At 46.9% G+C, this 287,754-nt stretch overlaps 5 protein-coding genes across 8 annotated transcripts; 4 read left to right on the top strand and 1 right to left on the bottom strand.

Moving 5' to 3' along the window:
• Positions 1-14,448: 14,448 nt before the first annotated feature.
• On the top strand, positions 14,449-19,477 carry LHX1 (LIM homeobox 1). 2 transcript variants are annotated; one of them, XM_063341652.1, is made up of 5 exons: positions 14,449-14,922; positions 16,315-16,541; positions 17,017-17,294; positions 17,988-18,153; positions 18,429-19,477. In XM_063341652.1, the coding sequence occupies exons 1-5, from the start codon at positions 14,753-14,755 to the stop codon at positions 18,809-18,811; spliced, it is 1,224 nt and encodes a 407-aa protein (XP_063197722.1). In that variant the 5' UTR covers positions 14,449-14,752; the 3' UTR covers positions 18,812-19,477. The 2 variants fall into 2 exon arrangements, with proteins under 2 accessions (XP_063197722.1, XP_063197723.1); XM_063341653.1 differs by having other exon boundaries at positions 14,453-14,922; positions 18,432-19,477.
• An 8,963-nt stretch (positions 19,478-28,440) lies between these two features.
• Positions 28,441-84,539, top strand: AATF (apoptosis antagonizing transcription factor). The gene is made up of 12 exons (XM_063341994.1): positions 28,441-28,565; positions 31,118-31,306; positions 31,956-32,390; positions 33,054-33,191; positions 49,179-49,293; positions 49,639-49,843; positions 50,600-50,764; positions 51,517-51,600; positions 62,077-62,144; positions 64,174-64,254; positions 67,565-67,636; positions 83,378-84,539. The coding sequence occupies exons 1-12, from the start codon at positions 28,481-28,483 to the stop codon at positions 83,439-83,441; spliced, it is 1,701 nt and encodes a 566-aa protein (XP_063198064.1). The 5' UTR covers positions 28,441-28,480; the 3' UTR covers positions 83,442-84,539.
• Positions 84,540-89,074: 4,535 nt separating this feature from the next.
• Positions 89,075-224,061, bottom strand: ACACA (acetyl-CoA carboxylase alpha). Its single transcript, XM_063341859.1, is given in 59 exon segments — positions 89,075-91,594; positions 92,957-93,093; positions 96,246-96,416; positions 97,165-97,319; positions 107,095-107,207; positions 108,607-108,784; positions 114,943-115,078; positions 115,769-115,865; positions 119,572-119,668; positions 122,130-122,250; positions 123,096-123,239; positions 137,498-137,608; positions 138,050-138,170; positions 139,407-139,504; positions 139,878-140,147; positions 152,456-152,602; positions 153,206-153,361; positions 155,788-155,991; positions 157,794-157,949; positions 158,420-158,635; positions 159,249-159,290; positions 162,052-162,096; positions 162,406-162,462; positions 164,673-164,780; positions 166,112-166,208; positions 166,826-166,969; positions 169,582-169,605; positions 177,006-177,124; positions 177,613-177,702; positions 178,339-178,452; positions 180,017-180,130; positions 184,826-184,950; positions 186,153-186,241; positions 186,585-186,685; positions 187,276-187,464; positions 187,987-188,133; positions 189,038-189,172; positions 190,512-190,662; positions 191,371-191,516; positions 192,685-192,766; positions 193,672-193,775; positions 194,306-194,456; positions 195,257-195,420; positions 195,721-195,882; positions 198,205-198,375; positions 198,914-198,984; positions 198,987-199,122; positions 199,633-199,689; positions 199,692-199,717; positions 199,720-199,744; positions 200,502-200,608; positions 201,190-201,288; positions 202,163-202,244; positions 202,705-202,814; positions 203,029-203,167; positions 203,827-203,959; positions 217,345-217,597; positions 219,502-219,548; positions 223,924-224,061. Coding segments are annotated over 57 exon segments (7,038 nt in total). The 5' UTR covers positions 217,572-217,597; positions 219,502-219,548; positions 223,924-224,061; the 3' UTR covers positions 89,075-91,467.
• Positions 224,062-236,817: 12,756 nt separating this feature from the next.
• Positions 236,818-263,713, top strand: TADA2A (transcriptional adaptor 2A). 3 transcript variants are annotated; one of them, XM_063340573.1, is made up of 17 exons: positions 236,883-236,913; positions 237,957-238,270; positions 238,643-238,825; positions 239,601-239,707; positions 240,804-240,863; positions 241,506-241,597; positions 243,042-243,199; positions 244,644-244,732; positions 245,518-245,590; positions 251,977-252,040; positions 253,996-254,039; positions 254,579-254,689; positions 256,076-256,147; positions 256,764-256,896; positions 257,600-257,643; positions 260,186-260,259; positions 262,111-263,713. In XM_063340573.1, the coding sequence occupies exons 2-17, from the start codon at positions 238,201-238,203 to the stop codon at positions 262,294-262,296; spliced, it is 1,560 nt and encodes a 519-aa protein (XP_063196643.1). In that variant the 5' UTR covers positions 236,883-236,913; positions 237,957-238,200; the 3' UTR covers positions 262,297-263,713. The 3 variants fall into 3 exon arrangements, with proteins under 3 accessions (XP_063196644.1, XP_063196643.1, XP_063196645.1); XM_063340574.1 differs by lacking the exon at positions 237,957-238,270 and having other exon boundaries at positions 236,818-236,913; XM_063340575.1 differs by lacking the exons at positions 236,883-236,913; positions 237,957-238,270 and adding an exon at positions 236,954-236,971.
• An 8,623-nt stretch (positions 263,714-272,336) lies between these two features.
• Positions 272,337-286,388, top strand: DUSP14 (dual specificity phosphatase 14). Its single transcript, XM_063341796.1, has 3 exons — positions 272,337-272,510; positions 282,811-282,909; positions 284,429-286,388. The coding sequence occupies exon 3, from the start codon at positions 284,547-284,549 to the stop codon at positions 285,141-285,143; it is 597 nt and encodes a 198-aa protein (XP_063197866.1). The 5' UTR covers positions 272,337-272,510; positions 282,811-282,909; positions 284,429-284,546; the 3' UTR covers positions 285,144-286,388.
• Positions 286,389-287,754: the final 1,366 nt, after the last annotated feature.

Genomic DNA, 287,754 nt, shown 5'->3' with positions numbered 1-287,754 from the left:
TTTTCCCTAAAGAGAAGCGAGGTACTGCACTTCCATTATTAAGAAGCGATGCTGTGGCATGAAGCCCCACCAGGCCGGCTCTGCCTGGCGGCTCCTGTCGCGATGGGTTTGCAGCGCTTCCCCCTGCCCCCTCCCCGTGTCATCTCCTTCATCCCAAGAAACGCTGGCAGTTTGTTGCTGGCTCTGGCCAAGCTGCCGTATCTCTCACCTCCCCTCCCCATCAAACGTGGGGCTCGGAGAAAGGTTAAATTCAGGTCAGCCCTCCCTGCTCACACGTTGCTGAGAGCATCCCTTGGAAAACCGCAGGGATCCCCGCGCCGGCGGTGCCCGCCAACTCCGTCAGCTTGGAGTCAAGGTGAGAACAGTGACGGGCGCGGGGGACGCTGCCCTGGGGATGGTTCACAGCCCCATGATTCCTGTCCCGCGGCCCCCTCCGGACAAACAGAGCTTATGGCGAGCTGGGGGCGAGAGATGGATGGTAAACAAATGCGCCTTTGAAGAGTGACAATGAAATAAATCACCCGTTTACTTCGTTGGCACACTTGATAATGTCGTTATCGTGAAGAAGGGATTGTCGGGAACGCCTGCGATCGTGCCAGCAGGGGCTGGGGGATGCTGGGGTGGGGGCTGCACACACAGGACCGTCCCTTTCCACAGAACATGGGGGTTGTCCTATGCCCACCTGGGTGAGCAGAATCTCATCAGGTGTCGGAGCCTAATACTGATGTTGGCAACACCAAGCTGAGTGGTGCAGTTGACACACCTGAGGGACAGGATGCCACCCAGAGGGACCTGGACAGGCTGCAGAGGTGGCCCTGTGTGAACCTCATGAGGTTCAACAAGGTCAAGCGCAGGGTCCTGCACCTGGATCGTGGCAACCCCCGGTAACAGCACAGGCTGGGGATGAAGGGATGGAGAGCAGCCCCGCTGAGAAGGATGTGCGGGTACTGCTGGGTGAAAAGCTGGACGTGAGCCATCAATGTGTGCTCACAGCCCAGAAAGCCAACCACGTCCTGGGGCATCCCCAGCAGCGTGGCCAGCAGCATGAGGAGGGGGATTCTGCCCCTCTGCTCTGTGAGACCCCCCTGCAGTGCTGCCTCCAGCTCTGGGGCACCAACAGCAGAAGGACACGGAGCTGTTGGAGCGGGGCCAGAGGCGGCCCTGGAGATGCTGGGAGGGCTGGAGCCCCTCTGCTGTGAGGACAGGCTGAGAGAGCTGGGGGGGTTCAGCCTGGAGAAGAGAAGGCTCCAGGGAGACCTTATTGCAGCCTTTCAGTACTTAAAGGAGGCTACAGGAAAGACGGGGACAAACTTTTTAGCAGGGCTTGTTGTGATAGGATGAGGACGAATGGCTTTAAACTGAGAAAGGGAAGATTTAGACTAGATACAAGGAAGAAATGTTTTACGCTGAGGGTGGTGAGACCCTGGCCCAGGTTGCCCAGAGAGGTGGGAGATGCCCCATCCCTGGAAACATTCCAGGCCAGGCTGGGTAAGGCTCTGAGCAACCTGGTCTAGTTGAAGATGTCCCCGCTCGTGGCAGGGGCTTGGACTAGATGGGCTTTAAAGGTCCCTTCTAACCCAAACCATTCTATGATTCTGTTTACCTTCAGTGGCCATGGTGTGTGACATCTGTTTGGCTCCACCAACCTGGAGCGCCTGATGCAGAGACCCCCCCCATGTTAAGTTTTCCCTGAAATTCAACAGATTTGGGATCAACGTTGCAGCCTCATACAGGGGTTTATCCCAGCGTGAGAGGAATTTCCCCTCCTGGGTTTGTCACTCTTCTCTGAGCCGCATGGTCCTTCCCCAGCCTGGGAGCATCTGGGTCCGTGCCCCAAACGTGCTTCGGCACCTCAGCACCATTGGTTTTGGGCTCATATTTGCTTAAAACTGGTGGGGTTGGTTGAATTTGCTCCTGTAAAGTCACCGGCTAAGGCTGAGCTGCTATAAGCTGAGTGTCAGCGTGTCTCTGAAAGTGGGCACAACCCTTTGTTTTCACTAAATCTGCGTAAAATCGTGCTTTTACGTGATGTGGCTCTGTGTAAATCCTGCTCCTGCCTGACTCAATGCAAATCTGAAGTAATCCGCGTTTTAGCTGAATTATGTGTATCTGGACACCTCTTTTCATGCTGGACTCAACGAACGTGCCCTCCCCGGTGCTCTGGGTAGAGAATTGCCGACTTTTCATTCCACCTAGATGAGGACAGGAGGATGGAGAAGGAGAGGAGGAGGAGGAAGCTCCTTCCTCCGCTGAGAGCCTCAGCCCCCATCGTGGTGCATAGACTTTGCTGTGGCTTGACCGGGATTTCTCAACCCCCCGGGCATAAAGTTAAGTGGGTGCTTAAAAGCTGGTTTCTGAGCCACAGAAGTTGGGCTTTTTCCTATTGACTTGATGAGGAGCAGGGTCTGGCCTCACGTCCCCGGGGGTTTAGGGCCAGAGGGCTCCGTGCCTCCTGCCGTCCTGCCCATAACAAAGGAGAAGGCAGGGAAAAGGAAAGGAAGGGGGGAAAAAATACGGAAAAAAAATGAGGAATGCTGAGATGAAGTTGTGCTCGTTCAGCTCCCTCAGATGCCCAGGTCTCCATCATTAATATTAAGCAATCCCTGACAATACCACTCCGCATTTTCCAAAAGAATAACCGTCAGCCTGGTAAACAAACCTGGGAATGTACAAAATTCAGCAGAATGTCTCATCTATAGAGGCTTTAAGATAAATGTAACAAGGCAACAGCTATGCAAAAAAAAAAAAAATTAAAACGTAGGAAATTGACATTTGGAATTGAGCTGGGATGTGCGCTGGAAACGCCGCCGTCTTATCGACAAGGGGGGGGACCTGCAGCCCTTTCTTAAACCCCAATGATACAGGCTAATTTATATGCAGTTATTCACGTGTGCAGTAAATTCCAATTATGTTTACAGATGTCTGCTTAACATTTATGGAAAAGGAACCTCAGCATGTCTGAAATATCCTTATAAGGGTTTGGACTGGGCTAGCTTTTTTTTCTTTTTTTTCTTTTTTTTTTTAGCAACACCAATTTAATTATATTTTGCAGATTTAAAAAAAAAAAAAAAAGAAATCCAGCTGAGCTCTCTGATAGGAGGTTTAACACCTAATGCATATATTTTGGTTGTATGGCCATTTCGGAGATGTTTTAACTATATTTTTTTGTTTCCATATAAAACTCGGGAGTCTAGTTGATTTTTTTTAGACACACACAAAAAAAAAAAGTGGCAACAAATAAGTGCAGAAAAGGTTTTCAAATGGCTTCCTATTGTAGATTATTTTTATTCTTTGTCTTGGAATGTCTTTATAGAAAAGAAGCGTTTCATCGCCCGGGTGCTGTGTGCGCTGCGCTGGCAGATCGGGGCTGTGACAGTCGTGCCCGTCACACGGTGGCATTTTGCCCTCCGCCATGTGAAGAAGCCTCAAATCCATCCTTGGCTTTCCCTGCAAGAGGTGTTTCTCGCCCTTCTCCTCGCTGGACCCGCGCGTTTCCTTCTCCTCCTGTTTGCGTGTTTACCTGCAGTTTTATATCGTGTTGTGTGTTGTCGCCGCCGATGGCTGTAGTGTCACTGGGGCTGAATAATTAGTTCTGCAGCCCCCGCGTGCTGGATCCGTCCGACCCCACAGCCCGGATGGTTCCGGCGGGCAGCTGGGTACAACCTACAAAGATGGATTTTCTGACTGTGGCCGTCAGAAGAAAAATGTGTATTTTCAAGGTGAATGGGGCAACGGGCAGCAATTTTCACAACCTCTGCAGCCCCGGGAGGTGACGGACCCATGAGGACCTGCCTGGCCCAGCCTTGCACCCTTCCCTGGCATGAGCTGGACCTCAACAGGGGGGATTTACCCCAAGGAGAAGGGTGGTCTATGCTTATTCTCAAACTGCTGTTTTCAAACATTTTCCCTCCTCTTTCTCTCTCAATTTGAAATGTGTCCGTGTCCGGTGACTTGTTTTAAGCATTGCCACCCTGCCCGCTGGCACAGCCGCTCGTGGTGGTGGTGCCTGTGCTGGAGGTACGGAAAAGCTTTTTCATGGTCGGGGTAAAGGTTTTAAACTGAAAGAGGGGAGATTTAGATGAGATATTAGGAAGAAACTCTTGGCTGTGAGGGCGGTGAGCCCCTGGCCCAGGTTGCCCAGAGCAGCTGTGGCTGCCCCATCCCTGGAGGGGTTCAAGGCCAGGTTGGACGGGGCTTGGAGCAACCTGGGCTGGTGGGAGGTGTCCCTGCCCAGGGCAGGGAGTGGTACGAGATGATCCTTAAGGTCCCTTCCAACCCAAACCATCCTATGATTCTATGAGTCTATGATTTTTAAAGCTAAACAAGTCAGTATCTGACGTATGAAAGTACTTGAATTCAAATAGGGGAATGAAAACACGTCAGTATTTGGAAGTGGCATTTCCCTCCCGTGTGAAGCGCCAGCCCTGTAGAATATTAATCTGGGATTTTAAAAGCTATGGGAGGAAATCTTCTTTCCAGAGCACACAGATCCCTAAACCATTCCTCGGATGCTGGAGCCGTCCTGCAGCACCAGAGGACTCTGCCCCGTGCGTTTGCCTGTGGACGGGGGTGGGAAGGGAACCTTCCTGCGTGCTCCCTTGTGCAGGGGACGTCATCTCCTGCAGGTATGCAGGAAAGATTTGTTTCGAATTAACACCTTATTGATTTGGGGTGAAGACATCAGAGGGAGCGGCAGTGAGCAGAGATTATGCTCAGTGTGTGGCAGGCCCCGCAGAGCTGGGTCGGCTCCGCTCTCCCGCTGCATCTCACCTTGCGCACAGACACCACGGGGATGGAGATGCTGCAGACGCTGCCGGCTGGCCCCAAGAAGTGGGAGGAGACGCTTTCCTTCATGAGCTTTGGGGCAGGTTCTCTGGTTTCACAATATCAGCCTATGGACATGAAATTTGGTGTGGGTTCAGGTTGGTTCAAGACTATGCCGTTGATCCAGGACTCAGGGATCTGCCCAGGGACTCCCTGCAAAGCTCAGGTTGGGATGAGGACAAACAGCCAAGCTCCTTTGCAGAGGTTAAGTGATGTTTTGGGAGGCCCCTCGAGCTGTCAGGACAGGACCAAGGGCAACAGGTTTTCATATCTAGGGGGCGGGGTGGGAAGGAATGTTTGTCCTTGTCACCGGCAGCCCAACATGGCAAGCGTTGAGGAGAAATTTCCAAGAAAGGAGAAGAGGAAGGCCACGCTGCGGTTAGAGTAATTTATTTGATCTGAGAACATATGTGGAATAAATGGGCCAGATTTTAAAAATGAGTTTTGTTTATTAGCACACCCTTAAGGAAATAAATCGTACATCATTAGGAGTGATGTCTTCTCACCAGCCATCTTCATTATTATTAACATATTTATCTAATAGCCATGCGAATTTCTTTCAGCCGTTTATTCTGGAATCTTACAGGCTTTACAAATATTAACTAATTACAGCAATGAAGATTTTATTTCAACAACTGAAAAAAAACCACATCAGTAGGGAATTCTGCAGACTCAGAGTTTCTGGGTCCAAACATCTTGGGAAATTCCCGTTTTCCTACGCACGTGACATCGCCGCGCTGCACAGCTTCTTCAGATGGTTGTTACCGGTGAAAACAGCGTCATTGCACAGGGAGGAGAAACATATTTTGTAAAACTGTTCACTGGGGTTTGGGGTTGCTCCGGAAGGATAAATATGTATGAATATAGATAAATAAGGGACTCTCCGTTTGAAACAAGGTTTACTCGTTCGTTAGCCAAACAAGTTCCCGCGCCTTCGCGGCTGCGCTGGGTCGGGGCTGGATGCATCGGTCTCTGCTCTCCGGAGCCACCTCCACCTGCGGATACAGAGACGTGAGAAGAGCACCCAGGGACTGGCTGATAGGGAGCTCTCGGAGCCCGGTAACTCGTGAGTGACAAGCCCGGTAACGGGCTATGACAGGCCATGGGTAAGGAGAGGAGCGGGGCAGTGGCTCCCCAGCGGGCTGATCAGCCATTCTGGTTCTGTCGCGCCCTGCGTGCGTGTTTCTGGGAGCAGCCGAGGTGAGAAGCTGTGAGGTGGGATGTTAACAGCCTGCTGCCAGGAGTTCAACAAATAACCGTGCGTTGGAAGTACCGAACAGGAGAACGACCGGTTCAGGCTGTGGCATAACAAAGCCAGGGGTGAGCAGCCTTTCTCACGACATTTTTTCCACTTTGGAATGAGGATACCATCATGAGGCTGCGTTTCCACAGCAGGCGATGCCCTGTGGAGCGAAACGGCCCCTCCAGTGCTGCCCAACGCCGGAGCCTCATCCAGCCCTCTGCAGCAGCCCTGGGGAGGGCAACGCAGACGGGGTCTGGAGCAGGGTTTTCCCCCAGTCCACCAGGCAACATGATAAGGAAGGGAGCCGAGGGGTGACGGAGTCTGAAGGGTGCAGTGTATCTCCATGGGAGTTGGGAGATTCGGGTTGTGCCCATCTCTGGGTGACCCCGAGGAGCTGCTCCCCACCCCGTGCCCTCCCACCCTGCCTCGCCAACACAGAGGTTCTGGTGAGGCAGATCCTAGCTGGAATACAAGTGACAACGACATTGAGGAATGATTTTTTTAGAGCAATACGTGTTCTTTAAAGTGAGCTTCTGAGCATGGAGAATTGGTCCTTGGTCATGCTGGCATGTGGCTCTGCCCTGCCGTGGGGCACTTGTCCTGGAGTGCAGCAGGGGACAGAGAGGCATCATCAGGCAGGACCCTCATGGGGACTGAGGGTCCCTGGCCTCTGCTGGAAAAATTAGCTGGAACTAGTGAAATTTCACATTCTAGAACAAGATGATCTCGTTTTTTCATCTTGAAAATGGTGTATTGATGCATTTCAGAGGAATAGGATTGTGGCTGTGCGTGCCGTATCCCTGCTATGGTGTTGAAATAAGCTGTGTATGCGTATGGCCAAACCTAGAACATCACACTGTACAAAGAAAGGGAAGGTATCAGGGGTTTAAAATTTTTATAAAATAACACACTTGGGCACATCTCCTTACTGCAATGCTCCAGTTTCATGCCAGTGCAGTGGTGACCCTATAGAAATGAGATGCTCAATGAGTAGCTGGGGTGCCATGAGCAGCGCAGCGCTGCGCGGTGCTAACGAGCCCTGTCTGGAGCGTGCCAGTCACCTCTTTAATTGCCACCACGCTCGCAGCGCAGGGGCGCGCGAGCACTTTGAGCCACGGGCTCCCACCCGGTGTCTGCCTCTTACCTGGCTCTTCCCACTGGGTCCAGGCAGGCAAAATGTTGTGCTGAGCTGCAGATACACGGCAGCTGGGAACTTTGTCGGGCTCAAACTGCATAATACCGCTTGCCCTAATTTGTGGGCATATAATAAAGCGGGGAGAAAGAAGGGCACGCTGCCCAGAGCCTCCTGACCTGTCAGAAGCCTTAAAATAGAAGCCTATATAAACAGGGTGTGACATAGGATATTATATAGTAACGTGGTATCAAATTACAGAATCTATATATAGAAGAAGATTAATTAGAGGTCGGGACTAAGCAAACCGATATAAATACAGCCAGGAGCTCTGGATTCATTTTCACCAGCAGCGAGGGAAGTTTGTGGTGCTGTGGTACCTGGTCCAGGTGATGCTGCTTTATCACCCTGAACCGAGATCTGCTCCTGCATCTGCAGCAGGTAGGCAGAGGGAAGTGCTGGTTTCCCGCCAGTGCAGGCGTATTATCCCTATATTTTGTTGGGATAGGCCTATTTGTTTTGTTTTCAATTATTTTTCTTGAATGCTCTGCAAGACGGTGATGTCAGACACCAAAAGCTGACATTCTGCTGATGACAAAAAAAACCTCTTCTATTGGGAGCCCTCTTCTCCAGCAGCTTGCAAAGGACAAACACCACAGCAGCCCTTTTTCTGTACCCATATGGGAAGCCAGTGTTCAGCACAGGGAAGTCCGTGCAGTTACTGCTTTCTAAGCAGGAAGATATGGTTTTGTTGGGTAGGAAGGTGCTGTCCACCCTCAGAAACAAGAAAAACAAAGAATTTGCCCAGAGTCAGGCAGCAGGTCAGCGGCAGGAGCAGGGGGAAAGGTCTGGACGCCCTCTTCCCTGCGACACTGCCGACAGACCCTCTGCCTCTGCACAAAATCGCGTGTACGTGTGAGATGGGTGGGTGAGATTGACTCTCACTCCCAGGGAAGTTCAGTGACTGTGAAATTAGTAAATTACACAGGCCCACAGAACTTAGAAAAACAATATAATCCTGGGGGTACTGAAATAATTAATTTGCTAATCAACTACACCTTGCTTTTTTTAATTTGCAAATAGCACTCTGTTTTGTTTCCCCATTTCAGCCACCTCAAGAAGAGCAATATTTCAGGCAGCAAAGCCGGAGGGGCCCGGGGCAGGGCCGAGCGCGGTGGCACGGGCACGAAGGGCACGGGGAGCACCGCAGTGACCACAGCAAGAGCTGAGCGATGCTTTCGGGGGGTCTCTCACTCTGCTCTGGATCTGGCCCCCAGCTCCAGCCACTAACTTGCAGGGGAAGAGCGGGAGCTGCAGGGCTCCTGCAGATGTTTTGTGCTGGTTTGTCTCCTGGTCTCGCTGCACCGTTGTTTGCTTTAAATCATTTCAAATGCGGAGGTTGTCAGACAAGACAATTAACATGGGGAAGGGGGGAAAGTATTACCATCCATTATTTGCCATAACATGAATTTAAGCCAGGAAGTCAAATGATAAAATATGTGGTGAAAAGTGTTGGTGGTGGGAGTGCCTAAATGAGTAATAGCCTTGGGCTTCTGAGCCTTGAACTTAACGTGCTAAGTAAATCCCCGAGGTCAAAAAGTATGAAAATTGTTGCAGCTTGGGGAGAGATATTTTAACTTTGCAAAAGGTCCCCGCGAAGCGGCTGGAGGGGCTTCCGCGGGGCTGCGGCGCCGGCGGCGGGCTGCGGCCGGGGGCTGCCGCTCCCAGCGACCCGCGGGGCTTCCGCCGACCACCGGGGGCTGGGCTTTAGGGGTGAAAAATCCTAAAATCAGGTGAGGCGTGCGCTGGAGCCGGGGCGGGGGGGGGGGGGACAGGGGTGCGCAGCGGCGTTTCGGCAGGGCGGGACGAGGCGGGAGCGCTTTGTGCCGCCGGGGGTGGCTCGGCGGGTCCCCAGCGCCGCTGCTCCGCGGGGACAAACCATCGAAAGCGCCGGTGTCGCACACACACACACACACACGCACACAGGCACGCACACGCACCCGGAGCCGGGCCGGCCCCCCCACACCCCCCCGGAGAGCCGGGTCCGGGCGGGCCGGGGGTCCCCGCTCCGCCGCCCCTTCCCGCCGCGCTCCAACTCTTCCCCTTTAAAACTCTTTCTCCCTCTCGAGCTGACCATGCGGCTGGATTTATGGAGAGAGATGTTTTAGCAGAAATCCCCCAGAGTCTCCCATCAGCCCTAAATCCCCAGCCTGCTCTCCCTGGGAGACCTCATGACACAGAGCATGCCAAAACAGCTTCGTTTTGCCTATGCATTAGCAATCTATTTTACCTTTTTGACATCTCTCACACATAAAACCGTAAGAGAGAAATAAAATATCTGTCTCTGGGCGAAAATAAAGCTTTGCCTCCCTCCTGATCTATAGGATATAAAATAAAGCCATGGCTTTGATAGTGGCTTTTCCTTATACTGGAGTTGCTTTTGCACACACGGAGACAATGAAGATGGATGAGCCGGGATCGGTGCATCCTCCTGGGGTTTGTTTCACCCTCTTTTTTATAGTCTCCCCCACCCCCGCCGCCCCCGCCACCTCTTTACTTTTCTTTCTTTTCTCTTTTATTCGTCTTTTATCTGCCCTTTCCCTCTTTAACAACGTGAAGAAACCCGGTCAGCTCTCACACACCCGGGCTCGCCCTTGTCCTGCCCCGCTCGCCCCGGGCCCGGCCCGATTCCCCCCTGCTCCGGGGTGCCCCACTGGGACCCGCTCCCGGGAGGGCTCGGTTACCACCACCCCCCCCCCCCGGCCGCCGCCGGCCCCTTCCCGGGCGCTTTCCCGTCTCCGCCGGCAGCTCTCAGTCAAAGGCAGAGACGCGCACCTCGGATTTGTAATTATTTATTAACTATATTTCCCATAAACAATGCATGAGCTTTGAGTGTAAGCGACAACATTTAGCGACGTGGAAAGAAACCCGGGAGGGCTAATCAAGGGGGAGGGGGGGGGTGGCTGAAAAATAAATAAGAAAAGGGAAAAGCGAGCGGGGACGGTGCGGGACCGCCCGGGCGTGTTTACCCTCAGCATCGACCCGAGTGTGGCAGCATAAACTGGGAGCCTCTAATACATAATTTAAAGATTTTTTATTATTATTTTTTAATATTTTTTTTGTCTCTCCAAGCTCCTTTAAAACAAACCTGGCGCGGCGCGCAGCGATGGATCCCGTCCAGCAATGGGTTTATTGCGCGGGGATGTTCTACAGGCTTAATTACATCTTAACTTCAATATTTGTTTAGTGCATTAACCGCATATATATTTAATCAGGCGGAGGCGCTCTTTCTGCAGGGGAAAGTTTTGGGATGTGCGTGTCCCCCCCGGTAGCGATGACCGGGACGGCGGGGACCGCTCCGACCCGCGACGGGGTCCCGGTCATCGCTACCGGGGGGATGCGGAGGGGTCAGAAGGGGGGTTCGGCGATGCCTCCCCCCGTCGGGGATCCTTTCAGGTGGCTCTGCCGGTCCCTCAAAGCTCGCCAGCATCAGCGATGCCGGGCGCGGTCGTTGCGAAGGAAGGAAGGAAAACTAAAATTTTTTATTTTTTTTTTTTTCCAAATCGAGGAAAGATGCCGGGGGACGGACACGGTACGTCTGTGCCCGGGTGGAAGGGAAGTTTGGGGGTTTTTTCGGCTTCGCTGCGGGGGGATGGAGGGGATGGGAAGGGGGGGATGCAGCGCACCGGCCGCGGTCCCCGCTCCGGTGTTGGTACAGTACTGGTGCCCCGTAAAGCAGAGAGAAATCCCATTACCGAGCGCAGCGGTGTAGAAAGGCTGATGATAAAACAGGGTGATGTTTAACTAAAAAGACGGGAACGGCACCAATAAAATGCAAATTCAGACTCGCCTGAAAGGGACTTTTTTTTTTTTTTTTCCTTCTGTATGACATTTAAAATAAATTTGAGAATATTTTTTTCTTACTCTCTTAATTTCCCTCTTTTTCAGCATCGGGGCCGGGCGGGGTTGCTCGGTTCTGGAACGCCCCCGGGGTGCGGGTGGACTCGGTCCCGCCGCCCCCGCTCTCCCGCCCGCCGCCGGGGCTGTGGGCTTGGTCCCGGCCGGGAACGGGCCAGGGAGAATTACAAAATATAATGAAAAAAAAAAACAAAAACCAAAAAAACAACCCCAACGCAGACGCATTGCCCTCGGAGGCGGAGGCAGCAGGCTGGGTGCTGCCGTGCCGTCCATCCCCCTGCCCGGGGGGCGGGAATTTCCCCCCCTGCCCTCAGGCTCCGTGGGTGCCCCACGCCGGGACGCGCCTGTCCCCCGGGGCAGAGGGGGCCCGTCGGGGCCGGGGTTGGCGAATGTTTTCTTTTCGGAGCCTGCTGGAAACAGCGCTGGCGTTTTCGCCTTTTAAACGCCTGCGCTGTGTCGGGGCCCTCGGGGAAGGGGGGGGGGTGCGAGGCGGATCTAGGGCACCCCGCGGTCCCCCCTGCCCGGAGGGAGCAGCCCCCCTCGGTCTGCGCTGCGGCCTCTCCGGAGCGGGGTTTCGGGGCATTTGCCTGTGCGCGGCGGGCGGGCAGGGAGCCCCGCCGGCAAATCAGCGGGGCTGCGGGCACCCCGGGCCGGGGGGCTCAGCTCCCCCCCCTCCCCGCAGCCCCCGGGGCGGGTAGGGGGAGCACAGCGCTCTGTGGCCGCCTCGGCGTCCCCGGGCCCTGCGCGGAGCCGGCGGGGCGGGAGGGGGCAGGGGACAACCAGATGCTTTCGCTAACGCCTGGGAAAGGAGAAGAAAAAAAAATCGCTGTGAAAAACTGGTGCTTGATGGACATAAGATGCTCATCTCCTTCCCCTCATTCATCCCCACCAACACATGTCACCGGGGGCCCGCAGTCAAAGGGAAGCGGTCCCCTGACGGCCGCTACAGCTGTCGCCTTCCCGGGCGGCGGAGCGGGGCCGCCCGCGCCCCTCGGCCCCTCCGCTCCGCATGAGAAGCGGCCCATATGCGGGGGACCGGGCGGGCGGGGGGCGGCCGGGGCTCTATTGATCCCCGCAAGCGGCGGCAAAGCAAACCAACAGCTGGGCAGGGACGCGGAGCGCCCTGCGCGCCCCGGTGCGCGGCCCCGACGGGGCGGTGATGGCCGGCTCCGGCCCGGCGCGGGGGCACGGGGAGGCCTGGCGGGGGAGGAGGGTGGGGGGTACACAAGTCGCGGACGCAGCCCCGGGGCTTTTAAACACCCGCAGGAGCACCGAGGCGGTGCCTCGGCCCGGGACAGCCCCGGGAATGGCTCCGCATCCTCCGCCGGCCCCGTCCGCCCCCGGGCCGGAGCGGCGGGCAGGGCGCGGAGCCGCAGCGGCACCGGAGAAGGTTTTCCTGCCTTTGTTTTCCTTTTTTTATTTTCCGATTTCTCCCTCCACGACTTTTTTTATTCCCCCCCCCCCCAAGGACGAGGAAAACAGACGGTAAAGAGAGCGCCGACGGCGGGTCGGGGCGTGGGGGATGCTGCGGGCTCCGGGGAGGCCCTTCCGCCAGCCCCCGCGCCCGGCCCCGGCTCGCAGCCGTCTGTGCAACCCTTGGGCACGCTCAGGGCAATTAATCCACCGTTTCCCTCCTAATTCCCCGCCGCGGCGGATCAATCAGACCGCGGGGAAGGTGAGAGCGGGGGCTCCGCGACGGAGGGGCCGGGAGGGGCCCGGGCGGTGACACCTCCCCGGAGCGGCAGCTCCCGCCGGGCAGCAAAGCGCGAAGGAAAGAGAAATCACATCCCTCCGAACCGCCCCGGCCACCGACCGACCCCTGGAAGGTAAAAGCAAATGCATTTTTATTTGCCAAAAAAAAAAAAATAATAATTAAAAAAAAAAAAAAGTACATCAGCGGCGGACGGTGCCGATCGGGGGCTGCGAGCGCCGGCAACGGAATCACCGCGACGTTACCGGCGCCTTCCCTCTACCCGCGGCCAACGGGCGGCAGCGGGCCCGCCGCCCCCTCCCCGCCCGTCGGAGCGCCGCGGCCCCGGCCCTTCCGCGCCTTCTCTCCCGGGAAAGGCGAGCGCCGGCTCCGCGCCCCGCGGGCGGCTCTGCGCCCCCCGCCCGCGGGCCGCGCCGGTTCTGATGGAGGGGAACAACCAGGCTAAACCGGGAACTCGTTTGACGCCGCTGCCCATCCAGCCGCCCCGCCGGTGGGCGGCGGGAGCCGGCCGGCGGGTGCCTATAACGGATGCGTAACCCTGCGGGGGTGCCAGACCCCATCGAACGGCCCCGGTTCCCCCGTCCCCCCCCCTCCCCGCAACACACCTACCCCTCCGAGCAGGGCGCGCCTTGGGCCGGGCCCGAGCGGCGGCGGGGCCGCCCGTCCCTCCGCGGTGCGGTGCGTGCGGGGCGGTGCGGGCGGAGCGGCCGTGGGCGCCCCGGCGGCTCTATAAAGGGGGCGCGGACGCCCCGTCCGGCGGCGGCGCGGCGGGAACGGGGGGGGGACGGGGGGGTCCGGAGGGGGGTGGGAGGGAGGGGGCGGGTTTTGGGGGGGTGTCGGCGGGCGGCGATTGGCCGGGGCGGGCGGTGACGTGTGCGCGCGGTGCATAAGGCCGGGGCGGCGGGGCTGCCGGGAACATGCAGAGCGGCCTGGGCTGCCGGGACGGCGCGGGCCCCCGTCGCCTGCCCGCCCTCCCTTCCTCCCTCCCTTCCCTTCCCCTCCCCTCCCTCCGCGCCCGGCACCGCGGCGGGGAGGCGGAACAAAAAGCCGGCAGCACCGAGCGATGCCGCGGCGGCGCGGCGGGGACGCGGCGGGCAGCGCGCAGGGCGCTGCGCGGGGGTAGGTAGGAGCCGGGCGCGACGGTACCGACCAGACGTCGAGGGAGAGAAGGAGCGAGAGAGGACGGAGCGAGGAGCTGCGGAGACCTCCCCCCCCCCGCCCCCTTCCTCCCCGGCCCCCCCCAGCACCCCCCCACCCGCGTAAGGACGCGGCCCGCTCCGCGGCGCGTAGGGCCATGTCGCCGCGGCAGCAGCCCGAGCCCGTCTGACCGCTGCGGGGGGCTCCATGTCTCGTTTTGTTATTTATTATTATTATTATTATTATTTTTTTATTTCTCTTTGGGAAAAGCACTTTGACTCCTGACTGCTCTACCTCAGACCTGAGAAAAACTCATCACGCTCGCTTTTTGGCGTTTGGTTTTGGTGGTCGTTTTTTTTTTGGTTTTTCTTTTTTAAATTTTTTTTTTTTTTAATTTTTATGAGCGCCGATCTTTATAGTCGTTGTTGTTTTATTGTTACTATTATTATTATTATTATTATTATTGTCGCTGTCGTGGTTGGTAGCGGCCGGGATTCTGCGGTTGTGGCGAAGCGCTGGTCTCCTCGGGCAGTGGGTGGTTTCTCCTGCGTATCCCTCCTAGGACACTCCAACGAAGATTTTTCTTCCTCCCTTTCTTTTTCTCCTCCTTCACTTCTCGAAGGCTTTTAAAACAAACAAACAAAAAAGCAAACCTACGCCGGTGTTGTCGTCTTTAAAAAAACAAAACAAAACAAAACAAAATTTTTGTTTTATTTTTAAATTATTTTTTTTCTTGCTTGACATCTGGGAAACCAATACCCCCCACTCTCAGAAATAACCAAAGACAATGGTTCACTGTGCAGGCTGCAAAAGGCCAATCTTGGACCGGTTTTTGTTGAATGTACTGGACAGGGCTTGGCATGTGAAGTGTGTTCAGTGCTGTGAATGTAAATGCAATTTGACAGAGAAATGCTTTTCGCGAGAAGGCAAGCTTTACTGCAAAAACGACTTCTTTCGGTAAGTACCGGACCCCCCACCCCGCCCGGGGCCGTAGCTCCTTTGCATCCGTTTTTCATCTCCCTTTATTTTTTTTGTTTTCCCCCGTTGTTCGGTGTGACCCACAATCGCTTCTTCCCTCCCGATGCACACGCAACCCCCCCCCCCCGCAACCGTGGTTATTTTTCCAGGTGCTCTCCCGGGAGGAGCGGGCGGGGGTCGGGCCCGGGGAAGGGACCCCCGGGCGCCCCGTCGGGGTGCGCAGGGCGAGGCCCGGCCGCTCTCCGCGGGCACCGGCCGCGCTCCGGTTTCCCAAAGTTGCCTCGAAACTATCGACCGGCGGAGCGGGAGCGGGGGCGGTGCGGGCGGGGACCGTCCCGGGGCCGCTGCAGCGGCACTTGCCGGGGCTTCCCGGCGGGACTTTCCGCGGCCGTGAGCGCAGCGCTCCGCGGGGCCGCAGCCCGGCGTCGTTCCCAGCGTGCCCGGAGCCGCGGTGCTGCCCCGGCGGGGAAGGCCCGGTGCGGCGGCGGTGCGCGGCTCGGCGGGCCCGGCGCCTCCCATCAAACCAGAGGGCAACGATCCCCTCACCACCGCCGTCTGACGGAGAGGGGAGCGGGTACCGACACCCGCTCGCCGCCGCTTCCCTCCCGCATCCCGGCGGGCAGCGGAATAAATGCCGGGCTCGGAGCCGGCCGCCCGTGCCCCTGCCCGGCCGGGCCCCGCACCGCACACGGGCAGTAACGGCAAAGACGGGCCCGGGGCCGGGGTAGCCGCGGAGCCCTTCCCGCACACGGGCTCCCCGCATCGCCCGGCGCGGCGGAGCGCTACCGGGAGCCCCGCCGCTCTGCTGCCGCTCCTCCCCGGGCACCGGGGCCGGCACTGACCCGGACTCGGCTACCGGGAGCTCCGCCGTGCGGGCCCGGCCGAAGCGGAGCGCCGGGGGCTGCGGGCCCCGGTGCGGGACCGCCCCGCGGCTCCCCATCGCCGGCCGAGCCGGTCCCGGCAGCTCCTCCGGCCGATGCGCGGCCGTCACGGATTAATAGCATTTCAGAATTTCTGCTTAATGCTTATTAGAGTCTCGTTAATCAATGTGTCGGGGCGCAGAGGGGAAACCCCGGACAACGCAGCCCCGGCGTTTAATTAATCCCTCAGCACTTCGTCCTCTGCCAAAATCGTGTCTTTTTAATTTTTTATTTTTTTTTTAAGGTATAATTTCAGGCATTCGCGCGGCAGCGCTCTGTGCGGATGCTGTGTTTGATTTCGGTTTGTTTTGCGCGGCCGAGCGGGGCGAGCGGAGGCCGCGGTGAGGGGCGCGGGGCGCGGCGGGTGCGCTCGCCCGGCGGGCCGGGCTACGGGCCGCTCTCGGCCGGTCCCGCGGGCGCTGCTGACCACCGGCCCGGCCTCTCCCCGCAGGTGTTTCGGGACCAAGTGCGCGGGCTGTGCCCAGGGCATCTCCCCCAGCGACCTGGTCCGCAGGGCGCGGAGCAAAGTGTTCCACTTGAACTGTTTTACGTGTATGATGTGTAACAAGCAACTCTCCACCGGCGAGGAGCTCTACATCATAGACGAAAACAAGTTTGTCTGCAAAGAAGATTACCTAAATAACAGCAATACTGCCAAAGAAAACAGCCTGCATTCAGGTGAGGAGCGATGCGGGGCGGCGATGCGCTCAGCCCCGGCTTCTCCGCGGCGTGAGAGCCGGTCCTCTCCCTTCTGCTCTCCTCCCTTCTTCTTCTATTCTTCATTCTCCTTCTCTCACTTCTCCCCTCTTTTCTCCTTCTCCTCCCCGTTCTCTCCGTTCTCCTCTCTTTTCTCCTTCTTCTCTCACTTTTCCTCTCCGTTTTCCTTCTCGTCTCCCCTCTCCCCTCTTTTCTCCTTCTCCTCTCCCTTCTATTCCTTCTCCCTCTCCTCTCCCTTCTTCCTCTCCTCTCCCTTCTATCCCTTCTTCTCTCCCCTTCTCCTTCTCCTATCTCTTCTCCTCTCCCTTCTTCTCCTCTCCCTTCTTCTTCTCTCCCTTCTCCTCCTCCTCTCCCTTCTCCTTCTCCTCTCCCCGGCTCGTATGGCGATCGGTATTTCTCCCCCCGGCTCAGCGTGCCCCGCTTTGCTCTCACCCAGCCACCACCGGCAGTGACCCCAGCCTGTCCCCCGACTCCCAAGACCCCTCCCAGGACGACGCCAAGGACTCGGAAAGCGCCAACGTGTCCGACAAGGAGACGGGCAGCAACGAAAACGACGACCAGAACCTGGGGGCCAAGCGGCGGGGCCCCCGCACCACCATCAAAGCCAAACAGCTAGAGACTCTGAAAGCCGCCTTCGCGGCCACCCCCAAACCCACCCGGCACATCAGGGAGCAGCTGGCGCAGGAGACCGGCCTCAACATGCGGGTCATCCAGGTACCACCGCCCTCCCCCGGGTCTGTCCCCCCCACTCCGGGCACCGGGCACGGCCCCGCCGCCCGCCCCGCACGCTGCGGGGGATGCGGCGGCATGGAGGGACCGGCGCCCGGCTCCCCCCGCACCGCAGGGCCGGGGAAAGCATCGCCGGCCTTTTAAATCGTTATTATCTTAGCGGCCCGGCAGCCCCCCCTCCACGTCCCCCCGCCCCGGACCGCCCCGGCCGGTCGGCAACGGGCAGAGCTGCGGGGTGGTTTTAGAAAGTCCTAAAAAGCCGTAAATGGTATCGAAATTAATAACCATAAATGTGAGGGGTTAATGGATAAATAAGAATGACAATGCGCTGGAATTATTAAAAGGTTTATAAACCCGCAGCGCTGGGGGTAATGGGGGGTTAAAGGACCATTAAAGACGAGGTTAGATTGGAGAGTCTCAGTGTGAGGGTAATTAGGAGTAATCTTGTCAGGGTAATAAGAATTAACTCAATCATTCTTGACCTGCAGCCGGCGGGGCAGCCGTCATGCGTGGGCTCGGCCCCGTTTCAAACGGATCGGGCCCCTCCCCAGAACAAAAGAGACCTCGGAGGTGGTGGGGCGGTGAAATGATCCCTGGGGGAGGTGGGGGGACACCCGCAATGGGGGCACCCAGGACCGCATCTCCCGTGACCGTCACCTTCTCCCATCACCCATCCAGGTCTGGTTCCAGAACCGGCGCTCCAAGGAACGACGGATGAAGCAGCTGAGCGCGCTGGGCGCCCGCCGACATGCCTTCTTCCGCAGCCCACGCAGGATGCGGCCGCTGGTGGACCGGCTGGAGCCCGGGGAGCTCATCCCCAATGGGCCCTTCTCCTTCTACGGAGGTGGGTAACGCGCTCCGACCGTGGTCCCTCTTCTTCGTGCTTGGCCGGCTCAGATGGCCGCGGCACAGCGAGATGGCCCCGGTGCAGGCCACAGGCCACACCAGGGCCATCTCGCCGTGCTGCGGCCATCTGAGCCAGTTAGCATGTTTCCTTCTTGGGTTCAGTGAGCTTTGGGTGACATTTTGAGGCACCACCGTTCAAACGCGCTCTCTTGTGTCTTTTCCGCTTGGTTGCTTCGCCTGTGCGTTACCTTCCCTCTGTCTCTCCTTGTCCAGCAGATTATCAGAGCGAGTATTACGGCCCTGGAAGCAATTACGATTTCTTCCCGCAAGGACCTCCTTCATCTCAAGCTCAGACACCCGTGGATCTCCCTTTCGTGCCCTCCTCGGGGCCGTCAGGCACTCCCTTGGGGGCCATGGATCACCCCCTGCCCGGACATCACCCCTCCAGTGAGGCTCAGCGCTTCACTGACATCATGTCGCATCCCCCTGGAGATTCGCCCAGCCCCGAACCCAACCTTCCCGGGTCCTTGCACTCCATGTCCGCGGAAGTTTTTGGCCCCAGTCCTCCATTTTCTTCGATATCCGTCAACGGTGGTGCTAACTATGGCAATCACTTGTCACATCCACCAGAAATGAATGAAGCGGCTGTGTGGTAGCTTTAAAACAAACTGGGTCTAAGTAAGTGATGATCATCTAGTCTGCTTATTGTTATGGTGTACAGAAATGAATAAATATAACATCTCTCCTGCCCTAAGACAATAATACCTTGGGAACGAACTGAATCCAAATCGCTCCAAGGCAAGCTTTGCTCTAGACCAGGACAATCTTCATGTTATGGTTGTATCAAACAAGCAAGGGGACTTTTTTGTACCATTGACAAAGAAACTGGTGAAGCTGTACAGTAACGTGCTGCCATACCGTAGGATGGCGTTAAGTTTGATTACCCTGTTGGATGTCATCCTAAGAGCCACAATCCTTAGAAACTTCTTGTTAAAAAAAAAACAAAAACAAAATTTAATTGAATGAAGGAAAGGTCAAAGAAAAGGGGGAAAAAAAGCTTCAAGAACTCTAGCGTTCCCGGTTAAGGATGGTTCTGGCATTATGAATTTGTTTGTTAATTTTTGTCTCTCAGAAAGTTCAACAACAAGAAACTCTTTTTAGCATCAGCCATTTCAGCCTGCTGACTATCAGGTGGGACAACTTTCTTTTTCCTTTCTTTTTGTTTTGTTTTTTTTTTTTTTTTTCAAAATAGCAAATACTAAATGTTAAGCCCTCAGCACCAACTCTTCTACCTTCACAAAGCTACACGTACAAAACCTCCTCATCATAGCAAAGGTCACCACCCAGACCTCTAACGAAAAATGACTTGAAAACAAACAAACAAACAAACAAAAAGTATTCTACCTTCACAGAGAGAGAAAAGCTAAACAAAAAGACTCTATTGAACTAAAAACAGTCAACTGTTTACGTCTAATGTTAAATTCAGGAGTTCAATGTTTTACTAATAAATCCTGTTTTAGAACCTCTTGTTCAAAAGCAAAATATTTTGAGCAACCAACCAAAATAGTTCATTTTCTTTTCTGTAGATGTTATAACAGATTGCAGGGCTTGTGGTTCACTGTGCTAGTTTGTAAAAGGTGTTGTTTACAGAAGGCAAAGAAAAAAAAAAAAAACCCACAAAACCCAGACAGTTGCCAAATAAAGTAAATATATAGCACAAATACTGTAAGGTGCTTTGCACCAGCAACCCGAGAAGGTGTTTAAAAAGTGTTACAAGGTTAAAAAAAACAAAAAAACAACAAAAAAAAAAACCAACAAACAAACATCTTTGCTAATTTTTAGTCCTGTTGAACATTCATGGAATTGTTAATATGACTTATATAGACCCACACAGGTTTTATTTTTGTGTCTTTAAAATAAAAGTCCAAAATATTTAAATTTTATGGTCAAATATGCAGTCAACAGCTGCTACTTTTTTCTTTATATATTAAATTTCTCATATGTCTTTTATTGTTCTAATAAACCTAAGCTTGTGTGACCTCCAGTGCATATTAGACCATTCACTGTATGAAAGAAAACATGTTGGATAAAATTTGTGCGTTTTTAATAAAATTAGAAAATCTGATGTTTAGATAACTTGTGTTTCATTCGATGTTTTAAGCAATTTTAAATGGATTCGCTCGAGTAAAAATAGCCCAGGGAAAGAACGAGCCGCTCAGCTGATAATCCTGTGCGGCTCTTTGGCGTTGGTAGCAGTGGAAGCCCTGGCGCCGATGCCGAAAGCAGGCGGGGGCAGCCCCAGCCTTTCTTTCCATCCGCAGCCTCGGTTCTTGCAGGAGAAATGATAATGCCACGCTCTCCGTTCAGTTTCCAACTTGGAAACTCATCAGATCGTTAAATATATTAACCTATTCTCGCTCTACGCGAAAACGTACTCCAAATGCTTATTTTATGCGTAAACAAAACTGTATTGTAAATGTAAAAAACTTGCAAAGATACGGTTTTTAATTGATCCAGTTTTAGTTAAATTAATTCTCCGAAGGTAATTTTTCTTTTTCTTTTTTTTTTTTTCTAATTGGCTGGTTTTGAACACGGCGTCACCTCAATGTCATGAAAGTCATTTTAATCCTTTTTTAGAGCTGATACAAAGTCAATTGTTTAATAGCGTTTGGTGTATATGGAGTTCTCTGAAGGGCAGCGGGGGAGAAGGTTTTGCTTTGCACTAGATACGCTCTGATTTTCTTGGAGAGAAATGAAACACAACAAAAAATCCTGGGACCTTGTGAAATGCCAGATTTAATGTTTTAATTCTAACTGATTGCAGAATCCCAAATATTCAGTTCTTCAAAAGCAAAAGCCTCCCTGATTCCGAGAGGACTTTGACCTGTGTTAGGAGCAAAGAATTAGGTTTGGTTCTGAAAAGTCACTGGTTTAAATGTTTTCCACCTGCTGAGCTAATAGAAAGGGATGAACTATAATTGCATATTTTCCCTCGTCTCTCAACTCATGGTGACTCTGGCTGGCTTCTTTTTTATTTTACGTAGACACAGAAATTTACGCTAAAACACTAGACTTTTGCGTTCCCAGCGATTCAATTATTTGTTTCTTTGGAATGAAGGAGGGGAAAAAAAAATAACAGCAAAATGCTTTAAAGTTGTACGATTTGTAATTTTCAATGGTGATGTTTTTATTTTGTTCACGACCTAGTTTCTACGCCCAGCGAGGGGCCACCTAGATGAAGCAATAGTTCACTTTAAACACAAAATGTCTTATATAATAATATAAAGATAAAAACTAAAAGCTATCTGCAAGGGATCTGTTAGTGTTTCTAAAAGAAATTCATGCTTTATTAAATACAGGGGAGACTTCTTAAACTCATGGGCTCCGTGTCTAACTCATTTATTTGTCTTTTGTATCGCTGCTGTGTTTTGTTGCTCTGTTTTGCATCTATAGAAGCGAAGTAATGAGTGATCTATTTATTACAAACTTTTACTTATCTGGGCGAGTGCTGTTGATAAATAATGCTGTTCGTGCTTCTGGTGTATGCTGCTGTTTTATTGTTGAATCAATTATTTTAAATGAGAATTTCACCGGATAGGCTTATTTTGTAGACAACATGTCTGCCACGTGGTTTTTCTTTTTTTTTTTCTTTCCCTTTTTTCCTTCTTTTTTTTTTTTTTTTTTTTTTTTTTTTTTAATGAGGTACTTGTACAGTTTATTCTGTGTTAATTTAGGCAGCGCTGTGATTCGGTTCAGTTTAGGCACCTGGTTTATGAAAAGCAGGGAGGAGAGGCTGTATTTTTCCCGAAGCTCCCGTCCTTTCCATGGGGTCATGCCCGTCTTCGGGGGGAGCCCGGGAGCCGGTCCCACGCTAAAGGCTGAGCGTGTCCTTCGGTGCTTCCCGGGATCTGCTCCGGAGGCCCCAGCACTTTGCAGATTTGAATTCTGTGCTCTTCAGGGGGAAGCTGGGTGTTTCTGAAGACCCTAATCCAGCAACAATTGCACAGTCAAAACGCCTTTTGAAACCATTGTTGCGTTGGGTTCTTGTAAGCCCTTGTTTACAAGAGCGTTTCCATTGACTCCGGCGGCGTGGCTGGGGTGAGCCGAGGGCTGCAGGAGAAGGGCCTGGGGAATATGTGCCACTCGCATGGATTTTACATGTCCGTTGTTTTTTTTTTTTGAACTGCAGAAACGTGGCGGTGAAACACGCAACTCTACTTCTGCGCGATCTCATTTCGAAAGCGTGTTTAGAAGTAATTACTCTCTTTTGATCTTTCCCTCCTTGACGGCTGGTGGTTTCGGTGACCTTCACCTTGTTGCTATGTCCCAGCAGAAGGTGCAGCCCGGTGACGTTAAACCCCGCGGCCGCTCACCCGGTTTTGGATGGCGTGGGGTGGGGTGAGCGGTGCACCCCCCGGCACGGACGAGGGGGGCTCCGTGTCCCAACGCACCCGACTGAAGACTTGTGAGTCCACTGACCGCGTACTAGGAAACGGTGCCAGGCAGATACTGTAAGTATTACTCCTATTGAGTTCATCTATACGCAGGAGGTATTTCGAAGGCTTAATCAAAGTGTCTTTAAAATGCCATGAGTTTCCAGCGCCCAGAGAGCTCTGCTTTTGGCCCAAGGTGAGGGCGCAGCGTGTCCCAGCGCACTGTCACTGTGCGATGCTCCCTCTGCCTTTGGTCCTCAGTCGCTGCTGGCGTCTCTCGACTCAGGCCTGCGCTTGGGGAACGATGCGCAAAGATCCGTATCCCAGGAGTAAGAATGTATTTAAATTACGATTTGCAGACAAATGATGTATGGTATTTTAGTATGTGTATGTGCACCCAGCTGCTGAGCGATGGGTACACGACACAAATCTATAAATAAATATAATTTAAAAATATCTGTGGTGATTTACGTGCTTTTGCCATCCTGGGAAGTGGCAGATATTGCAGCGGCCTCTCAGGAACGATTCCTTTTGCCACAGTCTGGATTTTTTCCCTGAACAAGAGCGTCATGTTTAAGCTTTGCATGTTCTTACAATATTAAATATAAGCAATTTCAGTCTCCCTTTCTGTTACTACCCCTAGTAGATAAATTCCCATGTATTAAGATTAAGCAATTGATACATATCCTCAAGTGCTGCCAAAGCTGTTGAGCTGGGAACAAGGAATTGTGATGCTGGAGCAGGTTCTGGAAGGTTTTTTATTCGTGTCTGCCATGGCACTGGGGTGCTCAGCGTCCCACGTGCCAGCAAAATACCCACGATGTTATAAATGAAATTAATGGGACCATTAAAAATATATTTTCATCGTAAATCCTTCTGGGATTTCTATGTTCTGTTTCTTTTGCAATGGTATTTGTGGTGCTTTTAGCTATGGACCATGGGGTCGCGCGTAGAAAGCGGAGTTTGTTGTTGTGCGGAGAGTTTTTCCTTGGTTAAATGAGGAATTGCGATGCAGAAATCGAAGAGTTCCTGTGGCCTTGCAGTTAGCTGGCCTTCAAACGACTCAGTCTCTGTCCGTGGGGTGACGGTGACTGGCGTGGTGGGGGTGCTCTTCAGGCGGGCGATCTCCCCACGGCGTGCTCACCGGCGGCGCGTGGGCTCGCTGACGGCGGTGCGCGCCGTTGTGTGTGTTGTGCGCATCACGGGCCGGTTCTCGGAGAATCCCCCTGGCCTCGGCGTCACCCTCCTCGGGGACACAAGAGGGGCACAACTGGCCTCTCGTCGGTCTTCTGTTACAGGCTGCCTTCAAAGTCAGGAATAGCTCCGCTTTGCTGGCATTTGGTGGGCTGTTTAGAGAGCGGTTTTTGGCAGCCGTGAGATTTAGATTATTTTTTTTTTTCCCTGATTGGTTTTAATACAGGCAGAGTCTGAACCTTTAAAGAGGCTGACGGCGTCTCACGTGGTTTGGGATGAAACACTTGGCGCTGCTGATCGAGGAAGCCCAAGTTCGCAGGACAGGTCTGGTGCGGTGGCGTTGAAAGGTCTCGGTGCGGGGTGAGAATCGGTGTCCAGCGCAGATTGTCACCATGAGACGGGAAACACCCACCCCCCCACGGCTTCTGCGGCGCTGGAGCCGGACGCGTGCCGAGGTGCGGGGGGGGGATCGTTGGGGGTGAAGCTCCTGGCAAACGCTGCCCTGCATGGTCATGCCTGGCCTCTCGGGAACGTCCCCGTGCCAGCGTCTCCGCACAGGAGCGTGCACACACGCCGTTTGCACGGGGAGGGGTTTTTTTTTGTGGATGGAAAATAGGTTGCTTTTTTTTTTTGCTCTGCCTAAAAAAAGGTTTTCTTCTAGTTTTTAAATTGTCTCCGGGTGTCCTTTAAAATCCTTATCTGCTGGAAGCATCTTTAGGCTGTGCATCTATTCAGACGCACTGTATTCATTATATTTTTAGATGTACGAACCATTAAGGGTTGATTAAATCTTTAAAACAGTTGTGTTTTTTTGAATGAGTGGTGGGTTAGGAATATCGGAAATACTCAAGTAAATAAAAACACGGAAGAAAAATAGTAATAAATATTTATAAGGCGCGTACATAATCTAAGTTTCCTGTTAGATAATTTGTTTCAGTGCACAGGTTTTACGTGTGCTTTTTCCACGCTTCTCCCCATACCTTTTTCCTCTTCTTTTTTCTCTTTTTCACTGACAAATTGTGTGGCTGATTTAAAGAGAAAAATCTTTAAATGAAATCGTACGACTGAAATTAAAATGGTTTGGTTCGGAAAATTACATTTGCTAGCCAAAGCGTTGGAAAGATAAGCTCAGCTCCGACTCGTCACTATTTTTGGCCGGCACTCGGCCCTCTGTATATGGGTCAAATTCTGCCGTTGCTAATGCAATTCAATTAAATTCAGGCGAGGGTGGCGTGTGTGGCTCCCGTGGCTCCCTCTGGGAATCCCCCTGGCTCCCAGCGCTCCCATCCGCAAGGCGGGACCCGGTGCCGAGCGCTGGTGGCCGCAGAAGGACACGCTGAGCTCCTCGGCGGTGGCGTCTCAATGGCTTCACATTTCCAGCACGTTTCTTTATTTATATATTTAAGTAAAGAACCGCTCTGAAAAAAAATGGATTTGTATTAATAACCTGTAATTATCCAGACACACAAGGATGATACGGTCTTTCCCTGCCAAAGCTCCCATCTAATCTGACAATTTCCTAAAAGATGACAAGCTCCACAAATACCCAGGCGCAAAAGAAGCTGAGTGTGAGAAATTCAAAGTGTTTTCTTGCGGCACAGACTATTCAAAATTCACTTGTTTGTCTGTTCTGTGTTTAGGGTGTTATTTCCATTCTAGCAAATGAGCATGTAAATAAAAAGTAAAATTAAGAGGAAAAACGCCAAAGAAATGATGTCAGTTAGTTTGATGGCTTCTGCCTGTAGTTTATAAACAGGCAGAGGGTTTTACAGAGCATAGCGTGATGCGTAAAAAGGCTTTCATGATCGTCTTAAATGAAAATGTATTGATATAATTTTTGTACAAATATTCCCCCACATGATTACGAGTCCAAACCACGGCAGCATGGTTTGAGGGCATGTGAACCAGAAATTAAAACCCAGCCTGAGAGTCTGATTTAATTACCTTCCTAAGTGAAAGGCAAAAGAGAGAGAATAAACAGCCAGGAAGGAGTCTCTGTTGGGGAAATATTTTAACAACCCGTGACTGTCATACGCTGCCGCGTCCGTTTGATGGGAGTTTATATTGACTGAAATCTCCTCATCCAAAATTTTGCATTATCAGCTCCCGCGGGTCACCGGAGCTGGGGTAACCGGAGCAGGTCCCCGCGTGGGGGGTTCCCCCCTTCTCCCCGTGCCCGCAGGAGGGCGGGTGCCATGGGGGCGCCTGAGCCCCGTGGGCTTCTCCCCTTCACGTTCCTGTTGCACCAATGTAAGCGATGGATGCGGGACAGGAGAGAAGCGTGTCTGTGGGCCCTGACAGAACCCCTCGAGCTTTCAGTTGTACGTACGTGAATTGTAACGCGTTGCTGGGGAGGGGATTTGTACCGAACGATGCCCCGTTACGCTCAGTGGGTGAAATCCTCATCTCACCGGCGTGAGTGGCAAAAAAGCCGGCGACTTCAAGAAGCCCATTTTTGATTCAAAAGGACTAATGCAACTCACTGTATTTTTTATGAATTATATTGGGTATGTTTTATTTAACCATCGCTAAACGCCTCTCTCCCTTTATTAACAGCGCTGCTTATTATACATCAGGTTAGGGTAGGGAACATCCCTTTTTCACTCTTTAAGATTTGAAAATGCAGTTATGCAGGGGGGGGTCTTGTCACTAATTCTTCCGTTAGGTGAGTGGTTAGCGAGTGCTACGTAACTGTTCAGGTAAGCACTTGTTTCTGCTACTTAATTTTCTATAGATTTATCTCTCCAGGCTCCTCCCTTTGTTTATAATGGCGTCTTTCACTCTGGAAACAAACTCAAAGAAAAAAACTAGAAGCAAAGCCAGACAAGACACACTGTATACATCTCCTGTTTTATAAAACCATGTCTTAGTGAAATAATAAAAAAAAGATAGCAGTGCTTAATTTCACATTGCTGGAGCAATGACAAACCATAATATGTAATGCAGAGCATTATAGCTGTCAATCATGCCATGATAAAATAAACACAAACTACAAAATAAAGTTGAAATAGGATTGAAATACTCAACTCAGTATAAAATCCAAGGGGTTTGCTTGCAATGAAAACATGCATTTTTAGTAAACATTAGTTCTTATATAAATTGAACTGTTTATGGTCTTCACAGTGCACAAAATCACGTAGTTTTATAGTGCGAGTCGTGGGGCATGTGAGAAGGGGGTGAGATGTTTGGGTTTTTTTCCAGTCGTCTCCTCCCTTGGTCCCTTTGGGACCCCAAGCCCCCATCCCAAGGTGGTGGGTGGCAGCGGGCGGCCGGGGCTGCTGGCGGGGCTGGTAATTAATGATATTCCTCTGCCCTCTGTAGGAGAACTGCCTGCACTGAACACCGCTGCTGCCTGGCCCGCGCCTGCCTGCACTCGCGTTGGAAAGTGTCTCCGCACTCGTTTTTATAGCATTTAAAACCAGATAAGGAGTGGGGAAGGGTCTTGTGCTGACAAGACGGGGACGAGCAAGCAGCCCAAGCGATTCGTCCCCGAGCCGGGGCTGGAGCTGGTACCCAGCCCCAGTTGACAGCCCGGTGCTGGCACCGGCAGAGTCTCAACGCTGGCTGTGGAAAGGCCAAATCCTGGGGTCCGGGCTGACCCCCTGGAGATGCTCCTGGTGGGGGTCTGGAGCTCAGACCTACACCTGCAGCTCAGAGTCAAGATGCTGATTTGGGTCCCAAAATGCTGATTTGGGTAACAAAATACGCACCAGCCTCTATTGCCGCTTCCCAACTCCAGGTCTAACCTTGTGTTTTGGGGCCCCCTCACCCCACAGAGTGGCCAGGAGGAGTCATCAGGGGGCAAACCCCAGAGGTCCTGTCCTCGTTAGTGCTCTCAGCAGGTCCCTCCACATCCCTCTGCTGCTGCCTCTAGGCTGGAGCTTGGCTAAAGCGCCGCAGGAGCTTTGGTGCTGGTACAGACCCACTGAGGTCAGTGTAACGCTGGTGTAAGGACCCACCTGGTGTAAATGGGGTGTCAGCACCCATCTGTGCCCAACGACTGGGACCAACCACAGAACCCACCTTTCCGCTTTCGCTGCTGAGGAGGGACCCTGGCTTCAACAGGGGCCACAAAATGTGTGGGACAAGAAAAGAATTCATTCAGTTCTGCACAGTTAGTGGCACGAAAACGAGGTACGGTGTTGACTTAAAAAAACAGCTGTAGCATTTTGGCATCCTATCACAGGACTTTGCTTTTATTTGGCTGTTACTCCAGCTTCAGAGCACTGGGCAAACGCCAGTTCTCACGACCCCCATGCATATAATTACCGTTATTCCCCCCTTAACGATGGAGGCACTGCGACAGCCACCCCCCCGGGTGTATCTGCGTGGATATTTCCATTTATCACCATTATTCCTGTCTGTGTGCGCCGCGCACCTCAGCTCAGACGCCCGCCAGACAAAGGGTGGACACTCCGAAGCCCCGGGACACCCTGGGCCGGTCCCCCCGCCCCGCAGCAGCCGCTCTTCCCGGCTGCGGCCCGGTGCCTGTGCTGGTGCCGGTGCCGGTGCGCCCCGCTGTGCCCCGCGCTCCCAGTCGGCGGGCGGTAGGACCCTGCACGGCCCATCCCCGCGCTGCTCCGGCCCGGGCCGCCGGCCACTCCCACAGGCCACGCCCCCGCCCGCAGGCCACGCCCGTCGTAGCTCCGCCCCCGCGGCCCCGCCTCTCCCTCCTTCCCTCCCTCCCTCGCGGGGAAGATGGCGGCGCCCTTAGCGCGGCAGCTGGAGGAGCTGCTCAACCCCCGGCCCAGCTTGCGCGACCCCGAGGACGACGCGGAGGAAGGTGAGGGAGGGCTGGGAGGAGGGTTTAATACCCGCGGCCGGCGGTGGCGGGCCGCAGCGGGCCGGGCGCCGCAGGACTGGGCGCCGCAGGACCGGGCGCCGCAGGACCGGGCGCCACCGGACCGGCCGCACGTGGCGCCACCGCGGGGGTGGGGGGGCCGGCACGGGCGTGGGGACGGCGCCCTCTCGGTCTCGCTGGACGCCTCCATGTCCCTCAGCCGCGGGCGGAGGTCGGCTCTCCTCGCTGTGCCCGCAGCCGCGGGCGGCCCCACAGCCAGCGGCCCTCGGCCCAAAGCAACCTGCCACACCGCGCCTGGGGCTGCGTGAGGGGCCGGGGCTACCTCAGGGATCGGAGTTACCTCAGGGATTGGGCTTACTTCAGCGCTGCCCGAGGAGCCTGGGCTACCTCAGAGATGAAAGTTACCTCAGCGATCGGGCTTACCTCAGAGCTGGCCGAGGCGTCGGGGCTACCTCAGGGATCCAAGTTACCTCAGGACTGAGGTACCTCAGAGCTGCCCTGGTGCAGGCCCCACTGCAGGCCGTGCTGTGCCAGGAGCCAGGCTGGGGAGTGGATCCATCTGGAAATCTCCAGGAAAAGGGCCATAAAAGGGTAGCGTTGGTGCAGGATGGCACCATCTGCCCGTGAAGTGCAGCCCTAGGAGCTGGGAGGAGGCTCGGCAGACTCGGTCGGTGGTGACTCCCCTCTCTATCACACCAGGTGCTCAGAGCAGGCCGCAGCATGCTGCACGTGTCTTGATTATTGGCCACTGGAAAGCATCAAACAACTTATCTTTTTAATCAAGCTCTTATTGCCTTAGTTATGAATTTTGAGATGTTAGTCCCTTTCCCTGTGGCATGTAGGTGGCTGTGTCATCTTCTGTGTTTCCAGGCTGGTGCCTGCCATTTCCTTGACTTACTCTTTCCAGAGCAGAGTCTTCCCACAGACCGATAGAACCGACCAAGCCATGAGGCAGGACCCGTGTGAGTTGACCATCACACACTGACAGCGGTTGGCTTTAGGAGGTACTAGGCTCCAGTCATGGTAAATGTTGTCCCAGCTAGCCTGGTTCTTCTATACAAGTGTCTGTGAGAGCAACAGTATCTTGTAAGCAACATCTTAGTAACTATTGAGGAAACTAATGTAGTCAGCAACGGTGTTTTCCCATTCTGATAATCGTGGTTTAGTTTCTGACTTGGTACTTTAGTGGTGCCAAGACTGAGAACACCAGGAGATCTGCCAAGTGCCACAGGTCCTTCTGCATCTGCCCCTCTTGCCCAGTCGTTCTTTGGTGCCGAGCATCTTGCCATCCTCTTGTAGTTGCAGGGACTATATTTAGACCAGATCTTGTTGCTTTGATTATGAGCAGGATATTTTTTTGCTTCTCCCCTGCCTCAAGTAAACACTATATGTGAGGCATTAACATTTCCAAACACACATTAAAAGAGCACTTAGCGATGTTCAGCCAGTTGGATCACTCAATTGGTTGAACAAAGCTAACCCTGTAATTTTGCGTACAGGGTGTCTTGCGCATGAATGAAAATAAGGAGGGAGTATGGTGTGATGTGTTCTCTTTGCTGGACTGCTCTGTTCCCATGTCCTGGAGAAGATGGGTATGAAAGAGGGTAATAACCACAGTGAAATGATTTTCTCTGTTTAGCCATTCTCAAATGTTGACCTATTTATGTGGCTCATATATATGGCAAGAGGCCAAAGTGCATCTGAATTGCAGTTTTCCTCATTTAATCTGTAAGTGTGAAGTGAGTGAAGGCATTCCAGCTTTCCTGAGTCCTCCACCCAGAGGAATACACTTCTTGTGAGACCCTCATGAATCAGTGGAAGTGCTTGGATAGGCTTAGTTTGTAGTGCTTTGTGCGGGTTCTCGAAAAGAAAGAAGAGGCAGGGAAGAAAGTGTGAATGTAGGCAATGTTCATTCAAAAAAGAAACTCAGCAGGATTTTTGGCGTATGTTAATAAACATTCGTCTCCGTATTGCAGGTGAGCCTTGTGGTACCAAACCTGTGTATGGAGAAGTCCCCAGAGTACTGAGAGGGGGGTTGGAGTTGGTCAGTTCACGTGACATCTCCTTTCCTTCCGCAGAGGTTAACCTGGCAGGTGGGAGAACACCTCTGGCCACAGACATGTTACAGGATGTTATATAAAAATAACAAGGTTATTTTTCAGAAATGTTTTATCTCTTCTGCTAGGTCTTAAGTATGACTTTGCTCAGTAGTTTTTAGGCAGGACTGGTGTTGATCTACACAAAACCCAGCTTTGAGGCTTTTTCTCTGCCTTTGATTCCCCAGCAACCTTTCCCCCTTTGCAGAAAACTAGTGTACTGGCTTTTCTTCACCAGGCAGGGAAGAACCTTGCTCCCTCTCAAAGCCTAAAAGTCAGACTCTTACGTGAGGCTGTGTTGCCATCCAGCTCGCCTTTGCAGTACATTTTTTGTTTGTAGAGTATGAGGAGTTTTCCCTGGCTCCTTCCTGCAGCTAGTTTTTCTAGTCTGAAGTTCAGTTCAGTTTAGACATCCCTCCCCCCTTTTTTCTTTCACAGCTACGGTTGCTAAAGTGATTGACAAATTTGAGGATGAAACTGCAGATGACATTTTCCCTGTTGGTGATATACGAAAAAAAGCTTCAGCCTCTCTCTTGCAAGCTGATAAAAGGTACAGTGGAAAAGCTACATCTCGCAAAGCTTTGCAAGAAGAACTCTGGGGAGATGCTCTGTCTGAAGAAGGATCTGGTAAGAAATCTCATTTCTTTCCCCTTTTTGCTAGACTAATCAAAATTTGATGTTAGCATGTTAACTGAGCTAGTGCCATCTGAACTGAGATGACAAATTTTGAGTCCCTGTTACAGGGCAATAAACAGGTACAATTAGGTTGGACGTCTTGAAGTGCCATTCTGAAATTCAGGCCATGTTTTTTGGCCTGAGGGAAGGGGAAGTCCCAAAGCGGAGGTCACTCCTACAGACTGAGGAAAGGGTGTGACTAAGCGTTAAGGTGAGGCTCAGTGCACTGACTGAACATTGTGTGGGCGAAAAGAAACAGCTCCCATTTTTAAGCCAGTGTATCTTGGGGATTGCAAGTATATTCAGATTCTCATTTAAAAATTGCATATAGCAAATTCTGACCACCTTGTTGGCTTATCATGTCATTGTTTCATTAGAAAGCTAAGCCATGGATCTACTAATCTTTGTTGCAGAAAATATGATCTGATATCTTTTTGTGGATATGTCCTTGTGTTTCCGTTATTTAGCCAAAACAGAGAGTAACATCATACACAGATAAAATGGAGTTTGGAGCTTAAATAGCCCAAACCTGTAGCTGTCGATGATGCATACTGCAAAGTGGCACATTTTGCTGATAACTTTTTTCTCTTTTAATTATTAGCGGAAGAAGCATTAGATGAATGGTACAGTGGCAGTGAAGATTCAGAAGAGAATGGCAGCTTAGGCAGTAAAACAAAGGAGAAGCTCAGCAGTGCTGGCAGTGACCAGGAGGATGACTTGGAAGACGATGAAGAGACAGATCCATCTGTCAAGGCCAAGGCACCGAAGTTCAGTTTCCAGAATATCACAGACTTCAAGAAATTTACGGAGGGGATGGATGATGTTGGAAGCACTGAGGGGGAAGATGAAGGTGATGCCAGCATGGAGGAAGGAAGTGATGAGGAGGAAGGAAGTGATGAGGAGGAATATGGGAGTGAAAACCACGATAATATAAAGGAAGCCAAAGACAGCGAAGATGATGGGGGGATGATGACATTCTCAAAAGGACAAGAGACTGAAGAAGTAGAAAAAGGAAAAGCAGTGAAGAACCAGCTAGGTTTGTGCATGTTTGCTTTTTATTGCGACAAGACTTTCACCTTGCTGACACTATAGAAACTGGCCATGTTAAGAAGCACTTCAGCATGTTAATATGCTGTTAGCATACAGCACGTGCATGCTACAGCAGCCCTGGTCATTTGTAAATGGTCTGCCAAATCTGCTATGCAAACTGGTGTCACTGCTGGTACAAAATCTCACGTTATGAAGTGTATTTATCCACTGGCTTAATTGAACCACTACTGAATATACTTGTAGTATTGGTGTGGATGGGGACTTCCTACACTGGTAGTGCTGTGCAGTGATGCTGATACCGCTTCTGTTTCTTTTCAAGATGTAATACTGAATGCATTTTTTTTCTATCTGTGCTATTAAACTATGAACCTCCATTTGCAGCCATGTCCTTTTAAACAGTAAAGCAAAGGGATGATTTTTTTTATGAATCATGGAATTACAGTCAGGATCATAGCATGGGATGCTGCTCTGTCCAGAGACACCTTGTGGTACCAGTTTTGTGCTGGGTCAGTGAATGCAAAGATTTGCCCTAACCAGGAGTAATGTAGCCCAAAGGAGAGGGCCTGCGTCGTTCAATCAACAGCTCCTTTACAAGGAGCAAGTGCTTTGGCTTGTTGAATAATTGTTTTATTTTCTCTTTGTTATGAAGCACTGTGGGATCAACTGTTGGAAGGGAGAATCAAGATGCAGAAGGCGCTCCTAACGGTCAACAGGCTTCCGCAGCCAGATACTTACCCAATCTTCAGAAAGGAAGGTGGACAAGAATTTGACAATGCTGTCGAGAACTGTAAGAATTCTTTAATCTTTCTACTTTGGGTAGACTTTGTTGTAGCCAATATGTTTTGCCTGTGCAGAGAAGTGTTAATGGGACAGTGAGGGCTTTGAGTTACGTGAGTCTGTAGTATTAGCTGCTGGTTTGTATTGCCTTAATCATTAATTGGGTACCATGCAAACAGAAACCAAAAAGTGTTTCCTACCCCAGACAAAGAAAATGTCTCCTATCACCCATGTCTATATACCTAGTTGATCTCTGCTGATGGCCTGTCATCACTTCTCTGATGTTGGTCAGCCTCAGCTCAGGTCCTCCTGCTATTTCTAGTTCTTGTGGGGACTGAAGTTTGCTTATCAAACTTAAGTTTCATGCTGGCTTTTAGGAATAATTGGTTTGTTTATTGCTGTTTGGTGCAGCGTTGGGATGCTTCTTTGGCCGGAGACACTTTGTGGTACCAATTTTGTGCTGGGTCAGTGAAGGCAAAGATTTACCTTAACCAGGAGTAATGCAGCACAAAGGGGAGGGCCTGTGCCGTTAAATCAACAGCAAATATCTTTTCAGCTTGGAGCTTCTTCATCTGTTTATTTCTTAGGATCGCTATTAATGATATTGATCTGATGAGATTTGTGGTAGATTCTCCAATATGGCAAATATAATGTGCGTGCTCCAGGTGATAAGTGCAAAGTACTCAACTTCAATGTGTTGTGGATATATTTAATTTTTAGAATGTAACACCTTTTTTACTGGCCTTAAGGTAAATGCACAGGAATATAAAATGTCTGGTATGGTATCCTTAAGAATACATATAAACTACTGCAATTTTGTTGTTTTCCGTTAAAAATCATACAGATGACAACGTTTATATACAGATTGTTCTTTTGTGCCCACTAATCCCGCTAGTCAGAAGTTAATGAACTTCATAGGATATTCTTCCAGTGAGTTTGAATAATAAAGATAAGCCCAGTAGCATTTCGAAGCTTGCCGGGTTCGTTATCCCTTTCACTTCTGTTTCTTCTTTCCCAGTCTTGAGATACTGCTGGCTTTCCAGAGTGTTTCAGCTCCACAGGTGAGCGCCAAGTGGAGGATCCCAAGAAGCCCCCTTACGTGAACCAGTCTGTACAAAACACTGTAGTGGTGTCTGCAGCCTTTCATGCTAAACATCAGAGGCGCCACCTGAACGGCCTGTTTTGCTGTGGCTGTATCCATTCAGCCACACCGTGTGCCAGTTTGTACGTGCTGTAGTGACACCTGCGCATTGAGAAATTTTGGCCTGGGCTAGCACAAGTCATCTTAAAACTGGATTAGAAACTTTCTCCATCATCAAACCTGACCCTGAATCTTGCCGCTACACCAAGTTCTGACTATCATCTTACGGCTTATACCTGGTCTGAACGCTGTAGCTAATCAGCTTATCTAGAGTTACAGCAGGTGAGGTACTTTATATTTTAAAGTTAGCGCTGCTGCTTTAAATGAAGTGATTAAGGAAAAAAAGGCGAACTCCCAACAATACTAAGCTGACCTTTCAGTGAAATGCATGTTATTAATGTATTTAATGAGATGCATTACAAACTGCACCAAGCACCATGTTTCATTACAGGTCTAAAATGCAATATCATTAAAGACCTTTAACAGAAACAATGGTTGACATTTTCATATTTCCCATAAGCAAAATATATCCAGGAACATGGAGTATAATACCGTACACAGTACAGCAGAGAGGTTAATCTTTCTGTTGTCCATAACGCTAAAGGAAAATCCACTGTTAATAACTGCTCAGTGATTCCCTCCCCACCTTCTTTTCATAATCTGGGCAGGCAAGATGGAGTAGTGTATGCTGATGTTCCTGATAGCCTGGGTTCGTGTTCTGTATTTCATCTGTGAAGAGAGCAAGAAAATAAAGCTGGAGTGACCTGGGTGAAGTTAGCAGAGGAAGTGCTCAGACTGGCAGGTGGAAGTAATGAGTTTAGGAACGTTCTGGTACTATTACGCTTGTTTAGTGTTTTCCACTGTTCTCTAAGGGACCAAATTTACATTCCTTTTTTAATTTCTATTTTTTTAAAATATAACAGTAAAGTAGGTTACAATAAAAAGTAATTTTTGATGAGCTGCACTGTTGTCCAGTGCAGCTATCTTTCGCTGCCCTGCAAAGATGCTCTTCCCAGAAGCTGCAAAGTGCGAAGCATGAAAAAAGGAGTAAATTTATACATGAAGATCTTAGGAAAGACTAGGGATGTAGTTGGTGTTACATGGCAAAGACCCATTTCTCTCGCACTTTGCTGTTTTGGGCCCTGGGAAAGGGATTCATGTCTCATCAACAGCTAGAGCTTTACCCTGTGGGCAGTGTGAGCTGTGTTACAGCTTCTGCCTGGGTAGCAGGGCTGTGACCTGTCAGTTCAGGAGGTGAAACTAAATCCTTTCTGAAAATATATGTCATAATATATTTAAAGTTCTTCCATTAATTGATGCACCTTGATTTATGAGGGGGGAAAACCCCTCACTTACTATAAATCATCTTCCAATAAAAGTCCTAATTTTTATTCCCAAGTGGTTCAGTAGCTTCTATAAAAATAAGCTTTTTTACTTTATTGTAAATAGTGCTGGGCTGGGTACACGTTTCTGTTTCTCATCCCAGTTGTATTACCAGCTTATGGGTAGGATCCCATTCCACAGAGGAGAAAAATTAGGAGAATTGTGCATGAGAAAGTTTAAAGATGAGTGGGATATTCACTTTGTAAATACTGAGTGTTGAGGTGGTTCCATTGTACGTTATGTGCTTCACTTTTGAACAATAATCATGACATTGGCACTGTTTCGGACTGGATGATACTCTCTTTTTAGGGAAGCCTAAGCACTTCTTTCTAAATACACAGAATAAATTTGGCATGTTTTCGTCATCTTCACTGAATAGAAGGAAATGATTCAGTGTTCAAGTTGCACAGAGAAGCTGGTGCCAAAAATCCAGACTCTGGGTGTACCCTGCTGAGGGCAGGAGAGCACCGAGCTCTCGGCACCCAGCTCGCTCTGAGGTGCTGGGCGAGTCCCTCGCATCCCTTTGAAAGCTGCGCTAGAATGCTTTCTGTAGTTTATCCCAAGTCCTTCCATTGCGTGTGACATATCTGCGCTGTGCTCACGGGAAGGGTGAATTTTTTGCAATGGAAAACAGGCCTTCCTATATCTGCCTCTTTGGTATCTCCCACTTGTGCCAGCCCTCTGCGCAGCTTGTGGTGGTAGAGGAATTCCCTAAGGGACTGAGTATAATTGTGTTAAAGAGTAGACAGCAATGTTCCATACATTTGCAGTTTTAAAGCCAAATCTGAGTGAAAATGGTAAGGTCGTGCTTGTTTTCCAAATTTTGAGGTTGGAGGTTACAAAACCTCAACTGTTTAATTTATTATTTTTGTAATCTTTTATGATTTTTTTTTTTATTTAAATGATACAGCGTGCCTTGGACAATCTTGGATTCCTGAGATCTCAGGTTCTGGTGGATGATTTACTACAAAATTGCTTATAAATTGAAGTAGAAAATGTTTTGCAGACCTGGCAGCTTTCAGGCTTCACACCCATTTGTCACCCAGCATTTCCCTTTGTGTATAGAACAAGAATTAATTAGGCTGCACTGCAGGAAAAGTTTATGGCCATAATTTATATAGGATGAATTTCAGTTTAAAGAGACAGCATTGCTTTGTTTGCACTGTCTTACTTTTTCTTTCCCTTTTTTTTAAAAGAAAATCTTTAATTATATTCCAGATTTTTTTTTTCTGTCACCCTTTTTACATACAAATTGGAGACCAAACTGTGGTCATGGAGCTCGTGTTTATTCCTGTTTTGCATACATGGAGAAAGTCTGAGTGGTTTTTAATGCTGAAATCACAGCGGCTGCGCTCTGAATGCAGCGCAAATGTTCAATGCACTGCACACGTGTGAGGTGCTGCTGCCTGGAGTGGTCTGTTTCGCCAAGATACATTTGTATTCTCTTGCACCGTATCTTCCAGTCTAGTCCAGGACTTGAGATGTTGCCTCTGTTTGGGGTCTTGCACGTTCAATTAATGTTTTTCATAATCAATGCAAGTCAGAATTTGCAATCTGCTCCTGATTTGCACATTAAAGAGACCCATTAATTAAAAATTCCAATCCCTGGCATGTTCCCGCAGGATCCTTGCATTATTTACATAGAAAAAGAGTGCAAGGTGCAAGTTTCTGTGCTGTGTCTCTGCACAGATTGCATGCCTGCCATTCATATTTCGATGTACGTTTTCAAGGGGGAGGAAGGCTAGAAGTGGATCTCATGAAAATGTCACAAAAAATTACCTCAAGGGCAAGAAAGAGCCAAAGAAGAGGTGGGAGCAACATTAGTGAAGCCATATCCAGTGTCAGGAATTAAACAGGTCTTGGGTTTGGGGCTTGTTATGTTAAATCTTGATTCAGTGACAAAAAACCCCACAGCTAATTGGGGGTCAGGAGGGCAACGAGAGCTTTAAGAAATGATATCTCTCATCAACAGAGGGTAGAAGCTCTTGTTGTGTGTGCCCTGGGCAGCTGGGCTTCCCAATACGGCCATGTAGTTCTGTTTGTGCTATTTTAATTATTTTCTCTTTACAATTCTTGTTAAAAATACTAAGCTCGGAATGTTTCGGTGACTAGTAGTTAAGCAGTGATACTTTATACTTCACACAAGAGCTGGGAATTTTCATTTTTAAATGGTATAATGTGTTATTTCCAGTTTTTAGTTGGCAAGATGAAGAATTAAAAACATAGAAACACAGGTGAGGCTCTTGCAGAAGGCAAGATGCTGATGGAAATAGCAAGACTTTAAACAGATGAGTAGTTGTGTGTTTTCGTATGTATATGATTTCACTTTCCAGGAGTTCAATAGGTTCCTGAAGTATAACTACCAGCTGAATTTTTATGGTTTGTTTTTTTTTTCGCTTTGACTCCATCTGTCAGTGGATTAAGAGAAAATACTGGAATCCCACATTTCTATTCTTCAGCATAAGCCCAAGATAAGTTGTTTTGGAGAAATGGAGAAAATACTGGTTTTGGTAAAAAGTAGACGTGCAGGGTCTGTAAGAATGGATTTGTTCACTGAGGGAACAAAAGTGGGGACAACAAATATTAACTGTAACTTATGTTTTGTAGAGCTGTGGAGAAGTTATACAAAGGTTTGTGATCAATAAGAAAATAAACCTCAATAAAGTGAATCAGATAAAAAAAAACAACAAATGAAATGCTCCATGTGCTTGCAAGGCCATTATCCCCAAACCTGCCTGGGTTATTAATGCATTAATGGAGCAGCAGCGGTGAGCTCTGCCTGGCAGCAGCCTCAACTTTTCAGCACAGCGCCTTGTCTGCTGCTAATAGATAGAAAATTTTGTACAGCTTTTTAAGTTCTGCTGAAATCTCTGCTCATGGTGATGTTTGAACTTTAATTTGTATTCTCTCTAGCCAACTATATCTTATTTTCTTGATCACTGTGATGTTACTCTAGATGATTCAACTATGGACATTCTCTGTGGCTATGAGCTAGTGGCATTCCATCCATGGACAGGATGCAATTCCTGTATTCTTTGTACTCAGGAGGATGTATTGTCTAGAAGAAACCTTGTTTCCCCCATCATATGGCATTTCTGTAGTATCTCCTTTGAAATCCCTCCAGAAGAATTGTTGTGTTGGGCTCATTCACACAAAGAGATGAGCTTATACTGGAGACTGGGTGTTAAAGAGTGCTGCAGTTAGCACAGCTGGGTGACCTTGTTCACTCCACGAGCACACTGCACAGGGGCCTGAGGACAGTAGAATAGTGCATTTTGCCTCCTGGGAATAAGTGTAACGGTGGAGACTAGTCCTTTTTTGTATGCAGCAGCGGTGCTCCTTGCAGCCTGTATGGCATTACGGAGAGTGTGTTTCTTTGTGGCCACGCTAGGGCTGTAATTACACCTTGAAATAGGAAATGGCAGTTGTTGCCCAAACAGTGGTTCACAGTCCTGCCTTTCCGTCTCCGTATTGGGTTGGGACTGCAGAATACTAGAGCATGTGCACCTTTTATGTCCTTCAATATGTGTTTTAAATGGGGTGCTGTGAAGAAACTTTATTCAAAAGAAAGATGTGTAAAAATGAAATGAGGGAAACAAGTGTGAACTACAACAGGTAAAGTTTGCAAGAAGCAACTCACTATTCATAATCTTTCATTAGCCAGTAGGAGCACTTATAGAACTTTGCAGGACTTGCCTGGGACTGCACAAGTTTGGGTGTTTGGTGCCTTCTGGGAAATGAAGGAGATGTTGACATATGTTCCTAAAATGTGCAGTCCAGTCCAAACACTTCGACTAATCCAGAAGTGTCTGTTTCTGGAGTGGTAGTAGGTGCATTTGTAGCGAGTGTGCTGGTAAAGGACTGTGCTTCTGCTTGGAGCTGTGAGGACCTTTATAATAACTGCCTGAGTTGGGCCCTTGGTACAGCAGGTTGGTTAACTGCTCCCGTGACAAATAAGTGTGGTTTGTGACTAAACAGCACATCTGTGGACAAGGCCTCTTAAGGATGTGATTAAGAATCCCACTTACGTTCATTGCCAGCAGGAGACCTCCAAAGATGCCATGTGTTTTCTGGTTTTACATTCTTGCATATTAAACATTTCTGTATGAATGCTTCATGCTGACTATCTTCATTTTCTTCTGGGTTAGTTCTGTAATATTTTGCTGAAAAGGGACTCAGGACAGAAGGAAAGGTTCTTTTTAGTATCTGGTTAGTGCGTGGGTTTTTGTGTGTTCTCAGTGTCTTTTATTAGAGGATTTTTTTCTGTGTTCTGTTACTCTGATTCCTGATCTTTTTAAAAAAAAAAAAAAAAAAAAAATTACATTCTATGCAACATCCAGGTAAGTCCTGTCAGAGAAGCTGATTAAGCATTGACCAATTTTGGATAAGACTGAGTCTGCTGTAGGTACCGGAGAACCTTTACTACTTCCTGTAAGAGAGGATGTGTCGGGGAAGGTGTCCTCCTCTCCGGTCGTGCAGCATGCACCCTCTGATGGGCTCACCCTCTGCCTCGCTCCTCGCCTGCACCTGGCTGTCATTTTACACATCTGGTTAGAGAAAAGCTGTCAGATGCAACGTGCTTTATTGACACAGGCTTGGAATTTTTCAGAGAAGCCTGTGGGAATCAGCTGCCAATAATTCCAGTCATAATTTTGTTATCATCTTTACTCGTGGATCACTTTTAAAACTCAAAAGTATCCATACATACATCTGGAGATGATAATACATTAATACAGAGCAGGGTAGGTGTCACCGGGGAGTGGGGGAGGAACTGAGGCGCAGGCAGATTACACAGTTTCCAGAGGCATAGAGCAGTTACAGGATTAATTGGTGCTAGGCAAGATCATGGACTTAAATATATTCTTGCTTTGAAGATTTTACTGGGAGCCTGCACAAATGTGTGACAGCAGAACTGGGTTTCAAGCCTGAGTGTAAATTATTGCGATCAGATCTAGCCCACTTAAAACTGGTAGTTCATTTTAATTGAATTGTATTAGTGTAGACACTTTATGAATACAAAAAACATCGTGCTTGTCAATTCGTGCAGGGTTGAATTTGATTTAAGTGGATGTGGATGCAGGTGTCCCCAAATTTCACCTTTCCTCTCTGATCTAATGAAGAATCTATTCAACTCTTTTTGGGACTGAGCCAAAGCCTGTTGACATTAATGAAGACTTTTCTCTCGACTAAAATAAATGAATGAATCGGACCCTTTTTTGCAAATTTTGTTGTAATGATCCTCTGCCTTGGAGAGCTTTCGGTAAGAATGAGGGTCAGTAAGGATGAGAAGCTCCCAGGCTCGTGAGTGGCCATTCTGTGTACGTGCCAGCGAGTGAGAGGGAAAAGATACGAAGTGAGAAGATTTAGACAAAGACACAGGTCTCAGTTTTGGAGCTCAGTTGTTGTTTGTCTGCGTGTTTAGTTGGGTGATGGCGGTGTGAGGTTTTGTGCATGTGCAGAATTTGGGCTCTGTGAGCTACCAGGAAAATATTTTGTTCTCTGTCATTGCTGCCCGTGAATTGTTCAAAAATCCTGTGTAGGATGTAGTGGGAGAAGTGCAGAATGTTTATTTAACATGTAGTTTGGGGCTTTTTTCAGAAAAAAAAAAAAGGTTTTGCCCTTCCTCACTGAGTGCCAAGGCTTTTAGCTTTTGGTATTTAGTCTTTCTGAGCAGAATTTTTGTCTGCTTCTCTTGTATAGATGTGGTAAAATTGAAATGCTCCCATTTTATAGGTTATCTCCATAGCCATGTGTGTTGGACACTATTGGCGTCGGAGGTTTATTTTAAAGCTGTCTTAAATTCTAGTGCAAGAAATGCTGGGAGAGTCCATAGTTGTTGACCTGACACATCCAAGCTCCAGACCTTGGGATTACGCCACACTTTAAGCACATCAGATAGGTTTGCCTACACTCGAGTTTCCCAAGTTAATTAATAGCTAATTAAATTGAGTTTAGCTAAATACTTGTGCATGTTAGTCCTGTATACTCCACAAACAAGATACAGGGAAACAAAGGCTTGCAAAGCATCCAGACGAGCATGTGCAAATGTCAGCTAACTGGGATTAATTGGCAATTGGTTACCTTGAGATGGAAACTCAGTGCTTGTCATGATAAATGTAATTAATGGCCTGGTATTATATGCGGAGGTCAGTCTACATGGGCTAATGTTCCCTTCTGTCCTTAATATCTAGATAACTATGAAATTTCACATTTCTTCTTCCTTTTGCATTCTTGCATGTGTACTTGGGGATTCCTGCCTGGCAGAGATGGGAATGCGTGCTATCAGCTTCTTTACATTTACAGTAATGTAAACCATCAGTTTTTATAAATCTCATTTTTACAAGCCCCATCCCCTCCCAGGTTTAGGCTGATATCAAAAGATGATGGTTGAGGCGAATCAGTAGAGCATGAACTTCACGGAAGTGTTTCTCTTTCTCTCCCTTCTCAGCTTTCCCCCTCCCCCAGTCCCCACTAATAAAATCCTTGAATACCAAGCCTTTTATTCTGTTGTTGCATCTAGTTATTTTCTTTACTTTTAGCAAACTCATCTGCGTCTGATCCTGTTGTCCTTACTGTCAAATGCAGTAATATTAGAGTGAAAGGGCTAAATTGAGTTCCGTAACTCTTTGGGAGTCAGTTGAACTGCTTGTGTGAAAGGGGTTTGCAGCATTGGCTCCTTTGTGCTGAAGGAATACAATTTTCCCCTCTGCAAAGGCTGTTGCATCATTTGCATTCCAATGGAACCAGCGAATTGGGCCTTGGGTATGGAACAGACCTTTTTCTTGCAATCAGCAGAAAAGTCAGCCTTTTTCCTACCATCATTTGCTAGAATTCCACAAACTCAGTGTTTTGGGAAGCGTGAAGGGAATGTTACTTCCATCATTTCCTGAAATAACCTGGACAGATTTACAAGTGCTTTGTGCTAGGATTCAGCTGAACTCTGTGAGAAACCTACACGTAACTACACCACCTCTAAAAAAAAATCCGATCACTCTCTGCTGCTAAAGGGCTTGCAGCAAGCCTGGAATTTAGTCTGGGCTGGCTCTTGTAGCTTCTGTCTTATGCTTGTCAGTAGCCTTTTATTTCTGTGCCACCTTGGGTTTGGGGCACCAGGACATACAGGGGTGTAGCTCTGAAGACAGCAAAAGTCCTGTCTGCCCCATATGGTTCCTCCTAGAGTTAGTGACGCAGCGGGAATTACAGAAAAGCTGTTGTCCAAAGCCCCATGTTTACGATGCGATACCTGGAGGAATTCCCCCCGCCTTTTCCTGACTGGTAATGTTGCTTTGCTGTTGGGAATATAGAGCAAGCTCCAAAAGTAATACTGACAGACTTCAGAATTATGATACACTGGAGCTCTGGCGTAATTCTTTGTTGAAGAAGTTAGAGGCCTAAAATGTTAAAGCTTATTGTTATTCTGAGTTGATAATCTCTGCCTTGCTTTAATAATTTTTCCTCATGCCTGGATAGCCTGCGAGTTGCACAATAATCACTCACACAGCTTTGTAATCAATGCCCAAAGTAATAGGATTCCGCTGGCCAACGGCAATTAATAAATTTGTGTCTTTTTTAAAACACTAGCAAGTCGGGCCTGAAATACGACTGACTGGCTTTCCTCATTTGCATATTTATTGCAGTGGAAAAATTCTTGCCGAATGATTGATGTTGAGCCTGCCTCTTGAATTCCAAACAGCACATTATTATGAAATGAAAAATGCCGGCCATACAGTTGATTAAAGTTGAAGACAGTGGAATCGGTGTTTTTTAAGATTGTGGGAGAATTAAAGGCATATTTTAATAGATGTTGACAAGAAGTGAACTAACAAAAGCAAAGCAAAGGATTTGCTTGAAAAGATTTAATCAAACGTGTTTCTTGGGGGATTAATTGCTGGGGATGACTAGTGCAAGTGGCTGGCTTGTGGATTTGAATGAGAAGTATTGTTCTCAGGCCAGCGGATTGAGTGCCATTTTGACCTGTAGTTTAACTCCTGTCCCACAGTCGTTTGAAAGGAGTGAAAATTTCCCCTCTTCATCTGAATGTTGGGATAAATGCATGTACCTGATAAAGACACTTTTCATTATGTGCAGCTATTAAAGTAAAAGAGGTTTGATTCCTCGCCTCCTTTTTATTTGCATAATGGGGCCAGTGCGCTGGGCACTGCGCTGGCTCCGTGCTGTGGTGACACGGTGACTCTCCACGGTGGCAGGGAGAACTCTCCCAATATTTGGCAGCTCAGCTTTTGCTCCGCACACCACCTTTGTTCCAGCTTTTCTGTGTGAGCACTTCATAACAGCCGGTGGAGGTACACGGAAAATTAAAAGCTTGCATACCAACAATATTTGTGTGATGCCAGATCCTCATATTTAATTGAGGGGAAAAAGTAGTTCATTTCCAGCTTTGGCGGGGGCTCTGAATTTCAGCTGTTCCTTGTGCCTGTGGTGTTTCGTGCAGGTACATCACGGTCGCGATGCTCCTGTTTGTGTTTGCATACGGTGCACATGCAGTGACAGGGAGGCATCGAACTGTAGGGCAGTGTCCCATCACGCCCTGCAAGGTGCCACGAGTGATGGAGTGAAAATCCTGGGAGTTTTGTCCCAATTTTAAGGATACTGAACCTGCTGGAGGGATGCACCAGGGCAGGATGGGGAGGAGCTTGCCTGGCGGAGTGGTTTTGGGAATCCCACTGGTTGGCTCTCTGTGAATACCGTTGAAAGCCTGGCCTTGAGGCACTAGCTTTTTTCCATCGCCTTAAAGTGTCTCTGCGTGAGGCCGCTCCCTGCTGCTCCACACCAGCTGCCGCTCTCCGCAGCTGCTTGGGAAGATGAAATGAGACCCCATTTTTAGAGGTCATGAAAAAGAGCACAGATATTTGTCTGTGCGGGAAGCTGCCTTGCTCTGGAAATGCTGAACTTGGAACGATGGGCGAGCACAGAAGCCATCATGCCTGCAAGACCCCAGCATGGCAGTGCTCGGGTCCCAGCAGCAGGGCAGGCAGAGCTGCCCTCTGCTGAGTCCTTCTCCTCTGGTGGGGGGACCACATTGTGGGGTCGGTGCCCTGCAGCCAGGAGCCACCACACGCAGAGGGGGGACGCCAGCAGCACAGCCAGTTTGTCCATAACCACTGGCATTGACAAAATTGATTTTTGTGGTTTGAGAGCAGTAGGACAGATTTCATCTCTGGTGGGTCTCCTGACACTTTGATACATGGCAGTGCTATCCCTGAATGGAGCTAAATACTCCAGGGCTACTTTCTGACTGGGTGAAGGGATGTATAAAATGAGAACGTATGAGAGAGTATTAACAGAAAGGCACACTTTGATTTACTGATCCTGGCTCCCAGCTTTCTTGGTGGATTGATATGCTGTCTGCTGGATCTGGAACAACTTTTTCACTCCTGTACACAAAATGAAGGGGCTCCCATGGACTCTTAAAAGTGACTCTTACAAGTTAGCGTCTCACCACAGACACTCTGAGTCCCATTTAAGCTGGAAGTTATATTCCAACCACGTTTGCTGTTTCTTGGAGCAGCTGCAGATGGATCCCACTCAGCATCTTTTTTCCTTTCCCAAAGGGCAGCTTTGAAAAGGTTTAATGGAAGAGGGGTTGCGGCTTGTCCTGGGGTTAGTTGGCCTCTCCTACACACAGAGTATGAGTTGTTGTTTTGGGGATTTCAGCTGCTCGTACTGAAATGCCATAAAGGGATCCAGCTTCTTTTGTTTTTAAGGCAGGGCTGAGCCACTTGTCCTCAAATAACACAGGTTGGACATGCAGAAGTAACTCCTGGAAAAGGAGATAGTTTTGAGATTTTTCTCACTGATGGCCTATGGACTAGTGTTAAAGGTGTCGGTTGTGACACTGATGTCGCTATAAGACAGAGTATTTACCCCAGCACATTGCAATGCAGATCATAAGAGAGATGCAGCAAAGCTGCCAGCAGAGAGTGGGAGAGGAGGGGCGGGAGAGGCACAGACTGGGGTTAACTGGGGTGAAAGGCTGTGCCTGCAAAGTCAGGTCGGGAGGGTTTTACATACTGCAAAATACAGCTGCTTTCACAGTGCTGTGCCTGCAGTCACTGGCCAGGGGCAGCTGGGGGATGTTCAAGTATCTCCGGTTGGCTGAACACAATAGAGCAACACCCAGGAGAGATACTGATGGCAGGGTTGGTGTAGTAGCTCTGGGAATAAGCTGTTGGCATCAGGATCATCCTGTTGGTGAATATGCGGTGGGAAGGGAGTCATAGATCTTTAACAGCATTGTTTCAGCCTTGGAGAGTTTGTGGTGCTTGTGAAAACCATAGTGTTGATGGTCCCGAAAGCTTTAGAAACTGAAAATTATTAGGGACTGCCTAGGACCTAACGCAGCTCATGGCAGTGGGAGGCCCCTGCTACGTGGTCAGTGCTGGCATTGCCTGTTCTCTTAGAGGTATTGCTGGCTTTGGTCAGTGAACAGAGCAGGACCTACAAACCTGATGGTTATCACACGTGAAAGCTGCTAGCTGGTTGCCTTACGGTACTGGTGTGCTTAAAAGCTCCATGTTTGTGAGTATTTTTGTTTAATTGTCTGTTTTCGACAAGGAGCAGCATTAAAAAAAAACGTGCTGGCGGGGGGGTAGGAGAGCAGGAGGGTCAGCATCCAGCTTTCCTTCAAAATGACATAGTTTGCACCTATGAAACAGTTTTGTTTTATGCTGCCTTCATTCACAAATGGATTCTGTCTTTTCACCAAAGCAGACAGTGTAAAGGCATTAGAGGGAAGATGAAGAGGAGACTGTGAAGAAAACAGTCCCTTCTGGAATTAACTGTGAAATGGATAGGGCAGGGCTGGATGAAAAGAGGGCAGGGGAGGGTGACTCTTGGCTTCTGAAGTTGAGTTTACAGCACACTTAAGCACCCAACAGTAACAATGAGAATGCCATCCAATAATGCTATTAAATACACAAGAACCGAAAGCACGGAAATTACCCTGCTGTAAGAGGCTCATGATGAAGCCACTGTCTGAAATAATTAGCCCTCCCACCTGGTTAGATGCATGGTCGTTGTCTTCCCTGCCCTCTCCATCCCCTTCACTCCAAATAAAATTGCTCCCCATCCCCACTTCTGTTGGGGTCCATATCTCATAGCCTGGGGGAGCTTGAGCCTGTCTTTATTCCTTTCCTGCTTGCCATGGCCCTGATATACCCCAGAAGAGCTGGAGTGCTACTCCAGTTGTAATTGACAGGATCAAAGCCGCCTGGGGTGCATTAGCACGGCTGCTGGAGGATAGGTAGTGGGTAGAAAATAAACAGTTTTGGAAGCTCTGGGGACATCTGGCTGTGTTGCAGGCAGTGGGAAGATTTTGCTGTTGTAAGCTGTGCACTCAGGCTAGGGTGGGGGCACTTTTCTTTTGCAATTGATGCTTTAGCTGCAGACACATACAACAAATGCATTTTTAAGGGCTTTTGTCTGTTTGTCTCTTCGAATTGTTTTGATGCTAACACATGACTGTTTTACAAGTACAGCAAACCTAATCTGTTAATAGGTTTATATAGAAGCCAGAACGTTTCTATAATGAACTGTGGGCTGGGGGAGGATAAGTCCAACAGCTGATCTGCAACAAAAATCTTAAAGCATCTTTTCCTTGACATTCCTGTTACTGAGGTCAGGCCGTAATTTATCTGAAGATGGTGACAACTGAGCAATATCACAGTGGTAACGGGCAGGAGATTGAGACCTCTGAATGTCTGGGCTGATTTCTGCTTGCACTGTGTCTGTCTGTCTGATGAAGGTTTGCTGTTCTCTCTACCCATGATCTCTGTGTCCTCCATTTAAAAAAAGAAAAAAGGCCAAAAAGCAAGCAATGAAAAGTTCTCTCCATTCTGTTGTGGTAACTCAAAGAAAGAAACAGTTTTGGGACTTAAGCAAAACAACCCCACTGACTTTACATCAGTGGAGGAACTGGCAGAGGAGGTACCAGGGGAAGCTCTGCAGAACTTCCCACCACTGCAGTGCTCCTCCTGCCCTCTGGACAAACCCACGTGCTCCGTCAGCCAGGGTTACTGCTGCCCGCAAGGATGCTTGTTGTGAGTGCGTGAGGAGGGAAGCCAAGACTGCATGAACATATCCTGCAAGAAAACAGATCCTGGTGTGCTGCATTCCCCCAAGGGGTGCATTTTTCCCCCTTTCTGTGGTGCCTCTTTATAAAAGTAGAAGGCAATACAAATTAATCTGTATACAGTTCAGTTTAGGTTTTTTGATAGAAGCGTACTAAGTGTTTTACCTGTAAGAGCTGACCCTGTGATTGATGTGTAGCAATGTACAAAGGGAGAGTTTGTGTAGGCCTAGACAAACACTTGTTTTATATCAGAGCGTTCCGCAGGGAGGCTTGTTGGTTGCCACAAAAGAACTATTTTTAAAGAACAGATGCTGCAACAGTGTGCTGTTAACCCTTCCCATGGCCAGCTGCAACTGTGTGTCCTTGGAGAACATAAGATCAGAGGTCATTTTCTCTGCCTCTGCAGGAAAATTGTCAGCTATGAAGCCTTTGGATACACAGCATCGGATCTATATTCAGGATTTGTGTCTGCAAATACCCTGGAAAGCAACTACTCATCCCCCTAAAACTAACCTTCACACCATGTATTGATCATCTTGTACACCTCTCTACTCCAATCTTTTCTTCACGTTCTCTCATTCTGAGGATCTCTGGGCCTGCAGTTCTGCTTTTCCGATCAGAATCCTCTCACTAAACTTGCCAGGTCATTGTTTAAGTTTCCCCCATAGATCAGATCTTGCTACATTTAATTTTACTTACAATCTAATTTCTTACACCTCCTGCGTGGTGAGCACAGCGGCATAGAAACCAGCAGTAGTCACAGCTGTGCAGGAGTTCAGTTTTTCTTCTTACCCTCCCTCCTTCTGCTCCCTATAACATGCATATTATGTCCAAGAAAGAAAAGTCAGAGGTCAAGTTTAGATGGGATGTACATATATACATTTTCCCTTGTATTTCTTCATATTATTCGATTGGCGCTGGCCTCTGCTGCGGAACTTAACGCAGGAGAGAAGTGAGTTAGTCAGCAAAAAGGGTGGTTGTCATGTGTGTGTGTCATCAGACACTTGTGCACACAGTACTTGCTTCTTCAATATATTAATCCTTTAGGCTCTGCAGTCTGAATATTTGTTGGTGAAACATTAGATCAGAATACCCCCGATGTGCAGCCAGGCAGATGTTTAGAAGGCAGTCCTGCCTCCTTTCCTCCCTTTTGAGGAGAGAAGCTTTCTTTCACAGCGTGGTGGTGTTTGACATTAACAGCTATAAATCAGTTTGAAGATAAACCCACATCTCTAACTGATTAGAGAAAAACAGTTAATGGAACATGCAGTAGCTGTGGCAGGAATTCAGATTCAAGATGAGAAACTAAGCACCGCAAAGCTGTGTCTTCACCAGAAGTAAAGATCAGGGGGAAATTGTCACTTGTGTCTCTTTTTCTGCAGGTTGTAAAGCCCTGGAGGCATTGCTGAAAGTATTAGTGGAACTTCAGGATGAGCTGCTTTATCAATACCCAGGCACAAGGCATCTGGTAGATGGAAAACAATCACGAACTGAGAGGTAAATACAAAATAAGACCTTTCTGAATCGTTTGGTCTCCAACTCTGCAGCAAAAGGACAGTGCGTGGCTTTTCCTGAGCATACTCACTCTCTGCTGTTCTCTCAGTTGCTGCCGTGTCTGGGTGACAGATGCTCTGGATAAATGACCATTTGAATTCTTTCTGCCAGACTGGGAAGTCTGTTTTGTAATCTTTCTGATAACAGAGGAGGGGCTACACAAAGGGTCTTTTGCCATAAATATCACCATGGCGTGGAAAAAGCAGGGGTGGTAGCGGAGCAATTAAGTATTCACACATGTTGCCTTACAGAGGTGTAGGGTGTTTAGTCTGCGCATTTTTGTTCTAGTGATGATGAAATCCCTAGCAGTAGTGATGAAGAGCAAGTGGATAAGGCTCAGCAGAAGAGAAGGAGCCTCCCCAAACGAAAGCTAAAGATGGAGGACTACCCAGAATTCGTAGCCAAGCGGTATGCTGACTTTAGGACATATCGGAACAACGTCTTGCAGAAGTGGCACGAGAAGACAAAGCTGGCATCTGGCAAAATGGGAAAGGCAAGTCTTTGTGTGCTGACATGCTTATTATTTAGCAGAGATTTGTGGAACAAGTTGATTTGACAGTTTCGTATCATGGATGTTCCAAGTTAAGCCAAGAGTTACAGCAGTAAGAATTAAATACACAGGTACACACTTTTCCCCAACCTTAAAATTAGTTTGGAAAGAAGCTCAGCCCTCATATTTCAAAAGCATAAAGTTGTTCTCTTTTGTTTGGAGCAGATGGGCAGGAAAAAGATTTCAAAGGCAAATGGTTTCCCAAGTTTTGGGAAGAACTCTTGGGTAGTATTGGTGTTCTCCCACCCAGACATCTCATCAAAGCCAGTCTCCAGCAGCAAGAAAGCTCTATGAAGATGCCACCATTGCTGATCAACAAGCTGCCCGTGTTTAACACAACTAGGGGCTTCTGTGGCTTCCTCCTCCACAAAATGTACACTTTAATACAATGCGTATTCATTTCACCCGAAGATCCAGGGTCTCCTAACATCTATGAGTTAGTATTAATCATCGAGAAGTTCATCTGAACCAGAACACCAAAGGCATTTTATTAAGCTAGGCATCAGGTTGCCTCAGGTTGGGAAGGGAGGGAGAGGGAGAAATAAATAAAAAATCCTAGCGAAAATCCCTGCAATGAAACCCAAACCCCCTCCTCTTGGAATGCTGTCTGCTTATCCACTGACATGGAAAGATAGAGCAACATTGCTGCCTTGAGGAAAAGCTTTCTGCATTATCTGACACTAGTTAATGTTGTTGCAGGGTTTCGGTGCCTTTGAGCGTTCAATCTTGACTCAGATTGATCATATTATGATGGACAAAGAGAGATTACTACGGCGGACGCAGACCAAGCGATCAGTGTATACAGTGCTGGGAAAGAAGGAACAGGAATCTCATCCGGTCCCTGAATCTTTGCCTGAAAATTCGGTAAGAGTATTTTGTTTATATAACTCATCCTGTAGAAGCAGCAAAACCCTCAGCAGAACAATTAGCTTGAGCCTTTAGCAGGTAACATTCTTGTTTGTGAGAGATTTATGAAGGAGATATCTGAGTGTTGATTCCTGTAGTGTAATGGCTAAGATGTAAATGTTTCAATTCCAGTTTTATGGTGTTTGCATTCTCTCCTGTGTCAGTTCTTGACAGGGGAAAACAGTGTTTGGTCTGTGATTTGCCCCTCCTGATGCTCACTAAATCTGCTTTTTTGAGGTAGTGGCTACAAAACTTTGTTTTTACTCTTGAGTTTAGAATCTTTAACCCAGAAAGTCACTTCTAACATCATACTGCATATAACCTACAGAATATGTTAGTAGTAAGTCTGTTATTAATTTAGTATTTAAGAATGAATAAATACTCAATTCTGAGAGATCATGTAGAATTACTGCACTTGCAAGATATATTTTTGCCATTACATTAAAAATATCTGTAGTATTTTGCCAGAAAGACTTTGCACAGTCCTATTTATTTCCCAGTAAAGGTATCATAAATCTATTTTGGCATTGGCAGCGTTTCTGCCTTGCCTTTAAATGTATTCCAAGTCCTTAAAAGCTTGTTATGTTGGGAGCTTTTCTCCATTCCTTCATATCTTCAAGTGTGTGTACAAGCCGCTGCATGTGATGTCATCAGAGTTAGGGACAGAAATACGTACGTATGAGCTTTCAGTATTACCTTTGTGCTTCTAGGAGGTCCTCCCTCAGTCAGATTCCAACAGGCACCTGAAGGACATAGATGAGGAGATATTTGATGATGATGACTTTTATCACCAGGTAGGTGATGGTAAATCGGTGATGGAATTATGGCTCCAGTTGGTTTTTAATACTTAGAGAGCTAACATGGTTGGTTCTGTGCTCTGAATTTCTCTGACCAGTGAAACTCAGTTATCTGTTTTAACATCCGAAATCTCCGTAGATACCTCAGAGAACTTTGCTCTCAACTTTCAGTAAAGGGCTACGTGAGCTCAGACTTGAGTTGTGGATGTCACTTTACTGCCATTACTGGCACTGCTGTTCTTGAGTGAGTCAGGGCTGCAGGATAAAGTCTGTGCCTGTTGTTCTCGCTGGTGAATGTTGCTACACAAGAGAAAGATTACTGAATTCTCTGAAGGTGACTGTTCTCTGTGGGTAGAGTCCCATGATGAAAAACAATTCTAGTAGATCCTCAAAAGCACCTGAGTTACTCTCATGTCAACCTAAGTCATCTCACCTACGTACTGGATGAGAAAGCTGCAGGGCTTCTCTAGCACTTTTCTTGGGAGTTGTGCCAGCTTGGGTTTAGGCCAGTTATTCTTTTTATTTGCAAAATTCTTAGAAATAAGGAATCCGCACCCAGTGCATGGAGGCTGCAGCTTAGGGAAACCTTGTGTTTGTAATTTATTTAATAAATGACGGTGCCAGCTTTATGAAATACTGAAATTGCCATATATTGAGGAGTAAGATTCACTGTTAGGTCTGTCCCTAATGCACAAAAAACTAGTTTTGCTCTGATGATCCACAGAGAGCTTTAACTTTGGGACTAAACAAATATCATTATCTCATTAGAAAAGCAGACATTTCTGATCTGAGTAGTTATTAGAATGGCTAGTAAAGTGTTAGGACAGTGGAAGAGAGCTGTTGCCACGTGACTGTGCTCTGTTAACTGATTTAACCAGAAACATTTCAATACTTTCAAAATTTGGGGTTTCATGTACAGAGACAGGACTAAAGATGAATATAAAGATGTATTAAATTGGTAATTCTTATCTGTGTTTACAGATAGGAAATACTGAGAGTTTTAATACCGCCTTTTGTTTTTCAACACACTTCCAACGCTACTGCTGTAGATATCCAAGAAAAGTTTTGCCATAGACCTCACCTAGTGCGGAAGTAGGACAATTTGAATATTTAGTGTAATGAAGGATGTACTGAAGGCATCCTGCCTCCGAGCTAACTCCTCTCCAGGCTGTGTATTTATTGTAAGAGCATCTCTGCTAGTATTTCTGGGACTTGAGCAGCATCTCTTGGGCAGGTGAAGATGCCAGGCTGATCTGCAGAGGCTCTGAAATGGAAATCGGAGAGTGCACTGGTTAAAGAGGCCAAATCTGTAACGCGGTGAGGTAATACTGAGGTGGAATTTGGGGTCCAAGTGGACCAGAGGCCCAGCTTTAGGGGCCAAATGAACCCTCAGAACAAATTAAGTCACTATAACAAAATAGTGAAGTGGCCGAGGAAAAATAGCTGCTATTGACAGTCTGTGGACTCGTGCAGAGGAAGTGCTTATTGGCCATGAAATTTTAAATTTTTAAAAGAAAAATAGCAATAGATGAATGGCCCGTCTTTGCTTCTAATAACTTTAACTTCGATAAATCGTGATTTCAGAAATATGACTAGTCACAGCTTAGCTTTTCCCCTCACTGGTTAATTGGGGTGCTGGGGTTAATCTAAATTAAAACTTAAACTAATAGAGGTCATTGAGGGAAGAGAATCACCTGAGTAAAACAAATGGGTCTGCCAGGCACAACTGTATCTTGGCCATTTCCCAAGAGGGAAGTGGCAGCAAATTGGAGTTGTTTCAGCATTCGGTAGGGGTGAAGGATGGGTGACACCGGTTTAATGTACGGCACCTCCGGAAACGTTCCAGATTGCATTCCTTGCTGAACCAACTGCTGCCTCCCGCGCACAGTGAACAGGAGCAGGACCAGCCAACAACATCTGGCAGCACAGCAAGGAATGGGTGCAACTTTCGAAACCCCATAGACTCTAAATATGGTGCTTAGCCTGGTGGAGGCTTTAATCACTTACCACTCTTTGGCAGCAGGCTACGACAGCTTATCCCAGCCTCGTACATCACGCACAGACATCTGCTGAGCCGCGAGGCAGCTACACATTCATTTTCCTTTCTTGCTTGTGGGGTTTTTTTTCATCCTTCCTCCCTCCCTCCCTCCTTTCCACCCTTCTCCTCTCCTCCCGTCCCCAATATGCTTCTTGGGAGAGATGATCTGTAAAGATTACTGCTTCATTGTGTGCAAGTAATTGTGGGGACGCCAGCCCCTTGCCAGCCACCGCGCAGCACCTCGTCCGCTGACCTGGTTAATGTCTTCTCTTGAGTGGGATTTGGCAGAGATTGGAGCTGAAGCCAATTCAGTGATAAGGCTAAAGAAAATGGCTGTATGTTTTCTGTCACCTCCCAATTAAATTGGTTTCATAAAGTGCTTTCCTTTATTTGTCAGGGTGGTAAGCCGAAGCTGAACATTGCATTCAGAGAGGGTAGAGTGCATTACAATAGAGCGCTGACAACACAGTGAATGGGGTTTCTTTCAGATGGGTCATAACTGTGCAGCGCTTTTGTGTGCGTGTGTGGTGGCGTGTGTGGATGTACATATATAAATAAAATGTAGAAAGGGAAGTGGTCTTCAGGAATAGTCAGCAGCAACACCTCTGGTTGGTGGAGCTAAGGTTGCTCAGAAATCCTGACCTCCATGCGTAATACTTATTGCAAAGTGCATGTGTACCTTTCAATGGGCGCTTTTTCCTTTGTATTTAAATTTAGATCCAGAGGTTTTTTTAGTATCACTTTAATTTTTCTAAATAACAGTTTATAATGATTAGTTTATTTTTATTACTGTTTATGATTTATTAAAGAGAAAAATTCAGATAAAGAAGGATGTTGGAAACCAACTTCCTGTATATTTCAGTGTGAAATTAAGCAAGTAAAAATGAACGAGATCTGATGAATGTGCACAAGTTAATGATAGCAGAATAAGTAGCTATGCTCTTTTGTTATAGATTATAATACAAAACTCTTTAATTAATCTGTTTTTCCTGTGGAAAAACAATTTTCTTGTCCAGGTCTTGATATTCCGTGGAATTTGCCATGTGGCACTGGTGGAATTTTACGGTGATTCAGGATTTAACTCTGTTCAGTCTGTTCATCCCACTTTGCCTTTTCTCATATTCTTCACATGTTTTATAAGCGGTTATAATTTTTATTGTAGTGGCCCATGTTGAATGGTAATGTAAAGCTGAGCTGAATAACGCAAGTGAAATATTTTTATTTGGGTTGCGCTGGGTGTGAATAGTTAAACTGTTTCAGAAAGATCCTCATTACTGACAGCAATGAGAGCCTAGACCCCATTTCTTTTTCTTTTAAACTCTCCTTCATACATGGTTTTAAGGGAAGAAAAAGGCTTTTTATTTTTAGAAGTCGTATTTATGTAGAATTCATTACAGCTGATATTGGAGCATTAAGACTTAAAATTCCAGCCTGCTACCAGAGAGCTGCTGGTCTGACATGCTACAGTGGAGATTTTATTATTAGGTTGAAATACTCCTCTAGTAAAGGAGAAGAGTGGAAATTGGTTTATTTCCAACAGGAATTAGGTTAGTGTTCATATGCTAAGCGTTCCACTGGTAGCAGCTCTTCCCAGAACAAATGTTCATCATTGATGGCAGCAGATATGCCTAAGGAGAATTAGGAATATACATAATCCCTTTTTTCCTCTGCTCTCCTGCTCCCTCCTCCCCCTGATTTGGGTTGTGTTGTGTGTCACCACTTTTTACAACAACCCGCAATCATCAGTTTTTCTGATCACCACAACCTCAGAAGCTGGGTAGAGCCAAAGTGGCTGGGGACCGTTCAGCGAAGCGCTGCAGTATTGAAACGGGGATGGCAGTGGTTTGCCGGGCAGGACCGCCCATAGGCTGGAGAGACCGACATCCCGCAGCTCTAAATCAACGGGTCCTCTCTGGGATTTCCTCCCAAGGTGAGCATGCTTCAGTAGTGAGGAGAAGCCTTGCTCCTTTTCTTATCTATTACCCTAATTACTTAGGAAAGGAGTTGATCCTGGAGAAAACATTGTTTAATTCTAGGACTTTTAATTTTCTTTATTGTTGTCCCTTGTGGAGTGGCAGTGGATGTTCCTGCCCACTCTTTGCCCACGCTGTGTGAAAGATGTGGTTTTTACAAGCGAGCGAGAGATCTCCCTCACTTCTTTTTCCCTCGCTTAGTGTTCAGCCTGCCTGCGCTAATCCGAGTAACCACAAAATGAACTTCCAAGTCTGAATCTCTTGTTCGGGTACTTGTAGCTCAATTTGTTTCTCTTCTGGGTTGTACCTGTGTCTAAATCACATTGTTTGGCTTTTTAGAAAACTTTATCTGATGGGGTAGATTTCTCCTCGTGTCCCAAAAAAAGTTGGCCCAAAGCAGTTCTTGGGCACATACTGTGGTTTTCTATCCCAGGTATTTGATAATGCCATAAACAAGTAATTGCTAATCCAGTGAACTATTAAAAGTCGATAATGGTGAAGAATAGAGAGAAGACTGGCTTTCTGACAAGCTGGTTTACCTTAATTAAACTGGTGAGTGATTAATATGGACAGCTGATCTTGTGGCTTTAATTAGATGCATTTAGAGTTTTGTGTGAATAAGAGATGTCTCGAACCATCCCACAGGTTAATGGCAATACAATACTCTTATCACAGGCATGTATCTTTCAAATGGCTGGGTAGATGGTTAATAACACGTTTTAAGGCTTGATTTGAAACTTCTCTTAATGGGTTATTAGAAAATACGTAAGTCAATGCCTATTTTATAAAAACCCAAATTTTAATAAAATGTTTTTTAAAAAGCGACTGTCCAGTGATTTCATCTTCCAGTTCAGGTTTTTATATTATAAATAGATTGCAGAAAATTAAATTTTTTAAAAGTGTTTCAAGGGGATTTAAAAATAATATTTGAGCTGCAGTCTGAATTTTCTCTGGTATTGCTAGAAATCCAAATGGCATTTCACTACTACTGTGTGGGAGCTTGAAGGAGGAAAAGAAAGAGCTTGTTTCTACACCCGGCCAAAATGCAGTGTAAAATGTACGTTGAATGAGTCCTGGGCTGGAGGCAACCTTGTCAGAATTTATGCTGGTTTAGGTAATTGTATGGTGCGTAAATATGAAAAAGGAGGAGAAATTCCTGTGATTTACCATGTCTCTCCAAAGACTAAAGGAGAAAAAAACTAAATTAGAAAGTATTGAAACTACGTTGATAAAATGCAGCTTTGTCAGCTTCTGTTCAGTAATGCAGTGACTTTGCATTTTCACCAGGAAAGAGGAAAAGCAGTTGATGTTTGTCATCTTACTTCTTTACTTGGACTTGATGAGTTGTACTTACCTTCTCTTCTTTGTTTCCTACAGTGATTTTGTTAAAAAATAACTGCTTTGTAAACTGTTAAAAGATAACAGTAACATGTTTTTTCAATGTGACATGTCATGTTGGGCTCTGTGAGGCAGGGTGAAGGGGATTTGCCTGAGCTTTTGAAAGGATTCTGTGTTAAAAGATAGCAGAGTGCCGTTAGGAGACCTTCACACCACAATAATTGTTTGTTTGCCATCTCTAGTAACAAATACACATAGAATCATAGAATTGCCTCAGTTGGAAGGGACCTTTCAGATCATCAAGTCCAACCATCAGCCCGACACTGACAAAAACCATCACCAAACCATATCTCTAAGCACTACGTCTACCCGTCTTTTAAATACCTCCAGGGATGGTGCCTCAGCCGCTTCCCTGGGCAGCCTGTTCTGATGCTTAATAACCCTTTCAGTGTAGAAATTTTTCCTAATATCCAATCTAAACCTCCCCTGGCGCAACTTGAGGCCGTTTCCTCTTGTCCCATCGCCTCTTCCTTGGCAGAAGAGACCGACCTCCACTTCTCTACAACCTCCTTTCAGAAAAGTCCACATGAGCAATTTGCAAATATTTTAGAGTTCCTCACTAATAAACTGAGTATTTTTTTAGCCAAGGAATGACAGAGTGTTCCAGTACAGTCAAGCACCTGCTGGTAAACCTGAATTCTGGGTTTCTCTCATTTTTATAATTGTTTCAGAATCGATGGATCGGTGAATTTCTCTCTGTTTCTGTTGCTTTCAGCAAATGACTAAGATGGCAGAAGCAGTACAAGGTGCTGCTTTTCCATTGTTCTGCACAGTTGTTTTAAAATGAACATTGTTGGCCCCTTGTTTGATATTATTATTGGCGCAGGGAGCCCAGAGGGACTGTCGTGACTTCCTCCTACAGCAGCCGGGCTGAGACTGGGCTCACCTCTTCGCGTACCTGACTCGTGAATTCAAAGGCAGCGGTGCCGCTCACAGGGCAGAGTAGGTGGCTTTGATGCACTGTAGCAGGTGACCCATGCCTTTACTGGCTTCTCTGAAGATTTTAATAACATCAGAGAGAAAAAGTGTTTCTTTTGTTCTGATTATATTTCTAAGCTTTGTAAACCAAAGCCGTTTCCTGTGATATACTACAGATCAACTTTTGCGAGGTATTAATTTGAATGGGTCTGTGAGGGCTAAGAGAAGCGAGGCTTTTGTCACGAGGCTTATTGCAGCTATACTTAGCTCTTTGTCTCAACTGGAAATTCTTAGGGGTCTGCAAATCAGAAAGGTCAGCAACTGTAGTATTAGAAACACTGATAGATAGTGCATGAAAATGAGACCTAACCTCTAAAATGAAAATTGACCTCTAAAATGAGAAATGAATCTCTATTACCCTTGAACAACACCCTGATGGCATTTCTAAATCCCTCTAATTTTGTACAATGTACTTTGTGTGCATCTCTTTAACTGGCATGGAGACGGAGTCCTTTTAAGGTGAATTCTTTAGAAAGCACACATCATTGGCTCCAGTGTAAGTTTTAACAATGGCTTTGGTGTCAGCAGAGGTAGGTGAATACACTCTGCTTTTGAAGCTCTTGCCTTTGGACACATCTGCGGGAACACTGCCTTGCCCTTTGTTAGCGGTTGCAGATTTTAAGCTCTCTGGTGTGCTCAGGACGCAGGAGGGAGAGTCAGTTCCCATCTGCTCTTGACCCTTTGCGATCATGGCTTTTGGGCCTTGGCAAACGGCGCGGCCTCTGCGTGCTTCTTTTTACTGGTGTGGTGGGTAGTCCCTGGTTCTGGGTAGGGAGTTTGACGGGTTGATTTTAATCGTGAAGCTTTGTTGAGTTCAGAAGCACACGCGCGCAGGAACACTCGTGGAAAGCAACGCCGCCTCCTTCCAAAGACAAAACTGATGTTAGCAACTTTCTCCTGCTTGCTGTTGCCTGTTGTCCGCTTTGCACATAGTTTGTCCTCTTCCTTCCAGCTTTTGGTCGGAGCAGCTTGGAGCTGGTGGTTGAGCTGCTGGACATAGTTTCACTTTGTTGCAGGTTGGCAGTTGTGATTGCTTATGTGGGAGACCGAGCAGAGTTTTTTGAAGTTCAGGGAATATGTGAAGAGGTGAAGGAGGAAAAGCAAAAAAAAGGATATGTTTCAAATCAAAGCCTTTTGATGCTGAAATTGCCTGACTCAAACTCTGTCTTCACACATCAGGGGTTAATGCTGATAGTGATTTACTTACACTTCCTAGTTAATTATTAGACATTGGGAGACACCATATATCACTCTTAATGGAATATATGGGGTCTGATGAGAGTTTTCTGTTTTGACTAATAAATTTTAACCAGAATCGCCAAGCTTAATGAAATATTACAGCTTCAGAAGTGTTTTAAGTCTTGTGCTGTGAAAACAGTGTTGCTTTATTCAGTAAATGAATTTATCATTCATTCTGTATCCTGAGCCCTGGCTGGCTCTGGAGCATGGGCTGAATGCAAGACTCTGAACTAGAAAGCGGAAAAACTAATCAAATCCTTAAAGACCAAAGGCAGCGAGGCAGGTCTAGACTGACTTTTTCAGTGGTAGCCTCTGGCTACATCCACTTTTATTTTAGTAACCATTGTTAGCATGATTTATAACTTTAGCTTTAAGACGTACACTATTTAGATGTAATAAGATGCTTCGCAGCTTTTATTTCTATTTCCTAATTTCCTTCTTGTCCCTGCTCTTTTTTTTACTTCTCCCCTGTCTTTGTCTCCCTCTCCTCTCCCCAGGAGTGTCCCCAGTCGTGCAGTTGACACTGCATTGAAAGAACATTTCACTGTCGGCCCCAAGGTCAACACAGCTGGCCTCTGCCTCAACTAATGGCTGAGGGGCTGGTGGCCTGGTTAGTGCAGAGGAGATGACTGTGTGCAGGGTTTGGTCTCCTACTGCTGCCCAGAGCTTTTCCTGGCTACTTCTGGTGAGAGGATCCTCTGCACACAGAGGAGAGGACGTGCCCGCCGGCAAATAATGGGATCCCTGCTAAGTGACAAGGAGTTGAACTACTCCTTGCCCTTCACAGCCGTCATGGGAAACGCTGCCTTGCCAAAAGGAGAGGGGTCCTGTCCACAAATGCTGCCCACTTCCCAGTACAGCGTTAGGAACCTGCCTCCAAAATGCATCTTGTGGACATCGTTGTAAGATCTTGGTGGCACTCCTTAGTCTACCAGTCTGTGGATTTGGTGGGCCACCAGGAAGAGCAAGTCGTGCTGAAGATGTCTCGTTGCTTAGTTCTCTAAGAGCGTAGGACGTCTCTGCATTACTGGCTTCTGGTGCCTTAGCCTCTGCCTTTACTACTCCACAGGCTTTTCTGTGCATTGTGCCAAGGAGGCAAGATAAGAGGAGACAGTAAACACACCTTATTGCCGGTACAGGAAGAAACCACTAAAACCTTGCTGCACCATTTCTCGCTGCTGTTAAAACCCTCCCTCCCACCTTGCTTTTGACAGAATATTGACTAGAAACCAAGATCCCATTTCTGCTTAGCCTTAAGGGCAGCTGTTTACAGAGTGGCGGTGTTACATAGGTTTACTGTGTCGTATGTCTGTGTAACACTGGATTTGGATCTTGTATTTAGCTGCCAGAAGTGACTGTGATGAAGTGGGAGAGATAAACTGATAGATTGTGTGCCAGAAAGATGTTTGGAATCAATCAGATAAACGGGGCAGTGAAGTAGCTTGCTGTTTCCTAGTGATAATAAACAGGTGGCCTTGTTTCTTGGAATTTTTAAATGTAATTGCTGCAGTAATAATCTCCAAAAATAAGCAAATAGAAAAAAAGTCATGGCAGGTTTTTAATTATGCTTGAATCACACTCTTATTTGCAATATGATGTATGCCTTGAAGGAGAGGAAAGACGTGGACAGGTATAAATTATCTCTGTTGCTTGAGTGTCTCTTATTTGAAAATAAAAAGGGTCATAAAACAATACCCATCTACCTTTATGCCATTTTTCTTTTGTGGGGTGCACACCTTTTCTCTCCCTCCCCTCACTAGTGTACTGAAGTGATCAGAAACTATGGGGGTCAGCGTGTTTCTCCCGTAGCGCCATGCTAGGACAGCTTTCAGTGGGGCAGCGTTGGTGCCAGGCAGCCATCCGAGGGCAGGCTATGCTGAGCACAGTGGTAGTCAGGAGCTGAGCTGTGCTCAGAAATGCCATCGTCTTGCTTCAGCTGCTGGGGGGGGATGTAGAGCTTCTGTCTTGTCCTCTTGGCTTGTCTGTGCGTGCTGTCATGGACCAGGTGAAGGTGATAGCTGGGACCGTGGCTGCTCCCCAAGCCCTGCTTTCCTTGACTCTTACTGTACCTTGACTGACCATTGCAGTCCAGCTCTTCTGCTTCAGCAAAGGTATAGGGTGGAGGAAGAGCGTCTTTCATCCCTTCTTCTCTAGCGTCTTTGTGGAATGGCCTGGAATCCCTGGATTCCAGGTGGCCCTGTTTGGGGTCCTTTCTGAGCAGAGGCAGTTACTTCAGTAATCAGTGAAATGTCAGCATCTAGAAAGCAGCCCGTGCCCCTCAGTTTTGGAGGGTTTATTTCTGTTCTTTGTGTTAATATGTTGGCTAATACCCAAGGCACAGCACGTACAATTTACAGTGAGTCAGTGGTGATAAACATATAGCACTGGTCAAGTATCCAAAAAAGGCTGTTCACAATATTCTTTGGCTGCAGGAGGCAAAAAGGACAAAACCCAACTCTCAGGACATGAAAAGAAATAGAAAAGCTTGCTTGAGCATTCCTGCCCTAGCTATAAAAATTATTTTGCTGCGCTGTTCCTCAGAGCAAGCGTTAGTGCCCAGCAACACTTGACTTCTCTTTGGTGAAGTGTCCCAGTTCCCCCCTGCCCTCCCCACTTGAAGTGTGGGGCCTCAGAAGTTTTCCCTTGGAAAACTCTTTCGTGCAGAGGAAATGTTAAAAAGCTTTGGTTCTTGGCGTGGCGTTTTCAAGGGAGCTTCCACAAATGAGGCATACAGTTTCCCTTGGGAAATTGCAGCTAATTTCATAAGTCTTCTGAGAAACCTGCGAACCTGTTTGCATTAACATGTCTTTACTGTTCTTTTAAATGGGATTGTTGTCTTTCTTCTAGCTCCTTCGAGAACTTATAGAACGTAAAACCACTTCGTTGGACCCCAATGACCAGGTAGCAATGGGCAGGTAAGTAGGAAGTTGTCTGTAACATCACTAGCTTCACCCCAGCACTGCATTCCAGTCCAGGAGTGCAAAACTACCTGTGGGCTTCCAGTCCAGCTCATTGTAGAGGGCAAAATTTTCAGTGACACTGGAGGAAGCATCTGGGTTTAAGAAATTGTGTAACAAATTACTAAAACGGTATGACGTTAGTCCAGAAAGCTATCCTGTGTAACATACTCCTTAGTTCTGGATCACACTGGCTGACTGCGAGTTTGCCAGCCTTCGAGCTGTGCCCTGGTTTGTCTGTGATCCCCTGAAGATACTTTCCAGTTGTAAAAGGCTTGTTCCAGACTTGATATTTCTGTCTCTCAGTGGTTCATGCAGCACAAAGGGAATCCGTAGAGGGATGTCTTAACTGACCCTAGCAAGGGAGAATATACGAAGTGACTGTCCGCAGCTGAAATTTGGCCTTTTCTCATGATGAGCTCTGATTTGTCACTGTATTAGAGGAGCAAACCGTCTGTTGTGAGATCAGTTAAAGCAATTCCTGTGTACGCTCTCTCCCTGCTGTAAGAAAAGATACTATACAATTAAAACAATATCAAGGAATGTTTCCTGCATGAAGAAATAAAATATAATTCCATGCAGGGAAGCTCTTATTTCTCTGTGTAATTCTATGGTTAGAAAATAAAGAATCTTCCAAATACCACTTAATGAACAGTGTATATTTAAATAGCCGTGGGCTATAATTTAGAGAAGTATAAAAGCAGAAGACGACTGAAAATGCCGGAGTAGGGCTCTCCACTGAAAAAGTGCTGTGGGGGTATGTGTATGGGAGGGGGAGAAAATGCATTAGGAAATTTTGTGATGGTGAAATAACTTTTATACTTGTAAAATATTACCCAAATTTTAGTGCAATGTGTCAAATTTATTTTGTGTATGTCTGGAATATTATGGAAAGCTATTCACTATAATTTAACATGATATAGACAAAATTACATTTAAGTGGTGATTACATTGTACATTTATCTGACTTTACAATAAAATAGATTACAGTAATTAAGATTATATTAAGATTGCAGTAATTGGATTTTGCTAGATTTTTTCCCCTGATGTCGAGTTTTCATTGTATAAATCAGGTAAGATGACTCTCGTTTTCGTAAAAAAAATATTTATAACTAGTGGAAGTTTTCCCCTGCTGAAAACTTCTTTGACTTGATGAAGTTCTGTTTGAGGAGTTTAGCTCTCCCTTCTAAACGCAGGCAGGGATCAGACAGCGCTTTCTGAAAGTGTTTATTGCTTTTCTGTCTTTTGTAGTTTTGTGCAATAATAGTTGGAGCATTATATAGGACTTCTTTCTAGATTTGCCAGGTTTATGTCAGAGAGGGTGGGGAGGAATACTTGCTGCTAATTTTCAATATACTTTGCAAAACTGAGGGAGGAAATAAATTCAGAGCATCTACTGCATCATGGTAATTCTGTTCATGAAGTTAGCATAACCTATCTCACTTGAAGAATCAATTTAGGATGTGGCAGACCATCTATTCCGTTATGGGCTTTCTATATGCAAAACAGAAGTCCTAGTAATCAAAGCGGAAACAAAAAAGCAGTACCTGTAAAGACATTTTTTACAGATTTTAGCATTTATATTTTGTAAAGATTTTATTTTTAATTCTAAAATATTCTTGAAAATATTCAGTAATCAAGAAAGAATGAAAAATGGAGCCAAGCTTGTGGTCTCCATGGGTTTCCTTGCATGTAGAATGTTCTCACTGAATAGCGATTGCCTCATTGGGATCAGCAGCTCTGGTCTGCGTGTCCCATCATGCCTGGAGTTGGGAGAAACACTTACTGTTTAAATGCCATGTCCGTGGAGTGAAGCAGTACCACAAGCACATGAAGTTTCATACTTGCTTTCCTGAGGTTCTGATCTCCTTCACTTGTGTAAATGCAATGGGTAGAAGGGCTGGGAAGGGCCTCGGACCCCAGGTACCTAATGCTCATTTTCCCAGTGACCCTAAAAGTTGCATAATGGTCGTTTTGCATTCCTCAGGCAATGGCTGGCCATCCAGAAGTTACGAAGCAAAATAAAGAAGAAAGTGGACAGGAAAGCCAGTAAAGGAAGGAGAATCCGGTGGGTGACAGCTTCTGCAAGCAAACAGAAGTTCTGATTTTGCCAAATAAAGTCTGGCTGGGCTGGGTTGGCTCTGGGGTGCATTGGTAGGCTTATTCATCCCTTTTAGGGCAAGATGTCTTGCTTTGGGGCATCCACTGGGGAATCTTAATGTTCTTTGAGCCTAGAATAAGGACTTGGTTGGATGCAGCCTGTGAGCATTGCCCAAATCAGCCTTGGCAAGAGAGTTCATTGGTCTCAGAAAACACTGGAGAGGGGTGTTCAGATGTCCCTAAGCGATTTGGGGCTGTAATTTCCAGTGAAAGCCAATACACACCCCTCGTGCAATATATATTTAGCTGACTAAAATGTGGATAGCGGCTCTAGGGGAAGATGTGCAGAAATGCCTCAGTGAGGTAGATGTCTATTTCCTACTGACTGTCAATTGGAATTTGGTGTCTAATCTCTCTTTATTTTTCTAAGTCCCGCTGCAGCTTTCTTTAGCTTCAGAGCATTTCACATCCTGACTCCTGGGTCGCTAATTTGGGTTGATCTCTCCTGTTTTGTTTCCAGTGCAAGAATCTTCCACGCAGTAGGGTGGAGTGGGAAGCAGACTGGAGAGGATAGGGGTTTTTTTTCCCCTTTGCAGAGCAGATCTATTAGTCTCCCTGAGTTTAGCATGACTGCATGATTTGTAGTGGAGGAGGTGTTTGTGGCAGGGAGGCATGCTGAAAAGCCGCACCGCTTCCTGAAAAATCCGCAACATTAACCATCCTTTTGTGAGTAAACTATAAATCGTGAGTTTAGGTGGCATCTGATAGAAAGTCAGTGGAGTCAGTCTGGGTCAGGCCTGGCATAGCAATTTTTAAGATAGATGTCATAAGATAATTTATTAAAAGAGGGAAGAGCTACTTTGTTGGCCTGAAAAGCCTATAATTATTGACTATCAATATTCTTTTCTGTCAGCATCACACATAATTGGATATATTCATGATTCAGTCAAAACTACTGACAACATCACACAACTGAGTCAGACTCGTAAACCTCCAGGAATAATGGGGAAGTCTCTCATTGTGTGCAATCTGTGCGCTTCAGCATTCCTGAGAGATCAGCTATCTCGCCAAGTCAATTGCCTCTTAGATCTTAGGTGCCTTTTTTTTTCTTCTTTAAATAAAAGTTGCACTGACCCTGCAAGGAAAACATCAATAAAAGAAAAAAGTGTCATTGCCTGTGTTTAGGATTAACATGCAGTTAAGCTCCAGCATCTTTTCAGAATAGTCCAGTAGAGCCCAAATGGGTGTTTTAAATAGTTGGTTCTTCCACTGAGAGACTCAGTGTCACCCCAAGCCGATCACTCATCCTCTGTTCTTCTTTTTCCTTCTGTAAAATTGGGGCAGCTGTGCTTAGATTTGTTTTTGTGAAGGACTTTGAGATCCTGGAGAGCAAAGTATAAAATACTAAGTTTTATCTGTCTCCATAATTCTTCCTTTTTAGAAATCCTTTAGCAAACCTTTGATATTATGGCATCTTTGGATGAAATGTGCTAGTTTATTGTAGGGTCTGAGGATCTTCAAGTGCTTTCAAAAGCAGTCGATCTTCCACTTGACGTGAGTACCTGTCCCCTTCATAGCCGGGGAAATTGGGGCACTAAGAGGGGAAGTGAGCTCCTCCAAAAACTCCACAGTCGCGCTTGAGAACCCTGGTGCCTAGAACTCTGCTGTCCCTCGCTAGGACATGCCTTTTCTTGAGGGAGGTATGGAGGAACGATGTGTGCACACCTCTTTTTCACGTCAGTCATTTCTGGTGCTGCGCTACTGCAACATGGGATGCCCGTCAATGAATTAAATATTTTATATCTGCTAGACTGGGATTTTTGAAGTCCTCATTTTAAAAATGTGACAATAATTAGTTCTGGACAAACAACTCTTGTCGGAGAATTTGTCGGAAGTCCTAAGTCCCCTTGCCACTACACAGACTGTCCCTGTATAAGCTTTGCTCTGTATGAATCCATGAGTTGTTAATGTCTCATAAACGAACTATTTCATAGTCCGGTGTATTGACCTGATGTTTGCTGCAGTACCAGCCCTGCACGGCTGTTCTGCTCCCTGACTCCATCATTACAGCCTTAGACTAGGGCAGTTGCTTCCATTACGAGTGACAAAGACTTGATTGTGCAGAGAAGCCCTTGTGTAAGGGTGAGTGTGTGCTGTGCCTGAAAAGCCATTCTGAAATAGTCTTGTGAGCTAAAAATCCCCTCAAGGGAATGTTCCTGCATAAGCAAACAAAAGGGAGTGTAGAGGTGACAGAGTGGAAAGGTGATGCTGGGCAAATGCTTGTGAATCCTTTTGCCTGCTATTTGTCAAGCTCTAAAAATAGCAGCGGCATGGATAAAACATTTCAGACTTGGGTAGGCAGCATGGTAGTGTACACCAAAAGCCATTGGTTTGGAATCCCCTGCACTTAGATGCTAGGGTTTAAAGCCACCTTTTCATTCAGTGTTTTTCAGTACTCTGTTAAATTTTATATGTCAGGTCCTTGAATGTAGGTCATGAAAAGCTACTGCAAGTTCCTAGCCCGGTGTGGAAAGCGGGAAGGGGATGCCGTAGCTGGAGGTGCAGTACAGCTTGCAGAAATATTTTGATGGATCCGAAGCTGAGACAGATGCAGCACTGTATCACCTTGGACATGCTTCATCTCCTCTTTGCACGGGTCTTTTTCCTGTCTCCTTCTTTGCTTGTTTTTACATGCTCCATTTATATGGAGTTATTCAGGATAGGACTTTCCAACTACGAGTATGGCTAGCAGAGTAGGATTTTGATATCCTTTAGGGCTCTAAATACCACAGAGCAAGAAAAAAGGGATAGCAGATGGATGCTTGAGAAGATCTGATGCTCTGACGCTTCTGCTGCCTGCAGTGGGCTCTTTGGGCACAAATTCCAGAACGTGATTAAGACACCAGCTGAACAGAAGGCTGAAAACAAGTTCTTGTTTCTCTCTGACTTTTCAGGGTTGTCTGTCTGGGAGGCTGATTAGTTACTTGCATGCAATTAATGGATGCTGTATGTTCTCTTTCTAGCTCTGATAAAAAAAGATTTGCTTGCTATTCAGTTCATTGTATCATCTGATTATTCTTCTGTCCATGTTATAAGAAAGGAGGAGGAGGGAAGGGAGGGGGAATTGCCAACTACAACTAGTGACTCATTAGATATCAGCAACCAGGAAACCCAGTGCTTTACATTTCAGTGACTGGTATGTTTCTATTCAAGCAGCAACATTTCCTTTTCATTAATAGTTACTAATGTGCTGCCTGCTTATTTCCTGCACTGTTCAGGTATCATGTCCATAGCAAGCTGGTGAGCTTCATGGCACCTATTGACCACTGTACAATGAATGATGATGCCAGGTGAGTAATAGATTAATTACGTTTCTCAAATGGCTTCATGACAGCATGATATTGACCTGTTCTTCAGTCTGTCGCCCCCTCCGTTTCTTCTTATCAGTTAACCATTTGTCACTGGCATCATAGCCTGGGTGTCTTGGTCGCATCTGTCCAGGCAGTCTGGCTGAGCTTTCACGCTGTAATTACTGTGATGCAAATTTTCATAAATTTTCATAAATTTCGGTACCTACATTTTGGTTCCTGCTTTAAATTCTGATTTTGAAATCTTTTAGTGTTATGGAATTATTTTGCAAATAGACAACTCACTGATCTGGTGTCTTCAGGTATAATCAAAACTTAAAAAGAACTTGTCTTTTAACAGAAACAGCAACTGGTTTAAATTCTGTTTGGTGTGCATTTACTTAGATCAGTTAATAACTGGAGTAGTTCGGTCAAGATTCACTCAAGACCTAAATGTTGCTTCTGTTTATGTCTGTTTAAAGAATGAAGTATTTTATTGGAAACCTATAATGCTTTAATATGCTAATTAGTAAAGAAAATATAAATGAAGTTTTTGTGTGTAGCTACTAGATAGTTTTTCTACATATACACCCATATTTCTTAAGTATTACATTTTTAAACTAAATCTCAAAATGCTGAGCTTTTTGTGGGAAGGAGGTGGAATAATTTTCCTAGTGAATGGATGTAGAAGGCTTGAGAAACATCTTTCCCCTGGGTTGTGGAACATGTTTGTGCTTTGTGAGAGAGAGATGTCATTTGTCTGTTTGCGAAATGGAAACCAAATACCTGCTGTTCTTAGGACTGCTGCCTTTTGGGATATTGCACAGACTTCTGGATGAGAGCTCTCCAGTAAGCTGCCACTAAGGCATTTTGTATCCGCAATAAAACCTGTGCTGTTCCATCATGCATTTTTCTCATAGTTTCTTTACTCTTTTTTTCTTCTTTTCAAGTGAGAAAACTGCCCTGATTTCTGAATATTGTGTAGATCCTCTTCACCACAAAAATAAATGTGTTAGATGTGTATGGTGAACAGTATTCCTCCAGCCATATCGGGTGGTCAGTTCTGCCACCGCCTTACCTGGATCATGGGAAGAGAGGGACACAAGTGGCTTGGGCACTGTGAGATTAGCCATACACACTTTTGTTTATTTGGCAAGTAAATCACATCCACTTTTGTTTCTGATATGCAGGGCCCAAGCTAGCAGCTGTCTGTGCTTCCCAGCTGCCAAGGACCTCCTTACCTGGGTGGAATTGGTGTCTTTGCTGTTTTGGATAGCCCCAAATCAAATGCGGGGCAGGATAGACACACGTGTACCATCCTGTAGAAACGGTTCTGGGATGTGCTGCTCGTTCCCCACATCTTTGTGTTTGAGGGTAATTAGCAGGGGGCATATGTGTGTTTGGGAAAACACAGTTTATAACCATTTTCATTAATCCACATGACTCTAGCATTTCTCTTAGTATTATGTCCAGTTGACTGGTTACTACTTATGCTTTGAGAATTTCAAATTAGGTTAGGGTGTCTGTAATTTTTTGCATATAATACGTATTGCACCGTCCTCCACATTAGGCAGGCATACGGACTCCTGCTCTGGCCCCAGAAGGAAAGCGAGCTCAGCTTGTGTAAGGGGGAGAGAGGTGAGAAAAAACCCAGTGAGACTGATCCTAATAACCTGGGAGTTACACTGTTTGCTGTCCCCAGAGGTGACATTGCCTCCTCCTTTGCAGTCCACTGCACTCGTGTTCCAAAAGTTGCATAGAAAATGCATTCTGTAAGCCAAAATCCTCCAGCAAGTCAATGCAAACGTGAAGTGCATCGAAACAGCTGGGACAGTGGAGTCGTTCTGCACAACAGCCTTCTTGGGCCTCAGCTACACGTCATTTGGCTGCCATCTTCATAACCCTTATTCCCCGCTCTTCTCGGGAGGCACCTTGAGTCCACCACAAGCTGCATGGGGCCTGGCTGACCCTCCGAAGCTGTTAGAGCTAATAGGATGCTATCTACGTTATGCTGTGTCGACACAGTTATCATTGTGGTAGGGACAGAGTGTTTGACATTCGGTTTACTGAAAATGTCTCCTGGGGCTTTTCTCCGCGTTGAGCGGGTTATTACATCGCTTGCATGTTTTACTCATTCTTTGGTGGCAGCAGCATGGCAGCAGCTGCTGCTGCTTATTGTCTGACTGCGGGAACTTATTTCTTACATTAAGTTTATTAGTCACTTTGGAGGCCCGCCATACTTTCTGTTAATGGCGTTTTAGTGGCTTATCTCCGGATGGTGGTGTAGCTGCCTAGAGCGAGACCGTCGGTTGATGCGTTCGCACACCAGCAAGTGTGCCTGAGGGTCGCATCATGTGGGCAGCTGTATCCCAGTCTGCCAAGATCAGGCTTCCCAGCAAACCCTGGGCATGGATGGGGCAATGCTGGAACCTGGGCAGGTTCTTTTCCTCATTCTGCTGGTGGCTTCGGGGATGACCTTGAAGAGGTCGCTCTGTGTTTCTGTGACTCCAATTCCCCTTCTGTGCAACAGAAGTCTGCTGCTGAGAAGTGCCTGTAAAAGACAGTGGTTTAGTAATACTAGTAGTAGTATTTAATTTTTTAACATACATAGCAAAGCTTTTGTTTCAGAGACAGCTACACAAATAGAAGTCTAAGCTTTCTTCATTGTTTGCCAAAATACCTGCTGGTAACCTGTAACACAAAGAATATGCCTTACATTCGCCTATTCCAGGCATTGCAGTCTTCCTTAAGCAGTTTCTCTGCAGCTTCTTCCCCACGGGATGTGCTTTGCCGTTGTTTAGTCCTAATGTTGAGCTTAAATTTCCCTCTGCTGTAATTTCGGCCCGTTATTTCTTGTCCTGTTCAATGTGGGCTTTAAGAACAGATTCTTACTTCCTCTTTGCAGCAGCCCTTCCACATTTGGGTGGGCATTCTTGCTTTGCACACTGAAAACCTGGCCGTTACTTAGCTTAGCTTCCTTCCTTTCCTCCCTAGTTTACACCATTTGTGTTTGCATCCAGAGGTAAAACATATTCAAAATACGGGCGTGGGCCAGTGTCTGCAATTAGACCTCTAGAGGTGTTTTGGTTCATCTCTCCCAAAATGAAGGTACCTGCTGCTACCAGTCATTTCTTTCAAAATCATAGCCACTCTCTAGGGGTCACTTCACGTCCCTGTTTAGAAAGCCCCTGCGCTTGCCATGGGCCATAATACCTCTGTAGCAGCGCACAGACGTACTGGACAAGGCAAGAAGAATTCAGCATCTGCTTTAAACTGCAGGTGAATTAAAAAGAAAAGACCAGGCCTGTACGCATGAGAGGGAAGCAGTAATGATAACAGCTCTCCTTTGTGACAGAAGAAGGTAATTTTATTGTTTGCAAGTGTGAATTACTAGATGGAAAATGCAAGTATACACTTCACAGTGATGTAATCGTGCTCTGAGCCATTTTTTTTTCCTGGTCGGGCACTTAAAAGGCATGACCCCAAAATAAATACACATCTGAACAATGAGGTGCTCTGCATTGTAGTGTGAGAAATTTTAAGGCGTCAGTGAGCTGTGTATAAAAAAGGGTTGTAGAAACAGAGCTGGCAGAACGTTCCCTTCAAGTTCTACCAGTGGCTACAGTGGCAGGTAGGTCCCTGGAAAAGGCCAGTAAGGAAATGTGTATGTGCAGATATGGACAGGCAGAAGCCTGGGGGTATGGCGTAGAATCCAGGGGGCGCGAGCGGCAGTGTAGTTCTGGTTCTCCTTGGCTGTGCCAAGGCCTTGCTCCCTGTGATGAACTGCACAAGCACTTCGTAACTGGGGCAAAAGCAGAGGGGTATTGTGACTGTTTCCTTGCTTTACTTGCTCTAAATGCTTTTGAAGGCGTGAGTCTGCATAGCACTGTAATAGCTTGCTGTTTTCTGTATATTTAAATAGCTAATGCAGCCTCGGAATACATTTGGGGTCTGATTCTCTTGTACATTTAAGCCATTTTACACTACTCTGGCTGTGCAGAGAGACCTTAAAATAGGTCTAGCACTCACCTGAAGGTCCCTGTGTGGTGGTGTCATGGCTGTGGGATGCCCAGGACTTCTGGGGATCTGGCACATCAAGTTTATCACTTGCTGCTTCCACTGGCTGGGGAAACAAAGAGCAAATGCATATGAGGAGAAACAGCCCAAGCGCTGCGTGGAGAAGGGGATGAACAGTCACTCCAGAATTGTTTTACAGCCTGAATTTGAGAAAAGAAACGTACAAGTGTAATAACTGCCGTTGTCAACATCACTGCCACTTTCTTTCTTATTCTTGCTGCTGGTTGGAATAATAGCATTCGTGCAGGCAATTAATCTTCCACTTGCCAGTTTTTCATGCACCCTACGCATGGGCATGGCTGTTTAACCTTGTGCTCACATATATTATGTTGTAATGTGTGGGACACTGGTGGCCTCAAGCCCTCCTCTATTTTAACCCCTCTTTGGTAGTATTTTAAAACATGCACTGGAAAGTGATTTTTATGGTTATCTTGGGGTATATGTTTATGGACTTAAATACATTTATAGGACTCTTGGGCCAAGGTTTTTCTAACAGGTCCAAGGTCATTGCTATGTAAATGGACCTGCCCTAAGACGAGGAACCTGAAGGCAAAAGTTTGAATGTAACTGCACTGTGGTGGTTGTCCAGAGGAGAGCGTAGCTGTCTCAGGCAGGAATTACCTGGGATTAGAACAGGGTTGATCTCTCTCTGGTTGTCATTCAGGGTTGTCATTCACCTGCGTTTGAGGGTGGCATCATGTGGGTGCCACTTCTTGGACTTCTCTTGAAATATTCTTTTCGCATCTTCTTGACCCAGTGTACTTCACTGGTCCCATTGCTCCAGTATCTCGCGTAGTGTAATCTTTATTTTAATCGTCCTTCGGTACCACCATGTACAGCAGAGCTGGGGAGATGCCAGTTGTCTTTTCTGTTTTACATTTCGGGAAATTGGGCATGGAGAAATGAGATCCCGTATCTCCACAGTCATTTGGGTCCAGAAATCCATGAGTCGGGAGCCTCGGTGACTTGCCAGAGGTGACACAGCAGGTCTGGCCTAGAGCTGTAGTTGCACCCACATCTTCTGTGCAGTCACCTTCAGCTGGCCTAGCTCTGAACAGCCACATGTTTTTAGGAGCTCAGACATCTGTGCACTCGCAGAAGGCTCCTGTGCCAGGTCAGTGTATTTCTTTAAGGGCAAACTGAGGCTAGAAGTGCCCACTGAAGGCCGGCGGGGCCGGGGACGAATGAGCATATTTTCAGTATGTGCAGAGATACCGTATCTGCAGGAGTGGATCCTATAAACAGCCCAGTTGTGGCAAGGTCAAGTAAAGTCTGTGTTCCTGGGAAGAGCTGCGTGGGGATTTTGGTTTTGTTATATCTCTCTGTCAGCTTTGATATATAGATCTTCAGATCTCTGCACTGTGCATGTGTGTGTGGAACAGAGACTAAACACAGACACTTTAGAAAAAGGTATAATATCAAATTACTGCTAAGTTTGATGAACATCATTATTTCACCTCTGGAGGACGGTAACTTGCAGGAGAGACGTTCTTTAAGGACACAGATGTTTGGTCCAAACACCTTTATCTCCCAAGACGACTCAGGATATTCTGACAGGTAAAACAAGATTGTGCAAATATGCAACAGTGATCTAATCAGCTGGAACAACAGCAATATTTTAACTGGCGCTACCTTTTAACAGCATCATTAAGGGCTCTCATTACTCTTTTATTAGAGGCTCACTCTATTTCTTATCAGATTACAGAATGAACATAACTCATGGCACTGATTTGATCTCTTGTTAAAGAGGATTACAGCTTTGCATTAACTTGGATTGACACGGTTTATAATTTGCTGTTGATACACATGCTGGCGGTGTCACATGTTTGACCCCCTCCCCACAGCACGGCTGAGGAAAAGGACACCCATACATCATCATTAAAGATGGCACCCAGTGCAGAAATGGGAGGCAAAAGGAGGCTTTTCCGCAGTAAAGTCAGGCAGGACAAAAGAGACGTGTTCTCAAGTGCAAGCTGAAATTCAAAACGGGGATTTATAACCGGGTGAAAGTGGAGGAGAATGTATTGGCTTTTAGATAGGTTGCTTTTTACCTCAGCAAATGGTTCTTCATTACGGAGGAGGACTTTGCATCTGCTACGAGCCAAATTAGAGGGAAGAAGATGGCCATAATGGGGCTGTGTCAAACCATGCAGTTCCACCCACAATGTGAGGCACAGAATCTTTTCCATGAGCTGGGGAAATTTCCCTGGCTGTTCTCAGACCTCGCAATGTTGTGATTGTCACCAGTTAGTGAGCTGGTCCCCGCCTTCGGGCCGTATGGATCATACATCACCCGCAGATGCTGTTTAGCCAGGTGACCTGGTTGCCTGTGGTGGAAGTTACCTCACTGTCATGTCCCTGGTTTGTAGGAACCCCAGGCAGCTGGGGGTTCAAGCCTGGGCAGCGTACCTGTGTTGTGGCTCCCTTCTTCCAGCTCCCGTGTGCCGCTCATGCGTTGTAGGGCTGCTGATGGTGCGTTTTCTCTCTCTATTTTTTTTTTTTTAGCATATGGCCAAGTTCCAGCACACCGTGCTGTAGTATAGATGTCTGTATCTACATATATGCATATATATACGGTCTCTCCATGCCTGGTGGTATGTTTTGTGTTTGACTTTGGAAGTGCAGATTTGGAAGGCAGCAGAACTGAGCTCAGGGCAGGAGTCACTTCCTGAAATCCCACAGCCAAGTGCAAGAAATTATGCCCATGACCCCACAGTCCCGTTGGCCTCAGGTCATGGTTGGTAGGGCATCCAGCCCACTCTTGTTCTTGCAGGAGCAGACCAGTGCCTGCTAGGAAGCTGAATTAAGACACAGATTATCCATCTGCCAGCGAGGTTTGGATTAGAGCATCTCCCTTGGATTCTGCCAGGATGTTGTGTATTTTCCCAATCAGCGTTCTCACTCCTGGACTTATTGCAGTTGCTTTGTCACAGTGTGTCTTGCTGCAGGCAGAGGGGGTACGTAGTAGGAAATCCTGGTATTAAAAGATTAATTTACTTATATGACAAGAGTTTAATATTAAAAAAAAAAAAAAAAAAAAAAGTTGGTGAGATACCAGCCTTTAACTTAGCTCACTTTGTACTTTGGGTATTAAAACACCATGAGACTAGATTAATGGAGGAATTTGGGCTCTGCGATTGTCAATCCGGTACGTTCATCACGACACAAGTCCCTGAAAGGCGGCAAAGCCCTTCTTTCTGGAACATCTGAACCAGCGGCTTCAGTGCTGCGCGGCAGAAACCTCGGGTGAGAAGAACTATTCTAAGTTTGTATAGAGGCAGCCTGCAAGAAAGGTTGTCCTGCTTTGCATTGGCTTTGTTTTGGGAAACAAAGAGAGCAGCGCTAACGTGGGGGGCAGTTTCTGAGTGTGCAGTGCTCTGACATTTTAGAGAAGGTGGGTGTTTCTGGCATGAGGCCGCGGGTGGGAGCACAACCTGCCCACCTGGGCTCTGTGCCTTCTGGAAGAGCCCCTGGTCTGGCAGGGACCCTCTCGGGTCCCTCGGGGGAGATGTGGGGACTCTCCTGGGGAGGTGATGTGTACCCTGGTGCTCAGCGGCAGGGAGACCTGAGCTGTACTGGGAACCAGGAAAAAAGCACGTGTTGTCCCGTGAAACTAAACCTGCTTGGCTTGACTTGGGCCCGCGGCACCGCGGCTTCGGTATCATTCTGCCCTTTGTGTATCGTTTTGTTTGGTGGATTTTATCCCCCTAACCTTTGACTTGGCCTTAGAAGTCAGCTCATGTAGATGCAGTTAAGCATCCCATATCGCTGTTAACCATAGCTGTTAGAAGGGTTGGTATTTGAACAAGGAGGTTTTGTATATTTTGAAGCTGGCAGTAGTGAAGCGGTGTACGTGACCCCGGTTAGTGCCAATGGGCTGAAATCATCGTGTCCCAACATTTGATGTTTGACATCCCTAGTAAGAAGACAGACGCCTCTGTTATGGAAATTTCCTTTTTAAAGGGAAAAAAAATAACCTGTTAAGAGCTGCAAGATGATTTGTCGTCCTTCCTTTGTGAGACAATTTGTCTTCTCCTGCATCAAATCTGTTATAAAACAGGCAAGCTGTGAAAGAGGGAAATCATCCTAGGAATATGGGATGTTAAGGTACACAAAGAATGGTCCCCTCCGTGCGCCCGTGAGCACGTCTGCGCAGGGCACTTCACGTGCAGCATTACAGTGGCTGCTCTGCTCAAATACCCATCGAAAAACAGAGACCGAGGAGGCAACATTTTATGAATTTCATGGGGAAATTAAAGCTGCTGGAAAGCACGCCAGCGGAGCAAGCTGGAGGTTTCTGAACCTCCCTGTGTTTTGCTACTTCTCCAGCCTCTTGTCCGTGGCTCTTATGCTTTGTGCTGTAAAAGCTCATATAAAAATGGACCAAAATCAAGATGAGGGAGGTGTCATCTCATTAATGCTTCCTGAGCTCAAGGCTGGTGAGTAGGCAGATGGCTGTGTGCTGGTGTAAGGGGGAAATGTTCAGAATTGGTGACAGAGGTGGCAGGTCTGAACCCCGAGTCCGGTTAGTTCGGAGGACAGTACCTTGAGCAGCAGCTCTTCTGTCTCCCTGCTGCCCTCCCACTCGCCACCCCACCCTCAGCTCCAGCCTCACAAAATGTGCAGAGTCCCTTTGTTTAGGGCAAGAACCAGCTTTCTGAAATATTTATAAATCTTGTGCCTGGTCTCATGAGACAAACCAGAGGTCATATGTCACCTTTCATAATTTAAAGCCGTGGGGCTAAAAGCATTTGCACAGACTTGAAGGACCCAATCCTGACCTGCCTGAGCGAGAGGGAATTGCAGCAGACCTTTCTGAATCTCCTTCAAGCGCCGGGCACGGTGATGAGAGCCGTCTGGCTCTGTAATTTATAGCCAGAGTTACGCGCTCCGGTTTTGGGCCGTGGCGGGGAAGCGAGTGAGAGAGTGCCATCTCGTGGGGCTGCCTTCCCGGCCACGCTGCCCGTACCGCACCGCACCACACAGCACCGCACCGCATCAAACTGTACCATACCGCACCGTACTGCATCACACTGCACCGTACCGCATCACACCGTACCGTACCGCATCACACCGTACCATACCGCATCATACTGCACTGCATCGCACTGTACCGCATCACACCACACCGCACCATACTGCATCATACCACACTGCATCGCACCGCATCACACCACACCGCGTTCTGCTGCACCGCACCACACCACGCTGTACCATATCACACCGCACCATAACGTACGGCATCGCACTGCACCGCACCACACCACACTGCGTCACACCGCATTGTACTGCACCGCACTGCACTGTACCACATCGTACCGTGCCATAACGTACGACATCGCACTGCACTGCATCGCACTGTATTATACCACGCCGCATCGTACCACACCGCACCGCATTGTATTGCACCGCATCACACCGCGCTGCACCACACTGTTCCACACCACACCATAACGTACGACATCGCACTGCAGCGCACTGAACGCCGGACACCCAGCAGCACTCTGCTCGGCGTTTCAGGCCCCTCACTTTAAAAACCGTGGTTGTTTTAATTCCGCTTTGATGATTGCCGTTGCTCGTTTTGCTCCACGTCATCGACATAGCCTGGGTTTGTCGCTGTGGAAATACCAGCGTGGGGAGCGCATGTCGGAAGGTGTGCGACTGGAGAGCCAAATCACACGCCCATATGCATTACATTTAGGGTAATGCCTTTGACTAGAAATTGAGAAATAAAGGGCTTCACCGTGCTTTCTTTTCCTGGGTACCTGCTCTACTTGCTGGGCACCTAGTAATCTGAATTTCGTGCTGGTGGACAAAAGATTCCTTAGGATACAGACAGAAAAGTTTTCCAAGCAAATGATCAGCCATCTGTTCTGCAGCCAGCTTCTGTTTTCATCAGGAGGGGTGTGTTTTTCATCCTCCCTTTCTTCATGGGTGTTCATGCTCTGTCTTTCGCCAGTTTTTGTGAATTAAAAATTCATTGCTCCCAGTGGAGGCTGTCAGTAGGAATGGGGTAGTACTGCTTGGGGCATATTCTAAATTATCTTTTATCTTTTTTTTTTTCCCCCCTGGAAGAAGAGAAGAAGTAAAAGAGGTACATGGGAAAAGGCAGCGAAATTTGTTGGAGGCTATTTTTATAAAAACAGCACAGCAGTGACTCACGCAGTATTGCTATATTAATAGTACTCTGAAAAAAACCCAACCAAACAAACACCAAAACCCACCAGAAACTGAATTTTCACCCTTAATATTGTTCTTCTACTAGTTTACAGAACTATATAAAAAAAAAACCGAGTAACATGATTATAATTAAACAAATGAAACAGTACAGCGTTAGCTGTTCTCCCCTCCCGGGGGCAGGTATGTGTTTTGCCCCTTTGTGTATTTGGTGGAATAGTGCCACTGCAGGTGGGCAGAGGAGATTCCTGGGGAACTCTTTAACAGTTTTTATGATGTATATTTTGATGATTCGTATATTTATCAAATGTGCTCTTGCTATTAATATTCACCCAGGGCACTCCTGCCCTCCGTGTGGGTGTTCCCTTGCTCTCTGTTGCAAGGATTTTGCCCATAAAATGTGTTTAGTAGCAGTCCCTGGGATTTGGAGGGCGGTGAAGTCCAACGGTCGGTTAGCACACGGACCTCACTGTGTGAAGTAGCTGTGCCTTTTATAGTTTTTTTTTATTTTAAATACTGCTGTTGACATGCAATCACTGGTTTGTACGATGGGGAGCCGGTCAGCATGTCCACGCTGCCACGGAGCGGGGGCTTCAAGCGGGGCTGGGGGCCTTGGCACCTCTCCCGTGCGCCTCCGGGTCCTTTGTCTGCGGCACGCTCGTGGCAGCGCCGCGGCGGGGGCTCCCCACAGCCGGCAGCGGTGCCGCCACCGTGCCAAGGCTGCACAAGTGTTGAGCTGCGCACGGGGAGACACTCGAGCTGCCGGCGTGGGGTTTGCGCAGGGAATGCCCTCCCCGGGACACCCCTTCCCTGCTCTGCCCACAGCACCCGCGTAGCCACCACCGAGCTGCAAATTGCACCGAAACCAGGATTCTTCTAACCGCGCTGGGGCACGGAGGGCGGAATAAAACACCTCCCTCACGTATACCTTTTGTCTCAGGCTGCTGGCGCGTTGAAGGAAAGGGTTGGGCAAACTTTGTGGGTGCCTGTGGAGCGGCCGGTGGAGCTGGGCAGGGGTGAGTGCCTGGGCACAGCGCTCCCGGTGCCGTCCGCTGCCTTCGGAGCCAGCTCAGAAGAAATGCATAAATAATTAAGCCGAGGTACTTACACACACATGTTTTATGGCAAATGGCTGTGTGGTTCATGATCATTTTTTCCAGAAACAGGTTTTATGATAATATAGTAAAAATATTAAATTAGAAAATGCCTCACTAAGGGTGATAAAACCTTACTACAGTGGAAATAGGTAATTATCCCCTCTACAGCCTAAATGACAGTTTAAAAGAAATAAAAATGTTAGTGCTCATTACTTGCTTTTGTAGGTTGCAATAAAGGGTAAGTTAAATTTTAATTCAAGGAAGACCCCTGTATCGACCTGCTTCTTCCACACTCTCCACCTGAGGTGTAAGTACTGTTAATTACTCGCCCAGGTTATTCCTCAGCGCCGTGCTCAGACCGGTACCTCTTTGTGCTAAAGTCACCTTTCCTTCGGCTGGAGGTAGTGGACTCGCAGCGGGGTGGGTTGTTTCAACTCAGTGGCTCAAGTCTGATGTTTAATATATGTGGGTGGAGGAGAGAAATTTTATATTTTTTAACCAAAATCCAAGTTCATTATGCGTAGCCTTAAGGGGGCTGAAAGTATTAAAATCCACACTTACCCTGGTGAATTGAAACAGAGACAAGGTTAAACCTGGAGGATTGATGAGTTTTACTCTCTGCATGGTTAAATCCTGCTGAGGGGAGATGCTGTAGAAGAAAGGTAGCCTAGATGATAAGAAGAGGGGAAAAAAAAAAAAAAGCTTGGGTTATTATCTTTTTTAGCAGGGCAAAAATATATGTTCTGTTTCAGGGGTGGTGGGGTTACCTGATTTCCCTCCTTCTGGCACTCTCTGCCAGGGCGTCTGCCCGTGCTGCGTTATTATCCAAACAGCTCCACCTGAATTTTTCCTTCAGCAGAGGTTGCCGGCGTCGTGCCCGGCAGGATGAGGGCCATGGGGGCCTGCCTGCGGCTGTGGGAGCAACCCCTCTTCGCAGCCGTGAAACCTGGGCTGCGGGTGCCGGAGTCTGTCACTGCTGGCAACGTTTCTCTGCCAGCGAAGAGGGATTCTTGCTTGAAGTCTCCCCGGGCCCTCCTTGCTTGAAAAATGACTGTTTATTTAAAATCCGTAGTGTTGGAGCAGATTCAGCATTGATCCCTGAACTCTCGTACCCATCAGAAGACTATCAAAAAACAAAAATGAAGACAAAAACCTGAGGGGACTGGTTCACCGGTGGGAAAGGCCAAGGCAGGCTGCAAAGAAACATTACTTTTGGCTTTTGCCTACTCACTGGGAAAACGCAGAAACCCTTGCTGTCTTTGGCTAGTTTCTGTGGGGTTCCTCAGAATGTTCACGTGGCGTTTGAGCTTCCTTCTGTTAGCGGGGACTGTAAAAATATGAATGAATGCGTGAGAGGAGAAGGGCATACAGAGAGGAACGGCAGAGGGGAGCCCCTCTGTGCGGTGGAGGTGATGGTTGGGAGCAAGCCCCCTTTGAATTTTGCAGATGCCTTTGATGTGCGTTTGGCAAGCAGCACGCGCAGCCGGAAGGTTTGAAGCCTGTTGCCTGTGAGTGAGGCTTGTGGACGAAATAAAAGCCGTTTCTGGTGCTGGCTGGCACCAGGGTGTGGAAGAGGAGCAGGAGAAGACCTGCCTGCAGGTCGCTGCGAGTGTCTGCAATGTCCAGGTGAACAGGGGCTGCCCCTGGCAGGCTCCAAAACGGGACTCCTTCAGCCCAGTCTTCTGTGTTGCCCAGAGCGGAATGTGGTTTTATAGCCAGGACAACATCCCCGCGCGGGGCAGTTAACGTCGGCGGAGAGCAGCGGAGCCGTCGGCAGTGGATCCTCCCAGGTAACAGCCGCATCTGCGGAGCCAGGACTACGATCTCAAACGGTGTTTGGATCGACCCTGCAAAATCTGTGGGAGAGCCTGCGGAGCGCTGGAGACGTGCGGAGCCGACGTTGTTCCTTAGCGAAGCACAGAGGGATGGGAGCGAGTCCGTGCGCGAGAGCTGGGAGTTATTTAATAGCTGAGGATGGAACTGGTCTGGTTGGCGCCTGTGCCCAGCACGTGCTTTAAAACAAACCAGCCGCAGGAGTAGAGGCTTCGAGCCCTGAGCCGGGGCACGAGCAGCATCCCTAGGGTGGGACGGAAAATGGAAACACTCCGGAGAAGAGGAGCCGCACGACCCTGCTGGCTGCAGGGGGGGTTCTGCTTCGCAGACACCTTTCCTCTGCGGGACCAGGCAGGAGGCCGTCGCTGTCGCCTCGTGCGGCTCCCGGTGCTGCACCTGCGGGCTGGAAACCAGCAAAGTGGGTGCCTTTGGTATTGTCGTCTACCTTCCTTAGAGCGTTTTCCTCAGTGCAGTTAAGCCACCATATTTAAAACGAAGCATATACCGGGGAGAAAGAATGAAATCGGTGATGTTTCATTGAAAGTACCCAAAGCCGCTCAGGCTCCTGACGGGAGCAAACCCCCCGCATTTGTCAGCTTTGCCCACCTGAGTGTGAAAAGATCTTCCATCAAAACACCGGTTTCAGCATTTCCCGACACGCGGACCCTGCTGCGGACAGGACCCGCTGCCGGGAATGTCTCCGAGATGGCAGCACAAGTGGAAACATTTGTGGCCTGTAATGGCGGGGTCTGAGCCCCGCCGCCGCGGTTGTCGGGGACTGAATAGCGTCGCTCAGCGTTTTCCTTCCGATCACTTGATGGAGCCTTAAAGTTGCAATGTCCTCGTTGGCAGCAGTGCCGCTTGCCATCCCATTTCCCAACCCTCCCAGTTAAAACAGCAAAAGCGAGTTAACGTTTATCAGTTTATCAGCCAGGAAAGACGGAAAATGGTGTAGGTTTGGGTAAGGTGTTCCTCTCCTTTTTTTCCTTTCAAGTTTGAAAGTTTTTAGCTTATCAAGCATCAGTTCTGTTTTCTAGAAGTGTTTCGATTTTGCGTTTGTGTTAAATTTGCCGAAACCGGCGTGCACGCTCCTGATCGAACACAGAAATTCCAGCTGGGCTTTCCCAGGCTCGGCTGAGCTTGGCACACAAACCACGGCGTCGGCCATTCTGTTCGGTAAGGAGACCACAGACTCATTTTCTGAGGGTAGAGCAGCTGAGTGGTTAATTACCTTCTAAATTAAAATTAATTTAAGAGAAGTGGCCCTGTGAATTAGAACGGTTTCTTGTCTCAGTCGTCCGTGCGCGTCTGTCCAGCCTCCTGCGTGGCTGGAACGGGTACGTCGTTCCTCGTCCTCCCGGGGTTAATGGCTGCTGTTTTTCTGCCATCGCTGTTCAACACCTGGGAGTTCCTTCCTTCCCGCGGCTGACAGGTGACTTTCTCCGGTGGAAGTGTCTGCAAGGAGCAGTTACTTCTCAAACCAGTTGCCATCTTTTATCGATCTGTGAAGGGACAGAGCAGCCCGAGCGAGAGTGGTCCCTGTCGTGGTCTTAATTGAGGCGGCCGCCAAAATCACCGTGTCGCTGTCAGGTCGGAGGCTCGTCCTTCGAAGCCGTGTTTTACTCATTCTGGAGCGGTGCGGAAGCCTCTTCTCTCTGCCTGTCCTGACACTTTTCCCGGCCTCTGCAGCAGCTGCTTTCCCAGGCGCTGGCCCTGACGAGCCCTTTGGGATGGGATGGGATGGGATGGGATGGGATGGGATGGGATGGGATGGGATGGGACGGGACGGGATGGGATGGGACGGGACGGGATAGTTGGGGCTCTAATCCTGCTCTGAAGGAAAAAACACCATCCTCCCTGTAACCAGCGCTGCTCCGCGTGCGCCGTCGTCTCCGGCCCTTGCTTTAGAAAACGCCTCTGTAGCAAATAAGCCTCTCCCAACGCTTTTTCCTTGATTTATAAAAATGCTCTCTCCTTTCCCCCGTCACTCTTCTCAGGTTACTTTGGTTTTAAAATTAAAGATAAATAACACCAGTCCACTTTTTCTTTTTTTTTTTTTTTTAAAGGGAAACTCGCTCCTGTTCCCAGCATTGCTGCACGTGTGCTGTTAATTGGAATCTTGTTGCTGGGTCATTTTCGTTGTTTTTCAAGTACCGTCAAGTCCAAGAAAATGTATGAAAACTAAATTATAGCCCCACGTAGACCGGCTGATTGAGTCCTCCTTATGGCGCTGCCGTCTCATACATCCTATGAAAATATTCGATCTTGTTTTCTTACTTGAAGAGCCTGTCTGTAAAGGGCAAACTTAGAGAAACCCTCATTCTCTGGAGATGTGGTATCCAGCCACGCTGAAATATTTACGTATTTCTGTACCACAGGCGATTGGTCTTACGCAAGTTCTCCCCTTTGCCTGTATTTATTAATAAAGATTGTTGAATGCGTTTTTAATTATACCAGGCCTTTTCATTTGAAGGAGTGGACGGCTGTGCTGGCAGCCTCTTGCTTCCATTTTGACCTTGAAAAGTAACTTTTCCTCCCTCCTCCTTCCTCTTTTCCCCAGGACGGAGCTTTATCGTTCGCTGTTTGGAAAAATCACGGGTCCCGAAGAACCGGAGCGGAATTAGCGTCGTGCCTCGGCGCCGGGATTGACCGCGGCAGCAAACGCGGCTCCACACTGTGCGGCCCGGCCGGGAGCGAGGGGTCCGTCCCGCTGCCTGCGACGTCTCCTGCCAGCCCCGCTCTGCCCTGGTCACCCAGCGCTGCCGGGAGCACCCAGAGCTTGTGCCTAAAACCTCCCTGAAGGAACATCAGATCCGGTTACGGCTCCATCCCACGGGCTCAGAAAGAGGAGTGGGAGGGAGACATTTCGCTTGGCTAAAGGCCCTCCCCTCTAGCTTTAAAATGAACTCTGCTTCCTCCCAAAGACAATCCATTTTTAACTATTCTCTTTAAATTCCTGACCTTGATTTTGCAGTCCCTGGGGGGGGAAGGGACACGCCGCTCAGACCAGCAGGGACCACCAGCCCCCCCTGCAATCAGGTCACCCACGTTTGTATTCAGTCCTGAGAGATTTTTATTTGGGGGATTTGGGGTGGGGGGGTGTTTGAGCATGCTGTTCTGGTCGTTGGCTGCGTATCTGGAATGTGTGACTTTATTTTTCACCGAGTCAAGAGGATTTAAATGTCATTTACATAATTAACAGGGCCTTAAAGCAGAGAAAAGGTGCTCTCCCTTGGCAGCAGCCGGAGCTCCCGGTTCACGCTCCCGTCCCTGAACGAGCACACGGGGACATTTGCTGCCCGGCCGTGAGCTCCAGGCGGGGGAACGGCTGGGGCTGGCTCTGCCCTTAGAACGTTTGGTGAATTTTTGAGTCCAGCATTGATCCTGTACGCTCAGTTATTTCTGCTGGTCATGACTCTGAGCCGGCCTGTCTTCACCGTCGCCCTGACACTGATGGAAGATGCCGGCGCGACTGTAAAGAACTGGCCGGAGGAGATGACTCACTTGAGGCGTTTTGTGAGGTTTTTATATCCAAAGGTCAGGAGCCGGAAATTAAATCCCCGTAAGGGGAATTCGTTAGCCTGCTGCGATCAATCTGAAATGGAGGTTATCTTGCGTAAATAATATGTGCATATATATGTGTGTGAGGTGGCCGGTGCTTGGGACCACGTGAACCGCACTGTCTTTGTTTTGTGTTCTGCGCAATCTAATTAAAATGCTTTATAAACTGATTGGCCGAGTGTGATCAGCGCAGGAAGGGCACTGGCAGCCACGGCCCCGCTCACTCCCACCAGCACCGTGTTGTTCAACCCGCGTCTCGGCGTCGCTTTGCACTGAGTCAGAATGGCCCGAGCGCCAGCGGGGCGAGCTGCCACCTGACGAAGCGTTCAGGGAGTTTTAACGCCGGAGGGGCCGGAGCAGCACGGGACGGGGCTCATCCCCGGCAGCCCATGGGCTACCAGGGCCTCCAGACCCCGCAGACTCGGCACAGCCATTTCACCGGGCTCAGGGCGCTGGGGAGACAGGGAACCTGGGGGAGGACTCTGGATCAGGGAGGGGAGCCATGGGATGAGGGGGGGAGGGTTTTAAACTTAAAAAGGGTTTTAAAGGGGAGATTTAGATGAGATCTGAGGAAGAAACTCTTTGCTGTGAGGGCGGTGAGCCCCTGGCCCAGGTTGCCCAGAGCAGCTGTGGCTGCCCCATCCCTGGAGGGGTTCAAGGCCAGGTTGGACGGGGCTTGGAGCAACCTGGGCTGGTGGGAGGTGTCCCTGCCCAGGGCAGGGGGTGGCACTGGGTGGGCTTTAAGGTGCCTCCCAACCCAAACCATTCCATGATTCTATGGTTTTAGCCCTTTTTCCCCCAACCTTAGAAGACTCCGCAGCTGCATTGTTGCACTTCACTGTGTCCCTGGAGCTGTCTGCGGAGCTGATGTTAATTAATCATCTTTGCACCTCATCATTGCAGATCTGTCTCCCCTCAAGTCACTTGCCTCCAGCATCAGCTTCCCAACACCTTCGGTGTTGTGCGGAGCAAAGGCTCCACCACGCCAAGGCAGAACCGGCTCCGCTGCAGAGACGTGGCTTCAGCCATGGTTGCTGGGTGAACCCTGGGTTTAAAAGCAGGGCAAAAAAGGGCACCTGTGTACGGGTGGAGTTCTGACTGAATTCCCCCCCACACCTGGGGCCATCCCGGTGCAGTGCGACGTGAGGGGCCAGTTACCGGGTACCGAAATGGTTCCCTCGGGCAAGGAGCCAGTGCCCTGGCCCCCTCGCTCAGGGCAGGCTCCCTGCCCTGTGCGAGAACGGAGCATTTTTTTTCTTGGCTTTAGAAAATAAGTGCCAAGGTGAGTATTGACTCTGCGTGGAGAACATGCCTATCATGGATGAATAAATCTGTCTGCTCGCTTGCGGTGAAGCAGGAGCTGCAGCTCTCGGGGAAGCGCATCGATTTCTCCCGTCCCCTCCAGCTCACAGCGCTCCGGTCAAAATTTGCCAGGTAGAAACAAGCTGAATGTCACCGTTGGCTCCTCTCTGCCACCTTTTCTATTTCGGCAGCCCGCTGATGACCTTCCGTCCTGCGAAGAGCCTGGCAGCGATGCCCAGCTCTCCTGGGGGGAGTCAGGAGGCCAAAGGGTCCATGTCTCCAGGGAAGGGCGGTGTTGGTAGGACACCTGGCCCAGGTTGTGATGAGTTAATCCTGCGTTCATTAGCGAGCCAGTTCGTTTGGTTTGTGTGACACCTGTCAGCGGGCTGCTCCAGTGCAGAGCCACGGGGCTCCCCAGCTCTTACGGTCCTCTGGGTGAAACCATCTTCCATGGCAAAGCCCGGCCCTGCCACGTCCTGTCCCCTCCGTCCCCCACCCCAGCAATTCCGGCTCCCCCGCAATGGGCAGAACCCAGCGCAACACAGGGGCACCTTTCACCGCACCGTGTCGTACAACCCTCAGACCGAGCCGCCTGTCCCACCCCCGGAGCTGTACCTGCGCGTGTTGTCTGAGCGGCAGCAAAGCCGTGCGGCCTTCCAGCAGCATTAAAATCTCATGGTTTAATAACCACAGTTCTGAAAGGCATCAAGGGGAGTAAATTAGCTGCTTCCAAAGTTTGTGTCGGTGGAATGGCTTCACGCTGCTTGCGCTGTCGGAGCGGGCATTAAGGATGTTTCACAGAAAAATCCGTGTCCCCACGTTGGGGTTTGCTGCGCTGGAGTGTTCTCCGCCCTGCGTTTGGGGCTGCGCTCAGGGTCCTGTGGTACCTGCTACCACTGTGCCCCCCCGCCACGTCCCACCCGACCTCTGTGTCCTTTAATGTTGTAGCACCCGGGCTCTTGATCTATTTTTTTTTTTTTTTTTTTTGCGGGAGAGCGGGATGTGATGTTAAAAGGGTAATATGAAACACTTTAAATGTGATAACTTCTCGTTCGTATTGTTTGAAGAGATAAGAGTCAAAGCCCTGCTAAGCATGCTTTTGAATTTACTTATCAGTGTGTAAGCAGGCTTTTCCCCCTGCCACCCCCACCTGGGCAGCGCGATGCTCGGGGAGAGCCCGGCCCAGCAGCGGCAGCTTACGCGGCCCCTGTTTCATCCGCTGACCTCGCTGGCGCGGGCAGCGCTTGATTCCTGGCACAGAAACGCTCCCTCGCCTGGATTTGAATTGGCTGCGGGAGAAGGTGCAGCCTGTGCGATCCCTGGGGACCAGCGGAGTCACCCCCGGGAGGCTCCCGGCAGCGCCCAGCCCGGGGCCAGCGCGGGGCCCCGGTGGCTCTGCCATCACTCGCCCTGCGCTGGTGGCACCTTGCAGGGCCCCAGGGGCAGCCCCGGCCCTGCAGCCCCCGGGGTGCACAGAGGCCGGCAAGGGGGAGGCTGGACGCCAGCACCCCCCGGTCTGGGTGAACTGGGGCAGCTCCTGCCCGTCCCCATCCCTGTCCCCGCCGGGAGCCGGTGGCCCCGCAGCAGCTCTGGTGGCTCCGGCAGGTTCCGAGCGATTGCGGCCGATGTTGCAGGGCCGTGGGATGGTCGGAAGCTCCCAGCGCTGTTTAATAAGGGCAGAGATAACCAGGATGATTTCCGCTAAGTTTTCCTAATGCTGTCAATTAACAGAAAGCGAGATATCCCCCCCCCCAACCAGAATATTAATTCTTTATTAATTCACGATACAGCGGCTAATTAGTACCTCCACAACCGGGCACTGCACCTTTGCAAACCGTTGCACAGCGACGAGCCGGTGTATTGGGGAATGACGGGTGCGATGGGGGGACAGAGGGGTTGTGTTAATCCCCCCCCGCCCTCCCCAGCCCCACAATAGCAAAGAATTTCAACTTTCAGACAAACAACTTCATTTACAAGTGTGTCTCTAATTAGCTGCAGAATTAGTAAAGCAGAGTTTTCCCCCCATAGATCGGCCAAACCCCTGAGGGAGGCTGTGGAATAGAGAGAATCGCATTTCCAATTATTTTGTTGAATTGCTAATTTAGTTATTGTGCCTGGCGTAATTGTGATGGGTATTGGGTGTGCAATTCAATTTGTTTTAAATATTTGTGGGAAGGCTGATCAGTAATGGAGCTGACCTATTTCATGGCCCAAATTGAGAGAAGAGACTAAAACAAAAAAACAGCTACAAAGCCACAGTTTGTCTCAGTTTTTATTTTGATGTCTCTCATCCCTCTTAAGACTGTTGATGCAACAAAAGGTTTACATTAAAAGATGATGGCACTTTGATCTTGGGCTTTTGAGAGCTTACAGCTTTGGTACTTCTTTTCTTGGCGTTTTAATATGTAGATATTTTAGGCTAAAGAGTTTTAAATGCGTTTCTGGAGTTCAGTAGGGTCCGGCCTCTCATCCCCCCCCCCCGGTTATATTCTGTTTGTTAAGGTGATTTATGTTTTTAACTCTCAGGATTCCGGTTTGAGAAATGTGTGAGAAATAACCGAAATAACCGGCTTTGCCGAAGTGCTCCCGTTTGACACGTCCCTCTGACACTCACCGCTCATGTGGGGAACACCTGGGAGGCGCCGGGTTGTGCCGAGCCCCCGTGTCACCAGGGGACATCCCTCGGCCAAAGGTCCTGGGGGGTCCGTTTCCAGCTTCTCCCGCTGCCGCCGTCCCCCGCTGCGGCCTCCTGCCAGGGACAGGCTTCGTGGAACGTCTCCCACCCTCAGAGGCAACCGCTGGGGCTGGGGGTTTCCTTTCTGCTTGGTTCGGCCACTGTCGTGTTACAGGAGACAAGAAACCCCCCCGTGCCTCGCTGGGACGGCGGCTGCGGGCTGGGAGCTGCGCTTGGCGCGTTGGGCAGAGACCGGAGCCCGCGGGGGGACGAGGAGCTGCTCCTTCTGCACCCGCGGCTCCTCCCGCTGCCGGGGACGCGACGCAGCCATGACGGAGCGTGGAGAAAGGTAAAAACTCGTGCCCGGTTTGTGAGCGCTGCTTTTCTCCGCCAGCCGCAGTGTCGGGACGGGCTTTGCCCCGCTCAGGAGGGTTATTTCGAACACCTGCAGAGCCCGACCCGGGGCAGAACGAGAGCAGCAGCAGGGCCTGGCGAGAGGCTGGCTTTGGGAGGAGCCCCAGCAGCCCAGGGCACAGCCCAGCCAAGGCTCCATCCTCCCGGCAGCCACCGGAGCGGTGCCGCGCGGAACTCCTGCTCTTGCCTCGGGGAGAAGCCGAGCTCCCCGAGGGGCGCGGGACAAGGGGTGACAGATTTCCACTCCTGGCAACAGCGATGTAATTCATTCTTTTTATTAAAAGAAATTGAGGTAAGTGAAATACTTCAGCACCAGCGAGAACCGTACGTACCGAGGGTGGTATCCTCACCACCCCCGCCCCGCTGGGTGACCGCCCCGGCACCGGCACCGCGGCACTGGGAAGAACAGCCGGGACGTGGGCCGGTGACGCTGCCACGGCGCTTCTGCAGGTCTGGACCTCCCCAGGGCTCGTGCTGGACTTTGAGTTCAGACCAGCTCCGGTGTTAGCTCATGGCTGGGGTTTTTTGGAGCTACTTCTCCCCCAGATGAAGTGGAGCCCGGCCCCGTGCCCGTAACACCGACACGGAGGGCTCTGCCCTTGCCCGGCAGAGGAGAGACTTCGGCAGCGACAGCTCCCACCCCAGGCAGAAGGAACGGAAGCGTGCGCGCTGGGACACTGCCCAGAACACCCGCAGATGTCCCGGATGAGGGACCAACCTGTGGCACCACCTCGTAGGAAAGCCTGGTGACAGAGCAGGAGCCCAGCGAGTCCCCGCGCTGTGATCCCCCCGCGGTCCTGCCTGGCTGAGACATTCTCCGTCTGTCCTGCTGCAGCCCACATTGGCATAAGTAAAAGCATCTTTGGGGGTTGTTCAGGGGGCTCTAGTGGGAAAAAAAAAAGTCTCTTAAATCAAATTAGGGTTCTTAACGATTGAAAAAAAGCTAGTCCTTTGGATGGCATGGCCACCGCTCGTCCCCGGGGAGCCGAGCGGTGACCCGCCCCGGGGCTGCACCGGGATTTTACAGGAGCTGTGGCACCGCAGGCGCAGACGGGCTGCGTTGCACTTCAGAAGGAAACTGTACAGGTGCGAGGCACTGGCATCATCATTCATTAATTCTCTCATAAAAACATCCCTTCTGATTCATGCTAAATTGAAAGAGGAACTGTGAAATCTGAAATACTTTTAAGACACTCATTGGTGTAAGCTCTCCAGTACTATTTAGACCAAGTTCTGTAACAGTATCTAGGGGCTGACCACGCTTCTCTCTAGAGTTCCAGCTTGTCTGGTCTTTTAACACGGTCAGGAGGCCCACGAAAATAAAGAAATATAGAAATAAGCCCAGGGCCGGGGCCGGGGTGAGCCCATGGTGACCTGCGCTGCTGCCGCAGCTCCGCGCCGGCGCCGCACTCACCGGCCAGACACCCGCCCCAGAGAATCCCTCCTCAGCGGCTGCGAGAGCCACCACCGGAACGGGAGAAAAAGTGAAAAAGCCAGCTGGCGCTAAGGAAGGGGATAAGCAAAAATAACTTTTATTTCCGTCTTCCCACGTGAATAACAGCGGTCCCTTCTCCCAGGGCCAGACAAACAGGCGGCTCCGCTCGAGCCAGCGCCGGGGCAGAGGTGAGCGATGGAGAAAAACTTTGCTCAGATGTGGCAGAGCTGAGATTTCCCTTCGTGGTCCTAACCCCAGCTGTGTTTTTGACTCTGTCCCTTCCCCTCCCTTACCCTGGCAGGTTCTATCTGCTTCAGCCACCCGCTCCCATGAAGTACGTGTGCCAGTGGGGCTGCCCGTTATCCATCAAAATAAGCAGGGAAGGAAGAACAGAAATGGCTGAGCAGCTGCATTTTGGTCTCCTCTTTCACCTTCTCCTAGAAGGGCCTTTCACAGAATTTACTGACCTGTTCTAAAGGAATTGGGCACAAAGGCAAAGCGAGTGGGGATTTAACCTCCAAAATCCTGCCCTTCGCATTCCGGGGAGGCCCAGGAGCCTTCCCCGCAGGCTGCCCGGGCACGGCCTGCCCACAAACAGCCTTCAACGCTGCTTCTCTACTACCGAGTAACAAGACAAGACGTTTGAAATACAAATCACGACTGGCTGATGGAGACAAGAGGGCGGTGGGCTCCGCTCGCCCCCAGGAGGGAGGACGGTGGGCTCCCACCCGCTCCGGGGAGGCAGAGCCCGTCCTCGGCTGCAGCAGCGCTCTCGTGGGGGGTGACATTGGCACTTGTCAGCACAAAGCTGCCGCTACCCGGCGGGGTGTGAAAAGAGAAGCAGGCAGGGGCGCAGGGGCATGAATTTAAACGAGCCCCTGCTTTGCTATGCCAAGACCTCACGGTACCGGAGCACCCTTCATTGCCTGGCCGTAGCGTTTTCGGGTGGCAGCCGAACAGCGAACTGATGCATTGGTCCAGTCACGCTTTGTTAAATAAATAAGGTACAGTTAGACAGCTGTAACTCAATTCCGCAGGCGCTTGTGTTTATACATTTTCCTCATGTCTCTGGCCAAAGAACACACTTCCTCTGGTCAGTCTGATTTGAAAAAATAAAAATGTCACTCTTCCAGCGTTTCCCTGAGCCTCCCCGTCTCGGTACAGTGGTCGCAGTCGAGCAGACAAAGGGCAATTCTGAGCTTCGTTGGTTTTTTTTTTTTCCTCCACTGTACCGGGCAAGGGGGAGTGTGGGAAATCGATGCTCTTACGTTGAAGAAGGCGAGTCCATTGTGGAGAGGATCCGCACGATCTCGGCTCGCTGGGTGGGTGATATATGCTGGGTCATGTGCACTATCGAATCCATGGCAACCTCCGGATTGGCCTGGACCAGGCTGGAAAGAGGCGAGAGTTAAGTGACAACAGCCCCGGCATTTGCACCAGAGCACGTCCGACAGCTCCCCATCAGACCCGGGGTGGGGGGGACTGGAAATCTGGGGTCTGTAGGAAGGATCGGACAGGCAGGCACCCGCGGGAGCTGACTGTGAGCAGCGCAAGAGCTGCGCTCGCTTGGAGGCCCTCGTGCCACCCAATTTGCTGGTGGCAACCAGCCCAGAGGCTGAAATCCCGAGAGGCTGGAGCATGGGGGCCCAGGGGGGACATGGGGAGGCCAGGAGCTCTGGAGCGTGCCCTGGTCCCACCAGCAGCACCTTCAAAGGCTGCTGACAGCACCCACATCTCCCCCTCCCTGATGGGGCAGAGCCCCGTCTGCTGTAGCACGGATGGAGAAAGTGGTGGAAATGACGGGACGAGACACTCCACGGAGTCAGACACGGGACACGGAAACCAGAGGAGCTTCACTCCACGGTTCGGTGCCCTCCCCGGCTCCCTCAGAGGCAAAGCTGCTGTAAGAGATTCTCCAGTTTAAGACATAAAAAATTATCCAAATTAGATCTGTTCAAGTCCAGCAAAGCTCATGAGGCTTCACTGGCTCCGCTGCACGAATGTCCGTGCAAATGCGCACAGTAACTCTTACAAGCAGGAGGAACAGATACTCCACCGGTGTTTTAGTATTCTGGGGGGTTATTTGGTGTAGTTCTGAACAGCAATCGAAGGGAACTGGGCATTTTATGACATTGAGCACAGAAGAAACTAGGCAGGCTTGCCTGGGCAGTCTGGGGCTAGAAGAAAACAAAGGGAAATCATCCGTAAAGATATTCTGGCCCAGTGTGGTCAACACACCGCTTTGATAGCAGGAGCCCAGAGAGTTGCTTCCTCTCCCTGCTTCACGCAGTATGCGGCCCTCTAAAATAATTTTGCATTATCTGCCTCAAACAGAGAAAAGACACATTAATGGTGAAACTTCTCTGCCCTGGCCCTTCACGGCTCCTGTCTGAGGGAAGGGCGCGCACGGGCAGGGAGGTTTGGACACCGCTGGATCAGATGCTGCTGGGTTGTGCTTTTGGTCAAGGCGCCTGCCCCACAGCCTGCGCGGGAGGAACAGGAGATGCAGACTTTGTACAAATCCCTGTCTCACCGTAGCTCCACATTTGCCCCTGTATTTGCATTTCCAAAGGAAACCGCATTTCCAAATGCTCCTTCTGCGCTTGCCACAGAAAAAGGCCAATGAACGTGAAATGCCTGTGGAGCTGACGGATCCACTTCCCTCAGCTGGGGAAGCACGCGTGGCCACAATCAGAGGCCGAACTTTGCAAAATCCCCGTTCGGCAGGGGCAGAGTGTGCGTCGTTGCCTTACCTGCGTATCTGTTTGAGGATGTAGTCCCTCGAGATGTATTTGATGTTTTCATCCACAACAGAGCGAACACCTTCTTCTTCCGTCAGCTGTTTTTCCAGCCACTCCACCAGGTCCTTATTACTGTCCCACAAGTACGCCTGCGAACAAACCACACCTGTTATCTGGTGTCCCGGTGCTCCCCGCACACCGTCCCCGAAATTTAACTTGCAGTTTTTGGCAGCAATGGGTAAAACATTTGGCTGGAGCCCTCCGTGGTTTTCCCAGGGTGTACAGCTTTTATAAACACAACTAACGATTGGCAAAAGTCAAAAGGTGATATATTTCTTTTGCATTTCCTTCTGTAACTGGGACTAAAGGGAACCACGGAGGCAGCAGTGCTGCCAGCAGTGGCCACCAGACCGGCGGCATTGGCCCCAGGGAGAATCCCAGTTTCCTTCTGTGATCTGATGCCCAAATATGAGGGGGACGCCCAGAGGGGAGGGCGCGCAGAGACGCAGCTGATCTGGGGCTTCTCCCAGTGCTAAACTGTCATGGAACCCAGAAGTCCTTGTCACCGAAAGACTGACCCGGTGTCAGTGTCCCCCAGCAACCATGGGATCCACGGAATCCCTCATCCAGACAGAAACCCAACAGCACCTTCAGCCGGTGTGTGCACAGCAGAGGAGGTCGGGGTGTCCACATCCCTGAAAAATCTTGGCAACAACCCCCTTTTTTTCTTTTGCAAGATCATTTCACCTGATATTTGCTAGGTAGTTGACTACATAATAATTCAGGAGTGTGTTAGACGCCTAATAGCCTTCTCGCTCCTCTCTTCTCCTCTCATTTTCTTTACAAATCATTTAAGAATCGTTTTGTTAATGGTTTCCGGAAAAGCAAGTACCGCCATTAGCACTCATTCATATTTATGTCATTTTATTTGGGTAATTAAACACAAAGCTCGTCATTTAAAGGTGCACTATCCTTCTCTGTTATCACTGAGAAGTCAAAGTCAGAATGACAATGAGCTCGCTGCAGTACGGCCATCGGTGGCCGTGGGGCTGGCAGAGCGGGCACCCTCCCGGCGTGGGCGCAGAGCCCAGCAGAAGCCTGTGATGGATGTTTGCACCCAAAACTGAAGCCTCAGCGGGGGGGAGCGTGTTTGCAGAGCCCCTGGAGCAGCAGCAGGGAGGCCAGCAGAATCCCTCCCGTACCAGGACTCATCGCACGCCCCGGGCTCCTCCAGCCTCTCCCAGCAGAGCAATCCCTGCGCTCCACAGCCGCCGGCACCGTCCCAGCCTTCCCAAGGCTGGTTTTCCCCCCTGCCGTCCTTGCCAGCAGCAGAGAGGAGCGCAAAGGCGGCACTCGCATCATCAGCCTCCTCACCGCTCCCCCTTTATTTATATATTTCATTACCAGTTTTCAAAGTCCAAGGAATTGTCTCGCTCTTCCCGAGACTCTCACAAGCTGCCGAAGGTGCTGCTGCACCCACGGGCGACAGCCGGCACCATGGGGACGCAGCCCCAGGGGCAGACCCTGTCCCAGCCCCCCTCCTGCCTGACACGCTTGAATAAGAAACCAGGATTTTTTTTTTTTCTTTAACATTAGGTATGTGATTGTCTTAAAACAGCGATGTCATTTCAACCTCAAGATTTTGCTTATTTCATTGTTTTTTCTTATTATTATTTCAAACTCGTTAGGTTTTGCTCCCCGCTTCTGCCCCTAGACATGCCAGAAATGCTCCCTGCATACAAAGTAGGGCACTTAGGAAGATTTCAGGGAAGGGAAAAAAAAACCCACCCCAAGAAGCTGCCTTACGGTTGCAGACCTGCGTAAAGCTAGATTTACCCAAGAATCCCAAAGCTTTTAGTTTAGGAGAATATTTAATACTCTTATTAATCATTTTTAATCCGTTTGCTTTTAATTAAGAAACAGCATGATGCTTTCCTATCAACATATGCCAGGGAGCAGATTAATTGTGGCTTAAGATAACTCTCCTTGATTGGTGTAATGTATTAGCTAACGAGATGCCCGCTTTTAAAGACGCTCAGACACTACCTTGGAAAGCCTGCTGCCCTCCAGAGAACGCTTCCCCCCGCCCCGCTTCTCTGGAACCCCTGAGTGTTTGTGACTTTAAAAATAGAACAGAATAAAATAAAATGAAATTAAATTAAATAAATAAATAAAAGACTCAGATTGGAGGACTGTGACAAAAACAACCTGAGAGCAGCTCCAGAGATTGCTCTTCGGAGATTGCCAGCTTCCGAGTTGGCGCGCAATTAAAAAAAAAGAAATCCTCACCGCAGCTATCAGACGAGGGCTGCGGACGGTGCCAAGCGACCCCCCCCTGCCTCAGGCCCTGGCAGTTGGCTTTTACAGCCGGTGCGTGTCCCCGCCTCAGGCGGCGTTAAAGCCCGGTGCATCCCGGGGGACGCCTGGCAGGAGAATGGCAGGGGCTGCCCTGGCTGGGACACAGCAACGGTGACGGACTGCCAGGCACACACGAGCTGTCCCCACCGCCTCTGAGCTCATGGCCCGGGGAGAGGGAAGGCAGGCGAGGGCAGCCCAGGGGAAGGGGGGGAACAGCGCGGCCATGGTCTGCGCCACAAGCAGCAGGATGGGCGGATGAGGTAGGTTGGCTGTACATGTGCCCCACGAAACATCTGGATACAAGCACTGCATCCCCACACCCTTTTCACTGTCAGTGGGATAGAGCAGGATTGAGGGTATTATTCAGTAAGAAAGCATAATTGAAAATAAAATAAAAATCCTGCTTTCACATCACAGAGGATCCCAAGGGTGGCAGGGACCGGTGTGCCCAGCGAGGACTGCTCCTCCGTAACAGCCTCTGTAAGCATGAGCAGCTCCGCGGCGCTATTTTAGGCACGCTGTGCACAGAAACAAGGAGAGGGAGATACTCAGGGCTGGTGGATAGAGCATGTGTTGCGACTCCTGGGACTCCTGCTGCCAGTTCTGCCAGACAGCAGCACCTCTGCGCAGCCTTCCTCCCACACCCTGCCCTGCCTCGCTCTGCTGAGCGCGCTCTTCATCTTTGTAAGGTGCTCAGATTTTCATATCAACGGTGCTACAGGCTTGGGAAAAAAAACTATTTTGATTTTCTGGCCTGCTATAAAAAGCATTCCCATAAAACAACTCATGGCCCGGAACATTCCTCAGAAGTTCTCTTTCATCATCTAAAATGTTTTTTGGACATTCCGATTAAAAAACAGAGACCAAACTCCACCCGGGAGAACTTCACTGAGCTCAAGCCTAGGAAAAACTATGGCCTTGGTCAAACTGTGTTTTCATTTACCTTCACTGTCCCTTCAACTTCCACAAACCAGCGTCTCAGCATAGCCTGGATCTGCCCGTCAGTCAGCTCAGGATTGGCATCATGGATCTTCTTTTTGACCACATCTTCTAGAAGAAGACGTCTTAATCTCCAGTAGAAGAAGGTACGGGAAGTTTTCCAGTCTAGAATGTCCTGACCAAGACATATGTGGAGAAGGAGAAATGAGTGAGGGACAAGATCTACCTGGAGAAATATATACGCCTTATTCCCAATGGCAAAAAAAAGCTTGCACCCATTATATACTTAGTTATATCACTTGCACGAGAGAAATACAAAGACTCCCACATCTGAGCTTTGCAGACTTCCACCCTGTTGTACCATTAAGTCACCAGAAGCTACATCCAGCCTCCTTTGTCACCCAGAAGTCTGCTCCCTCCTGCAAAAAGCTCTGCAGAGGAGCAGCACAGCCTGAGACACTCACATCCAAGGGGAGAGGGAACCAGGAGAATCCCATCGGCCAGGGTTCCAACCCTGATGCGACAGCAGCCCTCCCCACCGCTGAGGGTCCCCACGGGTACAGGCTTCCCTGCCTTCCCACTTCCCTGCCTTCCCCTTCTGCCAGGCACACTGCAACGTGCACTCGGGGGGGTTTGATGTGGTGGCTAAGGGTCCACCAGTGAAGCCCAGAAAACATGGGGTCTCAAATGGGCATGGATCAGGTAAAGGTGCTAGAAAACACCATGTGCTTGTGTTCTGGGGCCAGAAAACAGCTGGTGGGTGGAGAGGGTTTGCTCCTGTGGCAAGAGTCATTGGGACAGAGGTTTATCTGCAGGCCCGCAGGCGGCCTCCAGCAGCAGCCTCCCCGACTGCAGACTGTCATTTCCCACACGTGCCAAACCCCCCACAAGGATGTCCCCAGGGAAAGCTCGCCGATACTCACGGTTATGGCACCCTTCTCCTGCATCCGGCCGGGCGTGTCATGCAAGTCTGCAAACTGCATGGCTACCTGGTGGTAAATGGGGATCAGGAATTCCTCCCGCTCCTTTAGCTTGGTCTCCAGCTCCTTTCGGTCGGCGGGGCTCAGCTCGGGGGTACCTGCAACCAGGCACAGCCATGCGTCAGAGACCTTTGGCAGGGCAAAGCGAGGGGTGCTCAGAGGAAAGGCAGCTCTGGACAGCCCAGAGGGAGAATGGAGGTTCCTTCTGTTCCTGCATACAGGTGAAACCCAGACTGCATTTGGCCAGGGCAAACACCAGACCATCAGCTCCCAGCAACGCCAAGCAGAGCCTTGCCTCAAATCTAAGTGTTCCAGCCCAGATTTCCTGCCACCAATATTCAGGCAAGATCTTCAAAGGAGTTTTCACCATGGAAACTCTATTCCATTTAAATGCCAATGAGCTGAGCCATCAATTAAGTGACATTTACTGGACTTACTCCTAAAAAAGAGTAATGTCCCAACGCGCAGTTCATTTAGCAAGAAACATGGACAATGTAAAACCACCTAGACAATTTCAAGTTCTCCTGCAGGCTGGTTCCTGCCAGCAGCTGTTAGAGCCACTGCCTCATTAAGGAAAACATACAAGTTATGCTAGAGATGCCAAAACCGCTCACATTCAGTTTAACAGCGATCAGCACACATGAGTCCCAATCACGGATGGACAAGAATAAAACTGTGTCAAGAAGATAATGTCCTGTGGAGTTCATAATTTTTAATTTATTTTAAAGCATTCGGCTCAGATAAAATTGACTTTGATTAAAACAAAAACACGCATTAAACAGTTTCTGATTAATTTCGGAATTGCCTGACCCGGACTAAGCCAGGCAAGGGGAAATACATGGTGCTGCGGAGGCACGTGGCAGGTCCTGCCGCTCCCCGCAGCAGAACTCCTTCCCCGAGCTGCCCCTTCATCAAACTGAGAATATAAATCCCCTCTTCCCCCTGTAACAGGCCACAGGGAGCGTAATCGTAAGCGCAACCCTCCCCTGAACCTGTAGTAATTTACACCAGGTCAAAGTTGGTCCAGAAGCAGGTCAATGCTTCTCCTACATGGCCTCACCGACACACGTGCAAGAGGCCCTTATGCAGAGGCAGAGTATTTAGAGCCAATCTTAGTTCAATTTAAGCAAAGATTGCAATCTGAGCCAAATTATATGGTACTGGATACTCTGCTGAATTGTGCCGTTTTTTAACCTCCCACCCACACCACAAGCTCTGGTTGCAAGTTCAGGGCCTCAGAGACAGCTGCCTCCCATCTCGCCTCCCCTGTTAAAGCCGAGGTCGCTGGCAATCTGAAGCCGGGTCATGGAGGAGTCTTGCTCCAAGCCCTGGTGGGCTGTAACATTCAACTGACCTAGGGCACCTCCCATTCAAATGTTAATATAACCGCCCATGCGCCCGGGAGACATGCAAGCACGATTGCTCTTCAGTGTGCAGAGGGGAGCTGAGACCTACAACAAAGAGGTGTCCTGCCCAGTAGCACAAGAAGTCAACTGGAGAACCTGGAATGAAAGCCGGCACCGTGATCCAGCTGGAGGACAATGCTCCTTTCCTTGTAGCCTGAGTGTCGTGACTGCATTTTGTGGTGTGTGACCACCACCAAGCTTTCCTTGGTTCTAATCTTTATCATTTGTGAAGGAACGTCGATGGGATTAAACACAACATCTACCATTACATCAACACCTATTGTTAAACTGCCACACTGCCAGGCTGGGTGACGTGGAAGGCAATGGCTGGGGAGAGGCAGGAGGACAGCTGAGCCATGGGGGTTCTCAGCAGCTCCATGGCCACGGTCCAGTCTGGAAACAGCAGGAAGCCAGAGCAATCCAAGTACCTTCCAACAAAACCAGATGAAATTAGCAGGCAGCAGCTCTACAAAAACCCCAACAAGAGGGAACACTCACACAGTGCACAATCAAATGGTAGACTCACTGCCACAGGAGGCCCCGAGTCCCTAAAGTACAAAGCGGCTCACAGAAAGCCATCAAATTCACGCAAATAAAGTCCATCACGGGCTTCTAAGCACAAAGATGACGATACAAACCTGCTCTCGAGAAGCCTCTAAACCACAGGACTGCTGGAAGCTGAGGGTGTCTCGGGAAAAGCATCACTGCATTTGCACGATGCTTCTACTCTTTCCTTGAGCACCCAAGCCACGGGCCAGCCATACCACGGCTCTTTCTAGGGAAGGAATGTTTTTATGAGCCTACCAATATAAATGTTACCTAACCTTTCCAATGCTAGTAAGAAGGTTTTAATTAAGAGAAGCTACTCTTATAACCTTCAGAATAAAAAATTATCTATATTTATCCATGTTAAATTCCCAGGCTCCTACACCTCTGTGTTTTAAATGGCAACGCATGCACTTAAGGCAGTAACGCTCATGTATTCTGGCCGATCTGCCACACTCGCCGTGTACAGTCAAACCAGCCAGGCCCAGTAATGATTTAGGTGAGATTAACAAATATGTCAATGTCTATTTTCTGCTTAATTTAAAAGCAGCGTCTATAAAGATTTTTGACTTCTGAACCCTGTTCTCCTGGAAGAAAGAAGGTAACAATGAGGAGGGGGGATAAAGAGTGATTATCCCATCATCGATCGTTTGTCAGGAGCATTTCTTATTCACTGGACTATTGTAAAAAGCTAAGCTCTCGATCAATCCTGTAAGCCCCCTGTACAATTAAATATCTTGGAATGGTTTTCTTTCTTTCCTAGTCAGATCTTGAGGCCTCAGGGTTTTTCAGAAAGCTGGGGCTTTATTTATTTATTTCTCGGAAAAAGAAGTCTCCTTCCACAAATCTTAGACTGGTAAGGAGAGAGGAGATAAAATATGGGATTCCTTTGCTCTAAAGGTACTTGACAGTTAATGAAACTGTTAAAGTTTAAATCATAGGAACATTATAGACCTCTAGGTATGGATCGGCTACTAATCAATAGAGAAACAAAAGAAGCAGCACTCGGAAATGGCCACATTACAATGCAAACACCAAGCGTGGAGGGTTTTGGCATGCAGGTGGGGCATGCAGGTAAGACAAGACGACAATTTAAAGGAAGAAAGAACACGTGTGACCTTCCTAACTTGGCAGGCAGCACAGGACACTTTCTAAGGCAGCACTCTAAGTGCCATAAAATGTCACATTTATCTTGGATTGCAGTTTGCTCTGCGGTCTCCAAGTATGCTTGTATCTATATATAGTGCCGGTATGATCACAGCCATTGGCATGATCGGAAGAGGCCGGTAAATGTCTTAATCCGGCTCTCAACACCTTCAAAGCCTACCCGCAGTGGTAAATGTACCACGACGTCTCCATTCTATGGTCTTTTCCTTATTCTTTTTTTGATCCCCAGCAAAACTGGGGGATCAGACGCCCTCAGCTTAAACGACTTGAAAAAACGCCCTGGGGAAGCAACAACATCGGGGGTACCAAATTAGAGCGTCTCTTCTGAGGTCGAAAGAGCAGTGATCAGGGTCTTGCCAAAACGCCCTTCGCCCTGCAAAAATTCCTCATCAACAACAGGCAAGAGATGTGCCCTTGCTAAAACCCTCCACTCAAAACCTACAAAAACTAATTTAAAACCACATGTAAAAAGTATTTCACCCAAAATGTCCCCAAATGCTTCCTGGAGGAAGCTGGGAGCTTGCGCCTGCCTCTGTCCCCCATTGTCCACCCCCTGCCCTGTGTCCATCTCTGCCGTGGGGTGACACCAGCTGCCACAGCCTGGCTTTTGGGGTGACAAATGCCTTCTTCCCTGTGCTACAGCCCGGAACAGGCCCCCAGACCTGCTTCTCTATTTTTTTGTTTCTCTATTGATTAGTGGGGGCTAGCAGGACCCAGAAGAGTAAATGCCAAGATCTACGCTTGCCAAACCAAGCCCTTTGCCCACCCCGCGGGGAAGCGCCGCTACGGCAGGGACGTGCGGGCGTGCAGTACAGCCCGTCACCATGGAGGAAGGCTTCAGAGCAGTCACCCTCCCTGCACAGACAAATGGAAAAGCTGCCGCCATAAATCCAGGCAGAGGCCTCTCCCGTAAAGCGCTCTGATACCGAATATCAATTTATACTCCTCTCCAAAAGTTAAGGGGAAGCATCATGGCAGGGAAAGCAATGTCTAAACTGTTTTGATTTGTGCCCTGTTAAACAAAACGTCTCCTGTGAAGGAAGCGGCGTCCCCGAGCGTCCCTCCCATGGCAGAGGGAGCGTCCCCAGCGCAGTGTCCTGCAGTGGCTGCTGCCGGCTGTGGTGGCAGGGCTGCCTTTAATAAAGTTCCTGCCAGACGGAAATGGCTCAGCAGGACCATGAATCACGTCTTCCCATAACATTTAGTAGCAAAGTGCTTTTTTTAAATATGACCAGTTTAACAGGTTAGACAAAATGACTTCAAGAAATGTTATTGTAGGTTCCCTCTGATTGCAGAAAGCCAGGCAGCTTCTGAATCAATTTGATGGTTTATGGTTTCTAAGCTGCTAAAATGTGGGATTTTCTCCCTCACCCTCAGCACACAGCCACAGCACAGCCAAGCATTTACTTGTCCATTTTCTTGCCTCTTCCTCAAACATGCACTCAAAGACCTGGGCAAAGCCCAGCATCGAAGCCTCTGACCCTGCTGATTTGCGGCGATGGTCTCCACGCTCACTCTCAGACGCCGCACACTGAGAGTCGGGCAAAGCTTCAGCCCAGGCTCCAGCCCATCACAGCAGGGACAGTGGTGGCTCCTGCTAGGGGACAAAGACACAGTTGCTTTGTTCCCCAGCCACAGCAACAAGCCACCTCCTCTGAGCGGGAGGTCGAGGACGTGCCCACGACCCACCACCACAGAGACCAGAGGCCATCCAGGCCACCCTTCCTCTGGTGCCACCATCCAGACCTTAGTTGCTCACACACGTTTGACCCTGGCAAATGACCCCACAGCTCTGATTCTCAAAGACGACTTTTACAACATAAATAGTCCTATCTTACCAGACTACAAAGGAGCACTAATAACGACCGATTATCTCAATGTTACAATTACTACAGGCAAATTGGGGGATTTTTTTTTTTCCACTCAGGTAACACCAAAAAGCCCGCATTAAGTTAAATTTATCTTGGCATCTGCTTGTGGCCACTCTTTTCAGCAGAGCAGTTAAATCCCACCACAGCATGTGTTGGAAGGGTCCTTAGGAAATGAACTCTGGAGAAGTACAGCAGTTACTCTGCATCCAATGACATCATTAAATGTCCATTTTAACCCTGGTTATGAATGTTCTGCCTAATTTCCACACGTGCAACAACAATCCTCCTACTTGAATCTCACCTTCTCATCCTCTGCCTTTAACAAAGCTCTTGCCAGATAAAAATTCAGCAAAGACAGCAAGAATGCCAACCGTGTCCGGGCTGCCCAGGCAACGCGTCTCCCACCCCAGCTGGAAGGAGCCGCTCCAGAGGGGAGAAGGAAGGTCACCCAGAGCCACTCACGTCCCTGGAGAGACAGGCGTTTTTGGATTGTCGCGTGTTTCTTTAAATGAGACTGCTTGTAATTGCTTCACTAAATATTCAGTAGGATTTATGTTATAAAGGTGCAATATGAAATAGCAGCGAAGGTCACACATGCTCATGACACGGGCTTGAAATATCCTTGTACAACTGCACCGCGTGATGTTCCACCCTTGTCCTTTCCAACTCTTTGCTCCTGAGGTCTCACCCTGGCATCAGAGCAAACGGGCAAAGCGTGGCAGGTATGTAATTCCAAAAAATTCCTGTTTTGGGGAAAACATCTACAGCCCTCCTGGGAGGATATTCAAGATGCCAATTGTCATGAGGGAGCTGACAGAAAGCAGTACTCGCTCTTTTAGACTCATGATTGTGAATTAACAACAATTTAAATGCAGCAGCACTTGCATATAGAAGCAGTTACTGGGAATCAGAATTGCCTAAAAAGACAAAGTTAAAACCACTCACTGCATTTGTCCAAGACTTCATGAGAGATGGAATCGCAACAGCAGCATTTTTCTTAGTTGTTGCTCAAGAAAACAACCAGCACGCTGATTAATTACAACACCGAACAAACAACCTCCCCCCCAAGAAAAAAAGAATTACTAGACTTTAGAGCTGCAATCCACCTTTCCAAGCTAAAGCTTGGAATGAGACAGGTCACAGGATGGAAGTTTTCAGCCACTCAAGAAGCCAGGCTGTCCACAGTGGCACAGCTGGGGCCGAGAGGGACCTGCGGGTTCCGTTCTGCTCCCCCCGCCCCCAGCACGTTTATTTGCAGGAGGAATTGCTGTGCTAAAGGGGAGTTTGTGGGTTCAATGCTTGAGTCTTCACTCATTATTTGGGAATTAAAAGTTTGGCACATTCTTTACCCAACTAAAGTGTGAAGCAAGTCAGAAGCCAGCAGCACAGACTACCTGGGTGCCTCCCACTTCCCAAAATGCTGTATGCTTCCCCCCCCCGCCCCGCACCTTGTACAGTGTATACAGGCAAATGCAAAATGGGCATCTAATTCCAAATAAAATCAAAGATGCATGTCAGCACATGGGCAACTATTTCATAGGATCAGCCGAAGATATTCACGCTATTACAACATATACCAGGCGATGAAGAGATGCTTCCCTTTTACTATGAGATAAATACCTGATAGGAGAAATGTGAAAATGTAATATCCAATCTCGCTCTCGCTGGAGCCATTTTGCCATTCCTTTCATTCATATTCCACCGAATTTTTGCGTACATTACACCATGCATCTGAGACATTACACGCTCAGAATCTACAGGACAAAGTTACTTTTTATTCCATTCCTAAATGCTCTACTCTAATTGTAATAAATAAATAAAGTAAAATTGAATCTCCATATTTTTAACTCCAGCCTGAGCCTTACCATATGAATTGCTCCTACGTTTCTAGGCAGCCACCGCTCTCCTTGCGCACCTCCTCAGCGTGGCATCTGCTCTTGGGCAGGAGAAGGGCCATCCTTCCCTTCCTCGCCCTCTGCTCCGCACCGTTCACTGGTTTGCGATAGCACAAACCCTGAGTGACATTTTAATAAAACACGGGGGCTAATCAACATTTCAGCAATAGCGCTGGAGAATTGATAATGAACAGATTTATGTCAAATTATTCAATATCTGCCAGCCTTCGCTGCTCTCCCGCTCCCCAGTCGCAAGTCCAACCCCAGTGCGTGAAGACGCCTGGGATGGGAGCGCGGCCACCCGCTTCCCACCCTCCGCAACAGGCGCGAGCAGGTCCCTTCTCCCCGCTCTCAGCAGCTCCAGGGAGGGATGACAGCCATTCAGGGGTTAAAGAGAGGCAGTGAACCCCCAGCTAATGAGTAAGAATTCAGCAGGCAGTGTAAGATAAATGGAGCTTTCTCTGCTTCTGCTGGAGTCAGCATGAACTGCGGCCCTGCGGCTTGTTTGTGGCAAATGGAGTGCGCGAAATATCAAAGGGCAGTGATCCAGAAGAAGACCGACTTTGACAAATTTTAAATTGGCCAGAAAGAAAACCAGCAAAAAAAAAAAAAAAAAAAAAAAAAATTATGCAATTCACTGTGTCCTGCAATCTTGGCTTTCCTGCTATGGTACGGAATTAGTGGCAAAACAACAGCAATGATCGCCCGATGTTGGGAGCAATTACGAGCCATCTAAGTGAGATGCTTATCAGTGACTGAAGCTTTTAGAGCTCTCTGTATGTACAGTTGTAAGTGACTTGCTCTTGTGTTGCAGTCATTTTAATTAAAGTGTATGGAGTTTGCTGGGAGTAATTACCCTGTAGAGGAAGAGGGGGGAAAAAACCCCTGAACAGGCTGCTGCCTCCTCACATAGCTCACGGTTGGATTTTTGAGATTGTTGGCAGAAAACTGTATCCCCTCTTTTCTCCCGGTACTTTTTTCCGGGGATGCTGGTGCAGGTCCCACCGGTGTAATTCAAGGGTGCTCTGCAGGTGTCCCGCACCCACCTCAGGTGACAGACCCTCTGGAAGGGCCACCCAACGGGGACTAAGCTCATGTTCTCTGCTCCCCACCTTCCTCCACCGCTTCAGGATTTAAACACTCCAGGAGCCTCTTTGTCCGCAGCCAGTGACTCTGCTCCTGGGAAAGGATTCACCCGGCAGCCCCGCACAGAGGACTCCGTTTCTTTGCAGAGGCAGTAGGTTGGTTGGTTTGTCGGCAGAGCCAGGGCTGGAGCAAAGGTAAATACTCTTGGAAACAGCGCTCCCGCCGTAGCGCCATTTATCTGCACGGACCTGAGCTGACTGCGCAGCACTTTGCCTGCTCCAGCCACCCATCTGATTTCTCCTTCCCCCGGAGACTCGCACAGGGGGGCAGCTCTCCTGCATGGGCCACGGAGGTAGAAACCCCCCCAGGAGGTGCAGCTGGGAACCCCGACTGCCACCTTTACCCCATGAAGTGTGAAACACCTCAGGAGAGCACCATTTGGGACCCTCTGCTGGGTCTCCACAATTTGCTGTAGTCACACTAACTGTTTGCTCCTAAAGGGACACTGACAAGTCTAACATAGGTCAAAAGTGAGGTTTTGTGAAAAGAATCTCCTTGCTGCAACTACAGCCATTAAAACTGGGTTTGAACTCCAGCAGACACAGGCAGACGGAACAGCACATCCATCCGCCTGGGTCCCCGCACCCACTCTCTCACGCAGCAACACAGAAATGTACACCAGCAAGATCCGAACTCGGATAAAGCTGCTGCCTTCTGCTGGTCTGCAAAACTCCAACGCCTGCTAACCTGCTCTGCCCAGAAAGCAACCTGCACAGTGAGAGAAAACAAAGAAAGTGTCAAAATACTATCATTAAAAAAGGAGAGAAAATGTCTTTGATGCTACCAAAGGCATCAGTAAGAACCTGGTTTGCAGCAAGTGTCTGATTCTTAACACTCCCCGCACCCTTTACAATTATTATTCTCTTCCCAAGGCACATCAGAACAGTTGTTTTGTATATAAATTGTTGCACCGCCATAAATTAAAAAAAGCCAAATAATAAAATGTAACTGCAGCAATAGCCACGATTTATCAGTCATTTGCAGAACACTTTTCCTCCTGAAGGATCCCAAAAGGCTTTATAAATTCAAACCATACCCACGTAGCATGCTTCTTCCACTACTGAAATGTAGTCAATTTTGGAGGTAAAAAGAGGCTCTGTAAGATTATACTCTTATAGTAAGAGCTAGTAAAGAACTGTTTAAAGAGTCTATTCCTCTGAGAGAGTACATATCTGATATTAAGTGCATTTTGCCAAACACTCTGTATTTTGGGTTGTTTGGTGTACCCCCAGTGCTGGGATCGTTTGGAGCGAAAAGCACAGTAATAATCCAAGGCAGGCAGTGCCACGCTAGCCACGGAGCACTGCGGATCACCCCCTGTTTCACTGAGGAGCTGAAGAATATTTTTTATTTTCTTGAATCCAAAGCACAGACAGATATCATTACTCAAAACCAGCTCAGACACACAGACATCGTCCAGCAGCCCAAAATGTCTTTGACCAAATTCTCAGTTACGGCAAATGACACCAGCTGAGGGTTTGTCCCACAAGCTTTTAGTGGGCTGAGTAATTGCTGAGATGGAAACTAGACTCAAGCGTCTCTAGTAAGTGTCTGTTGTAAGACCCAGTCATTTAAAAATAAATAAATAAATAAATAAATCAGTTCCAAAAGACAGTACATTACACACCCCCTAGGTATGTTAAATGCACATGGGTATCATCTCTCCCTCACGTACACACGTGCAGCTTGTCTCATTTGGTTTCCTTCCCAAGTTAGATGACAATAAATAAAAATTATCATGAATTCGATAAGATGCCTGAGTGCCCCTTTTTAAGGTCTCTAAACACATTCATTAGCCCCCCGCGGGACGGATCGCTGCTCGCCAGCCCCGCGCAGACGTACCCAGCCGCTCTGCCAGGCGGATGTAGACCGGGTCCACTCGCCTCATCGTCTTCACCAGATCCTTCCTGCGGAATTTGATTTCTACCGTCCCCTCTGGCTCCAGGATTCCTCCTCTGATCAGTGACGGGGAAAAGAGAAAAGAAAGGCACTTTCAGGTCATCAGACAAGGGGAAACACAAAATGGAATGGTTCAATGTTATCTAGAAAGTATGTAAAAAAAGAAGAGAAGAGAAGGGGGGGACGAGACGAAACAAAGAGAAAGAGAGAACAAGAAAGAAAGAATCTTAGCTACTATTTATCCAATGCCACAAATGCACACCAGGCTTCAGAGAAACAGGTCTATCCAACAGCAATAGTACAGCCTGGTACAAGCAATGCTCTTCGGCAGTCTCTTTTCAGCTGTGACCTGAAAGCTCTTTCAAAAGGCAGGTATGCTTTCTGAAACAAACCAATTAAGCAGCCATTTTCATTAGAGATCCTGCCCACTTCCCAGGTCGAAGACAGAGCAGCACGTGATTTGAAACTTGGGCTTCGGAAATAAAATCACTTCAGTCTTTAACTGTGAGGGCAGGAGTGAGGACGAGGAGGAAGGTCAGCGCTAAGGGTGACGGAACAGCAGCAGCGATGAGAGTTAGTACAAACGTGTATTGGTTCTTAGGGAGAGGACGACACACTTTGCGCATCTTTCTTGGCTACTGGAGCTCAAGACCCCTAGAGTCCAACTCCAGCTCTGCAAACCACCCACGGTCCTTCCCGATGTCTTGCAAGTGGGGAGCTTCTCCTACTGGAGCAGCTGCCCAGGAATTCTGCCCTGCCAAGACGGTGGGGGTTGAGAGGACGCCCTGACAGCACAATATTCACGCTGTCCTTCTATACACCTTCCTTCTATCCACTACAGATAGCCCAGCTAGGGCTGGCTTTTTCCTCCAAATGATTCAGTATCTCTCTATTTCAGAGATGCTTTAAAATATTTTTACAAACCTGCTTCCAAGAGTTTGCCTGTAGTTTTATATCCTGATTCACCCGTAACTAGAACTTCACTTACACCAGTTGTATCTAATTAAAAAAGTGCAATGACCCAAATGCCTGTCTGACAGGTAGTACAACACTCAGGAATTTTAAAGCAGACACTTATTTACACTTACTTAATTTGCAAAATTGTATACACAGGCACTTGTTTCAAAGCACAAAGCAGTGTGTGGAAATATCAGAATGGGGAAAAAGCCTCCTAAGCACCAACATGTCACTGTGCTTTGTGAATGCCAGTCATGAACCTTCTCAGAGGCTGTCTCACACCGGCTACAGAATTTACCCCATCTAGGTCTGGCTCAGGAGACTTTCCGAGCTGTGAACACCCACACAGCAAACTCCTCTGGGACGTGGGTTACAACTGGAAAGTGCTCAGTCCCTTACAGCAACAAACTGCCACGCTTTTAACTGTGAGCTTCTCGCTCAGCCAGGTCATTATGCCTCAAAGCAGGTGGTTGCGGAGGGAGGAGAAAGCTGCCATACCTGCTTTCCCGGTCTGCATACATCTCCATGTGACGAGGATTAATGGTAGGGTCAATCACAGCCCAGGATCCTCCTCTCAGCTCCGCTTGCGGTGGGATGTAAATGAGCACGGGCTGACGATACTCTCTCAGGCCGTCCACAATGTAGGCACCGAACTTGAGCACTTGGTCGTACATGTCTGCAGAAAAAGGACACAGCGTTTGAGGTCACAGCACGTCAACGCTTCAGCCCTGCCACGCTGGGTCAAACTGGGGAAAAAATAGTTATTCAGCACTTATAACCACCTCCTGCGACAAGTATCACAAGCTCTGGCTGGCGTTGTCTGGGCCTGGGCAAGATGGGCTGAGAAAGGAGATGTTCCCACGGCAGCCCTTCGTCTCCCAGCCACTGGACCTCCGCTCCAGAGATCAGGTCTGGTCAATTCCCACATAACCACATCTAGTCACAACGCATGGACTGCCGGGTCCTCAGCTCACCCCAGCCAGACCCACACCGTGTGTCCTGGGCATAATCCATCCCTTCCTTCCCAGCCAAACCAGTACTTCAGCAGTTCTGGAAGCCAGGTCAGGTATTTCTGTACTTAATACAAGCGTAGCCACCCAATTTCACACTTTATACCACAGACCGGTATCACAATTCAGGTAACATGCATGGGGCACCTACCAGCAGCAGACCTTTTGCATATCTTTATAAAAATTAGTGTGCCAGAAGGGTTCAGATGTGAAATAGCATTTTTCTCTTTTTGCATTAAAATTTGTTTAAGGCATTTTACTCAAAATTGCTAAGAACAACTCCACTGTGTAAAGACAGTACATGGAAAATATCAGCCCCAAAGGTGATTTAAAGAAAAGAGAAAAAAGGGAGGCAAAAGAATTTATGTGCGATGATACAGTTTATAATGGATATAGTTTGTAATGGAAACAGGCACCCTCAAACACATATATTTTGTTACATATAATTATATATAGAAGTATCAAATCAAATACACAAGAAATGAAAAATACTTATTAGGATCACCCACTCCATCTCTTTGTTCACACAGGACTGTATCCTATCTTTCTTTCCCAGTGCATTTTAAAGCTTTCATTCAGAAATCCCAAACAATAAATCTACCACTTCTTTAGGGGCATTTCCACAACCAAACAGATGAAATTTTCCTCAGTATTCAGACAAACTTCCCCGCCTTCCCCATCCCCATTAATTTCATATTACTACTCCTCGTACCACCCTACCGAATCTCTCCACTCCTTCGGGCTTGTTATAAATAGCAGTAGGTTTTTCAGTGGTTTTTTTTTCCCTTAGACACACTATAGGTATTCATTTCTCATGTCTCCCAGGACGGTATTTCCAATCCCCTCCATCATTTTTGTTCTTTGCTTGGCGCCTCACAGTTTGCCTAATTTTTTCTGGCCGTTAAAATACCGGTGCATTGAGCAAAACACCTAAGTGGGCTGCATTTATGTGCCACGCACACACACTGGCCTTCGGTAATAGTTTTAGAAGACTGAGACACTTTTATTCATCTAAAATCCTTACATCGTTTGAGACAGCCATCGTTTGTGGGGAACAGAGTCCAGCCAAGGTTCCCTTGGCATTTAAACCCAGTTTAATGTTAATGACATTAGTTAAGGAGCCTTTGGGAAATACGCACACACACACTTACATACGTATGCACACACTAACACATATAGAACATGCAAGAGAGGGAGGTGTATATAAAGTGTATGTGTGTGTCTGTATATATAAAAAAACATATATATCTATATATAAAAATACCATAGGCATTGATGTGATCCCTCCACTTCATTTGCAAGGTCATTGTCCAAGTACCCAAGAAAAGGAGTTTCATGTTATTTAAGAAATGTCAAATGCTGATGAAGTGAAGAACAATTTATTTCCTCTAATTGCAAATAAACATAAATTCTGGCAGAGACAGTGGGGACTGAGAACCAAACAAAACTCCAACCTTTTCCTTTGTCCTGAGCAAAGAAAAAGACCTCAAAAGGGGTGACAAATTTATTACTAATTACACAATTATTTTATTATGTAGTGCTAGTAATAAACCACTTGAAGTACTTTCAGCTAATTCTAGTGTTAAGAAAATAATTGCTTGATTCAAATTATTTTAACTGAATTAATTCGTTACTAGACATTTTTTACTAGTGCTACATAATAAAATAATTGTGTAATTAGCAATACATTTTTCACTCCTGCCAAGGGTATATATTTTATTCAGGTTAAGTGTAGAAAAAAAAGAAGCGCTACTTGTTTGAACAAGGCAGAGGGAGGAGGAGCAGAGAAACTGAGAGAAACTTGCTGCTTTCTGGGCTCAGCTCCAGCTCTCTCCCAGGGTCACCAGGTGGCATCAGCAAGGCCAGGGTGGCATTTCTGTGCCTACACCGCTTTCAGCATCCCACTTCCAAAGCTATCCAGAAGCATGAACTTCACTGCCATGGGGTTCTGTACACAGTTACGCCTTCTGGGATCCTGCAATACAGCACTTCATTTTCCTGGAACGTCCCAGCAGCCTTAGTTTAATATTTTATATATGGATTTACCCCAACGGCTGGCTTCTCTTGCACCTCAAAACCTGCTGCGGCACTTCTGGGCTACAGACGCCCCTTAATACTTTCAGATCTGGCATAAACTCCTCTGCTGCAGGGGATTTCCCCTTTTCTTGCAGTAACCGTTTCCGCTAATGGAGACCAAGTTTTGCTCAACTAAGGATGAGACAATCAACCCAACTGCCACCACAAAGGCTCCTCATGTGCCACGCACAGCTCCAGGCCACGGAAGCTGCCGAGCTCCAGAGAGGAGCCAAGGGGAACTGCGGTGTCCACAGGCTATGAAGGGCTCCTGCTCTTCTGCAGGGATTTTTCCTCCCGCCACCTCAACTGTTCAATTTGCATACACTTACCGGTTCAGCAAGGCAGGGGCTCTTAAAGAATGTATATTTTTAAGAGGTAACATCTAAGTGGAGTTGATGAAGATCATAAAAATACTACAAAGACAACTCAAGACACCTGCCTGTAGTCCCCATACCCAAACACACACAAATACAACACACACACAGCCTCCCTGATTTACGTTAATGCTGTACTTGAGTGTGAAACTCTGAAACACTTGCCATACTGTGACTATTGCCCCTTATTTTCAGTTTTGCTCCGTTCTCCACTCTTACAATGGAAAATAGTGCACCCAACGTAACTGCTGCAGGTGGTGAATGATGCCGGGTCCCGCTGGTGCCCAGCGCTCTGTGCCTGAGCTGCCCGTCCAGCCCCAGTGCCTCGGTGCAGACTTTGTAAATCGTTATTACTGTAACTGCCACCCTTACTATGTTTAAAACAAAACCCAGCCACTTCCACCGTCATCACGCAGCAAAGCACACCACGCGCATTTAAAAAGCAGGCTGTTTGCACAGCTGTTCTTGCGAAGGACTCGCTCACGTCGAGACTGGAAAAATTAAATATTATATTTCCGGGCTGAATCTAATTCCTGTATTAATTTAAACCTGAGCATAACAAGCCACGGGCAAGACAGAAATGCTGCAGAAGTGCTCTAGAAGAGCAGCGCTGTGGGTTGTTCGGTAGGGCAGCGTTCGCAGCGGACTTGCCCGTGCCCTGCCCGCTCAGCTGCAGTGTGCATCGGCCTCTGCTACGCACAGACACGAGATCTGCTGGAAGCTGTTATCATTACCCTGTATGTGTAAATATTGGCAGTCGGATGCATCAAGCATGCTAGAAAGGCTGCAGACAGCTTTTTGCACTGCCATCGTGGCGGGCAGCGTGCCCTGAACCTCCAAAGCTGGAACGGATCTCATCAGCTTGGCTGGATTATCAGATAGGACCTGGAGGTAAACACCAGGCGTGTATCGGCTGCAGACACATAATGTCCCTCATAAACCCATTACATACAAGCAATACCGTCATTCAACATCCAGGTAATAAGAGATTTAAAACAGCCTTTTCATTCTGCTGAAGTTTTTTTTATTGTTATTTATAACCTGTCCCAGGAAAAAAATAATAAGTAAAACATGAAAAACCAACTGCGAGTGACCCTGTACACAAGCAGCGCTGCAGTTTAATGTCGTGGGGATTTGCATGCTATCAAACTATTCATGCCGAGTCCAAGACCCTGGTGCTAATTTCCAGTAAATTTCACGCTTGATGTCTCCCCGTTGTGGGTCACTGCCGGTTCGCCTAAATAAACCACTTCCAAATGGCTCCTCCATCTAAATATTCAAGCCAGTTTTTATAATTTAATTTTGCATTATGCTGAATAGCCTTCCGGCCAGATAGAGCTCATTGGGGAAACCACCAATACCATTGTGATACGCCTTTATTTATGTTATTTATTTATTTATTTTACGGCTTGAATTAGACCTCCTAGGCCGACTAGTAAAGAGGTTTTTTTTTTTTTCCTCTCTCCCCCCCCCCCACTAATGTCAATTTTCAGCATAGCGAGAGCTGTCTCTAATCTTTTCCTACTCATTACACACAATTTTGGAGTCATTTTACCCACAGTGCAGTCGGCTCCTGGCAGTGTGTTTGTGTGCACTGAGGGGTGGCATAATTGTTTATTTTCCCTCCCTGCATAATCCCCAGCCAGCGCTGGAACCAAAACTGCAAACAACTCCCCAAGGAGCGCCCGGAGTGTCAGGAGAGACCAAAATTGCAGGAAAATGCAGGGACCAGGGTGCAAAGCGCAATGGCTCTGCTCTTCCCCCCTCCGCGACGGCTCTCTCCCCCTCCCGCTACCGGCTGGGGACACGCAGTATGAACATCAGCATCCTCGAGGGACCCTCTCCACCTTGGGCTTCTGCTCTCACCTCCAAAGCTAAACTCGGCTCCTGAGGCACCCGGCAAAGGGCTCTGGCAAAGCCAACAGATCTCAGAACATACTAAGGCAAAATAATTTAATGTTACCAAGCATTCATTAATCAACCACTTCCCCATAAACTGGGCGGTAGGGAAAGCAAGTCATGAAGGGAGTGCAGTAGCAGCACACGGAGCAGAGACCATCCTGAAAGGTAAGGGGTATTTTCCAGAGGAAAGAATTTTGCCACCTTTTGCCATCTTCCACCTTTGCATCTGCAAACTCAACGGCATTGCTTTCTGCCCTGCTAACGAGACACTGTCACCCTGCCAGTCCTTCCAGAGCAGGAACTGTTACTGTATTAGAGCATCTATAACTTTGCTTCTGTGTTTTGTTAAGTGCCACATGCAGGTAAGAGGCCGTAATCTTTTACTTATTTAAATTCTATGGTATCAATCTCACATTCTTGGCACTTCACAAAAATTTCAAGTAGCAATGCGTGGTGCAAAAATGTAACCGCTGGTACATTAACTGAGCAGTTTTAGAACTGTTTGCTTATATGGACATCACTGCCACCAGAAGAGTCACCCGGGAGACAGCCCTCCACACCACAGTGTTACAGCGGGAAAAATCGTCAGACAATGTTTCCACTTGATGGAATATGCCTATACCTTTTTGATATGCAATAATATCGGCTTATCCAGCCCCACTTTTAAGTTGAGACAGAAGGATATAAAGCTTTCTGAGCAGAAGGGGTTTCCTGAGATTAGGGTTTAATTAGCACAGGTTGGCAGCTGTAAATTTTATTAGCAGCTAGACCACCGTCAACACCCAATTACCCGTTCTCACTGCGGATGATCCAGCCAGTTCCTATAACTGTATATGAGGGTACATATAAAAATACAACTGCATTGCTTATTTTGATAAGAACTTGATATAAAATTTGCTTCTTGCATATTCTATATTATTTCTGCTACGTGCCTATTAAAGACAAGACACACCCGGATAGGAGTGGAATGAAACCCTCCATCACCGCAGCTACTGCAGCGCAGAGCGGCCCTGTCCTCTAGCTGGCTGCACAACGACCACGACTGACTTTCAGCAGAGCCGGGCAGAGCGTCGCCACGATTTCAGCGGGCTGACATGTCCAAACACTCTGGCAGGCCTAGAGAAGTATCCCCTTATTAGCATTTCTAAGGGAGATCACGTACTGGCCATGAAAGAGCAGGGCTGGATGCAGACTAAATCAAAGACACGTGAAGCAGATCCGCTACCAAGTTTATGGGTCCAAGTTGTCACCACAGTTAAGCCAATTTAACAGCTGGCTGCCACCCAAAGGACCTGCTTCTGTCCTTTGCCACTTACTCCCAGCTGCTGGTCTGTCCCTGGAGAACCCCTTCAGGACGCTAACCCAGCAGAGCTGGTGCCAGTGGGTATGCCACAGCAGGGAACGCAGCGGTGCCCTGAGCAATAAGAGACTCCACGGGACAACACTGAAAGGGGATCCAAATTGATGGTTACCTTTCATTCCACCGGAGAAGCCTCTCCAGTTCGCAAAGACCATCAGAGGCAGCCCTTCTCGGTTAAAGTCATTGATAGCCTGGGCAGTCTTAAAGGCAGAGTCAGGGAACCACACCTGGCCAGCCTGCTGGATTATCTGGGGGGAATAAAGACGACTGTTAAGCCGTGAAACACATTAACAGAAGAATTAGCATAAAAATATAGAAATGGATGCAACAAGAGCTGTGATGTGGAATTAAGAATGAGAAACACAGCACATGAAACGTTTAGAATCTGCTTGCCCACAGAAAAATCGGGACAATCCTTCTGTCACCAACGTCAAAAGGAATGTCCCCCCTGATTTAGCTAAGAAGAATAGTGATGGTATGGAAAGCCTGATACTACGACTGCGGTGAGAAGGTGAAGGAGAAGAAGAGAGAGAAAAGGACACCCAAAGTAGAAAACCCTGAAGAGATGATGCAGGGCCAGAGCTGTGAAATCAGGCAGGAGAAAAGCAAAATGTCAGAGCAGAAAGAGCATGAAACACTATGGTCACAGCAAGAGAACAGGGAAATGTTTTTTTCTTGCCAGATCTCCCGAGTCCTAGTCCCCGCATCTCACCAAAGTCACAAGAGAAGCAGGACGGCTGGGGAACATGCCTCCTGTAGGAATGGCCAACACAACTGCCCCTTTGCTCCTCCCAGCAGCTGCCATGCATTAGCACCGCCCCAAGGAATGGCTATACTTTTCATCCCACATTGTGGGGGGAAAAACCCCATCACAAGTGCTCTTTCCCCAGAGACATTTGCAGAGGACAAACAAGCAACCGAGCACACGTTCAACCTACCTTGGCCTCCGAGTCCAGGTTTGCAGGATCAGCGGGGATGCTGAGCTCCACCGTTCTCGTTTCTACGGCAACTACTCCTACAGGTATTCCTCCCAGCCTGGTAACATGCGAGACAAATCAAAATTCATATTTCTACTGTTACACAACTAGACATCTTTCCAATTTGCATCAAAATACTCACGAGAGACAAATCATGCAAGTGAACGGTGGAAGGAGCATTCTGGCCTTTTTGAAGAGTTTAGGCATGTGGCTAACCTTCAGAGTAGAATTTACAGTTCTCAAAGCAAAATCTAGTCCTAAAAACTAGCACATACCTCACTAAAAATTAAACAGAATAAACCGAAGCCCAAATCTTGAACGATACAGCTACATCTCCACCACCCTTCACCTGCTACCGTACAGATTTTGATACTGATGGTCCTGACCATGAAAAATAAACACGCAGAGCCCAAGGCCTCCCAAGCCCTGCTTCCACAAGCACTCTCAGCTGATGAAATACATCCACAGGCCACATGTCTAAGCAACGCTGATGTCTCAGCCACCCGGAACTTCCACTGCTCACAAAAGCTCCCTCTCCCAAGAGGTTAGGGTGAATGACGGGTAAAAGGTTCAGGTTTGCCCGTCTGTCTCCTCCCCAGACCCTCTGCTGGGGATGACCGCGAGGGTGGGGAGGGTGCAGGGACAGAGGGATGCGCAGGGAGTGCCAGCACCAAGGAGGATGCTCGGCTCCGCTGTCCACAGCGTTGAACCGCTCCGTTACACAAAGGGCATCTCGCTCGCGATGACAACCGCCTACTCCCAGGACGGGAGTCCCAGCAGAGCCTACGCTCTCTCTTCAGCCACCTCAAGCTGGATGACACGGGCTGCATGCAGAAAAAGCGACAGGGCCTGTGTGCACTAGGGGGTTGAAAATATTCCCATTCACTATGATTAAGAGTCTGCCTAGAAACCCGTAATTGCAGAAGCCGTCTTAAATCGGTAACTTATAACTTCTATATTAGGGCCCATGTGACCTAATAAAGAACATCTTTATCCAAGTATTACGGTTATTTATTGAACTTGAAAACAGCTCAAAACAACTTCTGTTTTCCATTATACTTCATATAAATTTTATCAGGCTAGCACATGAAGATGCTACATCTTGTTTTATAGTGTGTCCCTGGACAAGTTGCCATAGAATAATAAAAGACAATTTACAGCCAACAGCACACATATTCCAAACATACATACAAAAGATGAGTTTTGGCAGCACTTACAGTAACAATCCCAGAAGAATACATTCATATTTGTTTTTTCAAAATGCCACTGCTTTTGAAAGAAGTCAGTTTCATTTGTATTATATATACCTGTATGTGAGAGCCCAAAGCAACTTGGAATTTGCCAGAAGAAAGGAACTGCAAGTGAAGCTGAGCACGGGCCTGGGCAGAGACCTTCTAGCTTTGCCAAATCATTGATTTCCCCTGCCCCTCAGTGTACTGCTTAACCTAAAAGCCTTTAAATAAGTATAGGACGTTGTGAGATAAAACTTTAGAGTGTCACAGATGGCAGATAAAAATACCAAAGTGTATCAAAAGGTCACAGGACATCCCAAGGTTACGTGCTACAATCAGGAGTGGAGTCAGCAGCTATTTTCGGCTCCTCTCAACGATGTATAAAGATCAGACAGTATTCTGAGTGGGAAGGATCTTCAGGGGTAGCAGTACTCAGACCCCTGGGACCAGCCGTGGTCAGAGACATGAAAGCCCAAGGCGGCAGAGCTGGGCTGCACCAGCAGATGAACGTCCCTGCGGCTCAGCACCAGTCTCCAGCTGGGCTGGGGCAGCCCAGGCACTACCACCTGGCTCCGGCTCTGGCACAGGCTGATACGGTGCCCGAGGAAACGGGTGTTCCTCTGTATCACAGCCTGCGCTAGGATAAAGGCAGTTCCAAGACCATTAAAGACCCTCAGAAGTCTTAAGAAAAGAGCAACAGAGGAACACTTTGCTGAGCACACCCTCGTATCTTGAAGCCTCCTTCAGTTATTACGCAGCATTTCGTTAACATATAGCTCCCGATGGCCGTTTTAGAGCTGTCCAGAGTGGACACAATCCTCCGAGATGCTGCACATGAGCTCTAGTGAATGCCATAAGCTTTGCTACCTCACAGCATGACCTCTGTCTCTCTGTCCCTCGTTAGGAGGACTCTCTAGAGCTGTGGCTTTGAAAAGTCCAAAAGAGAAATGGGAGCTCCCAGTGCCAAATATTCTGGGCCCAGGTGTGCTATCAACATAATGGAGATACGAAACAGCAGTGATTGACGGCTATACTGGCTAGGAGCCTAGCTGGCTCTCCCAGTTGTGCTGTGCGCTTTGGGAACAGCGGTCTTTTTCCCTGTCTCCCACTGAATTCTTTAGTAATCAATACAGCATCACCGGGAATATCCTGCTACTACAGTCAGTCCTTGTGTCCCCAGTTTGGTGCAACTAGAGGCTGATGGAGTCAGACCCCAGGGGCAGCCACAGGATTTCCAGAAGATCATAAGCATTATCAGGTAGGTTGGCTCTAGGATGTTGGCACTGTGACACTGACTGTACGGGAGGTGAAAGATCCGTAAAGAAAAGATTTTTCTTTGATGCAAACTTCTGCTAGGAGCTAAGGCACTCTGAGCCCCCGTCATGCGCAGGCACGACCGTATCTCATTAAGGCAACACCTGAAGCCTCCAGGATCCCGTTCAGGCACTTCAGGGTTTTTCTACGCTCTCACTTGTTAACAAAAAAAAAGAAAAGGCTGACAATTAACCAAAAACACTGACATCAATTAGGAGCTGGGAGTCTGCTGGAGGCAAGAGTATGAAGTTCTGTCTGGAGAGGAGCGCTGGCAGTGTCTGAGGAATGAGGAGTGACAGAGGATAAGCCCACTGCATTTGGACAGCTCGAGCACTTGCAGTGGAAACTCAAGGGAGATAAATGTACTCTTGCAAAATGGCTTTATTCTGAGAGGACGCAGACAATCAGAACAGGAAACTCACAATGCCATTTTGGAGGGGGCAAAAACTAAAGAAACTAAAGGGGGTTTTGAGCCCAGCTGTGATTTGCATTCTGCCAAAATCCAGATCCCATCTCCAGGCTTCAGCTTCCTGCCTGAAACTCTGAGAGTTCATGGACCTGCAACACTGAGGATGACCCGGGCTGCAAATGGTTTAAGGCAGTGACCTGAATCTGAAGGCAACAGGGAACATTTTAGAATCCTGCACGGGTGCCACATGGCAGCAAGGTAAGGGGAAGTGACTCCCCTTGGGAGGCAGTGAGTGCCGCAGGTCTGTGGAGCTACACATCTCTGCATCACGAAAACCAACTAAGATCAGGTGTGGTGGGTGCTGGTTTGGAAATGCTGCAAGTTATTCCACACAAACCTCAACGTTAAGCTCTTCTCTATGCAGGGTTTCTTGCAATTTGCTCTAGATGAACTTTTCTTGCAAGTCAAATAAGATTGCAAACTAAGAAACTGAGTAATGCACCTTCAACTCAGTGAGAGCTGCAAAAGGCCTCCCTGTGCAGCCAGCACCTAGGGAAACATATATTGTCTGCCAGCATTTTTAACAATATCTCTCTTTTTGGCTTTTGTGGATGTTAAAGCTGTCACCTCCAAGCAAACCAGGGGAAATGATCAGACCACACTTCATTCGCGTGGTAAAGAAACATCCTATTCAAGTAATGACTTATTTTTACTTATAGCCATCAACTTCCAAAGGAGGTTCTAGAAAAACACAAAGCATAACGAAAACTTGATTTCTACAAATGTCTAAAATGCCTCTTAGAATTTACCTTGCTCTACCAACCACAACTGTCTGCGCCCAGGGCTGCATGATCTCCAGGAATGAGCCATTGTCAAAGAAACCACTTAGCCACTGTCCTTTTTGACCTAAAGGGAAGGGAAAAAAATGGAAATATCAGAGGAGGGAGGAGGAAAGAAAGAAAGAAGAGACAATATAAAAAGGAGCAACTGAAACTTGCTTAAAAATGCCAACTGGAGAACTTGGCACTGTCTTTTTATTTATTTATTTTTAAATAGATTATAATACAAGGGAACATTAGACAGCTGAGCATTTGTCTGCCTTCAGCCATCATGTCTTATTTCATTTGCTAGTCTGCATAAAGACAGTCATTTATCAGCAAAAGCATCATTTATTGTTAAACGATGGGGTTCGGATAGCAGAGGGACTTCGCATGCTTTTAAATAAATAACTCTGTTTTTTTCAAGACACTACAAACATTTGTCAAAAGGCAGTAAAGTCATTAAAGATGTTTTCCAAAATGCCTCTTTCCATTTTAAAACTTATCTCACATTTTTCTCTTGATTCCGCCTAATCTTTCCTTTAAAGAAAGAATGCTGAAGAAACTCAGGAACTAAATGTAAAATTTGCTATGATATTTTAAAACCAGAGCACACACCTGAGCATGTTTCACACATTTTTTTAGAAAAAGTGAAATGAAGTGCTCTGATACTGAAAACCTACTAGCTCTGTGGAGGATCCCAGGTGATGCACCTCTTCCTAAACCAAAACGTGCTTTAAAAGGCACCGTCCTGGATACTCCTACGCGGTCAGACCTGTTCTCCTGCCCAAAGAACGCAGCGACTTCCTAATGCTTGAGACAAATCAAACTGTTCCTGAAGAGCACGTTACCAAGATGACTGTGCAGTTCCAAGAGAAACAAACTTTTCCTGACCCCTGCAGACAACCAGCTTCTACCCTGAAGTATGAGGCTTTGACTACCTCGGTCACACTAACTATGAACTAGTATTTGGCCTTTATAAAGCCAGTGCAGGATCAGACTTGGGGGGTTCCTCCTGCATCACAAACTCCAATATATTGACAGCACCTTTTCACCTGCACGTGGAACAGCAGATCTGTGCACTAACAATCCACATACATTCCTTCAAATAAAATTCTCAGGATGACAGATACCCCTACTACAGGAACCAGGGTGGCAGTTTACGGTGCGTTTCTCTACTTTCCACGGGTGTTTGTTAAATGGGCGCAAAAGACACTATGAACGAGTTAAGCCTCACTATGTCAGTCCGTGCAGCACCATGGTATTGTTTCCCTGTTTCCACTCTCCAGACAGGAAGCCCGCGGCAGGAAGGTTTTCCAATATTTTTAGCCTGGACCCTACTCCAGCGACCATGCCAAAGAGCGTTCGTCTGGGCTGACTGCTGATGCCGGATCGGGGAGCGACAAGCACCATTTGCAGACAGCTCCTTCTGCAGTCCTCGAGCCTCTATAAGCTGTATATCCCAAAGCCAAGGCGTCGAGAGACCCTACCCACCCAGACAATCACAGAAATCACAGCTCTCCAGGGGCACCTGCTTTCCACTGGGGCTTCACGAAGCTCCACCAAAAAAAGCCCCCAAGCCCCCCCAAAGCCCTCCCAGCTTCACCCCTTGGCACACAGCTCCTCAGGAATGCTTTAATCTGAACAAGCACCTCTGCTTCTGCAAACCCAAGTCCAAAACCAATTAAAAGTGGAGATCCAAGCAAGCTAACCTCTGCTGACTTAAACAGGATGGAGAGTGTTTTATCAAGACCAAACTTGTAATTACTGTGTTCTACATTCCTTGCCTCTGTGGCCCCACTGTAAAATGTGACCATCCATTTCAAAATTATCTCTTTATCGTGAGCCCAAAGCTGATCGTTTAGATTCTGGCCTCGTGTCGGGCGTCAGTTTGAAGAATATCACGGCAATATCTCCTCTAATAAATGGCTTTAACTTTTCACCTAGGAGATATCTGCTTTAACTTATCACAGGGAATCATCTGCTTTCCTTAACGCTTCCACTAAATTAAAATCTGAAGTCACTCGATTTGGAAGCCAGCGTTAGCTGCACTCAAGACAGCTGGATGAATTACTTGAGAGATGATGAAAAAATATTATCCAAAACCAGAAAACTTAGTTTATCACAAATCTCATTTTAGCCCCCCAAACTCATTAATAACAGCAGGCATAAATGGTCACCCAGTTTGCAGCTTGTACGTACACAAGCTGCACAACCCCAAAAGCATGCATGGGGGTTCAATGGTTTGCAGCATTTCCAATATAATTGTTCTCCCAGATCTGCAGAAATACTGTGATTCTTTTAGCGAAAAGGCCTTTGTATATCGACTTTCCTCTGAACCATAAAAAAAGAAAATCTATAAAAGTAACTAATAAGTCTCCTCAAGCACTCAGAATTTACATGCTATTTTTATATTATATTTAAATTGTTTAGAACTAATTACTTTATAAAGCTCTGAAACGTATTTTGATTGCAGACACAAAGCCTTGACCAACAGTCTTGAAACAAGAGGCGTTACTGCACACCCTGGCCACCAAAGAGCTACGTACTTGGATTTGGGCGTCCAGCCAGCATCCAGCGAGGATCATAGGGAGTCTTGGTGGGAACAAACTCTATGGTTCTGTCTATAGGATCCTTGACTTTGAGGATAGGAACAGGGCTGTATACACTCTACGGGAAAAAGAAGAATATTGAAGGAAGTAATTCTCCTGCACAGCTTTGCACCAGGCACCTAAAGGACCTGGTCAGAGTCTTCTTTCTCCCACACTGCACAACTCTTCCACTGCCGGGATCCCAGAGCCTTGGTAAGAGCCTGAAGGAACTTCCATGGTGCTCCATGCACTCTCTTTACCATAGAATCATAGAATGGTTTGTGTTGGAAGGGACCTTAAAGATCATTTAGTTCTAACCCCACTGCCACGGGCAGGGACACCTTCCACTAGACCAGGCAACATCTGGCATGCGTCGTACTTCATTTGCTCTTGAACTTCAGGCATAGCCAGCATCAGTGATGGGTTGCAATTTAATTTTTGAAAGGTGACCAGGCCACCTGACTCATTCTATGCACTCTTTCCCGAAGGAAGGTGACCTGCGTGTTCTCGTTGCTGCCTTCCTGGCTGCAGAGCAGCTTACACGTATACATCAACCCCTACAAATTACTGCCTCAGAGGGCAACTTTTAGAGCCTGTTCAGTAACAGACAATCCATCGCTTACATAAAACCCTGCTGCCCAGAGCACTGAGGGCAGCATGCCAGGGGAGCGATGTGGAAGTACCCAAGGCAGTGCCAGCCTGCCCCGGCACCCCAGTTCCTGCAGCACTTTTAAGACAAAAACTACTTTGTGTACTTCAATACCATGATGCCTACCAGCCTTGATCGTGAGCCTAACCCACTTTGTTAGGCACCATACAAACACAGAAAAAGCCCACAGATACAGAGAACCGCCCCCTTCCAAAGCCCTGGGAACAAAGCCAATAGGTAACGGCACCTTGCACTGCCGCAGGGCCAGGAATTACCTTTGGCATGTAGGAAAGCCACTGCAGAATAGTGTAGACTCCTTCAAAATCATCACAGACAGTGCCGTGCGTCACTCCGTTGTTGTGCATGATCTGGATCCCTCCCAGCTGGTTGTTGGAGGTATAAACTTCCCGTCCAAGCACCTTTTGAAAGAAAAACAGGAAAAGCATGAGAGAGTGGGATGGGACAAGGAGGTGATGACTAAGGCGATACAAACAAGCCCATCCCTGCAGCAAGGCGTCATCACTTCAACACCACAGGATGGAGCAAACCGCTCACAATAGACCTTCCCAAGCCCTGTATGCGGATAAGATCTTATGAACAGCGATCCCCAAGGGGAACGATACAAGTGGGGAAACTGAGGCAGAGGGCAGTTATACGACTTGCCCTTCCCCAAGCAGCAACGGAGCCGATACGTGACCAAGTCTCCTGGGTGCTGACCCAAGCTCAGCTCACTAGGTCAAAATTGCTCTAAGACAATGGGTAGGGTGGACCCATTTAAACCATTAACTGGGGGAAAACCCAACACCATGCATAAAGACACGTATAGCAAAGATAAAGCCCCACCAGCTCCTTAGAGAGACTGGAAAGAATAAGACTCTGACTGCTGGGCTTCCAATTCTCTTGCACGGCTCCATCTCTAATCTCAGCCCAGGCACTGCAGCTCTTTTCTCATTCTCCTGCTGTCTCTTTCCATTTGCCCTCTCGCTGACTGATACACTGATCTCTCGGTCACTCGGCTTTCTGCTCCACTGAGTCCATATTACTAATAACACCTCTGCCACGGCCAGTTTACCTCATGAAGGCAGGAGCACATCATTACAAAATAAACTCATAACTTTGACATTCTAGCAAATACATGCCGTTTGTTATTTTTATGGGTTGAGTCTTTCTAAGAGACAGAGGGCATTACATACCTGCTTCATTTAGATCTTAAAAAACCCCCCTCAAACACACACAGCCAACCTGCCCTCCCCCACCAAACAACCAGCGCAGCTTCAAGGGCCACCCCAGGAGAGGAGTAGCCCAGGGCAACCCGGTCCTCACGGAAGGGATGCTCGGGTCTGACTTCATCCTCATCCCGACATCCTACAGCGAACACTCGGGACATACCTCACTCATAGCAGAGGGGCACTCCACATTTCTCAGGATTCGACCCTATGGGCTGAAAGTAAGAAGGTGCTAAAGGGGTACGGAAACAGAAAATTTGGATCTGGTTATAAAACTACAGCGGCCTGATTAGCTTTCTTCCTGCACAACAGCAGTCAATCACAGCCGGGGTCAGGGAGCCACTTGATGTGCCCACCGAAAGCACTGCCTAACCGGTACGGCACAACACTATCATTTGCTAACTCAAATTTATTTTCCTGTGGAGGAGAAAAGGCCTGGTGGTCTGGCATTCCACAACACTCAGCATTTTACAAGCGCTGGAGGATCCTCACAAAACTCCCCGTGAGACAGACGTCAGTCGAGGTTTACGTACAGAAGAAGCCGAGGCACAGAAATTACACAACTAGCCCCAAAATTTAGAAGTCAGTGTAAGCACTGTGGTTGTGCACAGAGATGTTCCTGGGTCTCTCTTCTGAGCGCGAACACCTTCATCTTCCTCTAACAAAATCAGTGCCATGAAAAGGCCTGGTAGAAAAGAGAGCGGCACAGATTTAGGTTCAAGGAAAAGAAAAGCACAGGCCTCCAGATGCCAGGCCTAAGCCTAGCTAAATGCTTTCCACAGAGGAAAATAAAAATAAAGAGGATTTAAACTCCCCATCTATGAACTAATGCAAACGCATGTACATGCAAAATGGGCCTCTGCTGCTGCTTATCTAGAGACACTGTAGACAGCTCGGGTTTACCACCGCTGACAGGCAATGAAAACAGTCTAATATACCGCCTGCTCTCACCCTTAAATCCCTTTTTGGAGATCAAGATAAATATGCAGCTCCTTTTCCCGAGTGCTCCAGACATTTCAGTGAAGTGGCAGAGCATTGTGAGGGGCTGTGCAAATGAAATCCCTCTGTAACACTGAGCGAGCGCCGTATTTACTTGTCAGGGTTTGTCAGCAAAGGCAGCGTCATCCCAAGCTGCATTTAGAAGTTGCAGCGCTGAGCGCTGGCTGCCTTCATTTGTATGACATGTATGTCCACGCGTGTGCCCAGGGCAGCAGGAGGGACATGTAATACGGGCACAAATCCTGATTTAAGCCCAGTCCAAAGGCAGAGCAAGGTACTCCAGTCCCCGTGCAGAAACCCTGCAGCCAAGGGGTTAAAGATGCTGGCTGCCAGGGACACTGCTGGGCTGGGCGCTGGTCCCCTAACCTGCTTCTGCACGGGTGCTCTTCTTCGGTCTTCTCAGGAGCCGTCAGAGATCCTGCCAGCTTCTTTCACACACAGAGCTGCAGACTGAGTTGGGTGCCAGAGGTTAAAAGGCACTGAAGGGCTAGCCAGCTTACAGACAATGATCATTGGGCTTGAGAAAAAAATGAACGCAATAGCTCATCCATTCAGCTCTGCTAACCACCTCATCTCTGACCTCAGAGGACTACATTTTTAAGGGCTGACAAGTAATTCAATCTCCAATTAACAATCTTAAATGGTGCAATGCATATTGCTGTATAAATGTTTCTGCAAGAAAATATCCAAGGGTGAAAGAGAATACATGTGCTGGAGAAGTGCAAAACCGGTGCTTCTGCAATTAAAGGATTTAGATGTTCCTCAGTAAGACACATGGTCATCAGAGGCATGAGTGGATTTAGAAATCTTGCCAAATCAGTCAGACCGGCAATGCTAGAAACAAAGTCGCGGGAGAAAAGGCGGCACAGGATTAAACCCTGTATCTGACATCATCAGGATCTGTCAAAAGGGTAAACTTCAAACCCTGAGAGTTTGGGTCCGCCGGGGAGGTACAGTGAGCCATGCGGAGCAGGAGGTTAAGAACTGAAAGCAGCATTACCCAAGGCTTGTAGAAGGCACAAACCCGTGCACGGAAGGGTTAAGTTTGCAAAGCAGGCCCTTCCTAGCAGGAAGGTTACTGGCACTCAAGGGAACAGTCAGAGAGGCAGCTACCAGAGCCAGCTGCAGTAGACCAAGATCAAGCAAGGTCCAGCACGAGCGGTGGGAAGGCCCAGGTTCCAGGATTTTAAAGCTGAGATACACAATACATATACACCTGAATACTGGCAATATTTGATCTTGTGCTTAATGTGACGGCAAACACAGACAAAAAAGAGCAGCTGTGAACAGCAGAGCACCAGACAGTAAGCTTCTGGCACCAGAAAATTTGCTTTAACTTAAATTCTTGCCACTCCATGAAAGCTCTGAAACCCAGAAACCTTGTTTCTATCCACCCAGAGTTTGACCTGCTGCCAGTCAAAGGAAGCTGCTGGGGGTGACTGGCCCCACACGGAGATCCCAAACTTGCCTTTTCTGAAGCCTCTAGTGAGGACCCCTCACTTCTGTTACTGCTCCTTTCCTGCACGTTATCCCAGTGCCTCTGCATGTTGGACACCGTTTCCTTTTCCCAAGCCAGCAGCAGCAGGTGTGATGGGTCTGAGCGAAGGGCAGCAAGCGCTGCTCCCTCCGCTGGAAGGTGTTAGCACACAGGGCTGCTCTCCCTTCTCCCAGCAGCCTTCCCCTGCGCACCCCCAAGCACTGGCATTAACCATAGCCAACAAAGCAGGACTGCCACCACTCCGTGCATATTTGATACCAAATCCCAGTTATTAGGGACCCAGGCTGTATTCGGATGAGGCACTCAGTCTCCCCTTCCTTTGCTCCTGAAGACAAACCCTTCCAGCGTGCAGAGAGCAGCGCATGGAACAGGGTACACAGGACAAAACGCTTGCGCTGTGCCCCATCTCAACCAAAGGACGAGGACATCGGTGAAGCGGTCAGAAGGCAACGCTGGCTCTAGAGCTGCACGAGTTAAAGCTCAGCCCACGACTGCAAGAACGCACAGATTTTTCTATTTTCCAGATAATGCAACCTTCGATACCACGTGCTTACAAAATAACGGTCAGTATTGTCCACACTTTGCCATTTGGTCTTCCAAATGCCACTCTCCCATCCGTAATGGGAAACCGCATTTCTTTTTACTTTGGAGGATCTTTCGGGAAGCACAAAGGAGAGCCCGGATTCTAGCCGCCTTTTCAGCCTTTAAAAGACCGTCCTCAACAGGTTTGTAGGCATGTCATATGCATATTAATCATCTGCTAGCACTCAAACCCGTGATGACCAGCTGCTTTCTCTCTGCTCCTTTTCAGAGCCCGAGCTGGTCGTTAGTGGAGACATTGACTGCAAAGCTGGTCTGGCTGCAAACTTGATTGGCTCCTATGTTTCATCAAAGATGAAAGATCTGAAAAAATGACAGCGGAGGGCTTGGATGGGAATCATTATGTAACATAAGTGCTGTTATTATTCAGAGCATATCGTGTGTTTATATCAAATATAAGTGCCAGATTTTTATCCGAATAATTTCAATAATTGCAATTCCCATCCCACCATTTATATTATCTGCCAGAAACCTGAAGCAGAAAAGGCACATGCACATACTATAAATAGCCTATTTTTCATAAACAGGCAGAAATGATCAGAATGAATGTCTCATCAGAAAACACAATGCAGGGAACTTAAAACCTGACTGCTATTATGTGCAGTCAAGCCTCAACAGATCTTACAGCGTTCATTTCTATCCCTCGGCTCTTCCCCCGCACGGAGCATGCCGTCAGAGGGTGCACCAGAAGCAACGCCGGGGAGGAGACCCCAGCCAGGGCGGGATGGCAGCGAGAGCCGTGTCCCCCAGCAGCCCTGTTCCAAGCCTTTAGCCCGTTGGCACGGCGAGCGCAGACACCTCCGCTCTGCCTGGAGACGGGCTGCACTTCTTGCATTTCTAATCTATGAACGTGTGCAGTTCCTGCACTTTTAATTTACGAGTGTTCGGTGGGGGACCCTTCTGACTTGGGAACATATTGGCTCGGTCTAATGCTTGGAGATTATTAAAGTCAGAGCTATACTCCACTATCAAGTCTACAGATCTTTTATTTAGAAGATATGGTGCTCTAAATGCACAAAGAGCTCCCTGTCACCTTCACATTAAAGCCCCTAGTGCCTGGTAAATGGAATTATATAGCTGTCATCTCCTTTCCCCAAAGTTTTAAGAGTACAATGGGCTCATTTTTTCACACTCCATCCCAGCTTCAGAACTAAGAGACCTACTTTGTATTGATTTAAAGTCTCAGAAATAAATAAACCTGCTTCACCAATGTGATTCACAAGAAATTCATGATACACTATTGCATGATATATTTCAAGCTGTGGCTCCGGCTCTTTTTTTCCTTTGGTGAGTGATGGGGGAGGTGGGAGGTAGGGGGAGGTGGGGGGAAGCTGACAGCCTGATGGTTATTGGAGATGGCTCCTGACTGCAAATCCAGAAGCAGGTCTTGCTGGTGGAGTCTTTTTCTTGCTTTAATTTGGTGAGATCCGAGGGGAAAGGGGGAAAAAGCAATTGCACTCCACCTCGGAGGCAGCGGGGAAAGATGCATCCAGATGGACGCTGCAACCGCAGCTGGCCTTTCTCCACCACCTTCTGCTGAAGATCCCAAAGCACCTCCCCAATACAAAGGGAGCAGGGCTCCAGCGCTGATCGGTTACAGAAGAGGCATTCTCTCCGTTTGCAGACAGCAACATGGAACGTTATTGGGAGGAAACAGTTTTTCCATCTTGCAATAATTGATACGGATTTTTGGAAATTTACGGATTGCAACAGAAAATCAAATTTTGCCATCTTGAGATTTGAACAAATATCAGACAGGGTCAAAATGTTTGTTTTGACTTCTGAAATGTTTGTTACAGGTATTAGAAACAAAAATTAATTTGGAAATAAAAGTCAGTTGGGGAAAAAAAAACACCACCAAACAAACAAACAAAAAAGAACTCTTCATTTGACCAAAAAAAATTCCGAACAAGAAATTCATCAAAACTGATACTTTTTCCTGAAGAGTTCCAGTTTCAGTGAACTGGCATTTTCAAGTGAAAAATGCCTTGTCAAAAAATTCTTGCCTAGCTCTCCTTTCCCAGTGTAGGGAGACTGCTTGTTTTGCTCAAGGTCACTCCATCTGTCAGTGGTAAATCAAAAGGACTCAATATACTTTGCAAACTAAAATTACAGCCCCCTGTTCTGCATGGTGCAAACACATAAATCCCATCTGTCTCAGTTAGGGGTTCCCTAATCTAGACACTAGCCCTATCAACAATATTAATGATTGTCTCCAGGATACTTAAAGATCTTGTTTTGGCCATTCCCTTGGTCACCTTCTGGACCCCAACAGGTTCAGAGACCATCCCAGGGACAGGCTGCAGTACAGGTATCTCCTTCACCTGGAGAGTGAAACTTTGTTCGCTTTGCAGTGTGGGTTTAGGCTTCATCACAAGATAAGTGACAATTCTCCAACGCCATTCCTCAATTTTCCACTCAAGTGTCCAGAATGGCAGATACTTTCTCCACAATTCAACGGAGAAAAGACCCACAGGCAGGTCACCCTGACATCCTCCAAGGGACACCCCAGGAGAGGTCAAGACCAGTTACCATGGGACATGTTTGAAAAGCGCCTTTTTCCATTCAGCTCTGGTGGAACATCAGGTACCAGAGTTAATGCTCCAGTAATAAGATACTCTGCAGGATCACCAGGAACTGGGATACAATCCTGGTTACATGAAACATATACAGGGCTTAGAACACACAGCAGTTTCCCTGGAATGTATGGGAAGAGATTTAGATAGGCACAATATGGGCCACTACGCTAAACTCCTCTTCATCAGGAATAAATACACACACAGCCCCCACAGCACAGGCACCATCCACATAGATAAACTGATCAAGATCCATATTAAAAATGATAGAAGGAGGGAGGAAAAAAAAGTCAACAAAAATCTATTAGACTTTCTTCCCTAAGCAAACATAAAGGGACTGATAATGCAATGCCTGGAACGTAAATTGTCTCTAATGGGAACAATACACAAATATCACCACTTAAAGAAAGGCAATTAAAAATAAAATGTAGAAACGGAGGGTGGTGTTTGTTTATTTGCACTCCTCTGAAGTCCGGGCACCCATCCTGCTTACATTAATTTCTCTACACAGAGGAAAGGCCTTGTGTTACCAGGACCGCCACCAAGCAGGCGCTCCCAGCAGCTGGGGACTCTCACTGGCACTAAAAGAAATGAATTCTGCTCTCTTCCTATTGCCAAATATTGCTAAACTGAGACTGACTCTTACAAGAGCTCTACTCTGACCTTGGTTCTCAAACCAGACTGGCTTTGTTGGGGTGTGAGCGATGGTGACCTATGCCAGGGAGACCTCCGACAGCACCGAGGTCCCACATCGGTTCTGAGAGAGATGAAGAAACCACCCTCTGCCCATGAAACCACCCCCCCGTAACAACCCAAGGCACAGCACAGCCGCCCCTCCTGCTTCCCCCACCAGCGGAGCAAGAGCAGGGTAACCTTGGTGAGATCCACGAGAGGAACCGACTGACGGTTAACGCTGTTGAAGTGTCAATTTCTGTTTGACATTTCCTAGACCCTCTTTGATTAGCATTCTCAAACACCCTGCACCCATACGTATCTCCCTAATAGTCTTGCTGTGCCGCTACAGAAAGATTCATATCATGCATTAATAATTATAATGCTTCTTTGAATGACAGGGATGGCACTTGCTGTTCTAGCTCACATGATTGCTCTCACATGATTGCTTTGATCTAATCCCAAGACCGGAGTCATCTTGAGCAGATACTGAGCTATCCCTGCCTTGAATCTCAAAGAAAGAGCTTTCCACATTCTGTATTTTACTGTAAAACCCCCGAATGGCATCAGTCTCACAGGGCTTTTATTTATTTTTCCATATTGTGAAATTGAAGGGTAAATATTACTGCTTGCAATACTGAAGACCGATCACTCACACGAGACAGACTGGTGTAAGCTTCTGTTCCTCACACCAGAGCTCCTCCGGTGCGCCACCGACAGGACCCTGCAGCCTCTCGCGTGGCACAGCACCCCCAGCAGCTCTGCCCCTTCCTCTTGAGCCCCGACCTGTTGTCTCACCCTGGTATTCCAGTCCCACGGCACCCATCAAGTTCTGCAGCTTCTCTCAGCCGAGACCTGCAGCCATCAGATGGGTGCCAGGGGGCTCTGGCACAGCGAGCAAACGACATCCCAGCAAGCAGGGAGGGTACAGCCGCGTGTCCGGCAGAAGACACTGAAGAGCAACCAACATCAGAGAGCCACGTTGGCTGAAGTGCCTCAAAACAAACTTGTCTCACTGAGCAACTTGCAGCTGGGTGTAACCACCACCCAGGTGAGCTGGTTTCAAGCTCACTCACGTATACGCGTCTCCTCTGCCTGCGCATGAGTCAGGTTCATAGAGTCACAGAATTGCCCAGGTTGGAAGGGACCTTTCAGATCATCAAGTCCAACCATGAACCCAACACTGACAAAAACCATCACTAAACCACATCCCTCAGCACCACGTCTGCCCGTATTTTAAATATCTCCAGAGATGACGATTCCACCACTTCCCTGGGCAGCCTGTTCCAGTGCTTGAGAACCCTTTCAGTGTAAAAATTTTTCCTAATATCCAGTCTAAACCTCCCCTGGCGCAAGCTATTTCCTCTTGTCCTATCGCATGTTACTTGGGAGAAGAGACCAACCCCCACCTCTCTACTGCAATCCTGCCCCAGATCGACACCAGCAAAACCATAAATCTCCACAAAAGCAGCCACACTGACCTCAGCTCTGGCTTTAACAGCCAGTACAATTCAGGACTGAATTTAAAACACAAGGATATTCTCTTCTGGCCCCCTGCAAAGGGGTTGTTGGGGTGTTGGGTTTTAAATGCAGATTGTCAAAACGATCCTTGCAGCAATTATGGTCTGTTGTATCAACAAGTCCTCGGGGACTCATCCCCAGTCACGTGATTGACACATACACTAGGCTATCTTGACACAGTACGGCACCTATCATGTTAACGTCTTTACCATGCACAAGCAGTGTCTGCATTAATGAAAGATGTACTCGGGAAAGGTCACTGGACATTTGCTGGTAGTAGACTTGGAAGTTTCTTAGATATTTACATATTGCATTAGCAAGCACCAAGTTTCCACTAATCAGTTCATCTCACAAACAACCCACTTCAAAAATGTTTTCTCCCCTTAAAAACCACCAATTCACAGTGCCAGAAATAGCACATATTCGATCTGGTAAACTGGTTCCTGAGCTCTTTCAGGTCTAGAATAGGTTAAACAAGCAAACAAGCAAACACATTGTTTAAATTAAGATCATTTTGAAGGCAAAAACTTCCACAGAAAGAAATTCTGAGGATGGGGTTACCTACCCTGCCAACACACCACTGCTGGCAGGCACCTTCCATCTGATGAGCTCAAAACACGTTGCAAAACCAAATGAACTAAGGTTCCAAGACCAAGCTGTCGGCAGATAACTGCCATTACACCCATTCTGATCAAAAACGTCAGACCACGAACAGGCAGGCAGTTGGCTGCAGAGTGGGAAACGAAGCCCAGAGTTCTGGTTTTGAACTATGCTTTCAACATTCCATACTTTAGTGGTTTCTGACTCTTCGACTGCCTCCTTCCCCAACATGGGCATATTCTCCTGGCAGGTGGTATTTGTCAAGCTCACACTTGGCACACTTGGATGTTCTTGACAAACCAGGCCAACAGCACGGTGCCATGGGGCCCCAGGGACGAGGACACGCTCAGGGCCCAATGCACCATTTGGGCACACCATGCCTGGAAAATTGGCCTGCCCAATTGGGAAGGCCATTTGGGGGAAAATGGGGAAAACTGGGGGAAAATCCAGCTAAATAGGAGGGAGAGGAAACAGAACATTCTGCTGGTTAGATTCTTCCCTTCACCTCCAGAAGTGATGGCCACTTCAGATGCCCTGCTGTGAAGCGCAGTGTGTGGGACAGTTCTTCATCACCACGCAGAAAATGAACTGTTTGAGATACCAGGCTGAACATCTATATCACAAACTGAGGTCTATCAAGTTAGTGGCGGCTCCTGAAAATCTCTGCTAAATCTGGCTTCCCTGAGAAAAAGCCTAGAACGTGTATCTGCTGAGAAAATGTGATTGAAAGCCACTATTTGTTTACATTAACAAAACAGTCTTGAAGACAGGATTTCTTTTAAACACAAAAGACAAGGAGGAGCAAACTAATTAAAAATAAGTCAGCAACAGACTTGGGAACATCCTTGTGAGGACTGAAATGAAATGTAGTCCTGGAAGCCTTAACAGTATAAGCAATGCATAAATTGGGAGCACTGGGCTCTTCAGTCTTACTTCTATTAAAAAGAAAACCAATGGAAATTAACCTGTTAGTGCATGGCAGCAGCACGTCACCTATCTCACACGAAATCACACCGTGTTTGGCTTATGACGAGGAAAGGGAGTCGAGGGAGGTGGAGGAAGGTACGGGGGCGGAAAAAGGGGGAGGCAGGCAAAGTTAAAAAAATAATAAAAATCTCTGCCTCAGCAAAAGTTTTCATTAAAATTTTAGACAAATGATCTCTGTGTCCTTCTCCCATGCTGCCTGGGGCTCCATGCTATTTCTATGCAAATAACAACCTCGTGGTTTATATCTTATTATTTCCACCGGAGCTGCGGCGACATGACCCGAGACGTGTGTGAGGTAGACAGCGAAAGAGAGAGAGGGAGAGAAAGCGAGGGAGAGGGAGGGAGAGAGATGGAGTGGCTGCTCGCTCAAGTGTGAAAAAATATTGTCAGGAGTGAGCGGCAAGAACAAAAAAAAAATTGCAGGGATAACGTGTTTATTTCAGCCCCTCTCCCCATGTGAACCAGCACCTTTTAAAATTCATTGGGCATCAGGCGATCATGCACAATCCATCTGCTTTCACTTTATCATTTGCATTTCATGCCTCCTGGCTTTTGATGTGCTGATACTTTGATGCAGTCAGGAGACGCGCATTATCATTATTTCAATTTTCAGGGGGGTCAGCGGGCTCAGCACAGGCGCGCGCACACGCTCACAGGAGAGGAATGAAATGTCATTTCCACCTCTCCACCCCCTGCTGAAACGCAACGGTGAAGACAAAAGGGGTACAGATGAAATGCAGCCCCGGTGCCCCACGCGCAGAGCACTGGCCCCACCACGGAGCATCACACCTTTTCCCCAGGTCTCCCCCTTGCCCGTGGGTCTGGGCAATAAACAAAGACAGCTTAATCAGGAGCGGAGGGAAACCTTGTGCGGCTCTCGTGCAGTTTCTTGTCACCCATGGCAGGCAATGGGGCAAGAGAATCCTTACACCCGCCTGATATCAGGTGTCTTCCAGTGCTGTGCCTCCCCACGTACAGGGACACGGACGCAGTGCACAGCCAGCACGTGATTAGTCAACTTCCAGAACCAAACATTAGCTACAGCTAAAAATGATATTGACCTTGAGCTCATCATCTAAGTTATAGGTTGCAGTCTGGTTTTGGCAGCTGGACCTTTCCCTCTACACCTAAACCCTCGGGCTGGTTTTACACAATGATAATGAACAAGAGCAGCAACAGACCTGCTGGCACGTAATGTTTGTCACAGGCCCCCTCTGCTCCCCGCTGTAAATCAAAAAGAATCCAGTATTTCACAGGAGAAAGAAAAAGCCAAACCAAAACCCAAACAACTTTCCAGAAAAAACCTCATTGCTCTCCGAGACCCTAATTGTCTCCATTGCTGCAGAAACATTTTTGCACTGCACATTCTCTTCTTGCAGAGAGAAGGCATTTTGAAGACGACGTGTATGCAGACGCAAGACTACGTGTACGTTTTGTACAGCGTCCTCTATGAAGACAGTAATTAAAAATCAGCAATGGAAAAAAGTGCCTCAAATCTCCGACACCTAATTGGGAAAAGCTAAAGGAATATTTGCATGCAACTGTGTTAGAAAACATCCAGTTCTAACTGTCATGCAAGGTACCAGTTTCCATTTATTTGTTTCAGTTATGATCTTTCCCCAAGACCCTGCCAGCTGGACTGGTGACCTTCTCGTTCCCACAAAGGAAAGCACTGACTTTGCTGCACAGGGCTCTTCTCACCATCTACTCGAAGGGAACGAGAAGCAGCAAGACTCACTCACTCCACAGATTAAAACTACAATAGGTTTCCATCTATTCGCGCGAATGAACAAGAACACACCATATATTGTTCCCAAACAGCCTCTGCTGTCCTACGAGGGAAGACTTTGCTTAATTGGCCCCTGACTGATAGTGACCTGCCTTCTAGCCAAATGAAAATTCAAACTGTCCATCTAAATTCAAGGGACAAGTGTTGAACAGTTTACACTGTTCAAACTGTTCAACTTCTTCGTCTAAGAACAGGGAGACAGTGGACAAGCCTGAAGTAGACATTGCCTCCATGGCAGGATGATGCAAATGCATCAGCATTCACCAGTTGCTTCTCACCCTCCTTAAGACCTCAACTGGGCTGAGCTTGGTCATTTCAGGTTAGTACTGGACATCGTTTCACTACTTCAGACCTACTTCTGGGACACAATTACAGCTGGATCCATTCAAGAAGCTCTGACCAGAACCTCAGGGACTGGAAAATGAAGGGCATATGAACTAGCAAGACACTTCACACAACATCCAAGAGTGAATGGGGATTCCCAGTCTCCCACTATTCAAGGACAAGTAAACTTATTGTTGGGTCTGGGCTTACCTGTCTTACTGGGAAAGCTGGACAGGCCGCAATACGTTCCTGCTTTGCCTGACCTTTAGGCAGGTAGAGGTTCAGTGCCTACATAAAAATATATGCCTTTCCAACAGAGCAGGGAGGAGAGAAAAGGACACATGGGATTATTCAGCCCACTGAAATTCTTGGGATGGGATAAGTCACCCCCAGAAAGTATCTCCTTCTGCCTGTGCCTGCTGAGAGGTATGAGGTGCTTAATTTAGACTAAATCTTTAATTTTTAAGTGTCCGCAATTTAGTGACATTAGTCTAGTCTTATAAAAACAAGCATTCACTCCACGGGTAGAGTGCAGTTAAAACCTGGAAAGAAGAGAGCAGAAGAGGGAGGACTAAACAGACTGGCCCTGCCATCTGGGAAACTCTGCCCGGCCCCGATCCCCAACAAATGACAGCTGGAACCAGGCAACTTACTCCACTTCAGCAAGCACTAAACTGACTCAATTCCTTTTAAAAGGATGGATCTTCAAATGCCTCTTTTCCTTCCATTGATGCAGGTGTGTGTGATGTGTGTAAGAGATCTAACTGAGGGTTCTGCATCCCAGAGTTGATAGGATCAATGCTTCATTTTCTGCAGAGCCCCCTTTATTCAGGGGAATAATTCAACGAGAGACTATTTTCCTTTTATCTCCCATTGTCAGGCAGGCACTCCTTGAAACACAGCTTGCGATGAAACACAACCACCCCAGGTGCTGGAGAGTGCCTGAGAACAAAGCTGCACAATGGGGAAGGGCACTCGCGCCCTGCACAATCCTAACTCCCGCGTAAACAAAGCCCTCAGTGAGAGGGACAAGAGCGGAGTCGGCTGCGAGCCGTGTCTGCTACAGACAAGGAGCTGGAGGCTGTGATATTAATAGGCTTGGGGCAGCAAGGGAGAAAAACCGCCTCAGGTGGGGGAAAAAAAAAAAAAGAGCCACTTTAGTAGTGAAAGCTGTAAGTTTTCTTACAGCCAGTTACTCCTCCCTGCCCCCACAGCTGAGGTTTCCAGCAGGGTCTGACCCCTTGAAAACCACCATCCACACACTCCTCCCCAGGCTCCAGCGCTCCCCCAGCACGAACGCGATGCTGTGGATGGCTGGAAGTTCAGGGGGATTCTGGCCCATGTATTTTGAAACACGGTCTCCCAGACACTGGAAACGGCCCTGTTTCCTCTACTGCAGCACACGGTGGGTGGGAGAAGATGCTGCCCAGTCCGTGGGCTTCTCCACTTCTGGCATTTACTCATTGCACACAACCTATGTTAAAAGCTGCTTCTCCTTCTTCCCCTTCACCCAGTTCATGCTCAAGCTCTTAAATTTGCAGTTCTGCCTGGGTCTCCTGCCAATCTCCAAGCAGGATGCCTGGAATAGTGCCTCTGGCTGTCAATACGATGTTCTTGTCAAGAAAAACAGGAGCATGAAAGGACCGCTTTCTGCCCAAAGAGAAAGGAAAAAAGAAAAAAGGACTGCGAAGGCATGAAAATTTCACAGCTGCTGCCCTGTGTCACTTCTCCTTCTTGATCAGGAGGAGCCCGAGAAGGGAGAATGCAAAAGGTACCAAGCGCAATGACAGGTATAGTGGTGGCAGCTCCTTGAGTCTCCAGCAGAACTCACAGAAATACCAACTCCATCCACATAAGCTCTGAGGACCGAAAGGCAAAGACTTACTTTGTTGAGGGCTCCACAGCCGGTCAGGATTATATGAGAGTTCTCAACCTGGATAGTCCTCTGACCTAGCCGAACAAGGTAAGCCCCAATTCCAATTGCCCGACATGTAACCTTAAAAAAAAGAAAGAAAAGAAAAAGAAAAAAAAATCACATTGATTTCTGTCTTACCACACAGCCAAAACCTATCGATTCAGACATCTAGATAAAACTAGGCATGTCTGTATTACAAGGCTACAAAAACTGAGAAACTCCAGAATCTCTTTTTTTGTAAAACACAGTCGCTGAATTTATGTGTGTTTTATTTCACAAAAGAGAAGCGGTAACTTACAGACTGAGCACACATGAAGCGAAATGACTGTTTTCTAAAAGTGTTTTAAATTTAATCTGAAAGGGACCCAGCCCTATAACGGTGCCAGTAGCGTTGCTCAAAGCCTACTGCCAATTTACATCAACCAGAAGTCTGATCCCAGATGTATCTTCCGGATATCACTGCAGGATTTTTAGCTGAAACAGACAATAGAGTTTGAAGAATAGAAAGCAGTGGGGGATTACCAAGTTGATGGTGATAATACTCTCATAGGCTAAAGATGATTCTCCAGCAATCATGCCAGATCCTCTGAGGTTCTCTATTCCAAGTCCGTCTTCCTTTCCGATAATATCTGTTATCTTATACCTGAGGGAGACACATACAGCCTTTGAGTCACAAGGTCCAGTGATTTGCTGAATCAGTTTGCTACGAAGAAAATGAAAAGTGACTAAATATCATTAAGGCTCCAAAGAGTAACGTGCATAAAACCTGGCCAGGACCCGTACACGGGCTCATTCTGCAGCCTTGCTGAACACCACGGACTAGTCCTACATCCCAGCAGCCAGAGCAGCGCTGCAAAGAGGAAACGCCAAGGGAGAGGAATGCCCGTGAAAACTGTTCTTCTGTCATTCCCACAGGACGTGAGGCGCAGGCTGATTATAGGGAAAAGGACAAGAAAGGAAGAGAACGCAGACAAAAGGAAAGAGAAATAGAACAAGAGATTATAATGAGGCTCTTACCTTTTCTTTACTTTCTTCTTTCACGCCTTCCTTCCCCAGCACAGTCCCTTCTTACTCAGCACTCTCAGACTGCCTTCTATCCTTTCCACTAGGCCCTTGCTAAGCAAAGTACTTGAGCATGTGCTTAAGTGCTTCACTGGAGAGAGCCACTGGCTTCCCCACCACACACGCAGGCACGTACGCAGGCACACGCACAGGCACGCACACGTCCCCGCACCCGGCACCATCCTTTGGTTCTGTCAGAGCTTGCCCGTCTGCAAACTGGGCTTTTTTTTTTCCCTTCCTAAGCACATCCTCCTCCCTCTGCCCAGGAGCACCACTACAGCTGCAGCCTAGCTCTGAAAGCTTCTTTGCACCTCATTTTCAGATGTGCTACCTTTGGGATGCAGCTGGGAAGACGCAGACACCTGGAGCAGACACGTGTGGAAAACCATAGGCTGTAAGGCAGTTTCGTGCAACCACCACAGCCCGGCCCTTCAAAATGCACAGGGGGCTTAGCCTTCACTCAGGAATTTTTATCCTTTCTACAGAATCTGGCAGAAAAGTAATTTTTCAAATTTAGACTGCAAGTCTTTGGGCAAGAATCGTTGTCCTGGTCATTCAGTGTTTACCACCGCAGGACCCTCAGCCATGACTTGGGCCCCCAGGCAGCAGGAGCCAACACGGCACTACCTCAAACAAGGCATGTCACGGTGCAACTTTGAACTCTCTTATTGCACACTCTGACCCCACACAGCTACGGCTTTCTACACACCTGGATCCTAAAGAATGTCCTAGCAGAAGACAAGGCCGTGACATGCATGACACCTTGTATAGCCAAGGATGAACAGAAAGCTTTTCATTCTGACCTGTCTGCGCTTACCTGGACTCTCCATTGTCCTCCACATGTTCGCAGTGAACCGAGTTCAGGGCACTGACTTTCTTATAGTCTTGAGGAGTCAGGTACAAGTACTTGTATCCCTGCAGGAAAAAACAGTTCATTCATCTCACTCCCACCTGTAGTCCCTTCCCGATCCCAAATAACCCCTTCCAAAAAGAAAGTTTCAAGGGAGCAGAATTTAATTCCAGAGAGCGATAAGAACATCCTCTCATAATGTCAGAGCTCCAGCTGAGGTCAGTGAAAGCTACGGATGTTTTCAACGTTTATCACTTTTATCACTAACTCATTCTGGATGCCAGTCTTGCTGCCTGAGAGATCCAATACCAAGGAGAACTTTGTATCTAATACTCTGTCAAATATTTACTGTCACCTCTATTGGAAGAGGCAGTTTAAAAATCAGATTCTTTTGTGAGCTACTGCAGAGTTTCACCTCTGATTCCTGTGCATCCTTACCTTGTATGGGTCATCTGGGTCTTCCCAAGCTACATGGAACATGTGCCGAATCTCCTCAGCCAAACCAATCCTGGCTCCACTGTTGGCAGCCACATAGATACGGGGGATGCCATGTGTTCGAGCAAGCTCTGAAGCCCTCAGGAATAGCACGTCCTCTTGAGGCCCAAAAGAACCTATTCGGTATGTAATGTCATTGCCAATGACAATGATATCACGGCCTTCTGGATACTCAGGGGTCTTCAGAGTCATCTTCCAGGCCACCATCCCAATCTGCAATTAAAGAACAGAGAAAAGAACAACAAAAATTGAGTGCATATCTTCAAGACTTGAAAGAGGAGAATCAGGCAGGGGCCATTTTTCTTACACGTGTTGCACTTGATGTATTTTCTTTGGGCACTCGGATACCAGCAGCTCTGATATGCACTGCCAGCGTAGAGCACAGCTGGCAGCACTTGATCCTTTCCCCACTCACTGGAGCAATCCTCCATTGCTCTCTTCCCACCCAAGACACTACTACCGGCCCTCCCTCTTCCCATTGAGGGATTTGTCACAGGTCCAAACCACGTTCTTCAAACGCTCCCCTCGCAGGTGCTGCGTTTATTCTGAGTGACGGAGCTCACAAGGTGAGGATGGCCGTGCTGCTGTACGGGACTCCTGACCATCTATCTGCTCAGGCCACCCAGATACCACCCACAACCTCGTCACCCTGGTTCTTTCTCTCACCCTGCCCTCATTTTAATAATCCCTTTATTTCATAACTACCTCCATTTTTCTTTTTCTGTCCTTACTTTCATTTCTTTGGCTCTTCTCTTTTTCCTTCCCAAATATTACAGCAGTTTCTTTCCAAACCTGCCTGGATAAGTGATGCTTTTTGCTGCATATTTTTCTTTTTAAAATCACCGGATGATCTCTTCTGGCCCGTCTTATGGAGATCAGCAACATCTGTACCCTGCATCTCCCATCTCTCGGCTGCCGCGTATCACTGCACTGGGGAGCCGGCCATCCCGGAATGCCATTAACAGATGGAAATAGCAGCGTCCCTTGAAAGCCCCATGCATCACCCAGTCTCCGCTTGCCCAAGGATCATAAGCTCTGAGTACACATTCCTCAAGCCGATTGCACATCCTCTGCAATCAGGAGGGTTGAAACTCTCATTGTGGAGACTCTGAATTCTCAACATGATGAACTAAAGCGGGAGGGGGAGAGGGGAGAAGCAGCAGATAGATATGTGCCATTTAATCCAAATCAAAATGGCACAATACACAGTTGAGATCCAATCAGCATCTGCAATAAGATATGCCATAATAGGCTCATTAAAAAAAATAAAGAGGCAGAGGAATTAATCAAAGGGTCATTGGAAGTAAAGCAGGCAGCAATCCAAAAATATTACAACCAGCTACTGGCAGATCCTTCCTGTACACCTCCCCTTTTGAGAGCTGAGATTGCAAGTTAACAGAATGATGGTGTTTCAGTTCACCTTCTCCTCGGTCTCAGTTTCCTCTGCTGCTATTTTGACTGATACGTCGTAAGGGATTAATTTGTTTGCCTCTGAATATTTGCAGATTTACAGTTACATCTTAGCATCCAACAGCAGCGTTTGGAAGAGAGAGATACTGCAGCAGTTGCAAAGACAGGAGCATAAATCCCTAAAAGTCAGTGGGATGCTTTGCTAAAATATCAGAATTATTGCAAAATTAAAGGGAAAAGTTGCAGTGCTGCAAAACAAGTGGATGCAGCTGTTGGTCAGGCACACAGAGCAAAAGTGTGTGCAAAGAGAGCTGGGGGTGACACAGAAAACCAGGCCGGAGCCGGGAAGAGCAACCTAATCCATCCCAAACAAACCTACACAGACAGAAGAGTTCCTTGGACTTCTGCTCTTCTACTACTGGACTTTCACAGCAGAAAAAGGAAGAATAGAGGTGAAAAAAAGGAGAAGAAAAGTAAGTTTTGCCCTTCTGACCTGACTGTTACAGGAAAAGAGATGCCAGGGGCTGGATACTGTGTCTCTCCTCTAACTCTCAACTGTGGGCAAGCTTGCAATTAGAAAGAGTGGGTTAAAAAGGTCTGCAAATCCAAAGGTAAAGGCTTCAAGATTAGTCTCTAAGGAGCAGTGGATGCCTGTCTACACCTCGTCACCTACCGCAGCTCAGTTCTTTACCATATTTTATAGGCTTTTTTTTTCGGCCATAACTAAAATCCTTAAGCGTCGCTTACCAAATCTTTGTGATATCACCTCAGAAACCAGCTTTACTTGGTTTAGAAACCCACAGGGAAGATGGGGTAATATTCTCTTTAAAACTGCACCGTAAACTTCTTCCAAAATAGCCCAGAAGTCACCCTAATTTCCAGGCTTTTGCCTAAGCAGTTGTTTCCTTACAGCTACACCGACCCCATCAGCCAGGGCCCCACCAGGACGCTTCAGGCACCATCAGCCGAACACAAGCCACACGAGCAACAGGAGAAATGCTCAGGTTTTGTATTTGCTAAATACTTGTCAGTGCAGTAAAATGTAAGATAGAAACACATAAAGGTATTGCCAGAAACATACACAATAACCACAACGTGAGGCAGATGAATCAACACTTGCTCCAGGGCTTAGGGCCGAGTGACAGAGCTCAGGCTCCAGGACCGGTCCCACCGTCTGCCTCTCACCTAGCAAGATGTGAGAGATTTCCCTCTTTCATCAGCTTGGTGATTTCTGACAGTACAGAAAATAGGCAAATTAAAAGCATTTCCTATTTAGGAAAATCAGATTGTAACAGACGTCTTGGAATAGTCCCCTAACCCGAGATCGTGTATCCTCTACATAAATAAAATCCCTTTTGTTAACGCTCACTAGTAGAATAGGAAAAACTATCTAGCCAGGGCACAGTAAACACAAACTCCTGAAAACAGTTTATAGATGATAAATATGGAGCAAACATATGCAGTTTAAGAAAAGAAAAATTAAAGTGCACCACTTTATTAACTTGTGTGCCTTCGCCTCCCCAATACATAGTGTGTTTTGTGCCATTTATCCAGGCCAATAAAAATCACAGGACACAGCTCAGGAATTTTTTGCTATGAACAATGTAGATTCTGTGTAAATTTATGGGCAGTGGAGGATAGCTTTCTATTTCAGGAGAAAAAAAAAAAAAAAAGATGAGATTTTTAAGTTAACGGCAGCATGCCAAAAAAATGGAGAGTTCACAGGTTAATTAGACAGGCTGAGCTAATCACCTAAGAGCACTGTCAGAACAATAATGGGTGATGGTAAGCGGCAGTGGAGTCAACGCGGGCTCTTCGGAAGAGCCAGTGGAGTTTGGGAGGGCTTCTCCTGCCACAGCTCTATTCCCAGCACACTCAGGAATGAAGGAGAGAGGGAGGAAAAAAATAAAAGCAGGAACCGTCTTATTTAACTGTTTTTATGTTGGCAAAATGATTTGTGCCACAGTATTTCCATAAGAAGTGGGACCATTATTCTCCTGTAGGAACACATTTGGTTTGAAAAGTATCACTGGACAGAACGTGAAAATCAAACCAGATGAATTATTCACAACCTCCGATCAGAAGTGATCATTATTTCTGATGTTCCGAACTGTGATTAGGATTCAGTGCTCAGATGTCATTTGCTCCCTGAATAGCAGCAGCAATGCAGAATTGCATGACACACATATATTACACACAAGTTTTATATATATAATTTTATACACACCTTCTCCCACTAGATCTTTGGCTTAATGTAACCGTTAACAGATAGTAAAAACATGATATTAACTAACGTTCGTTTTCATGGTGCTCATAAATGCCATTAGTTTGACACACAGTGTCAACACTAATCATGGCCTAAAATTAACACCAAAATTGACTTCAACATTAATTGCGCTATCGATGTGAACAGTAATACACACACTGATGCAGTTACAAATTGACTGCTGGTGGCAGCCGGAGCTGTTGACAACAGACACCAAGGGGAATGGGGAAGAAATGGATCCCAGTCTCCCTCCGGAACGCAGCGCAGCCTCCGAAGGAAGGGGAGCCAAAGCAAGCTGGGGCTGGTGTTCGGGCAGAGGGGGCTTTTCGGTCTCTGTAATTCCTGGAGAAGCGTAGCTGACAGAAAATCCGACATAACCGGGAACAGCTTATTATCTGACAGCCTCTATGCCTGAGTCATGCCAATTGTGTTGGTTCATTCTACTCCTCTCACAACAAGGATGATGCTTGAGCCTGGGTACTTTATGCCATGTTTCATTTTATTTGTTTATTTCCAGTTTTTCCAAATTTGGAAACCTGAATATGGGTCTCAAAGTAGGACAACTGAACTTACAGAACCCTGACAACAATTTTGCCTTGTTCCTATCCTTTTGCATCTATATCATATGTAAGTTTTATATGTAAAAAAAAAAAATATATATATGATTTGAATACATTTGTATGTCAGCATTTATTACATACAAAAGTTATAATAAGAAAGGAAATGCAACAGTTTTAGCAGTCTTGCATGTGAGCACTGGAAATGCCGAAGCTGAACATTAATGAAAGCACATTTCTCCCCCGCTGTGCATGTTCTGACACTTAAGTCAAGGAACACGTGCTTTATTCCCCTTTCACAACCTCATCTATTCTGGAGGGAAACCAGTGCCCACTGACCCCAGGATGCTGGACCACTCTGCTGCGTAGCCGTGGAGGACAAGGTGTGTTTTATGAAGGGAACAAAGACATCCCCAGAAATTTTACTTGCAACTTTGCTATTTCATCATTCCCATGTGATGTCCTGAACTTCAGATCTAAATGACAGATTCTCTGCACTGACCAAAAGCTGTAAAATTTTTATCTTCACCATGAACCAACTCCCAGAAAAAGGGCACGATGCACGTGGTTTGCTAGAGGCATTCAGACTCAATGCCTTGACAAGGGTGGAGTGCCAAAACCCAGGATTCCTCCATTCTCTTCTTGGCTCTGAAAAAGCTGTCATTTAGCGATCAAAGCAGTGGTCACAGGCGGCACGGCCAAGCACCCGTTGGCATGGCTCTTCTCAACAGCACGCAGCCAAGTGGATGAGATGGGAAGAAACGGTTCCAGGAGGAGACGCGGCAAAGGCTTGCTCAGAAAAAGGCATCGTGCAGGACAGCGACTGAGAGGCGGGTTGTCAGTGGGCTGAAGGAGACATGAATTCATCCTGCCTTGGTTCCTCGCACTAGACCGAAAGGCACGTGGGTGGCAAGCCAGGAAGCAAATCAGCAAAAGGCTGGCTGATGTTCAGTGAAAGCGGACGGACACGCAGAGCACCACCAAGCTCAAAAAACCCCATTAAAACAGTGCAAAAGTCGTTTTTACAGCACACACACGTGCGTTGCAAGATATGAAGCTTGTACAGTGTCTCTTGGGGATAGCGAAAGGCATCGTGCTGAACCCAAACCAAATTCTCTATCAAATTCAAGTTTCTGCCCCAAGCCCACAAAATCAACTGTGAGCAACACTGCCAGATTTTTCACCAAAACAGCAGCATTTTTGATGAAGCTTTCCAAACTAAACAATAAACAGGGAGAAGTCCCTCGGCAAAGTGTAAAGCTTGAAAACTTCAGCTGAAATAGTTTACATCTGGTGAAGTTACAGGCAGATAAATTACAGACACTGACAGATAATCTTTATTAGGAGCTTTCTTGTAGGCAAGAACTTTCTTGTCTACAGAATCCATACGCACGTGTTGAAATATATACATCAAAATACAGAATAAAACTCTTTGTGCCACCACTTATATCTCTGGTCTAGTAATTCTTGCATTTGAGGGTTTTAAAACCCTTCAAGAAATTTGGAGCTCCAGTTGCTCTTTGAATAAGACATGACTTGAGTGGAATAAGACATGACTTGAGTGGTCACTGCTTTCAGCATCCTCCGAGAGCCTCACCTGTGATGTGTGGGGTTATTTCCTGCCCAAGAATTTAACTTTTGTAAAGCTTTAACAAATATCACACTTACTAGACGTGTGCTTTAAATTTGATAAAAGTCAGAATTACAGGAAAGGTAACCAAATTAAAATTTTGTATTTGTTTGACAGCATTATGAAATTCAACAGTCATCTCTGTTTATAGAAAATTAAAAAATATATATATAAAATTTACTTATAACCTTCCAAAAATTCATCTTTTAAATAATTATAATAAATTCTAACTCAAAGGTGTATGTTAGAGGCTCATGCCCTCTGGTTTTGCAAGGAAAGCCTTTTCAAATCTTGAAGTTGTAGTATTGCCATAGCATACAAGGACCTTTTCAAAAATCAGGCCATGGGAGATACTGCAATTGGAGATACTGATCTGCACGAACATTAACCCTTCAAACAACTGAAGGTATTAGAGAGTACTCCTGCTTAACCATACAAGCACTGTTCAGCTAAGGAGCTGCTCCATATGCGCTGTGACATTCACCCTTCCCAACTCTAGAGTTCAGAAGAGCCCCCACACCAGTCCAATCCTCCCATGCACATACTTGCTACTCGTAAAGTTACATTAAGTTATCTAGGCATATAAGTGAGAAAAAAAATTAGCTTTCCATGATGCTAGGGGAACCCTCTTTTAATTTATGTAATATTCCGCTTAATTTATACCACATTCCACCTTCTACTAAAAATAACACCCTCCAGTCCATGACAAAAACGTACTCTGTCCTGATTCCTACCCCCACATCTCATGGTGACCTCCGAGCACCCCAAAGATGGGGGATAAAATTATTCTGCCAACGGAGGATCACCTTCTGAAATTGCATCACAAGTATTTCAGATGAGGAGACACCACTTGCTGTGCGGCATAAATAGTTGTCCAGCTTCCCTGTTATTTAAACCCATTCCTACTGCCAGAAGAGCCTTCAGGTCACAATTGTTCGCAAAACTCATCAAGAAGAAGGGTTGGGAAACACAAAGAAAAACAAGTATTTTTACAGTAATCTCTGGGAAAAACGGTGGTGGGGCTGGGGCAGGGGGGAGAAGGTGCACAGGTGTTTGCCTTCACCTTCGTGTTCAGTCACCGACTTTGCCATCACCCATTCTCTGCTTTTCTCAAGTATTTATCCATCCGCCATGAGTAGCCCAGCGGATGTTTTAACACCCCGTGCCTGTCATAAAATGCAGGAACATGAGGTGACAAAGCAGAACATGCAGTTCAGCTATTAAGCTTTCCTTGTATAAAATTCATTAGCTACACCTTTCAGCCCCAGGCAACCCAGGGAGCTGCGGAAGCACCGGCCGGAATTTCACCTGGCCAAACCTTCCCACACGCACAAGAAAGGGTGTCTGCCAATGCTGCAGCTCACAGCCGGATTATGGATTATTTCTGATCCTCATGCTACTGAGAAGGAAAAACTGTGACATCTAGTGCCAATAGGGAAAATGACACATTTTACATGGACGCTGCGTGAGACCGAGATGCAGGGTAACGTGGGGTGTTGCTGCAGGCACTCCTTACACGCACTTTCTCCGTGTCCTTGAAGATTATTTGGGTCTTAGCAGTGGATGGTGCAGTGCTAGTGCCAGAGGATCACGGTAAATTGTAGTGAAAATACATAAAGTGCTATAGAAAAACATCAGAATGCCCAGCGCAAGAATGACAAGTAATATATTGAGTTCTCCAACAGGCTGAAGGAATTACCTTTTCACACTAAGATTTCAGCTAATATGCTAATCTTCAGAACGAAGCCATCTTCAACGGACATTTGAAGAAGGTGTCACTATATTACAGGTCGTGTCTTCAGCAGAGCTACTGCAAGCAACACCTTTTTATACACTACGGAAGTTCTCATATACTTCTGACCCCTAGCCCTGTTCACTTGTCTGTGTTCACACAACTTCTGACTCTGGATTTCAGAGATTTCCCCACATTAGCCCAGCCACATGACTACAGAGCGGCATCAGAGGCTTAGGTGACAGGCAGGCCAGAGATGAGCTGCCAGGGCAAAAGGAGGACAGCCATCAGCTGCTCCCGCACCCTCAAACAGAGGAGGGGCTGCATCCTTTCAAACCCACCCCTCCTGGTAACAGTGTAGAAAGCGCCAATCACACACCTCTACCTCACATGCCCAATGAAGATCTCAGCCAGAAACACCAAAGATTGTGCCACTGAAAAAAAAAAAAAGGCTTATTTTTTAAAATAAGCCTTTTAAAATAACTTATTTTTTAAAAATAAAATTAAATTAGCAGGAATGTTAAAACTCTTGTGGTATAATCCAGATAAGCATCCAGCCAGTGGTATGAACTTAAAATTTGCTTCTTAAACACATTGTAGAGTAAAATGTAGTTGCTTGTAATCTAATGCAAGTGGACTTTTTTTTCCTTCCGTCTATATAAACTCTGCACTTTCCAATGGTCCGTGTCTGTCTTAAGAGTCAGACTGGAGTCAGGCTGAGCATCCACCTCTGGTGCTTTGTTCTCGACATGCTCACAGTTGCACATTAAATTATACCCCATTTGTCCTGAAGTTTTGGTTCAGTCTTTACTCAGGAGCACGAGAAGGGACGTATCAACTGGTGTTTGACTCTGCTCGCGAGTACTGTTGTCTTCACCTCCCTTCTCTACCTGCTGCCTCTAAGAATTATCCACAAACTTACTTAACTTTTTAGTGTGGCACATTCAGTCCTGTGCAGGGTGTTGGCTTACTGAAACCCTACAGCAGCAGACACAGCTTATCAGATCAGTCCCACACGTGAGCAGAGGTGTCAAAGCAGCCAGACCAGTAAGAGAGGAGACACCAAAAAAAGAACCCAACCCCCCAGAAAGAGTAACTGGAGACCAGGGCACAGTCCACAAACTTAACATGAAGGATCCAGAACAGAAACCATCTAGCAGAAAGCTCCAGGCAGCATCCAGAATTCTGTCTGCAGTCCAAAGAAACAGCAGATGCGCTTCAGAAAGAACTCTGGCTGCACCAAGTGGGCAAGAGATCAGGAAAAGGCCCTGCGTTAGTCATGTCCTCTGTGCTGCAAGAGCAGGCGGCAGGGCCAGCGGCAGGGCCAGCTCCCTCGCGTGGCCACGGCACGCACGAGATCCGCTGCTCAGAAGGAGCAAGCACTGTCTAGGAATAAATAGCAAGTTGTATTTTCATGGTCCATTAAGTCCTTGGCTTCTTTGTTGAGACTACTAGCAAAGAGATAATTACTGCCAAATGAGGTGGTGGGCTACGTGAAGTGGTCACAAGCTAAGCGGAGAAAAACCTCTTGTATTGTGCAAGTTCTTGAGAATTCCCATGTCACAGGTTTTCCTGAAAACACAGACAGGTTAGCCAGGTTAGCCCAGAACGCTGCTTGCAAACTCCGCGAGGCCAGGAAAACCCCAGCTTCGAGCTCCTGCACTGCCCCGTACCCGAGCCGGTGTTGCAGCTTCGGTCATTGACATCCAGCTGAACACACTGACCACAAATCTCCTGGATTTTATGCTGGTTTCTCAATTTTGCCTGCCAGCTAAAACAATTAGGGCACTCGGCTCAGCTGAATGGTTTAAGAGGAAGAGTGTCTTGACCCCTTTTCACGTAGAGAAAATGTACTTGTTCATACGGTGTAGCACAGCTCCAACGGGGCAGACAGGCCCTGCCTCAGAACAGCTGACACCATGATGGTACGGCACCCGCTTGCAGGGGGGAATACCTGGGTTTGAGTCTCTGATCTAAACCGAGTGGAACAGTAATAGGAACCTAAACGCACTAAACAGCAGCCGCACTTCCTGCAGTCAGCGTTCAACAGACATTTCCTCTCTAGTAAAAAGCACATGATGTACTACTATCTCTCAAAAGACTTTGGATTCAGAAAATCAGCAACTTCTACTGGGAATAAATAAATAAATAATCCCATTTACTCAGCAAGTTCCTACCAAGCATTCCCACCTGCCACCTCACTGGGATCTGAACTGGAAACAGCTCATGCCTCTGGATCCTGGGGGCACGGAGTCCATTGGCACTGACCATCAAGAGTTACTAACCAAAACTGGGGGAAAGCTGTACAACAGAACAGCCAGCACTTATTTAGCAAGTACAAAGTCAAAGACTCTTCAAAGATATTTGTCTAAATTATCCTCATAACACCGCAAAGCAGTCCTATCTTACTATGATATGAACAAAGTGAAGCAGTGAGAGCTTTCACTAAGGGGAACCTCAACTTCCCCTCTGTACTCGTTTCTTTAGGGATCATCTCCCCTTTAACGTGATTTTCAGAGTGCATGGGCTTCTGGCATTTTGAAGTTAAATACATCTATCTGAGGACAGAACTCTTCCTTAACAAATTCAGGCAAGTTTAGAGAGCCAATGAAATGTGCCATCTTTTGAGAAGGGGTCACCATTGTACCATACGGAAGAAGGGCTGAACCAATTAATATTTCTCCTGCTCCTTGTGGCATGGCTCCTCTTCCTACGCAATGCTACCAGCTACTGCCACATAGATGGATTACCCGCAGGATCTTTGCTTCCTGGCAGATAAGATGCTGTATTTCTCTGCCCAGATGCTATGCAGACTGATTCTCAAAAAAAAAAAAAAAAAAGCAGAATGGATCCACTTACAGCCTTAACAAAGAGAAGGCTTATGTTCTGAATTTATCTAGCATTCTGTCTCGTCCTTCTCCACCCCTGCAGCCATCTGCTTTGGAAAGAGAAACTTGGGTACGCGTTTGTGAAAATTTGTTTCCTCAGCTGAACGGAATTAAACCATAAAAGCCTAAAGTCAGCTCATCCAGATAAAGGAAGCGCAGCGCGGAGGAATGAATCTGCTCGGCAGCGCGTCACCTCCTGAATGTCACCTGTCCTTCAGACTGCTGCTGGCACCTCTTCCTCAGATTGCCCGCTCTCACCTGTGAATGAGCGCTATTGTCTGCGGTGGCTATTGCTAACGGAATTCAATACCAGAGCCTCAAACCTCATTCCAGCCGCACAGGGAACATGCGTGGCAAAGCCAGGCTGTCGGCTGGGTGCTCCCAGCCACGCGCCTCTCCGGGGAGACACAGAACCTCCTCGCACCCACCGCACGCTGGGCTGCCCGAGACACGGACCCTGGGCTGGGGTTTCATCTCCTCACCTCGTTTTTGGGAGCTCGTTAAAAGGCAGGTTAGAGTCTGCCATCTGTTTCCACAAGAAGCAATCTTCAGCAGCCAGACTGAAAAACGGGGGGAAAAACCATATTTTCCCCCCTTGTTTCCCTCACTCTCCAGTGACACAACCCCTCGGCATAACAGCCACAGAGACAAGGCCTGAACCTGTGCATTAGGTAACAACGCTGCACACCACAACAGCCGTGTAATTTCTTTTCAGATTGAGCACAACAAAGTCTACCAAGGGTTAAAAAAAACTCCTAATTTTCTTTTTGGTGGTCTTTGGGTACAGAATCTCTTATAATAAGACTATTTGTATTCATACTGGCAGAGTAAACACTACATGTTCATGCCCAGGCAGCTCTGTGCTTGTAATTTCAGCAAGAACAGAGCTACGTCCCTGAGGGACTTTGCTATTTCCCCAGCCACCATCCACTCAAACGCTGAATGAGAGCAGAGAAAGAGAGAAAGATGATGGCATAAGCCTTCACAGCACCGCAGCCGCAGCTTTAACTAAGAATGCAGGGAATAGCTCATTTCAGCTTTAATTATACTAGTTAAAACATTTCTCCTATAGGCCAGCAAAAGACAAGGACATAGTGCTCCCATAGTCACCATTTGCTGATTAGGTTCAATTTGAAAACATCATATTCAAAACCTTCCCCTGACAAGACACATGCCGTAAACAGTGATGAAAACCCCTATTTCCTCTCATCATTATACTTGATGTTTTTGAACAGAGCTTTTGCAAATTTTAAGTTACATATCTAGTAAAAGGACGGTGCTAGTTCAATGATGCCAGGAAAAAAAAAAATAAACAATACCACCACTTAGAACTGTTCAAATTTAAATTACCGTAGGAACATTCACTTACTGAATCCCACTTAGCCTCGCTAAAAAAAAAAATAAACACATCTTCTACTAGTTAGCTTTATTCTCTAGTCATTTCGATGCTGCAATCTTTGGCTTGCTAACGGAATGGCAGAGCAGCAAAAGCCCACCACGCCAGCCCAGCCGCCTCCTGCTCCAGCTGAAGGAGTAACTCTATTATCCCAGCAGCATCAGCAGGTTCTTAGTCTCAGGCAAATCGTTCACTAGAGGGGGATGTTGCACACACCTTGCCAGTGCGCTACACAAACACTGCACGGCGAGTATTTAAATGGAAAGCATAAAATTGGGTTTTCATTTTTTAAGCAAATGAAAACATTTCTATTTAGTCTTGTAAAACATATTTTGCTCAAATACAAACCCCAGTTACCTGGAATAGCCACTTTTTAATTATGAAGGAAAAACAGCATAGGCACAGGTATGAAATGGAATCATCATTTACTATGGAGGTTAAAATACCCATTGTATGGAAGGTATTAATTTTTAATGAAACAAAAATCTCATTTTCAAGAGCGAGATTTCATCTGTGAAAGACTGAATGAATAGATTTTGTGCCTGGCTGGTAAATTTTCATTACAATTGTCAAACCTAGTCCAAAACACAATGTAGTGCAGGACATGGAAAGAAAAGTAGCGTTAAAGAAAGTGCAACTTGCCTCATTTCCTCCCGGCAGCCTGTTCATGTGCACGAGCTGGCCCTGATCATCCAACACCAATTCGGTGTACGTTAGTATGTCGGAAGGCAGCGGCGGTGATGGCAGGAATGCATGTTCATTCATAGAGTCCCAGAGTTTAATCAAAGACTAGAGCATGAAAAGATAAATTCTTGTTGAGAAAGTCATCTGCAAATATTTTTATTCAATCCACCGTGACTTAATATTCAAGACAGAACACCCTGAAATATCCCTCCCAGTTTGACTGGCAATACTCGGTGGATATCGCTTTGGAATTTAAACTGTGAAATACGGTTTCACTCAAAGTGGTATAATTCAAATTACCCGATTCAGGATAGAACCCAGCAAATTAGACACACAATCAATTCTGCAACTCATTAACACATTTAATGATGTAGGAGTCCTGTACTAGGACTATCACCCCTGCACTGTCTAGCCCTCTAGGAAGGCTGGATAACAGAGTGGGAAAACAAAGGAACATAAACAAGAAACACAAGACGGTTTCCATTTCAGCTTCTACTATTTGACGTATTAACGCAACTACAGCAGCAGTGTATCAAGAGCCCTAATTTCTTTCAAGGAAGACACAATCCATAGCTGTACAGACCCTGGGGGACCACTGTTAGCCACTTCAGGTCACATGTTTCCCTGACAAGCAAGGCTGGCAACTGATAGACGTGCTTTGCAGGTACGGAAGTTTACAACAACCCACCAGGCCTCAAGAACACTTACCTGCCGAAACATCTCAGGAATGTCATAGACATAGGATGTCCCCAAAGACTGCGCCTGGAATCTCTTGGACTGAAGCAGGTCTTTGGTCACGTACGGGGTATTGATCAGCATCCCATGAAGTGGTCCCTGTTTATCCCCATATGCCTGGAACATGATCTGCAGCACAAAACATGACCAATTACAGTTTAATCCACTCATTCCATACACCTATCTCATCCCGATTTTACCAAAAATCATCAGGCTATTCCGGACTGATCAGGCTTGTTTCTGTTCTCTACAAATATGTTAATGTTCCATATCCCGTAACACCGTGCTCCATCATGCATTACTGCCCTTTGGAGACAGGGCTGGACCATTACTGCACGGATCCGAGTATCACTGACTTATTACTGTCTCACAGCAGAAAGCAAAGTGAACAGAGCCACATCCCCACAGAAAAACGCCTGTGACTTAGATGGCTTCACATTCACCAGTATTTCCCCTGACACCGTATCTCCGCCGATGGATTGTGATAGCTGGGAGCAGAGAGGAGAACTCTGTTATTTATGGAGTCGAGCAGCACGGTATCCGTATCTCCACTGACTGATCATGGAAGCTAGGTCAAGACTTGCATATGTCATTTGGCTTGAAGTTTTGATATTATAAGTTTAAAAGATTTTCCCAGAGTAGCACCATGAATTATCAGCTGCCATGCTTCATGGCACTATATATTCCACTCAGCCAGGACTCAGAAGGAAACCTATTTCGACTAAGAAACATGCGGAGCACTGCTTAACTGGGACAACACCGCACAAATGCTGCTCAACAGAAACACGCCTGACACAAGCAACACGAGTAGGCTGTTTTTAACAGAACAACGATCAGCTCTGCTGTTACAAACTGCAGACCTTTTTCTAATTGAAGGTGATTTAATTGAAGAATTCCACTAAAGATAAAATTCAGTAAGTAAAGCCTGTTTTAGTTTTTAGATTATAAAAAGTCCATGGTCTCTTCAGTCTACACAAACGTTGCTTTGTGAAGTGGTTTCTTCAATGGGAGAAGTGTTTATTCAGGGTAACAAGCACTTGTGGCAGCGCCTGTGTTAGGATCCGTTACTGCACTTGGGGCCCAATTCTCCTTAAATCTCTGGAAAGCTTCAGAGCAGCTCTGTGGGAACCGGGAAGTCTGTACTGAGCATTGCCACTCATTACCACAGGAACTGCCACACAAGAGATCGGGGTCATTCGCTCACGATGAATCTATTTTTCTTTTCTTCAGAAGTCACAAAAGCGCCCAGAACCTGGTACATTACTAACGTTTGAATTCTTTTAAAAGAACTCTCTAAGTTTAAAATAACCCTCTGAAAACACAGGAAAAAAACCACAGATCTAAACCCATCCTATGAATCTCCGTCATGAGGGGGAAGATCTACCGAAGTTTCTTACAAAGTTTGAAAGTATTATTTTTTTAAGACAAACCTTCCTCCCAACTACTCAAAGAGTTAATTGAACTAATTCCTATAGTACAATTTTTTAATAGAACTGATTTAATATCGGTGTGTATATGTGGTCAAATTAAAAAAATCAAATATTGGAGAAGTTGCTACAAGCTGTACACACACAAGCATTCTCCTGGCTTTAAAATCATAAAGCTCATCAGAGACGGAGTTTAAGAGGAAAGGTGACCTTCATAAATGACTAACAAAACCCAAGCGTTAAGCTCAACTGCTGGAGATTATTAAAATGTCCTTTTCTTTCCTCATCTCCACTCAACGGCAGAAATGAGGTAAAACACACCGACACTATCTGTTCTAGCATCTCCAGAACCGGCCAGAGCGTACGGGCAGGCAGCTTGCTGGAAAAATGTAAATGGAGAAGAGGGAGAGAAAAGGTGACTCAGCACTTCGTGTTCAACATTAACGGTGCCCAAGTGATTTATTCTGCTGCTACTACTGCATGGCAGAGAGATTATTACAGAGGGAGATGTAAACATTTCTGTATTTAAATACTTTTCATGCATCCTACGCTCCATGTATTTTAGCATATGTAGGTATTTCAGTTAACCACGTTATTCCTATGCCATGAAAAGAAGAAATACCAGAATAGCCACATTACAAAAGAGCCCATTATGCTTCATAAAAATGATATAAAAGCACCTTCAATAATTTTATATCGTCCTACCCAGGTCATTCCCTATATCTTTAGAATGTAAAAGACAAGTTCACAGATTTTCTCCATCTACTCAGGGAAACATATAATTAATAACATTTTTTATTATGACCTACGGGACGAGCACCAACAGTGATTACTTCTGTATTACTTTTTGAGCACTCTGACACAGAGGAAAACAGATGTATAAATGACGGAAGGTATATACAAAACAATTATAAGATGCTCACTTCCACATAACTGGTTACATTTTGCAAACCTATGTGCCTATAGCAAGATTATCTTACAATGATACATTCTTCTTCCTTTGCCAAAGTTGAATGGCAATTTAATATTACCTGAAAACACTGCAAACCCCAGAAGAGTTTAATCAGGTAGAATGTTTTCCCCCAAAATAATGTGCTCATCAAACCATGGAGTCATATGGAACCGTACCTGTCCTGTTCTGGAGTCCGTCACTTCTTTGTAGAGGCTGATGTCCAAGTAGTAGCCCGACTCGTTGGTCAAGAAGAGACGAATGGGAATTGCCTTCCCAGTTGGTGTTAACCGAATGTTGATCTTCAGCTCGGCTTGGAGGACTCGGAGCTTCCACAGGCGACTCCCGTAGCGCATCACCATGCTCCGCACAGATTCTTCAATCTGAAAACACAGAAGAATTTCTCTCACCTTTCTGGACACATCCACGGCTTTGTCACTCCTCCGTCCCCCTGCTGTAAGGTCGTGCTCATAGGGGCACCCCAGTGTGCAGGGGGAAGATCACAGCAGAGGAGAGATGGCAGCACCACATAGCAGCACGTGCCCAGTGCTGTTTGGGACCTCGGTGGCCCAACCATTCTCCTAAGAAGCCTTGAGACAAGCAGGAGCTGAACCCAACCTGAGGGCTCCTGAGGTTGAAGGACAGCACTGGATTCACATCCCCTTTTCCTCCCAGCACATCCCACCCCAGCCAAGCACAGCGTGCCCAGTTTCCCCTTCATTTACCTGCCTTCCTGCAGGCACGGCTCACAGCTAAGAACTGCGAAACGCAGGGAGGTGAAATCCTTGACGAACAGTTATGTAGCACTGATATGCACAATAATCATGTTTCACCACACATGCGGCACGGAGCTTTAAATCAACAAAGCAATTACTACTTGGAGCTCGGCCTTCTGGTGTTCTATTAAACTTTATAATATACTACTGTTGGCAAATAGTGCATATTAAAAGAAGGTAATTTATAGGCTGTTTTTAACATTCTTTCAAAAAGTAAAAAGTCTCTTTTCCACAACAGCTCAGGGAAAAGTCACGGTACGCATTTGAGGCCAGACTAACTTCCAGGGGCTGCAGCTCCTTCTGAACTTCCTGGGAACTAAAGATTTTGGATGTGCCGAGAGAGAAGATTTATTCAAAAGCGATTTAAGCCACCAATTTTTAATCATTATTTAAAAGTCAGCAAGCAGGAGACAGTTATTTTGATAACCAATTCATCTTTTTAAACTTTCAGTTATTCTCATAAGGAAAGGTCAGCTCTCATCTTTCGGTAACCATGAACAGAATGTTGATTTCCAACTAAATGCAGCCTTTACAGTTTATTTGGGACTTTCTTTGTGGTGGTTCTGCTAACCAGAAACATGCTTTATGCCTAAACACTTTCATTTATGCATCTACAAAGCTTAATGTTGATCTCTGTGCTTGTGTATCAGAGAATGAAAATGAAGCATTTCTTTTTGTAGCTAAATGTACTAATTCTTTTCAAGCTCATTATTTGTCTCACGTTTTATTTGGACAGAATCTGGACTTTTGTAAGAAGCAGAAAACATTTAAAGATATTTCCTTATTAAAATTGTTTATCTCAAACAGACAATGAAAAAATAAGTTTATTAACAATATCTTTTGTATTTGAAATTAAACTGTTCCTTAGTTTGCACAGAGGAAGTGAGCTGCATTGCCTGAAGGACAGCGTTACTCCACTAAAAATATGAGCTCTTCTACTTCTGAAATCTTACATTTAATATTTATTCATAGATTGGAAGAAAAAACAAAGCTTTCTTCCTTCCTCACTGACAAACTGGTTCCTAATGCTTGCCCTAACTAGCTAAAATAAAAAGTATTCTCTCTGCTTTTGCAGAGAAGTTGGTTTAGCAGCTCAACCAGCAATCCTTAGTTAGAGCTGTCCATTAGTTACGTGACTCCACTTTCTTTACTGAAAAGCAAAACTCCAATATTTATACAGCAACTAAACTGACTATCACGTTACCACTTCTAATATCGGTCCCCAATTTCTTGTGCTTTCTGTTATAAAATGGCTGGTAGAAACTGCATGTCAATCACCAAATGGTATTAAAATGTACTCAATCAATAGCTGCACTTACATAGCATAAAAAGACAATAAAAGACCACTTAATTCTGGTGAGTCAAGCCCAAGGAAAAAAAACACTTCAGAGCTGGAGAAAAGGCCATACCTTAGATGGGTCCATAATGACAGTAGGCACGAAATTTAAGAAGATGTGATTGCAGTCAGTGCGCACGTTGGTGTTGTTAAATGCCACCTCCAACTCATCCATGGCTTCCAAAAGCAATCGCTCTCCCTCATTTTGCAGATACTCAAAGGAGGCTTCCTGCCAGATATTATCAACAAATAATTTACTTTCTACTCAAAAAACACAGCGTTTGAAAAACTATAGAAGGACAGATTAGTTTCAGCAGGATGTGCAACCCTGAAACACATCTGTCCCAGTCCCAGAGCCAGTACTCCCACTGCCTGGATTCACATAACCAGCTGACTTGTGCCCTCGTTTAGGTCCGCATAAATCCAAAACTAGACAGGGCAAACCATTACACAGAGAAACAACTATTGCTTCAAAATGCAAGGATTTCTGCTCCACTTAGGCCACAACAAAATCTCCCTGAAGCACCAGGTCTTTGCAAACATGCTTCTGCAGAGCCAACACCAGCAAAGAGCGTTGGGCGTAGCGCACACGTACAGTACTCTACACAGGTAATACATTCGCTTGCAGGTCCCTAGAATGACTTACAGCGTTTCATACACTGTCTTGGAAAGAGAGCTTGCACGGGTGACAAAACTTACCTTGGTAACCAGATCTGAGTGCCTTATAATAGCCCTCACGAAGAACCTGTAGTCTGTCACTTCTGTTCCCACTTCAACTTTAGCTGCTCCCAGGTACAGATGCATTTTGTGATTAGCACACGGAATGGCAGTGAGATCAAAGTTCCGCATTCGATTCAACTCTAGCTGAAAAGCCAGAGCTGGCTCCAGATGACGGTAGATCCTATCTTCCTCAAACTGGAGGCACCCGGCATCACACAGGTAGAAAAGGGTGTAAGAGAGGAGGTGGGGTTAAGAAGCTGAAACACCGAGGATGGGAAGAACTAGACAATACCCATTATGAAATTTCATATTGCATTAAAAAGCTAAAAATTCAAATGAATCCAACCCCGAATTTTCTATCTGATGCAGTCACTAGCACTAAGAGGTGCACTGAAATTGCTGAAATACTGCTGAGAGCAGAAGACAAATTGCAAGACAGCAAGTTCTCAACCTCATGCCCCCCAAACCATCTTTTTCACAGAAACCAAAAAGTTTGGTGTTGAATCGTTGTACTGCTTCCAATGCTCCCTTGTTACACTGTGACTAAAATCCGCAAAAACAGAAGCTTTAGGTCAGACTTCCAGATGCATGAATTTTTATCCCCAGCTATCAGAGACTCATCATTGTTACTGTCATCAGTTGCTGCGTGTGCGGACAACTGGCCTAGCGAGAGAGGAGAAAATAACCTTCACCAGGCGGTGAAGCTGGGCTGATGTAGCCCCCACCCCCTTAGACTGGCAAGAAACAGCTACGTGAAAGAAGGATAAAGCCAACACTTAGAGAAAAGTATTAAGAATATGCAACTTACCTTATCCCGGGCACGGAACGTGAAGAACTTTGGAAATTCCCTCTGTTTGAAAATAAAAACAATGATGTTAGCCCTCCAAAAGTAAGCCATTTATCTACCCAAAGAGTGCTCACAAGCCAGACCTGGAGTAGCACCACAGCAGAGGAGATGACAGAACTTTTTCAACATCGCAAAGGGTGGTGGAAAATCAAGTTACCCTCAACAAGGCAGCAGCGGTAGTTTAAACCTGTATTCACTGCTAATGAAATAGAGGCTACTTGATTGGGTTTTGATTATCGTCGTCAATTATTAACAGACAATAACATGGAACTGTCCAGACAGTAGTGGGAAACAACTTCTAGTTCTACTATGATTATGATTACTGTGGAAATGTTTGGGAGCCGTGCAACGATATTAACACTCCATTATGTAAGGGGATGTATATAAAACAATGATCTGTATTCTATAGCTCTCTTCATACTATTACTGCTAGAAATACTCTCTTCCCTAGGAAAACTATGAATTGTAATCAAATAGCTTTATCCTCATGTATTAAATAGTACTCTGTTTCTCTGTTATTCTATTGCACGATAAAATCCCAGCAAATTTCAAGGGCTTTACATTTTTGTGGCATATTGCACATGTCTAGAAGAGGAGAGAAAGACTGGACAGCATCCTTCTACCTATCCCTCCCGTTCCATCCCAGTAAAGCCAGCCATTTCTGTGGAATTACACTTTTACTGGGTGGAGCAACTTTTGTGAATGCTTTGCACCAAACATGAGAACACCAGCCATTTATGCTAAAGGTGACCTGAGAGAGCACGCACGACATTCCAGAACTGTCTGACTGAGAAAAAGAATAAGGTATCTGACCTGGAGTCGCTGAATTTCTGAATCACATTTCACTATCAATGAAAGACGTGCAACCCTAGCTTGATTTGGTGCACGGTGGCAGAGGATAACGCTCCACTGAGCAACACGGCTTCTAAGGCTAGAAGTAATCTTCAAGCTAGTCATCCTCCTTACCTCCTATAAAAAACAGTCCCCAGAACTTCACCTGATGACTCTCAGTTGAGCAAAATAACTTGTGTTTGCCTGGAATGTGTCTTCCAGACACAAGAAATCCTGCCTGAAAATTCAGGCAATGGGCATATTAGGTGAGCCTACGAGCATCAACTATACTCTAAGAAAACAACCACTTCCATGTTTCCTCACTTCTCTCCCAAATCCCTCCTACCTGTCCTCCTCTGCACGCTGCCAATTTCTCCTAACATCATCCATGCTCATTCTATCACTAATGTAATTGCTTTCAAGGCATTTGAGTAGTGTTGTGGGCAAATATAATAATTAGATGTGCACACACACAAAAATTCTCAGTGCTCTGGTACCAAAATCCAAAAGAGTGCTCCATTTCCTAGGCAGAAGAATTATACCCCTGCTGTGTTCTAATCAACCAACCATCATCAAGACAATCAAAATAATTTGCCTAAATTAGCCAATCAAGACACCCTGCAAACCGCAGAATGTGAAAAGCTGCAACAGAAATCATCATAGTTGATTATTATACTAATAATCACGTTAAAAACCTAATGAGATGAGGAAATTGGAAGCTTGCTGGAGCAACTCTCTATTACCTCAACATGCTGGGAACTAATTATATAGACTGTAATTAAAACAAAAACAAACCCAAGCTCAGGCCCTGGCTAAGTTAATAGTTGGTCCAGTAATAAACGGAATAGAATAGGAGATAGTAATAAAGACTGACACTCACGAAAGATCCCAGAGGTACTCTACAAACTTTGCAAACAGATGACAGGCCACGCTGCCTCCTCTGGCTCAGGAGCATCTGAACAGTCCATCGCTCCAAATGGCAGCTCAGGGAAAACTTTTTGCGATAACTCCTTTTGTTCTTTCCCTCCTTTCTGACCACTGACGCATGCTACAGTGCTTTTTCATAGACTCTTATTTTTCATTCCCCAAATATCAATTCAGTTCCCTAAAACTTCCTTTTTTAAAAATCTAAATCCTGGACTTCCTTCCTTAAGGTCGCAACACCTCTCCAAAGAGTCCAGTTTCCTACATACGCCATTGATTGATACGTATCTGTACCTGCACTGTGGGCTGCGATTCCCACGTGGCATTACCCACATTTGTTCAAATACTATTTTTGCTGATTTTTAAACTAGTTTTCCTTTCGTAAAACTTGCTAAACCAGGTTGAACGAATTTCTTGCACTTTCAAGACTCCTAATAACTTCCCAGAGTTGTAAAGTAGGTACACGAGGGATAAAAATCTGGTTTATGCCTTACATTCCCACCTTGAAAGCAGGGCTAAACTAGCCGTCACTGATGCCCAAGCCCTGGGGAAAGAAGTAATTCTTAGCAGTAAGAGCATCAAACATTTTCCACCTAAGCCGTTATGCGAAATTTAGCAAGTCACTTCAATTACTCCTCTAAGTTATTTAAAAATCAGTAAGAAGCCTAAAAAAATCACCACACCACAGAAGAAATACAACAATTTAATTGTATAATTACTTCTTAAAATACAAAACAACACCGAAACAAACAAGACCTTTATTAACGTGGCAGTCGTGAGTTCAGCCAGGTAACAAGCGAGATTTTAGCACGTGAACGGCCCCACTGAATGCAACGGGCCCACTCCTGTATTTGAGGTTAGATGTTTTGTTTAAATACTTCACTCAACTCCGACACCAATGTTGGCATTAAATGGCTGACTAAGAGCCAAATGAGAAGCCTAGAGTCACTTACGTGTCTCCTGGCCTCAGGTCAAGAATACCACCGTGTTCTAGGCCCTTTTTACTTACGTGAAATCTCTGATCCACCTCATAGTTGACCTGTTTCCTGAAGTCCTTACAAACGAACCATACAAACACAGGAAGAGAAGAAAAAAAAAGCAGAAGACAGCTAGCAATTAGGATGAAAATCAAAAATTAATTAATTCAAGAATACAAGAGGTGTCAAGATTGTTTACAATTGTAAATTAATTTTCTCAAGCAAATTCATCAAAACCATCTAAAATTTTAGAGAACAAAAACAGTGAAGAGAGAATTAAATATAGTTAATACAGCATTTAATTTGGGAAAAAACACATCAAATGTCAATGCTATTATGAGCTAGAAACCAAAGAGTTCTGAGCAGCATGAGAGATATCAAAATACCTTTTGCGCTACAAGGAAAGTCAGTCTCCGAATTCCATGTTCAATCAGGACTGATTTCTGTAACAAGGCAAGGATGGAGTCAGGTGACTGGATTATCAGAAAAAGAACACATCAAAAACATGTCCAAGCCCTCTACGAACTCAAAAAGCTCTGCAGATCCTCCTGCATCTCTGCTGTAAGTTCCTAGTCCACTTCAGTCTACTCATAACTAAGATTTCTCATCTGATGATCGTCTACTGGCACGCAGAAGCAAATACATTTAATCTGAAGAGGTAGGCAACCAAATCGCAAGAACACAGAATTCCAGCTGAGCCTTGCTAACAAGCAAGGCAGCAGAGTCACTGGCAAGTCTTACAGGAGATACTCTTGTTCATCTGCCAAAGGCAGTTGGTCTTTTTCCCAAAGGGAGCACAGTGGAGACATGGTAAGGCCATGAAAAACGATGGAAAATGACATTTAAAGGAACTGACTCAAAGAAGCACGTAGCACATACTTGATTTTGGCACAATGAGCGCACACACAACCCAAACCAAAGGACAGATGTGTCAATACTGCAAAAGTGATAAACGATAAATGTTATTTAGTTTTTTCAAATAGATGAGAGAAGATCCACTCTGGTTGCTTCTTTATAAAATTCCACTAAGACACATTTCAAGATCAGTATTTGCCATAATGTTGTTAAGATCTCATCATTCTGCTCCTCTTTCTAGAACTTTTTCCTTTCTCCTCCTTTTTCCAATTTAAACCAAAGGGAAAAAAAAGAACAACAAAAAAAAGGAAACAAGAACTCAGCTAGACCAGGAACAAAACAACCCCTTTCAGCACAGACTGAAATGTTTTACTAAGGTTAAGCCCTTTGAAAATGAGCATCAGTGACTATATTCATGGCAAGAGGAAGAAAATAACTTTAATAATGCCATGATTTAAAAAGCAAAAATTGTTATTGCTTTTAAAATTCCACAAGTGGCAGACAATAACAGCATAGCAACAGGATTCTGATTACATCGTAATAATGTGGGTCTCACAGCAAGTCCACAGCTATTACAGAGCGATTAGCCATCAGCACCTGGAGAAACTCCATTTACACTGACTGCCTCAATCTCCTCCACAAGTCATTTACAAGTATATGATCCTAATTTCTATTAAAAAAACCACACACGACATGCTGGGACTAGAAGATTATTTGGACAATTTGGATCAACCTATTTGATAGTTTAATGTGTTTTGGAATTTTTTTTATTTTATTTCTTTCCTTTTATCCCCTCCCATAAAACGCCTGGAGCATGATCAAGCAGATGAAAAGCAGAACTAGTTTTAATTTTTATATTTGATTATTTTCTTTGCTTAAAGAGACAGGAAGCTGCTGAAGCTGCGCGGATACCAGCCCCATTTTGGAACCCCTCATTTCTGCAGAATGTATTACTGCCTCCCACACTGGGAAGAGACGCTGGAAACTACTTGCTCGGTCTTCCATAGCCATCGTGGTACCACAGATGCAGCAGAGTCCCAGTGCCTGATGGGCTGCTCACATCCACATGCCAGCTGAGGAGCTCGTCACACCAACCACAAAAGCAAGTGCAGGCAGACACCAGAGGGCAGAGGGGACAGGAGGAGGCTGTCCCCAACTCATGTTTTCTCACCAGTGACCACAGGACTAACATTTGGTACTCTAAAGCATATCCCAGACTTAGGATGGAGCAACAGAACGTACCGAATCAATTCTACCTTGTGCAATATCACTCTAGGTGGATGCTCTAGCACACAACCAACAAGATCAAATTTTAATTGCATTAAGACTACCATGATACAGAAGATACAGGCCATTTTAATGCCACCTTTATGCCTCTGTTACTCATATCACAACTGGGATAACAACAATTTACTGACTATTCACATTACCACCAAGGAGAGGGATACAGCACATTCTTTCCGAGCACCTGGAGATAGATACCGAAGATTGACCCGAGGTGTTTAAAATCTTAAAGGTCCTCAAACCAGGACACCTCATCAAAAATTAAAGGGAAGAAGTCCTGACCTGATGCATTAGAATGCACTGCAAAGAGAAATAATAACCTGGAGGCTTCAGAAAGGTGCAGCTACATCCAGTCAAAGAAGTGGTAAGGTTTTAGGTGGGATAAATTCAGGATGTAACCATTGCATTTATTTGTTTTAAACAAACAAAAACCTGAGGAACATACCAACTTTTCCCAAAGCAGACAGAACTGTCCTGCACAATCACACAGTTCCAGAGAATCAAGGCAACTTACCTTGCTTTGCGTGAACTCTCTGAACATGGCTGCCAGCCCATCGTCATCCACGTCGCTGTCTGTTTTAATAGCAACATTAAGGATGTGAATGGGCTCCTCGCGGGCAGCCTGCAATTTAAAGAAAATATTCCCCATAAGTAAATAGTTAACAACACCTGTAAGTTCTCAACAGAGGCTCCCTAAATACAACTCTAAAATACAGATGTCCAAGGCAAAAGTGACCTCAGCAGAGCATGCTGTAAACCAAGGAAAACCAGGAGGGAAATCCTTGACCAAGCAGCCTCAGAAACTTGCAGTTTCACAGAACTAAGAGTTAATGTCCCCAAACAGCAAAGAGGAGCTTCATTTGGAGAATGCAATTCTGGCGGTCACATCTGACTCGGCTAACTGACGCGTGCTTCATTTGGATGCAGGAAGAATGCAGGGTCAGGTCCTCTCTTTACAAGATGCAGTACAGGCAGGGCATTAGAGGACTTTGACATCAAGAAACGTAATGAAATTAAGCAAATTCAAAGTGTAGGAGCAAATCAATGTGTGTTTTCATATCTACAACAAAATGAAATAATGTGGAAGCATCAGTTACATTTGAGCCCTGAGAAATGACAAATTTAGCACTTAAGAGCCTGCGGTTAACTGTGAAAACTAAGTATAAAGGGGAAATTATCCTTGGGGAGGTGAGGGGAGGTGAAGAGAGAGATCCGAGGACATTAAGGTTGATGGCAATATTCTGGAACAAGGCTGCATCATTTACGCACAGGGAGATCGACGGATCAGTTTAAAAGCAAGCCCCATTCTGGACACAGACTATTCCAACAGAGCTTCCCGCTGTTGGGCGGGACAGAGCAGTGGAGCAGCTACTGGTGTCTCTAAGGGAAACTGGTCTTCTGTCACTAAGGATTATAAACCATCTGCTTCCTCTGCACCTGCTCTCCACATCAATGCAAAAATTGAGGGGTTCCTCTCATCTTTTCCTCCTAAAAACAGTTCTAAGAGCTAGACCAGAGGGAAGAATCACAATGTAATGTGACTAGGAAGGGTGTATGCCAGAAAATAAGGCAAGTCAGACTTAAAGTAAAGGTTGAATGCAGTTGAACACCCTGATGCACAAAGAAGGTCTGGAAACCTCATCATGGGTCTACACTCTAATTACGCTGCTGTGGATCCAGTAATTCTGCTGACATTAAAAGCTACAAACTAAATTTACACGGAGAGTAAGAGACTTAGCTTTAGTTTTAGAACAGAGTCAGAAAATGGCCACCTACTTTGAATCACCTGCTGTGGAACAAGCAAACAAATCACATACATAAATACATAAAGCTCTTAACTCCTGCTTCCAGCACTCCAACTAGTGAAAAGTACCTAGCCTGCAGTCACCGCAGCATCATGCACGCCTTCTGTTTCCAACCTGAGGGCAATCTCAAGAGAAAAAACTACTGTACCTTGTCTTCATCATACAAGGAAGCATGGCCAGCTTCAGGGAAGGTTGGGCTCTGGGGAGGAGAGTCGCAGAAGCAACCCATCACTTCATCAAAGATTCTGAAATACACCAGAGAAGTATTAGTCATCAACACACTGCTGCTAGCCCACTGAAAGCACAGAGCACTAAAATGCACAAATCATGTTGCTAAGGAGAGGAGGGAGAGAAAAGGACTCCTTCCCTTTGCAGGTCTGACGCTCAAAAGATGAGGAGGCAACGCCTCCTCCACCCCTCAAATCAAAGCAGAGCCTGGATCTTCTAACATTTGTCAGATCTTACACAGACCCTCACGACTGCTATGGGCTCTGCTGGGGTTTTTTTGCCCACCCCTGGAAGGTTGAAAGCATAAAGAACGCATCCCTCCCACGTATATGTACGTGAACAAGAGCGTTAGAAGTAATCAGCACATTGCAAATGATCTCCAATCAGCAGGAATTCAAGATGCTGATCCTTCTGGCTGCAAACTGCTCTTACAGCAGGCTGAAACTTTCAGTTATCTCAAGGAGACAGACAAGGGGATCCGAACAAAACTTCCATCTGAAATTCCAGAAACTCAGCAAACAAACTCAGGACCAGTTTAAACCTGACTCTAGACAAGGCAAAGATTTTATCCAGTTCCATTTGGGCCTACCTAGGAAGCTGGCAACACAAACAATTGTCACCCTTCCCAACATACCTGACAAAATCTTCAAATGTGCGGAAGGAGACCATCCCACCCATCCGCTGGCACGGTGGAGTGAATGAATTGTCTAGCAGTACATCACTCACGCTAGCTACATGGACCATCCCGTAGTGATTGAGGTTGGAAGAGAAGGACATTCTAAACGGCAATTCAATAAGATCACAATTAGTAAGGACAAGGGAGAGACAATATCACTGGAAAAAGATTTGTGCATGTGCATATGCTCTGACCGCTTGAAGCGTGGCTGCTTATCCAATACAAACGTTGCATGATTTGTTAGATTCCCCAGCACCCCAGACCTGCTGTGCGTCTCCTCCAGAGTCCCTGCAACGCCGGCATGCCTCTGGTGCCATCAATGCCCTTACCTGGGTGTTGTCCCAATGTACAGGAACAGTTAGAAGAGTCAGGAAATAATGTTATAACCCTTTAAAACAAGTATTTCTTAAGGAATTTCTTGAGATGGCAGGTGAATTATGACTATGCAAAGCCGAATGTATTTTTCCTCCTGTACGTATATTTTGCTTTACAGGTGGAGTACTGAGATAAACAACAATAATTCTAAGCTTTGAAACTTTAAAGATTTAGTAATTTTTTACAAATTAAGTTGAAGTGTATCAAGCTATATTATCTTATTGCTTGCATAATTTTTCTGGTCATACTATAATTTATGCTACTCAAATGCAGTGTGGTACAGTGACCTCTTTAAAATCTTACGCTGGAACCAGGGTTTTTTTTATAGTTTTACACTAGTATTCCTACCCTAAACAAAGTGCTATTACAGCGCCTTCCACTTTAACCGCTGACTAAATTAATGTGCTCCTCCACCTGATCTAATCCATACTTTAAAAATATTGCAACTTCCTCTACTCATTTATTTCGTTCAATTTTGATTGCTAAAAGGTGGCAGCTGCTAAATACAAGCAGTTGGCCCCAGAACACACCTACCTTCAGGAGCAAGGAAGGCCGAGCTCCAGACACTTACTACTGTCGTACTCACGCCTGATATCTGCTGTTCAAGCACTGGGACACACTGCAGGACACACATCACTCATACAGGACTAATTCCTTATTTAAGTGAAGAGGACTGGAACAGGTTTACAGAAGCTCAAAGGAAGGCATTGGGTAAGAGACTTCTGTTTAAAGCTGGAGCACTGTTCACGTTCCTTCCTGGCAGAGGGCAAGATCCTGAATATATTAAACTATCACTGAGTTCTCATACAGTTCAACTGCTGTGGCACCACACACCAGCTGTGAAGCAGTTTTTCTGTGAAACAGTGAAACAGTTATTTTGGGGTTTGGACTATTGTTATTTTTGTGCTTTTTTAAAGCCCCACAATGTTACGGTCCAGACTAGCAGAGGAAGTTTCTCACACAGTGAACAAAAAGCGTACAACTAACTGGACATCCTTTCCCTAGCTACTAGAATTGGGGTTTGCCTTCTCTGCAATAATTACTTCTAACTTCTGAACTGTGCTACAGAGTCATCTTAATTCACTGGGGGACCTACTTCAAAAGCTCCCTGCAACATGGTGAGAGCTCCAGGCTCGCTCTCTAAAGACAGCAGGGCCCAGCTGGCACAGGCAGTGCTCTGCCACACAGGAACAGCGCGCTCTCCCTTGCTTCGCTCTTCCTGGGGCTTAGCAAGACGTTACTGAAGTTTACTTTCCATCCTCCCCAGCTGATTCAGCACAGCGCATGCTTAACTTGCAACTTGTAAAGTCAGGAAGATGCTCAAGCGCCATGCTGGATCAGACGCCGGTGGCACAGCGGGTGAAGCAGGGGCCCAGCCATGCTGGCTATGGCCCCGCTGCCAGCCACACACAATCGGGACCTCACCATGGACTGCTGACACTGCTACTTACCGGCTTTACTAAGATTTCTTTCCTTCCACGTACAGAAAACCATTGTGATATGGTTCTAAATATACTGTTAACAAGTTTAAAGTAGCATCGGTTTGATTAATAGCTCTCCATGTTTAAAGTCACTCTATGTTTCCGTAATTCATCTCTGATTAAGAGCCATGAGACTTTCAAGCCCGTTTTTACTATTTTTCCCTAAATAGGCTTGTAAGCAGTAATAAATAATAGGTATTCACGTTTTGAAAAAGAAAAATTTTTCAGGACATGCCTTGGTGTACATTTCTTACAACAGAACAGTAACTAAACAACAAGACAGCAGACATTTGTCATGTATTATTTTAAAACAAGAAATACTTTTCAACTGAGACACGGGAGGAAAAATTAGCATCCAAAACACAACAAAACATGCTGTCAGCTGTTTGAGATGTAGATTCATCTATGGTGTGAGGGAGGTGAGACAGCCTCAACAAATTCTAAGCTAGTTGCAAGAAACCGGAGCAGCAACAGGTATCTATGGGCTGGGAGTAACTGCCTGTGTCACTGTCACACCCCACCAGAGGGTCAACAGCCCGGAATCCAGTTCCAAAAAAGACACCCTAGAAACAGCGTTCTGCTAGAAGTTTGCTGTGTACCATACTGCAGATGAGCTGAGTCACCTGGCAAATTTAATTTTAAATATTGCTGCATGCAAAGCTTTTTTAAAAGGTAAAGGAAAGCTGAAAACATGTTTTAGACAAAGGGAGAGGAAAAGGGAAGGAAAAAGAAAAGTTAAGTTTGAGAGCTTCCCGAGTAAAGATAAGGGCACTACAACAAAACATGTTAAAACATTAAGTATTAGGCTACTTCTTTCTATCTTTCTTTTCAAATTTTAAAAGATGACAAGTACCATACCTGTTTAGCGTGGGGATGTTCCCTCTGTAATCAAACAACCACAGTTAGTTACAGATTGGTTAGTGAAAGCCATAATAAAGAACTATCATCAAGCTGATACACAGACCAGCAACAAGTTTACAAGTTACTAAACCAAAATTTGTCAACCTTCAGGTATGAGGAAGAATTCAATTTCACTGACCCTGAGACGGCACCCACCACCTGACTTCGCTTGCCACGGCTGCCACGGGAATGAGCACAGACCATGCACGTAACATGCAAATAATGTACCCCAGGAAAACGCAGTGGATTTGCAATGTATTCTGCATTTCTCTAGCATCTTTTATTGCCCCCACTACAAGCCCTCTGCATACACCAAGGGAGCTTCACAAGCAAAGACCAGAGAAGGGAGTTCGCACTCCCCGGCAAAGGCAAACAGCACAGATGCAAAAAGTGACCACATCACCCAGGAAGATTGCAACAGGGTCAGGAAAACAAGCAAACCCTCATTGCCAAACCTCTATGCTAAGCAGCAGCCCCCGCACTGGCTCCTACAACAATGCAATAAAGCAAACACACACATAAACACCATTCAATACTTTGCATTTTCAGCATTCGAGGCCTTGAACACCAAAAAGAACAAGCAGAACTTAAGGATAATTCTAGGAAAATTTTACAGTTCCTTTTATAACATCAGTCCAACTCTTCACATTTTTGCATGCAGTCTAGGGCCTAGTGATGAATGTAAGGCAGAAAGAAGGCGAGGGGCACATTTTCATACCAGCGTAAGAACAGCACAGTTTAGCCCATCCTAGCTACGTCCATGAAAGCACAAGGTGGCATATTACTCCATGCAAGACGTAGAAATTGCTGTGATCTGACATTCAAAACAAGCCAAGATTAAACTGAAAAAAAATGCATGCGCACAGGAGGCTTGTGCAGATATTAGCAAACATAAAAAGATTGAAAGCAAAGCTCCAGGGAGCACGTAACGGGACATTCACCCTCCCCTTCCCTGCAGAAACATGCAGGAGATCAAACCACAGACGTTCTTAACATCCTTGACCATAGGCAAGACCCCAAGTTACTGGGCATGAAGTCCCGGTACTTAATGACCAGTGTAATTCCATGGTCCTGTTCTCAAACTGGTTTTGTCACAGCAGAGTCGTATTCACTACAAGGCTGTATGTCTGGTGCATTACTGGTAGAGGCACGAAAAGTTCCCATGATCTCCTTAAGCCATACAGGAGAAAGCACAAAATGGCCTAACGACATGTCTGTTCAACACTAAATAACACAAATATTTCATTTCATTTGGAGGCAGGGGGAGAGACGCTGTGCTGTAGAGCCTGTGGTTGGGACCGAAAGGGCCAAGAGGCCTCAGGGGGTTGACACTTTTTTTTTTTTAGCTTGGTAAATGGTAGGAAAGCTCCATGTGATCTACTTCATTGGAAAAAACAGTCTGGAGAGGACTGGCAGTTCCTACACCTGGTACACTTGTGCAGCGGTCACTGGAAGGCTTTCAGAAAACAGAGAGAGAAAAAAAAAAAACAGCTTAACAAATGTTCCTTTCCATCTCAAAAAGGGCTCCCTGTTGCCTTGCTCCAGGAACTGTTCTCCAGCCGCTCAGTACAGAGCTGGAGAGACTATGGTGAGAATCACAATGAGGAAAAGAGAAGACCCAATAGCTGGAGATCTCGGAAAAGAAGGGAGGAATAGTCTTCATGCTGCACACCATGGGAATGGCTTTGCAGCTACAGCTCATCAGAGCTGTGGGGGCTTTTTCCTAACGGGAGCTAGATTGTCACTTGTCACTGAAGTGCACTAAGAGGGAAAGGTTTGAGGTTGGCAGCGCAATCGGGCCTTGTGAAAAGGCATTCCAGTCCACTCTGCAGCTCTGACAAATAAAATACCAGCTGCAAGGCAGCCTGCCCGGCCTTACGGCAGCCTCAGTGCAACGAGCAGCACCTCGGCTCTGGGACCTGAAGGCCGAGCTGATGGAGCGTGCAGCATTCCCCACAGCCAGCTCCACGTAGCTGATCACAGGATCAGAAAGCTTCTCGCCATGCCAGCCACAGCCCTTCCCCTTTTCTCTTCTGAACTTTTAAAAAGGCCCTTCTTGACCGGGGAAGCTGGTCTCGCTAGGAATCTGCTCCATACCGATGGAAGCTCTACTGCTACAATCACTCCCTTCTGCTCAAACAGAAGTCCCCCTTAGCTCCCCCCCGCACCTCCTGGTTGAATCTGGATTTGTTTCCCCTTGCCCCTCCCCTTCATTTTTTAAACAAGAATGTTCCCCTATGAAAATGATGGCATTGCATGCAAAGCGCCACTGGTTATATCAAGCTGTGATTGAGTGCCAGCGCAGGGCAAAGCTTTTGAAATCAGGCAGCAAAGCGGAATCAGCAGAGGTCGGCTGAATAACCCACTTGTAGTTATTAACAGCAGTACCACAGGAGAAAGAGCAATTCCACTGGCTGTGACCAGTGGCATTCCTCTTATGTTTCTTCATTTCTGTAGAAGAATCTAAACAGAAGGCTGTGAAACATGCCTCAAACCATACATTTTGATTGGGTTTTTCCTCTCCCTCTTTCTTTCCTTATTCTTCTGCTCCCTCTGTGATTCAGCCAAGCTGAGTCTGCTACTGAAGTCCAATTTGCATAAAATTATCGTCGTTCCATTCAGTTTGCTGCCCCTTCAACAGCCCCTTCTTTGCTCTGTTGGAAGATTTCGCCCTTTCTGAAACAGGCAAGCCAAGGGAACTGCAACACATTACCGCTGCCTGCTGTCTAATTAACATCAAACCCTCAGCACGGAACTGCAGGGATTTACAGGTGTCCTGGAATCATTTTCCCCTCCTCCCTCCCGCTATCAGCCAGGCTCCCGCAACAAGGAGGGGACCTCGGGCTACCTAATGATACACTACGAGTGATAGACTCTGGTCTCCAGGCTCATACGGTTAGAGTCCAAAGCAGCACAAAAAGCAGCAATCCAACGACTGATGCAAGAGGCTGTTTTAACAACTGCTTTAGTCCACAGAAGACACTTCCATTTTGCCAGAAATTCAAGTCTTATGGATATATCATTGTAAAATGACAGCAGGAAGGAACCTATAAACACTGCTCTAAATGTAAGCGAGTTTTGGTTTCTTACTCTTCTGTAAAAATGCACTGTTTGGAAACAGCAATATTTAATTTGGCTTTCAGCCTTCAAAATGGTTTTCTACCTGTAAGCTAAGGAAGAGGCTGACAAAAAAGAAGAACCAAAATACTCCATAGATGATAAAACATCAAGAGACAGCAAAGGAGAGGTCATGCACCACTCTTACGCCTTGAAATCAGCAACATCAAAGTCCAAGTAGGGTGTCAACAAACATCCACGATCACAGAAAGAGGAGATACTGGGCAAAACCAAGCACAAGATAGCTGAGACATTTATATTGATACCCTTGGAAATACAAAGCATCTAATGACCAGACTTGAATTCCACCCTTGGAAGCATCACAGACAGCAGGATGCAGTCCCAAGAATGAACTCAACGTAGACAAGTCTAAGGCAGGCATTTGCCTGTATGTCCATTTTTGCTGGGTTGTGTGCATTCCAACTCCAAATGCAACTAGGGTTAGCTGGTATCAGACATCTTCTTTATCAAGTGTTGAAAATAAACCTTGCTTCAAAGCTAACTAAGCCACTTATCAACACTTAAAGCCTTAATCTGCAGTGCTAAAACCTTCCTTCACTTCCACCGGTACATCACGACTCATGACTCCCCGGGACGCCCCAAGGCCAAGTGTGGTGGTTAGGGGTGGCATGTGGGACAGAAGGAAGGCACGGGGTCAAAGCACAGATGGATCGGGAAGGCATGGCTAAGGCATCAGAGTGAGCAAAACAGGCTACTTTGATTTCCTTTGGGGCTCAACATATTCAGAAGGCCTGTGGTATCATTGCCATACCCCAAAATAAAGATATATCCAGCATCTCTAAGTCACCCTTGTCAACAATTGTTTTAGCATCTGACAGAGGGAACGCATTTACCTCTGAGTAAAACAGGGATTTGCTTTGTGGGAACACATTTACCTTTGAGTTCTTCCCTCCTGATCCTCCAGCACATCTGCTACTGGGGAAGGTAAGACCAAGAGAGCAGCTGAACAACCTGGCTGGGGGAATGCAGCTGGAGAAAAGGGGATGCTTTCGGAGGAGCAGTGCAGCAGCACGACTCTGCAGCAGGCTCCAAAAGCTGCCTACAGCAGACAATGTCCCAGTTTAATTTAAACCTTACAGCTTCAGACATAAGAAAGGCTGTTCGAAAGCAGGAGAGGAGAGGGGGATTATTAGAAAAAAACTTCTGTTGAAAAAGCGCTATAATTCCCTCTTCCTATACTAGACACACAATGTTTCTTTGAACAGAAGATTTTAAGCTAAGATTAGGCAAGCACTGTTTCATGTGCTGAACACCTAAGAAAGGCCTTTCAGTGTCTGTCACCTGGCTTGCCATTCTCACAAAGGAAGCTGAACTCTCTAAACACCAGTCAATATTCCACCAGCTTCCCATCTCAGCAGGGCAGTCTGAACAAGAGGGAAGCAAAGAACAGCTCAGAACAGGGCTCATTTCTTTCTCACATCTTTTCTCACCAGGACTCTGGATGACTGAGAGAGGCAGGTTATCCGAATGCGAGGGGCTCTGCACATAAGCGTTTGTTTGCAGCACCCCGCTGCAGCACGCAGCGATCAGCATCCCGGAGCCACCCTTCTCTCGCTTCCTCCAGATTGGATTACACCAACGCCCTCTACTTGGAGAGGGCTCGCAAACTCCATTTACTGCAAAAGGCACCAGATGGTACCACTGTACTCCTCATCTGCCTTGCACCGGGCAATAAGGAATGCTGGTTTTAATCTATAAAGCCCTCTATGGTTTCAATTATAAGCAGTTTTTCTCCCTATGTCTTACCCTTGCAATCGGGATCAGTGGGGATTCTTAGAACAGGATGTTTTCTATTAATTTAAACAAATAATTCCCAAAACAGTGTCTGCCCACACAACCCAACAGGAGCAGGTTGCATTTCTATGACTTTGTTAGCAGATTTAAGTTTTTCTTTCCTCTCTGCTTCCATGTAAAGCTTTCCTGTGGGTAGCTGATGGCAATCATTCAGTGGCCAAAAATACAAAGTCTGAGTGCCTAGCTGTGATTAGTCAGATCAGAAGTAGTGACTGTGATTGTTTCTGTTACAATTAAGTAAAGGCCTAGCGGGGTTAAACACCAGTAACAAAGAATTTAAATATAGCAACCATTATCAGTTTGCAATTTTCTCTACATGAATATTTGCTCCAGTAAAATTCAGGCCCTTAAATGTTCACAGAAATCAAACACAAAAGGGACGAGGGCTTAAAAATGTCTGATAAAGTGATGAAAAATGTGTGGCATCATATAACTAACACAAGAGAATGTTAGTTATCTTGTGATAACTCCAAAAGAGAATGCTCTCTTAAAGGCTCTCTGGTACGCGCTCCTGGTTCACCAGGACCCAATCCTGCAGAGCCTCAAGGGACATTTTGCTTGGGATATTTTGACTTGGGGTTTGTGCTTGGAATGCATTTTTAGCTTTTCAGTCTACAATGCTACAGAAGGTACAGAAAGACATACGATGGACGCAGAACATGGTCAAAAACAACAAAGAAGACTTAAGCAAGACAATGTGAGAGTTTTGAGATTCCCGTGTCTTGGGCTTACCATAAAGTCTGCCTTTACAGGTAGCTTAAATCTACACACTCGGTGCTAACTTAAGACCCTTGGTACCCTGCTACCAGCTGTGCTTCAGCACCCAGCCACACAATAGCCGCACAAGTAGGTATACACCGCAAGAAGCTGCATCAAGCAACAGGAGCCAAATTCATCACTAACAAATGGAGGTGCAACTCAAAGGAACCGAACCTGCTTATGCAAGCAGCGAATCTGTCCCCAAGCCTGCTTGCCTCTGCGCAAGGACAGCGATGCGTTTACAGTCAACCATCAGCAGTGCCGACGGTTGAGGAGCAGAACTGAGCTTCAGAGCATTGCCCCCAGCGAATTCAGCGTAAAGGGGAGAGGAGATTTCAGGGCAAAGAAGCTGTTCCCCAAGCAGGTAACAGTTCTCCTCTTCCAGCTGACCTTGTCCAATTAAGCTTGCGCACAGTAATAGAACAGTGGTCAGCATGGGCAGGCCAAACAACCCCCAAGCAACAGAGGTAACTGAGATCGGCAAAGAGAAGAAATGGAGAAAGAATGGGGGGGGGAGAGAGAGCATTATAAAGGGGTACTAAAAATAGTATGCAATTATTTACAAATATTCTAGAAATGTAGGAAACAGATGAGACCAAATGCATGTCCCATTTGTATCATGAGTGTTTTGTGCTGCTTGTTGAGGACAGTCATTCATTTCTAGCAAACCAGATTCTGAAAACCATTTCATAAAATGTACTGATGGATTCTCAATGAAGCGAGACTGGACCCCATTGCCCAGCCCCACCAAAAATAAAATAAGGAAAAAGATGTTTGGAAACAAAGGAGAAAAATAGCACTGGTACCATACTGCCAAACCAGCACAGATCAACAGTGGCACCCGGCGGCCACGGAGACTCACTGCGCCTCCTGGCTCCAGCACGCTCTCCCCTGCCTGGGACAAAAACAAAATACCGTCTAAAATACCCCCCTGAAAAAAATCACGGGAACTGACTAACCTGACAGATGCTGAAGAAGTTCTGATAATCAACTTTCTTTGTTATTTTTTTTTAAAATGATCTTAGCCCACACTAGGAGATGCGACCCTTCTTCTAGAAGATAGGGCAGCAAATAGTTGATGCTTTTGGTTGCAGCCATGAGAAATACATTTTGAAAAATACTGACTCAAAACCAAAGTATGCCAACTCCAGCATTTCTATATAAAATACATTCATACATGCATCTTGGTCTCCTCCCTCAAAAAAACACATGCTAGAGAAGATGTCACCTTATCCAGTAAAGCCAGGTTTGAAAGTAGAGCCAATCGCAAATTGTTGCCAAGGGGTGGCAGGGGAGCGCTGCAGGAAGGGGACAGAGGCTGTTTGACCATTCATTATTAAAATTCCAAGTAATTGATTATTCTGTCTGGAATTGTACCTTTTGGAAGTCTCGGGATTCAGTTAGAACTGAAGTTCTAGAGGAAAGTTACTACACCAGCTGAACTTAGAAAATACATGAAAATGGTATCATATTTAAATGAATCCAAACCGCAGAAATGATTACCCACAGCTCCTGAGGGTTTAAATAAGGAACTGGGTAATGGAGGGTTTAATCTTAAATAATTTGTGCTTATTTGAGGCAGTGGGACTCTCCCTTTCTCCACCAATTCTATTGCGAGTTTTCTTTGCCAAGACAGGACATAGCCCCTCGTAAACCTCTGATTCCAAAGGCACCTGAACCCATGATCTGACCTGTTCGGATGGGAGGTGGGTAGCATGAACTGGAACTCCACCACACAAGTGTTATCCTTCAGCTGGCGATGCTGGACGCTGTTTAGCTCATAGGCGATATATGCCCTTCGAACATACACCTGGTTAGAGAGAAACTTGATCAGCTTAACTGTGCTAAGCAAGCAAAAAGAAAGACGACAAATAACATACCAGAGACTTCAAAAATATTAAACCTCAATCAGATGCCTCCAAATGAATATCTAGATAGAACTCTAATTCAACCACAATTTAAAGTTATTCTTCAAGGAAGGCCAGTCTGGCAGGATACAACCATCAGCACAAGGCTCGCAGCGTAGGCTGACCACATTCTCTGACAGCAACTTCACTTTCAATTCTTTCAACCACCTAAGTCTTCTTCAGGCAAAGAAGGCAACTTGAATCCCAAATTTCAGTCAATTATGGATATTAATGCTGTTAAATGCCAGACTCCAAGTATGGCAGATTCCACACAACCTATAGCTCTCTTCATCTTGCAGCTAATAGTGCTTAAACAAAAAAAACCCACAATCCAAACCAAAAAAAACACAGAAAAATTAATTATTTTTTTTTTCAATGGGAATAAACTTACCTCCAAAGCGGCCATTCTTACCACCTGATTACTGTGGTAGAAAAAGTTGGGTAGCACATCAAAGATGGATGTCTCAGACAAAATGAGTTTCTAGAAGAGATCACATGAAGCAGAGTTGTAAGAGAGAACTGCCTGTCTTGCAAACAGGGTCAGGCAAAAAAATGCAAAAACCCGCTTTTCCTGTTGTTCATCAAGGATTATGACCTTTTTATATTAAATCATAGAATATCTCAAGTTGGAAGGGACTCACGGATCACGAAGTCCAACTCCCTGCTCCTCGCAGGTCTGCCTAAAACTAAACCACATGACTAAGAGCATTGTCCAGATGCTCCTTGAACTCTGACACGCTTGGTGCCGTGACCACTTCCCTGGGGAGCCTGCTCCAGTGACCAACCACCCTCTCAGTGAAGAGCCTTTTCCTCATGTCCAACCTGAACTTCCCCTGATGCAGCTTCATCCCATTTCCTCATGTCCAAACATTGGTCACCAGAGAGAGGAGATCAGCACCTTCTCCTCCACTGCCCCCCTTGAGGAAGGCGTAGACTGCGATGAGGTCATTCTGATATCAGTGTAGGAATGAAAACAAAAAAATGAGGGGGAAGCTAGAAACGACAACACCACAATTTAAAGCCAAAAGGACCTTGGGACCACAGGTGAGACTTAATACAGAAACATTAAATCAGTGAGAAGAAAGCAGGGAACGAAGGAGAGAAGTTTGGTAGATACCTGCAGATTCTCAATGCAGAACTGGTGTCCGTACATGTCAATGGCAGACAGGAAGATGGACTCCACCTGGTTGTGACGCAGCTCATAGGATGGCAAATGGGAAGCAATGAGAACCTGGTAAACAGCAAACACAAGGAGTGTCAGTGAAAGGAGCTCTGCTGGGCCATCGGCAGGAGGCTGCTACCTCCAAGGCAGCAATAGTTTGCTCCATCCCAGAAGAGGCGTCTGGTTTCTCCTGTGAATTCTGTGGCACCTGGGCGATGCTGCAAACTCTCTCCCCTCCCCAGCCTCATTTGTGTATCTGCTCGGTTTGTATTATTGGCAATTCCCCATGGAGAAAAGGAACAGCTTCAATCAAGTTCCATCAGTGCATGTGATTTAGCACTGCAGAGCTGCTAGTCCTGGGGATTGCCTGACCGGCTGTTAATTGGAAAGCAGATCTGGCAGGCAGCAGCTGTGGGGAGGCCAGCAACAGAGACCGCCTTTCACAGCTTCCAAGCAGAGGAAGCAAGAGACACTGGTGCCAGGTATTAAATGCCCAACATGAAGGATATGGAGACAGGAAGGGGAAGCAGCTTGCAGGGGAAAATGAAGTGAAAGAGCAACATAAAGACATACACAAGGACTGCAGCACCATCTCCAGCATGCTGCTGAGAGGTTCAATAACTGAATGGTTCAAGGACAAAAATACAATCCTGAAGGAAACATAAGGTCACTGAGCAGCTTCAAACGCCCCATTCATTTTCAACAGCCAAGCTCTGAAATAAAAGGAGAGAACCCCAAAGTGTCAGCTTTCCTGCTGAAGACTTTTAGAATGGAGATAAGGACTGTGGAGTGAGAGGAGTGATCAGACTACAGGGTTAGCATTACTGTGAAACGATTATGCCCTCTCACTCCTTCCTGGCTACAGACTAACTGTTAAAGACGAAGCTCACAATAACATCCAGGGGGACATCTGGCATTCAAATTATTATCTGTACTAGACTCCTGGAATTGACAGTATCAGAGTTTTCCCAATTATTTTCAAGTTAAAAAGAAATTGACAAAATGCAACTCAAAAGCCAGAAGAAACCCTGTGAAAGGCCAACATAATTCTTTGCAATAATTCCTTAGTAATTTCAAAGAACATTTAGTTCTTGTGTAAATTTCTCTCCCTGTTCTCTGCACACACGGATTCACAGTTGTAAGGCAGCTGATGAACCCCGATAGCGTGTCCTGGCTGTTCACTGTACAGCTGCCCACACGTTCCAGGCAGCCTGTGCTTGTCGGGTTCACAGACTATAAAGGAACCACGGTGACCATGTATTTCAACCTCCTCTATCACACAAACCATAGGCCACTCTCAATTAACTCCTATTTGAACCAAGCAAAACTTTTTGGAGGAGCAGGGACAAAGGAATGTAATCTTAACTTCAAATTTTACAGTGATTGGGAATCCACTGCAATCTTTGTTAGACTGTCACTATGGTTAATCATTGGTTAATTAGCTTCATTGTTAAAGCATTGCTCACAGTAATCTACTCTTCACATTTGCATAGTAATCAAAATAAACATCAAGAGATATAGACTTTCCAAAAGAGCGAGCGCCAAGCGGGAGCCGTCCGTATTGATCTGCTCAGCCATGGCGCAGTCTGTCTCTAGCAGGGCTCAGCTTGGATTGCTGAACACGCGCCCTCACCTGCCGTGCTCGCAGGGCCACTTTAGCGTTGGTTGTCTTGCTGAGCTGGGTCAGCTCTGTCAGAATATTAATCAGCTCATCTGTCAAGGTGGGGTCACGGCCACATAGCTGGTCCTAAAAATAAAGAGAACTGAAAATGTTTAGAACAGAGGAAAACCATCTTCCGACCTCCTTACAAAGGAGTTTAAACCTGAAATACACACACACACACACACACACACACACACACACACACGCGTTCGGATGCTGGACCACATCACCTCTAGAGGTCCCTGTCCAATTTATTCTGCAATTCTGTGCTGACAAGGGTACAAGTGTAGGAGTGTTAGGCTTTCAGTAATTTTACACATATGAATAAAGCTACAGAGGAAAGAAGGGACTGGCACCATCACCCATTTTCTTATTTCTAGCCTGTGTTCTGGGGCATCCAAACACATGACAAATACTGACTTCTCAAAGAGACTCACGTAAAACATTCTCCTGTTACCCAGATTCAGCTTTGCACCAGAATTCCCCCCTAGCAGCAATGCAAAAATTCAGAGACCATTTAACTGTAGTGAAATGCCTTGTGTAGCGTGCAAAGATTAGCAAACTTTCATCGTGAAAGGTGACCAAACAGAGAGAGTTCAACTGCCAGGAGAACCTCCTGAAGTCCACTTAAAAAAACCCCACAACTCCACAACCACAGTCCAACCACATGCTTTGTACAGCTTCAGCAACACCAGAAGAAAAAGATCCTGTCATTCCTCTAACGAGGCTAAGCAAAGCTAACTAAAACCATAAATAATGTGTTTCCTGCCACAGTACAGGGCTGACTCCGTATCTTCTAATCAGAGAATCGTGGTTCTGAGGAAGTTCACTAGCTTACTTTCCTGTCTAAATTGACTGGATAAAACAATAAAACTGAACGGCTTAATTTTCAGTGTCAATGCTGTTTCAAAACTCTTTTGGATTCAGCCATTCAAAAAAAACACAAACAGTAAAGACTTTAATCTGTTTTGTTTTCTGAAGAGAGGAGATGCGCTCTCATGCACACTTTCTTCCAAAAATAATTTAAATTCCCATGAATAATCCCACAGTCTTCAACCACTCACAGTGGCTTGTGAGCCTCTTCCCTCCCACTCCTGAAGCTGGAAACCCTCTAGGAGCCTTCAACGAGTTTCTTCTATCCAGCACTTAACTGCTTTTCTCTTGGCAAATGAATCACAGGAAGAAAATGTGAGATGAAACAGGGATTTGCCACAAGGAGGAGAGTGGTGCCTTCCAGTTTTAAGAGATTTTAAACACATACAGTACAGAAAAGGCCCTTTGAAGATCCAAGAAAGAGAAAGGGGAAAAAGGGAAAACTCTGCACAGCAGGTTAGACTGTTAAGCCCGCCAGGGAAAATAAAGTAAAAAAAACCCCCAAAATACAAAGTAACAGCTCATACTACATGTGATTCCAAAGCTGAATAGCTTTTCCCCGACATTGCTCTTGATCCCTTTCTCCTCAGCCCCACTCAAGCACAATGCCATCTCTAGGAACGACAGCATACATCTCTCGGGGAGAGGGACCCCAGTCAAATCACTCTTATTAAAAACATCTAAGCTACTAACTCGTATTTGATTATCACTCCCTACTATCAAGACTTGGGCCAGCAAACATTACAAGGATTGTTCCCAAAGAAAGTTCTGTAAATTTATCCACTCCAGGTCACTGTGTGAATTCACAGTGAGTAATTCAAGAACTACCTTCGTTGTATTTGAAATACAAATTCCTGGGTGTTGTTAATGTTACTGCTCAAGGTAACAAAAATCTGACAGGACACAGGACATCTGCCATGCCACAAGCGATTCTGTCCAGGTAAGGCTGGGATGTGCATACAACAGTCAGTTAAGTACATAAAATGAACATACAACTTCAAGTCACACTATATTTCAACAAATATATGAAGGATGAAGTAGTTCTCATCCTGCCTTAAATGCCTGCTAGCTAAAAAAGGTGAATGATGGCAGCATAACACTATTACTAAAGCCATCCTCAGAGCCCCTTGTTAATAACGGATTCCTAGGGATACATCAATAACAGCAACATAAGCACCAAGATATTTTGACACGACGCTTGCCCTTAGAGGACAAACTCAAGCCATCCCACATACATAGCTTGGCAACAACCCATAAGATGCCCCTGCCTTCACCATGATTACACCAAATGTGCCACGGGGCCCCTCAGACACGAAGAGTAATGTGAGTCGGAAGAAGGAGGAACGACGGTCTTTTGGTTAACGGCGTGACCTGACCCTTAGCAGATGGTAATCCCGAGCTCTGCCACAGATGACACTGTGACCAAAGGCACGTCGTCCCTCCTGAGCCCCTGCTACACGCTCGATCCGAGACTCCCCTGCCACACCGCGTTGGTGTGACACAGCTTGCAAGGCCTTGGGCACCACGCCAGCAGAGGCCATGAAAATGGCACCCGCGGCTAGCTACCTGTCTGTTCTTCCACCACCCGCAGTGTGGTCTCTCCAGGATGTTTTAAGTTCCAGCAAACGGGGATGTCAGCCTTTACTTGAGGTGAAAGAACTGACAGTGGTGGGAAGAATGACCGCCCAGGAAGGAAGAAGGAAAACTCTTCAACGTTTTTCGGTGCTCCCCATCTCCCAGCACACCCCTCAGACGGACATTGTGCCGGCCACCGCGGGGACATAGCAAGGCTCTGCCTCCAAGACAACGGCTGGCACGGAGGTGAAAAACTAGACAAAAAAGTTTCAGCCCCATTTTAGCAAGAAATAATCAGGACGACAAGAATGAAATAAAGCAGGTAGCTGGTGCTGTGCTGGCTTTTGCCTGCACTGATTGGCAAAGGCAGCGAGCAAAGCCTCAAACCAGCTCTCTGACAAGGCCTAACGCCTCCCCGGCACCCCCGTGTAATTACACACTTGAGTGACTGGACTCTGAAGAAAATTGAAGGCCTGAGCTGCGAACAGCTGCCATTTTCTCTCTCCATCACGCCAGCATGATTACTTGAGAAATGAACAGCCCCGGCTCAAAGCTACTCCAGAATTCTCAGAGGAAATATGGCTCCGTGTTCAAATAATGAGATTCTTAAGGCAAGCGTTACTTACAATCACACCACACACCAAAAAGGGAAAGAAAAAAAAAAAAAAGTGGGAAAAAAGGAGAGCCAGAAAGAAAGAATGCCAGGGTCCTTATATCTTACAAATTAGAATTTAAGAAACCCAATCTCAGCCCAGGACAATTATGACTCTCTTTGTGCTTTTGAGAGTTATTTTGGGAATGGCTACTTTGGACATATTTTTGGCAGTAACAGACCACATTATGTTTGTAGAAAAAAAAAAAAAGAAAAGAACAGGTGAGGGGAAGAGAGAGAGAGATAGTATTGTAATTAGCCTCTTAAAAAGCAGGATACCCAACTCTAGTCTGTTGAAAATCATGTCATAGCTAAATTCATCCTGCCCCGAGGAAGGCAGGCATTCATTCTGCTTCAAAGCATTATGTGGGACAAGGATTTTCTTGAGGCTTTTTAGGAAACAGGAAAAAAGAGACAGGACTCAATTTTTGTTTTTTAATTATTTTTCCTGGGAATGTAATTTACTAGGAGTTTAACCCATTAGAGTGGGACTGAAGTTAATGAGAACTGAGATTTTTCATGGAGTAGCAAGCCAGAAGAACATGAGAAGGTGATGGCAGTTCCTGGCATAAGGATTCATTTGTTTTTCTAGGGCGGAATCTACATCTGTACAAAAGGAATTCCAACCCCAGGAGATTCCCCAGCCCTTTGCAAACCCCCTGGAGAGCCGCACACCATCCCAAGGGTCAGAGGCCTCATCTGGAGTGACCAGCTTTGTGCTGAGATACTGAGTCCCAGTCAGGTTCCATCATGCAGCCCAGAGCACAGCTGGTCCGAAAGCACCACTGCAGACCTGAGATAAGACTTTCTGAGACTATAACCAGGAAGAAGAGCCACTGCCAAACCTGTAAGACCAAATTATGGCTCATCAAGGAAGCGCATGTGAAACCCCTCAAGGGCCTCCATATCGGCTGGCTAATCACAGAATCACGGAATCTTCAGAGTTGGAAGGGACCTCTAGAGATCATCTAGTCCAACTCCCCTGCTAGAGCAGGATTGCCTAAAGCACATCCTTCAGGGCTGCATCCAGGCGGGTCTTGAAAATCTCCAGAGAAGGGGACTCCACAACCTCCCTGGGTCTGCCCATTCACGACCAGGAAGTCACCCTCAGTAATGAAGGACCATAAAAATGTTGCTATTACAGAATTATTACCATCAAAAAAACACATCTGCTTTTTGTGCTGGTAGCTTATTGCTTTCCTTTTCAAGCAACTCTAATTTGAGTACCATGAGCTATGTAAAGACAGGACCTCTCTGAGACCCCTGAAGATGAAGAAGCAAACTAAACCAAGTGTAAAGTCACAGCCCAGTGCCTGAAAGTTAGCCTCCAGCAGCCTCCCAGTGTAAGAGTTAAGTCTGCATTCTTATCTCCCCATAGATGCTCAGAAATCACTTGCATAATTAGCCTTCATCGCACTCTGATAAGGCAATCAATGCAGGACAGTGGTGAACCAGAAGGTGCACAGACACCAAGCTGAACAGGATGTTCTGGGTCTCCTCTAACGCATGGTTTACATGCCCTAAGAACACCTGAAGAAACTCCACACTGCTGCCACTGCGTGTGTAGCTAAAAGGCTTGCATCTTTAAGGATGAGAGCTGTCAATTCAGTACCTTTCAGAGCATCAAACATTCAACTACAAGCAGCAGCAAATTTCTAGAGCACCAACAGACAACTTACAATGAGCATTGTAACAAGCAGGTTCTTCTTGGTGACCTGAGCGTGTGAGAAGATGTAGTTCAATACAGCATTCATATCGCTTTTATTCTCTTCCCGAAGGGTAAAAACACACTTGTCATAGTGACCTGCAATCAGAAATGCACATTTTTTTCCAGTTTCCACAACTCTGTGTCAAGGAATACAAGTTACTAGATGTGTCTTTATTTTTCTGTATGTATATTTTGAGAATCTACTTTGCATGGTCCACGCAATCAATTCTGGGAAGGAAGCATTCCTCCCACCACCACCCCCTCAGCTGCAAACTTTAATTTAAACATCCCACTCTCAGTAAACCAGTTCCAATATCAAATACCTCCTTTGTGAGCAATACGAAGAGAGGAATGGTGAGCTCAGTCTTTCATTCAAACGACAACGAAAATAAAATAACAGCAAAAAGACTTGCACCATCCTCTACTACCGGCCTTTTGAAGTGGAAATGAATCTGTAGTACCATTAGGCTGGTGCAGGTATTGGAGCAGGACAATAGAAAAGTAGAGCGGAATCTGAACTACCTGTAAGAGCTTGAGCCTCAAAATTAGCTAGTGCTTCATTGCCATCTTGTGCCTGGATACAGCAGTGCAATGCCTTTATTACAGTTCTCAGTTTCAGGCTGAGGTTTGTTCTTATGAACAGCAAACATCTTCCTGGTATTTTACAGCAGGTGCAAATATCTCAGTGACTTTTTTTTTAACTACACCTGATTTTCTTACTATAGAATTTAATAAACGGGCAAGATAGAACTAAATAGCGTGGTGAATTTAAACAGTTTTTCTGATTCTAATTTTTCTGCAGGCACTCAGAAATCGGGAAATAAAAATCAAGCTTCTACTATGAAGCTTCTACATGTGGAACACCCAGGTCATACAAAAGTCCTCACTTAGGGGATCATAAACTCATATAGGAGCTATTCTTTTGAAGATTTACAGGGAACAGGAGCATTCCTACACTGAAAAAGAGACTAGAGTCATATTCTGACACATAAACTATGGGTAAGATGGCACAGGATATAAAAGATATATACCAACAGTGGCAAACCAGCAAACAGACAGCTTTGGGGAGGAGTTTGTCATTTGCTTGTCATAAGCATCATGAGCACTCTTACCACAAAAACTCAAACTGGACATAAGCTCCTCTATAAAAAACAGGATCTGACTGGTAGACTTCTAAAAAGAAAACCTGTGTAGCTTAGCTTCATCCTCACCCTTTCTTGAAGGGGGTCCATGTGGACCTTCTGGGACCAAACGTGGTTCTTTCAGAAATCAAATCTTTGATGTGCTTAGAGACTCACCATGCTGAAACTGAGTCTCCACCTTCAGATACTGACGGAGCAGATCCATCACCACTGCTTTCATGTGACCCCGAATACCACTCCGGTACCTGCAAAAGCAAGCAAGTCAAACCTAGCACTCAGTGAGACTGGCACAGCCCTGCTTCTGAAGACCTGCAAGTAAGTAACACTCAACATGAGGGGCAGAATAAGCCCATTGCTTACGGAAAGAAGCGTACCCGGTTCTGAAAACCCCAATTGTTCTGTGAATACATAACCCCTGCCATTACTGTTGTGAGGTAGCATCGTTCATGTTTTGCACCAAAATGTCCTTTTTCTTCTAAAAATACTCAAAACCCTAGACACCAAAAGGCATAACATACACCAGAAGACAAAAAAAAATGAGAAAAAAAAACAAAACAGAGTTAGGGCTCACCCCTGAAAATGGCTCACCTCTGTACAAGCTGCACAATGCTCTGAGTGTTCATGAAGAAGACCTCACGCTCTGATTTGCGGTTCAAGGTGGCTGCATGGCTATCCAAGATATTGGCAATCTGAAAGACAGCAAACACATGACAGTCCCCATCTTGGATGGGACCGTCTGGCTGAACAAACAGCAGAGAAGCTGAGAACTTCCAGACAGACCAGACCAGAGCTCCAGCAGACTCTAGCAAAGGCCAAAGGCTTAAACTGCTAAGGAAGTTAATGACCTGCCAATGATATAAAAATCAATGCACAATATCGTATACTGGAGAAATCATCTTCCAACATCTCACTACCTGATCACGCCTCCCTTTTAGTTGCAATCACTCTTTTTTAAGGTTACGCCAGCACTATAAATTGCACTGCAGCATATGTACCAGGCAAAAAGCAAATAAATAAATGCCCACAAGGCCACTGATAAGATTAAACTGCTTCCAAACTGCCTGTTTAAAGCTGTACTGAGCAGGGAACACAAACCCTAAAAGCACAGGTAACGGAGGCAAGCCTTTAAGCTCAAGTGATACAGGTAAGTATCTTTCATCATGAAGATCTCATGCTCAAAAGCACCTTTCAAGTCAAACTAACTTCCAGGTAATTTAAAGGAACTTTTTGCCCCAACACAAACCAATTTTTATTCCTCTATGTAAGTGTGGTTGATCACCTGTTGGCTGGGAAACTGGCAAAGGACTGATGTGATGTTGCTGGCATATTGGGCCATCTCCTTCTTGATGGACTTCTCTACATTGGGTGGGATGCGTCCAGAAACACTTGTCATGATGTCCTGAAGTTCCAGCAGAGGCAGAGACGGATCTCTCAGCGTCTTCATTAGTCGCTCAACCCAGCCTTTCACCTAGAGAGACAAGTTGGTGGAAAGACAAGCATGAAGAAGAGAATAAGCAGCAAGAAGGGAGAAGAGGAAAGGCTTTTCATTGACATTGTCTTCACTACTTTTTATCACGCAGCTGGTCGAGGGAATAAAAGAGAGAACTGGAGCAGATGACAAAGCTGCTGTGCTACCTTACACCAACAGCTGAATCAGATTCATCCACGTTCTTTCCTCCTCCCTCTAGCACTGCTACCACAGCTGGCTACGCATGCAGCTCCCACATACAAGGCTGCAGGCACAGGCAGCGAAGATCAAGCTCAACTCCTTGTCTTTGCCTTGGGTGCCACAGATGGGATGCTCCCATCCTACTCTCTGGTGAGACTGACTAGAAGGAAGTCTAAGAAAGAAAACCAAATCAAGCTGGCCCGAGCAGGGTGGTACTGCCCTGACTCTTGGTCCTCTCGCTGCGACATGCAACTTGGCCAGCCTTACCTTGAACTGAAAGAATATTTATGTTCTCACTCTGAAACAAGAAGTAAACGGTACCTTGTTGCTGAAGTAGGGCTCTGGCAGGCAGTATCCATTCATCACATTGACCAGGTTATCTAGGACATAATGGAAGATGCGATGGAGTTTCTCGCCTCGAAGTGCTGTGCTCTGGATCTGGGGCAAGGCACCCGTGTGCAGTTCAGCCTGTAAACATAGTAAACAGCACAGTGTCACTAACCCTCCTGCATGGCATCAGGCATGGTGGTAACATCCAGTTACCCTCGACTGGAGTCTCAGGTTTAACTTGGAAGAATTCCCAGTTAACTTGGAAGAATGTACTTGGTCGAGAGACATAAAAGTTATGAGCTCAATCTCCAACAGTTCTGTGTTGTGTACCCCCACAAAAAAACCTTCCAGCCTCTCTCCCAAATATGTTACTGTTGATCTCATTGTTTAGATCCAAGATGACCAAATATGTGGAAAAGCCAACAGTTTGGTGCTGACAATCACTTTCCACCCCCTGCACAACAACCTCCCACAATTTTCAACTAGCTATTGCTAAAGGAACAATAGATTCTCTTCCACCATCAGCACCTACATCCCAACCTACCATCCATAAATGAATATATCTCTTTGCCTTTCACCTTAAAAAAGATCCTTGTCCTAGAATCTTTTTTGTATTTCCAGATTTGCCACAATTGCTTTCACAGGGCCCGACCCTCTTGGTGCTGGGATATCAACTCCCATCCTCCCAAAGAGGGTCACTTAAAGAAAAATACATGCTAAAAAGAAGTTAAATAAACTTGCACAGGAATAAAGTGTATAGAAAAATCTGGCCAACCTCCAATATCCTGGACAGCCATATACCCACAATAGTACTGAGGTAAGGAGAGAACAAGAATGGTACTTAAGCTTAGCCTGAATCAGAGAAAGAGACAATAATCTCAGTCCTGGTCCTCATCTGAGACAAATAAATGGTAAAGTGACAATTCCAGTACAATGCACAAATCTGAAATTGGCTGAGTACGCTGGACTGTCTCGTACCACTCTCAACATCACTCCCCTATTAAAAATACAACAAACACCTGCGCTTCCTGCAACTTCTCACCTGCTGAACCCTGCTGGGATCATCCAGCTGGAGCTTGGCAATCACACAGCCTGGATCCAAGACTGCCCCTGGGCGTTTGACATAATGGATGCAGCCTGATTCTCCTGCTGTTAGCGTCATCACCATTTTCATCACCTGTAGCAAGGAAAACAGGTTACACACTCAGCTTCCATGTTCCCCAAATGGTTCTAGTTTTGTGAGCCAGCAGCCACAAAAATGGCTCTAGTTTTGTGAGCCTACCACAGCCAAACTAACCTGCATGAGCACCTTTTACATTCAGGCTTTCTCAAAAGCACACACATTGTGAATGAAACCCCAAACACTAAAGTGAATGGGTAGAACAAAATATTTGGCCACAAATTAGTGCACCAGGAAGCCATCCTCAGAATGTCACCTGTTCCACACTGCTTGGACCAAGAGGTAGGTCCTCAAGAAGGTCCCACATTCAACACAATGAACAAAGCAGATACAATTTACTGCTGCAGCTGCTGCATTCTGAAGGCTAGAAGTGGGAGAGCCACTCTCAAAAGCTACAGCAACACATTCACTTTTAGCAGAGGGAACCAGGATTACTTTCTAGAAGTCACAGGCCTCAGACCACTCTTCACAAACAGAGATGCTTCCAAGGAACCATGGTTCCATTCAACCATGGAAACTCTTGCCTTCAGAGCAGAAGGGTTGGGTATGGGGGGAGACAGTCTAGTTTTACCATCGCGATACTATACGCCACAACTGGGAACACAGGAACTGAGTAGGTGGCTCCTTCTTAGCCATGGCTCTGTTGCAGTGTAAAAGTACTTACATAAAGTATCTGGATCTCTGGCTTGGTATTCTTCTCCTACACATTGTCCCCAACTGGTTTAATTGCCCCTCTGTCAACACACACCCTCCCCTCCCTCAAGTCTGTTTTGAGCCACGCACTCCTACACAACCTCTTGGGCTTTCCTCACAGCGATGCAGAAATTGTTCCTCCTCCTCCTCTCTAAGAGTTAAGTAACTTCTAAGGGAGAAGGGAGGATTGACACTTATTAACTCATCCCATCAACCTGATAAATGATCAGGTAATCAGAGAAGTCTTCTTCTCAGCTTCTGAGTCTGTGTTAGTACTAAGTAGTGGTCTACAGGTAGGCGGCCTTCTTTACCACAGCCACAAAACAGAGTGCACATGGATCCCACTCTCCCTTGGTGTCACAGCAAGAAGATAACCATGGTCTCACTGCTGAGAGATTTTGCTTATCACTCAGTATACAGTCATTAACACTCACATTTCAGCTGTTAAGTAATTTCTTCCCCACCCTATCACTCTCACTGATGATTCCTCCATTAATCCAGGTTAAAACACAAAATTTGGAAAGGAAATACTGTGAATTATCCCTTACGCTCAATTCCCAGTTCCAAAGCATTCAACTTTTTTCCCCCCAGCTTTCGCCCGGGCAGATTCTGCAGCCAAGTCAGTTCTTTGAGAGTATTTTACCTCTATTTCTGCATAGCACTGGCCTGCAAACACGTGTCCCCCATCCTCCACCACATACTGGATAAGCTTCCCAGCCGAAGGTGAACGCAGAATGGAGGGATCATTCTCCTTTTCAAACACACAAGTCTTGTTACCTATAGTGATGCGATACCTAGGAAAGAATGGGACAAATCACTGCAACAGAATTTCTTGTGACACCAAATTCTTGACACTAAACTGCCCAACCCATGCGAAATCCTCTTGTATACAGAGCAACACTGAAAAGAACAGGGTGCACCCGAGTAGCAGACTGAGAGGTTGAGATTTTACAGCATTTTCCAACCCAGAAAGTCACCCAAACTCTCTTTGTATTCCTCACGAGATTCGTTACGTTTGTCACAGAAAAGAAACCAGCAGAGGGGGCAGTGGTTCACATTCCAGAAGCTGGAGATTTACTGACCTTATGGCCATGATCCCTGCAGGGAATTTTGAGGGAATGCACTGAAATAGTAAATCTTATATCCATTTCTAAGGCAGCTGTGGAGTTTCCAGGATTTTAAAGATTTTCATGTTCTCTTTTTTCGTGGGGTTTTTTTTTTGGTTTTGTTTTTTGTTTTTTTATAATCCAAAAGGGCACTTTTAAAGAACCAGCAGAATATGGACTCCACATCGGTACACATTCAGATCTTTCTTCTAACAGTAGCCAAGATCTGTTCTTCAGGTGAAGACAACTTCCCCCTTTAAACTCATCCATAACACATCTAGTAATCTCTTCCTAGGGGAAAATTCCATTCCCAGATGATCTTTGGGAAGCATAAAGTTACAAGTACACCTAATTTTGGCTTGTATGTAGATGTTAAACATCTTTACAGGTTGCTACCTGTCCACTTCTTCTTTCATGTAGGTAGTATAGCTGCTACCATCGTAAGATAGGAGCAGTCCTCCATCACTCAGGCGGTGCACATCAACTTCCACACACGAGCTGTTCATAATAACCACGTAGGAATTGGGAGACTGTCGGGTCACCTGCAGATCCACAAGAATGGTATGTATCACATGGAATAAACACAACATTGATAGTGCCTTGGTTGCCACAACACACACAGTTTTCCAAGCACTGCAACGGTGGGAATTAAGGGGAACAGAGCCATTTGTTCTCATGTTAGTTGGAAAAAACAGTGTAAAAAAATTTGGGATCACAAAGCCAAGAATTTAGCAGTCAAGAGATGCCAGAAGTAATGCTATCCATGAATTTTGATTTAATCCTCTCACAGATATGTGTTAATTGTACAGGTTTGATTACGCAATCATATACCATTTCTTCATCCTGATCTATGTACAAGTCACAGTCGTGTACTACAATTGCATAATGAATGAGATAATTTGGGAAAAAAAAAAGAGATTGCCTCACAGAGAAAGCAGCTAAGGCTCTCCCTGGATAAAAGGATCGTATCTCAGTCTCTGCCACAGAGTTCCTATTTGAAGCTGGGTAAATCACTTAAAGTGCACTTTAGCTGCTATTCGGTGCCTCTCTACTTCTCGTCAAAGGGGTGCCAAGACAAAACCATGGAGGTGCAGGGGTACAGAATACTTAAACCTGCAAAAAACAGTATATGGCAATGTCCTTAAAAACTTCACCATAATAAATTCGCCCGAGGAAGCTAATTAAGATTGCACAGGCAATCTTAAATCTAGTATTTCCTAACTTTTGTATGCTTGGTTTCACAACCTTTAAACAGTATTTCTTCCATTGTTTTTTGCACACTGCAAAGAAAAAGCAACACTAAAAGGAAAAATTGCTACAAATCCTGTCATGCTGATGAAACTGGCCTCAAATACCCAATAGAGTAGATCTACATATTCAGAAACATCAGTTGAAAGTTTTGGTGAACGAACAAGCAGTAGTCTGCCTAGAACAAACTATTCTTCACCCTATGTAGAGCATTTCTTGCTCTGAAAGGTTAAAATGTTTACAGAGATACACAGAGATACTGCAATGGAAAGACGTGACAGGGTGTTATCATAAGGGAGATTCTACAGATTTCTTAACTCCACTAAAGCAGAGAAAATAAACCCTGCACAGATTTAATTCCAATAATTACGCATATTATAAAGATTAAGCCAGAGCAGCAAACAAACAGACATTTCCAACTAAAAGTGGCAAGCTGATGGGTTTCCACACTGTGCATCGTACCTTCAGCACATATTTCCGTCCTTCATAGATGAGTTCCACATCCACAGTGTTTAGCAGAGTATGAGCAGGTAGGACTTGCCCCCTTGAAAGTGAAGGACAAACCAAAATTAGTCCTTCAGAAGCCACAAAATGGCTAGCAGGGGCCAAAGCAGGTTCAAAGAGGCATGCAAGAATTTGGAAAACACCAGCAGAGAGATGGGAGTAGGCTTTTAAGGCGTCTCTTCTAAGAAGAGACACATCTCAATTTGACAAAGCCAGCCCATCTCTCTTCAGCCACGCACGCCAGCTTTACTCTCCTTTCCACACACCCACTGTTGCCTTAGAGAAGAGTCTGCAAAAGGAACATCACAGCCTGAATTACAGAATGCGTAGCATGACGTAACATAGGGATAAAGCAGCTTTTCCCCCTGCAGCTCTGTTTACGTACACACTCACCAACGGGACACTGAGGGGAAGAACCCTGTTAAGAGCGGACCTGCCTGGATCACACCAGGTTTAGCCTGACAGGGTGTTATGACTAGTTTCCCTCCACTGCCTGCTCTACTTTAAAGCCAGCAGGAGCAGAGAGGTTTTTCTAAGTACTAGTGGGAAACATTCAATTTGGAAAATTATGTAAAATGTGGAAAATTAAATCAATCCTCAAAATAGGAGGAAGACAATATCTGGTGATTCAACATTCTCTAATGTTGTCCTAGCAGCACATAGAGAAAGAACTTCGTATTTCTGAGCCATTTCTTGGAGCTTTTGCCAAAACTGCCAGAAACCAAACCAATCTGTGCAAGAAGCAGGTGATATTTTGGAGAGATGCACAGATATCTGCCAGTTTTCTTAGGCCAGTAGATAAACAGCTTCCTGGGGCCAGAGAACAGTCAGCACATGACAAGCTCTGTGCATGTCTGGACTGTATTGTACTTGAACAAAACTTGTAAATCAAAACTAATTACTATCTGCTTATCAGCTATCTACCAGATCAGTTTGCAATTTTACCTTTCTAGAGAGTGCAGGAAGTTTGAGACACTGTTTCGGAAGCTCACATCAGCCACATGCAGAGCTCCACACACCACTCCCAGCATGGTATCGGGCCTTTCAGCCTGGAAAGAAAGGGTACATAACACCATTACATCTCCTCTGGCTTCAGTTCATTCCAGACACCCACTTGAAGAATCAACAGTCTCAGCTCTATTATTGGTTCACTGCCAACCCCTCTTTAAAATAAAGTTGGTGTAGCATCCATGTAAATACTATATACAAGCTATTACCTCTGTAACTCCTTAAAAGGACCCCCCATTTTTTTTCCTTCCTGGATCAAATCTTGAGGCTCCACCTACATCGCCACTATCATTTGTCCCAAACTGCAAACCAAAATACCAGCCTTAATTTACATGCACACGAAGATGTTTTTCTGGCCAACTTTAAGACCACCTTTCCCTGACACAAATGACCTGCGATTTTGATATAAATAAGAATTAATACCAGTGAAAACGTTTATTGATAAAGTGGCAAGTGGACATTAACCACTCCTAAATCCTTGTCCTCTTGCAACCAGCACGCACCAAGCTTGCCCCCCACCCCCTTCCCCTCCTCACTCCCATTTGTAGTCCTGTGAAGCCAGAAGCCGCACCTGAACTTTCTCAGCAATAAGCCGATCCAACCAGCCAGTGTCAATGCGGTTCTGCTGAAAGCTTTCTGTTTCCAACAGTTTAATCAAGTACTCAACAGTGGTTCGGAAGTCCCCTCGGATGGACAGCTCCTTCAAAGCCACTACCATGTTTCTGAAAGAGAAAAGAATACCTATTATCTATCCCATACTGGCAGTAATGTGCAAGCTGGTAACTCGAGATAGCTCCCCACGAGCTGCCTGGAAAAAACAGTCTGAAGGTTAATAGCAGAAGAGTATGTGCACTGGAGCAAGATCCTTTATGACATGTTTGGGAATGAAAGAATATTGATTTTCTTCAACCTGCTGCTGGTGTGAACAAGAGCAGCTCAGCCAACACCAGCTACGAGATCACGAGTTCCCACTGTTATCATCATCTGGGCACTTACCACGTGTCAGAGGTACACCTAAGACAGACAAGACGTGGTCTCCATCCCACCCAGAATGGAACAGGGGAAAGGCCATGGATGAAAAAAAAGCATGGATGACAAGTCGGAGAGTGACACCACAAAGGGACACTCAATGGTTTATAAACCATTAAAAGGCACTGGCATGGCAAGTTATCAATGTTTTTTCTGTTACAAGCCTGCCATCAGAATGCCTTCAAAGAGGGACTTCAACACAACTGTAGCTATATCATAGCCCAGCAGCAGGTATACAAGGCAGGAATGAAACAGAAAGGAAAAAAATAAAGAGAAGTAAGCAAAAAGTGTAGAAATGTAGGTGCAACACAGCGGAACTGCAAAGCAAGACAGGATGAGAAGCCTGACCATGATGTGGAAAACAAAGTAAAGAGAGGGAAACTTCTCTTAGAACTCCTAGAAGCAAGGAATTTTGTTTTATCCATGGCACTTTGGATCAAAGAGGACCAAAACAAGCAGTTTCCAAGGTTCTACCTCTATTCTGACTACTTACGAAATAGCTTCTTCACGATTTTCTCCCCAAGAGAAGCAGTGACCAAATTGAGAATCAGCAAATTCATGAAGCCCTCCTGCTGCAGCAACACTGAAATAGCCCCAGACATTCTTATTGCTGCGGAAATTCAGTTCCTGAACGGTACCAGAACTGGGCTTAAACCCCTGTAAAGACAGACAGACATTGCTATACATCCTAAAGAAAAACTATATAATCCAGAATTAGGGAAGTAATTAGAGTTCTGAAGGCCAGAGCACCTCTTTGTGCTGCAACATGATATATACACAAATAAGTTTAGGCTGTGTCTAACCAGAGTCTACAAAATCATCAGCTAAGTTAGACAAGGGAAGAATCTTTTAAATTCGCTGCCAAACTTTCCAGGATCAGCAGCAGGGATTGAACCCAGGTGTAAAGCCTACAGTTATCAGAGTGTGAACAGTAACTAAAGAATTTAAAACACTCACCTCATCAGGATTCTCACTGGTGATACGTGCAGCGATGACATGGCCGCGTGGACAGGGCACATGGGCTGAATTCTCAAAATCAATAGCTCCATCTCCCCATGGAGAAACACCATACATCACTCGGATATCCTTGATCCTGTGGAGGGGAATCCCCATGGCAATCTAGGGATAAAAAAAACCTATTATTAATAATAATAACAATAATAAAGAAACCACCACCAAGTAAGTTTCTCTCCCCTCAGAGAGTACCTACTCCTAGAAGAATTAATTCCACCAATTCTCTGTAGAAGCTGATGCTGCAGTTCTGGTACAGCAAATATGCACGGCTGATTTCTGATGTGAGCCTTCTCCATTGACACATCTTGGAACATTCGTATTTCTGAGGACAGCTGAGCTCAGTGTAATATCCACCTTAAGCCCTTCAGCCAGTATTTTCCATTGACTGATTAAAAGGTTCCAGAGAAAGCTGGCCAGTGCTAGGTCAGCTGAGGATGGGCATGCGTTAGGCCTGTTAAAAATATACTAAGGTCCCGGCGAGGCAGAAGGCCCCTAATTGGTTCTAGCAACCTGTGGAATTTTGCAACTATAAACTGTGGATAAAGCAACCTGCAGAACTGTCTGCTGGCTGTATCCTGGTGGAGTAAAGTCCCACTTGTTCTGTTCATTAGCTGGGATTTTTTTTTACAGCTACGGTTCAAAAAGGCTGAGCTTTAGCTTAACCATTTATTTCAGCTGTCTATTAGCCAGACACCAACAGACAAAAGACCAAACTGGTTACAATATCAACATGCCATTCTATGAAATTATATCTAGCATCAGCAATAAGAACAGCGCCCAAACAACGAGGAAAGCATCAGACCAGTTACAAAACTCTCGATGTCTGGCAAATACAGACATAGAGCTGCTGGAATCACCCCCTGAGAGAAGGCTCAGGCCAAAACCAAACAGCCTCCTGACAAAATGAAGATGATCCTGCTCCTGAGCAATCCACAAGACATTACAGTTCAAGCATTTGTTTCCTCTACTATCTATGCAGTAACTTCAAAATGCTAACAGGAGGGAAATGAAAGAAACTAGAAAGAAAGCAAGAGGGTAAGAATGGCAGGGCTGAGAAAATGGAAGTAGAAAAGCACCTAGAGTCGTTAATGTGGTGTAAGGCAAAGAGGGAGAGGACTGCGGCGTTCATCCACCAGTGGAGAAGATAGGGGCTAAGAAGAGGGAGACAGCATGGCAGCACCCAGGGAGTTCGGTGGGGATGCACAAGGGACAGATGAGCCACAGCACATGCAACAAACGCCTTCTGCAGGATCTGTGAAGGAGTCCCTCGTTACTTTGCGGATAAGAACAACAAAAGGCTACTGGTTCGTGTAAGCCATAACTGTCACTCACTGTGATGACTTCCCCTTGAAAAAGCAATAAATCAAGACAAATTCTTGGTCACTTTGCCACATCTATTCAAGTATCTAGTTATCAGGCACGAATCCTGTTTTGTAGGAAGGTTAAAGAGCAGGGACCTCAGCCAGGAGGAGGAAGCATCTGCTAAAAGTGAGGGGCTTGCAGAAATGGAAACAACTGCTCTGGAAGTCAGGAACCACTCATCAAAATCAAAAAGATCCAAGTTACTTTCCTGAACTTCAAACAACTGCTGAGCTTGCTGAAAGACAAAAAAAATCCAATTGTCTGTTCTTTTTTCCCTCCTTTTGTCACCAGTAACTCCAGGAAGAGGCTGGTGTCCCTTGGAGGCAGAGTGGGCGATGCACTGCTCAAAACTGGCACAGCATTTGATCGCTCCGCTAGCCTCAGAAGCCAACTCGTTTCACAAAATAATTTCAGAGCTTAAAGTCGAACTACTCATAGCTAACACTTGTTGAGACAGGCTTTTTTTACACACAACCTTTCCTTACATCAGTGTCCCTACCTCTATGTTTTATTCCTCTGTTGCTTCCCTTCACACTCCTTTTAACTGAAGGTCTACCTGAGCAGTCCAGGAGAAACAAGGAGAAAATAACCTCTCTTTGCTTTCCAAATCAGAAAGAGACAAATGGTAGAGCTGTAACTTAGTGAAACAGTCATAACAGAAAGGATGCATATGTATATGCTCCAGCCACAGAAGATAAATCCCAAGCTGAGAAAGTACCAAAATGGGCCTTTGAGTTATTGGGTATTTTTGTTGAGGACGAAATGTGGGGGAGTCATATAATAACACCTATCCGCACATGAGGATATAGGCCATATTTAGTAGAGCTCTCTAATACTTTCTCTGTATTCTCTCCTCTATCAGTACCAAGATCTAGTCATCTGCATAACATCAGTATGTGATCCAGTTTTAACACAGAACCCTGGCTGTGACTCAGGCAAGAGTCCGCCCCCCTGTTTTACTAAGGCTTCAGCAGAACTGGTTTTTCATGCTCAGGCTTCTCTAACATACCCCAGCTTGAGCACTTCTGAAAGCTCCAGGAGCCGGGAGCCTGGGCACTGACTCACCTGGAGCTGCGCTGCTGGCAGATTAACATCAGCCACCATCTCTGTGCAGGGGTGCTCCACTTGCAGACGGGGATTCAACTCCAGAAAGTAGAAACTGCCGTCCTGGCTGTACAGGTATTCTACCGTGCCTGCGCTCACATAGCCCACCATTTTGGCAAGCTTCACCGCACACTGGGATACAAGAAAGAAGAGTATTTGATTTCCAGGCCCTACACTCTGGTCATCCACCCCACAAGCTTCAAACTATTTTGCTGGCATTCTGAAACATCCAAAAGCTTGTAACAGGCCGGAAAATTGCTCAAGGAAAAACACATGGCTCAGGAGTTTTGATTTCCAGGTTATTCCATTTACAGTTTACAGAAGGCAGAGTCTGAACCAAATATTTACAATACTCAGCATTAAACAATTCACGCAATTCCTGCAGCTTGCTTTTAATATGACAATATACATTTAAACCATACTTCCCTCCTAGTTTTGGGGTGCACACATTTTCGAAGGGAGCTCTACAGCTGTTTGTCAGCACATGGTAGACTCAGTCAGTTTTGGAAATGTGAGTAGCTGCCCACACTAAGCAGTTTAAGACATGCAGCCCTATATTGCTCCATTAAAAGATTCAACGATACAAAACTCTTGGCGATGTCACCAAAAAAAAGTCCTGCCTGTTTCTGGAGTCTCACAAGGAAAAGAGAACTTGCAGAGCCGCTCTCACCTGTTCCATGTGCTCAAACACCACCGAAGTCGCAATAGAAGCAGGTGCTTCCTCAATAATCTTCTGGTGCTGCGCTGCACAGAGCAATCACGGCCAAAGAGCGAGATGGCGTTGCCATACTGATCCGCCAGGATCTGTACCTCCAAGTGGCGCGACTGTTTGGCTAGTCTCATGACAAAGATTGGAGAGCCCGGGACTTCAGTTTGAACCTACAGCAGAGACAGCATATCAACGGGCAGATCTTTTTTTTTTTTTAAACATGTCTTAGTCACAGCCATCCCAAGTTAATTTTTTAAGCAAGGAACATCCATAATATTTTTCCTGGGCCACTTAAGGCTGAAAATACCCTGTGTTCTCTTGTATGTAATTACAGTGCCATTTCCATTCCTCTCAGCTTTCTAAATAACCCATAAATTAACAAAGGCTCGCGGCCCTCAACATTTTTGAGTTACACTGCAGATGCCCTCCGTTACTTGGATTTATTCAGCACCTCCTATCACGTTTGGGCATTTGACAACTGTATTGGATATGCAGATATATTGAAATCCCACCAACACTGAGAGCAAAGAAAGCATAAACCCATGATTCAAAGCAGCTGAACAGGCTCTGATACATAATGCAGACTTTTTCAGTTCTTTAACATTTCTGATTCAGTGCTCTCAGAATCACCCAACCTGAACATTTAGAACAAGACAGTACAAATCAATGGGAAAAGTTACCTGTCTAAATAGATTGGGGAAGTCATCTGCATTGTTAACTTTCCTGATTCCTTTTCCCCTCCTCCTCCTTCAGAAGCCTTGATCTGACAGGGTAGCCAACCTCCTCAGCAGCCTGATCAGGACAGGCAGAAAAACATGGGTAAATACAAAAAGGTAGCAGAGTCAAGTTGATAATATCATTATTTGCCTGTTGATTTGTGTCCAAGCTTTCATGTCTGACTCTATTTAGCAACCAAGACATGAATGGGATAGAAACCAAATATTCCAGTTTGAGAGAGTGCCTGGAATTGGAAAAAACAGCAGTGATTTTGTGACTCCAGTGAAGTCTAGCCTCTCAAAGTGATCTCAAAATCTTTTGTCAGTGCTTCACACCATTAAATTTACAAACTGACAAAAAGGTTTTTTTGTAATACAGAAAATCATTAAGCTGGGTAACATGGGAAAATCAAATACTCCACCCCCTCTCTTCACAAAGGAAAATTCCCAAACCCTGTACTGTGCCAGGAATATTTCTTATTCTAGAAATCTTCCTCAAAGGAAAACTTAACAAAAGATGAATCTAAGTGTGAGGTCATGGGTCTTTATTAAAAACATCTTTTTCCTGCACTAAACAAAAAACAACAGAGAGCCCTAATGAAATAAAACTTTGTTCCCATATTTTGTCTCTTTCTCCTAACTCTCACCTAATTCTGCAGGGTGGGCCCAATGATGGTAAGCGAAAGATCGCGTTCCAATTCCCAAGACTCAGTTCTGTGAGGCTGACAGTCTAGTTCTAGTTTATACCCCCTTTAAAACAAATCAAATCCCTAGCTCTTTCCAGGTGTGCATGCAGCAGGACCTCAAATACCTCCAAAATACTAGCCACCTACCCGCAGTCCATCATCCGCATCTTTCACATAGCCTTTTTCATATAGTTCCTGAGGAACATTCAAGATACGCTTTTGAAGATCATTTTCCTGCCAGTCCACTCGAAGCCCTGAAATATAAACATTATTACCTTAATTCACTCTGCTGTAAGGCTCAGGGAGAACTCAAGACACTGGTGAAACAAACAGCATAGTTCCACAAGGAACTAGCCTGGAAGCATTTACAGAAGAAGAAACGCAGAATGTAAACAGTATTTCTGTTTTCTGGGGAGCAGATCCTTACAGTCAGCAAGTTATATCCTCCTTCATTTACCTCGTGCAATTCTGAGAAACAAGTTGTTATTTACAGTCTTTTGAAACCGTATAGAGCTTGCAAGGAAGCAGAGTATTGGCTGTGTGCTCCAAAACGACACACTATATGCTAGAAAAGTAGAGACTGCAGAAATACCAGATATTACAGCTGTACTGTCAGACTAACAGCACATTACACAACATATAAATTTTGCCTGACATATCCATATATACCATAGTCACTATGTCTAAGCCTCAGATAGTACAAATTTGAAACCCTAAGCAGATGGAACATATCTTGAAACATCTTTTTGTGCACAGAAGCTTCTTAAAGATTAGATGTGTTGAAGAAAAAAAGATTAGAATAATCTTGATAAAGACAGGGCAATTTCCTTCTTACCACTGCCACTCCAAGGAAGAGTTGGAATGCCGGCTGTCTGAGCCACTATTGAAGATGCGATTTTATCTCCCAAGGCCCACATCGCTTGGCTTGGAGGACCTACAAAGAGCAAAACCAATCCATGAGAGAGACACAAGAGATATCAGACATTAGGGAAACGTCCAAAAGTCTAATTTAGGTCCCAGGTAAGAGGGATAAATAAGCACTCTTAGTAGGGCTGCTGCATGCCACTTGATTGGTAAGAGATTTAAACTGAAATTAAAATACAGCTTTTAAATCCACTCCTCTTCAAATGTCCGAAGTATTTCTGCGGTTATGGCTCATCACACTAGAGATAAAAAGATTTTCTATAAGTCAGAACACAATACAACTATCCCCAGGCTATGCTCAGCCCATAACTTTTATCACAAGTCCATCTTTAGTTTTAAACACAGCACGTGTCCAAAACCTTATCCAATATTCAGATCCATGTGCGTCGGGAGATGAGGCTTACTGCATCAAACACCTCCAGCACTTGGTTAACTACACTGCTAAACCACAAACTTCATGTACTGTCCACATAAAACTCCACTCTTTCCATAAAACTGAACTACAAACACCCTCTTTAAAATGACAACAGGGACATTCAGCTTTTGGAACAATCTGCTTTAACAGGAATCTTTTCTGATTTTCCCGTCTTCCAATATTCAAAGATATGTTGGAGAATATGGAGGATATGTTGCCACTTCTCCCATACAAGAACTATTTCCCAGCGTAAGTCCAAACTTTATCTAGCTTCATTAGCCTCAATGATTGGAAACAGACCTGTTAGGCAGCACAGTCTGTTGCTCTGACTACTGTAAAGAACATATCATCAACCTTGCACTTGTAAACCATACCTCATCCCTCTCTTTTAGACTCAGGATTTTCTCTCAGTAAACCCTCCCATCTTAAAATAAGGATCAGATATTAGATGAGCAGTATATATCCTCACCCATGAAAGCAATTCCATTTTTGTGGAGAAGTTCTGGTAGTTTAGGGTTCTCAGATGCATGGCCCCAGCCAGCCCAAACAGCCTGCAGAAGAAAATAACATAATTCACTCTTTGTTTTAGTAAAACAAGAAGCGAGCAGAATTAGAAAGCATGCGGATATTTCAAGTCTTCCTTTTCCTCGCTGAAAACAGCCTCATAACATTTGAAAGCCAGACCAACCTCCTGAACTACACGGTATGCTTAGTTGAAAGGGCCAGTGTATCGCATTTTGCAGAAAAGGCAAAGGCGGCTACCGAAGCAAGCCGTTGAAGAGGAACTAAGTGTAGGGAAGTGAAAGGGGAAAGGGAACCTCCTATCTCCTGCAGATAGTCATACTGGGAAATCCACTGCATTGCAATATGCATTGCCTTTTGGGGCTAGTATAGGTTTGTAATTTCAGTTTCTTCCACCTGTCTTTTTCCCCAGATACAACCCATTATTTAAGAAGAGACGATTGCTTGCTGTTGCCTCCTGTTTTGAAAACTATCTTTGACACTTCTCACCTGCACTGGAATCCGCTTAGCAATATCAAGAATGAGTTCCACATTTGCATAGTTGTTGTTGTTCGGTCCTCCTGGAACTGGGACGTAGTGATCTGCCATTTTAATATACTCTGAAAACACGAAGAAGGTCTCATTTAGATTGCAGATCTAATAAATAGTACTTGGTCTAAAATTCCCTAAATCTACAATACTGGAAGGACTTTATTTCCTCCCAGAAAAATCTGTTACTTGACAGAATGTGATGGAGTGGACATACAGTCAGCCTTTTGCATCATTGTGGGCACAAGGAGAAGGTTGCGCACCTTCACACTCTTTACAACTCACCTGCATTTGCTTTCAGGTCCTCAGGAGTCACCATGACCACAAATCTGATTGCCCGCTCATTTCGAAACATCTCATAGGACCAGCGTCGGATGGATCTCATGCATTTCACTGCTGCAATGCCATTATTTGCTATCAGGACCTGAGGACATTAAAAGCAGGGATGAGATCGAGTCTAAACAGCACAAAACACTAAACGATAATGAAAACAGTTCTTTCTCTGCAGACTCTTCGTCCAATTTCGGGGCTGTACAGTTTCGTTAGCCAGCATTCAATTCAGCAAGAACATTTAATGGCCCATCAGCCAATTCAGAAATCAGCTCTTGTTCAACCATAAAGATTTTAATGTATTATGCTTTGTTTGGATTAAAGAGGAGAAGGCCACATGAGAATAGACATAACAAGTGGCTAAAACATTCAGTAGCTGAAAGGAAGAGACCTCATCCATTAAGTGATTATGTATTTTTAAATACACTTCTTAGTGTTTTTCCAGTCCACTTTTGTTGTATCTGTCCATAAATCCTTTTGTGCCAGCAGAAGTCCTCTAGCTCACTCAATTTTTTTTTCCTGTCACAGTAAGCTAAAACAATGGGATGTTTATTTATCACATATAAAGTAAAACAGAAACATAATGATCACAGGTAGAAGTACAACTTTCAAGTTCAGGAATATTAATATTTTGATATCTGGAATATTAATATTTTGATATCTGGAATGTACAGCCTTATCTAGAGAGAAATCATAGCTCAAGAGAAGGAAACAAAATGCAATATGCTGAAGTCAAAAAGGTCAGTAACTTACCTTTTCAATAACTTTATTCCCTCCAAAACGAGTAACAAATTCTGCTGGAGAAGCCACAGTGAAATCCCGCTGCACATCAACTTTCTTCCTGTCCCGGCCTTGTTTTACAAGGTGTAAACCAGACATACTGGGCCTAAGGAGATTTGTGGGAGACAGAAAAAAGCAACTTGGCAGTGCAGATGTAGACAAATAGAAGAGGGTATGTGAAGCATTTGTAAAGTTCCCCTTGACCATATTCCCCAAGTAGACAAGTAGAATCACTCCTTGCCTCCAACCACCATGGCCTCATCCTCAGCTTTTACAGGGATGACTGTTTTTTAACTACCTTTCAGTTACCTCTTTGCAAAAGCCAGTTTATCTGGAGAAATTCCGGTTGTGCTAAGATATAAATAGGTAAAAATATGTTCACTGTATATTGCTGCTCAACCCAGAACAACAATGCTGCACCACACTGCTTTCAATTCAGGTAGGAAAGCTGGCAAACAATGCTTTCTGGCTTTGGGAAAACTCCGCACAGAAATCCTACTGGGGAACCACAGCAAATTTCCAAGAATTTTTCACCATACAGCATATAATATCCTCCTCAAAAGTTCTGAGAGCTAGAAGACAAATTAATCACGTTACTTCTACCACAAACAGTGGTTTTGTGCATGACAAGATCCACTCTGTGCTCTACCACCATACTTCTGCGTGGGATGGGACAGTCACTTCCCTTTCTGATGCTTCAGCTTCCACAGAAATAACACATGGATAAATCACTCTTTGCTTTTGCAACCACTACAGGATTTGATTTGCTAAAATTTACAAAGCTGAAGTTGTGAGAGGAAACTCAATACAAAAGCAAAGGCTTGCTCTTCACACTAGGCGTCTACCATAGTGCAACACGGCTGGGGAAGTAAGATATTTTTTTATTTTAAAGCCCCTGCAGCTTTACCTCTTGGATCACCCCACCGTTTACCCATTTTTCTTACTGTATTTAGTGTGCTTTTCTTAACAGGTTCCTTTCCCACAAACAACGTGAAGTCCTTACCCCTGTCACCACGCAGGGTTACAGAACCTTTCTTTAGAAAGAAAAGATGAATATTGGGAAGGTATTTAAACAACTACTCAATGCTTTGGAAAGACCCAGCGGCAAGCAAGGGGGCCAGTGCCACTGGAACAGTTGTGTCGCCGGCAGCACGTGTCCCCAGAGCCACGTGGGCCCTGCTGGCCATCCTTTGGCCATGGGAAACCCATCAGAAACCTCTGGCCTAATCAGCTGCTGAAGCACTGATACCATTGAGCAACTCCACTGGGAAATGGGATAAAGCAACTGGAATTGCTGAGAGAGGGCACGAAGGAAAAACCAACCCAAGGACAAGACAAGCCACGTACAACATCTAGAGGTCTCCTTTTAACCACAGCCACGAGGGCAGGTAGCTCCCAAGCTGTACCTGTGAGGTTCACTGCCCCGGGGGAGGTCTGGAGCATCCTGGCTTGAATGAGCTGCTGTTAGAGGTGCTCGGTGACAGCCTGAGAGGAAACATACGGATTCCCCGTCTTGTTCCCTCATAAATACATTATGGCCTGTGAAGATTTACCCATCTGGAATGCAGGCCCTCCTTAACTCTTCATCAGGAGCACACTAACACCACAGACCAGTATTTTGACTACATTTACTGGCGAAAGAAGCCCTGAACAAACTGTAGCTAGTACTTGGTTTAAAATCCAGATTCTTCTCTTACCCATCTTCCCCATGAACGATCATGGTGCTACCACAGACTATGCTGTGTTCTGCAGGACACATTAACAAAAAGGATCTTGACTCATACCATCTAGCACAACCGATTCAAAAAGGTATATGCCAAATCCTGGTACGACCAACCAAGAACTGCACTAGAGCAAAAGGCCATCTTACCGGTAAGGCAAGATCAGTGCCCAGATCTGAACACAAAGACATGTTTCTCTACCACACGTAGGATGGAGTGGATCCTTCCCTTCCTCTCCACCTTCGTGCACACCATCTACTTTGGCTGTGATACCCTACAGTCGCACAACTCTGACTTTGTGAGGATTTCCAGAACAGCAAGAAAACATATTTAGAGCACATGAAATTCAAACCCTATGTTCTGCACTAACACTTAATCTTTCTCTCTCACACGTGAGGTATTCCCATGACAAATGGACATCCTAGTGGAGAACTTCAAGTTATAGTTTTGCAAATGTTGAGCTTAACTGGGAAGTGAAAACCTGTTTTAAGCACAGTGAGAGAGACTTTGAAGACTCCATGAAGCCAAGAGTGGATGAAGTGAAGGTAACAGGAAAAACAAGATCATAGGTTGATTTTAAAGCATGCTAAAAAAAAAAAAAAAAAAATAGATTCCTATCTCCCAGGGGCATTCTAGGACATATAAATGGCTGTCCTAGGTCAGAACAAAGTACCTCCAGTCTGCTAACTTGTCTCAAAGTGCTGCTGGCTGATATCCAGAGAAGGGCATAAAACCCACAAGCATGCAGAGGCTCTCCCTGAGTACTTCCCCTTCTTCCAGTGAGCTGCACTTCAGAGACAGACACTGTCATTGAATTTAAAACTTCTCACTATGAGCAAGATTTCCCAAACTGCTCTGTGACAGTCTCAGCCTAGGAATTCAAGAACAGGAGCCAACAGGCAAGAAAGAGAGAAAAGGTGTAGTTAAGTTTGAACTTCTACTAAATTTCTGTATTTAAAGAGGGTCAGAATCTACAGCATCGCAAGGGAGGAGCACAGTCCAACAAGTGAGGCAGGTTTATTCATTGCAGGTTTATTGAGAGCAGTCTCGACAAAAACAGAAAAAAGATAAAAATCTTGGGGTCATAATCTGTGAACGTGTATGAATATGAACTATCCCGCAAGTTGACACTACTACACACATAAAGATACTGCTACAGATAAAATGTCAACAAATACAGAATAATGTACAAACACTTGTTTACAAGCAAATATGTTTCTGTTCAGTAAGCATACCAGGAACATTAAGTTTATTTACTAATAACCACAGGCTGCACATTAAAATGAAAACAGGAGAGATTTTTTCTTTTTGCAGGGTAAGAGGTAGAAGTTGGGCAGCAAGGAAGAACACCGAGCTTTAAACAAAACAGAATAAATGCTGAGTTAGTAACTGTCATCCCTATTAATCACCAAGTCACAACTGCAGTGTTTTGTTATGTAGGAACTTTGAAAATGCTCATCTGTCCTGCAGTTTACAGAGGTTAGAAGTTATGCAGAATCTCAAACTTTAACAACTGATTCCTCAGCTAAGATGTACTCTAGCATCTTTCTTACAGACAGCATGCACAGATACCTCACAGTAACTGGCAAGGTTTCAGAGGATAAAATTAACATGGAAAAATATCAGTATGCATTTCCAGTACGGAGCACCCAACTGCCTCCGTCCAAGACAGCTGCTGCTATGAGGAGACAATCATATCTGTAGTTCTTACCTTTGCAGCATGTGATATCTCATTTCCTGACTCTGCTCTGCAGAATCCTCCATGCTGCCTCACTGAAAGAATTAACAGATTTCGGGCTTGCTTATGACTCGTCTAGTGTAGCTGCTGCTATTTTATTTTTTTTCAATACTGCAGCTGAAAATCCAGCAGGAGAAAGCTGCAAAGAGCCTCACGCGCTTCTCCTTGAAGCAGTGGCATTTCTCAGATTGCTTCGATCTTTTAACCTTTGTCCCTTTGCTTTCCACCACCCCTCTCTCAGTCACTCTTCCTGTGACGCAGCATGCACAGCCAGGGGAGCAGCTCCCCTCCTCTGCGCCCGGAGGAAAGCAGCTGATCAGGAAAGGGAGAAAATGATCTACAGCTTACGTAAGGAGGCTTAACACACCGCACGCTGCTGCGGAAACAGCCAGCCCCGATTCACGCTCCCCACCACGGGGTCATCACGTCCCCCTGCGCTCCGTCGCATCCCAAGGAACCCCGCACCGCCAGCTGCACAACGGAGAGCACCTCCCTGGCACCGGCTCTGCTGGAGCAAAGGAGCAGCTACAGGGGTCACGCTTGCCCCAAGGAATTCAATCAACATGTAGGATTTAATACCAGATTTTCAGGAGGGATGGGGAGGTGACAACGGAAGCATTTCCACGGCTGCAGAGAAGAAGTCAGAGGCACAGTTTGTACAGGCACACAGAGCACAGTAGTGACCCAGATCCCACCGGACACCAGCTTGGAAGCTGGGAGACCCTGGCCAATCACTTAAGTTTTCTATGCCTCTGTTTCTCCACCTATAAAATGAAGATAAGTTCACCCCAAGTGCTGTAAGAACAAACATCCCCACAAGCAAAGTGCTCCAGTTCTGCAGGGTCCAGTAATGTCACTGGAGAAAGGAAGAATGTTTACTCAGTATCCAGCACATGCAAAAACATAAATTGCAAATTTAGGGGTAGGGAAAGGATAAGCAAGGGCAACGACTGCAGCAATACAGTAATGATGAAACCTCGACTGTAACTAGACACAGCAACTGGATTACAGTTTTAAATTTCATAGAATCATAGAATTGTTTAGGTTCGAAAAGACCTTTAAGATAATTGAGTCCAACCGTCAATCCAACACTGCCAACTCCACTGCTAAACCATATCCCTAAGCACCACGTCTACACGTATTTTAAATACCTTTAAATTTCACTACGTTTGGGTCTCTCCTGGTGTAGGGTCGGTAGCACGGCTTTTATTTGATGCACACAGATTTCAAGAGCCTGGGCAAACACCATGCAATCACCCGGGGGGGATCACTCAAAAAAAAAAAAAAAAAAGGAACAAGTACCCAGAGGGAAAGTGGGAAAGTGTCACATTAACATGATGACAGTATGCAATCTTGAGCCCTGAAGGGCAAGGTGAGGTCGCTGCAGGAGACAGGGAACTAAGAATAGTGCGAGTGATAGGAGCCATGACCAACACAGCAAGTGCCATGTGGCTGATAAAGTGCAGGCAAACAATTCTCCTCGGATCCAATTCCTTCATGCATTGTCAGCAGAAGGGCAGAGGGGACAGCGACACGCTGTGGCAGTGAAGAAGGCAGTCACAGCGCAAATAAATCTCTTCAACAGACAGGAGAGACACGAGATACCAGGGAAAGAACAGAGATCAAAAAAACCCCCAACACTATATATCTACCTAATAACTAAATGCCTCTCTCACCTGTCAGCCTTTGTTTCTCTTTGAAGAACTACTCAACTATGAAACACACCTGAAATTTCCCATTTAATTCATTTTAAAACAGAAGTATGTAAGAAAAAGCAACTTGTCTTGAACTGTTTTCCAGCACTAGCTCCATCCCAAGAGGCCCCGGCCGCCCCACTTACCTGTAGTGGTACAGACCCCTGCTCCCAGCCCAACAGAGGAACTGGGGTCCCTGCCTCCCACACCCCGCCACACACACTCCAGCCATGGAACTCTGCTCCTCCAAGTTCTCCAGGCTCCTGCTTCCCTTTGGTTCTGCTGGGACACTGCCACAAACCCACCACTTCACCAGTTCCAAACTAGCCATCAGAAGGGTAGAGAATTTAGAGAACTTACAGACTCTGCTTGATAAAATCTGTGTCACGTTCTCTTCCGGTCATCACTATGTAAGACCAGCAAAGCCCAACAGACATTCTGTGGCTCTACTGGGTATGTATTTCATGTAGAAAATTATATAGGATCATAGAACGGTTAGAGCTGGAACGGACCTTAAAGATTATCGAGTTCCAACCCCCTGCCCTGGGCAGGGAGACCTCCCACTAGACCAAGCTGCTCAAATATATTCCATAATTTTCAAAATAAAATATTTGCACGATCCATTAGATTTCCTCACATTTTGATCCTGATTTGAGATTAAAATTTATACACAGTATAACTGAAATTTTATTTTCCAGGTTTTGTGAAAATGGTTTCGCAAATATTTGCCTGTGCTCCCAAAAAGCACACCCACAGCCCCCAGTCCAAACAGTTCCTGACCATTGTAGCTGTGAGGAAACAAATCCTACATGTACACAGAGCTTGATGTTAGAGGAGCAGGTTGAGCATTGGTTAAAAACATTCATGGTGCCTTCTGCCAGCTGAATTCACTGCTACGAAATCAATGGACACGATTTGCTGCAACATCCCTACAAAAACACGCTACACAAGGCTGTGTCGCTCTGATACAATACTTACCATCAAACACACACTCACTACAAAGCTCGTTTCCTAAACATAATGCTACTCAGAACCCAAATGGCAAATTCCGTATGAAAACCATCCCCCTAGGCCTGCGGTTAGACAAAAGGAAAGCCTGCGCACTTCTCTTCTGTTCTAGCCTCCCAGAAAAAAAGCGTTCATTACAGGCACATACCTGACGCACATCGCAGCTAGGAGGCCGCATCGATCCCAGCACTGTAACATGCCAAGTGCTATCAGTGACGTAGCGGTTTATTCCAAAGGCAGTGATGCATTAGCTGGCTTGTTTGAAAGGCAGCCCTGAGGAGACTGCAGCACTCACACACACACACACACACACACACACCCCCCCCGAGAAAGGATTTCCCCCCCCCCCGACGCCTCCAGATTAGGCCTGTAACGGGTGCGGAGAGAGGGCAGCTCTCATCACTGATTTGGGCTTTATGTTTTGTAAATATGCAAGCGCTGATGTGAACACATATCTGATCCGGTAAGGCTCAAGCCAGTTGAAGCATCCAAAAGGTCTGCTCTGGTTTTAGATCCGCTCTTGCAACTTATTTCACAAAAAGGCAGAGAGAAAGAACAAGCATATACGTAGTCCAGCCAGCAATATTGAATTATGCAGCTGGAGTAAATGGTTTACTATGTCTCGGGTAACGGGCACTGGGAGGCAGTGATCTGGACTGATTCAAAGACAGTTTTTGCCTGTGAGTTTAAAGAGACAGAACAGTTGGCTTTGAATGCAGATGCTGCCAGAAATCAGTGCTTCAACCTACAAATCAAAATAAAATGACTCAACTCAGCTCTGATAAACGAATGAGCTGAAGGATTTCAGGAAATTAAATAAAGGATGTAGCACAAAAAACCAACAACAGCCCTTTCCCTGTTCTCTGGCTAAATTCATGCTAATGCAGATTTTGAACGGCCATCAAGGCACGTCTTTAGCCTAAAGCAGTAACTTTGGTTGCAAAACTACAGAGCCCAAACTGGCACAAGCTGGCAGGATTCCTCTCAAATAACCAAGTACCAACAGCTGCAATACATGCAGATTTTAAGTGCTGAGACATTTGTTTCTCAGGTATTTTCTTTTCTTAAACCATGTATCTGGATTTCATCTGCCATGCCGTATGCATTCTAAACTGGCCCGTACCCACAGGATGCACACATCAAATCACTGGTGTTCCCTGCAAGCCCCAAAGCAACCTCACAGCTGTTATTATGGGGGGGAACCTGATGATTTAAAGCTCACTGAGCTCCCCCGGATCATACGCTCCTGTGTGTGTACTATGATCAAAACCACTTCTCTCCTGAGCTCTTCAACATAGCCCGTGACCCGTTCTATCTCTGGCTGCTCCTTCCAAGGTATTCTGCATTCAACTTCATGAGTCTCATGCTCGACGAGCCTCTAGCCCCCCCGGCAAGCTCCAAGCCCCTCCCTCTCCTTCAAAGTTATCTTTCAGAACCCCTTTCTTCGTCCTTCCCACTTAGACCCACGGCACCAAATTTTCACCCCTCAAAAATGCCCAGTGAATCCAAATATCAATCCAAATAAATAGCCAAACTTAAATTGAACTGATATCTGTACTACAGTTCCTAAAACCACAAAGTATTGAAAGCTTTTTACTTTTATGTCCTCATAAAGTACAAAATTCCACAGGTTTCTGCAGTAACAGCCTAACACACTCCAGGTCAAGCCCGGCCACCAAGACAAACTTTAACAACAACAACAGTAATAGTTCTGCAACTGAGAAGAGAGCAGGGTTAAAGTCTTTGGCAAGGAGCCTTCCCAGCCCTCTTTGACAAAGTTCAAGCATTGAACAGATCTGGTCTGCATGAAAGAGAGAATACATGTCTTTTAACACACAGAATTAAGGGGGTAGGTGGGGGAGTTTTGCATAGAATTTATTATTGAAAAAGGTTTTGCCCACTGTAAGAGAATCCTGTATAGAAAGCACGATGCAGCTCATTTCAGCCACCATTCTTACAGCCAGAGTTACATATGGAGTCAAGAGTCATCTCTGCTACCTGCCCCAAGCTGGATGAAAAGCGAGGGCGTTCAGGAAAATACAGGAGGGGGCCCTAAAGTATTCTGATAGGGACAAAGCATACTTCCTTATCTTTTCAATTAGAAATAACAAACGTGTGAGCAAGCAGGAGACATTGTCACCGCTGTGGTATTTCAGCCGGCTAATCTTTGCAAAATCTCCCTACAAGTTACTGAATTTAGAGATGTTTCCCATGTTAACTGAGGCCAGAGGGAGTAAAATGTTATACCAAAATAAGAAGAAAGCTACTTTTGAGAGGTATGAAGATGAAAAGCCCTTTAAAGTGTATTTGTTGAACTAAATAGAGTAGAAAAAAGTTATAATTCACAGATTATCCGTATAACCAGAAACAGCTAGGAATCCAGAACACCTTACAAGCTTCCTCTTTTTCAACAGATACAGGAAGAAATTCAACTTTTCACTCCAGGTGGATGAAGTTCGAAATACAAAACACAACATCACTCACTGGCCATAGTGGCAACAAAAGGGAACTACATCCTTTCTTTTGGCAGGGTTTCCTTGAGGATGCACAGCTTTATTTCAATAACGTGCAGAAACACGCACCAGTATCACTCTCCCCCATCTGCTGAGCCAACAGCAATTGATCATATGCAAAGGACAATGTCTCGGCAAGCAGCAATTCTGGTTTCATTAACGACCTTCTGGTCCCCGAGATGCAGCCCCATGCAAGTTGCCCGACAGAAAAACCTCAGCAGCACCATGGTAACTGAGAGCACAGACAGCAGAGCAAGAGCAGGAGCCGGCAGCTCTGGCAGAAAGCTGGGAATGGGAAGGAATCGGTTCAGCAAAGGAGCAATCCTTTTGGATGCAGCTGGGCCAGTCTCAGGCACAGCAGCGAGAGCACCAGCCTTGCCGACACTGAAGATACTTGCACTTCTGTGCACAGATTTGTGCATAAAACTACAGCGGCGATTATCATTTTACAAGATCAATGCCCTATAGTGTAATCTCCTAACCACAAACAGTTGGACTGGAAAGGATTTTTTTTTTTAAATTCAGAACAAGCTCAAAAAGATCCTTTATTACTTTTAGTACTCTCTGCAATCACTTCACAACTGGTTTCTAAGCAGGCACACTGTCCTGGTGCCAGGCTGGGCATACACAGCACACTGCTGTCCCCAGTAAAACTGAGGCGTTCTTCCAAAATTACTTTAATAGATAATTAGTTCTTCTTAAGCATCTCAATAATTTATTGAGACTATTTACTGAGAAGTCCAAATACTGTTAGGTGCTACGGGCTGAAGTGTCTGCGGGCTTAACATCAGAGGTAACAGCTGAGCTGCTTCCAAAAATTTGGCTTTCAGTCGATGCAAGTGGATTGTCAGGTGACGCTGTACACCCATTTCATCGCTTATGAAACCAGAGCCCTGATGTATAAATACCAGAAGACATGCAGGATTTATTCTATTTTAAACAAGAGTTTGATACAAGATGCCATGTTCGAAGCTAGGAATTAAATTTAGCAATAGTCAAGAACAATTTACTAAACAAAACAAACAGACCCAAAGTACGTTCCAAGTGGCATTTATAGAGAAGTTACTTAATCTACCACTAAAACTTCAGAAAGGAGCATAGCAGCCGTTTAACAGCTCGCTACACTACAAGCAAAAACCGCATCCCAACAGGACTACTGCCTTCAGCTGGAAGTCGGAAATTTCTGAACTCAAAGACAATACAATTATGCCTGGAAGCAAAAAGATTAAGAAAAAAATCGTACACTTGGCTTTATTATCTAAAGGTGCAAAATGCAACAAAGGGTAAAATTTGTTGATGTAAACTGTACATGAGTATTTTCTTTAAGGATGCTTGTTTTCCATGTTAGATGCTATAACTAATAGAGTGAGGAGGGCATTTACATGATTTTTATTACCGATACTCCTAAAATAAAGCACAACCACAAGCAAGAAAAGAATCAGAACATTTTAGTCTACGTGGCTACTCTTCCAACACACAATTTCTGTTAAGTGCTGACGTTCCACACACCAATTTGAAGTTCATTTCAGAGTGTGGATTTCTCAATCCTATAAAGTAGCAGCCAACTGGCACAATCAAAGGTCTTCATAGATCTCCAGTGGTATGGAAGCCTATAACGTACAACCTGTCCCAGTAAGACTGTCTTTAGCAACAGCATAAACACTTAACAAGATCAATAAGGTGATAGATGGAAGAACACAGCGCACACATGCTCATGCTCGAATGAAGAAACACGAGTTGGCATACAGACTGCCCATCGCTGGGTCAGGGTGTTTCGATTAGACATCCCAATCCCGTCAGATGATAAGGCTCACAGCAATGTTTTCCAGCCCAGGCAGGAGACCTGCAAATCTCAGGTACTGAATATACACCAAACAGCCTACTGAAACATCTATGCTTCAGGAACTGGCAACATGATACTGGTTTTCACGGGGATCTAAGAAGAAGAGAGAAGCAGCAATGCCTGTTACTACAGGAACACTCACAAACCCTTTCTCAGCTGACTAAATTCTGGATTTTAGACATAATTGTTCCCTGAGAAGGACTTCTCCGCAGCAAAGCCCCTCACCTCAAATACAAGCTATCTCTATCTGACCAAAATTTCCTGTGTGAAACTAACCAGCAAATGGAAAGATTTTTGGCAACTTCTTCAAAAAGATATGCTCCTTTGGACCTGCACCTTGTTTGACGCGCTAGTCAAACTGTACAGAACTCCCCATGAATTTATCTTTGTCACTTCAGAAACTGTTGTACCTTTGTGATCACCAAAAGGAAGCTGGAAAGAAGAATACCTGTGTTCCACAAATTCACTGTCACAGCGTGACTTCGGGCAAGTTGTTGAACTTGTCTGTCTCAGTTTCTCCATCTGTAAACACTATTTGGAAATGTTTTGATGAAAGGGACTACCATCCTGGAAAACTATTTCAATACTTTATCTTAGAAAAACAGCCTACAATGCTGTAACTTTTTTTTATTTGAATTGGCATTTCTCTCCAATTTAACTGAAAGTCAAGTACCCTTAAAAAGAGAGTGCCAAAGTAAGCAAGTTGCAACAGAGGTGCTCAAGGTCGCACACCTATTGCGTTATGCCTGGCGCTGATGTCTGGTGTGCCCTAGAAGGTGCTTGATTTTCTTGCTCTCCTCTTGTCTATTTCCGTACTAATGGTTACCTGTTCATCCACTTTCTTCTGTTCCTAAAATATATATAGTTACAGGGATAGATCTTTTCCTGCTTCAAAATTATCTTTTGTGCTGACAAATTAGAACTGGCAGTCATTGGAAAGGTAATCCCCTTTCAAGTTGTGTTAAGATTTTACATCTGTTATATCACTGCCAGCTGGCTAAACATGTCCATAACAACTCCGTGAAGTATGGACTACTATCTCCCTTCTGCCCCAACCCAAAGAGTCCAATAACCACCAATAAAAGGACACATGAAAATTCCTTAATCTGCACAAGCAAAGAAACTAACAAAACAGAAGAACAAACGGAAAAGATCAGCTGGTCATATAAACATCTACTACTGGTCAGTAAAAGCCAGAAGCCTTTTTGGAAACAACCATTTCTTCAAAGGCAACAAAGTAAAGGTAGCGAGGGATTGTTCAGTAAAAACTATAGTGGGATTCAGCCTGTCCTGTATGTTCCTAGAATGGGACGACACCTTTTGCAAAGGCAGGCAGAAAGAGCAGCTCAAGAGGAGGCTCTTCTAGATTTGGTTCTGACCACTGGGAGGAAGTGGTGGGAGAAGCGGAGGCTGAAGGGCACCAGAACAATCACAGACCTATTTGTAAGAAAGAGCAGCAAAAAGGTAGTAAGTTACATCCAGATGCAAGATATCAAGGACAAATCTTTCCTAAACAAAAATGCATTTCCTTCCTTACATGCTAAAAAGATTTGCAAACAGGGGACTGTCAATTGCTGCAGTAAATTTGGATGTTAGAAAGACTTTTATCACTGTCCAAAATTGCATTTTCATAAACAGAACAAGTATACATGAAACAACTGCAGGGTAGTTGTAAATTCTGACAATAGTGAGCAACCTTTCTGTTAAACTGGAAGGATGTAAGAAGCAGGGCTTTGGTAAGGATCTATTCCAACATTGTTTAACATTTTCTTTTTAAATTCATTAGTTACAAGCTTACCATCAAACTAGGAATGACTGAAGATGCTTTGGAATCAAGAATGTAACTCTAAAATTTCACAAGGTGGCAAAGTAACCTGAAATGAGTTGCTGCAATTCCGTAGTGATGAGTGCAAATACTACAGCTAGCAAAAGATAACTTTATCAATATTCACTGTGGTGACTACTCCTGGACCGCTGCTCCCCATGTACAACACCTCCTCACTCTGCCCAGCATGGACAGAGGCTCAGGTACAGTACTGTGCACAGGTCTGGGCACCATGCCTCCTGGAATATGGGAAACCAAGGAAGGGGACATGGAAGAGTGAGGCAAGACTGATCAGACATCGAGAAACTCTGAACTGTACACCACTGAAAAGGACAAGATACCCAGTCTATAACAGAGAAAAGCCAAAGGACACAGCCTGCTAGTGGTACGCAGAACACCACCACTGTAAAATAAAGTGGCCTTTTGACGAGGAAACATTAACGTCACGATCTCAAAAGCCCAACTTCATAGCACACTTAAGCCACAAAGAATCAGGAGTAGGAGTGAAGCTGCCCTTCTCCCAGACGTGAGACCAACATGTCCCTGAGCTGCAAGCAGCAGCTACCATATGAAATCTCGGCTTACCACCACTTTGCAGGGTACCAATCTTTTCTTTAACCATCAACAAAATTTACTGTATCCAAAATAAAAAAACATTCCAAGCAACATGGAGTCATTGATCTTACCCAGGGGTACTGCCAATTCTTTGGCTACACAAAAAGCAGCAAATCCCATACAAAGACAAAATAAGCAAATAACGTCCTTGTTCTCAACAAACACGGCTCATCTAAAAGACATATACAAGTGAAAACTTAAAAGATCTCAGTCAGCACATTTCGTTTTTCTGAAAGCCAGGACAAGAGACAGGCACTATAAGCAAGTCCACCATAACACTCAACAGCTGAGATGTCTGAAAGGTGCTTACGGAATTCAGGCAGAGATATTTCATTAAAACCAATGGAAAACACAAGTTTTTGATACAGATAAACATACAAGAGGTCATTTAGAAACAGAATGCCCAAAGATGTCTTGGCACAACAAAAACATCTGAAAGCCAATCCTGGATATGAAGTTGAAACTTTGGATTATCTTTGGAATGAATGGAGTGAAAAGAGTGAAGACTGAATCTGAGTACTGTTTTATCCATACCTCATATGGCTTGCCAGGCCATCCTGAGCGTTAGAAAGTCCTAGATCTGAAAGGGAATCCGAGCAGACAGACGCAGGCGACAAAGACCGCTCTTTCTCCTCTAGAAGGTCAAGTTTCACCAAGGAGCTGGTCTCATCTTCCGAGTTATCCTCTGACACAGAGCCAATCATAAAGCGAGAGTGAGGGTTCGTCTCCAGGGGTTTAGTGGGTTGGGAAGACTCTTCCATGGCTCCTACAAATTGGGCTCTCAACACTGTAAGGGGCAGAAGAAAGTGAAAAGCCAAAACCTGAGGTTAATACCTGCTATTGCAGGACAAAGAAGAGGACAAAGCAAGGTTCACTTCTGATAGGAAACACAACATTAAAATACCATAGTTGAACCCAGAGAGGAGACCAGGATCAAGAATAGCTACTTCTGCTATAATCATTGACTTTTATGTTTGCACAAGGACCATGAGACCAAAGCAGCTGGTCATTCTCATGTGTTGCAGAGCCTGCTAGTTTAGACAAAGCTGCGGTAGTCACTTAAAAGAAAAAAAAAATAATAAAAAAAAAAAATCACAATACAAATGCATGACTAGAAATCCAAAATTTTTGGTTTACTATTATGCTTCAGTTCATTAGTTATTGGTGACATTTAAAACCTGACTGGACATGGTCCTGGGCAACCTGCTCTAGCTGATCCTGCTTAAGTAGGGGGTTCACTAGATTATCTCCAGAAGCTCCTCCAATCTCAGCCATTCTGTGATTCTGTGATTAAAAACTTGTATTTCAACAGCATCTGAACACTGGGACTCATTGTGCTACGTACTTCACATAGCACTATTTACTGCTATTGAAATGATGCATTTGATTGGTCAAAAATGCCCTTTTCCCAGCCCTCACCAGGTATAAGGCACATTCTCTCTTACATTTTTTCGGAAGACCTCATACTTCTTAGGATTCTTTTAGGAATTGGAGCGTATCTACCAAACGATGGGGAGGAGATACAGCGTACTGGCCAGCAGCCTGCCAGCCAGGCGGGGCTGGGCAAGACCAAAGATCTGTTCAGCACACGAGCCCACCTCCAACTCTGGTCAACAGCAGACACTTGGGCAAGAGAAAAAGAAGGGGCTGAACATACTGTTTGCCTCCCCAAAATACGATCTTCAGCACATCTCAAGCCAGAATTGATACCTTTGGACTTAATAGCATGAAAAGTTTCAACTGAAGTGAAGTGAGTAATTTTGAAATTTTCACATAGAGAAGCCTCCACAGATTCTGGAACAACTACAAGATTAACTGACTATCTTATAAAAAATGATTCTCTAAGAGTTCTCTATACATATAACAGGTATAACACAAGCAGTAATTAAGTTAAAACTTTTTCCACATACTGTTGTGCCATCTGCTTTATCCTTAACCTGAAAATACCAAGCTTTAGGAAGACTTCAAACTTCAAATCTCATTCCAAGTCTGAGGATAAGTCACTACCAGGATGCTGTAACAACCCCACCAGCTCTGGTGCTTTCCAGACCCCCCTCTGATCTGATTCAACAAAATCATCCCAACTGTAACCAACAAAACAGGATAATTTCCTGCGAGGTTAGCAAGAGGAATTGGAGCAGCAAAGAGAGTGGTTCGAAGATACTGGTAAGGAATGGTGGGGACAGAAGAAAAATCTCCCCTTTTGGGCAATGGTGAAGTGTCAGAGCCACCTTCTGTAACTTCACTCTCACTTTAACTTCTTGGTCCCAGATCATCCTTGTCAATTAGGGGACAGTATCTACTTTATGGTACTATATTGAAACTTAGTAGCACGGTTTACAATTGCCAGAGGAAAATACAAAAGTTCAGGACTCCACTTTCCATTAAAAAAAATTGTTACATAAAGAGAAGAATCTCTTAATACAGCGAACTCTGAGTATCAAAATTTTAGTGTTGTTCCAACAGGGAACGAATGCATCTTCTTCAAAATTAAAAAAAAAAACCAGTAATAGTTACAACTGAGAATGAGCATGACAGATGGAGAAAACAAAGGAGCACCTCACAGCACAAAGACAGGTGGGATGGGGAATAAACATTTGATACGCCCTGCTCTGCCTGACTTTGATGCACTTATATTATAACTACACACAGCTGGAAATCGCATCATTATAAAATTAGGAATGCACTAACCTCTTGTTATTCGTGCAATCTGATCAGTTATCCACTTCCAAAATGAACTGGAAAAGAAAAGAATGAACAAGTAAATATTATTATCATGAAGAATACTCTGTGTGTGTTTTCCCCACCACTAACAAACCTTGGAACACAAAACTGTCGTGAAAAAAACACAGGTACAAAACAGACTAGATCGCTCGCTCCGGGGCACAGAGTAGCCCGGGAACGGAACCCACGATGTTCAAGCCAAGCCGTGGCACCTCCTGCTAGTCCATCGTTCTGGCAGCTTCTGAGCAATGTGTTAGCACACACCTGATCATCCCACAGATATTTTTAGTTCTGTTTCTAAAAGAAACTGTGCTTTGTGCCAGTGCTATCTACTTCTGTCTAACAGCTCTGAACTTCTGAATCTGCTGGCCAATTTCAGCTGAATTTGATGGTCAGGAATAAATTCCAATGGTAATTAGAAATCTCATGAAAAACTGGTGGCTGGAAGACACAGCTGACATACCATATTTTTACATAAAAAACCCAACAGTTTACCTGTAAAGTAAACTGTGATACAGCAATACAGACACAGCGGAAATGAGGGGACGTTTATCTCAGGGCCCCATTCCCCCAACAGGTACTTCACTATGCAGAAAGGACTGGTTTGATACCCTTAACTCTCACAATGTGGCACATTGACATCCTAAACCGCTGGGAAAACCTCATCAGTCCTGCTAATTATAGCCATGTCATGCCAAGTACAGGGATGCAGCATAATTGGTTTGATACGAACATGACAGCTTTCATCCAGTACACAAGCAAAACTGGACCATGTTATAACACAAACAGGACATGATCGTAGTTTTAATTAGAGCACAGACAAGGAATTTATAGACAGTGCAACCCTTAAACACCATGCTCTTCCTTTGCATCAGTAACTGAGAATTAAAAACTGATCCAACTGGCTTATGCACTTCTACCATGAATGTAACTGACTGAATTATTTAGATCAAACCCCGTGTTGACATCACTACTCCCACAAACTCCAGTTTCACTGGGGCCACAGGCAGTTCATTTTACAGAGACATACTTAACCATTTTATGACTGAAAAGCCACAAATATCTGTCCAACATAGGCATTCGAAAGGTGGACAGACCTGTCTTTTTGAGGCTAGAGAGGGAGAAGAAGGGTAAGCAGACTGTGAAGCCCGCACACCTATCTGTGACATGCAGAAACTACACCATGTAGCAAGATTTCTTTAACTGAAGTGCTTGGGCCGGACTTATAGTTCAGACAGCACAAAGTTTAATCAAATTTTGTTTGCGCATATAAACATGAAGACAATATTAATGCATATATTTATCCTGGCGTCAGATCACTCCTAGAGAATTTCATCCAGACAGATTTACTGTAGGCACAATCATCAGCGCTGAAGAATCTGGGATACAGACAAACTAACTTCAACCCTTTCCTAATGAAAAAAAAACTTTTTCTAATTTCAAGAACTTACACGTTAATAAGCAAGTTTCAAGGCCCTTTTTTTTTTCCCTAAGCAGAGAAGGAAACAGAGGAACAGGCAGTGGCGCGTTTCACTCAAACACTCCAGAAGAAAGCAACAACCCAATGCCAAGGCTCCTGATCCCCAATGCCACACTCAAACAACTTGACTCAAATGTCTTGTTTGTACAACTCCGTTCAAAAGCAGTTAGTTACCCATGAAGCCCCATTCAAGTCCATTTACCAACACACTTCCAGCCCCCCTTGCACTCCAGTCCCAAAGTCCAGTTTTGCAACCAGCTGGTAACTCAACATTGCATTGAATTAGACATAAGCTCAGCTTGTTCTCAGCATGCTGTAATTTGTTATTCATATTTAAATTGATTTCAGCATTGTCTGGAGCGAAATAAAATGTAGACTTTCTCAGCGATCTCCTCACAGAAGCCTTTTGCTTTCAATGCTGCAAACAGAATGTGCAAGTCTCACCAACCCTCTGCGTATTGTATTCACTACAGTTTCTAACACAGCATCCCGCTCACCACCAAGACAATGTTCGTGTTAGTGTACCACTAACCATTGTGGATGTACTGTGTGTTTTAATAACGCTGAACTAGACCCTAAAAACCAAAACTGCCTGGCTCCTCAGCCTCTACACTTATCTTTGCAGGTGACAATAGCCTGTCAAACAAGCCAACTTCTGCAGAGAGAGAACTTTTTGCTGAAAAAAAACCTGTAAGTTACAGAAGGATACAGACTGAGAACTCGACCCTGCAAAGACATAAGAACAGGTAACATCACACACTCTGAGCTTGTTCAATTACACAAACATGTTAAATCACAGATGAACCTTTGCAGAACCTGAGCCACGCTGTCCTCCCTCCTCCCGAAGAATCATTACATGAGAGGTCTGAAGATACACAGCACTTTCATAACTCCCCAGCTCTGCACACATCAAGGTGTTAAAGACCCAAATCCTGTTCACGCTACAAGCAGTGAATACAAATTCAAGAAGTAACATATCTGGTTTTGCCCGAGGTGAATCAAAACCCAATTCACTTCTCTGCAGCTCTACTAATATCATTAGTAAAATACTTGGCTTGACAGTGAAATGCACATGTAAAAATATTAGACTTCAGATGTTTTTATTACTTTAAAACCCTTTTTATTATTCTAAAATACACCTAGGCATGAAACTTACATAATGCCAGTTGGAAATTAAGTTTCTACTTTTTTCAAACCACCCCATTCCGAAGACAATTACACTACAGAGAAGAACGTTCTTATTTCAGTGAAAATGAGTTGTAGGTTCTTTCAAAGACTCAAAATAGTGCCTCTACAATACCAATAAGTCATACAAAAAGGAAACTAACAAAACTAGCTTTATTTCAAGGTCTCCCATTTAAAGCCCAGGCATCTGTGGTATTGCTAATCAACACAAACAATTTTAAAACAATGAAATGGTTGTGTACTTTCACCACCCTAACTGAATGAACACAGGTAATAGAAAACAAAGGAACAAAAAAGGTAAAACCAAAATAAAAACAGATGGTACCTGTGTATCAAGTTGACTACTTAATTGCTTTTACTGAACACAAAAAATCATCAACATGCTCACCTATACCAGGGCTGGAAGTGAGCGTCCAGATCTGGAGAGGGCAAAGAGATGATTTTTGTACCAAGACAGGCCACCAAGCATCAAACCCTTGACCCGCAGAGCTCCTTGCCACGTCCTGTCAGGCCAGTGGCCGCTGCATTTGAAGACTCGCTCAGTCTCAAAACTTTGCCAGCCTGTTCCTCTACGCAACTGGTGGGCCACAATTCAAACGCGGCTCCACCTGAGCCATGCCCCCTGATTAATAATTGGGCATTACTTCACTGCCTATCCGAAAACATTCTCAGCAAATATCAAATACCCTGTGAAGTTCTGCAGCTGCTTCTGTATTGAAAGGTACTTCACAAACTGTATGACCACAATTTGGAAGTTCTACTCAGTTTTCAGATTTTCTGTACCAATGTTAAACAGATGAGGATAAATCTCCAAGTGGAATATGTCCTTCCTAGGTCTCCTCAGGTAAAATATGTCTGTGTGACTTTCAAAAAGAATGTAAAGACAAAAAAAGAGCGTATATTTACTGATATCCTAGTTTGCTAAAACACTCAGTGCCTAAATCCCATGCGTTTGAGAGAATTGGGCATAACTTAAATGGTTTGCTAATATTTACAGCCTGCTAGATTGGAATTGACTAGCTTTACTTTGGATTTCTTTTTAAACACGGTATATTTCCTTTTGGAACTTTCACAGTGAGATCTGAGAGACAGCATGAGAGAATAACAACGTGCTTCGCTCTGCCAATCTGCTTTTACAACTTCACCGTTTCCCAGCTCCAGCCGGTGTCTCCGGTGCCCCGCGCAGCCCGCCGGGGAGAGCAGCAGCGCCCCCCCGCCCCGGGCGAGCAGCCCCCGGCTCTGCCCTGAGGGCCCCGACCCCGCGGGACGGGCGAGGGGCGGCGATCGGCAGCGGGATGCGCGCCCGGCGCCGCAGCCCTCCCGCCCCGCGCCCCTTCGGCGGCTCCAGCCCCCCCCACCGGATTTCTGTGTAATTAACGCGCTCGCACGAGGCGAAGCCCCAACCAAGGTTCGGAGCCGCCAGCGCAGCCCCCGGGCGGGCCCAGGCCGGGGCGGGGGCAGCACCGGGGAGGCCCCACGAGGGTCGGACTGGCGGCACGCGGGGGTCTCCGCCCGCCGCGGCCCACCGGCGAGGCACCAGGCCGGCTCTTACGGCGGCTGCAAACCCCCTTCCCGCCCTCTGCGCCTCCCGAACCCCGCGCACGCCCCGCACAAAGCCGCCGGCGCGGCCCGCGCTCCCCGGGGGGCGCCGGGCCCACACGCCCCCCCCACCCCTCGCCGCGGGCTGACACTGCCCCGCAGGCCCGGCGGGGCGGGGCGCTCACCTCAGGGTGCCGGCAGCGTCGGAGGCGCGGCGGGCCCCCGGCCTGGCGCTGGGCAGCCGAGCGGGCGGGGGCGCAGCGCCGCCGCCCCATTCACCGAGCGGCCTCGGCCCCGTCCCGCCCCCCGGGCCCGCCCCCGCCGCCGCCGCCGCCGCCGCGGTGGTGGTGTGATGCGCGGGGTTACCTCAGGTCAGACACCGCTAACCCTGCCCCTCCCGAGGCCCGTCCCCGCGCCGCTCCCATTGGCTCTCCCGGGGAACTGCGCGGGGGGGCGTGACCAATCAGGCGGAGCGCGCGGGGCGAGGCCAATGAGGAGATGCCTATGGCCTGAGCGGCCGGTTGGGCGCGCCCACTGGCTGCCGGCGGGGGGAGGCGGTGCTGGACGGGCCTCCTCACCCCACTCTCCGCGCTCCCTTAGCCCCGCCGGCCTCGCGTCCTGCAGCCGGAGCGCCTCAATACGCCCTCCTGACCCAAACCTGCTCTTTTTTAGAGGAAAACTGCACGGTGGGGGCTGCAGGGCTGACAGGCAGCGGGGTCGGTGACGGGGCCCACTCTGCAGCGGGGCCTGGCCCAGGCAGGGGCCCGACACAGGCCTCGGGGCCTGGTGCGTACACGGGGCTGGGCACAGGCCGCCCTCGGCTGGGCCCCGGGCCGGCACAGCAGCCCCAGCAGGCACCCGGGCCTCGGCACCCCGCTCCGGGAATCACCCACCCCCTGCTCGGCACTGATGAGGCCCCACCTGGAGTACTGTGTCCAGTTTTGGGCCCCTCACTGCAGGAAAGACATTGAGGTGCTGGAGCATGTCCAAGGAAGGGCAACGGAGCTGGTGAGGCGTCTGGAGCACGAGTCTTGTGAGGAGCATCTGAGGGAGCTGGGGGTGTTCAGCCTGGAGAAAAGGAGGCTGAGGGGAGACCTTCTTGTTCCCTACAGCTCCCTGAAAGGAGGGGGTAGCCAGGGGGGGTCAGTCTTTACTCCCAAGGAACAGGCGATGGGACAAGAGGAAACGGCCTCAAGTTGTGCCAGGGAAGGTTGAGGATGGATATTAGGAAAAATTTCTTCACCAAAAGGGTTAAACATTAGAACAGGCTGCCCAGGGAAGCAATGGAATCACCATCCCTGAAGGTATTTAAAAGATGGGCAGATGGGCAGACGTGGTGCTGAGGGTCATGGTTTAGTGGTGGTTTGGGCAGTGTCGGGTTGATGGTTAGGCTCAATGATCTGAAAGGTCCTTCCAGCCTAGATGATTCTGTAGTTCTATAACCTGTCCCTTCCTGGGGCACTGGCAGGCGGACAGAGCAGAGAACCAGCAGCCAGGACATGGCGAAGCAGGCCAGGCGCTGCCAGAGCGGTTCCTACCTGTTCTTTGACCTTCAGCCACTTGTTCTGTACGTGGACAATGGTTGACAACGGTTTAAAGAATTACCCCTTCTGCTTTTTTTACTTTTTAACTTTTGTTTAAACATTGCTGCATTACAGGGTTGCTAACATTTCATTCAAAGAAGCAATGCAAGTTTAATTCCTAATGCTGCAGGATCTGGTGATCCATGTAGGCAGATCCTCTTCCTGCTGGGAGTGGCAGTGGTGCCAGGGGTGTAAAAAGCAGAATTACCTGCACAGACAGTTTTGGGGCCCATTCAGTGTTCAGGCAGCGCTTGTCCCTGTGAGCACCTTCCTGCAGTGCTCAGAGGAACAGAACTAACACCCATATGTCACTGCACCTTCCTCTCCATCGTGGGGAAACTGGGGTTTGTTGTATGTATATGTGCGCCGGGTTCTTTATTCCTGCGCTTTGAATAAAGGGTGATGCCAGGTTTGAGAGAATACTCCTGAGAAAGTGTGTCCCGGCCCTGGGGACTGCTCTGGGACAGCCATCCCAGGCTGGCCTACTGCAGGCACATATTACACATATAGAAAACCTTCTTTGGGGCTTTGTGGTTAATAACATTAGGGGGAACAGAGCACGTTCTCACCTCCATCAGAACTAAATCTGGACAATTGTTCAAGGCACAGATGTTTTTATTTATATCTCTGTAGATACTTCTTTTACACAAAGGATCTTCCTCCGTTTAAATATGTGTTTGAAGGAGCTAAAAGAGAAGTCTAGTCAATGTTAGCTTAATCATACGCAGCACTAAATCCCAACTCACGCAAAGTGAGGGGGAGTACTTGGCACGCTGAGGGATTGTGTCCCAAATCACTGATAATAACTATATACAGAACTTACAAAATCGGAGATTACGACAGGTGCTTAGTTCATCCTGTCTAGGGTTCTGAGCATGACCAGATCATGCTAAAACCTGCATGCTGCTTGTCTGCCCTGCCCATTTCATCCATTCAGTTAATAAATACTATTCAAATACTGCTGGAGGAGTGATTGCTACATATAATTAAATCCTGTAGCAACTTTCCCATTCAAGGGCAAAGAGAGAAAAGAACATGTGAAAACAGCAAATGAAATACATTAACCTTAAAAATAAAGCATGGATTTGGAAGGTGCTTTTGAAATTAAACAGTAATAATAGCCCTGGGCTACCCTCAGCTTTGATGGCCTTAAAGCAGCACTTCATTTAGCATTATAACATTAACGGTTGAGCTTTTTCACAGATGGATCCTAGGGCACATCATAAAGAAGGACAGTTGTTAATAGCCTATATACATACATCACAGAAGAGATCCCAAAATATTCCACTATATGAATTTTACACAAGCAAATAAAATCTTTGGGCTTTATATTTTTTACACCTGCTCTTACCCACCGAAGCCAGCAAGAAAATCTCGCCTCGTTGTGAACAAGTGTTGGTGGAACACTTTTTAGAAGGAAAGAAAATTTGGGAGGAATATACTGCAGGGTAAGGAACAGCCAGCAATTATTGCTGGCCATGCTGAATCAAATCCCACATGTAGGACACCTGGTGAATTTTGCTGTGACTTACATGGGAGCAGAAATGGCTTCAAAATTTCCCTCAACTCTAGACTGAAGTAGTCACAAAGAAGTAGTTAAAAATGTGTTCACGCTTCAAACTGCAGTCAGCAATAACATGTGTTTTAATGCAAACATACTGTTTCACAAAGTTCAGATATACTTTCCAATAGTTTTATCAGATTTTGAATTGTAACCATATTTCTGTTTGGGGAGAGGGGGTTGGTTAAATGCATGTCCTTTTTCTATTATGTTCAGAAATTGGACTCAGTAAATTATTTACTTTTACATGACTTTTGAGTGCATGCACTGTTTCTGCCTGCAACCCCGCACGCCCCCATTTTCTCATAAAAAGCAAGTGTAGCCTTAATAATACAGCCTTAACTGTAGCAAGTAAATAATTTCCAAAAAAAATACAGGGAAAATGTTATTACCTTTTATGAAGCCAAGTTAGGGCTCCACATCTCTTCCCCCGGCCCTGATAACATCGCCAGCGCAAACACAGGAAAGATCATCCTAGGTTAGAGGAGTTAGTGACGCCATCCATCCTGGCACAACTCATGTCCTGGCAGGCAAGTAAAAGAGAGAAAGGTCAGATTGCTTTTTAAAGCAAAATCATGTTGTAGCTATTTAGAAAATGTTACAGAAGATTTTAAACATCAAAACCGAAATGTTAATCCTCGCAATGCTGACAGTTTCTGCCTGTTTTCAAGGATAATTACTAACAAAATACCTCCTCCTCCCCTGCAGTTAGCAGGTTAGCTGCTGTCGCTAACTCAGTCCACAAGATGTGCTGTTATTGGTCCTAAGTTTTCTTACGGCTTCGGGAAGTGCCCTAAATCGTCTTATAAAACTGCAAAGTTACACTTGTCTCAGCATTCCCAGCCCAGGAAGAGAAGCAGCAGAACTAATCAGAAAGCGAAACTGAGCACTGTAGATGGGACAGTGAACATTTAGTAACGGTACTGGATAACCACATTAAAAATAAACATTTAGTTGTTTTAAATTATTTATAATTCTCTTTCCAATATTTTTGAGGTTTTATCTACAGGGCTGAGGAATTTTGGATGCCTAATGGTTTCTCTCTTGAAAAAGCTGCATAAAAATTAGGAAGTACGGAAATACAGCTTAAAAAAAGGATATAGAAGTGTCTGGTTAGCTGAGTGAGAACATGCTTATTGACGAACTGACAAAATCCTCCTCTATAAAGGTTCCTAACAGGTCTCCCTTGATCTATGCACTGCACAGAAATGGGAGTGAACACTTTTATTTTATTTTGCATTAATATACTATTTCCAAAATAAAAGATTCATTCAACTGGATAAGCATTTAAATGTGTTGATCTGCAGCTATATATTCTTTGTACTATACTTGGTGTGAGGGATTGTGTGGGGTTTTATACTTCTCAGGGAGATTCAATTTATTCTTTCTTACACTGGAAAACAGCGAATGGTATCCTTATTCTACATTAATTCTTTATGGTTTGTGTCAAGTAACTGGTTGTCAATTATAAACACAGCACTTCAGAAAAACACTTCATCATAAATACGAGGGCCAATTTATCACGAAGCCCTCCTAGGTACGGAGCAGATCAAATGTACCTCACACGAGCCATGCTATTTGAGATTCTAGTACCATAACAGGGTGGGTTTTTTCAGTTCTACTATTGGCTTTTAAATTTTAAATGAAAAAAAATCATTGAACTAAAGCAGCTGAATACACTGAAATAAAAAACCTGCAGAAGAGTGCAAAGAGAATCCTTATTTTACACCACCTGATAGGTTGTAAATATTAAATATTTACACTAAAATCCGTCCTTACCAACCATGAGTATCTAAACAAAATAGGCATGCCAAATAAATACTGACACCCACGCCCTTGCCACTCCATTTGCTCTTTTTAAACTTACACATCTTCTGGCATTATCAATGCTTATAGAAACGTTTTCTTGAGTCTCTAGAGTATCAGTCATTTGAAATGTCAGGGGTTATTTTAGAGTGAACAAAAATATTCTAGCCTGCCGTCTGTGATGGGGGACATAAAGCTGTGGTTATTCACCATTTAAAAGCCAGAGGCTTTGGAGGAAAAAGTGATTTCCATCGCCACCTTGTGTCCAATACAGAAAATGCCAGTTCTCCAAAAACACCCAACAGCCTAAAGAAATCTCACCAGGACTTTTTGATTCAAGCTGCCTGATCATTTTCCCACTTATTTCTGTGCCTTTATGTATTGGGAGCAACCTGCAGGCTGGCAGGAAGGCACCAGCTTCCTTCATTTCCTAAGCAGTTTTAGGCATTATCAATAATCTAAAAAGCCCAAAATGGCCTGGGACCAGCCTGCTTGGCTGCCAGGGCTCGGGTAGAAATCCCAGCCAGCGCTTGTGGCCCTTTGCAGGCATGTCCGTGCCCGGATCCAGAGCTGCCCTAGGGAAGTGGGAATGCTTGTCTTTACCAAAGCCCCGTCAGGGTGGGCAATGCCAGCTGAGGGACCACCTGGTGCTGGTTTTACTTCACCCAGCGGCATGGCTACGCTCGTGCACCCACTCGCCCTTGGCCCGTGTGCGTCCAGGGCCTGGGAAGGCTCGAGCCCACCCAACTCTCAGGAGCTTGCCAAGGAGCCCCTCTCTGGGGGAGAAGGCTGCAGGAAAGAGTTCTGTTTGCCCGCAGCAACGGGGCGGCTGCCATGGGGCCCCATTCTAGAAGGAGCTCAGCCCCACAGCAACCAGTGGCCCCCAGGACGCACTGGGAGCCCAGTGTGGACCAGACCCCTCTCTCCCACAAGACACCACATTTACCTGTTTCACCCGTTTCGGTGCTTAACTTCGTGTTCAGGACCAGGGTTAATTTGTGACATACCAACTGAAAGCAGGTTTGACCGACAGAGAAGATTTTTTTTCAGGTCTCATTTTTTACCAAATTGCACATCTCTCTGGACTGGACCAAAACTAGAAATCAGTACAATCTACAGTGAATTAAGGTTCTAACTTTAAACTCTCCATATGCTGACCAGGTTAAAGGTGCAGGAGTTTTGAACAGGAATTTGTGATTACGGAGCTATTCAGGGATCTCAGCTAATCAGCTCGGTATCTGCTAAAACACCTTTACAACGTTACTCAAAGGAAGCAGTAAAGATAAAAAGAGCTTTGAGATTATCAAGATAAGACGTAATTATGCTCACAACATTAATATTTAGCTTAGTGCTTGCACACAATAATCTCAGCAGAAAAGGTGAGTTGTTCACATACTTGCAAGTTCTAACTGAATAAAACTAAGGATTTTATAAGAGACTAACTTATGTAATATTAGGAATAAACATATCTTTGTATGTTAAGTTTCTCTCCTCTACCATATGCTGAACTAAGTCTTTAATCCATACGCCCTCACCTAAAATTCTTACACCTTTGCTGTCAGCAAAACGTTGACATTTAAAATTAGTTACTAAAAGAGGATAGTACTGACTTAACTGTGCCTTGTAATTAAAAGTTGTTCATCCTTCACTCCATTCCCGCAGACCCCAGAGACTACAAATGCCATGTGGAAAATGCCTCAGAAATATCTGGCAGCGTAAGAAGCCTGAACATCTTCCTGCAGGGTAAGGAGTCGAGGGAAGAGGAATGCTGCTAATGGTGTGGTTATCCGTTTCGGCTGTCTCAGCTACTGCTCAGCCACCTGGATGCAAGAGGTCATACAAAATTTTAGCTCTGTTTTGCTAAAAACCAAAGAGATCGTTATCATAATCCTTGATGGGCTGGTGTCGCTCACCATCAGTAATTATGCATAAAATCTGAAACTTTCAGCGTCTGAGTGCCTCGATGAAGGGCCTCAGCTCCTACATGGCCTTTTGAGTCCCCACCGGCAGCAGGGACCCCAAACAGGGGGGTCTCTGTCGACTGCTCAGGGAGTTGTCTGAATAGGTAGTTCTGTTACTACAGACAGTGTGAATGTTGTCCTCTGGAGTGTAAAAACTTACTGTGTGCTTAGGCATTAAGAATAAAGCTCATCCAACAAAAAAGAACCACCAAAGGGATTACACATAAAGAACCTGCTGGAATTTCCCTATTGTAACAGCCAGCTGTCTCTGAAGTTCCTTCACAACCTTTTCCAAGAAGAATTTCAAATAATTTAAAAGAAGCCATTTCTAATGTTTCTTATCCTTTTCCAGCCCCTGGGATAGGAGCAACCAAGGGGAAGTTAAGCAGAACCCAAAAAGTCATCACTCTGGAATGCTTTGGTCTTCAAAACCCAGTGCACGTAAATGTGCTGTATTTGGAGAAGATGCACCGAGATTTGACAAACCAGACAGTAGAGAAATGTACCCTGCAGAGCCTGAGAGTCAGCGCCAGTGCAGACAGAAAACCTGCCATCGGTCACACCTGTGTTCTACTAACACACCGCCAACAAAAGTTTCAGAGAAAATTTATCTTTAGACAAAAAGGTAAAAAGTTCAATGTAGCAAATACATGTTTAGGTATGTCAGAGGATAGCAGTCTTCAATTTCATATACCTGATACCTTAGCAGTTATTAAAAAATGCTATCTGTATCTTTCTATTAAAATAAGAACTAGGAGAAAGTAATGAACCAGAATTAACACTACTGAAAGCTTCAGGTTTTGGAACAATTCCACACTGCTGTTCTCCCTTCTTTAGGGAGGGCCAGGAGGTTTTGGCAAATATAGTTTCCAATATTAATATGTACAGAAAATTCTGTGCTTTGAGAAACTGCATACAAGCAAGAAAACTGTCTCTACTACTTCACTGCAAATTGTCAGGTGCGCTGCCACCTCTTGCCAACTGCTTCAGCGTGCAAGTAGTTCCAGCCTTCAGCTGCTTCTGGTTCTTCGGTTTAATCAGAAACAAATATCTGGTTTTAAAACTTCTTTTTTATTTCCAGTGTTTCTAGCAGGGACATTGAATTATGCTACAACAGCAAAGCTGCCCAAACTGAAAGCTTTTGCAGAGGGTTTGACCACCCCACATGTGCACCAAGAAAACCAAACTTTAGAGAGTAAGTACCAATTCTCCCTCCGGAGTCACAGAAGTAGCACAGTGGTAGATGTAAAGGACGGAAAAAGATACTGGCTTTTACACACACAACTTTGACAAAGTTCTCCCAAACAGCGATTTCTTTCAATAGCAGTATTACCTCTACGAAGAAATGCATTGGCCCAGGTGCTTTGTGACTCCATGGCTGTAAGGAGAAAACAGTACGTAAGCAGTGACTTTCACAAGTTACCCGTGCTCGAGTGTGCCCCACGAGGGCTCCCAGCTTCCCTTAAAAACCTCACCGGATTTCAGCGGGAAGTTACAAGCCTTCCTACTGTGACCGGGCTTATACTCCAATTTCATCTGGGGACCAGGCAGGAACTGAAAGATATCTGAAATATTTTAAAGTAAAAAGTTTCCGAGATTATAGAGATTCACAGCTTCCTGTGGAAGCCTACAGGAGACTGAATTGTTCCTCTGCTCTGGTCCACCTAACTTAGCCCAACCTAACCAAAATGAAGAAAATTTTGAACTGTCAGAGACTTGCAAACACATCTGAAATATTCTTCTCTATCTCATTTTAGAGGGCATTCCATCCACAAATGACAAAGATATGCTGAACAGACAAAAAATAAGTATCGTCATTAAAGTGTTCATCGCTTGCATCCTGTTAGCCTTTGCAATTCCCTACATTGTGTTTGGTATATGTGAAGTTCCCTGCCCGGTAAGTTTTTGAACATGACAGCTTCTCGTCCCAGTTCCCTGCACTCATCCAGAATACTGCCATGTAGTGTTGCGGAAGTTAAGACCAACAAAAGATGTTCAAAGAATCAGGTTTTAATGGTGTAACAAAAACGGGTAGAACGGTAAAAATTAACAGGGATTTTATACTACAAATGCTTCAGCAGACATAATTTTTTACAGGTTCAGGATGTCAGGTGGGAACTATTACTACACTGCACGTATTAATTCTAACCTTAGGGGTGCAAGAGAATAGGCAAGACTTTCAGAGGCCAGGTAACCCTCTCTATAGTCTTCCAGGCTGCAGGATGAACTATTTCAGCATGCTCGTTGAGGGCATATATAGAAGAGGGAGATACTGAGAACAAAAGACATCAAGGGCTGCAATATTTACATCTGTAAAGCCATATTACTTCGACACCTAAAAATCCAGTAGCATTCACCATGGCTCCTCCACAAACACACAGCCTTTGGTTAGTTTTGAAGAGTTGGTATTCCCCACTGTCCCCAACACACCCTTAACTGCTTTTGCTTCTTTCCCGAGTGCGCGTGCCCTGCCTGGATCAAGAGCGTATGGAGCAGCGCCAGAAGCCGGCTGTCTGCAGCCAGTTTCCCAGTGCATGACACAACAGCAACTCTTTTAAACAAGTTTCTTAAGGGCACAGAACAGAAGCCACTGGAAGCTTTTGCCTGACTCTCAGCCTTCCTTCCCCAGGTACTACTGGTCAGTGTTAACCAGGTTCGACTGAGAGATAGCAGGCCTCAGTGCAAGCAAGTCTCCAAGTGAAGATCGGGTTAGGTAGTAAAGAGACAGCTAAATCTGTCCCCTGGAGACGATGGCGGGGCTCAGCCATCCCCATGGTGGCTGGTAGCCATCTGACAAGCCTTGCGCACCTCCTGGGCAAACAGCGCAGGTAGCACATGCCATTGTGCCCGTGGTCACAAGTGGAGACAGGAGGGAAGCTGTGACTGTCAGCGTGGGGAGGGCGTACAGGGCCGGTCTGGGATCATCCGTTCTACTCTTCACTGGGTAACCTGGCTTTAGAAGCATCTAAGCAACAATTATTGTGCTTGAAGATAGACCTGTCCCTTCCCCCTCAAAAAATTAAATATCCCTGAATTATTAAGGGGCCTTTTGATGACGAAATGATTGAATCTTGTGCTTCCTACCCCATTAAGCGAACTGCTGAGGTTGAACAGTTATACTCTACTCCCATCTCTTTGGATCAAGTCACTTAACTTCAGCTTATCCAGTTACTTGTCTGTCACCCAGCTCTAACAACTGCCTTGTAGTGAGACGGGAGAGCTTAACCCTGTCGACACGCAAGAAGCCCTCTGCATATTACACATACAGAACAAACCGCTTGAGAGCATTTCATTTGCAGAAATTATCAGTAAATAATTTCAAATAGCAAATGAAAATTACCTCATTTGTTAGAATTTCAGAGCAGAAAAAGGCAGCATGTGAGTACATTACTCATTACAAATTATCCACTTAGGTCTTCTTGGAGTGTAACTATACTGAGAAATGTGCTATAGTGAGAGGTTCGGAAATTGAACCGAGACCCTTAAGAGCCATTTCACACAAGCCATTGACCAGCCATCAGGTGGTGACACCTTTGGGCCTTTACTAAGCTGAAAACCATTTGACCAGACTTAAGGGAAAAGATTTTTCCTGTCGTTGCTCCCTCCAGGAGACATGAGGCGTGCTGTAACTTCAGTTCAGCCAGGAGATGTCGCACCACTGAATTACTGATCTGAAAAATGCGACCACTGGTGTAAGAAAGACTCTAGGAGTAGGGTTGTTTAACATGCCTCATGAATATTTTTTTCGTCCCTTACCAGACAGACACATAACAGCAAGACCCTTACACGAAAAAATCCAAAGCCATTGTCATCCATGAAATCTACCCATGAAAAGCCGCAGGCCTCAGAGGAACGACCATTTTACCTGCGAAGATGCGTCACCTTTCCCTCACCACTTAATGGAAACAGCAGAAAGCAACTTTTGAGAAGACACCCATATGCTGATTCCTTCCATTAACTACCCATATTCTTATTTTAATTCCCAGATACAGGAAAAACCTGTTAGCATAAGCAATAAATATTTCATTAATATTCCAAACTCTGCCTCTCCCAAATTCTTAATATTTTCCCATAAGTTTTCACATGCATTTAGGGGGTGGGCAAAGGGAAGAGGAAATAATTTCTAGTAATTTTAGTCTTGCACTTACATAGTTCAGACAAGGAGCATACATGCAGGAAATTCATCCTAGAATACTAAAGCTTCCCCTCCAGCCTCAACAGGAATAACGTAGATATTAATTATTGAGCGTTAGCCTTTGCTTAGGTCTGAGTAAGTGCACATTTTCATGTGCTGATACAAAATGGATCTCTGATCTATTTGCAATGTACTTATATCTAATGCAATCTTCAGCTCTCAGATATGAACTGCCAAAGGCTACATCTGTCTGCTACAGAGAACAGCTCTCATCTCAAGTTCCCATGCAAAGGATTAAATGCTTCAGAATCTGCATAAATGAACAGAAGCAGCCTTCGAGCCTCGCAGTGAACAAGATACCACTTCCCCCCAGTGATACAGATCCTGTTCCTCTAAATCAAGATCATGCACGCTCTGAGGGGCACCAGATTTTCAGACAAAATTAGTACCTCACAACAGCATAAAACCCAAGAAACAGTAATGCCAGGAGTTTTTTGTGGAAGGGGTATGGAGTCACTGACCTATGTGGGGTAGACACAGCCCTGATTTTTCAGACAAAATTAGTATCTCACAACAGCATAAAAGCCAAGAAACAGTAATGGCAGGAGTTTTTTGTGGAAGGGGTACGGCGTCACTGACCTATGTGGGGTAGGCACAGCCCTGGCCATGAGAGGTGTTCCAGGCAGGCGAAGTTTACTGCAAGAACAGCGCCCAAGTATAAGCAAGTTTTTGAAATCCATGAAATGTCAGTTATATTTGCCAGCAGCAGGGCACCATAAACATACAGAGAATCTACTTGAATATCTGCGTTAAATGACATTTTAATTGTCAGCATTGCTGTTACAATCACACCAGGCTCTGAATGAGTACCATGTCCCCATGGCAACACAATACAGCACAGGAGGCCACCGCAGAGGTGACGAGGTACTGTGAGGTGTGTTCTCCAGGCTGGCTGGGCAGGCCACCTAATACGAAAACAAACACAACTAGCTAAATGATTCCCGAGCTTTAGGGTTTTATGCAATGCTAGACTCGTTAAGCACTATTCAAATCCCTCTGATGGGATGTTCTCAACAAGCCCAAGCCCATATCTGCACCCGGTTCACAAGGATATTTACAATGTACATGGGAGACAGCCAGATCTCGTAGGCAGGACAGTGCCTGCAGGCAGGCAGGGAAGGGAATGGAGAGCTCTTTCTCGAGCGGAAGTGTCGTGGTTTAACCCCAACCAGCAACTAGGACCACACAGCCTCTCGCACACCATTCTTCCCCCCACATAGGGTAGGGAGGGAGAAAAGGAGGGGAAAGAGGGAAAAAAATGGTGGGTTGAGATAAGGACTGTGTAATAGAACAATAATGGAAAAGGAAAGTAACAACAATAACAGTACGAGAATATACAAGACACAAGCCACTCTCGCCGCCCAGTGTATAGGCACCATCCTGAACAGAGATCACCAAATCTCCCCCCAGCCAACCCCCGTTTCTATGCTGAGCAGGACATCTATGGTACAGAATAGTCTGTTGGCCATTCCGTTGTTCCTTCTCAGCTTCTACCAAAGCTGAAAAAAGTCCCTGACTAGTATAAACATCACTTAGCAACAACTAAACCAATATGCATTATTGCCATTCCTTTCACATAAAAACTGAAAACACAGCAACCCTGGGAGAGATAACATACTCAGCTGAAACCGGGACAGAAACTCCACCTAGGTGTGCTGTCACTACCTCAGAAATCCAGAGGATGAACCCGAAAAAAATTATTTCACTGGCAGGAGCCATCTGAAAGCTGATTTATTAACTGCCGTGGGCAGTCGGAGTCGGTGTACGCACAGCGGGGCACAGCGCGGTACCCACGGCAGAGCTGCGGCCCTCACGGGCCCCTCCGTTACACACCGCGCCCTGCGGCCGCGAAGCCGACGGGTGACAGGGGGACACTGGGGGAGGCGGGGGGGTGCGGCGGGCACACCCGGCCCGGCACACAGACCGCGGGACGGACCCTGGGCCCGGCGGGGGCGGCGGCCATGGAGGGGCGGGCCGGGTCGGGCGCGCGCGCGGCGGCCAGCGGCGCATGCGCAGGGCGGGGCGCGGCCGGCCGCGGTGCGCGGGGCCTACCCGCCGCCCGGCGTGAGGTGAGAGGCGGCGGGGGCGCGGCCGGCCCGGCCCGGCCCGTGAGGGGCGAGGGAGGAGGTCGGGACCGTACCAGAGCGGGGAGGAGCCGGTTCCGGGGCGGGGGAAGCGGGAAGGGCGGCGTCCGGGCAGCCGGGGGGGGACCAAAGGGGGGAACGGGCTGCCGGGAGCGCGCGCGTCCCTCACCGGCCTCGCGGACCGCGCTGGCGCCGGGCGGGGCCTACGAGGGGGCGGGGCCTCGGAGGGCGCCTCCTGGCGGTGATGGGGAGAAGGGTCCTCCAGGGCTGGACGGGGAGTGGGATTATTGGGAGTGAGGATTGGGATACAGGGATTGGGGAGTGGGTGATGGGGGAGTAAGGTTTGTGGAGTAGGGATTGGGAATGAGATACGGGGAGTGGGGATGGTGTATGGGGGATTGGGGATGGGATGCGGGGGCGTGAGATTTGGGGAGTGAGATATGGCAAATGGAGTTTGTGAACAGGATATTGGGGAGTGGGGTTTGGCGAGTGGGTTAAGGGGAGTGGGGTTTGGGAACGGGATATAGAGGAGTGGGATATGGGGGAGTGAGGTTGGGGAGTGGGGCTTGGGAATAGGATATGGGGGAGTGAGATTTGGGGAGTGGTTTATGAGGGGGTGGGGAGTGGGGTTTGGGAGTGCGGTTTGGGAATGGGATATAGGGGAGTGAGGTTATGGGGGAGTGAGATTTGGGAAGTAGGATATGGCAAGTGGAGTTTGGGAATGAGATATGGGGGAGTGGGATATGGTAAGTGGGGTTTAGGGTTAAGGGGAGTGGGGTTCGGTAACGGGATATGGGAATTGGGGTTTGGCAAGTGGGTTAAGGGGAGTGGGGTTTGGGAATGGGATACGAGGGGTGCACAGAGCTGCATCAGGAGTGGGCTGTGCTGCTGCGCTTGGCGCTGGCACTGCCCCGGCGGGTTGGTGCTGCACAGGTTCAGGCAGCCCTGCGGACGGGGGCAGAGTGGTTGCAGTTCACAGAGTGGAGTGGGTGCCCAGAGGTGGCTGTGCGGGGTCACTTACGCCACAGGGTGAAAAGTCCAGGCTGGAAGTTGCTCTTGGTTCCCTGAGGACCCAAGCAGGGATGTGTAGCCAGGATGGAAGCAGCTGCCATCTGCCTGAAAGGGCTGCACAGCTTCAGTGGTGCCCCTGGATGCCAGACCGTGCTTCCTCACATGGTGCACGGAGGAGAAAAGTCTAGAAAGAGAACCATTAATTTCAATAAGTGAGAAGCCTGAGCCATTCCCAGCAAAAATACCTTGTAACAGTGAGACATGTTAAGAGATCCCACAATGGAAAGCAACTCAATTCCCAGCAGTGCAGAACCTCACTGTACCAGTGCTGGTGAGTCAGGCCTGTTCATAGGAGCTGAGTCCCATTCAACACTGAAAATGTAGATGGCATGAGCACTGTAGATTTTTGCGCTGCTGTGTCTGTGCCACCTTTAACCTGTTGGTTCTCCTCTCGGTGCTTCCTGGAGGTGCATACTGCTTTCTTGCACAGCAGCTCTTCATAACTCTCTGCTCAGCTCATACGTTCCCACTGAAAGCCTTGGTTTAGGATTGGCTCACATACCCATCACTTCACACCTCTCCTTACACTGTATCCTGTCCCTCCGTGTTTGATTTCTTCTCATACACAGAAAACAGACTCTCAGCCACGTCAAATGGACTCTGTTACGAAGGCTGCTGACAACCCTTTTGCTTTTGTGTTCAGGTGGCTCTGGGAGGATCTCATCTGCGGGGGCTGCAGGAGAGATCTGCAGGCAGAGAATACCCTTTTTGGACACACCGGTTGGGACAAGGCTCACGCTACGGGCTTTTAGGCAGGACGGGTTTTATTCAGAGGAGCAAGAACACCACCAAGGAAGAGGAATGGAGCGTCTGGCCTCCTTCAGTAGTAAGTACCACAAGATGACATTTGGAAAGTGCTTGCCATTGTTTAAAGATATTAGCAGCCGTCTCGGGGAGGGAGACAGAAATCTAGCAGTATTTGGTCCACAGGGTCGCTTCTTTGATCAAATTCTCAAGAGAATGTACATAAATGATTCAGTGTGAATTTGGATCTTTTTTTCTATCTACTTTTTATAGTTGGGCTAGTTCAAATCCATTTTCTTGGAAAAAATGTGGCTTATAACTTGACAGTCTATTTATTTTGACTACTTTGCAATGAACAAAATGAGAAAAACTTGCAGAGGAGTGTTCCATTCCTTGTTCAGCAACCTGAGCAGAGTCTGAGGTTTGGACGAGTTACAGAACAATCTTGTTGATGCCTTTGCAACCCAGCAATACGCTTTCCAAGTCAGACCTGAGGTACACGAATGGGAGGCTGCAGCTCTCTGTGCAGTATTCTCCACGAATAAGGCCTTGGGGCTGGTCTTTGGTGCAGAACACGAGCGGATCATGCTGAGTTGTACCAGGAGGCTGCTGCAGAGAAGATTTTCCTTTGACTCCTCTGCACAAGTTTAGGTTTAGCCCTGAGTGTATCAGGTCTAGCGGAGATGCGGTGCCAAATCTCTTACAACTCCAGCTGAACACGGAACTTTTAACAGATATTTGGAAAAGATGCAGTCGGAAAGAGGTTATATACAACTGAGTTCACTTAAAGTGAATTTAGGTGATTGCTAAACCAGTGCCTTGTTTGTATTGCATGAGATTTACTTTTGGCTTCACAGATGACCCTTTTGATAAGCCTCCATGCCGAGGTTGCTCTTCGTACCTCACAGAGCCCTACGTTAAGTGTGCGGAGTGCGGGCCTCCTCCCTTCCTCCTGTGTTTGCAGGTGAGTGCAAGGATGAAAGCAAAGGCATTAATTTATTTGAGAAAGTCATCAAAGGCCTGTCCGGTGCCAAGTTGTTCCATAAACACATTAATAACTGGTCTCTGTAAACTTGTATCAACACACTTATTTGCTCAGGGACAGGGAAACGACAAAGAAAATGTTGGAGGCTGAAGAGTTGAGGCATGAGCGGCTGAAGGAGATCTTTGTGAAGGCAGCTAAAGCTACCTAAAGACATGCAGTCAGCCTGACTGTGTAACGGAACATGCCGCTGCATGTCTAGAGAGTCATTTTTATGGCTTGGAAAAGAAAAGCCATCAAGAAATACCCTTTCCTTGTCACCACACGTTTTGTTTTTTCCTCCTGAATGGAAATGAAAGTTTGGGGAAGTTTGCAATACTGACAATAATTGTTTGCGGCTGGATATAGTTCTTTAAAAATTATGTGTGTGATCTGATAACCACAGAAAGTACTGCTAGTTTTAAATTATTAAATAAATAAGTTTGCATTACTTATGATTAAAATTGGCAATAACCTCTAACACTGAAAAAGGTGGTTAGCCTTGTGCTCAGATATGTACAAAATACACAAAACCATATTTTGTATATTGGGTATATTTTTGTTCATTTACCTGTACTTAAAAAACCAGAAATTTTACTTTTGAAAATAGCTGCAAACCATGCTGGTGCTTTTTAAACAGAAAACCAAGATGAAAGGGAAACTGTGTTTTCAATACCTAAGAAATGCTCTGCTCTTCCTGGCTCGATCGACTTTAGAACATAGCACCAAGCTTCCTTCACCTGCCTAACTTTGCCTTAAATACTTAACACAAAAGTATGTCGATTCACAGGAGTAACGCCTCGGTGCAAAAGACAAGGAAGATACAAAGACAGATTTAACACAATTTTAACAAAGATTTTTCTACCATTTTATGTTTTTTCTAGTATGAAACCAGAAAAATTGAGTATCTTTTTCCACATATCCGATAGTCAGTTTTGGATATCCAGTCGTCAGAGAATAAAAGGAAAAAAGGGATCAGTTAAAATGTTTTCAGGGCAGAAGGAGGAGACTAACATAATGCTAATCTTTTGTTCTACAGTGTTTCACACGAGGATTTGAATACAAGAAACATCAAAGTGATCATACTTATGAGATAATGGTAAATATTCCTTTTAGATAACACCTACTCAGTCTTGAGCTTTCATAACTTCCCAGGAGTTAGACCTTTGCTTACTAACATTACACTGAAAAGCTAAGTGATACAATTCTTTGATTCAGAGGGTTAGAACTATTACAAAAGAAAAAGTCTTCCTTGAGAGTAAAGAAAAATACCCACCTGGAACATAATGGAATAGTGGAGACTTTTAAAGCTACATTCTTTTATTGTGCTTAGATAGCTCAATGCATTTCATTAGACTTCCAGTTCTTTAACCATGTGAGTCAACTTCTGTTTCTCTATTCTTGTTTTTTCTTCCCCAAAATTAGTTTTTAAATTTTAAAAGTTTTCAGTAATTTTTACGGTGTCTCATAGCATAACACTGTTGAATTACAGCTGGTAGATACAACGTGTAACGGTATAATCAGAAGAACTGTAGCGACAAACTAGTTTTTACTGTAGTTGATGACCCATCAGCCTAAATAATTCATCAATTATTTGATCAGGTTTCATGGGACACATTAAAAGTTTAAAACTGCCGGTATTATACACTGTGTTGCCCTGTAGTTTAGAACTTCTTTGCTCTTGATGTGGTGGATTGTAACAGAGGATCACAGCACTTTGATTTGCTTTTTTCTTCTCTAGACTTCTGATTTCCCTGTCTTGGATCCTAACTGGACGGCTCAAGAGGAAATGGCTCTCCTGGAAGCTGTGATGGACTGTGGATTTGGCAACTGGTGAGAATTTAGTGCTTCGGCCAACTTCAGTGAATGATGGGTAGTTTTTCCTTTCATTTCACTGGATCTTACTGTTGAATCCATTGGTGCAAATTCAATATTCAATGTTCAATGACTTATTGTGGGTGAGACACTAATTTAGCAGCTAAAACAGAAGACTGGGGTAGCGGATTCTGTTTTCAAATCTGCTGTTAGATATACAAGGAAATTGTTCTTCTGAGATGCAGGGCACCTCCAGTGAAGTACAAAGTTCCCTCCGTTTGCATTAAAGTCAGTAGGTTTTGAAGGACTCAACTATTGCCCAAGACTTTCTGTGCCCCAGTTTACCTCTATGTAAAAACTAACTGCAGAATTTCTTATCTTGTGTGGTTTCGGTTTGCTTACAGTTGACTAACTAGGTATTGTTATTTCTGGAGGTTTCCTGCTTCTCTGTCATATTTAGGATAGAGCACTGGAAATATTTAATATTTTTATACTGTGTTCTGTTAAGTTAGTTTCTGTAGTTGCTACAGGATTTTTATACATTTGTAAATAAAGGAGATCTGTAGTCATGAGTTCTCTCTCTTCGTGAAAAAATAGCTGTATTAAAAGTATAGAACTCTAGACTTCACTGAAACAAAACTGAGCTCTTATGTGTACATTGCTGTCATAAGTAAGACTGAAAACGCTTGCAGTTATGTTCTTCAAGTATGCTGTCTAGTACACTTTGTCCTACTTAGCAATACAAGTAATCTTAACTTTTTCCTTAAACACTTGGCTTTTTTCAGCCTTTACCAAATAAAGGAAAAACTGACTTTTCTTCCTGGAATCCCTTGCATCCAGTTTTTAGTTTAACAGAATTAAAATGATTGCTGCTGGTGGATTTTTTTTTTAAGTCCTCAATTTACACAGCCATTTTATTAAGACAAAATACTTCATATTTCTAGTCAACCACTTTTCTGAGAAAGTTTGGCAACAATTTCCAGAACGTGTTTTGTACAACCATTTTGGTGTTTAAAAAAACCTGTTTAACATCACTACACGAAAGCGGAAACCACTATCCAGTTAAAATCGCACGAGAAAGTTGAGAAGCAGAATGCAATTCCAGACTTAGAATTTACCATTACCTGGAATTAGTAAAATGTATCAAAAGCTCTCAAATAACAATACTAAATTTCAAGCATATAAAAGATTTGGTACGTTCCATCAGACAGGGAGTTTCTCATGTAAAGACAGTGAATTGTATTGCTCGTGATCACCAAAAAAGTGCTCCCTGTATCAAACGTGTAAGTATTGGCTCAGTGATAGTACGCAAAACGTGAATTCAGACATCATGACAGATCAGTTCTCCGCACACCATGCAATCAGTCTCTTGTCCAAAATTATCTTTTCCCACTAGGGAAAGACAAGAACCCTCAACATTTCTGTATTCTTCATATTAAGCCTCCCCCTCTCCCCCCTCCAGGCAGGACGTAGCTAACCAGATGTGCACAAAATCCAAGGAGGAGTGTGAGAAACATTATATGAAACACTTTATCAACAACCCCTTGTTTGCATCTACATTACTGAACCTGAAGCAGGCGGAGGAGGCACAGCAGAATGAAACAGCAATTCCTTTCCACCGTGAGTATCCCCTGCCCGTAGCACATGTGGGAGCTTTCCCGCAAGTCTCGACTCTTCCAGACCTGAAATGAGCAGCCTTTGGAGAAAGGCACACACCACGCATGCAGTTTGCTTTCATTCCCAAAAGGAGAGCTTGTTCTGATGGCTAACTTGAACAATGTTAGTAGTAGGGTCGTCTTCACGCTGTATTAAATCATTGGCATATCAAATAGCCAAGACTGCCAGTTCAGCGGGAAAAGGGAGGGAACGGAGAGGTCTGATGCAAACATCAGCTCCTCAAAACCAGAAGTTCCTGCACAGCCAGTGGAAACGGTCACTCACAGAAATCACCACAGCAAAAGCCTGGATGTGCAGATTCATTTAAAGGACGAGCTGCCCCAAAGCTGCTTCACGTATGGCGCTATGAAACAGCCTGTTCTTCATGGCAAATACCAGAGAGAGCTCTCACCCTGATACTGGGTAGTTACTTTCCTTGTCCAGACCCCGCGCAGCAACGTTAACTGAGAAGGGGTTTCGACCTTTAAAACGTTTCATCTGACTATCCACTGTGTACCGGGCCTAACTGCTGATGTGATCTGTCATAAAATCATGCCCTTTAAGTTAGGCTGATTTCACACCTCTCTCTTTAAAACTGCCTTTTAAAAGTGTATGTTAAATTTCAGCAATTTAACAAATTTTCAGTTTTCCTTAAATTTAACGTCTTCAGAATTCCCCCAGTCTATCAGCTGTTCCATTATAAAGCTTCCCCGGAATGGCTGGGGAAAAAGATTGCTTGGTATCTGGAGGTTTAAATTTCACGATAAAGTGGTTAGAGCTAAAGCAGTAGGAACTGGACAATTTTGGTTCTCTCCCTGGCTGTCATTGATTTTTTTATGTGACCCAGGCCAAGACAAATTCTCTGTGCCTCAGCTTGCTTTATCTGTAGCATGGGACTTAGAATGCTTAGCTCCTTCACAAGTGTGTTGTGAGCCTCAGTCCATTATTGTCGGTAAAACACCGAGCTCCTCAGTTGGGAAGCGCTGTAAAAATTCAGAGCTGTATACCTTTAATTGCAGCTCTCTGTAAATGGCACCCAGAAGATGGCAGATTTAACACCCCTGTTGCTATTAACTAAAAGAACTTGCACGCTGAGAGCGAGTGATCTGCAGAGGTTTACCGGGGGGATGCTGAGCTCTGAAATGTGGAGTTTACATTTTATAACCTATTTATTATCTTGAATTTCTGTGTTTGGCTTTTGAGAATACTATGAAGATCTCGAGATTGCTGCATTTTTCTCTGGATGAGCTCAGTCTTTTTCTGAATGTAATGCTGAATAAAAGCCCAATCAGGGTGTTTTTCTTCAACTAATTATTCCCACTCCTCCTGCAAAAGAAACACCTATTTACAGATCATTAAAAAAAGACCCTAAGCCCTACACAACATCTAAAAACCTTTCTTTTTTCAGCTGCTGATGATCCCCCACGGCCTACTTTTGATTCCTTGCTCTCCAGGGATATGGCTGGGTACATGCCAGCGAGAGCGGACTTTGTTGAGGTAAGACTCTCTCTTCTCCCATTATTTTAAATTTGCTACTGAATGCAAGATCAGCAAACGCACGCTTGTTTGCCCCTGCCTATAGGTCTGTACTCTTCATATGAAAAACATGAGAAGAGAGGACCGGAGAGGGTGATTAAGCCAAGGGTTTAATTAGAGAGGTGGCGCTGGAAGCCTGCGAAGCTGCCAGCAGCGCTCGGCGAGTGGGTGCCTGTGTGCAGGGGCTGGGGCTGCTGCTGCCACCAGATGTCCCATCATGAATGGCTCTTTACGTAAGCGGGCTGGATGCTGTGAATTAGATGCTTAGCAAAAGGGGTCAGCTTCAGCATGCTTCTGTTTCGTTTGCCTTACAGAAGCACATAGGAGCCCGATCCAAAGATCGCTTGAAAGACCTGCATTGTTTGCAGTGTTTTTAGCCGTGGGCCCGGGGCCCCAATTTCTGTTGCAAAACAAGCTCCTGTACATGAAGCAATGAATTCAGCCATATAGGGGCTGCTTGTTTTTGTACGTTTGAGCAGAATTTCCACCACAGTGGGGCAGTCATGGAGATTACCTGATTAATTCTCATTATCCTATCACAGCATCCTGTTCCAGTTGCAGCCATGGGGGTGCATAGTACACATTCCCTAGTTAAAGCTCCCCAGTGAGGCATGTTGCTCAAGGATGGAACCTCGTACAACTGTATGAGTAAATATCTCTTGTTTTCAGTACTTATACGTTTACTGAAAGCTGATACCAGTTTTTTAGTGCTAGTTAATGACAATTTATTAATCACCTCTGAGCAGGAATTTGACAACTATGCTGAATGGGATTTGAGAGATATTGATTTTGTAGAAGACGATTCAGACATTTTGCATGGTAAGTCCCCTATTTCTGTACGTTGTCTGAAAACAACGTTTCAGAGTGCCTACTCAGCATTTCATTGGGTCTCTTCTTCTCTACACACTTTTTAAAAACTGAACATACATTTTTAATGATCTCACTTCTGTGCGTTGGGATTTAAACACTGGCATTTCTATGGTCCTCACTTTCAAATCTCTTTTAAAAGCTCTTAATCAACTGACATACAAATGGTACTTACATAGAGAATAATACACCTTACTGCTGAAATGTAGCCAGCTATAAAGTAGAACATGACTGAAATGGAATAGTCTCCACCAGCAGTAGGTATCTCTTTAGGAAAGACGCAAGTGATATTTTATCCAGTATAAACTCCAGAGAAAGTTTATCTAAGTAGACGCAAATTATCTGAGATAGCAATTTGTCTGGCAAAAGGTAGCAGTACATCAGTGTTTGAATAAACAGACCTACAGGCTTATTAAAAAACAGAAACATCAATGCCTGGATATCACTTCTCCTCCCTGGCGGAAAGATAATATTTCCATCTACATAATGTTTGTGAGCATCACCACAAGGCACAACTTTTGTTCTGATAGAAAGAGGAACACTTTCTTCTCTGTTGCTAATACCCTTTTTCCCTACCATACCTAGTTTGTTAGAAGATCTGTCGCTTATTCTAACCTCTGTTAGTTTAGGAAATCTGATATCAGGGTGGATATTAATACAGGCAGCAAGGAGGTATGTAATTTATGTGCAACACTTTGAAAATGTTCTGCTCTTGAAGTTGTATGGGTTTTCATGCGTTAAACATCCACCCTGAGTTATAGCACCATTAACCATATATGACAACTTACTTTTTTATTGAGGAGAGGATGGTTGTTGCACGAGTCCAATTACTGCTGCTGAGTTTCTGTGAACACAGCTGCCTTAATAATACCAAATAACAGGAATTCTTAAAATGACAACAGGAATTACGAAAATGACATTTTAATCCATAGAAGAGAAAAGATCATACTTTCCCCCACATTTGTAAGTACATATAGTGTTTAAAAGTACTGTGTTTATGCTTCAGAATTCTCCCATCTATGTCAGGCAGTTCTAAGCTAAAGCCTTAGCATCCCTTGGAGACAGACAAATCCTGTTACGTACAGACAGTCTTTCCAAACTTAAAGAATCAGTTTGAAATTTAGCAGCGTACACAGAGCTTTACGGAATGAAAACTCCCTTGGCTCAAAAAAGGTTATGAGAATCGTATGTCAGTCTCGCTTCCCTTTTAACGTTTATTGAAAGGGGGACTGGCTTGTGGACATGTCACGGATTCATCATGCCATCTCTCTATCGTTTCTTTTTATTACTATTAAAAGATATATTTTCTTGCTTCCATGTCCTATTCTGAGTCCCGGTAAACTGAAAAAGCAAGATAATCTCCTGGTTCTGTTCATTAATTGTTAGCTTAATATTCATTGAAGCTGGTTTACCAGCACTGTCTTCCAACCCCTGACACGTCTTCCTCCCACTGCACAGTTCAGCCATTTAAGGTGTCTCCTACCAGCCTCCTGTTTAACTCGTCAGTCTGAATGCAGAAAATCATCTTTCCTCATCCCTTCAGAATATTGCAAAGCTGTGCAGGGGCAGAGCTTTGGTCCATCTAGCCCAGTGTCCTGTTAGTACCCCGTAGCAGATGCACGGGAGAAGAATGTAAGAAAAGGCAAGTATGCGCAGATACTTTTCCTGGCATATCTTCCACATTTCCTGCAGCGACAAGTTTAGCGACTTCTTGAGCCATAGGTTGTGTTCAGATCATTCTGACCAAAGGACCTGTCCTCCATGAACGTGGCTAACTACTGTTAGAACTATGTATATTTGTACTTTAGCCTGCGTAACATCCTGTAGCAGTGAGTTCCACAATTAAGTTAGGAGTTCTACAATTTAATTAAGTGTTGTGTGAAAAAATACTTCCTTCTGTCTGTCAGATCTTTTGCCTCATAATTTCATTGGATGTTCTCTAGTCCATTCTTCAGTTGTCTTCAGTATTTAGTATAGGCTGTCAGGCATTTGCCCTGTGAAAACTGCTTGGCCGAGATTATGGAGCGTGACCAACTACATTTTCAATCTCTTAGCTCAGGGACTCTGGCAGCTTCCTTCCCACAGCTGTCCTGGATCTGCCCACGTGAGAGAGAGAATGCCTCGAAAAAATGAAGTCCCAGGGTCTCGCCAGCTGTTTTTCTTTTACGTGAGACATCTTGGGGGGAGGAGGAATAATTTTCTAAAAGAAACTTTGGAATTAGATCTTTCCCTTCTCCAAGTTAATACAAATAAGGAAGGGGCCACATCCTCCCTGTCCTGCAGTTTTAAAGATCTCAGATGCTGACTTTTCTTGATGACTTGAGAATGTTTTGCGACCTAATTGTAGGATTTCGTACTGTACGAAATGGCACAACGATTGGATCTGAAGGCACGGACGAGCGCTTGGATGATTTAAGAAGCCTTTGTCCTTTCTAGTCAGCAGGAGAGAAGGTCGGGGGCAGCCCTGGAGGCCCAGCTCTGCTGGTCTCTCCCAGGGCTGCCTGTCCTGCTACTTCCAGGCAGCGGCTCTAAGCTGCCTCTCTACCCCGGCCCTGCCCACGGGCAAACTTCTACACTACATTGTACAGAAACATCCTTGAAAAGCAGCCATGTGCCGGGCTTCCACACCTGCTCGAGACACAATTTTGCTGGCCAAACAGCAAACTTTTTTTTTTTAAAATAGGTAAAGATGTAAAACAGGGTTTTGATACATTTTATAGCCCAGAGAATCCCAAATGGCATCTTGCAGCATAGATTAAGTATCAGGTTTGTGAAAAATTCCTCAGGTTTTTTTTTTCTGCCATGCATTAAACCTCACTGGGTTCAAGATTGATTTTTGAAAACTACTTTTATATTCCATTTTCTGAAAGTTACTCAAGCTAGACCTTGAGAACACACCAACCAGAATAATTTCTATGGTCTCTCTTCCTTTCTTTTGTTACATGAGTCACAGATCAGTGCTGCAGTGTCTGGGTTGCACATTAACATGGGAATATTTGATGCTTTCATTGGAACAGAATTCCCCCTTCTTCCCTTTCCCCCACATTGCTCTGCTTTTTTTGCAATTTTGTAAAAATCATTTTATAAGAAGTTCTAGATCTAAGCTACTTGACCTCTGTTTCTGATGTATTTTCCCTGTTATATTTTCCTGTCTCACTCTAAACAAGTTCTCAGTATTTCCACAAGGAAGAAGAATGCAATTTAATACAAGGTGGAAAAACTCCCAGGCAGCCTTTTCTGAGGAGCACAGAAACCGGGACCTGCTGACTCACCAGCTCCTCCCACCACGCAGGAGGTCACAGTCATTGTTCAGTCACTTCTTGATATTAGCAAGATGGTAGAAATTGTATGAAATCTCTCATATTTCAATTAACTTATTGAACCGTTAACTTTTAGGCAGTACTTGCAACATAATGAGCGCATGCAAATATATGCTGCAGTTAGACAAAAACATAATGGACAGATCAAAAGAAACAACTAGTTACAAATCTCTTTCAGCCCAGAGTGCTTGAATATTTCATGAATTACAAGTTTTCTTCAGACTGAATTATAGCGTTAGTAATTTATTTTTTTCTAGGCTTTTTCTCCCCTTTCCTTCTCACGTAAATTATTTTTACCTCTAACACTGGGAAGTAATTGCTGAAACCGCAAGTTTAGAAGCGATTGGAAATAGACTGCAACTCTGGCTGTACAGTAGTGAAATTATAAGATACAAGGCAGTCAGTGTCCTTCTAAATATTACATGATGTTTATTCTTTGGTGGAAGTTCCTGACACGCTCTGAAGGCAGATCCTCTCTTTGCCTGGGGTCCTGCTTTCCTCCAGGGAGGGTGAATTTGGCTTGCAGCCATTAAGTTTGTACCAGCCGAGGCACACACTGGATACACAGCCTGTTTACTTTGATTAGTTTGCATTCTTCCCATTATTTGGGCCTTGCATGCCAAACAGAGGTTAGCTATCGTGAAACAAAGGTCTCACTCATTAGTGCTCGAAAAAGTTTTTGCAGACCAAATGAGGCTGAAAAGGAATGAAAAGCAAAGAAGCTGTTTTGGACACACATTCTTGAGAAACCAAAATATTTTGATTTTTTGGAATGGAGAAAGGAGCCTTGAATTTCTGCCTATCACTGGATCCTTCAAAGCTTCTCTGATCGTCTCAAAGAACCTTATCATTTCCCAAAATGGTCACTTTGAACACGATTTCAGCTTGGATTATCTTAAGTTAACAGTACGAACAACACTCTCCCTAGTATAGTCCATGGGGAAAAGCACAGGGAAATAATTTTCATTCGTACAGCATCTCTTTTCTCATTTCAATGCGGCATGTAACAGTATAGTAGTTTGAGTTATTCATGCATTCCAGATCTTGTAATCGGCTGTTCCTGTGTGAATACGTCTATTAAAAACAAAAGACCCTCCAGAAGTGCATGTGGCAGCAAATACTAATTTTTCTGTAAGCAGAAGCTCCATTTTTTTCCCTTCATTTGTCCTCATGAATGTTCCTTCCCCTCCCCAGTTGATCATAATTTCTTTCAGAATATTGTGCACTCAGGTGAAAGCATCAAAATACAATGGTTATAGGTGCATAATTACTTGTGATATTTATAGAGGTTCTCCAATGCAATTTCTGCATGTACTTATTAAGTTCTGCCCACACAAACCCCAGAAAATAACATGTTAGCTTAGCTTGCAGAGGGTTTAAAAATATAAAAATATTTTCCATAAACTGGCACCAATTCCGACACTTAGTAATATATTTCATGCATGTCTAACTTACTGCATTTCCCACTTCCTTGTCCCCACATTTAAGTAAGAAGGAGAATTTGCTACTTGCACTTGTTCTTAAATTAGGAAACTTAAATACCTCTTTATGAAAACACATAATGATTCTTGAACACCCTGGTTTTGCAAGAAATTTGCACAAAGAAGTAAGAACATTGTACCACCCCTCCTGTCTTCACACGTAGTCTTTTGCTCCTAGATTAACATCAGATCTGTTTTGTATAAATTGAAGATTCTTTTGCTAATACAGGGTCAGCAAGCATAAATCAGAACTGTTGGCTCCTGGGCCGACAGGCACAGCCTTGGGGCTTTAGCTGGCCCTGGTTGTAAGGGATTTTATTACCCAGAGGAACCGCAGAGATTAATTGCCTGGAGGCTGGGGGCTTCCTGGTGTTTACATATAAATACGTATTTTAAAATAGACACATGACCACACTTCTCTCAAAATTGCATTATTAATTATTTATCGGAGAGCGCAATCAATAAACTGCCAGTATCAGTTTTGCTCTTCTCTTGTAACTACAGACCGAGGAGTGGATTCTGGATTCTGTCACCCTTGGGCCACCCCTGTTTACGCAGCGCAGAGGGCTGAAAGGGGACGTGCTCTTGCTGCGTTTCAGAGCGCTGCATGTTGTCTCCACAGCCTGTAAACCCACTGTCAAGTCTCAAGCCTCCTCCTTCTGAGAGCATACTGAAATCATTAACGTAAAGGAAAAAAAGCCAACCAAGAAATGAGCCAACTCTAAGCTTATTTAATGACCTAGAATTTTTGCATTATTTAGCAAAATGAGGGAAGGGAAGGTGATAGATGTCTCCTTATCTTTTCTTTCAAGAATTTACCAAAAAAGTTTATCAACCAAATGCTTACCGGAGAAAGAAACAGAAGGATCTCCGAGTGGATCAGCCAGACAGCAGACAGATTTGATTTCGAAAAGGATGTTTTCTAATGAGCATGGCTTTTTCCTGTGCTTCTTCACATTGTCGTGAACTATTCTCTTTGTTCGTCTGGCAGACAGATAAGTTTAGAAGTTAACAAGCTAAAATCTTGTAGATGTTTTTAAGAACTGTAGCAAAGGCTACTTTGAATCCTCACAGTTCAGAACTGTATTTTTCTATCTTTTGGAGTTCCTTGCTCTGTGCAGAGAAGCCTTTGTGCAAAGATGATGCCTCAGATCCTTAAATCCAATAAATGTGCTTTTCAGGAGAAGGAATACTTAACAATTGCATGTATGAAGGAACAAATAAGTGCTAATAGTAAAATAGTCCAAGAAGGAAGAGGAAGAGAGTTCTCAGGATCTGCCTGAGTTGATATTTAGGGGCATACATTCCAGACGTACTTGGAAGGAGCAAGCAAAGGAAAGCTTCTACAGGGAGCATGGATGGTCTGCAGAAGGTTAGCTTCTAATGAGTTTATGCCCCTGTCAAATTGCCATGGGATTTTTAAAACAGCACAGTAGAATGACCATTTCAGCCTACCATGAACATACAGGCTTGAAAATTAGCCTAATACAGTGATTACTTAGGTATTCTGTAATTATTTTTTTTTAATATTTTGCAGCGCTGAAGATTGCAGTTGTAGATATCTATCATTCCAGGTTAAAGGAAAGACAGAGAAGAAAAAAGTGAGTTTTCAAGCAATAACTATTTTCCTTTGTTTCATTAACACGTATTTTTCGCCAGTGTTGTCCTAATACTAAACTTCATTGATTTCCTATAGCACCTTTCCAGACCCTTCGCATGCATGGAGACCTCCTGCTGTGAAATTTGCGTGACAGGCTTCATCTCTAATGTGTGGTTCTCCTTCTGTGCACAGATTAACATCAGGCTTTAGCAACGGTACCAGCCCAGAAAACACAGATAACAGACCCCGATACTTATTTGTCCACATGGTTGGCAAAAGACTTCTACACACCGTAATTCTCCTTTAAACTCTCAAAACCAAGTCATTAATTTTGAAAAGCCTATTTTCCAGTCCTTTTTAGTGCATGAAAGTCATATACACAGGGCTCTTCATATTACTTTCCCAAATCCAGTTATACATAACTAACTAAGCTTCTGGCACACCTGATGAGTAGCCATTTTGCAGAATGAGGAACTGAAATACTGTCTGGGAAAGCGGACACAGATCCAGGACTAGGAACCAGAAAAAAAAAAAAGAGACAAATCTCTGTTTTATGTAATGCTCATGGACTGCACATAATTCATTTTCTACTTTAGGGGGAGAAAAAAAAGCTGCCAGCCTGTGACTCATTGCTAGACCCCCCCACTTTCTCCATAGAAATGGTTTGCATCATTATTTTTAATTCTTAGTGGTCCATAAGTCAGTTTTCTACGATGTGTAATGAAGATAACTATATTGCTGACGTGTGTTTGAATAATTTATTCAGTTCATTTGACAGCTTTTTAGAATGACTCAATCTATTCATTAAATTCAATTTTATTATAACTTTCAAATACTTTGTTCAATATTTAAAATTATATCTTGCTGTATTACTTTCTACTGGAAGAATTAGTAATTTGGAGTAGGAACTCCTCCATTCCTTCTCATAATACAGCATAGTTCTGCTAAATGACAGGTAAAAGTTGATATGTATTGGCCTGGTTCTTTATAATTCATAAATTAAAAAAATATTTATGTGGTATAATTTCCATTATGATAAATCATGTCATACTAAAAGAAAGTGCCATAAGGCTCAGCTACGTAAATCAAATCGGTGTCAGTTTTTGTAAAGTTTCTACAGCAGGATGGGACAAAAATCTGGAAAATGACATAAAAATGCTGACATCACACTCAGAAAGTCTTCTCTACATGAGACGGGAATATTCTTTTATACATACTAAAGAAAACATAATGGATTTCATAGAGCAAATTCCAACTTGACCTTGACAAGCCCAACTTTTTAGTATCTCTTATCATTTGCAAAAGTCGGGTGTTTATCCAGCCACCACATAGCAATGACCACATGACGTTTGCTGAAACCTGTCACAAATGTATTTGTCATGCGCTTATAAATATCTTACCTGCCTTTTTACTCTGCTCCTTGCCCTGATCCTGTCAAGAACATTTCAAACTTGAGTTACCTAAATCATTTCCCTCTTTTTAAAATCTAAACTGTCATGGAAAAATTCCTTCATCCTGCTCCCAGCGGCAAAATTTGCCATCCATCCCTCACCGTTGCTCTGGCAGAAGGACGTTTGTCCCTCTGAAGCTGCAAATCATGCTTCATGGGACATTCCTTTACCTCCAATTTTGGAAAGTCACAAGACACTGTAGATGCAAAATCTGTGCCTAAAGAAGCAATTTTAAACCTTTAAAGTGATTGTAGCTCCTTTTGTGCTGAGTGCTGTCAGAGTTGGACTAATGCATACCACCACCCAAAATCTACCCCAATTAAAGCCGCGCTGCATCGCTACATCACGTTTCTCAGTTAGCCAGATCAAGGGATATGGAAATTTCATGTGTTTAGTTTTAGACCCCTCTGATGGTCTAAATCAAAGTTCCTTCTGAAGCCTTCGTATTTATGAGCTAATACACGAGTTAATGCGTTCTAGTAATACCATTTTCTCTCAATTACAGAATTATAAGAGATCATGGCCTAATCAACCTCAGAAAATTTCAGAGTGAGTATCAGGCGTAACTGTTTAATTTTAAAGCAGCCTCTACTCGGGAAGCAAAACTTTGCGTGTTCAGTGTTTCCAGTGCACCATTGTGGGTTTTTCATACTGGACAATATTCAGATGGTCTGAATTCCAGCAGATTTCCTGCCCTGACTGTTTCCAACCAGCTGGCTCTAACTATTCCCGGCTCAGTGTTTTAGTTATTGCCGAGGAATTGCTCTTCAGAAGCATTTCGGGCTCCACTCAGTAGGGAGAGGGGTGAAGGAGAAACCTAGGCCATTAAAATGCATCTCACTATTCTAAGAAATGATCAAACCACATGTAAATGTCATCCTTTTTCCTTTTAGAATTTTAAAGGCTCTACAATTTTGTTGCTTTTTACTCATCAGTTTGTAGTCGTGACACCAAAATGGCCAGGAGGCGTACCAAATCTGGATCTTTGGGCAGTTCACAGAGGCTGGCAGTCAGTTCAGGCTCCACTGAATTTATTTCCTTCTCACAGTAGTCATGATAAGGCATGACACTTTTTTCCCCTCCTCTAGTTTTGGAAAGGCGATACCCAAAGGAGGTTCAAGACCTTTATGACACAATGCGGCGATTTGCGCGAATTCTTGGACCAGTAGAGCATGATAAGTTCATTGAAAGCCACGCATGTAAGTAGTTTGAGGATTTTAGCATATATGTTCTTCAATAAGCATAATGAGTGGTTGCATCATCTACAACCTTTCCTAAATATATACCACTCCAGGAGGTTGGTTTTCTCCTCCTCTCCCATCCACCTCCCTCAGAAAAACAAATACATTTGTGGTTTCATACATTAAATGAGCAGCAAGTGGTTTTTTCCACTAAACTGTGTCTGAGTTCTTTGTTTGATTTTTCACTTGATTGAACATTCTGGTCATGTGTTAGCAGTAGTATTTTCTTATCAAAAGACGACTATTCATTTACTGGGACTCTATATCACTGAAAGAACAAAATCCCTAAAATTTATGTCTGCGTTGAGAAATTGGGAGCTGACAGCAAATTGTGAATTCTTTGAAAGATACATGTTAAACTATTATACGTGTACATAATTATATAGTACAGCTGTCATTATGTCCCTTACCTTAAAGGGAGAGGCATTGTTCCATCACTGAATCATCTCGAGTCTTTATGCATAATCATAGCATGCATTTAGTCAGATTCCAGTACGAGTCATTACATCCTGCTTAATTCTCTGACTTAAGCTGGGAAAATTGCTGCTCATTAGACAGAACAAAGCATTTAAACAGTTGTGCCTGTATTTTCAGGACACCCTATGCGAAATACCAAAAGTATGATCCTGCAAAATCATGAGTCCCGCATGTGAGTGTTAGTCCTGGAACCTCGTTTTGTTGTTGTAGTGACAGCGGAGTCCTCAAGTTAACCTGATAGTCAAGGACTCGCCTTATCCAGCTCTGCTGAGTAGTACCAGTAAACAAATTCAAGACAAGCAAACTTGCGCACTGTAAAACTAAGCAATGCCTGGAAGCCAGCTGATAAAAGCTATAGGCAGTGAGTATCGCTGAGCAAAAGAAACATGGCTATTTAATCTTACTGACAGCAGAAAAAGAGTCATCTGCAAGGAAGAATTTTGGAAGGTCCAGTTATGAAAGTCATAGTTCAAAGACAGTATTAGATGCTGTAAGGAGCCTGGATGGGGTATTTTTTCAAACCTATTGAAATGCCTTCCAGATATCCTACAGTATTGTTATTTGCCTTGTCGAGGGTATGGCAAAGGAACTGTCAAAGCATGAAGAGAAAAATAGCTTTTCTGAGCACACATACATACACTAGAAACCAGCTTAAATCTGTGATCAAGGAGTGTTAGGCCACGGTGAGTTTGAGCCCTGATCCAGACTTGTGCAGAGAGGTTAACCCTGTCTGTGGTTCTGTAGACTTCGTAGCCGAACTGTGCAGACACATAAGAAATAGCAACGTACACCACAGCTCACTGCCATCCCCGCTGACCCACATTTGTTTTTTGGATTTCCCTCCTGCTTACCCGTGGGGTGAAACAGTGGAATTTGAGCTGCGAAGGGAAATAAAGCGACTACAGGAATACAGAGCAGCAGGAATCACCAATTTCTGTAGTAAGTACCTGATGCATTATTCAGCCCATTCCCATTCATCAAGGCGTGGAAGGATGATTTTGCAACACTGAGGATGTGTTGAATAAAAAGACACTTAGTTTTGAAATGCATTTGCCTAGCCGTTTAACTGAACAAGGCTTTAGCAATAACGCTTCAGTCCAGCTGTGCTTTTTTAAAGCTAGTTTGAGCCATCAGCTTGGAGAATGTGCTGTCTAACAGAGCTGCTTTAGTCACCGCTGTGCAAAAGATTCAGAAAAAAAAAAATGTATGGCACAGTGGTCTCCAGTGCTTTATCTCTGGACACTTGCTCTGGCTGTCAACAAGTGTGATATCTGGAGAGAGGGCTAAGACCTCCACATAAACGAAATGGCCTCTTTTATCCTGGAACTGGATCACGGAAGCCTTTTTTGTTTGTTTTTGGCCTGAAATTAGCGGGGGAGGGGTGCAGGGTGGAATCTAATACATTCCCATGCCAAGTAGTTGTCATGAGGGAGAATAGCAGAGCCTGGTCCAGAGCTAGAGAACAGTTTCTCACTTATTTCCTAAAGTGGAAAAATAACTGTCTGGAAATTTTAACCGAGGCAGCTGGTGAGAACGCGATCTCTGTTTGCCATAGGTGCCAGAACGTACGATAACCTCAAGAAGACGCGAGACGAGGAACGCCTGAAGCGCACCATGCTCTCTGAAGTCCTGCAGTACATCCAGGACAGCAGCGCCTGCCAGCAGTGGCTCAGTCGACAAGCTGATATGTACGGTTACAGTAAGACTCTGCTTTTCACATACCTGTGCTTTAGTCAGCTGCATCCGACACGCATTTCTGTCCGATAATAACAAATGCATTCCCAACTTATTACAGTAGGAACAGGAAAATTCAGAAAGGCAACAAACGGTGGCTAACAGCAGTAGTGCTTCTTGAAGTGCAGACAAGAAAATGACGAGTAAGGGCTCCAAATCTGTTTTCTGTAGTTTATATTTGAGGAACTTAACTGCTGTTAATAAAGTCATGGAGGAAAATAAGGTCTTTATGGATATTAATGAGGGCGCAGATGACACTTGAAATGTTTCAGATGATTTTAGATGTAGCAGCATTATTAATGTGTAGTCACCCTGCACAAGCTGTTTGATTTAAGGAGCCAGCTGCAATGCAAAGGAAGTGCATCCTGGATGCTACGTGGTCTGAGAAGATGATTTGGCATTTCCCCAGTCATTCTCCACTGAATTTTTTATTTTGTCCCTCACTCCCTTTTTCAGACATGGTCTTCCATCTAGGAGCGCTAAATATTTAGAAATCCTGTTGACTTTCAGATCAGGGCCTGGGTTACGCAAGTTGAATTGTATAATTATTAGAAGTTGGGTAAAAAGTAGTTTCAGGGACAATATATGCAGTTATTCTTTAAAAAAAAAAAAAAAAACAAAACATGAAGGCAATTTGAAAATTTCCTTTCTTTTCAGTGATTCCGGCCTGAGTCCCACGGTACCAGTTCCTTCCAATTCAGGTAACTGTTAGATGATGGTCTGTGATAAAAAGCCAGCCGTACATCAGTAATACTATTCTGGCAGCCAGTTGGAGAAAGACTCTTTTGCTCAAGTGCAAAAGTGTCAGTCCTCAAGCCTCATGGTGAAGCAAAGCTCAAGTCAACATTACCTCAATCTGCAATTCATTCCACGTGCAAATCCTGTAGGGTTTTTTGCTGAATTGACAGATTTTTCTGACTACAAATGTAAAAATCCATCCTAAAGCTACATTAACAAGGCAGGAAAGAAAAGAATTTTCACATGACAACAAAATTTTATCTTTAAAAGATAAAGCTAATCCGGTTTTTAAATGAAGCTGTGTAGCACATACCATAGCAATATGAACCTGACAGAAAGCAGATTTGGGAGGGCAGAACACAAAAAAACAGTTGCCTGAGAAGCAGGCAGTGGTTGCAGCATCAAGCAAGTGACAGAATGAGATGATACAGGTTGCCTATGCAACTTCAGTTTTCCTTTTCTATGAATACGGTTTTGTATTCTTGAATTCTGTAATCACAAATTTTGGGTTTTTTTCCACCAAGAGGAGCCCTGCTTCTTTCAGTGTCCAGTAAGGACAGATTCAGGGGCCAGTCAAGGCCCTCATGAACAAGACTTCTTATAAAATTTCACCTCATTTGTTGAGGTCACAGGATGGCAGGCAATGAATGAGACCAGGATAAAGTTTTACTTGAACCAAACTTCTTAGAGGTGACCACTGAGTCTAAATGTTGTTCATTTCTACCAGGAGCCCTGGTAATTTGAGTGAAAAGACCAAGCAATTAGTCATTGCAGAAGTCAATAGGCACTATGTTTTAAACACATTTGGTGATAGCTAAGATCTGGTGTTTTGGAGATAAGACAGCATTGTGTATCTCAGCCTGGGCGTGAAATGAAATCCATGAAATGGGGACAGTATCCCCTCAGCTGAAGGGCTAAAATGAAGAATGAAATTCATTTTTTGTCAAGTATTCAGTGGCCAGTGAAGTAGCAGAGCCCAAAAGAACATGAATTGTTTTGCCTATGGAACTCAGATAGCATGCAGTGTTTACAACCAGTATCACATGTTGAACAAAACCCAAACAAAATACCATATAGTTGGTAATTAAACAAACATCCTGCATACTGAATAAGACAAGGATACTGCGGAAAAACTGCCACGTGTCTATATAATTAAAGGCTGCATCATACTGAATATACAAGAGGGCAAATTAGCGTTGCTTAACTTTACTTCTAGATTTTGAGATCATGACTGCAGCCTGATTATGTTTTCTTTAATATTAGTTTGTGTGTGTGTTATTTCCTAGGTTTATAAAACAGTAAAACCAAATTCTGTCATGTCTCATCATAGCACGCTTGTTTCAGGCCATAGACAGAGGGAGGAGTGCTGGGAAATAACTCTCTCTACACCTACCCGAGACACTTTTCCAGCTTCTTTCTAGTCCTTCAGTTCTCTCTCCGATCAGGCCCCCCTCACCTGGCCAGGCTCCCGTCTGTCTCCTACAGACGCACGGGAGAAGGAGAGAGACGGTCCCAGAGGTAGGACCCGGGCAGGGCAGGGAATGGAGCAGTGGCCAGCACAGCCCCTGGGAAAGAGAGCTGTGTATTTCCTGGGATCTCATCACTTTGCCAAATTTGGGAAGTCTGTCCTGGGATAGAGACACCTATCTCTTAGCAGTGCTAAATATGCAACCCAAAGCATGGGGGCAATAGACTTTCTAAAAATGTAATAAATAACCCTAGCTTTGTTCTGAGCTCTGGAAGTTAAAAAAAAAAACAAAAACAAACAACAAACTATTAGGAAAATAACCACAAACCTGCAAGTAAACAACCCTTGTAAAATTTTAAGCTGCACCAGTTAAAGTTCAGCAGTTATAAACAATAGCGAAAGTGAGAACTATCAGACCACCTGGTGACAGACGTTTCTTTCAGTACTGTTTATCATAACAGACAAAAATAAATCCACAAACTGCATTTGCTTTACAATATTTGCATCATATTTAAAGGCATTTAAAGAAAACTCTGCTTCCCGAAGTTGTTGGTAATGCCAGAGAAACCGGCTGCTAATGGCACCAATAAATAACCTCAGCATCCTTGCCAGCTGCTGGTTTCACGCCTGCTGGGAGCGAGTGGTGCAGGCTGCGCGCCCCCTGCGTGCCCCACTGCCCTCCCTGGCCCCGGCTGGAAGAGTTGGTTTCGTCAGGAGGCGCAGCCCGGCTTAACCGCGGCCAGTGCCAGTTTGACAGAAAGCCATTGTCTTCCAGTTCCTCCCGAAAGCCAGCGAGCCGGGTTTCACAGCGTCAGAGTCCTCATGCAAGTATTCACCGCACGCTTAACTATGTCAGTTGCAAAATCACACCTTTTATCAAATCAGTGCAGTTTTTATGTTAAGCCCTAAATAATCCTTGGATCATACTGGGTTAACATCACGGGGATTTAGTTGCCTCTGTGATAACACACCTAAGGAACAGCCATTGCCAAACTGCTCAGAGTTCCTCAGTGTTTTCTCCTTTCTTGTCCCCGCAGGCAGACGCAGTGCCCCACCGCTCAACCTCACGGGTCTCCCAGGCACAGAGAAGCTTAACGAGAAGGAGAAGGAGGTGAGGAAAGGAAAGGAAAGATAATCTATATAAAACTTCATCTTCACAGCGCAGGGGTGCTCACACCATCTGTCTCAGGTGCTGTGAAAACACCTCACCTATACGCCCTGACTACTCCTCCCTGCTCACAAAAGTCATTCAGGTTTTCCAGTTGGTTTCTTAATTTCAGTTACTGTACTCTATGTACAACATAGCTGCAGCAAATGAGTTTATTCAGCAAAGATGAGCACCAAGGTGCTATTATGTGCTATTATAACATCCAGGGTATGACACCCTCTCTCCCTCCTTTGTGAGACTGGGCTGAGCAGAAGGGTTATTTTTTCTTAATGAATAATGGGGTTTAAAACTGGTGGAGGATTTCATCAAGGGCTTCACTGGACAGATCACTGGACTAGAATAGCAGAGCTCTTTCTGTGTTATAGATATCTCACAGCCTAACCTCAGCCAATTATGGTTGCTTTTCACTGTAACACTAACGGGAACCATGGAGGCAATAACAGTGTATTCAACTTTTTATGTTTTTTTCCATATTTCTGCTTTTCAGTGCACATACCAAGCTTTTTGTATGCACGTGTGGCAGAGAATGGAATCTGGCGTTCTTTAAGCGATGGGTTTTAGCTTGACGTGGTGTTGGAGTTTGCAGCCCCATATGGAGTGCTCTTGCATGGTCACCTAAAGAAACCAGAGGCACAGGGAGATCAAGAGAGCACCCAGAAATGAGACTGCAACCCCAGGAGAGGCAAACAACGCAGCAAGGGGCCTGCCGCGTATTCATGGCTCAGTTTCTTCTGCAGCCCAGTGTAGGCCTGTCCTTAATTCAGTGAAAGGCAACACTGGAAAACTGTTGAAATAAAAGATTATTTTTTTTTTTTTAATAGAAGTCATAATCTGTCCTTAGACTGTCTACAAGGCAGATTTCAGCGTACGTATAATGCAGATGCATTTCAGACTTTTCCCTCTGTGTGGAAGCTGTTTCCCCTTCACTGGAGATGGCAGCATTGAAAATCAGATCACAGATTCACCATGGAACATGGCATTTGTGGCTCCGTTCAGCATATAAATAATTGTGACTAGGACATTAGCGTATATGGGGAATCTGATTTCCTCGTCAGCTGAGACATAAAGTCTGAGGTCCTCTGAATTCTGCAATTTCCTATCAATGAGGAACAATCATTAAGCATTTCTTATTAAAAGGAGGAGACAGCCAGTATCTCCACTGGGAGCGATCCAGCACACCATCTAGAAGGCGGCTGGTATTTGGAAGTGAAACAGGAGCGTTGCAACCTAACAGCAGAGCACGGGGGCTTTTGAAAGCCCTTCCTTTTGCCAGATTTCCAAACCCGTAATGCCCTCCCTGCACAGCTTCCATCCTGGGCTTCCGGAGGGGGCAGGCGTTGTGCGCATAGCTGCTTTTGTAGAAAGGTATTAAAGACTTAGTCTGCAGGGGATTAATAGACAGATGCCCTCCCTGGCGCTCCTCCAGCACGCCGAATTGCTGGTTGCAAGTCTCTTTGGCATGTGTACTTCCCTGGGTTTGTAAAGAACAACGCCCACACAGGACACACTCATAGTTACGCTCCTGTGAGCCGAGAGCTTGCTTTCATCCTCCTAGTTTATTTTTCAGTCAGGAATGTTTTTGAATGCAGCAGCCAGCAAGCTCCTCCCTTCCCTACCTGTGGATCGAAACAGCTCATAACACAATTACTGTATGCCTCCCCCAGACAAAAAAAACCCACCACATTTAAAGTGTTTTCAGAAAAATACTCACAATGTTACTCCCCCAACAGGGATCACAGAATGAAAGCGCGTGATGAGTGTTAGTGTTTATTAACTTCACCTTTTGTCTTCCAGCTCTGTCAGATGGTGAGGTTGGTCCCTGGAGCCTATTTAGAATATAAAGCTGCTTTAGTGAACGAGTGTAACAAACAAGGAGGCCTGAGACTTGCGCAGGCTAGAGCGCTCATCAAGATCGATGTGAACAAAACCAGGAAAATCTATGACTTCCTTATCAGAGAAGGGTACATCACGAAAGCCTGAGGACAGAGAGCAGCGCTTCGGCTGGAGCAGGCAGATGTGGAGAAGCTTTGAAGTCACTTTGACAGCGTTGGAAGATTTTAACAGTGTTGAATGAAGGACATTTCCTTTTGTTTAAAATCTTTGGGGCTTTTTTTTGTAAAAACAAGTAGGGAGCTTTGTTAAATTGTATGAATACTGACATTTCTTTGTCTGGATTCCTTTTGATTCTGCTGTTTAACACTGCTGTTGTCAGAATTACGCTGCCACGTAGCGCTGGAAAGAGTCATATGCCATATAAGCTAATCTTAAATGTGAATGGGCATTCGTTTCTAACACCTCTAACTAAAAAGAGAATCACGGTACTTTTATGCTGACAGCGACCCAGAATAAGGGCAGAAGAGCAGCACGTAATGAGAGTCACACTTTGACTTTGTGTGAGTACAGGGGTATAGAAACGCAGTCCCCTCCTTTCTTGTACTTCCTAAAACAGTGTTGGCTTTCAAAGGAGGTAGCACATGCCCAAGGGTATAAAAATAGACCTTGCAGTGGTCCAGTCTTTTTAACTTAATTGTGATAAAGGATGGGAAAGGACGTGGCAGGGAAGATCCTCAACAGTTGTTACTTTTATGTGATATTAGCACATATCACAGCATGAGTGCACTGTACAAACCAATAAGCTTCATCTGCTCGCTACTTCAGTTGGGATTGTCAAGTTATATATAATCCCTCAGTTTCAGTCTTCGTTGCTCGGGCTCATTGGAAAGGCTGGATGTTACACCCAGAGCAGCCTTTCGGAATGTAAATAAAGAGACGCTCCGTACCCCGACGTTCTCTCAGAAAAGATAACAAGCGGAGAGTGCGACAAACTGCCCGTAGCTCGCACAGCCCTTCCCTGCCCTCCTGTTCCAGGGCCTCCCTCGCTCAGCTCACCCCAATAACAGCAATGTGCCCAACTGACCAACAAAGCAATGACGAGGTGCAACAAGTTCCTACACACACGCGACACCCCGTCACGTCAGATGATCCATTGTACGACTTCGGTACAAAGCATTTGTGTTTCCAAATACGGTTGGATGATGAAGACGGTTCTTTTCAGATGCAGCTTGGCGTGATCCACTAGACAGTAAAGTCTTTATCAGACAGCTTCCATTGCTAACGTATAAGGCTGAAATAACATCCCATAAGTGACCGAACAGACAAAGCAGGTGGGATGTTGGGTGCTCTCAAGTTTGGGATCTCCTGTGGAAAAGCCTAACTGAGCTCTAACTATACTGATACCTGTTTAAGGTGTTTAGGTTTGGGGGTGGTTTTTCCCCCCCAAGAGTAATTATCCTGTGTACCTGAGGTGCCATTGAACATGAAGTGTTTTGGTTTGTAATAAAATCAAAATGACTTGAAACAATCTTAAATCTGCGTCCCCGGACTCTGGGTGAGACTGTAAAGGTCATGCAACTGCCTGTATCTACACCCATCGGCTTCTCGCCGCGAGAGAGATGAGATAAATGCGCAACAGTGGCTGTATGAATGTGACCACTAAATTAAATAGTAATATTTTCTAGGTAAAGAAAAGCAGCAGTTATAAATTACATGTTGAAGATTAAAATCTGTAGAAATTGAGACTGCACAGACTGGGAATGCCAAGGGAAGGGACAAAGTAAACTGTAAATCCTTGGGAATGTTTTTCCCAGTTTTAACATTAAACAAACAGCCAAACTCCCTTTCCTCTTGCCGAGTCTCCCATGCCGTGACATGTACAAAAAAGCAGTACGTGAGCCAAATACACTGGTACCTGCTGTCACCATCTCGAGATCAGCAACATCTCCCCCAGAACTTTAGTGACGTTCTTTTGCCCCAAAGGGACCCAAACGGGACCATGAATGTGACCTGCTTTGACCGAACACGGAACTCCCCAAACCCGAGCTGTTGCCGAGCCCTGTGCTTTGGGCAGTGCTAAATAATTTGACCATCTGGAAAACGTTGGGGAGAAGAGATCTCTGGAAAGGCAGGAACTGCCATCCTTTAGCCAGACAGGAGGAGACGGAAAAGAGACTTTTCCAAGGTAAGTAGGAGAGCACGAGGCAGTGGGGAAGTGGGGCTGGGATGTTGCCCTCGAATAGCATCAAAATACCCAAGCGGCAGGTTTTCCCCTTTCACAGGGCATCTCCCAAGCAGGGAAGGCAACGGGTTTCCAGCGCCCATGCCAGGGTCGGCGCCTCTTTGCTGCTCCTCTTCCCTTTAATCGCCAGGCTCCAAGGCAATGTGCTGTGTTAGAGGAGCCAGAGAAGTCACGTCAAGAAAAGGCGGTTGGGTCAAAACGCTCCGTCTGTGCCCGCACCAGGCTCGGGGGTGAGGTGGGGACCAGGGGTGGCACGGGGCGGGGGGGGGGGGTGCCCAGCGCCATTGTGTCTTGCACACCGGGTAAATGACCCCGCTTGGGGACAACACTGTGGCCACCCATGGCCATGCACACCCTATCGAGCGATGGCCGTCCCACCGTCTGAGTGAGCGATCCATCACCGCAGGCACACAGATGGCAGGATTTTGGGTACAAATCTTAACTGCTTGTAGCGCCAGCTGGGGCCAGATGGGCTGACGGGGGGGAGACAGGACAGGGACCTCTTCACCCAACAGCTCTCATACCAGTTCCAGTAAAATAAAACCCAACGAACGGACACCGAGCTCAGCTGCGCTGGTTTTAAAACGCGGCAGCCTTTCTGCAGGAGGCTCCTCCAGGGCACAAGGGCTCAAGCCAACGCCGACAGATCCCTGTCCCTTCGGTGACGATCGCCACCGGCGCTTCCTCCCCTCCATACCATTACTCAGAGAGGAAAAAAAAAAAAAAGTGCTCGGGCACAGGGCGGCCCCTCTCCCTGTCACTTCTGTCCCCCCTCCCAGCTGGGTGGGTGCTGCCATGGCCCCTCTGAACCATTTTCTGACACACAGGGAAGGTGGTTTGGGGGAGAAAAGCCAGCCCCGAGCTCCTGGCTGCCTCTCTGCTACTCCGGTCCCTCCTCCTTTAAATCCCGGCTCTTCTCCGACTCCTCACAAAATGTCTCCGTCGCTGCCTGCCAGAGCCAGCTCCAGCCTCCCAAGAGCTGGCTGTCATTTGGAGAGGCTTTGAAAGGGGGGGAAATCTATCTTTATCCGCACCAGGAAGCGCCATGCGCGACTCTGGCACTGTGCAAGTAATTAACAATAATGAAAAGTTGGGGTTGCCATGGATATGCTGTTCTATTTACAACGTGCATCTCTCCCCATCACCCAGACCCGCGCAGCAACCCAGGGAAATCAGAACCCCATTCACTGCCTTGGCGTGTGGTTTTATTTTTAACGGGGATGCTGTCACAGGAAGGCAGCCAGGCGGGACGCCGGGGGCAGGACAGCGGCTGCTGCTGCCCCGACACAGGCCGGCTCCTCCGGCTGATGCTCGGGAAGCAGCACATGGGATTTCTGTGCTGCTCTGCCTCACCCAGGCAGCTGCTGCCAGTGAAAGGAAACCCCATAAAAGCGCTTTTCAGAGACCTCAAACTAACCGGTCATGACTTTGCTGTAAAAAAATGGGGATTAAAAAAAAAAAAAAAAAAAAAAGAGACCATCCCCCCCACACACCATTTTTGAGAACTTTTGTGCTAACGGGCCCTCGCTTCAGACCCTGCTTTGGGACCAATGATGGTTCAGGGCGGGGAAAAGGAAAAAAAAAAAAAAAAAAAAAAAAGAAGAGAGAGAAAAATAAAAAGAGAAAGAAAAAACAAAGGGAAAAAAAAGTCAGCCCGGGGGTTGTTTTTGGCGGGCTGCTGTGCAGGTCTCGCATGCCCAGCGCTCCGGGAACGCCAGACCTCGTTAGTACACTGCGGGCTCTCAGCGAAGGATTGCAGTTGGCTTAATTAGAGACTCAGGTGAACATGAAAGATTAAATATGGAACAAGGCTGGGGACAGGCAGGAAGACGGCCAGTTTGGGTTAATGTGCCGATACAGGTACCTGCAGAATTAATTACGCCAGGGCTCAGGCAGCGCGGGGAGGCTGTCGCTGCTCCATCCCAGCACCCTCTTAGTCACCACTAATAGCCCTCGCATGAGGTATGCGCGGTATGAATCTTCTTTGGGGCCGTGTTATTCGCCTGTCATTAAAAGCATCGGTGCCGGGGTTTTTTTTGGGTCTCACAGCTGCCGTCACACCAGCAGCAGACGCACTCGGCCCCGTTGGTGACTCAGCCGGGGGCGGTGGGGGCTGCCTGGAGCAGATCCCGGGGGCCTGCGCCGCCCCCGGCACCGGGCTCCCCCGCTCCCCACACCGCCGCAGCCCGGCAGATAGCGCCGATAACGAAGGCACAAGAAGCCCTAGTTTTAATGCCTGCTCGAATTCCCGTCAGGTGGGGCCGGTGAAACCTAAACCACCTCCTTTTGGAGACAAACACCACCACGCTGGAACAGCAGCTTTTCGGCCGCGGTTAAAGAAATACCAGAGCCGCCCTCCTGGCTGGTGCGACACCAAAAAGGGAAAAATCCAAACCACTCGGCCATGTCCCATAGCGATCTCCTCTCCTCTTCCAAAAAACTGGTTCCGCAGCCTTCCGGGAACAGCCATCACGGATTTATTAGTGAGTGCGGAGAGAGTGCGCGTGGTGGCACAAGGAAAGCACCCACCCTTCATCTGGAGCTGACGGAGGTGCCAGGCGGCGAACCCACCGGCAGCCTCACGCACACAAATGCCTGCAGCCCCCCGTCCCACCTGGCTGCTCCCCACGGAGCCGAACGTGCTTCCACAGGGAACCATGGGCCAGATCCCCCATCCCAGCCATGCGTCAGCACCGGGTCAGGACCACGTGGGAACCTAGGGGGCAACGATGGAGTAGGAAAGAGCATGAGAAACCCAGGGAAGGGGTCAAGAACAAGCTCGGAGCACGCAGGGTGCCCAGCGTTTGGGGCCTCCATGGTGCGGGAGCTGTTAGGCAATGCCTGCTCCACCACAGGCTCCCCGCCAAACAAGGATCACCTTTTGCACCAAAGAAAGTAACCTGGCATCCCTTGAGATTTCCGTACAATCATAGACTGGTTTGGGTTGGAAGGGACCTTAAAGCCCATGCAGTGCCACCCCCTGCCCTGGGCAGGGACACCTCCCACCAGCCCAGGTTGCTCCAAGCCCCATCCAACCTGGCCTTGAACCCCTCCAGGGACGGGGCAGCCACAGCTTCTCTGGGCAACCTGGGTCAGGGGCTCACCACCCTCAGAGTGAAAAAAATCACTAACATCTCATGTCTTTTGCAAAGCCTGTCTGAAAAATCAAGGTTTCATGAACCAGCATCTGCAGGTGCCGGCACTCTCTAACCCTTCCCATTAAATGCGATGGGGACGCAAGCTTGGAGCACCCCCGTGCAGTGCTGGTGGGGCAGGCTCTGCCGGAGCACGCTGCAGGCTGGCCTTACAGGAGGTGTCTGAGGTCAGAGAGTCATGGAATGGTTAGAGTTGGAAGGGACCTTAAAGATCACCTAGTTCCAACCCCCTGCCCTGGGCAGGGACACCTCCCACCAGCCCAGGTTGCTCAAAGCCCCGTCCAACCTGGCCTTGAACCCCTCCAGGGATGGGGCAGAGACCCCAGCTCAGCTGCCCAGGAGGCAGGCAGCGATGTGCGGGCTGGGATGGGGCGAGGGGAGCCACGGTGGGAGAGGTGCAAGGAGCAGCGAGCGCCTCTGGGGAGGCTGAGCTGCCAGGCCACGTCAGCCCATCAGCCCTCGCTTCCCTGCCTGGCCACGGAGCCTGTCCCTGGGGCGCGGGGTTGGGGAAAGACACGGAGCATCACCCGCCAGCCCGGCTGGAGGCACGCACGCCGCGGCTCTGCCTCGCGTGGTCGCACAGCCCCGTGAGTCAGCGGGCAAGCTCCCGGATGAAGCTCACCCAACCCTCCCGAGACCAAACAGCACCCTGGCACCCCTCTGCCACAACGCAGCACCTACCACGGGGTCCCTGCCCAACGCACCATCTCAACGCAACGAGGGGACCCTTCAGTGCAGCAAACATACATAGAGCTGCTTCCCGTGACCCTACAGAGCCCACAGTCACCTATAGCAGAGGGAAGACTGTCCCTGGGGGACGATGCCATCCTCCACACAGCCCAGGGAGCCCAGCTGGGCAACTGGGAGCCATCAGGGATGCCCGGGATGCCGGGGCGAGGAACGAGGATGGCCCTGGTTGTGACTAAGTCTCTGGCATGCGTGGCTCCCCACAGCCAAACACAACACACCTGGGCTACAGAAACACTTCCCACTTCACCCACCGACCCCGTGAATCAGAGCACCCCGTGGATTTGGAGTCACGCACCCTCATGGCCGACTGCGCCTCGGGAGCCCCGAAGCCCAAATCTGCCCCAGTGCAGGGGGACTCGGCCCGTGGGTTGGGATGCGCTCCCCCCTCTGCTCCCCGTGACACTGGAAAGCAAACAAAGCTCCTGCCTGCCGTGTTGTGACATCCCCCTGCCTCCCCAGGGAGGCCTCCAGTGACCCACATTTGGCCACTTAAATCGCAGGTGGTGACCTAAAGCTCGGGTTTTGTTTTCCCCCATTAACATGCCACAGCCTGAGCGCCCGCTCAGGGATCTCTGCTCTGCCCTGTCACCTCGCATCTGACGAGAGGCGGCCGATGGCTCCGCAGCTGGGTTTATCCCCAGGAGGTCGCTCGCTGCCTCCCCCAGGTCCCTGCTGCCCCCCAAACCTACACCGCAGCTCCCCCAAATGCTGTAAGGGTGCCGTTCCGCTGGGACGCGGGTGCTGCAGGACGGTCAGTGCCTGTTGCTCTGTGGTTGAACCCCCCGGGATGGGATCGGTGCTACCAAAGACCAGGAGGTCCCATGTTCCTGGTCTTTTTGCATCACGAAGGGACCTTTTTTTGCATCATGCCCGTGCAGGCGGCCGAAGGCGGGGAAGAGTAAACTCTGGCGTAGCCATGGAAACTGGAGAGGATGGATGGATGGATGGCGCGAGTCCCTGCACAGGCGTGCCACGGCCGTGCGGTAACAGCCATCTGCTCCCCACTCAGCCGGCGTGACCCCGCGGCTGCCGATCACGCGCTGATCACAGAGCGTGGCAGGAAAACACCCCGGTGATTAAGCTAATAGCCCTAATGACCAGCTAATGGACTGCGGGCCAGACGCACCCTTCGGGAATGTGCCCAGGACTGCACCTTGCCGCGCTCACCCCGCTCACCCCAACACAGCACGCTGGGCACTGCTGCGTCACAGCTGGGGCGTATTCGCCAGGCTGGGCTGCTGCGAGGTGGGTTTGAGCCCCTCTGAAGCCATTGCCCCCAAAGGCACCGTGGGACAGAACCGAGCCGGTCTGGTCCCACTTTGACCATCTTTTCCCCAACATGGTCTTCGTATCTCTTCCAAAAGATGCACAGGTTCCTATGGGAATGGGGGGAAACCTGCCCAAACGTGATGTCTGCCTTACAGGAGAGCTGCTGCTGCCCTGTGTAACCTGGGCAGCGTATGATGGGAGCGCGGGCTTCCCTCCTGGGGCAGGGCGTCCCCCGGGGGCACCGCTGTCCCCCTGCACCAGGACAGGGGGTCCCAAGGAGGCACCGCTGTCCCCTCCATGCCAGGGCAGGGGGTGAGCCAGCATCCAAGAAAGCACTCGCCGCCGACACCTCCCCTGCGCCCAAGAGCAAACCCTCTGTGTCCCACCTGCCCCTCTGCGCACCCCTGCTGGCCGAAATGGCTCTTTGCTGGGGGGGGTTGCGTGTGGAGGACACCAGCCTCCCAGCAGCGCCCGCCGAGCACCCCCGGCTCCCCCTTCCCCGCTCTGGCTCCCAGAACCCACAAGAGAACCCTTTGCCGGGGCTGAGCGCGGGGAGGAGCTGACACTTCCTTTTAGCTCCGGTACCCACTGCATTTGCTGCGTCCTTGGGTCAAAGGCCTCCCAAGTTTCCCCTCTTTGCATCCTCTAACCCATGCTAAAAACACACAAAGCTCCCGGCATGGTTGAAGGTTAAAAGCACAAGTTACACCAGCATTAAAAACATCCGTGCGCAGTTGTGCGAGTAGTTAAGAACCGTCCGTGATGAGCAGCAAGGGCTGTGCAAGAGTATTTCTCATTCAATGACAGTCAAATAGGGGGGAAATGAGGGGTTTGGATGCCTGTGGGGAGAACCCCACATGTTGCTGAGGCTGCCACCATGAAACCTGTCCTCATCCTTCCCTACGCTGCCCGTGGCCACCACCCCAGGCTTGCACTGCCGGGGCTCTGAGCCCCCAGCTCCCGGGGAGACACCCCCGGAGGTTCAGCCCCTCTCTTGGCTTCTCCTTAGATCTGAGATCACCCGGGGGTTCGTCTCTGCCCCTGCCACGGTGCAGCTCCGAGGAAGGCAGCAGCACACGAGCAGAGCTGATGCAACACGGAGGCAAAGCAAACCTTGAGCTTGCAGAGCCGAAATCCTTACATTTTCGGTTTTTGGCCTTTTGAGGTTTTCTTAATTTGTCTATTTTTGTTCCTCACCCACCTCCGCGCTGAGTGTGACGAGAGCCTGCGCTGGAGAGGCAGGGTTTTAAGGAAGAGCGCTGGCTGTTATAAAGCAGCGAGGCTCTTGGAAAAACAGCCTCTGGAGCAATAAACAGCTTTGGTGCTGAGGGCTGTGAGGGACGGCTCCATCTGGGCTGCTGAGTCACGAAACCTGCCCAAGTGAGATACCAGCCAGAGGGCTCGGGGTAGGGGAAGCATCCTATTAGGGATTTTTGCTATTTTGGTCCGAACATGCGACAACAAAACCAGAAAGCAAACAAAAGCGGGCTGAGATGGCAACGCTTCACTCCAGCAGCTGGGGGGTTAACGTGGAGGCTGCCCTCCTCCTCCTCCTCCTCCTCCTCCCCTGCCCTGTGCCAGGCAGCCTTGTCCCATCCCCGCCATGGTGGTGAGGTGGGTGGGAGCAGACCCTTCCACCTTAGCCCGACACTTCCCGGCCGAAGCCAAACTCTCCCCTTTGCCATGTGGATCCCCCTGCCCGCGCTGTCCCTCCATGGGGACCCCAGCCCACCCTGGCCCCCAGCATGGCACCATGGGGAGCCATGGGAGCAAGGGCCCCCGGGGCCACCCTCCTTCCTGCCCCTGGATTCCCAGCACAGGGATGTCCCAGTCCACAAAAACCAGCTCAGCTCCCTCTCCTAGGGCTGTCCCCCTCCCCGCATGGTACCTGCCTTGTCCCCACACACTCTGGCAGGGTCCCCATGGGGACATGACGTGTCCCATCCCTAACAGTCACCCCACCATATCCCTTCATGGACCTGGCCACATCCCCACACGCTGTCATGTCCCCAGAGGGGCTCTGCCTTCATTGACTGACGCATCTGCTTCCCCACAGGGCTCCCATCATATCCCCCCAGGGGCCCCTACTTGTCCCCCGCCCCACAGGGACTCCACCATGTCCCCCAGGGACCCTCTCATGTCCCTTCATGGCCTCTGACACATCCCCATCCCCACAGGGACCCCCACCATGTCCCCAGAGACTGTCACATCCCCCCAGGGACCCTCTCACATCCCCAGAGGGGCCCCCCCCTACATCCCTTCATGGCCTCCGATACATCCTTGTCCCCACAAGGACCCCACCACATCCTCCCAGGGACCCCCACTTGTCCCCACACACTGTCATATCCCCACAGGGACCCCACCATGTCCTCCCAGAGACGCCCACTTGTCTCCATCCCCACAGGGCCCCCGTCATGTACCCCCAAGGATCCCCACTGTGTCCCTACACACTGTCGTATCCCCACAGGGACCCACACATGTCCCCACACAGTGTCATATCCCCCCAGGGCTCCCATCATGTCCCCCCAGGGACCCCCACATGTCCCCACACGGTGCCCTATGTCCCCAGGGCTCCCGTCATGTCCCCCCAGGGACCCGCACATGCCCCCACACACTGCCATATCCCCCCGGGGACCCCGGCGAGAGGCCGCGGGCAGTGCTGCCGCACCCCCCCCAGCCGCGGGACACGGAGCCCCGTCCCCGTCCCCCCCTGGGGCGGCGGCGCCTTTAAGGCTGGGCCGGGCGCCAGCTGCCTCCGCCCGCGGGCAGCGCCGGGCGGGCCGGGCCCCGCCGTAGCCTGGTAACCGCCGCTCGGCGGGCGGAGGGCGGCCCCGGCAGCGCCGCGGTCAGGTGGCAGCCCCACAGACGGAGCCCGGCGGCCGCCCGATAAAAGTCCTGCCCCGCCGCCCGCCCGCCACCCAGCGCGGAGCCGCCGAGGAGCCATGGTAAGAGCGGGGCCGGGCCCGAGCGGGGTGGGGGGGGGCGGGCAGCAGGGCCGGGCCCCGGGAGAGGCGCCCGGCCGGGCCTCAGGGAGGGAGGGAGGGAGGCGGTGGGCGAGGAGCGGAGCGGGAGCCGGGGCTGCTCCGGCCGGGCCGCCGGCTCCCCCCGCCGCTGTGAGGCTGGGTCTGCGTTCTGTACAGCTGGCTGTGGGGAGCCCGCCCGCCCCGGCAGGCAGCGCAGCCCCGGCTCTACCGGGGGCGGGGGGGGGGGGGGGGTGGACACGGACGGACGGACCGACTGACTGACTACCGGCCTCACCCCCCCGCCGGTGCCCCTCATCGCGGCCTCAGGGCCGGCCGTACAGCGCTGCGGGGAGATGCCCCACCGGAGCGGGGTGGGGGAGACGGTTCAGCCCCGTCCCCGGTCCAGCCACGGTCATTGCCGGGGTCAGGGCAGTCCCGAGGCGGTGCTGGGACGGCGGGGCGGCTGTGCCCGAAGGTGCCCGAAAGAACTGGAGGAGGCAAAAACACCCTGCTGGCGGGGGGTGAAGCCCCGAATGAGCCCGGCTGGCGGGGGGCGGGGGGGGAGAAGTTGTTGGAGACCCGCACCCCAATAGCCCAGCGCGGAGGTCGGGGGTTTCCCCTGCCTTGACACCAGCCTCAGCCCACAGGGTGTTGCCAGAGCCCAGCGCCGACCCCCGGCTGCTGCCCCCCCGGGGTGACAGCCACATCCCCCCGGCTCGCAGGGCACCCTGGTGCCGGCAAACCCTGGCGCGTGCCTGCGGCCGGCCAGCCGGCTGTCCCCAAAACCAAACCGGTTGCGTGCGCGGCCCTTGACTCAGCGCCGGAGTAGCTGCTTTGAGCAACACTAGTAATCAATGAGTGGCATTTGGCTGTAGGGAGATTGGGAAGGATTATAACCTGTTCGACTGGGCAGCAAATGAGTCTTTTATTCTGAAGCTCTGAGTATTGACAGATGTCCTAATATCATGTTGCAAGTTCAGTTTATCCCTAATGCCACTGCCACAGGAATGGTGGACGGATTAGCTCTGGCAAAACAGTGTTTTCCCTTATGATACACCGGATCAGCTGTCCCTGCCCTGGCAGGGAGCACATTCCTCCCCCTGGGCCTCTCCGACCACCGTGGTGGGTGCTGTGTTCCCGGTGGCAGGCTCTGTGGCACTCCAGTTCCCAAGAAATGAAAAAACAAGAGTCCCCAGTTCGGAGGGCGTCTGCCAGTTCCCACCGGCAGAGATCTGCTGCCATGGCTTGGCTAACACAACCCTGGTGAACGTCAGGAGGGGAGCAGTAATGCAGCAGGTTTTAATCGATTTATGCCTAGGAGGTGTGAATGTGCAGCTCTGCCTGTCCTTCCTGCCCCCGAGGGCTTGCCGGGTCCTGGACAGGGGCACGCACATCCAGTCCTTCCTCCAGAAACAAAGGTGAAACCCCAGGGATTTCATCCCAGCCCTCGCTGCTCTGCAGGGTCTGCTCCGGGCTCTATCACCGCTTCCTTGTTGGTCAGGGCAATATTGAAATTTGCATGGCTTAATTCAATACCTGATCCCAGCTGGAATCTCAGAGCTGGAAAGGCAGAGCTCACACTGCTCTAGTGCTAGAAGCGTACAGGGTGTGGGGGAAAATCTTCTGTCTAAATCAGACATTACGGGAGGGAGGAAAGAAATGCAGAAGCCTACACAAGAAGGTCTCAGACAGATCTGTTCTTAGAGTCGGTACCAGCTTTGTCCCAGGGAACCGGCCACGTGGCACATCTGGGTGCCCAGGCAGAAGTCAGGAATGAGGAGAGCGGAAAAGGCATCTGGGCAAGGCAGCGAGGACCAGGAGCAGCTTTGCTCCTGCTCACCACACACTGGCCCCAGCAGAGCTGTCTACTCAAGGCTGTTCACCAGCACAGCGGAGAAGCCTTCCAGGCTTCCTGCCACCACTGCGGGACCTTCCTTCCAGGGTGGTTTTCCCTGGAAGGTGGGGGTCATGCCTCAAACCAGGTACGGGAGCTTCTCCCAGCCCTTTTCCTCTCTAGGTACATATAAGCCTCGCCACACACACGCTGATTTATCGCTTCCAAAAAGACACGCTGAGCAACCATAATGCAAACAGAAATTTTATCTAGCAGATAGGGCCCTGGCATTTGGAAATAGCCACAAAGTCCCTGAACATCAGCCCCGGCTTCCCGACTGCTTGCAAATAAAGCCTTGAACTGATAGGCAGACGCACTTCCCACCCTTCCTTGGGCACCTTCGCAGGGCTGGGGGTGGCTGCCCCAGCAGCGGTGCCTGCAGAGCACTCCCTAGTGCCAGCGCTACAGCTCGTGGGCTGGTCTCACACAGCTACTCCCCCCCACTTTTAAAAAAAAAAATAAAAATAATAGAAATAATACTAATCAGGCAGGTTTTAGTTTCCCAGCAGGAAGGCTCAACAGGTGCCGCTGTGCTTGCTCCAGCCCTGCACCCCGCACCAGGCGGGTTGGGGTACCTGGGCTGATGAGAATTAATTTCCCCCTCTGTCAGCGTCCCACCCCGCAGCGCAGAGGGTGGCGGCCGGTCCCTTCCCCTTGGGGGGAGGCTGAGCAGCAGCGAGTCCTGGTTCACAAAGGAAACTCAAATTTGCCGGGTGTACCTTCTGCTGAGCGAAATACAGTCTCACCAAGCCTCGAGCAGAGCTACTGGGAGGCGAGGGGCGCTGGCCCCGCGCTGTTTACACAGGAAGCATTTGCTCCTGCACATAAACTTGATTTCCAACTAATTGATTAAAATTGGCCTCCCTTCCTGTTACCCTAAGCAACCCCATCGATGTGCTCAGAAGGTGACCTCATTCCTTACAGCTGCGGTGGCCGGGCTCCACCGACCAGCCCATTCCCATCCTGCTTTCTTGCTGCTCTCCCTTCTGCTTTTACTGCCCCATGCCGAACCGCTGCCTGGCCTTGGAAATCGTGGGCAGCCCCTGCCTGTAGGGGGTTCCTCATGGTCAGGTTTACCAGGGGGGTGCCAGGCTTTGAGACCCCTCCCGGGGAAGCATTCAGAGCATGCACCAGTTGGCAGCACCCCTGGAAAAGGTCCGGGTGAGCGCCAGCGTGGAAGCACCGGATGGTTTCCAGGGCACGTTGCAGTGAATTTGCAGCTGCCTTCAATTTTATGGGTTTTGAGGTGGGCTGGCAGGGAGGGGACAGAGCCAGAGCTGGTGCCACACCAGCAAAGAGGCACAACCCCCAGCGGCACCCACCTGGGAGAGCCCTGCGGTGCCAGCTGAGCTGGTCCCAGCAGGGTCACACACGAGCAAACACACCAGGTCCCTGTGTTTTGCTCAGCTAATAAGGAAGAGATTGTGTCCCTCCTGTCAGCTGTGCCTGCGCAGGGCACGTCCCCAGGAAAAATAAGGCTCCATCTTGCAGCACCCCGGGAGTTGGAACCAGGCGTGGGTCTGCTCCCCCAGCCCGCCCCGGCTCCTCTCCACATGCGCACTCACACACAGTGAGCAGGGGAGATTTTTCTAAACTCCACCTGCAATCCAGATGCCATCAGCTGGCACCGAAATAAGCCGTAGCGCTTCAGAACAGATGATATCTCCACTTGGGGCTCAAAAACAGCCCTTGGTTTTCAGCTGACTTACAGAACTGACACTGCACACAACTGTAGGATCCCATTTATGCCTTCTCAAGGCTTAATTTTGGGTGTTTAAAAGAGTGTTTCACACACCCGAGCAGGGTTTTTAAGTAAGGCACAGACGGCCGCACTGCTGGCGTGTAGTGGGGTGAGCCCTGTGCCCCTGCCGCTCTCCCCAGGTGACTGCCACGCAGAGCACGGCATGCTAGAGCCAGCCAGGAGGCAGTGGCTCCGAAATAACAGACACTGCTTTAAAAAGAAAGATGGTTTGTTTTTCTTGCATAAAATCCTCTTGCTGGTTGCCGAGGGAAGCTTGTCCCTAGAGCAGGGAGGCTGTGTCATGGAGTTTATAAACACCAGCGTGCTCTCGGTTGCACCCGTGCCCCGTCTCGCTCCGTCCCGGCATGCCGGCCGGCAGCTCTCCCCGTGGCGAGAGGTTTTGCTCGCAGCTGGCAGAATCCAGCTGTCAAGCGGAGGAGCAGCAGCCCTGACTGTTCCCGCTCCACAGCGGCGAGGAGGGGGTGGCTGCCTGGCAGGGAGCGTGTAACGCACCCGTGGGCAGGCTCTGCTGCCTCGCTGAGGAAATAGTGGCAGCGTGCATCAAGAGTCCGGAGCTGCCTCCCCCTGCCTGGGAGAGGCATGCAGGCGGCCAGGGATCCTGGCCGATGGGCCAAGTAGCATCCTCAGGGGGGGATCCTTCCAAAAACGTCACCGCCCATTTTTTCTGCTCCTTTGGTGCTGGGAGAATCACAGTCTTTGGCTCACAGAGTGAGGAGGGGCTGGCAGAGCACTGCTAGACGAGTAGGAGCTCATCAGCTGGGCCCATTGGGCTGATTTACAAACTAAGGCATGCCCTGATGGTCTGTAAGCGCTTGCGATGCTACCCGTGGAACATGCATTTTGCAATTGCTCGTTAACCCCTCGTAAGTTTGCGCAGTGTATTAACCTCAGCAGCCTGGTCGCAGACCAAGGCTCGGTGGCACGACATGACGTGCCTGCAACTGCGCAGAGACCGGCTGCAAGGGTGAGGATGCTGCTGCTGGGCTGCGGGAGGCAGCTGGGTGAGGCTGGCAACGTCCTGGCCGTACCCGAGCCAACCCAGGCCTGCCCAGAGCACCAGGCACGCCATCGGTGCCCGTGAGCTGTGACGCAGGAGCATCTGCTGTCACCCCTCCAAAGGCAGCATCACAGCAGGCTGGGACAGGCTAATTAGGGTTCGTCAGCCCTGCAGCCTAGAGAGCTGGCTCGGGTCATGGGAGCAGCCCAAATCACAAGTGTGTGGAGGAGGCAGTGCCGCGCCAGGGGAAACAAGACTTTGTGCTCATGGACCAAACGTGTTTGATCTGGGGTCGTTAAGCGAGGATAAGCCTGGGGCCTGTTGCAGCCGTACCCTGCCAGTTTCTTGTGTCAGGGGGAGCCGTGCCTGAAACACACCACGAAACCTTGGGGGAGTTACCGGTGCGCTCCTGCAAGTGCGGGAGACCCAGTTGTGCCGGGTGCTGTACGAGCAGCCAGGCCTGCTCAGAGCTTTGGGCAGACAGATTATTATCTTGATTTAACATCTGACAGCTTCCATACTGTGCTCACCTGGGAGGGTAACACAGGCTGCAAGGAATCAATCAGGGTTCAGTTGAGGCATCCTCTGTCATAGCCCAAATCATCCCACTGTCTCCTCCTGCTTCCCCTTCCTTCCTTTCCACTCCAAAACCGAACTGCCCATCCCTTCCATCACGAGGATGTGCTGATGGCTCTGAACCACGCACCTGAGAGGAGTCTGTAACAGCTTCAGGAGCACATCCACGACAGCCAGAGGTAGGAGAGCAAAGACCCCAGCAGAACAAGCAGTGAGCTGCAGTCATGGCTGTGACGCCCGGGAGAGCCAGGTCTGCCCAGCCTCCAGCCCGCTTCAGACTCCCATGGACTCGGCACAGGCAAGACCTGACCCTGAGAACGGCTGCAGTTTGCGCTCTCTGCTGAAATTTATTTTAAATGCTGTTCTCCAAGACCATTTCTGAAGCAATTTGCTGTTCAGCCTGGCTAGGAAGAGCCCTGAGCAGGCTCGTTCATTCAGCGCCTGCAATATTGACTCTTCTCTTTACTGCAGCATTAGAGATCATTTGTCATCTCCAAAATGAATAACTTTTCCTCTCCCGGGAAGGGGGAGAAGGCTTGCTTCAGTACTGACATTTCACATACCCAACCCACAAACCTGCTTCGAATCCCAGATAATGCTCTGGGGATAAAACCAGCGGCTTTGGTGCCTTTGCTCTATCAGTGGAGCAGGGCCCGCGACTCACCTGGTCCTTCCCACACACTAAATTTGCCGATTATCTCTCGAACCCTGCCCTGCACACCCCCCCCGGGGATGCCCTGCTCAGCCACAGCCCTCCTGTCAGCCTTGGGGCAGGGGGAGCAGAACAGCCACCAGAAAGCCAGGGGCACCCCATGAGCAGCAACAGCACCAGAGCAGGACCAGCCATCCCTCCCTACCCGGTGAGCTGGCTACTGAGTCAGGCAGCTCCGGAATTTCATGTGGTCCAGGGGCAGAAGGGCCTGGGAGATGCTCTCACCTCTGCCAGGTACCAGCTACGTTGCCACGTTACTGACATACCGTCCAACACCATCCGCAAAGTCTTACTCAAGTCCCTCAGGAACAAGTCACAGCCTCTGTTCTCAAGCCAGAGGAGCACTTAAAAAGAGAAAATCCAAAAAACTCTCCCAAAAATCAAAGAAAAATTACCCAACAGCACCAGAATAACAAACCAGAAGCTCAGACTTGCCAACTCATTGTCTAGAGACTGACAAGCAAGGCTCTCCCCTCCTGTCCTGGAGATCACAGTGTATTTAACTAACAGCTGCCTGTTCGCCTGTCTTTTGAGCTTTCAGAGGTGTTTTCAAGCCTTTCTCAGGAGGTCTAGGAACCAGGAATGCTTTCCTGTGGGAATTTCAGCCTTTGTTAGCAGGACTGTCTTCCCGGGAACGAAAGCAAAAGAAACAAACTCCAGCTATTGCAAGATTTGGAAGAACAGAGCCATAAGCATTGCCAGCAGCAACCTTTCCGAGGGACTGGAGCACCCCATACACAAACCATTACGTTGGTATTGTTGCATTGCTTTGGAAACCCTCTTGCCTGGAGAGGAGCCACTCTGATGCCAGGAAATCCAGCCCAGGTGGGATACTGGTACCAAACTGGTCCGCCCTGCCAAGGCACACACCACCAGCTTTCATGGGAACAGCTACCATGGGCAAAGCGCCTGTGCCCGTCTCCCGGCAGACCCAACTAGAGATGAACCATGCAGCTTAGCCTCGAGGTACAGCAGAAACACGCGCAGCACCCGATACGAGCCGGCCAGACTTACCTGAGCAGCACGGCTGGGAGCAGCGGGTCTGCGGGACGAGGTCCTGGCCACAGTGGGTGCTGGAGAAGTGCTCCCCTCCCCATAAACCTGCACCCAAGGAAGGTGCTGGCCGGGAGCTGTGTGGAGAGCACCTGGAGGCTTTGAAGACCAGACTCATCTCCAGGCTGTAATTACCCACTTGCTTCCCCCACCCCTTATTATGCAGATGAGAGAAATGGCAGAACCCACCAATCTGCCGGGGAGGGAGGCGACTGTGCCGGTCCTGCCCCTGTGTCACCAGGGCCAGGGACCCCAGGGCCCCCCTGCCACCCCAGGGTCCCTAGCCCTCCCCAGCAGCGTGAGCACGTGGCCGCAGCTGGTCTCTGGGCATGGGGAAGACCAAGGCAGAGCCTGGAAAGGGGCTTGCCGTGGATCAGGGCTGTTACAAGATTAATTAATCCATTAATTGGAGTCAGCTCAGCGAATGAGGATGTGGTAGCAGGAACACCTGGTTGCTCCTGGCCCACCACCAGCCAGTCTTTGCCAGCAGGACCACACAGAACCCTCTGGGAATGTCAGCCCTTTGCAGGAACCCACAGCCACATCCAAAACCCCTCGGTTTGTGAGCCCCCGCCACCTCCCATCGCCCTCTTCACAGGGTTACAGCCATGACAAGCCAGCTGAGACACCCTGGGGACACTGACTTCAGGCTTGTGTGACCACACAGACACTCATCCCAAGAAGAAAAAGGAGGAGAAACAGGTTTTTTTTCACATGAGATGGTGCAAACTGACTGTCTCGGTGCAGCCCTCCCCATCTGTGCTGTGGCTGGATGGGGCAGAGCTGGACCCGCAGCCAGCACCTCTCCCCTGCCCATGCCAGGAGCCTGCTGGCCACTGCGCTGGCCCATTCTGCCACTGTCCTTCATGGGTACCGCAGGTGGCACAGCCAGGGCTGGCCTCTGTCCCTGCCTCGTTTGATCTTCAGCTATTTTTCTCTTTTATTTGCATGCAGCAACAGCTGGGAAGAGGCTTTTCACTCTTTGCCTCTCTCTCTGCCCCAGCACAATGACGGGGAGTCCTGCGTGAAGAGCGACAGTGTTGGATTACAGCGGGGACACGGCAGGATAAATCGGGTGTGTTAAGAAAGGCAAATGGAGTTTCGCGGGAGCGAAACAGCAGACTTCAGGCGAGCCTTTGTCTGAAGCTGGCTGGGGCCAGGCAGGAGGGTTAGGAGAAGGAGCGGCTATCGGGAGAGAGAAAGGCTCACGCCTGCTGGCCTGGTGATGGCTCCTCATCGTCAGCCAAAGGCGCCGCACCCAGCCTCTGCCATCCCAGGCAGACGAGGCCCTTTCATTCTCAGGCTCCCTGCAAGCCGGCAGCTGCTCAGCCTGGTGTGTGTGGGCAGGAGGACCGAGGCTTTGTCACATGCCCGAGGCAGCATGTCGCAGTCGGTGGCATCCCAGCCAGCTCCTGCTGCGAGAGCCGTGAAACGCGGGAAGGGACGCTGGCACCTGCCCCTCTCCCTTAGTGCCTTTCCCCAGCATCTGCTTCCGCTGCGGCCGGCAGCAGCATCCTTGGCTACCAGGGATTTGGTCTGACTAGCACAGCAGCCTTATCTCTCGCTTACATAATGAACTCCTCTCCAAAACGTTAACTCTTTCTGGATGAGAGCTGTTCTGCTTCGAGCAGAGGTAGCGCTGCCTGGCATCGGCCGTTTGGAGCCCCAGGGAAGTGGTGTTTAGCAGGAACCCGAGACTGTGGGCAAGTAGCCCCTGGTCCGATGGCCCGTCGGTCTGGGCCGCTGTGCGATGCCGTGTTGGGCATGGGCTGCATGCGGTGCGCGGGCGGTTTGCTGCCAGCCCGGCGGCGGCAGAGTTTGCAGAGCGAGCCCAGCCTGTCACATGCAAATGTCCGGATAAGTTGCTGCCTGCAAACAGGAACCACTTTATGGAAAGCAGCAAAGCCCTTCCCATCCCGCCCCAGGGAGCAGCCGGAGCCCAGGTGCAGCAGCGTGGACGTGGGGCAGGCGAGGTGCTCAACCCCAGGCAGCGCGTCAGGGCCGCGCCGGCGCAGATTCGGGTGCCCTGGTCTGTGGGAGCGATGTGGGGATGCTGCTGCCCCGCTCCCAGGGGTGCCGAGGCACCAGCAGGCCCCTGGCAGGCAAGCGGGACGGGGTGCCGTGGCAGCAGCACCCGCTGGTCCCAACCAGCACGGTTGCAGGTTGCCCTCCGCTAACGTTTCTCAGCCATCCTCAAGGGAGGTGCGGTGTTAAAAATCCCATTTGGGTTTGTCGTTTGGCCTCCGGCCGGCTTCTCTCAGCTCCCCAGCGCCTGCCAGAGCCTCCTGGCCCACCCTGCCTCCCGGCAGCCCTGTGCCACGGCCGCGCTGGCAGCACCCTGCACACCTCCCCGGCCCGCCGTCGCGCCGAGCAGCCAGCCTGGAGCACCGAGACCCGCCAGCCGCAGCCGCTCTCCCTTCTCCAACCCCAGCTCTGAAGCCAAGCCAGCCCATTTTCTCCCGCTCCGGAGCTCAGCGTGCAGGTTCCTTCATCATTTTAAGGCCACTCATGGGGGAACAGAGTCCTTTCCGCAGCCTTCCCTCTGCACGCCCTGTCCCGGAGATGGATGAGCCGCATGGAAGCAGGGAGGGTCTGCCTTGCTCAGAGCTGGTTTCAGGGCAGGTGTTATTCTGCTCTCCTGTGGTCCAGCAGCATTTCCCAGCAGACGGCTGCTTCACCTGCACTCTGGGGACTTGTGTTATTTCTGGACTGGCTGGAGAAGTAGCAGAAGTGGATGCTGCACCCATCCACCACTTTCCCGCAGTGGGAAGCCGTGGGTTACGGCACCAGCTCTGCCCATTCCCAGTCACCCCTGTAGTCCCAGCAGTGCCTCGGGGAGCAGGAGCAGGTAGCACAGGAGCAGGGGCTCCCAGGAGTGCGCTTTGGGCACCATCAAAAGAAACGCAGACCTGCCCCAGCTCTCTGGGACTAGGCAAGAATCTTTGTGGATGCTAAAGGAGACATTAGAGCAAATTAATTACTTACACTTATTTTATTTTTTTTGAATCATGACTTTTGTACCGCACTCCGATTCCATTGGGCCTACCGAGATTTTCAGTGCTGTGTTGGCAGCAATTGGTGACATTACGCTGTCGGCAGCAAGTGCCTTCGCGAGGCCTCTGTCTCTCCCTGGGGAGCAGGCAGGGAAGCCCTGGTCCTCCCTCCCACTTCTTGGGCAACCACCTAAATCAGGGGGCTTCAACATACCTCAGTACAGGGGGCTACCTGGTGTCCTGTTTGGGTCCAGCACAAAGGGACAATAAACCCCGTGCTCTCTTCTCTCCCCAGCACACCATCGGACACGCTCTATGAGACGTCCCACCTTCAGCAGCCCGCGGGGTCCCTGTGCCGGTCGGTGATTTGGAGCAGGACAGTTTGTTACCAAGTGTAAGTGCTCAAATCCTTCGCGTTGTCACTAGCAGCTATTTGAGAGCAGGGATTTCCCCTGCTCAAAGGACTTTATTCCTTTGAAAATCCGTGCCTTTCATTGCTGCTCCAGCTGGGTGACCGCGGTGGGGGTGTCCACAGGGGAAGCCGAGCGCTTGCAGCTGCAGCAAAAGTCGTCTTGTTGGGGCATGAACTCTTGCAGCGCCGGCACTTTGGGCCCACGGTTGCAGGAGCTGCTCAAGTAGCTGCCAGCCGGGAACAAGCCACAGAGGAGACCGTGTTATGCTCATTAAGTTACCATACCGCAAAGCCATGCCAAAAATCCGCTGGCAGCATTACCAGCCGCTGCTGAGACTTGCCGGTGTTTCCCGGAGCGCAGGATGCAGACAGACGGCTGCACTGTCGTGTCAGGGCCGGGGAAGCCGCCGTCGGGGTCTCTCAGCCCTTTGAGGACTCTGACCCGCAGAGTTAACTGCTGGAGGGACAGACGCCCTCTCAGCTGAGGCGCTGAGCACCCCCCCAGATCTCCTCCGTGCAAAGCCCGGTGACGCTTTGGTGGGCTCAGACGTCCCTGGGCAGGGCAGGGACTCCCCAGACCGTGCTGGCAGGAGCCTCCTCCACGGCCCCTCTTGGGCTGGAGAAGGCACAGCTAAAAGGGACTTGCAAATTATTAACGGTCTGGGGCTTGTCCCCTTGCTTGCGGCTTCTCCCTTGGCTTTGGAGAAGTCCTAAAGGAGTAGGGGAAGTAAAAGTGGGTCCTTCCTGGGGGCCACAGCGGAGGCAGCTGGGGACTCGTGGCTCATGCAGGCGAACCCAAGCCCTTGCGGAGCACGTCCTTCTCCAAAGCGTTAGTCAGTCATTAAAGCAGCAGGAAAAGAGCCTCCCCTGTCCCAGCCTCTGCTTCGGTTTTGCTCTCAGCTTCTGACATAACCAGGTCACTCTTTCCACACTTCCCCAGCCTAGATGAGAGCCGATTAGTGATCTGGATGGACATGACTCACTGCCTTTTCTAATGAGCAACTTTCCTCTGTTTATGTACTTTGGCGGGGCCTTTCATATACCTAAAAAAGGAGAAGGGTGGCACTGGGGAGAGAGCAGGGTAATGTGAATTGCTGGCATCTGCCGCCAGCCCCAGTGAGCTGTGTCACACCATCCCTTTGGACTCTGGCCAGTTGGGAAGTTGCTGCTTTTGAGCATGGAAAAGGCGTAGCTAATCTTCCACGTGCTAATCCGGGTGAAATGCTGTCCAGGCCCACAGGTAGGCTGCTTAAACCCTCGACGAGTAATTGGAGCTAATTAGGCTGGAAGATTTTTTAGTTAATATCTGTCCAGGCAGTGCCTGGGGGCCCCACGGTAATAAGCACTTCTGCAAATCCAGAAACACCTTACCCCACGGAGGTTTGCCAGCAGGAGGTTGTCCAGGCCGCGGCAGGGCGAGTTGGGTTTTCCTGTTCTCTTGCATAGACGTGGTCTCACCGGGCAGCTGCCCCACTCACGTGGCATCGCTTGTGTTTTGCAGTGACTAAGCGGAGGAAGCTCTCGCTGTCCTAGCACCACCAGGCCAGACAATCCTTCTCTTGGCTGAAGATCTCGTTGGATCCCTTCCCATAATGGAAGCGTGAGTGCCGAGATCCTCCATGACCTCCAGAAGCCACAACTCCTTACCGAGAACTCTGATGGCTCCACGAATGCTTTCCGAAAGTGCCCTCGGGGGCATCGCCCAAATCACCCCCTCGCTGTACTTGAGCCGGGGCAGCGTCGCCTCCAACCGGCACCTGCTCCTCTCCCGGGGAATCACCTGCATCATCAACGCCACCATCGAGATTCCCAATTTTAACTGGCCCCAGTTTGAATACGTGAAAGTGCCTTTGGCTGACATGCCCAACGCCCCCATCTCCCTGTACTTCGACAGCGTCGCCGACAAGATCAACAGCGTGGCGCGGAAGCACGGGGCCACCTTAGTCCATTGTGCCGCCGGTGTGAGCAGGTCGGCCACCCTCTGCATCGCCTACCTGATGAAGTACCACAAGGTGTCCCTCTTTGAGGCATACAACTGGGTCAAATCGAGACGCCCTGTTATACGCCCCAACATGGGCTTCTGGAGGCAACTGATAGACTACGAGAGGAAGCTCTTTGGGAAGACGACGGTTAAAATGATACAGACACCATATGGCATCATCCCAGACGTTTATGAGAGAGAGAGGAGACCCCTGATGCCTTACTGGGGAATTTAATGTGACTGCAGACAGGAAGCACAACAGAAGGGACGCGCTGTGCTGAGTCGACCAGACTGGAGACATTCCCTTCTCCTTCTACAGCCAACTTTGGTTCTTTACCATACAGCAGAACCTCAACTAATTCTCACCTCACTAACCTGCAAGGCCAACGATTCCCTTCAAAGCATTTCTCTCTACAGGGATTCCCCCGTCCGCATTTCTCTGATTTAGCAGAATGAGGTCTCCTTATAAGTTTGTTCCTTTCATAAAGCCTCCCTCCCTTTTTTAGTCAGTTTATTAGTATCCTATGAGGAAAGGCCTAAAAGGCATTTGGCAGAGTTAATGAACAAAGTGCGCTTTGTGATGCGGTAGCCTGGATATTTCGTTAATAGCTTGTTTGCTTCCTTGCAAAATCCTGTAGTGGCTAGGGAGCGGCACTAGCACGGAGGGAGCGAGGTCCTACTCTACGGCAGAGGGTTTTTCCAAGAGCCAGGAAGGCAGGCGTGCAGGGCTGTGGTGCTAGTGCTGGTGTTTTATTTAACATCCGTAGTGACTCTCAGTATATAGTGTTTGAGATCTTTAGTCAGCTCTTAATCTGTATTAAAAGTCAAAAAAAAAAAAAAAAAAAAAAAAAGAAAAAAAAAGAGTGAAGTCAGTCCGTGTCGGCCACAAGCAAAATAAAATTTGAATTATTCAAATCAAATAAATACAAGATCCTTTTTCATTCATTCCATGCCAGGGCAGTAGTTCTGGAATACACTTACACTACTGAAAAACGCTGGTGTTTTTCGTGGGTGGAAAGTAAACAGAGATCTTGTCCAAATGTGGCTCCAGACAGAAGCGAGAGGTTAGCCCATTTCTAACTCACTCCATTATGTCCTCGAGGTTATGTTGCATTCTAGAATTATTCTGCGCAAAATGGCGATCTGTTCGACCTCCCGGACAAGGATGGCTTTACGGAGAAGGCTTTGCCTTGTTCTGTGCGTGACGAGAACGATTCCAAGCCGAGACGTGGGAGAAGCCTTTCCGTGGCGAAGCCGCTGCCTCCCGGACGTGGCTCCCTCCCGGCGGACGGGAAGGGACTGGTTTCGTGAGAGCGTGACCCGACCCCCAGGAGAGCAAGGCAAGTCCCTTCCTCGAAGAGACATCTGTGTCCTCTGCGGCATCGCTGGAGGAGGAATACGCAGATTGCTGGATGCCGAGATAGCTATCTGATTTAAATGAGATTCTATACTTGTAAAAAAAAAAAAAAAAAAATCAATAAAGATTAAACAAGAACATGTGTTGGTTTCCTATGCAGAACCGTGCTAATGTCGCTCAAACAACAGCGAGAACACGGTGTAATGCTGAGCCGTGGCTCTAAACAAATCTGGACCTCAGTCTTGAGAAAAATACGGGGATCTGTTCCTGTTGCTCGGCTAATGGGTTCATACGGTCCAGCCAGGCGTCCTGAAATTCCTGGCCCTCATCGCAAAGGCCAGGCAATTCATCTGGCTATTTCAAAATTTTTACCTTCTGAAGGCGTGGCTGCACAGCCGTGCTTTTAACGGCCACTAGCCACGGCGAAGGGTTTTCTCCGAGCTGAACCACAGCGCGGGGCGGCTGCAGCGCAGACAGGTCTCTGGTTTCCCCCCACTAAAAGCCACCAGGGCTGAAATGCTGTTATTGCTGATACGAAACTCCACAACTGGCCTCAACCTCCTTCGGGTCAGGAGTAAAACCAGACCTGGCTGGAATAAAAGTGTAGATCCGAGTGAATTTGATACGGAGGCTTTGATCAGCTCCGACCAGAAGACGGTTTGAAATGTACCTTGGAGACGAGCGTTTCACCAGACTGGGCAAATGCCACTTGCTTAAAAGTTTCTCACCGGGGGAAGGAAACGGTGCTCAGTAATTTCTAGGCTCCGGTCCGAGGTCTGGCAAGGTCAGCGAGGGCTGCTGGAGAAGTTCACAGGCTTTAAACTGGGCCCAAGGCCACTCGCTGCGGGGGCCTGGTGGGACGCGGGCCCGAGAGAGCGGAGAGGGAGGGCAGGAGGGCGGCCCTGGGTTCAAACGGCGTTAACGCCAGACCTGTGCAGGGAGATGCCCCTGTGCAACGAGTTACTGCGAAGGCAGTCGCAAGGGCGTCCAAAGCCCCAAAGAGGGTTCCTGTCCACACAACACAGCCCGTTCTCCCTGCAAACCCTGCTTTTAGCCGTTACCCGGCGCGCGCCGAGACAAAACTGCACACAAAAACCACCCCAATACTTCAACACCATTTTTTCCAACAATATCAACGCAGCAATCTCGGTGTCCTCCAGCACGAGGCGTACGGAGCGCGGCCCCACGCTGGCAAAGCGAGGTCTCCTCCTGCTTTTCCAGACGAGCAGGGTTGAAGTTTTGGCCCACTGAAGTGTAAGTGAGTTTTGCCATCGGCCGCGCGCGGTTCAGGTTTCGCGGTGGTGTCCCGGTTTCAGTGACAGACAGACAGACGCAGGAGACTCAGTCCATTTAAAAAAAAAAAAAAAAAAAAAAAGCGTTCTACTCATCTCTCTATTTTTATCATGAGTTAAACTGAACCGGGGAAACGGTAAGTAAGAAAAGGAACCAGAGATTAAAAACAAAGACTAATCATTAGTCTGGAGACATC

Source organism: Chroicocephalus ridibundus, chromosome 7 (genome assembly GCF_963924245.1).
Source record: "Chroicocephalus ridibundus chromosome 7, bChrRid1.1, whole genome shotgun sequence".
Lineage (NCBI taxonomy): Eukaryota > Metazoa > Chordata > Aves > Charadriiformes > Laridae > Chroicocephalus > Chroicocephalus ridibundus.
Note: the sequence above shows the minus strand (reverse complement) of the source record. Positions and strands in the feature narration are given on the sequence as shown.

Excerpts from the sequence above, each read along its gene's own strand:
- LHX1 (XM_063341652.1), top strand. The coding sequence starts at position 14,753 with ATGGTTCACTGTGCAGGCTGCAAAAGGCCAATCTTGGACCGGTTTTTG. Across the intron at positions 16,542-17,016 it reads AGAAAACAGCCTGCATTCAG|CCACCACCGGCAGTGACCCC; the intron begins GTGAGGAGCGAT and ends GCTCTCACCCAG. Across the intron at positions 18,154-18,428 it reads GCCCTTCTCCTTCTACGGAG|CAGATTATCAGAGCGAGTAT; the intron begins GTGGGTAACGCG and ends CTCCTTGTCCAG.
- AATF (XM_063341994.1), top strand. The coding sequence starts at position 28,481 with ATGGCGGCGCCCTTAGCGCGGCAGCTGGAGGAGCTGCTCAACCCCCGG. Across the intron at positions 49,844-50,599 it reads CATCTGGCAAAATGGGAAAG|GGTTTCGGTGCCTTTGAGCG; the intron begins GCAAGTCTTTGT and ends ATGTTGTTGCAG. Across the intron at positions 51,601-62,076 it reads ATGATGACTTTTATCACCAG|CTCCTTCGAGAACTTATAGA; the intron begins GTAGGTGATGGT and ends TCTTTCTTCTAG.
- TADA2A (XM_063340573.1), top strand. The coding sequence starts at position 238,201 with ATGTTAAGAGATCCCACAATGGAAAGCAACTCAATTCCCAGCAGTGCA. Across the intron at positions 238,826-239,600 it reads GCGTCTGGCCTCCTTCAGTA|ATGACCCTTTTGATAAGCCT; the intron begins GTAAGTACCACA and ends TTGGCTTCACAG. Across the intron at positions 254,690-256,075 it reads GTTCATTGAAAGCCACGCAT|TGGAATTTGAGCTGCGAAGG; the intron begins GTAAGTAGTTTG and ends GGGGTGAAACAG.
- DUSP14 (XM_063341796.1), top strand. The coding sequence starts at position 284,547 with ATGACCTCCAGAAGCCACAACTCCTTACCGAGAACTCTGATGGCTCCA.